Source organism: Chlorocebus sabaeus, chromosome 20 (assembly GCF_047675955.1).
Source record: "Chlorocebus sabaeus isolate Y175 chromosome 20, mChlSab1.0.hap1, whole genome shotgun sequence".
In the NCBI taxonomy this organism is placed as follows: Eukaryota; Metazoa; Chordata; class Mammalia; order Primates; family Cercopithecidae; genus Chlorocebus; species Chlorocebus sabaeus.
Window position 1 is genome coordinate 79957339 of NC_132923.1, and position 274385 is coordinate 80231723.

A 274385-nucleotide genomic window follows, 5' to 3' on the forward strand; every position below is an offset into this window, starting at 1 on the left:
TGTGTAATTCAATGGACTTTCCACTTTTCATAGAGACACTGGCTATCATCAAGATCCAGCATATCTGTTTCTTGAGGGGGCCAGATGTCTTAAATAGACACCTCCAGAAGCACTCTCTAGAATTATAATGTCAAATGTCAATAGAGCCACACATCTGGGCTAATGGTGCCATACCTGCATATAATCTCTTCCTCTCCAAGACATAAATTAAATTAAATTAAATTAAGAGATGGGGTGTCCTTTGTAGGGACATGGATGAAGCTGGAAACCATCATTCTCAGCAAACTATCGCAAGAACAGAAAACTAAACCCCACATGTTCTCACTCATAGGTGGGAATTGAACAATGAGATCACTTGGACACAGGAAGGGGAACATCACACACCAGGTCCTATTGTGGGGAGGGTGGGGAGGGATAGCATTAGGAGATATACCTAATGTAAATGACGAGTTATTGGGTACAGCACAGCAACATGGCACATGTATATATATGTAACAAACCTGCACGTTGTGCACATGTACCCTAGAACTTAAAATATAATAATAATAAAAAAATAAAAATAAAAAAATAAAACTGCCAAGTCTGACATTTTGAAAACAAAAAACAAACAACAACAAAAAATTAATGGAGATGGATGGATAGATAGGTACGTAAATAGATGATGGATAGATACACAGACAATAATTGAATGCCTACTATGTGGCAGGCATTTCATGTATCTTATTTAATTTTCATAGTAGGGATATGAGATAGAAATTATTAATTCCATTTAGATGGAATTAATGAAAACGAAGAAATGGAGGCCCAGAGAAAGTAACTAACTTGCCGAAAGTTGTACAGCTGTCTCAATATCTTTGGGAATATTTAGATTCTCTCATTAGCAGGACTGTCCAGTAGTATCATTACTGATCTCAAAGTTAGGGGAAATTTTAATGAATGATTAGTATGCTTAAGAAAATGTGTTTCTGATTTAAACGCGGAGATTTTTTTAAAGGCACCAAATTGTTATCATCTCCCTTTTCTCAGAGATGTTGATAAACTTGACAGAAGTAAATGTGGATTCTCGGTCCTAGCGAGTCCCTGGAGCCTGTGATTTCTATGTCTCTCTTTCTCCTACCTCTTTTCATTTGGACTCCTGGGTCCTCTTGGCCTCAGTTCTACGCTACTTTGAAAATCACACTTTCTTTTTGCTCCACAATATTCCAGCGTGACTAGCATTTCATTATGCTTTCACTGAAGATATGAAAGACAATGGGGGGTGTTCTATCTGGGCACCCTGGGGCCAGCTCATGATGGCATATCTGGCAGCCACCTCTTTCTACCAACCTCCCGTCCTTTCTCATCCATAGTCAAAATTCCTGACGCAGATCCACAGAGTCCCCTGGGAAGTGTAGCTCAGGTTCCCCGACTCCTCCTACAGCTTTTCTCATGAGGAGAAGACTTCCCCTACAACCGTGTTCTCCACCGGGGGTGATTTTGCCCTCAGGGGATATTTGACAATGTTCAGAGATATTTATGTTATCACAACCTAGGGGGTTGTGCTACTGGCAGCTAGTGGATAAAGGCCAGGGATGCTGCCACACGTCCTACAATGCCCAGGACAGCCCCCACAACAAAAAATTGTCTGGCCAAATATATCAATAGTACCTAGGCTGGGAAACACTGCCCCATGGAAAAGCTTGTCTGCCTTCTTCTGATTCCTGAAATACAAGCAATCGGGTCTTCCTTCCTAAAGCGGCTCCTTCTTGAAATGTCTCTGATGCCTTTTCTCCCTACCTAAACCCTCAATGGCTTTGGGACTCCTTCTTAACCTTTATCACCTCTCCCACCCCATCCCCAACATAGTTCCTTACATCCTACCATATTCCTCTGTAATATTTTCCCGCCAACCTTCTCTCCTTCATCCTCGCTGTCTTTGATCCATATCAGGGCCTCATCTCTCTGTAGTTCTCATAACCCACTCCTAGTGGGCCTCCAGTTCTCTCTCACTTCAACCCTCCCTCTCTAGCACTGCTAGATTCATCAACAAGAAAACAGTCCCTGACAACATCACTGTCCTGCTCAGAAAGCTGCAGTGGCTACCCCATTGTCTATAAGAGGAAAAGTCCAAATTCCTTCATAAATGAGTCCCAGCCCATTTTTGTAGCCTTATCAACCACAACTCTGCAATGGTCCCCCACAGCATAGCCTAAGTTCCCCTCACCTTCCTCATGCGTTGCTGATGCTGTGGCTTTGCTCACACTGGGCCTTCCACCTGAACTACCTTTGTCCATCATCTCCTCCCTTTCTGCCAAGCATCTTCTCAAATGTCAGATCCATCATGGATCTTTTGCTGGTGGCTCCATTTAAAAGGTATCTCCTTGGAAGCTCAACCTCATAAATGTGCTAGCAGCACTTCTAATTTTTGTTTCATATTCTTCTAGGGGAGCAGGGCGTAACTGGAGAACGCACATTTCTTTAGTGTAAGTTTTGTGTCTGATTCTTCTTTATAATCGTCCATATCACTTAATAAAATCTTTAATCGGATCTAGTTGTTGAGTGAATAAGCAAATAAGCAATTAAAAATAGATTACTATTTCAGAATATTTTCAGGTATATTTTCTCATTTAATTCTCAAAATAATCTTGTGAGATAAAAATTATTATCTGATCCTGGGCAACATGGTGAAACCCCATCTCCACAAAAAATACAAAAGTTAACCAGGCATGGTGACATGCCCTTTTAGTCCCAGATACTTGGGAGGCAGAGGTGGGAGGATCATCAGATCTTGTGAGCCAAGATCACGCCACTGCACTCCTGCCTGAGTGACAGAGCCAGACCCTATCTCAAAAATAAATAAATAAATAAATAAATAAATAAATAAATAAATAAATAAAATCATTATCCTGAAGAGAATCTTGAGAGTCAGAGGGATAGTGATTGAGGGGGAAAATGAAACTAAGATATTTGAAATCCCAGGCCCAGTGCCTACCACCTTATATGTCTATTTAATCTTCACAGCAATCGTGCAAGGCCAGTAATACTAATGCAGTTTTGAAAATGAGGATATTGAAATTCAGGGTAGTTAAGCAATTTGCCTGCAATCACACAGCAGGTGAGTCTTGGAGTCATGGATTTATAATCCGTCCAACTGCAAAACTTCAGCTCTTTTTGGTCTGGTGCAACAACTAAGTGGTATATCAGGACTAAGGCCTGGATCTTCTAGCTCCAAGTCTAATGACCTATTATGCTTTAGCAGAGAATGAATATAATTTCTAGAGGACAAAGAAAGCAAAATCATCACAGGATGAAATCAAAGGAGAAAAGCTAATAAGAAATGGGAGTATTCAGTGTCTCTGTGAGTGAGTGTGTGTGTGTGTGCATGTGTGCATGCATGCACTGGGACGGGGGAGGGGCATCTATCTGCTTTCAGCCCAAATGTTCTAAGATGAATGGGAAATGCCAAAAAATTGTTAGGTTTGCATATGTGGATTCCACCTTAATTGTAGCATTTTGTTATCAAAGATAGATAGTTACAAAATACCAAGCAGAACAGACATGGAGATGGCAATTCATTTTGAAAACACATTGCCTGTCTTAGGGAAACACTTTTCACCATCTAAGCCAGCCTGTGAGTTATGACCTCAGAAAGGAACACGTCCTGTGTTGGCTCAGACTGCTCCCACAGGGTGACATCCAGATCTGTGCTCTCTGCAAAGCTTTTAGAAGCTCTGTGCCACATTCCCCCGTGCTGGCCCTGCGTTTGCCCAATCCAAATAGGAGATCTAAATTCTGCAAATCTAGTGCAAATGGAGGCAATGTGCTGGAGTGGAAAAAACACAGCCTTAGATCAGAAAGTGCCACTAACCAGTTATTGCCTCCTAGCCTTAGTTCCTTCGTCTGTAAAATGGATAAAACAATACCTATCTAACAGGATAGGATCAAGCACCAAATTAGGATATTTAATCTAAAGATATTTAAATATCTAAAATGAAAGTATGTAAACACTAAATGAAGAAATCTGTTCACAACTGGGCATTTTGAGCAGCTGTTGCTGCTTTTTTCAAACAATGCACCCCCTTCTCACAATCTATTTTTCCCCATTCATATGCATGAGAGCTTTCATTTAAGTACCAAGAAAGGAGAAAGTGGAAGAAAGGAGGGATCTGGCTAAGAGACTATTGGAGGGAGGATGTGAGAAATCTGTGTGCTGGTTCCTTGGACTGATTGTGAGTCCCTCTGGCAGGACAATGCAACCAGCAGAAGCTGATAGAATGACTCCAACTGTAGATCCAGGTGGCAACATGGTAGAAAGGCCCCTTCTACCCAAGTTCCAGTATCATTATGGCATCTAAAGTGTTGAAAACTTTGAGAGCAACTCAAAGTAGCAACTTCAACGTGGACGTGGCCAATCTCACCATGGTCATAGAAGACATAAAGTTTCACTGTGCAGCTAACTGATTGGTCAACATGAATGGCTGAACATACAGTTTTGTGGGTTTGCCTCAGGTATCTCTCTGGGGGCTGTGTATGTATGTGTATATGTGTGGGTGGGTGTGTGGGTATACTGGGGGATGATATCCTGCGCCCTCACTGGAGAAGCCTGCAAAATATTCAGCACAGTATCTGGTACAAAATCTGCAATTAGCAAATGAGCATCTCCTGTCCACTGCCTTCCCTATCCTCCCTTCTTTACCCTTTGTAAGATTACATGTCTTTTATATCTGTTTTTCCTCCTGATTACCTCATCAGTCCCTGGTAGCAGCCAACAGACATTAGCAGTGGGTTTTCGACTGGAAATGAAGTAGGGCTGGTTTAGCAATTGGTCTCAATCAGAGGCTTAACAACGAATGGGCTAATGTGTGCCTGCTGCTCCCTACTTCATACTGAAGCTTTGTATTTGCATTTCGGAGGGTGGATGACAGGGAGTCACTGTCTGGCTCATTAAAGTAGAAATTAAGGACCTTTTCTCAAAGAGCTGCATTGTAAGCAGCTCTGGCCAAAATCTGGGTGGTTCTTCGAAAAATCTGTGTTGGAATTTGGCTGCAATAAAAACAGAGTTAATTTTGAACCTGAGCAAATTTTGAACCTGAGCAAATTCTCCAGGCCTCATCCTCTGGTCAGTTGTCTCCTTCTCTGCAGTGCCTTCACTCACAGCTTGGTGCAGCATAGCCCTCTCTGTTCCCACAGTGCCAGTTCATACCACTCGTTTTAAAAGACCACTGACTTGATGGATCGTCCTTCATCCTGCTTGTGATTTCTGTGAACTTCTGGAAGGCAAGACTATGCCTGGCCCAGAGTCTTTGTGAATCAGATACGTGAGAGTCAGTGAGTGAAACTAGCTCTCCATAGCCAGGTTGGCTTCATCCGCCCGCCCCTGGTGCAAGCAATAAGGGAGCACACAGCATGCAGAGATGTTAAAAACAATCCTAAAGCCCTCTAGAAGTCAGTTGGCTTCGTGCGGTCACCATGAGCAGGCTGTTCTAAACAATGTCCCTGGTCACATTGCCTTCTCCCACAGTTTTCAACCTTCCATTCCCTCCCAGCACCACACTGAGATGCCTGTTACTTTCTGTTCTCCAGATACCCTGTGAGCTTTTTGAGAGCGAAGACCATGATTTAAATCATCTTTGTATTTCCACTGCTGACAGATAGTAGGTGCGTGTTTTATGCAGTTACAGAAGATTTCAGCTTTTAGGTCCAAACATAACTGAATTGAAATCCCAGCGCAGCCATGAACCAGTCTTGCAACTTTGGGCAAGTTGTTTCACCGCTGTGCCTTTATCACCCCTCCTATATAGTGGGTCTGATGATTATTGGGTTTATAAATATATATAAATGTGTATATGCATACAGATATATATCATATATACACACAGTACCTGATTGATGTTTACTGAATTGACCTGAATGAGCAAGCATTTCCAGGCAAAATCATAATGAATGCTGTTTTTCTTTGTAATCTTTTCACTTCTCTCCTGATATGGTTTGACTCCATGTCCCCACCCAAATCTCGTCTTGAATTGTACTCCCATAATTCCCACATGTGGCAGGAGGGACGTGGTGGAAGATAACTTGAATCATAGAGGTGGTCTCTCCCATACTGTTCTCATGGTAGTGAACAAGTCTCACGAGATCTGATGGTTTTATCAGGAGTTTTCGCTTTTGCATCTTCCTCATTTTCTCTTGCTGCCTCCATGTAAGAAATGCCTTTCACCTCCTGCCATGATTTGGAGGCCTCCCCAGCCATGTGGAACTGTAAGTCCAATTAAACCTCTTTTTCTTCCCAGTCTCAGGTATGTCTTTATCAGTAATGTGAAAACAGACTAATGCAGTAAATTGGTACCAGCAGAGTGGGGTGTTGCTGAAAAGATACCCAAAAATGTGGAAATGACTTTGGACCTGGGTAACAGGCAGAGGCTGGAACAGTTTGGAGGACTCAGAAGAAGACAGGAAAATGTGAGAAAGTTTGGAACTTCCTAGATATTTGTTGAATGGCTTTGACAAAAAGCCTGACAGCGATGTGGACAGTAAGGTGGAGACGAAGAACTTGTTGAGAACTGGAGTAAAGGTGACTCTTGTCATATTTTAGCAGAGAGACTGGCAGCATTCGCCCCTGCCCTAGGGATTTGTGGAACTTTGAACTTGAGAAAGATGATTTAGGGTATCTGGTGGAAGAAATGTCTAAGCAGCAAAGCATTGAAGATGTGACTTGGGAGCAGTTAAAGACATTCACCTTTATAAAGGAAGCAGAGCATAAAAGTTCAGAAAATTTGCCGCCTGATGATGTGATAGAAAAGAAAAACCCATTTTCTAGGGAGAAATTCAAGATGGCTGCAGAAATTTGCATAAGTAACGAGGACCTGAATGTTAATCCCTAAGACAACTGGGAAAATGTCTCTGGGGCATGTCAGAGGTCTTCATGGCAGCCCCTCCCACCACAGGCCTGAAGGCCTAAGAGAAAATGGTTTTGTGGGGTGGGCCCAGGGTCTCCATGCTGTGTACAGCCTAGGAACTTGGTGCCCTGCATGCCAGCCTCTCCAGTCGTGGCTGAAAGGGGCCAATGTACAGCTCGGTCCATGGCTTCAGAGAGTGTACACCCCAAACCTTGGCAGCTTCCACATGGTATTGAGGCTCAGAGTTCACAGAAGTCAAGAACTGGGGTTTAGGAACCTCCATCTAGATTTCAGAAGATGTATGGAAACACCTGGATGCCCAGGCAGAAGTTTGCTACAGGGGTGGGGTGCTCATGGAAAACCTCTGCTAGGGCAGTGCAGAAGGGAAATGTGTGGTCAGAGCCCCAACACAGAGTTCCTACTGGGGCACCACCTAGTGAAGCTGTGAGAAGAGGGCCACCATCCTCCAGACCCTAGAATGGTAGATACACTGACAGCTTGCACCATTGACTGGGAAAGCCACAGACACTCAATGCTAGCCTGTGAAAGCAGCTGGGAGGGAGGCTGTACCCTGCAAAGTCACAGGGGCAGAGCTGCCCAAGACCATGGGAACCCACCTCTTGCATCAGCATGACCTGGATGTGAGACCTGGAGTCAAAGGAGATCTTTTAGAGTTTTAAGATTTGACTGACCTGCTGGATTTTGGACTTGCATGGGCCCTATAACCACTTAGTTTTGGCCAATTTCTCCCATTTGGAATGGCTGTATTTACCCAATACCTGTACCCCCACTATATCTAGGAAGTAACTAGCTTGTTTTTGATTTTACAGGCTCATAGGTGGAAGGGACTTGACTTGTCTCAGATGAGACTTCGGACTGTGGACTTTTGGGTTAATGCTGAAATGAGTTAAGACTTTGGGGGACTGTTGGGAAGGCATGATTGATATTGAAATGTGAGAACATGAGATTTTGAGGGGCCAGGGGTGGAATGATTTGGTTTGGCTCCATGTCCCCACTCAAATCTCATCTTGAATTGTACTCCCATAATTCTCATGTGTTGTGGGAAGGACATGGTGGGAAATAATTTGAATCATGAGAGCACTTTCTCCCATACTGTTGTCGTGGTAATGAATGAGTCTCACAAGAGCTAATGGTTTTGTCAGGGGTTTCTGCTTTTGCATCTTCCTCATTTTCTCTTGCCACTGCCATGTAAGAAGTTCCTTTTGCCTCCTGCCATGATTCTGAGGCCTCCTCAGCCATGTGGAACTGTAAGTCCAATTAAACCTCTTTTTCTTTCCAGTCTTGGGTATGTTTGTCAACAGCATGAAATGAACTAATACATCATCCCTTCTGTCATGATTCTCTGTTCCAGAAATACCAACGTGTGGCTATTCGGGTTGGGCTTACTCTCAGCGATGCCCATGATGCCATCTGAAGAATCAGTAATGCCACAAGGGTCACTGAGAAACTGATAGAGACCACTGTGTGTGTGTGCCATTTTTCTATGTATTTTAGGCATCTTTATAGTGTCAGCCTATGAGTATTTACATTTTAAATGAGACCCTTAAAGAAATTGTAGCCTTTAAGTCTCAGAGCAATAGTGACCCAATGGACTGATCAGTCAGAACCTGAGCTGTGGGAGTGATGACAAGCTTTTCACTATTATGTTATAGCCAGTGATATAATGCACATGGCAATCTGTTATTGCATTGGTTCCATTGAGGCTTAGGGTTAGACACTGTGGTGGGCATTGAACACTCAGAGATGAAGAGAACACAGCCCCTGTCCATCACCATGCTATGCATATGGGTGAGTGTGTCATGGAGAGCTGCAGAGGGCTAAGCTGGGAGCAGCCACCAACAGCTGCTGATGTGAGACTTAGGCTTTGAAGGAAGCAGGAAGAAGAGGATAGGAGCTTAGTTGATGCAGAAGTTTACTTTAAACAAAGAGAGGAAGAAAGAGCAAGCATCCCAGACACTGAGAACAGAATAAGCAAATACAGGAAGGCACCAAAGAGCATGGCCATCTTGGGGCTCAACCAGCTATCTGGAGGGCTAGAACCAAGTATACCTTGAGAAGGATTGGCAGGACAGGCAAAGCCACATCCAACAACTTTGGGTTTTGTGGTTTTGGTTTTTTGTTGTTGGGTTTTGGTAAGACTCAGGTATGTATTTCATCCCTAAGGACAGGGAGGTACAATTGAATGAATTGAAGCTGTGGAGCCTCCTGATCAGATTTGTACTTTGCACTCTGGGATCCTCTTGGAGGATGCAGTGAGGGGCGGGGATCAGGGAGTTAGGATTGGAAGCAGAGAAACCAGGTTAGAGACCAACTCCCAGGTTCTGGAACACCATGCACCTGCCACACAAAGGGAAGCCCTTGGGGGCTCCCCAGAGGGAATTCAGAATCTCCAGAGTCAGGCACCTGGATTCTTACGCTACCCTGTATCAAGACCACATTGCATGAACTTGGGACAGTCATTTGACTTCTCCGGACTTCAGTGTCCACACTCGAGGGCTAGCTTATCTCCACTGCTTCCTCCAGTATGCAACCTTAGGCTTATATAATCCTCATCTCAGAAATCCCTGTTAGAACTGCAGGACCAGGAAAAACACACACACACACACACACACACACACACACACACACACACCATTCAAGTCTGTTTTCATACTTTTATTCAAGATTTGTCTTCCCATGAGACACTCTGGGCTGTCAGGCTGTAATTAGACTTTCTCCCAGACAGTGTGGAGTGAGAGACAGAGCCGGATTAGCCCCTGTAAACAAATTTGGTCAGTTCTCTCCTCACCAGCCTCGTTCTGGTTGAGTGGATTTCAGCAGCTCTTGGGTGACTGTTAATCCCCTCCACATACACAGTTGCAAGAAAAACAATAACTGTGCATTTGTGCCTCCATTTCTTGAGAATGCTCTGGGTTTCACTTTTCAAAGGTCTTTGCGATATAGCACTAGGCAGTGGGGGATGGCATGGCAGGGAAGCAGTGCAAAGAGACTAGAAAGACCTTAAGGCAGGAGGTAGGGCACCTGGGTTTCAAGGCAAGCTCAGCCACTAATTGTCTTTGTAACCTTGCAAAAGTCACTTTAGCTCTCTGAGCCTTGGACATCTCAACTATAAAATGAGGCTAAGCACACCTGCCTCGCGGGCCTGCTGGAAAGAGTAATTGAGATAATGTACATGAGAGTCTTTGGTAATGCTCTGTTGATGAGGGACCCTGCATCCAGGATCACAGGCTCAGCCGCCCACTGCAGAGGATCAGGGAGTCAGGGCAGGTAGAGAGCATTAGGAGAGCTTGGTGCAAAATTCTTGTCAGCATCAGCATCCTAGAAAACAGGAGAGGTCCAGACCAGATGCCCATGAACTGTCCTCTGATGAAAACTGCCCTGAAATTGAATGTAGTTATTCACTCCATGAAAGAAGAGAGAAAACAATGAACATTTATTGAGCACTTGTGCTTTTCCTACCTTCCTTACAGTAGCTTTAAGTGGGAATTCTTATACTTGATCCAAAAAGGAGGAAACTGAGGCCAAAAGGAGGCAGGAGGGAGAGAGGATTTGAGGCGAAGTTAACCTGACCTCAAAGTCTGACTACGCCCCTGTCTTTGACATAACAAGCAGATTAATGCCAGATTTAGATGAGTGACAGATGCATCATCGGTTATTAAGAAAACAAATGATATATTTGAGGAGGCCGCTACTCATCTTTTCAGAGTGGCATCAGGGAGGAGGGATTTGTGTCATAAATTATATGCGTCACGAAGGCAGGGGCTGTTTACTGACAGCGGTACCCCAGAACCAAGCACACTGCCTGGCGCAGAGCAGGCACGCAATCGATATGTGTTGAATAAATGAATAAATGAGCCCTGTGAGGCTCATAATCATCCCTTTAGCTTTTTCTGGCTGATCACAAATAGTAAGAAAGGAAAAGAAAGTCGTTCACATAAATTGTCCAAGGAATTTGCACGCATTCGTTGTACCAATTATTTAAATTTCTACTGTGGTATAACAAACCACCTAAAAACTCAGTGGCTGGAAACAACATTGGCTTATTGTTTCTCAGGATTCTGTGGAAGGTTGTTCAGCTGAGAGCTAAAATGGGCTGGCACATGAAAGACAGTCTATCATTGCATAGGGTTCCTCTGCACATAGCCTCTCGTCATTCAGGAGTCTAGCTTAAGCTTCATTACAGCATAGCAGCTGACTCCCAAAAGAGAATTACTATGCTTATATTACACTTGTCAGTGTCCCACTGGTGAAAGCAAATTGCAGGTCAACCCTAGGATCAGTGTGGGAGGGGACCATCCAAGGGTGTGAATATCAGAAAGCGTGGTTCATTGAGGCCATTTGGCTACTGCAGTCTTCATGAGCAGTACATAATAATGAACTCATATTTATGAAGCTCTTAAGAAAGTGCCTGCACTTAATTGATACTATCTAAGTATTAAAAACAGCTAATTATTATTAATAGCTAATGATAACACATTGTTATTAGTTATTATTAACTTCTTTACCGCCACTGCTTTTATTTTATTGAATATGAAATAAGGACCCCCAGGCTTGGGAAGCTCTGGCGTAGCCCTCAAACTCTGAGCATATTATCACTCTGTGTTACTGAAACTACAATTGTGTTTCAGTAGATGAGTTGGCAACAAACATAAAGTTGAGTCCTTCTTCCTACTCTTCCCTCCTCATTTCCTTTTACTTAGCTACCCTAACCTGGTCGTGTGTTTTGCTTGTTCTCAGAAATGACACTTGGTTTAGCAACCTAAACGAAGATTGCTTGTTTCCGTAAAAATCAATTCACTCAATAAGCATTTTTCGAGCCCACCATGGTCAGCGCTTTCCCTTTTCCGGAGACTCATTTGAAGATAGACATGAGACTCCGTCCTAGTGGATGAGATATAGAGGAAAATCTGTTGGATAACTTCTAAGGAAAGCTACCAGCCTGATGGAAACTAAGAGAAGCGCAGGGAGAATCCTCATTTCCCTTCATGTTTTTGAATATAGTAATGTGAGGTCATGATACTTGGAGGAGACCTTTTACGTCTCAGTTATCATCATAAAAAGAACATGCCTCAGGTATCCCTCTCTGCTGGAGGAAAAGAGGTACATGGAACAGAAGGGCCCAGCAAACCTGCATACCTTCAGCTTGAATTAGAGTTGCTCATTCAAATCCAGACTCAATCAGCTGACCTCCACCTGCCATAGCCTGAAGCCAGGCTGCTCAGCCAGCCACAGATCTGAGAAAGAGTGTGGTCTAAAGTGCTAGGTGTTGGATTAAGTGTTAGACAGCCTTATTGTATCAATAGCTCACCCATGCAGCATTATATTCCCCAGTCTGCTGTCCACTGAGCTGCAGAATGTGCGGTTTCAGCCCAGGACCAACTTGACATGGAGGGGAAGATTGTAAGAAAGTTCTTAAAAGTGGTCTCTTGGTGTTTGGGAACTTGTAGAAACATAGAAACTGGTGCCTACTTCTCTTCTGGTTTCTGAAGGCAGGAGACTTGCTGGAGTAGCCCACACAAGGAGGGTCAGGTAGGGACCACGGAGTACCATGGTTAGGACAAGGAGGCTAAAATACTGGAGTGATTTTATCCGTGTTGCTGAAAGTGACCAAAAAGCTATGGATTTACCAATAAGATATGGGAAAGTGGATTTAGACAGAGCTTAGCTGAAGGCAGTGACTGGAAAATAAATAAAACCATATCTGGTTTGTGGCCCCAGTTTGAACTGTTCAGTAAGCCTGTTCCACTTAGTATTTCTCTCTGTCTAAAAAATTGAGCAACGTCTTCAAAATGGAGATTTTATTATGCACTTTCTCATGTGAAACATCAACAAAATTGTGGGTGCTGGTCTCAGTATGGCTCCTTTTCTGTTAATATTTTTTATTTCCTTGTTTTGTGCAAGTAAATTGTTTATACACCAGTCTCTTGCAGAAGAAATCTTTCACATGGCATTTGTATACATAATTCAAACCTACTTGTCTCCAAGCTTATAGAAACTTCGAAAGACTGTTAGTTGAGTGTGATTAACACTGTGGTTGCTAAAATTAAAATTATTAATGGCAGCAGCTACTATTTCCTGAGCACTTTCTACATGTCTGGTTCTGGGGAAATGCTCTGAATGCAATTTATCCAATCCTTATACCAGCCCATGAGGTGAATACTATTATCCCATGCTCTCCTAATAATAATAAAGTAGTATCTGCTTGGCACTGCCTCTACATCAGGCAATGAAGCGAGTTCTTCACATGCATTGCCTCGGTGCTTTCTACAACAACTGCGTCAGCTGGGATGATTAGTTTCCTGTGTATCAGGTGAGAAAGCTGAGGATCCTGTGGGTGAGAGGACTTTCCCACAACACATAGTCAAGAAGAGGCAGTATCTGGATTTGAACCCTGATCTGCCTACTTTTTTTTTTGACAGAGTCTCAGTTTGTCACCAGGCTGAAGTGCAGTGGCATGATCTCAATTCACTACAACCTCTGCCTCCCAGGTTGCAGCAATTCTCCTGCCTCAGCCCCCTGAGTAGCTGGGACTACAGGCGCGCGCCCCCATGCTCAGCTAATTTTTGTATTTTTAGTAGAGACAGGGTTTCACTATGTTGGCCCAGATGGTCTCGATCTCTTGGACTTATGATCCACCCGCCTCAGCCTCCCAAAGTTCTGGGATTACAGGCATGAGCCACCACGCCTGTCCTGGTTTGCCTACTTCTAAGCCCATATTACTTCTACTTCATCTTTGACTCTTAGAAACAGAAACCATATGGCCACCCACCCACTCACTGCTGCTCTGACCTTTTGGCCAAAATGTAGATTCATCTAATTATCCCCTCCAGAAATTTTCTCTAGCGCCAGAGGCTGGATTGATACATTTTGGTGTAACCCCATGTGGGTGAAATCTGGTGGCTTCAGAGCAAAAGCAAGCACAAAAGGAAAGGGAAAGTCTCATGACTTTTGGTTTATGTGCAGCTAGCAGCTCCCTTTCCCAACTTTTGCCTCAGAGACCAAGCTGTCACTGGGCCCAGGGCAGAGGGTACCCCTCACTGCTGATGCTGGGGCCTCAATTGGGAAGCAGCCAACGGATGTTAACAAAAGAAACACACACACATTATTCTTTCATAAAACTTGTACAGTTTACAAATCTCTTTCATTTACTTTGAGTCTTGCATTCATGCTGTGAAATAAATATCATTATGCCCAATTTATTCTCATATTGATGACCTAGTATAGACCATGCATTTTGCCAGGCAGTTTCAAGTACAACATATTATTTAAATCCCACAAAGACCTGTGAAGCGGAGATTATTATTCCCATTTTAAGGAAAAGGGAATTAAGGTTCTGAGTAGTGGAAAGACATACTCATTGCCACCCACAAAATCAGTGGCAGAGTCTACATTGGAAGCCAGAACATCTAGTGGCAAAGCCTGTGCTCAGTCCATGGCACAAAGCTGCTACCAGACACGCCCCAGCCCACCAGACTGACTCAGCAGCTCAGCTTCTAAACCCCGTGCTCTGATGGTTTGAGTTTGTCTGTCCCACCATTGTAAGTGGAAGCAGAAGACTTGTCTTTTTAGTGCACAGGACTTCTGATCAAAACGAGCTTTATCTGAGGAACTGCACCCCAGGAGCCTCTTTGGCATCTCAACTTGAGGAAATGACAGGATTCTGGACTTTGATCCTGAATCTAACACCATAATGGGATGAGGCTTTTGTGGAGGTATTGGGAAGCAGTGGATATAGTTGGCGTGTAGAATAATTGTAATTAATTTGAGGCCAGAGGGCAGACTGTGGCATGGTTGTTTTAAAACATGATCCCAAAACTAATTGATATTCCTCCCATTAATGTCCCCTGCCCTTGAATCTGGGTTCTGGGACTTCTTGGCCAAAAAAATGTGGCAGAAGTAGTGCTGTGCCAGTTTCCAGTTTCAGGCTTTAATAAATGGACAGCTTCTACTTCCTACCTCTTGTGACACTTACTCTTCTAACCCAGCAACCATACTGTGAGGAAGCACGAGTTGCTCTGTGAACAGACCAGTGTGGAAAGTGATATGAACAGGAGGCAGAGAAATACTGGGTAGAAGAGGGTGGGTCCCTGGCCGGGATTCCACCCTCAAGCCTGGACCCATGGCCCCAAATGAGAACTTCACATGCTTGTTTTCCTGCCTGAATGTTGCCTTTTCCAAAACCACACTGGTCCCCCCAGCCTCTCACCCTGTACCCATAAAAATCCCAAGCTCCGCTGGCAGAAGAGCAGAGTGGAGCGGCAGAGAAGGAGAGAAGAGAAGAAGCAGCCAGATGTAGAAGAAAAGCAGCTTGATTTCAGAGGGACAGCTTGACAGGGGGACTTCAGAAAAGAGTTCGGCTGGGGACAACTGAACTCCAGGAGAAGATTATATTCCCACTCTGTCCCACTTCCAGCTCCCTTTCCCGCTGAGAGCCACTTCCACCACTCAATAAAATCCTCCGCATTCACCACGCTTCAATTTGTTCGTGTGACCTGATCGTCCTGAACGCCAGATAAGAACCCAGGTACCAAGAGGGCAGGGTGTAAAAGGCTGGCACCTTGACTCTCCACTGAGCTGGTAAACACTTAGCTATCCATGGACAACAAATGTTAAAAGAGCATTGATTGTAACACACGCCCTCTGGGGCTCCAGGGGATGCAGACACCCCTTCCTAGATAGCAGAGCTAAAAGAACATTAGTGTGCTAAAAGAACATGTAATGTGCTTGAACCCTGCTGCAGGGCTGCACAGAGTCCTCTCCCACCAGAGAGGAGCAACTGGCCTGTTCCAGTATTCATTTGCTTGGGCTCCTGCACCCACTCACCTGTGTGCTCCCGCTCTGTGAAGGGTTCAGAGCTGCGGGCTGAGTAAATGAGTCACCCCTTCACAAGTCTTACAAAGGGGTCAAGGGAAATATCCCATCTCAAAAGGAACTGACAAGCAACTTTGCTAGCCATGCAAATGAGCCATCTTGAAAGAGGGTTCCCAGATGAGCCACCCCAGACAATGTTGCATAGAGAAGGGACAAGATGTCCCCACCGAGCCTTAACCTTAAATGAGCAAAATGAGGGATTGTTTTATTTTAAGCCACTATGTTTTGAAATGGTTAGTTATACCACAATAGATAACCACAAGAGAGGAAAACCTAACATTTGTGGAGCCTATACCATACAGCAAGGCCATTACATTGACAACCACTCTGAGTTCCTTTAGCAATCCATGTAAACAGATGCAGAAACTGAGGCTCAGAAAGGATAAGTGACTCTCTTGAAATCCGATACCCGGTAAGTGGATCAGCAATCTGAATTCTGCCTGGTGAAGGACTTCAATCTCCAGCTTTATCCACTAAACCACAGGGCAATGATACAGACACTACTTCTCCCCAACTTCCAGCTACCTGTTAACCTGTTTTTACGGGGATTGCACAGAGCCTCCAAGTGCAAAGCAAGCATACCGGCTCGTTTTGTTCTTAAATTGCGTGATATATATTTGGAAATAAACACGTTCAGGTGTGAATTTCAGCCACAACTCCAGGGAGTGTCCCCCTGGGGTAGGGCAGTACTGAGTCAGCTGAGCAGCTTTCTGGCTGCATGACGATGGGCTCATTACTTAATTTCTATCAGCCTCAGTTTCCTCATCTGTAAGACGAGGACAAAAATAGCTACTTCACAGAGCTTTTGTAAGAATCTAATGAGAAAATGTTATGTAAATGACTTAACATAGCACCTAACCCATAATAAATATTCAGCAATTGAGTGTCCCTTTTATTGTGGATTTAGACCTAGAAAAGTTTTCTTGTTTCATCCCCCAACCCCAACAAAGAGAGTCTCACAAGGTCCCAATGGAGCAGATACATCCCATCCCTGAGCATCATTTATTTTTACTTGTCCCAAAAATTTTAGCCCTTTTTTGCCACTGCTCCTCCAGCCCCTCCGGACAAGAATGAATCTCAAACACAGCCAGTAAGCTTTGCTCACAAATTCCTCCTTCACGACTGACTGAGCCCTGACACTGGAAAGAAACATTCCCTTGAATCATGTAAATCCCCACTCATCTCCAAATTGGGTGCTGGAGTGCCTCAGGGAAGTGATTTTACAACCTCACTGACTTCAGCCAAGGTAGGCTCCAGTCCCTCTTGCAAGATAATTCAGCCTGCACCTGGCAGCAAAACTGAGCAGGGCTCCTTCCCTTCTGACTGCAGAAATGGCCCCTTTGGCTGAAGGGGAACAGTTTTTCCCCCAGGAGGCAGAAAAAAAGAAGTCCTCAGCCACTGGCCTCCTGCAGCCCTCCCCAGAGGGTGTAGGTAGGTAGAGTTCAGTGATTCAGAGCTCACACCCTTACTGGAACTAAGGATTTCAGATATTGGTGGAGAGGGCTGTTGTGAGAGATGGCAACTCCAATATGAGGTCAACTTGCCTGCGCTTTCCCTCACCACCTCCAGGATTTCGGGGGCAGGGTTATGTTATAATGGACTGAGCCATCCTTGTGTCTCCATGCAAGAAAATGCTTTCTAGCCTGATATGCCTCTTGGGAGACCTGTTATCTTTTCTTGTACTGCTGCCTTTTTAAAAAATTCAACTCAAAATCTGGATCTTGCAATAGACTATTCAACCCACAGCCGACTGAGCTGCATGAAGTACGTAGCCCCAGCCTCTGCTTAAAACCACCGCCCTGTCTATCAAAAATGCCATGACTGCCTCATCATCAGTGGCACAATTCCTCATTTGGTTAGAAAGGTTCCTTTATTCTCAAGTTATTGGGAACCCAAGTCCTATTACAAATATTAGAAAACAGGTCAGCAGCTTCAGCAAGAATCATAAGCATAAAAATTACTATCAGTTTTTGAATATGTAGTCTCCAAGTGCTTCATAACCACTCTATCATGTATTTCTTGCTTCAGCTCCTCAAAGTAGATATTACTGCCTGCATTTTATATATGCAGACACAGGTTCAAGAATCAAGTAATTTGTCCAAGGTCACACAGCCTATATGTGGCAAGGTTAGAACTCCAGCTCCACCAGCACTCACTCACCAATGCTAAATTCCTTGGGGAAAGTTCTCCTCTGGTGGCTGTCCACACTCCAGAAGGATACACTCTCCAGACTGGCTATGTGACATTGCTTGCCTTTCCCGGCCACGCTCAGCTGGAGGCCTTCAGAGACATCATCCACAGCTCATCTTTTTCATGTCCCAAGTCAGTTCATTGCAAGCTAGAGTCCTTCTCTGTCCTCACCAGCAGACAGTGGTTAGCATTTGTCTTTTAGCCCCTAACTCACACTGGTGTGCTCATGAACCAGTGACCTCACCAAAATCAAATATCTACTGTTTTTGCCCAGGTCATATTCCCCCTGCTGTCTGGGTTCTGCTTTCAGTGATGGAGTAGATCAGTAGAATTTTTTTTTTTTTTTTTTTTTTTTACAGAGGACTGAGCCATGATGGAGATTCCTAGGGAAGTCCAGGAGACCAGAATCAGCAGATGTTCACAAACCATCTATAGTCTCTTCATGAAGAGTGAAAAATGACTGACAGGGTTTTCCTTGTCAACTGGTGGAGCCCAGATGATGCAGTCTATATGGGTTGATCTTCCTCTTCCAAAGGAAACTGCCCTGCCCACACCACAACCCTGAGCTGTCATGTTTAGCATGTGACCCTACCTACCCTGTTAGCCCCTGCAATGTACTAGGCTGGACACCTGACCAAATGCCAGTTATGATGTGACCGAATATGGAAAGTTCTGCCCAAGGAGAAATATGGCCAATCGTATTTTCACTCTGGAAAATCTGAATTGAAAGATATAAGGAGAATCAGTAGCAGAAAGTGAGACTGGTTGAATGCCCAGAGAGAGGCTAAGAGGTAGAATAGAGACCCTGAATAAACTGATGTTATGTGCAAACAAAATGATGGCAGTGTGGAAATCTGAGTAACCAGAAGTCTGATAATAGACCAAGGACATTTGAAGGAGCAAATTGTTGGCAGAAAGAGAAGCAGAGTGAAGCCAATGGTTAGAAAAAGCTCAGCGGTGCTAATGGCAGACCACTGGGTCACAGAGCCAGCAGGCCCCACTGCTGAGATTTCTCCAGGTCCCCTAAACCACGTGCCATGACTGGAAGGTCTGGCCACACTGTGGTACCTGTTCTCAGATGCCTGGGACATGCCCTTTTCCTTCATGGCCAAGGGCATCTTTATGGCAACACCTTCACCTAGTCCTCCCCTTTCTGGTGCTGTTCCGTATAAAAGTCTTTTCATTACAACTAAGAGAATACTGCTAAAACTATAGTCCCACACAGTTGTATTTGTGTGACGTACATGGTTTATTGGTGTTTTATAGACTGTGTACTCAATAGAGGCTGTACTTTATCTCTGGGCATCTAAAAAACAAGGGGCTACATCTGTGGCCTGCCAATAAGCAAATGGGAGAGTGATGGTGCTGTGCAGTTTTCTTAGTTTTGTCTTTGGTTCCAATTTATGCCTTTGTCCCCATGTTTTTAAATTTTACTTTAACTTTTGTGATTTTACATTTTGTACATTGTTTTTGGCTCCTTTCTAAAACAAGATAATATGTAAATAAATATTACAAAGAGGTGATATGTCTGAATCAGGGCCCTTGTGGAAAACAGAATTTACCCCAGGTGGTTAAAAAGCAGAGATTTTAATGACAAGACATCTCAGGGAGTTGTGAATAGGGTGGAGGGAATTGACAAGGAAGAGTGGAGCACCCAGCACGGAGCAAGAGCAGGAAGCCATTACCACACAGATGGTAGAAGGAACAAGGTGGGCGGAAGGATGATCACTAGAGCCCCACAGGGATGGGGGCCATGAGGAGGCTTGGTGGGAGCTGCAGTTGCTGGCAGCGTACCAGGAGTGGCAGAGTTTCACGCCCAAGTAGGAAGACGGGCAGGGAAGAAATACCTCAACTTCCTTCTTATCTCACTTCGGCACCTCCTGCTGGAGTTTTCTAACCTGAACAGGCAGCAAAGAAGTCCAGGTGGTGCAATCTCCCAGGGCACAGACAACGGCTGAGAAAGGTGGAGGACAGCGGTAGAGGGGTATTAAGAATAAGCAGCAGAGATAAGCCTGAGGTCTTAGGCTAATGCTCACAAACAGGGATCAGGCCTGGAGGTAGAACTGAGGGGTTTAAGACCAGTTCTGTGAATGGGGAGCAGGCGGTGGGCTCACTGTGCCGCCTGATGGCAAACCTTCTGGCACGTGGGCTTTTTCTCTAGGGGTGTCAGCTTTCTCTTGTTTCTGGAGGACTGAGCTGACCCCCAGAGTCCTGGTAATCTTCAGAATGCTTGCAACTCACTTTCTTCCAAGCTCTACACATTCCCCAGACACCTCCAAGTTCCCCAGAGAGTAGCTATCTTAGTCCATTCGGGCTATGATAACCCCAGAATACTCATAGATTTGGTGACTTCAACAACAAGCATTTTATTTCTCACTTTGCTAGAGGCTGGGAAGTCCAAGATCAAGGCCCCAGCAGATTCAGTGTCTAGTGAAAACCCACTTCCTTGTTCACAGACACCAGCTTCTCATTGTAACCTCCCATGGTAGAAGCCGTGAGGTAGCTCTCCACGGCCCCTTTTATAAAAGCACTAATCCTATTTGTGAGGGCTCCACTCTCATAACCTTAGCACCACCCAAAGGCCCCGCCTCCAATTATCACATCGGGGGTTAGGATTCAACTTATGAATTTTGGGGGCACACAAACATTCACGCATTTGCCCCAGCAGAGGCTCTGAGCTTTATCAACTCCTATTGTTCTGCTTGTCACACAGTCAGGAAAAGGTCTCCAAGTAGTCACAGCAGCTGATGAGAGCCTTGGTTTATATGTTCACATTCCCACTGCCTGCTGCTTTGTTCCCTGTGCTTGAGAAAAAGGCCTTCTCAGCTCAGCGAAGGGCCTCAGTTCTCTGGAGAACACATAGCCCCAGAAACATGCTTCCTCTTTAGAGCTCAGGGATTCAGTAAGCACGCCTCCACACCCGAGTGGGTCCACCCTCGCCTACTCCTCATCCCTGCCATGGCTTCAACACAAAACCTCATTCATCCAGGCCCACAGACTCAGAATATGTGACAACGTAGAATCCAGCCACTCCGTTCAAATGTATTTGTTGCCATCTGTAGGGAAACAAGAGACCTTATCAAAGTAGAAAGCTAATATTTATTGAGCTAGGTGCTCCTGTATACTGCCTCATTCCAGCTATATGTTCATTCTGGGAGATAGATACTGTATTAGAGAAACTGAAGATGGAAGAGGTTCAATTATTTGCCCAAAGTCTCAGTTTTACTGACTCATAGAGGCAAGGTTTGGGCTCTGTTTTTCTGGAGTCAAGGAACCAGGCTTGTCCCATTACATGACACTGCTGCTTGGCAAGAAAGTGATGCTCATACAACTGATTGGAAATAACAGGAGGGCTCTTTGAAAACAACAATTTTGTTTATTAAAAGAAGATCTCTTTTGGCCGGAAGTAGTGGTTCACGCCTGTAATCCCAGCACTTTGGGAGGTTGAGGCAGGAGGATACATTTGCTTGAGCCCAGGAGTTTGAGGCCAGCCTGGGCAACATAGCAAAACACACACACACACACACACACACTCACACACGCTCTCTCTCTCTCTTTGTGTGTATATATATGTCTGTGTGTGTGTGTATGTATATATATACACACATATATGAGAATATCTTCTGAGCATTATTATATTGCATGCCTACAGAGTTAGAAATAATAAAACAGTATCCAGTTGTTTGGACAAGAGTACTCTGACTCACTTCCCTTGTGCTGTGGGAAGAATGACAGTTTTACACAGTGTCACTGGACACACATACCTTCCAGTCTCCTTCCCCAGCCCATCAAATTCCATTGCCTTCAGGGCAAATATCTCATGCCCACTAGGGCAAGAATTCACATCCTCTGATTTGGGTTTTAAAGACAAAGATTTACACAGGGTAACAATCTTGTTTTTTTTTTTTTTTTTTTTTTTTTTTTGATTGTGGTTGTCTCCAATTTCCCATTGTCTGAATCATAGCCATGGAATAAATTGAATCTTTTTCTAACATAGAATATATTACTCTTGAAATAGTAGGAAATGTTGATAATTGCCTTTTATTGGACTTACAAATAATTTATAAGTTGGTCCGGTTAAAAAAAAAAAAAAAAAAGTATCGTAGTCCTTTATTTCTTTGGTTTCTTCCTCCAGGCTAGAAGCAGCCTCTAAAAATAGCTACCTGTGCAGGGATGGGCCTAGCGCTCCCCCTGGTGGTCATAGTGCAGGATTGTGGCTTCCGTAAATGGACCTGAAGCGGCAGACCCTGCATTTGAATTAATTCTTTCTCCCCTAAGTACACAGAGAAATTTGATTTATTCTTCCCAGTCATGCCTGCATTACAGAGCACTTCTGCTTATAAAGTCCATCTGCTTTGAGGGTAAGTAAATGATCAATTCCTCGTATACATTATTATGTGGTGAACATTTTTCTCAAGTAACAACAGCTTCTGTGGTTCTATCAAATGTCAGGGGGGCTAGGGGTTTATTCTTCCCTTAAGAAGATAGTGAGGGAAGAAATATCAGCTGGCCTTTGCATAAGCAGTGTAACTACGTATGGAGGGGATTAGCTAAATACGACTGTATGGGGGATGGAGGCGGAGGAGAAAAAGAAGCAGGAGCAAGAGAAACAGACGGGGAAGGAGTCCGTAGAATGAGAAGCTTAGCTTAGAATCCTGGCCCTATTTACGAGCTGCACCAGGCGGGATCCTGGGATGGCCCTCCACAGGGGTGACACAGAGATGCTCGCCCTCTTCCTCTAGGCAGGAGGAAGACTATTTCCCAGCCTTCCTTGCTGTTGGCCATGTGACTAGATTCTGGACAGTAGGACGTGGGCAAAAGGGATGCCACACTTCCAGGCCTTACCGCTGAAGCTTCCCTGGAGATTTTTCACACACTCTGTCTCTAAATCCACACCAACGGAAACAAAATATTCCAAAACGTCAGGATCACACAAGGGAGGTGAACCAAATCCATGAGTCATCGCCTAAAGGACACCCACCCAGGAAAGCCACGTAATTCTCATTAGATTGTGATGTGAGCAGGAAATACTCATATATATAGTAAAGTGCTGAGGTATGAAGACTGTTTGTTACAGCAGCCAGGATCAACAACCCTGACTATTAAAGGAAGTCATTTAATCCCCCTGGGCTACCATTTCCTCATTTAAAGATAGGGTAAATACATAAAGAATCAACAAAACAATGTATGTGAAAACATTTGGCATCTATCAGGACTGAAAAAATCCTGGTTTAAAAGCTATTGTGCTTCACATAAGCAATATTTTCATACTGGATGAGTATTTTTGTGGTTATCACCCAGGTTTTTACTTGTAAGAAAAAGAAGATCCAACTCCAATGGGCTAACTGAAATAGGATTTTATTGGCTTCCAGAGCTGGAAACTTCAAGCCTAGATTAAGTCTTAGAGCTGGTTTAATCCATCCAGCAACTCAAGGACCACTCTTTATTCTGCTTGGTAAAACTTCATTCTTAACCTGACTCCGCTGATGGTCAAAGATGGCTGTCAGCAGCTCCTGCTACTACATGTTCCTAGTGAGCTTTAAGGGCAAGAGGAAACCCTATCCCAATATTTCAAGAAAAAAAAATCCCTTGATTGGGCTGGCTTAGATCACGTGCTTACAACTGAACCCATCCCTTCCTTGAGATGGAGAACATGTGCTGATGAACTGACAATCGGGTCCCACATCTGGAGCTGGTGGGATCTGATTGGTGGAGGCGAGGGGTGGGGTGAAGAGGGAGGAACCAGCTTTTCCTTAACTCACAGAGGGATTTAAGTGGGAGTAGGAGAAGTATGAGAGCACACATTTTTTTTTTTAAATAATGTTTTAAAGCTGAGGGAAAGGGGAGCAGGGATAAGTGTATGCTAACGATTCTACCAAAAATATGTGCTACAATTGGTATGTTTTTTCCCTTGATGTAAGAAAGAAGTTGTAGGGGTAGATGGTGAATATTATTTTGTGATCACTCAAAATGGTTATTTAACCTTTCAGAAATCTGTAAGTGAACTGGACATTGTGGGTTTCAACTTCTTAACCTCTGACCATGAGTTTCCTAAAATATCCTCAGATATTGACTTCTTGAAATATGCTCACATATTGACTTCCTGTCTCTCTTGACAGTGCAGTGTTTGTTTTTTTTTTTTTAAAAAAAAAAAAGTCTTGTAAGAATAATTTACTTCCTTGCTCTTATGCTTTTCCCCCCTCTTTATTTCTTTGTACTTTCCTTTGATTTTGTGCAAGTGTTTTAGAAAGCATAAGGTGCTGTACAAATGGGAGGGATTGTTCTTCTCCTCTGCTCTTCATGCCTAAGGTAAATCATATGATACTTAATCATAAAATCATGAGACTGATTTTTAAACAGACTACTTAGATATTCGAATGAATCTCTTCTGAGCAGTCACCTGGAGAGGTGAACTTCATATTCCAATGAATATTTGAGCCACAGCTATATTAATTATACCTCAATTTTAACAAAAAGCATAATGGCTTGATCAACTGCATTATGCATCTGATTTAATTCCCAATCCCCTGTAATGTTTCAAAAAAATTAAAAAGAAGAAAAGAAAACCAAAACTGAATCTATGTTTGCAAATCCAAAGCAAAGATTTATCTTCTTAAATAACATATCTTAGGATCTGAAGGCAACTGTCCATGGAGAATTACAAAAATATTTTGGATCCCGGCATTAGAATAAATGTTGAAGAGCAAACACTCAGGAGGGTGCATGAGTTTTCCATTTGCTTAATAGAAGAGGAGAAGGAAGAGCGGGGAGAAGAAGGAGACACAGGAAGGTGGCAGCGTGTCGCACTCTTCCTCTACATCCAAGAGGATCTGGACCACCCTCTTTCAGCCACCCTGCATCAGAATTCTCCCAGCCTACAGGCTAAATCTGAAGTCCTCAGTACACAATTCAAAGCCCACACTGCTGCTACACAACCTGGTCTTTCCCTCCTGGGATGGCTTTCCTGACACACCCTGTACTTCTGCCAGAGCTCTCTCTGCTCCCTGAGGATGCCAGACCCATTCCAGAAACTGTGCCCCCATCATACTGCTGACCCTTCCGAAACAGCCTCTCCCTGCTTTCATGTCAAAATCTCATGCTTCATCAAGACCCAGCTTATGCTTTCTCCTCCAAAAAGTTTTCTGAACCCTTTCCTTCCACAAAAAAAGGACGTCATTGCTCTTTCTATTTTGATCTAGTGGCTTTAAAAAAGTCAATTACGGTACTTATTGTTTTCTCTTGTATTATTTGTGTCCCTTGTGCCTGCCATGAGAGAGGTTGCCCACAGATGCATTCTTCAGCCCTGTCCTGTTCTGCTCCAAATGGCAGGACCTCTGACCCCTACAGGCTGCAAGTCTCAGGCTCCCGCATCAGCTGGCTTCTGCCTGGGCTTGGTCAATGGAAGGCACTCACAGGAGACTACTGAAGGATGGGAGGAAGGAAGAAGCCAGGGTACTTCTTCTCTTCTCTAGAAGCTTCAGAATGTAGAAGTGACCATTACTTTCCCATACTGATTCTCACACTTCTTCTGAGTGATTCTAGCTCCTAGACCCTGATGACACCACCTCCAATTTGTCCCTGTAGCTTAATGGCTCCCAGCGGTTGCTAATCTCTGGGTATTCTCACAGCTCTCCTGGTGTAACAAATTGTCCATATTAAATTTCCTGCTTCCAATAGGTAGAACAATTTCTGTTTTCCTAACTGGACCCTGGCAGGTACATCAGCTCATCTCCCCATCCAGCAGTTCCTGAGAATAGTCAGTTTAATAATAAAACCAGTGAATGGGTGAATGGAGAAATATGTTTACTTATCATAAATCATGTTTATATTTAAACTTTCCAAGACACTTTCATGGCTCTTGGAAAGCTTATCCACTTTTTCTAACTGGGTTCTCCAACCCCAATCCTCTTGTTCAAGTTAACACACACTCAAGTCCTGCATAGCATCTGTGTCACTGACAGATGGTGAGATACTGGGTGTGGAGTGAGATCACCACAATCAGAACAGTTAGAGAATCCAGAACATCTGAGAGTGTTGGCAGGGGCCCTTAGGACAATGGCAAAGGATCCATTATCCTTCTGCTCTTCAGGTCTAATATGTGACTTTAGCCAGAGTGAGGCCAATTTACAATTATTCCTAGAGCCCAGTACAATTTGCCCATGACGAGAAGATGCACATTCATGGCCAAAATGGAAGATCTGAATATCAGGCTGGCGGTGGAAATGCTTCCCTGTGTGTGAGGCCAGCACACGGCCGCATGGTCTCCTCAATGCTGCCCAGAGCATTATTATATTTCCATATTGGTCTGGAGGCCAAATGAATAGAAACAAGGCATTTAAAAGGGATCTGGGAACAGCCAGAAGTTAACACTCCTGCTACAGTGGAGGATGGTCCTACCCTTTCCTGACCCATACATCTCTCAAATCACTTTGGTCCTTCTAAAGGAGGCTTGGCTGTCAAATGAGGCTGAGCAGCTATTGAGAAGAAGCTTAGACCTAAAATGAGAAAAGGAAAATAATCCCACTGAATGAACTCTCACCAGAAAGGTAACATGTTTACTAAAAAACATTTATTGTAGGTTTAGCACTGAGCTGGGTAGAGAATGAGTAAGAACCAATTTCTGCCCTTGAAGGCCCCACTGCCTACTTGGCAGAGACAGGTGTAGGGGTGGAGGGACAAAGGCAGGGTGGTGAGCTGAGCTGCAGTCCAGAGGCTTCGTATATGGCCCGTGCACAGCAGGTAAGAATACATGTTCTGGATGGGGCTGATCAAAAGCAAATCCCAGCCCTCCCACTGACCAGCCTTGTAGCCTGATCTGTGTGACCCTCATTTCCCTGGGTCTCAGCTTTCTCATCTGTAAAACAGAGGGTGAGTGCCTACTCACAGTTATTGTGAAAATAAAATGAGTTTATGCACCAGAAGTTCTTCATGCCTAGTCTGATGCAAGCCCACGCAAGAACACTGGTGGTGTCATGATGGATGGCCTCTGGTGACAGTAGTGAAATTCCACCAACAGCTTTGTGGGCCCTGGATTGGAGCTGGAAAGAAAGACTGTGATGAATGCCACTCATGATGGGTCTAGCTGACAGTCGGTCTTGGGGGCCCTTGGGAAGCTGCCTTTGAAGATCTTCAGAAATACTCGGGAGGATGGGGAGTTTATGAAGGACTCATAGAGGCTACCATATGGATAGGAATAAAACCAGTTTTGTTGTTGCAAGATCAATTATGGGATGAATGATGAAGGAACTGTGGAAATACAGAACTGAGTAAATCACCTTCTGCTATCATCAGAGAAGGCTCAATGCAGGGGCATCACTGGCACTAGCTCTGGAAGGTTAAGGGACATGGCACAGGTGGGTAACAGCTATGCAAGGGACAGCATTCCAGGTAGAGAAAATGGGATAGGCCAACATCCAGAGGCCAGATGCAGCATGGAGAGCTCAGAAGGGAAGAAATTCAGTCTAGCAGGTGTAGGGAGCCCAATGATGGGAGCCAAGGCTGGAGAAGCACCAAGGGGCTGATTCTAAAGAGTCTTGTATGTCCTGGGAAGGATTTGGACTTTCCCTTGTAGGCATTAGAGAGTTAGAGGATGTTTCCCATGGTGGAGTGTCATGGTCAGATTTGTCTTGGGAAGATCAATCAGATAACACTAAGAAGACTCATTTGGTGTGAGGTGGGGGATTGAAGGCAGGGGTACCTCTCCCAAGACTAAACCTACAACCTCCCATAGAGGGGAATGAGAGAACCACATTGATTGAAGAGATGTTTCTGAGATCTAGTCATTTCATGAGGTGAAGCTAGACTCTCGTTCTCTTAATGCAAAGATTATGCCTACTTTGTGCCAGTGACCATTGGGCACCCACTGTGGGAATGTGTGCCAAGCAGGCATGCTCACTAAATGTTGTTGAGTGAGGCATAGTCCACTGCACTTGAGAAGTGAAGGATCAGTGGGAGTCAGGAAAGTCCAGGTTTTCTGCTCAGGAAAGAGGATGAGCTTGATGCTGCTCGGAGCAGGTTTAGGGGGTCAGATCATTGGTTAAATCATGGTCTTGTTTGGTTTGAGGTATCTATGAAACACCCAAGGAGAAATGCAGCAAGTAGTTGGTTTTGTGGGTCACTGTGAGTCCTCAATCCATAGAACAGAGCCTAGCTCAACACACTGAGTAGGTGTTCAATAAATATGTGTTGGATGAATGAGTAAGTACATTCAGGAATGACTGGACTTCATGACGGTCTTTGACAAAGTGGGGGCCCTTGTTATTTTATTCCCTATGTTTTTCACAGCACTTGAGGGTATGAGTACTCATCTGATTCAGCTGTTTGTTTAGTGCCTTACATCCTAACTAGACTACAGGTTCTGTAGGGTGAGAATAGTGTGAATTTTGTTCCCCACTGTGTGTCTTGGTCTAACCTAGACCATAGTGGAAATTAGGTAAGCATTTCCTGAATGGATGAAGAGACATGGATGTGGGCATGGGCAGGAGGCATGTGGGAGCCAAGAGAAAGAAAGGGAACAGGTGAGCAGGGTGACCAGATCAAGCGTGGAGCTTCCAGGTTCTGTTGCTTGTTTGTAGCACTCTTCTCTAGACCTCCCAACTCCCTCCTCCTCTTCCACATGCCACACTCCCCAAATCCTGCCCTGATCAAATCCTTTCTCTGAGCTGCTGTTCTGTCATCTGTAAAATGGGGACTCATTATGTGCTCTGCCTTCTTTATTAGCTGGCTGTGAGCATCAAATGAGGTCATTCAATTCTACAAATGTTTATATAGGTGATTAACTGCCACAGCGATAGATGCCTTTGAATGAATACACTGACCTCCATGCTCAGTTCCGCCTGGCTGATGTGTACGCAGATTGTTCCCCTGTGGCTTGAGTAGCATCTTCTGCTCTAGGAGACAGTGGGAAAGAGGATCTCATTGACACAGGCCGCCTCCTTTCCCAGGAGCCCTTCATTTTGATGACAAAGGACTCTTACCTTGTAATATGAACAAGGGCCAAATGGCCTGTCTCATCCAGCATCCTCATTCAGAACTAGCTGACTGAGATCCAACACATGGGGCCATGGTAGTGTGGCCTGCCACATCCCACCTCCCTATAAGCTGTTGCACCAGCTCTTGGCAGTGTGAGCCTGGGCTGCTGGCAACTCTGTAATGTAGCTACATGAGGAAGAAAAATAGACATTAAAGCAGAAAAGGAGGTGCAGTCCCTAGGGCTGCTTTCAGGATGACAAAGGGTCAGAAACAGCAACTCCTGAGAGCAGGAACCATGCCTTTGCAGACCCTGGGATGTGCACACACATGCCTTAAGTACATGCATGGGAGAGTGCAAGAGTGTGAGAGAGAAGCTTTGCCTCCCCAAGTCCTCATAAGGAGAAACTATTCAAACTCTTAGACTTTGATAGAGCTTTTCAACATATATGAAATCAGCTACCTAAATTATGAGTCATAAGTCACATACCAATTTCTATGGTTTGAATGTTTGTGTCTCCTCCAAAATTTATGTTGAAGCTTCAGAGATTCATGCCTTATAAAAGAGCCAGAGAGAACTAGCTGGGCCCTTTTTAGCCCTTCTGTTCTCTGGAGGATGCAGTGTTCAAGGCGCCATCTTGGAAGCAGAGACCGGGCCCTCACCAGACATGGGGCCCTCACTAGACACAAAAACGGCAGTCATCTTGATCCAGTCTCCTCGGCTGTGAGCAATAAATTTATGCTGTTTACAAATTACCCAGTTAAGATATTTTGCTGCAGCAGCACAAACAGACTAAGATACCAGTTGACGTGTGGATTTTGTGGAGAGACCTACCACTCCTATATCCTAGTACTCGGAGTCTCTGAACATTGCATTCATGTAGTATGACTATGCCTTGAAGTCCAGACCCAAGAAAAACAAATCCAAAGAGAGATGGGGGTTCCCTGCTTGAGTTTTCTGTCTAAAGACTCACTTTTCTGGGTGATGGAACATGGGAGTGATTGACATTGGAAAATATTTCTTATTTCCAGGCAAGCTCCATCTTCTTCCCACAGAGGAATGGTGTTCCTTTGATCTCAACAAGACAAGCATATTAGAAAACATCTTAATAATTCATCTGAGTGATGCATACATAATGTAACTGGCATTAGTGGGGGAAGACCGTTTCTTTACAAGAACCAAAAGGGTTGCTACATCCCTAGCTCCAAGCACAGCACCTGGCTCAAAGCAGGTGGTGAGATTCTTATTAAAAGACTATTAAAAGAGAAGCAACTTGTCTCGGTCATGTTTGCTTAGCATTCTTCAAAAAAGCTCTTACTAAATTATTACGCACTTATTAAGATGTTTACTTAGATGAGCACAAAATTGAGATGCGAGCTTCCTTCAAGGCAAAGGAGAAACCAGCTGGACTAAATGTTTTTCAAAAACTGGTAAAATGGAAGCAAGACCTTTCTTGAACCCACACACCTCCAAGATAATTCTAGGCATTTTATCCTTAAATATTTTATCTTTAAATACTTGTATACCTTATATGAATTGTCCCATGTTTCTGTCCTGATTATCCATCCCTTCCTAGCTTCCCACCTGCCCTGTCTTCTACATGGCTATTATCTTCATTTCAAATCATCCTTTTTACCTGTTTTTTAAATGGTATGCTCCCTCAACCCCTTTTGCAGCCACCATGGAATGGAGGAAAGAGCAATGGATTAGGGCAGGACAGAGTTCAGATGGAGAAACAGACCTGTACTCTCCGCATGGCCAGGACATCCGCCTAACCTTTCTCAGCCTCACTTTCTTCATTCATCAACCAGAGATAGCATATTTTATCTCGTAACATTGTCATGAGGAATAGAAGAAAATATATGCAACTGTGTAGCCTGCTACACAATAGACTCTCAATAAATTTAACTTCTTTCATCTTTCCTTCTCTCCCTTTTGAAAGTAGTCAGGATATAAATTATACATAAATAAATTACATATTGTGCTGGAAATCCTCAGAAATGATTAATCTAACCAATAAGAATTTTAATATTAATAATAGGTTACTCTACCAGCACCAGCCTAACTCTGACAATCAATCGACACAGTCTGGCTTTGTCATCATATAACATACAGTGCTCAAAGTTTACCCTAGAAAGAGGTGAGGGTACATGATTTCCCATTTTCAGATCTGTTTTAAATGCTCCTTTTTTTACATCGGGGTATTCTATTTCACATCATTGCTTATGATACAAAGTGTAAGTAATATGTTTGCTAAGAAATGAAAGACTGAGACATAATAGGAGACACTGCAGAGCTCCAAGCAGAATCTGAGACTGAAAGCAAGGTTTGGAAACATTAAGAATGTACTGGAAATACTGATTCCTGCTGCTCAGTTCCCTGAAGAATGGATGGGCCCTTTTTGGAGAGTATGGCACGTCATCCCTGTTACGCAGAGGAGCAAACTGGAGCTAGAGCCTTGAACGACTAGAAATATCTAGAAGATGTTGAGCCAAACTTCAGCCTAAGTATCTGCTAAGCTTTCTCATAGGCTACTTTCAAAACTGAGTTTGGAAAAAACTGCTTCAAAGAACCCCTCAAGCTCTCTGATTCTGTGAGTTTACGATTCTGTATTTCTCTAAGATTTAAATAGAAGCAAACAGAGCACCTGTGGGCATGGGTTCTGAAGTCAGCCTTCCTGGACTGAAGACTCTGATCTTCCACTGGTGGTGTTACCTGAAGAGGCAACATAACTTGTATGGGCCTCAGTTTCCTTTGCTGGAAAATTAGGATCATAATGAGGACTAAATAAAGTGATGCTTGCAAGGTCTGGGGCACTGATCCCAGCAGGCAGCAGGTGCTCAGTTACTCATTTCTTTATCCATGATTAAGTGAACCTTCCTGGCTCTAGGCCAGTGAGATTCACCCTGGCCTAAAGCTAGCAGGAGGTCACCAAAGCACCTTGGATATAGCAGGATTTCATACATCTTTACTGAATTGAAATATTTATTCATAAGGTGTAGTGATATCTATTGCCACTTAGGTCAACCCTCAAATTTCTCATCCAAAATTCTCCCCACAATGTCTGCACTTTGTACCTACCTCTTCTACCTTTACCCTCCCATGTAGTCATGTATGAGTTCTCCTTATAGCAACTGAATACAAGGATCTGCCACTTATGGGATAGAGGCCCGTGAGATAACTGGGATGATTACAGGGAAATAAAATGATGCTACTTCGTTTGTATATCCAAGTGCTACATGGGCACTTTGACAATGACACAGCCACCAACCACTGAGGAGGAGAGGGGAAAGAGAGGAACTGACATTATTGGTGTTTACTTATTGCTAAGCCACCCTATCAGGAGATTTTCCCATGGCCATCAGTCCTTAAGCCAACACTGCCAGACTCCTATTTACTTTTACAGATGAGAAACATGCATCTCAGAGTTGACTTTCCCAAGACCAACAGCTAGTGGGGAAACTGAGTTTAACACCTAGAGGATCATAAGACATATAGCCAGGGATTCTCTGCCATTCCAAGAGTCATAGCTCTTAAGCCGACTGACAAAACAGTACCCACCCCTAACAGCTACCAGTGATTAGTGCCTAGGACCTAGCACTGTAACTAGCCCTGAACCAAAAAGCAAAATGCAGAGACCTCCCAACCTTCCCAGGAAGGGGGAGATGAGAGTCCTGCCGCTCTGCTCCACCCCCCTCTGCCAGTGTAGGCTGGCCTGAAGCCACTAGGGGGAGCTCTTGCACTAGGAGCAAAGGGAATTTGACAGCCCAATTGTCAGCGGGGACTGTGGGGAGGGCTCCAAGTTCTCCAGGGAGCTTCCTCCATGGTTTTATTTACAAACTTATACACATAGAAGCGTGAACCAGAGTGCTAAGGGAAAGCTACAGATGACTTTTGGCCTGGGTCCCCTTTAGCTTCAGAAATGGGCCCTCTAACTGACTGGCAGCAGAGTCTACACAGCAGCGTTGGCCAAACTGAGAGTCATGAAGTCAAGAAAGTGCTACCAGTTATTTAATTCAATGGCATGTCATGGCTCAGAGCAGAATGGAAAATATCGGCATGATTACACACAGTAAGAGTGAGTACTGCTTTGGGGAGTTTTTCTTTTAGCCGATGTGTATGTGTGTTGAGGAAGGATGTAAAAGGCACATCTTACTGAGTCATTCGTTAATAAACTTTAAAATACACAGACCTCAAAGGCTTTTATAAAATCCAAACTGCCAGTCCCTGGGCCAGAAGCGCTGATGCAGTGTCTTGTCTGGGCCTTAAATGCTGTGTTTTTTGATAGATTCCCAGGCCGCTCTGGTGATCAGCCAGGTTTTGGAATCACCTGTTATACGAAATGGCCCTCAGGTGGGGTCTCCTCACCTGTGCTCCACCCCTCCTCTCCCTGATCAGGACAGGAGAAGATTTCTAAGAACTTGACAAAGCAAGAAAAGTCACACCGGTTACACATAAAGCAGGGCACAGGCCACCCACTCTGCCCCTCCCCAACCCCGGGAGAGCTACAAGCCCCCAAACTGGCAACTGAGGCTTGGGTTTCCATCTCCAACTCTGTCAGACAAACAAACAAACAAAAATAACCCCAGCAAAATAAAATCACTTTAGAGTCGGCCAGATCTGGGTTCCAACTCTGGCTCTTCTATTCACTACCTATGTGACCATGGGCAGGTGTTACCACCGTTCTGAGCCTCAGTTTCCTCACTTTTTTTTTTTTTTGTGTGAGATGGTGTCTCACTCTTTCCCCCAGGCTGGAGTGCAGTGGTATGATCTCGGCTTACTGCAACCTCTGCCTCCTGGGTACAAGCAATTCTCCTGCCTCAGCCTCCCAAATAGCTGGGATTACAGGCACCCACCACCACACCTGGCTAATTTTTTTTTTTTTTTTTTAATATTTTTGGTAGAGATGGGGTTTCACCATGTTGGCCAGGCTGGTCTCAAACTCCTGATCTCAAGTGATCCACACACCTCGGTCTCCCAAAGTGCTGGGATTACAGGTGTGAGCCACCATACCCGGCCATTCTTCTTCACCTTTTAAAATGGGAATCCAAATGCCTCGGTAAATATCAGGCCAAAAACAGGGTGTTCCTTTATATTAGCTCCTTTTCTGGCCTCCACTAAATCACCCTGTGGGCTTAGGCACGCTGTCCTGTTGGGCTTTGGTTTCCCTGACCGTGAGAAAGGGTTTGTGAAATTAAGTAGTCGTCTGCAAGGGCGGAGCTGGCGGAGGCTGTTACTAACGGGGATCACACTATCCAGCCTGTACGGTCTGTACTAACAGGAGCCTGACTTCCCCATTCCTCGGCAGCTCCCGCTGCCTGGGCACAGAGGGAAGTGCCCTGGAGAGTGAGTGACTGTTAGAGCAGCCAGAGGGGAGCAATGGGAAGAGCTGCTTGCTGAGAAGAGGTGGTCTTGGCAGTACTGCAGACAGAGGACTCTCCCCAGCCCCCGGCAGGTGCCGGTCTAAACCAAGCTGGGAGGATGGAAGCCGGCCCTGGCCCAGCCCCAGGCAAGGGAGGAGCCTCGGCTCAGATGGGGCAGGTGGGGAGCCTGGGCTCAGGTGTGTCCTGTGCGAAGTGATTGCTCCCTGGCTGGCAGAGACAGAGGAAAGCGGATTGTTGGCCCCAGGACCCAGCTCTGGGAGGCTGGGCTTGTCTCCCCGACTCTGACTTGGAGGAAAGCAATGGAAGGGGTAAGCCTATCTCAGTTTTGCTGCTGGCTTTCTGCCTGTCTTTTATTGAAGGTCAAGTTCTTCCCACTTGAGAGCCTTGTAGAAAAACTGCCTGTGCGTCCTGCCTCCTGGGCAGGAATAAACATGTCAGGTCTCAGCCAGCGCGTTTCTGCTCACACTGGCTTTGCTCAGGGCAGGTGGGAGGGAAGAGGAGTGTGCCATGTCCTGTGCCACCTGGAGTATGAGGGGACAGGAGGTGCTGAGGAATGACAGCATGTGACCCAGCTCTACCCAGCCAGCTGGACTCCTGACCTATTCCCAGATCCTCTGCTGAAGCGCCCGCTGGCTTCTCACTGTGTTTACTTGCCCTTGTGGACTGTATCCGGCCTCTACAGTGATTAGCGGGCCTCCTGGTCAGAGGGCAGTGCTTGGTGCTGGGAAACCGGCTGTGTAGTGCTCTTTTGTGGCTTGTGGCTCTAGATTGCGCTCTGCTCCTTGTTAACTGCGTGGCCTGGGGCAAGTGTGCCTGTTATCCTGAGCCCTGGGTCCTTCACTCATGAAAGTGAATTACTAATACAATAACTAGTTTGTGAGATTATCAGAGGTGCTTGTATAAATACAGATGTATGGAAAAGTACCCTGCCCCACGCCAGCATTCCCTGCCCCTTGGATGGCTGAGTGCTATTGGCACAGTTGGAGACGTCTCGCCTGACTGACCACATCTTCCTTTTTCCTTCTGCAATTCTCCACTCTCCTCTATTTCCGTCTTCAATAAGTCAGTTTCTTTTGATGTGCATGTGTGTGTGTTGCTTCCATACATTTTTATTATACATTTGGAGTGAAGTAATTTTCTCCCATGAATCATGTGGCTTCTCACCCACATGTTTGGTTTTAAATCAGGACACAGGATACGTTTCAGCTTTTGCTGGTCAGGAAAAGCTTTCCTTTGTCTCAGGGCACAGGGCATCTTTATCTCGGTGACAGATCACTCCAGTCCAAATAGCTGAGTTTTGGAAAGGGGTGAGCAGGGGCATGTTGGCATGACCTCATCTCCCTCCTCTGAGTTCTCCCCACCACCCCCACCTCTCCTGTACCACTTAGTAAGTTTTGAGAAACTCCTCCTTGATGGGAATGTGCCAGGCTGAATATATTTAGCGTGCCTGTAAGAAAAGGAAACTGACTTACATTTTTGCCATCTCTGATGGGCCAGGATCTGCACTGGCATCCATCATTTCAGTTTATCTGATGACAACACAGTGAGATCTATGCCATTGCCCCATTTATTATAGATGAGGTAACTGACAATGTTATCACTTACTCAGTATCACACAGCTGGCAGCAGAGCTGGGACATGAGCTTACCTGTGTCAGTAACAACTGTTGAGTGCCAACTACAAGCCAAGCATTGCTAGCAAGGATTACAATAGGACAGCAGGAAGAATGTTAGGCAAATTAGATAAAAATGTACAAGAGTATGTTTGTTAGCTAATCATATTTTTATGGGATAAGCTAATATGATTATATAACTTTCACTGCTCAGAGACAGAAAAAAATCAAAAGAGAAATAAGAGTGGTTTCTCATCTTGAAAGAAAGATTTTTTTTGTTTTCTAAAGTTAACAAAATACTCACTTATTCAACATATATTTGTTGAGGACATGTTTTGTGTGGTCTGGTCCTTCTTTGGTGCTGCAGATGCAGCAGTGAACCAAACGGTTGAAGATACCTGCCTTCCTAAAACTCATATTCTAGTGAGAGAAGACAAACAAATCTATGTATGGGTCAAATGGCAGTAAGTGCAATGTAGATACACAAAGCAGGGAAGGGAATAAGAATGGTCAGGCAGGAAGACGGACTGCTATTTTCTTTTTTTTTTTTTTATTTTTTTTTTTATTTTTTTTTTTTATTTTTTTTTTTTTATTTTTTTTTTTATTTTTTCTTTTAAATTTATTTATTATTATTAAACTTCAAGTTGTAGGGTACATGTGCACAATGTGCAGGTTTGCTACATATGTATACTTGTGCCATGTTGGTGTGCTGCACCCATCAACTCGTCATTTACATCAGGTATAACTCCCAAAGCAATCCCTCCCCCCCTCCCCCCTCCCCATGATAGGCCCCGGTGTGTGATGTTCCCCTTCCCGAGTCCAAGTGATCTTATTGTTCAGTTCCCACCTACGAGTGAGAACATGCGGTGTTTGGTTTTCTGTTCTTGTGATAGTTTGCTAAGAATGATGGTTTCCAGCTGCATCCATGTCCCTACAAAGGACACAAACTCATCCTTTTTTATGGCTGCATAGTATTCCATGGTGTATATGTGCCACATTTTCTTAATCCAATCTGTCACTGATGGACATTTGGGTTGATTCCAAGTCTTTGCTATTGTGAATAGTGCTGCAATAAACATACGTGTGCATGTGTCCTTATAGCAGCATAATTTATAATCCTTTGGGTATATACCCAGTAATGGGATGGCTGGGTCATATGGTACATCTAGTTCTAGATCCTTGAGGAATCGCCATACTGTTTTCCATAATGGTTGAACTAGTTTACACTCCCACCAACAGTGTAAAAGTGTTCCTATTTCTCCACATCCTCTCCAGCACCTGTTGTTTCCTGACTTTTGAATGATCGCCATTCTAACTGGTGTGAGATGGTATCTCATTGTGGTTTTGATTTGCATTTCTCTGATGGCCAGTGATGATGAGCATTTTTTCATGTGTCTGTTGGCTGTATGAATGTCTTCTTTTGAGAAATGTCTGTTCATATCCTTTGCCCACTTTTGGATGGGGTTGTTTGTTTTTTTCTTGTAAATTTGTTTGAGTTCTTTGTAGGTTCTGGATATTAGCCCTTTGTCAGATGAGTAGATTGCAAAAATTTTCTCCCATTCTGTAGGTTGCCTGCTCACTCTGATGGTAGTTTCTTTTGCTGTGCAGAAGCTCTTTAGTTTGATGAGATCCCATTTGTCAATTTTGGCTTTTGTTGCCGTTGCTTTTGGTGTTTTAGACATGAAGTCTTTGCCCATGCCTATGTCCTGAATGGTACTACCTAGGTTTTCCTCTAGGATTTTTATGGTATTAGGTCTAACATTTAAGTCTCTAATCCATCTTGAATTAATTTTCGTATAAGGAGTAAGGAAAGGATCCAGTTTCAGCTTTCTACTTATGGCTAGCCAGTTTTCCCAGCACCATTTATTAAATAGGGAATCCTTTCCCCATTTCTTGTTTCTCTCAGGTTTGTCAAAGATCAGATGGCTGTAGATGTGTGGTATTATTTCTGAGGACTCTGTTCTGTTCCATTGGTCTATATCTCTGTTTTGGTACCAGTACCATGCTGTTTTGGTTACTGTAGCCTTGTAGTATAGTTTGAAGTCAGGTAGCGTGATGCCTCCAGCTTTGTTCTTTTGACTTAGGATTGTCATGGAGATGCGGGCTCTTTTTTGGTTCCATATGAACTTTAAAGCAGTTTTTTCCAATTCTGTGAAGAAGCTCATTGGTAGCTTGATGGGGATGGCATTGAATCTATAAATTACCTTGGGCAGTATGGCCATTTTCACGATATTGATTCTTCCTATCCATGAGCATGGTATGTTCTTCCATTTGTTTGTGTCCTCTTTGATTTCACTGAGCAGTGGTTTGTAGTTCTCCTTGAAGAGGTCCTTTACATCCCTTGTAAGTTGGATTCCTAGGTATTTTATTCTCTTTGAAGCAATTGTGAATGGAAGTTCATTCCTGATTTGGCTCTCTGTTTGACTGTCACTGGTGTATAAGAATGCTTGTGATTTTTGCACATTAATTTTGTATCCTGAGACTTTGCTGAAGTTGCTGATCAGCTTAAGGAGATTTTGGGCTGAGACAATGGGGTTTTCTAAATATAAAATCATGTCGTCTGCAAACAGGGACAATTTGACTTCTTCTTTTCCTAACTGAATCCCCTTGATTTCTTTCTCTTGCCTGATTGCCCTAGCCAGAACTTCCAACACTATGTTGAATAGGAGTGGTGAGAGAGGGCATCCCTGTCTTGTGCCAGTTTTCAAAGGGAATTTTTCCAGTTTTTGCCCATTCAGTATGATATTGGCTGTGGGTTTGTCATAAATAGCTCTTATTATTTTGAGGTACGTTCCATCAATACCGAATTTATTGAGCGTTTTTAGCATGAAGGGCTGTTGAATTTTGTCAAAAGCCTTTTCTGCATCTATTGAGATAATGATGTGGTTCTTGTCTTTGGTTCTGTTTATATGCTGGATTATGTTTATTGATTTGCGAATGTTGAACCAGCCTTGCATCCCAGGGATGAAGCCCACTTGATCATGGTGGATAATCTTTTTGATGTGCTGCTGAATCCGGTTTGCCAGTATTTTATTGAGGATTTTTGCATCGATGTTCATCAGGGATATTGGTCTAAAATTCTCTTTTTTTGTTGTGTCTCTGCCAGGCTTTGGTATCAGGATGATGTTGGCCTCATAAAATGAGTTAGGGAGGATTCCCTCTTTTTCTATTGATTGGAATAGTTTCAGAAGGAATGGTACCAGCTCCTCCTTGTACCTCTGGTAGAATTCAGCTGTGAATCCATCTGGTCCTGGACTTTTTTTGGTTGGTAGGCTATTAATTATTGCCTCAATTTCAGAGCCTACTATTGGTCTATTCAGGGATTCAACTTCTTCCTGGTTTAGTCTTGGAAGAGTGTAAGTGTCCAGGAAATTATCCATTTCTTCTAGATTTTCCAGTTTATTTGCGTAGAGGTGTTTATAGTATTCTCTGATGGTAGTTTGTATTTCTGTGGGGTCGGTGGTGATATCCCCTTTATCATTTTTAATTGCGTCGATTTGATTCTTCTCTCTTTTCTTCTTTATTAGTCTTGCTAGTGGTCTGTCAATTTTGTTGATCTTTTCAAAAAACCAACTCCTGGATTCATTGATTTTTTGGAGGGTTTTTTGTGTCTCTATCTCCTTCAGTTCTGCTCTGATCTTAGTTATTTCTTGCCTTCTGCTAGCTTTCGAATGTGTTTGCTCTTGCTTCTCTAGTTCTTTTAATTGCGATGTTAGAGTGTCAATTTTAGATCTTTCCTGCTTTCTCTTGTGGGCATTTAGTGCTATAAATTTCCCTCTACACACTGCTTTAAATGTGTCCCAGAGATTCTGGTATGTTGTATCTTTGTTCTCATTGGTTTCAAAGAACATCTTTATTTCTGCCTTCATTTCGTTATGTACCCAGTAGTCATTCAGGAGCAGGTTGTTCAGTTTCCATGTAGTTGAGCGGTTTTGATTGGGTTTCTTAGTCCTGAGTTCTAATTTGATTGCACTGTGGTCTGAGAGACAGTTTGTTATAATTTCTGTTCTTGTACATTTGCTGAGGAGTGCTTTACTTCCAATTACGTGGTCAATTTTGGAGTAAGTACGATGTGGTGCTGAGAAGAATGTATATTCTGTTGATTTGGGGTGGAGAGTTCTATAGATGTCTATTAGGTCTGCTTGCTGCAGAGATGAGTTCAATTCCTGGATATCCTTGTTTACTTTCTGTCTCGTTGATCTGTCTAATGTTGACAGTGGAGTGTTGAAGTCTCCCATTATTATTGTATGGGAGTCTAAGTCTCTTTGTAAGTCTCTAAGGACTTGCTTTATGAATCTGGGTGCTCCTGTATTGGGTGCATATATATTTAGGATAGTTAGCTCTTCCTGTTGAATTGATCCCTTTACCATTATGTAATGGCCTTCTTTGTCTCTTTTGATCTTTGATGGTTTAAAGTCTGTTTTATCAGAGACTAGTATTGCAACCCCCGCTTTTTTTTGTTCTCCATTTGCTTGGTAAATCTTCCTCCATCCCTTTATTTTGAGCCTATGTATGTCTCTGCGTGTGAGATGGGTCTCCTGAATACAGCAGACTGATGGATCTTGACTCTTTATCCAGTTTGCCAGTCTGTGTCTTTTAATTGGAGCATTTAGTCCATTTACATTTAAGGTTAAGATTGTTATGTGTGAACTTGATCCTGCCATTATGATATTAACTGGTTATTTTGCTTGTTAGTTGATGCAGTTTCTTCCTAGCCTTGATGGTCTTTACATTTTGGCATGTTTTTGCAATGGCTGGTACCGGTTGTTCCTTTCCATGTTTAGTGCTTCCTTCAGGGTCTCTTGTAAGGCAGGCCTAGTGGTGACAAAATCTCTAAGCATTTGCTTATCTGTAAAGGATTTTATTTCTCCTTCACTTATGAAACTTAGTTTGGCTGGATATAAAATTCTGGGTTTAAAATTCTTTTCTTTAAGAATGTTGAATATTGGCCCCCACTCTCTTCTGGCTTGAAGAGTTTCTGCCGAGAGATCTGCTGTTAGTCTGATGGGCTTCCCTTTGTGGGTAACCCGACCTTTCTCTCTGGCTGCCCTTAAGATTTTTTCCTTCATTTCAACTTTGGTGAATCTGGCAATTATGTGTCTTGGAGTTGCTCTTCTCGAGGAATATCTTTGTGGCGTTCTCTGTATTTCCTGGATTTGAATGTTGGCCTGCCCTACTAGGTTGGGGAAGTTCTCCTGGATGATATCCTGAAGAGTGTTTTCCAACTTGGTTCCATTTTCCCCCTCACTTTCAGGCACCCCAATCAGACGTAGATTTGGTCTTTTTACATAATCCCATACTTCTTGCAGGCTTTGTTCATTTCTTTTTCTTCTTTTTTCTTTTGGTTTCTCTTCTCGCTTCATTTCATTCATTTGATCCTCCATCGCTGACATTCTTTCTTCCAGTTGATCGAGACGGTTACTGAAGCTTGTGCATTTGTCACGTATTTCTCGTGCCATGGTTTTCGTCTCTTTCATTTCGTTTGTGAGCTTCTCTGCATTAATTACTCTAGCCATCAATTCTTCCACTTTTTTTTCAAGATTTTTAGTTTCTTTGCGCTGGGTACGTAATTCCTCCTTTAGCTCTGAGAAATTTGATGGACTGAAGCCTTCTTCTCTCATCTCGTCGAAGTCATTCTCCGTCCAGCTTTGATCCGTTGCTGGCGATGAGCTGCGCTCCTTTGCCGGGGGAGATGCGCTCTTATTTTTTGAATTTCCAGCTTTTCTGCCCTGCTTTTTCCCCATCTTTGTGGTTTTATCTGCCTCTGGTCTTTGATGATGGTGATGTACTGATGGGGTTTTGGTGTAGGTGTCCTTCCTGTTTGATAGCTTTCCTTCTAACAGTCAGGATCCTCAGCTGTAGGTTGTAGCTGTAGGAGATGGCTTGAGGTACACTCCAGACCCTGTTTGCCTGGGTATCAGCAGCAGAGGCTGCAGAAGATAGAATATTTCTGAACAGCGAGTGTACCTGTCTGATTCTTGCTTTGGAAGCTTCCTCTCAGGGGTGTACTCCACCCTGTGAGGTGTGGTGTGTCAGACTGCCCCTAGTGGGGGATGTCTCCCAGTTAGGCTACTCAGGGGTCAGGGACCCACTTGAGCAGGGAGTCTGTCCCTTCTCAGATCTCAACCTCCGTGTTGGGAGATCCACTGCTCTCTTCAAAGCTGTCAGAGTCGTTTGCCTCTGCAGAGGTTTCTGCTGCTTTTATTTATTTGTGCCCTGTCCCCAGAGGTGGAGTCTACAGAGACAGGCAGGTTTCCTTGAGCTGCTGTGAGCTCCACCCAGTTGGAGCTTCCCAGCAGCTTTGTTTACCTACTTAAGCCTCAGCAATGGCGGGCGCCCCTCCCCCAGCCTCGCTGCTGCCTTGCCGGTAGATCACAGACTGCTGTGCTAGCAATGAGGGAGGCTCCGTGGGTGTGGGACACTCCCGGCCAGGTGTGGGATATGATCTCCTGGTGTGCCTGTCTGCTTAAAGCGCAGTATTGGGGTGAGAGTTACCCGATTTTCCAGGTGTTGTGTGTCTCAGTTCCCCTGGCTAGGAAAAGGGATTCCCTTCCCCCTTGCGCTTTCCAGGTGAGGCAATGCCTCGCCCTGCTTCAGCTCTCGCTGGTCGGGCTGCAGCAGCTGACCAGCACCGATCGTCTGGCACTCCCCAGTGAGATGAACCCAGTACCTCAGTTGAAAATGCAGAAATCGCTGGTCTTCTGTGTCGCTCGCGCTGGGAGTTGGAGACTGGAGCTGTTCCTATTCGGCCATCTTGCTCCGCCCCGGACTGCTATTTTCAATGAGATCGTTTCAAGAAAGGTGTCAATGGAAGGTGGCATTTGAGCAGAAACTTGAAAAAGGTATGGGAATTAATGGACTGTGTGGATATCTTAGGGAAGAACATTCTACGGAGAAGTAATAGCAGATGTAAAGGCAGAAGCTCGTTGGTGTGCTCAAGGAATGACTGGAGCTGGAGGAAGTGAAGGAGAGAGTGGTCAGAGAGAGTGGGGTCAGATGATATAGGGCCCTGGAGGCCATTGTTGAAACGTGAGCATTTCCTCTAAGCAAAATGGACAGCCCCCTGGGCATTATGGACAGGGCAATGATGCAATCCAACTGACATTTTAAAAGGATTATCTGACTACTGTTTTGAAAATAGATACTAGGGACAGGAAGTGCAGAAGTCGGCCGACTAGGTAGGAGATTATTTTAGTAATCCAAGCAAAAGAGGATGGTGGCTCAGACCAGTCTTGGCAATGAAGTGGCTAGAAGTGGTCAGATGCTGGAAATAGATTAAAGGTAGGGTCAGCAGGATTTACTAATGGATTGGACAAAAAAAAAAAGAAAAAAAAAGAAAATTGTTGATGACTCCAAGTTATAAAGCTAGAACATCTGGAAGAGTGGAATCAAGGTTTACCGAGATGACTTAACACAGAGCAGGTTTCAAAGGAGATTAGGAGTTGGTTTTAGATGCAATATGTTTAGGGGGGCTACCCAGGCAGGTTTAGAGTTCAAGGAAGAGGCCCAGACAGGAGGTATCATCTTGATGATACATCTACATTATCTAGAATAGCACTGGGTGTGTAGTAGATATTTAGTATGTGTTATACAGGGGATTTTAAAACTTGGCCTCACATTCTCTGACATCTCATAAAGAGATGGTGCCCATGTTCCCATCCCTTGGCTGAAATCATGACTACTTTGACCAATACAGTGTGGTACATGTAACACTCTGTGCTTTCAGAAACTGTGTCATAAAAGATCATACCCCATCTACCTCATTTATGAGGACACTTACTCTTGCAGCCCTGAGCCCCCATGTGAGTAGTCTATACTCCAGTATTTTCTGGCTGGAGACATGTGATATAGACACTCTGGTTGACAGTTCCAGCTAAGCCTAACCTTCTAGCTATTCCTGCAAGACTAAAACCAGTACCCTCCAGACTAGACCAGCCACTGGTGAGATGCAGCCAAACGGCTTTTATCAACACTCTGTGAAACAGAAGGAGAACTCAGCTGAGCTTCTTCCAAATTCCTATCCCACAAAATTGTGAAATACAGAAAAATGTTTTTTGTTTTAGGCCACTCAGTTTTGGGGTGGTTTGTTTTCATTAACAGATATCAGGACAATTAGATATATCCTTTGTTCTGTGTAGTTATTTAAAAAGTCATTCTCTGCCCATAAATATAAGTTTGAAGTGAGCCCTGTAGAATTTTGTTTTATTATATAGTTTAGACACCCAAAGAGGTTGATGGGATTTTCTCTTTCTAAATCAGAGGTATAGCCTAGTGCATGCCCTCAGCCGGATAGGTTTCCACTTAGTTATACAGTCATTGCAAGAGAGAACTGTAGCGCTTCTGAGCTGGGAGAGCTGGCCAGTCAGGGAGCTTACAAAATGGTGCTTGAATTTTTGATGAATGAGCACTGGAATTGTAGTTGAAGTATACTTAAGTTTACTTTTGCTTTTTTTTTTTTTTTTTTTTTTGAGACAGTGTCTCACTCTGTTGCCCAGGCTGGAGTGCAGTGGCCCAGTCTCGGCTCACTGCAAACTCCACCTCCCAGGTTCATGCGCTTCTCCTGCCTCAGCCTCCTGAGTAGCTGGGACTACAGGCGCCTGCCACCACACCCAGCTAATTTTTGTATTTTTAGTAGAGATGGGGTTTCATCGTGTTAGCCAGGATGGTTTCGATCGCCTGACCTCATGATCTGCCCACCTCGGCCTCCCAAAGTGCTGGGATTACAGGCGTGAGTCACCGCGCCTGGCCTACTTTTGCCTCTGTATCAGTGATTTGCACAAGTCATGGAATTATAAAATATAGCAGGTGGGAGTGTTCTCAAATATCAACCAGTCTGGAAACTCCCATTTTACAGGGAAATTTGAGCCACAGAGACAGAAAATGCCAACACACTTCTTCAACACGACTTATCCAGTGTGCCCCATTTACAGTGGCTGCTCCCTGAATGTTCTTGTTCAATTTGAGGGTAAACTCTGAGTCAGATCTCCTCAGTAGACCCTACTCTCAGGCCCCATCTTAGAATTTCTGAGAAGGACCCTATCCTAGATCCCATCTAGTTGTTCAGCTTTGCAGGGAAGAGTGTCAAGGAAACAGACAATTTTCATATTTGATGAAAAGTAGATTAATGGAGGAAGGCACAAGCTTTGATGGAAGCACTGAGAATGATGCTTGACAAGGGGTGGGGTTCATCCTGGGCTCCTTAGAGAAGCTGGTGTCTTAACTGAATGTCAGAGGAAGAGGAAATGGCATTTCATCAGGGAACACTTGAGGGAAGGAGGAAGAGAAGGCAGGAGGGACAGCATGGGTGGAGCAGCAGAGGTGGGTAATGTGGCAGGGCGATAGTTGGGGATACTTGGCAGCAAGGTGCTACTAGAGCAGAAAGTTTAAAAAAAGAGTATCCAGAGTGGAATCCCAATAAGTAAATAGGATCTGGATATTGAAAGTCCTTCAATGCCATATATAATTTATCCTGTAAACCAAGAGAGCCACTGAGAGGCTTCACTTCTAAGATGGGAGGTCCAGCTAAATATCTCTGAGGTCTTGTCATGCTCTGACATTCTGGGATGGCAGTATGTTCCCGAGGTCATGCATGGCTTGTTGTTGACAGAACCCAGGTCTAAATGTCTGTGAAACCCCACACAGGCTTCAACAGCAATTTTGGCGGATTTTTCATGAATATTTCCATTTTTAAGGAATAAGTCACAAGACACGGTAACATCTACACAAGTGGACCTGCTGAGAGGATCTGTACCATAAGCATGGTCTACTGTTAACGAGCTTGTTCTTAGGAGAGTAGACTGGGCCTGGATTAAGTTCAGATAATTTAGGGTGAGGCTTTTTGTGATTTCTGGGAGAATTTCTGAGAAGAAGAAAAGAAAAAAATCACACAATTAGTCACAAGTCCAAAAGATGGCATATCTTGTTCATCTTTGCTGAGATGCTGCACCGCAGAGTCCTCTTGAATTGTGTTGTTTAGTCCTTGACACTGACACATTAAGTGACCTATATTACTGGAGGGCTGAAGTCCTTGCCAGCCAGCCTTATGCAGCAGTGCTGACCTCAGCAGTTAGCCTGGCATTACTTTCCCATTGAGTCAAGTCTTCCCTTCTCCAAACCGCACACCCACATTTCCCCTGGGAAGAAATGGTCCTAAAAGCAAAATCTGATCATGTCAGTCTACTGCCAGATTTCCTCCAGTTGTTGCCCATTGCCCACGGAGCAGAGCCCAAGCTCTGTGGCCTGGATGATAGAGCCGAGGCACTCTGGTGCCTGCCCTGTATGCTCTGACTCAAGTCTCCTCACCCCCTGCACCACATCCCTCATGCTCCAGTTTCCTAGCCTGCTGCATCTGCATGTACATTCTCCTCTTCAGAATGCTGAACATCACTTCATTTATGACTCAGCTCAGACAACACCTCCTTGAGAAACCTTCCCTACCCCTTGGTCACAGTTGGTCTTTCCCTGCCTTGCAAGAGACCCCAGACCCTTTGATCAGACCCAGGTCTAGACTGTGAGATCCCAGAGACAAGGATTTTGTCTTGCTCACAGAGACAGCAAAACCTGGCACTTAAGAGCACAGACTCTGCACTGGCATGACTGGTTTACATTTCTGGCTCTCCTGTTTACCAGCTGTTCAGTGTTGAGCAAGTTAATTAATTTATCTGTGTCCCAGTTATCTCATTTGTAAAGGAAAAATAGTACCTACATCTTAACGTTCAACCGAGGTTTGAATACATTAATACATTTAAAGAGCTTAGAACAGCTCAATGAACTCAAAGGCAGTTAATTCTACAAACAATAACTTATAGTAATAACAGGTGGGCTGTTATGGGTCAAATTGTGACACCCATCCCTCCCAAACTCATGTTGAAGTCGTAACCCCCAGCACCTCAGAATGTGACCTTATTTGAAGATAGGTTCTTTATAGAGGTGATCAAGTGATATGTTTTGGCTGTGTTCCCACCCAAATCTCATCTTGAATTGTAGCTCCCATAATCCTCATGTGTCATGGGAGGGAGCAGGCAGGAGGTAATTGAATCATGGGAGTGGGTTTTTCCTGTGCTGTTCTCATGATAGTGAATAAGTCTCACAAGAGCTGATGGTTTTATAAAAGGCAGTTCCCCTGCACACACTCTCTTGCCTGCTGCCATGTAAGACATACCTTTGCCCTTCCTCCTTTGCCTTCTCTCATGATTGTGAGGCTTCCACAGCCATGTGGAACTGGGAGTCCATTAAGCTTCTTTTTCTTTATAAATTACCCAGTCTCAGGTATGTCTTTATTAGCAGTGTAAGATCGGACTAATACATCAAGTTAAAGTGAGTTCGTAAGTAGGCACTAATCCAGTATGACTGGTGTCCTTATAAAATGGGGGAATTTGAACCTGGAGAGATGCACAGGGGTGAGACAATGTGAAGATACAGGAAAGACACCATGTGAACATGAAGACAGCCATCTATAAGCCAAGGAGAGAGGTCTGGTACAGATCCTTACCCCACAACCCTCAGAAAATAACCAACCCTGCTAGCATCTTCGTCTTGGACTTTTGCCTCTAGAACTGTAAGGCAAATACATTTCTCTTGTTTAAGCCACATAGTCTGTTGTGCTTGCTGTGATAACCCTAGCAACTAATAAATGAACCGTATCAGCAAATAAAATAAGAGAATTTATGTAAATAACTGTGTGCACTCTCTTCCCCCATCAACCTGGGAGGTGTTTTATATCATGTTGCTATTTTGACCTTTCCCAAAACGACAGCTGTGCTTATCTCTTCAGTGAAGAAATCTGAGAAGTGTTTATTACCCCCTGCATGGAAAATGGACAGAAATGATCCTGCGACCATGGTCAGTATTCCTCCCTGATCACTGACTTCTGGGTTTTAGCTTTTCACATCTGTAAAATCTGAAATAACAAGCCCCTGGGAGATTTTTAAAGATTAATCAAAATAATGAAACATTTTGTTAGGACCTATTAAATACAGAGAAGTTATAAATAATGTGCTTCAGAATAATAATTAAGCAATTTCGTATCATAATACTGGAAAAAGTGGAGGTTTTTTTATTTATTACTTTTCACTGTATTATTACTGTTAACCATCTTTCCCATTTTACAGATAGAGTAGAATCAGTATCCAAATTCAAATGTGTCTAACTCCAGAGTCCCCATTCCTAACCATTAGTTTGGTTCTTTTTACCATAGTGATGGTGAATGGCATATAGGACAGAGGTTTTAAAAAAAATCTTTAAACTGGAAACCTGAATTTGAGTCTAGGAATCAATCTACTTGGAATGTGACCTTGAGCAAATAATTTATCTTCTCTGAGTTTCAGATTTCCCATCTCTAAGTGTGACTAATAATAACTATTTGTCTATAAAATTATATAGAATAATGTATTTGAAAGTACTATGAAAAGAATAAAATCCTAGACTAATATTTGTAGTTGTTGATATAATCAAAACTCTCCAATCCAAAATTGTAGCAGAGCTGACATTAGAATTCAAACCACTTTTGGAGCCCTCCACCCTCCACTTTTGATGAATTAGCCAATGGCTCACCTCAAAGCCCAGAGTGTGATCTTAGACAAGAAAGAGAAAAAGAAGAAAAAAAAAAGGTTGAGAAAGGTTTTTAACAACTGAAAAGTCGATACAGAAAAACAGCAGCATTATCACTTGAACTTTTAAAAGATTAACAGGGAAGAACCACTTTCCACACCCTTTAAAAAATATCATACAAAAGTGTGTGTTACTGCTGGGTTTTTTTGTTTATTTGTTTGTTTTTTTGTCCATTACAACAACCTTTTCTCCGAGTTGTGGTATAGATGAAATAACATTGGATTGGGAGTCTCAAGACCTCTGGGTGACTTTGGTCTTTGCCACTCATGCCTGTGTGCCCTTAGGCAAATTATTTCACTTTGGTGGGTCTCAGTTTCCATCTCAAAAAAAAAAACTTTAGGCTATGGAAAGAGGTTTGAAAAGGGGAACTCGGAACGGGAGGCATGTGAGGGTGGTGCTGGTGCAAGGCTCGTCTGTCTTGTCCCAGTGACTGTCTTGAGTCATGGCCCACCTGGAGCGAGGGCTGGCATCATCTCAACAATGGCTGGGTTGTTGACTAACTGCCTGGAGGTAATCTCTGGAATTTCACAGCTGGGTCGCCATGGGCTGGTTTGTTTCAAGATTAGCCCCTGGAATTTCTAAGTAAGTACATAATTAGATAAGCTGGCAGTGCAAGGGAGTGTCAGGTGGGAAGGGAGGGAAAGAAAGTTTTAAAGTGTGTTTCAAGGCTGAAAGCAAGAAAGGAAAAAATTTTAAAATGCCTTTTGAAGCTAAACTTCTTGGTTACAATACCACTATTCTAGAGTGTCTGAGAGAGAGGAACTCGTATAGAATGTGTGCTTTAAAGCTTCAGCTTCTGGGTTTGAATCCCAGTGCTACCACTTCTTGGCTGTGTGAACCTTGGCAAGTTATTTGACCTCACTGATTCTCCATGGAAGTGCCTACCTGCCTGATGACGGTCCCTCCCCTAGAGCTTCTATGATTTGATATATAGAGAACACTTAGAATCATGCCCAGTGCATACGTGTGCTCAGTGAGTGTTAGCTGTTGCTGCTGCTGCTGTTGATGATGATGATATCTACTGAAGGATTCACCGTCTACTGAGAAACAGAAAAGTAAATAGATATTGATAATAAAAGATGGTAAATACAGTGATAGAGAAACACACAGGATATGAAGGATCATGGAAAGGGGGAATATATTCAAAATACAACTCCTTTCCAAAAAATCAGAAAAGTACAGCATCACCTGACATCAGAGTCTTACTATTTCCTCTTGTTAATTAACCCAAAGAAAAATCTCTGTTAATGTTCCATTAAGCTGTGTGTTCCAGGCAGCACTGCCTGATGCATTTTGCCCTTCATTTATTCTGGCTCTTTACATGAAACTGCCATCTCTGCTAAGTAACAAAATCTGACCCAGTGCTCGTATGACCAACTCAAGGCCATCTCCATTTGGTTTTCTTAGCCCTTTATTTAAAGAAAAGTCTTGCTAAAGCCCTCTTTGATATTTTTCAGATTTTGCTGAGAGAAAAATGTAGCCTCTGGGAGGGAGTGGAAAATGGGTGTGTGAATTGAGTCTAAGTCTAAACAGAGCAGAACTAAATGTTTACAGAGTGGGTCCTGTGCCCCTTATTAGCTAGCCTGGGTTTGGAAACAGAGGGGAGTGAGGAGAAGAGGGTAACTTCGTAGGGTAGTTTCACAGAATGACTAGAGTCAAGGGGTGCAGACTGGAGTGAAAACTCCAAGAAAACTTCATGGAATGAGTTCATGTCCGTGAGTGCAGAAGAAGGAGGCAAAATTGGAGCATTTCTATTACTGGAAACTGAAATGCCACCTAACAGAACTGATTCAATTTTTCCATCTGAAACCATCAGGTTGATTAATTCTGAACATATTTACTGAACATGTACTCTGTCACAGTCATTTCATCACTAAAAATCACCATGATCATCATGATAATCATTGTCTTCCTCTTCCTCCTTCTTTCCCTCTTCCCCCTCCTCTTTCTCTTTCTTCTCCCCTTCCTCCTCCTCCTTTCTCTCTTCTCTCTTTATCCACATCACAACTAGCTTCATCAGAATATCATTATTGTGGGTTTGCTTTGTGTCAGGCACCAGGCCAAGGTTAATGTCTATGGCAGTCCTAGGATGTGAAAAGCTGTATCCCCATTTCACTCATCAGGAAGTAGGAAAATAGAGAACTGAAATAGCTTTGTAAAGGTGACAGAGATAGAATTCGTAGAGGTAGGATTTCACCTTAAGGCTTTTAAATCCAAAACCCATGTTCTTAACCCTATTGCTGTACTTGAAGTTGCTCCTAGTCTAGGGAGGAAGGGGAAGAATGTAAAAAACAATTAGAGTGTAATAAACACCGCAGTAGAGGAGGTATAGGAGCTCTAGGAGCACAGGGGAGTGGCCATCCCTCACTGCGTCCTTGATGGAAAGTTTCCTCGGGGACTTGCAGTTGGGTTGAGTCAAGTAAAACAAACATTTTTCAGACAATAAACATGGGTAAGAGCATTCTGGAAAGAGAGTGACATGTGTGCAAAAGCATGGAGGCATTCGTTCCTCCAGCAAATATTCACAATGTCTTCTCTGCTCTGGTCACTATGTTAGGAAACCCAAGGGGGAATAAAAGAAGAGCGAATCTGGTGAAGTGGATGAACTAGAAAAGGTAAGACTGGAGGTAGAGAAAAAAAAAATATTCAGAGGGAGAGATAAGAGGAAAATAGCTGTTAATAGTATACTTCTATTATGTTTTGCAATTTACAGTGCATTTTCACATGTCTAGAACACTACCTTGTACATAGTTGGCACTGAACTAGTAATCGAATGAATGATCTCTGTAGACCTTTAAAGTTACCCATTTGCATAGAAGTTCTGTGAGAACAGAGAACTGTTTGTTCACCACTATCACCACTGAAATCTGCAGTGGGGCCACTGAGTTGCACAACTCCAATAGGTGCTGTTTACATGGTGGCCAATGAGAATGGTCTCTGTGATCACAATGTGAATAGTGATGTAGAACTATTATATGCTATATTTATATCTATATATGAGTATGTGTGTGTGTAACAACATAATAGATGTACAACTTGGTAGCTTGGGTTCATATCTTATATAGAGGATTAATATTTATTGATTAAGCTAATTAATGAGAAGGAAGGCAGGAAGTCTAGACAGAGATTGCCATCATTCAGCTTCTTCTCCATGCAAGGATCGTTAGTGAAATCTCTGCTGTAAACCAGCATATCCATTTCACAGATGGAGATGAGATATAATGTGACTGCCTTAGAATACAGATCTACTCAGGGCTCTCCTAGTTAATGCTTTTCTACGGCAGCATACAGTACACAGTTCCTCTTTAAAGCCATCAGTGCATGGTTTTCTCCAAAGGGCCGAGGATGCTTCTTTCCTAAGAAACCAGCTGGGCTGCAGAATGTGTTGCTGGCCCCTCACAGCTGGCAACCTCCCAAGGTGAAGGAAATTGGGAGCTGGTGCCAGGAGTCTTTGTCAGGTATTGGTGTGTAACTAATTGCTGCTGTAAACGTTTCTCACAAGAAGGTCTGGCTTTGCAAGCTCTTGGAGTAAAGAAGATCCTGAGGTTTACTGAGTGGATTAGAAGAATACATATTTGGAAAGCAGAAAGACTGTCAAGCATCAATTTTGGCAGAAAACATTTTGTCCCAGATAAAGGGTCTTTCAAACACCCTTTAGTTGCATTTCTTGACTGCTTACAGCCAAGAATTGAGGCTGTAGGAGCATGCTAGAAAGAGCTAGGGGATCGAGGTCAGTAGGTCTAGTTCTGCTATTTACTAGCTCTTTGATCTTAGGCAAGTAAGTTGACTTGACCCCTCCAGCTTTAATTTCTTCATCTGTAAAATGGAGTCCATCACTTCTTTAATGTTGTATAGTGGCAGAGTAAACAAAATAATGTATGAAAAGGGCCTAACCCAGTGTGGTATAGTAAAACAATCTTGAGTATTGGAATCCAACCTCGTTGTTAAATCCAAACTTACCTCTTGAAAACAATGCAAACTTTGACAACACCAGTAATAATAATGATGACAATAATAATCATAAGTGGCTAACATTTCTGGAAAATATACTATGTACCAAGTACTGTGATTCACACTTAACTTGGATTGTCTGAATTAATTGGCAATACAGTGATTACTATTATTGTTGCCATTTTATTGATGGGAATAAAAGTTAAAATCATCTAGCTGAAAGTGAAAGGGCAGGGATCCCAACACAGAAGATCTGATTCCAAAGTCCAGAGCATGGTTTTCAATCCCTAAGCTAAACTTACTTTCTCTCCAAGCCTCAGTTTCTTTATCTATCAAATGGTAATACCAATGCTTACCAATCTTGGTGGGTTGTTAGAAGAATCCAAGGTTCTGTCTCAGAATTGTAGATGCCACTGCATCTACTTCAGTGGCGCAAGCTCAGTAATTAGTGAGGTGTGGTAATAGGTGACATGGAAGTAGCAGAAGCGAGAATGATGAGCATGATGATAATGATTGGCACTCCAGATCTTAAAAATGACTTCCCTTGCTATTATTGGAGAAATAGGTTCCTGAATAGACAGAAAACCAGACAGGGGCTCCTTTATCTTCTTTAAAAAGCAAAAACATCTAACACCTGTAAAACCTGCCCCAAGTGCATTTAGAATGGTGTCTCTGATTTCTTTTACTGTTTCTTCATGCAGCTGGGACTGTAATATAGAAAACAAATCTAAGAAATTAAAATGGCCACATCGACTGAGGAGTTTACATCATAGCTGTGGAGTAAAAGCAATAAAGTGGCTCAAAGAGGTTATTCAACCCTTCTTTTTTCAGTGTTCATTAAATTGCACTTTAAATAAAACTGTCATAAACCTAAAAGACACTGAGTGACTGTTCTGTCTGCAGCAGGAGAGGGCAGCAGGGAGAGCAGGAACCCCTTTCAAATAAGGACGCTCTGTGGTTGGTTTTTCCAGCTCCCTGGCAGGCAGTTTCTAGTGAAGCCTCCTGTTCTTGCCCCAAGTTGCAATACTGAGTGAGTGTGGGGCATGTAATCAGGGATGGGCTGTAATTGGGTTATTGGAGGACTTGGCATGTTTGCAGAGATCATAAATTCTGACTTCAGGCCCTGATCCCCAGACTGCCAACCAAGTTAAACTTGAGCCTTTTGCTGAAAGCTACATTTTGAACTTGGCACCTAAGGGTATATATGGCCCAAGTTTTCTTCTGAAACCCTTACCCGCACCACAAAATGCAGTTAAATGTTGCTTAAGTTTTAGTTCTTGAAGCAATATCAAGCTCATAGCAATTTTTTTTTTTTTTTTGGCTGATTTCCTAAAAGACATCATAAACCCCATTTGTTTGCAATGAATAGTTATCTCCCTTTGTTTTTCACTTCACTTTGGGAGTTCTCTATAGGCCTGTGCCTTGAGTGACAGAATTTGAAGGTTGCAAAATATCATTTTGATATTCATGATCTCCCAGTATATTCTGGGAAGGAATTTGGAACTATAAATATGTAAATTTGTGTTGTTAAGTTTATTTCTAGTGGCCTGTGAGATCTTTCAAGGGGCCACCCCAGCCCTATTTCTCCTTCTCATCTCACATTTCAGCCACACTCCCCACTCCAGAAACCCACACGTGCCAGACTCTCTCAGGTTCAGGTCTTTGAAATGCCATCTCCTCTACCATTACTTTCAATGGCAAAAAACACAATTACTTTGCATCAACCTAATATAATCTCATTCCCCCTTTTGACAACCAAGTTCCTATTTGTTCTTTATGTCTGTCTCACTTTCTCTGGGAAGTTCCCTCTGTCCTCAGTCTGGCTAGGTGTTCCCTGTCCTGCCTCTGGTGCTGCTCCATCACATCAGGGACCTCAAGGTGTTGTCATCATCTGTTTATGTGTCCATCCTTTCCATGAGACTGTGAACCCCAGGACGGCAAGGCCTGTGTCTGCGTCATGCATTTATGTTACCTGTAGTAGGCATACAACAAATAATTGTTGGATGAGTCTGGAAAAGATGAGGGAAAACACTGTTATTAAGGAAAAGGCATGTTGTATAGCAAAGAGTTGATTTTAAAACATCACAGGTGTATTAGTCCTTTTTAATGCTGCTGATGAAGGTATACCCAAGACTGGGCAATTTATACAGGAAAAGGTGTTTAATGGACTTACAGTTCCACATGTCTGGGGAGGCCTCACAATCACGGCAGAAGGCAAGGAGGAGCAAGTCACATCTTACATGGACGGCAGCAGGCAAAGAGAGAGAGAACTCATGCAGGGGAGCGCCTCTTTATAAAACCATAAGATCTCGTGAGACTTACTCACTATCATGAGAGCAGCACAGGAAAGACTTGCCCCCATGATTCAATTACCTCCCACTGCATCCCTCCCACAACACGTGGGAATTCAAGGTGAGATTTTGGTGAGGACACAGCTAAACCGTATCAACAGGGTTTGGTGTCAGGGCTGGGTTCAGATCTTGGCTCAGCACTCATTTACTATGTGTCCTGGCAAGCTTCAGAAAGCTCTGATCCTGACTTTTGTCATCATCTTCACGGGGTGGGGGCACAGCTCAGAAGCCAATTGTAAGGATTATGGTAATTGAGGCAACATACACATGCTGCTATATGCAGTACCTGGAAATGCATTAACATAATAAGCCAACGCACCTTTCATTTTCTTTTATCTAGAATTATTCCTAATTTTTCCCCAGTTACCCCACCCACAAATATACAACAAAGGCTTTCTAATCTGCTCAGTTTAATTCAAAAGAACACGTATTGTCCATCTACTCTCTGTGTGCCTAGGCACAGAGACAGAAGCACAAGTGAAAAAACACAATCTGATCCACATGTGCGAGTGGCGTGTGGTAAAGCAGACACATGTAGATCACTTTAATCGATAAAATTAGATAAGTGGAAAGATAGAGGGAAGCAGAAGGTACTAAAATGGAGCAAGTACACATGCTTGGCCCAACCTAAGAACTGGAAAAGGCTGCTGGGAGGGATTGGCAACTCCTAAATCTCAAAAGATGGATATGTTTAACCAGGCAAATAAAGGTAGGAAGGGCATTCGGGGTAGGGGCAACAGCAGATGCACAGAGGCAAGTTCAGTTTTACTGGAGGGGTGAGTTAGAGGCAGGAAGTGGTGGGAAATGAAGCTGGAGATGTAGACAGGAAAAGATCAGAGAAGACCTTATGTGTTTGGCTAAGGAATGTATAATTTACCAACAAGGTAAGAGGGAGCCATTGAAAGGTTTTAAACAGAGGAGTGGCATGATTGAACCTTCACTTTATTGATTGATTGATTGATTGATTGATTGAGATGGAGTCTCACTCTGTCACCCAGGTTGTAGTGGTGCCAACTCAGCCCACTGCAACCTCTGCCTCCCGGGTGAAAGCCATCCTCCCACCTCAGCCTCCCATGTAGCTGGGACTACATGCATGCACTACAATGCCTGGCTAATTTTTTTTTTTCTTTCTTTTTTTTTTTTTTTTTTTTTTTTGGTGTTTTTAGTGGAGATGGGGTTTTACCATGTTGGCCAGGCTGGTCTTGAACTCCTGACCTCCGGTGATCTGCCCACCTTGGTTTCCCAATGTGCTGGGATTACAGGCATGAGACACTGCACCCGGCCTGAACCTGCCTTGAGATGCATCATTGGCGTGAAATTAATTTGTAGTTCTCAAAGAAAGCCTTTTAAAAGATCATCCCGGCCGGGCGCAGTGGCTTACGCCTGTAATCCCAGCACTTTGGGAGGCCGAGGCGGGCGGATCACGAGGTCAGGAGATCGAGACCATCCTGGCGAAGACGGTGAAACCCCGTCTCTACTAAGAATACAAAAAACAATTAGCTGGACGTGGTGGCGGGCGCCTGTAGTCCCAGCTTCTCCGGAGGCTGAGGCAGGAGAATGGCGTGAACCCGGGAGAAGACGGAGCTTGCAGTGGGTGGAGATGGCACCACTGCATTCCTGCCCGGGCGACAGAGCGAGACTCCGTCTAGAAAAAAAAAAATCATCCCCTCTGGAGGTTATTGCTCCAGAAATATATTCATTCATTTCATTCGCTGTTAGTTTGGTAAATACTTATTGAGTATTACTAGGAGTAAATTTTCATGCTTGAACGTGTGGGCTCTACAAAGGTAAGTATGTGTTTCTACCTGACCTCAAGGAGTTCATGGAATATAGGGCAGATGAAGCATCTACTCAAATAATTGTAGTAGGATGTGGAAAGTGGCAAGGGGCATAAGACTAAAAGAGATTTGCAGATGAAGTGCTAGAAGACATGTTTTCAAACCTACTCCTTGAACCAGGTGCTGAGCTGGCCACACAGTAAGCACTCAAGGTGCTTCATAAAATATAGATTCCCCGGAACTTCTGTTTCAGTGGGGCAGGCTCAGGAGCCCCAGGATATTCCCATGCACAGCCAGGATTAAGAACCATTGCCAGAAGAGGTCTGAGGAGAGAGAGGTTAAGTGTTGAAGGGGCCATTAATGGCAGAAGCATGTAAGCTGTGTCTAGAAGAATGAGTAAAATTTGGACAGTAGATTTCGTGCAAAGACATTCTGGACATGCCAGATGGCAGGTGAAGCATGGGCTGTGATGGGATGCAGGAAAACGAGACCTACACTAGAGGGAGCCCAGGAGTTCTACGTGACTGCAACATGAAGCCGTGTACGGGCGGTTTGGCACCAGATCAAGGAGGTGAAGGAATTAGCACTTTAACTGATAGATACTTGTGAAACACTATTATTTTTGTTTTTAATGGAGTGACATTTTAGAATGGAATTGTATTTTAGAGCCATCAGATCCCTGCAACATTTTTGTGTGAGGCTGGGTTACCAGTTAGAAAATGATTGCAACAATCTTAAGTAGCAGAAGATAGCCAGCTGAACCAGGGAATAACTATCAGTCCAGCTACCATTGATTATGCCTAGAGCTGAATAATTATTTTGCTTTTGCTTTTTCTTTCTTAAAAAAACAGTGAGGAAGTGGATAGGGAAAAGTTCATGATCTCATTACCCACAATTCCAAAATCCAATAAGCTCTGAAACCCACTAATTTTTCATAATTTTTTGGTTTCAAAAGCCTGCCTGAACCAACATGAGACAATTTATGATCTTTATTTATCTTGCATTATAGGAACATTAGTATGTTTTACTACAGAAATGGTAACATGTTTGATCACAGCATGCTGTCTCAGACCACACTAGGGTTTACATACACAGAATTTGTAATATATTACCTTTCTAAAATTGGAAAAAATTTGAATTCCAAAGTATATCTGGTCAGAGGATTTTGTATAAAGATTATAGACTTAAATTAGTGATGAAAACTAGATCTGAAAGAATCCAAGCAATGTTTCAAAGAAAGAGGAAGACATGAAGACTGAGCTCTTGTGCAGGGAAAGAAATGGATAGAAGAGGTTTTATAGAGAGGGTACAAACACACACATTTTCATGTTGATGCTAGGAAGATGATTGTGTTGATGTCAACGTACTATTGGAATTCTTGTATGAAAGTTCTAATGGCCCTGTAATTGGTGATGGATGGACAGAAAGGCCCTTATGACAAGGAGTGTAGGCAGTTGCAGACAAGAAAGTGGCAAAGTGATATGATCTCAAATCCACCGAAGGGTTCCCTGCACCAAAATATTTCCTCCTTTCTTATTGCTTTGAAAAGGCAACTGAGATTCTTCACTACTTAGTTGAATGAAGGCTTTGAAGGCCCTAAACTTTTGAAGGCTCCTGGGAAGAATAATGGCTTTCCTCCTCCTGCTCTACTCATTTTATACTCCAGCTGCTCCAATCTGAAAATACGATGGACCTGCACACCTCCATGCCTTTGTCTATGCTATTCCTTTAGCCTAAAATGTCTTCATAGCCCTTTTCTCCCCAATGGAAACTCACTCATCCTTCAATCTTACTTCCTTTGGGAAGGATTTCCTGAATGGGCCAAGTTAAACTAATTCTTCACTATATTTTCATTGATTCCATGCATAGTACTTATAGTTAGGTAATTGCTTGCATAACTACCTTCACTAAATGGGGATTAAATGTTTTGAATTGCTCCAGTCCAGCTATCAGCTGAAGATACAATGATGGAAAGACATAGTCCTTGTATTGAAAAAGGTGAGGTTTAGTGGCAGAGGCAGAGCAGTAAATAGTTATGATAAGATAGAATGTGATAAGCACCAAGACAGAAGTAAGCAGAGAGAGGTCCTTGTTCCAGACGGGGAAGAAGCCAGGAGGATTGGGAAAGCAGTGCTTTGCATGAGACTTGAATGAGTAGGAGTTGCCCACTGTGTTGTTCTCCTGCTCACAACTTTTAGAGGCTCTCCATTGCCTGTGGAATGAAGTCCTAACTCCTTCACTTGGGCTCCTAATTTCTGCATGCTCCCACTTTAATAGACAATTCCAGCCCCTAAAAACTGCAAAGTAGATAGGAGGTACCCTGGGTTTAATTCTGCCTCAGATACAAATAAAGAGTAAGAAGAATGTTTAACCAAGGTTAGAGTTCTAGGCACATTTCATGCCTTCTATCCATACCCAAGTAACTGTGAGTGGGAGAGAGGCAAGAATTAAGATGTATTCCAGAGAGTGATTCTCATGATGGTCTATGGAATGCAATCTGGGTACACAGAGAAATGAAGATGGGAGGGAATAGTAGAGAAACAGTGTTAAGACCCATGAGGCTAAAGCATTGTTGGAGTTGGGGCACCAGAAAAGGCAAGTGGGTAAGATGAAAAGGGGTGTCCAGGTGTAGGGTACTTGAAATTGATGTGTTGGAGATGGTTCATTTATTACTCATAGCAAGGTCTAAGGTGTATCTATGGAAATTAGTGGCTAAAGTAGGGTGAAAGATGAGATCATTAGAAATGAGGCCAAGTGTTGGAAAGATTATCTGCATGGATTTGGAATTTGCTTATTGTCATGAGAGTAGAAATAGAGAGAGAGGAGTGAGCTGGGTGGTAAAATCTTTAATAAATAAAAGGGAGTGATCAGGAATATTGTGGAAGGCATCAATGGAAAGCAGTAGGTTTAGTTTAATATGCCATTTGCAGGAGTTGGCGTTATTGACGAAGAAAAAATAATTTGAAAGCAGTAGTGATGAGCTAAGAAAACACTTTACTCCACTTTCTGACCCAGGAATAGAGAGGAGTGTGGAAGGAGAAAGCTATGCTTGCGAGAGCACAAGAAGAGCCATGTCTTCAGGAGAGAGATGAGTTTGAGTTAGAGCAAAAAGGTAGAGGGCAAGTTCATAGAAGAGATTGAGGACATGAGGAATTTTGCAGACTGAGGGTTAGGATGGTCAGGGAAGGGTGAGAAATGGGGTTCAATTAGTGATACTATAGAGGTCTGTGGGGAATAAGGCCCTTTGTTACAGACCAGTTTCATTTTCTCATGGTGACCAAGGTAAATGGGGATGTAAGTCTCACTGTCCTGATGTTTTAGGGGAAGACGAGTCATTGGCTAACTATTGCCTACCACTTGGGATGGGGGCTTAGGCAGCATTAGTGGTAATACATGGGGTATTGAGGTGAGGAAAACATGTGGTGTATGAGGACCATTAAGACTCTGGGCTGCCTTTGCAGTCTGCAGTGGGCAGCATCTTGGCTAAGGGACAGCAGGTGGCATATGTGGTTGCAACTAGAGGAGTCACAGTCTCACCAAGAGCACTGGCCAGGGGCTGGGCACTTAGGGACTTTGTAACACTTAACCGAAACCTTACGCCCCATGTGGTGTTACTGGCCCCATTTTACAGATGCAGAGAGATTTAGTAGCTTGTTCAAGGTCACACATTTAATAAAGCTGGTATTCTTGCTCACACCCAACCTGGAGATGAAAAGTACTCATTTGACCTGACAGATAATGGAGGTGCAATGAATTTTTTTTTTTTTTTTTTTTTTTTTTTTTTTTTTTTTTTTTTTTTTGCCTTTACTTAGGAAGATTTTAATCTTTCTAACCTTAAGCTTTAACCTTAACTGACAACTGCGGTGTCAGTTCAGTTCTGTTGTTCCTACCCCTTCATAGGAATTAATCATTGGTACCAAAAATACAGACGGTTTCACCATTATTATAGTTCTTGTAGTAGGGAAGGTTGAATTGAAGCCCTTTTATTCATGAAGGGTGATTCAGATGCTATATTTAATCGACTTCTACTTCTTTCCATCTTAGATAGGATTTGACAGCTACTACTGCCTCTCTTCCTGGGCTCATAATTTCTTGGCTTCTGCTGCCTTCTCTTTGCCTTGGATTTTGAGTTTACATATTCCTTAAGGCTCTTGGATTTGCTTACCACAGAAGAATGTTCAGACTTGTGATAAACCGTTGCCGTTGACATTGCCATTGTTTCTCCCTGTGGAAGGCAACAGTTAGCAATGTGCAGACATTCAGAAATGAGATAACCTTTATTTTCCAATTAAGAAATGTGCATAGAAATAATATCTTCTCCTTTTGGAACTTATTTTATGTATATTTTTATGACCACATTCACTTACCAAGTCACTGTTAACTTATCGAGCACCTGCAGTCCTTGTCCAAGGCAGCTTGCTGTGCAGTGCAATGAATGCCATTGTATATGAAAGGCAGAGAGTGGTGACATAGAGAGGGTTACCTAGCAGCCCATGGCAGCAGGGTAAACTCAGGAGAGGACGGAACAGCTGTCTGTGCCATGCTTTATAAAGCAGAGATCAAAACATGTGATTTGACACAGAATTTATTATCATTTGCAAATTTACTTTGAAAGGATATAATACTGAGTTTTGTTATTTTGTTCTGCATTTTCCCATCATCTCTTAAATTACATGAAATCAAAAGTACCTTGAAAAATCCAAGATACATGGTCACAATGGCCATGTAATTTATTAAAATTTTTTAAACTATGCCAATTATATTAAGTAAAATGTTTTGCTCATGTCAGTGTAAATAATAAAAAGTCTGAGAAAGTGTCTTAAAAGCCAATGCAAATTGGCTTCCTGGGATTTTTGTTTGTTTCAATGGTGTGATTAGAGCTACATTTTTAACATAATCTCTAAAGTAAATGTGACATATACAAAATTGATTATGATATTTTTATGAATTCATAGAAGAATTTTAAATTAGAGCTAAATTTATAAGAAAGGCATATTTGTCAATATATTTGTGTATTTATTGCGGAATAAATAAAAGCAGTCATGGAGTTATACAGACTTGGATTTAAATTCCTGTATCACTCTCTATATAAACTGGGGAAAGTTACTTAACCTCTCTGTTAGTCTATCTATAAAACAGGGTCAGTAACAATTGCCTAATTGGTGGGGTTCTTGTGAAAATTAATTAAGGCATCATGTATAAGGGTTGTTAATAAGGATGATGAGAATAGAAAAAAATATAGTTATCAATTCTCTGAAACTAGCAAAGGGGAAAATATCTTCCCAAGAAGAGGAGGTTACAGCATTTATACTCATGGGATTAGGTATTATCTTGTTTCTAGAAAATTATTAGCCAAAAAAGTTTCTAGACCCACCAAGCAAATTCTTGGGTTAGAAGAGTCCAGAATAGATCATATGGGCCCCAAAGCCAGTTTGTATGAGTTTGATTCCCAGCTTTGACACTTGCTGCATGACCTTGGACAAGCCACATAGGCCCTGCCTCACTATCCTTGTCTGTATTCTGAGAATACATGGGTTTAAGTTAGTTAATGTATATGAAGTGTTTAGAACAGTGCCTGGTATATCGTAATATCATGTGTTTGCCCATTTTTGTTGTTATTATTATTATCATTATTCCTTAGATTCCTGCAACATAAACATTGAACAAAAGGCAGCCGTTTGATGGAGTCTTTTTTCCTAGTGACTAAATACATTCATCTAAATATAACAATGCCACACTTAAAGAGCTGAGATTCAGACTTCTAACTGTTTTACTCTGGTCTCTCCATTCTTCTGAAATAGCAATGTCTTTGTTTTTCTTGGCTGCTACCTCCTTGGTTAATTTCCATATCAAAAAGATATACCCCTTCTGTTTAGAGGACATCACTGTCTTTTATCTCAGGTTGTTCCCACAATATCTCTGGCATTGTTTTGGCCTGTACTTCCCAGATGAGGTATTTGAGGCTTGCCCAGCATAAACCAGAAGCACCAGGCTATGTTCCGGGCTATTTTTAGGGCTATCTGTTGACATGATAGCAATTAGGTCATTTGTTTCTGAGGGCATTCTAATCTGCTTTCACAAAGATGACACAGGAAAAAAATTAAGAATCTGCTGAGTTACAGTTCTTATATTATGTGAACCAGCTAACTTTTCTAAATATCTATTCACTGATTCATTCATTCACCAAGGATTTTCTGGGTCACTTCTGCCACTGCTGGGGATACCAAGATAAATAGGATACTGGCCCTGTCTTAAAGGGGTTCTGAAAGACTTGTGAATTAAGGATTCATTCCTTCACCACATTTTTATCGAGGCACTGGCACTACAGCAGTGGGCAAATACTGAAATACAAACAAAGTATCTACCTGTAAGGAGTTTACATTCTGATGGAGGGAGACAGACCATCTGCTGGGTTTTGATAGGTGCTATAAAGAAAACAAACCAGGCTGCATCGGCCAGTGTATTTTGTTGTTGTTCTTGCAGATAACCAAATTTGTTATTGTAAATATGAATGGAAAAGGATTTACAATAGGTTATTTTAGGAATTTCCAGAACTGGCAAGAAGCTTATATGCTAGAGCTAAGGGAATGGGGCAGTTCCTATGTGAACCCATCGATGCTGCTACCCACCGTGTAGCACGGGAACCTCTGCCCCAGCTGCTCCCCAAAGCACATGCTATCCCCTGAGTGGCCACACCCTCAGGGGCTCATTTACCAAGCTATGGACACCTCTGTTGGGCAAATTTCCAGATGAAACAGTGCCTGGGCGCGGTAGTTCCAAGCTTCCCAGGCTCTGTGCTAGGGGAAGGCTCCCTAGAAAGGGTTGGATGAGCCAGTGTATACCCAGGGTAAGGTAGGTAAAGAGTGAAGGAGAGATGCTGCCTTACCTAGAGTGGTCATGAAAGAGGAATCAGTTAAAAATTGCCTTTAGCTGCTCACCAGGAAACCTATCAGTAGTTCCTTGCCCACTACGAAGATTAAGCCCGATGACATTAGGACTTGGCCTCTCCTTTGTTCTCCAGTCTCATATACTGTGCACTGGTGCTTCATTTATGTGAAATTGCTGCTGCTTTCCATGTACATCATGCTGTTTCCAAGGTTGTGCTTTCTGTGTTCATTCTCCGGACTGCCTTCCTCTATTCTTTGCTTCGCTGTTTAAGCTGGGGAATCCCCTCTAGGAAATCCTCTTGGCAACCGGGTTTGCATCACAAGCCCCTTTTCTATGTTCCCTCCACAGGCTTTCTGCCATACATCTCACAATTCTCTGTATTATGTTAAAACAACCAGTTTGTTTCTGTCTCCTTCATTTTCTGGGTTCTGAAAGGTCAGGGTTGCCTCATTCATCTTTGTAACCCTAGTGCCTAGTGCATAGTAGGCAACCAATAAATATGTTGAGATGACACGAGTAAAATTTTGAAGGAGCAGGAATTTGCTAGTTCAAGAAATTAGAGAGAAAGATGAGCATTGCAGGCAGCACATTCAAAGTTACAGCTACGTGAAAGGGCAAAACAGGTTTGGGAGAATGTCAGCAATTTGGTGAGGCTAGAAGGAAGAAAGCATGTTGGGGGGAGGCCCAATGTGATGCTGGAGCATTAAGAGGGTCAGGATTAGGATGGCTCTTATGTGCTAAGCAAAAGAATTTGAGCTTATTTGAAAGCTTTGGGGATGCTAAATTGAAGGTTTTAAAACATGTAAGGGACTTACATGACCAGATTTGTTTTTAAAGAGGTTTGTCTAACAGCTGAGTAAATGGTGGATTAGAGGGGCTCAGAATTGAAGCAGAGAGACCATGAAGAAGTCATTCCAACAGTAAGTGAGAAAGAATTGAAGGGAGTGGCTCATGGGCTGCTTAAGAGTTCAGATTAGTGGGATTTGGGGACTGACTAGCTGTGGCAGCTGAAAAATGGAGCATGGTTTTAACCAGAAGGACCCTATGGCCACTTCCCAAATCACCTTCATGCAGTTTTCCTCATGTCCTCAAAACTGAACTTCCACCTATTGGTGATGGATAATACAAAACAAAATGCATCACATCTATTTCCCATTGATTGTAAGGAAAACAAAATCTAAATATTAGTGCCAGAAGGGGCTTTGGAGATCACCCAGTCCAACCTCTAATTTGATGTATGGCTGAGCTAGAGAGAAGAAATTACTTTTCTACTGTAGCTCTGAAAATCAGTGGTAGGCACTGAGTCACCATTGCATCATCTGCTTAATTCTCCACATAGCACTCTGTCTCTCATATTTTCTTGTGTAATTGCTTATTTTCTGTCTCTCCTTGACATTAGAACAGAGCCCTCGACTGTCTAAAACAATGTTTGGTCTGTATGTAGATACTTAATGAACATGTGTTGAAAGAGTAGAGAGCCAGGTATAATCAGGTTTGCTCCCCGCTGAACCAGTGATCTTTGCACAGGACCTTGGTTTGGAGGTTATCAAATCCGTAATTCTATTTCATACTAGGGCTTTGCTTAATTAATCCTACAGAGACTAAAATCTAAGCAATAACATTGTATAGTAGTTCTCCATGTGGCTTCAAATAGTGAAGAACTGAAAATAATCATTATATTACTTTAAAAATATTAGCCACTGACAAACTCATAACCATTAGGATGGCTATTGTAAAAGAAAAAAGTATTGGTGAAGATGTGGAGACATTGGAACCCCTGTACACTGTTGGTGAGAATGTAAAATGGTGCAGTTGCTATGGAAAACAGAAGGGAGGTTCCTCAAAAATTAAAAATAGAATTACCATATAATCCAGCAATTTCACTTCTGGGAACATACCCAAAAGGACTGAACATAGGGTCTCAATGAGGTATCTGTACACCTATGTTTATAGAAGCATCATTCATAATAGCTAAGATATGGAAGCCACCCAACTCTCCACTGATGGATGAATGGATAAACAGGATGTGTTATATATACACTATGATACATTATTTAGCCTTAAAAAGGAAGGAAATTCTAACACATGCTTCAACATGGCTAAACCTTGAGGCCATTGTAACAAGTGAAATAAGACAGTTATAAAAAGACAAATACTCTATGATTCCTCTTATACAGTACCTAGAATAGTCAAATTCAGAGACAGAGTGTAGAATTAGAGGACAGAATATGGACTTGTTTAATGGATATGGAGTTTTGTTTTTGCAAGATGAAAAGAGTTCTGGAGATTGGTTGCACAACAGTGTGGATCTACGTAACACTGCCAAACTGTACACTTAGAGATGGTTAAGATGACATGTTTTGTGTATATTTTACCACAATATAAAAATATTTATCACTGAGGTGTGTATGTCTGTTATCTCATTTGATTCTTACATTAACCCCGAACTGCTGTCAGAAATATGTTTCATTTTATAGTGAGGAAAATAAGGCTCAACAAAGTGAAGTGAATTGCCCAAGGCACATAAGTGGAAAATGGATAAGCAGAGTTTCACACTCAGATCTCCTGATTTCACGCCCAGTGCTGGCTTCTGCCACGTCAGGGGAGAGAAAGTATGGTTGAATTAACTTGCCTGCTGGCTGTGTGTGTGTGTATGCGTGTGCGTGTATGCATGTGCATGTATGTGTGTGTTACAGAGATAGAGAACAGAGATATGAAAAAGGAGGGAGAGTGCATGTACTTAAGCTCCGAGACACTTGTTTCATGCTTCTTGTTCAATTTCCCTCCCTTCCAAAATCTTCAGAAGGCAGGTGTGAGTCAACTGTAAATATATAGAGAAAAGGTCGCCCAACATTTCCTAAGCTAGCAAAATCAGAAGTCCCTGCCATGGACATGGTCTGTGTACATGAAATTAAAAACCTTTAAGAAGATCAGGAGAGGACAGTGGCTCTTACTTTTTGCAATGGCTCCATTAGACATTATCCTACTTCCTATAAAAGCAAAAGATGACAGAACACATTTACAAAATCTAATGCGGTCTAGTGGGAGGAAGAAGAACCAGCAGGAAGAGCATGGAGCAGGAGTTAAGCCTACACCTACCTGGCCAGACCGCCAATCAATTCACTATATAAACCCAGTCATGCTCCTTCCTCTGCCACAAAGGTTGGGCTCCCATTACTACCGTTATTTTCATATACCAAATTGGAGCTGAATTTAGAGGGAAGAGCATGATCATTTTCCAAGGGGAGTTAAAAATGCAAGAGGGTCATCTAGCCTCTTATAAAGAACTTTTATTTATCATGGGCCTACTATGTGTCAGGCACTGTAATGGACATTTCACTTATAATGGCCCTAATCCTGCTACTGTTTGATAACTTATTTTTATGAGGCACTTAGAGGGAAGAAGATCGAGTTCCCCAGAGTATTTCCATAGAGGATAAAGAGTGGAGTCTTCATATGAACATAGGTCTATTTCCAAAGTTTGTTCTTTTTTCCATACCATAGTGTTAAGTTCAACAGCCAAGATATAAAAAGCTAAGGAAGTACCAAGGAGACAGGAAAGAAGTTAGCTGTGTCTGTCATCCACAGCTGAAAGCTTTTTTTTTTTTTTTTTCCAACTTTCATTTTAGGTTCAGGAAGTAAAGGCACATGTTTGCTACATGGATCAATTGTGTGTCACTGAGGTTTAGTGTATGAATGATTCCATTACCTAGGTAGTGATCACAGTACCCAATAAGTAATTTTTCAACCTTTCTCTCACTTCATCCCTTCACCCCTCTCATAGTCTCCAGGGCCTTTTGTTTCATCTTTATGTCCATGTATACTCAGTGTTTAGCTCCTACTTGTAAGTGAGAACATGCAACAGTTGATTTTCTGTTCATGTCCTTTGTCTATTTTTTAATGGAGTTTTTTTGCATATTGAATTAAGTACCCCAGGTGAAATATTGATGGATTAGTAGGCAGTGAAGTGCAAGAAAGGTGTTGACAAGCTGATGGGGATGCATTTTGTGAAGCAAGAACACAAAGCAAACTCCAGGTGATAGAGAGTAGGAGGGTCTAAGAAAATTGTAAACAGTTCTGTTTGGTTTAAGGATAGTTGTGTTTGGCTGTGGTTGGAGATCATAATTCCACCATCTTTTGCGCTAGTTGGGACTGCATTGTGAAGAATCTTGAATTCTGTATAAAGCAGTTTGGAATTTATTTTTATAGGCAGTGGGGAGCCATCAAAAGTTTTTATCAAGGGGTTTCTCCACTGTTTTTAGTACTATCTATAGGTGTTCTTTATATGCTGTGAGAAAATTAAACATCCCTTGAGTGTTTAAAAAAGAGATAGTGTTTTCATTCTATCTCATATAGACAATAGCATTGCTGGCTAACATTGCCCAGAAGCAGTTGCATTGTATCAGCAGTTAGAGTCCCTTAACATGGTGAGATCAGTGAGATCTAATCACACTGGCTTTTTTTCTTGGAATAATGAGACACTTTTTGTTGTTGTTGTTGTTTGTTTTTGTTGTTTGTTTGATTATTCTTTGTTTTAGGAAGGGGTAAGAAGCTTCAAGGAACTTCGAGCCAAATTTCAAAATCTTGATGCTCCACCTCTTCCAGGACCTATTAAACTCCCAGCAGGAGTTTCTCCAAATGGTGACATTGGAGGCAAACAGTCAACTCAAATTTTGGCCAATGGGAAACCCCTCTCATCCAACCACAAGCAGCACCCACCACACTGTTCCAGTAGTGAGTCCCGGCCTCTTCAACCTCAGAAAATAAAGTTGGCTCAAAAGACTGAAATTCCAAAATGTTCTAGCTCCCCAGGGCCTCTGGGAAAGTCCACTGTATGTTCTGCAGCAAGTTCACAGAAGACTTCTCTGCTGTTAGAGGTGACTCAGTCAAATGTTGAGATAATCACTAAGGAAAAAGTAATGATGGCCAATAGCTTCAGAAACAAACTCTGGAACTGGGAGAAGGTTTCATCTCAGAAAAGTGAAATGTCATCAGCCCTTCTCCTTGCCAACTGTGGAAGTAAGGCCTTCCATCTGGAAGGGCAAAAAGGCATGGGGCTTACTCCAGAGGAACCCAGGAAAAAGCTGGAAACAAAAGGAGCCCAGACTCTTCCTTCCCAGAAGCACTTGGTGGCCCCCAAAATATTACTTAATGTCTCTGAAGACCCCTCTTTTGTAATTTCTCATCATATCAGGAAGAGTTGGGAAAACCCACGTCCTGAGAAGAGCCCAGCAAGCAGCACCTACCAGCCCATCTATGAGTGTGAGCTTGCCAGCCAGGCCCCAGGTAACAAATGTGATCCTCATGGGACAGGGGCTAGGAGGGGTCATCATGTTTTTCTATTTTAAAACCTGTTGACTCAGAGTGGTTATGTATATGACCTGGGCAATGTTGCTCCAGACTTTCAGCGTGATATTCTAGGCCCATTTGCTAAACTGTAATCTTGGGTTTGAGTAAAGTGCTTAATCTCCTGGAATTGCTTTGTGAGATAGCTTTTGGAAAAACTTGGATTTGAATCCTAGCTCGATTTCTTACAAGTTGCATGAATTTAGGCAATCTATATTGATTCTTAGAGCCTGAGTGCTCTCTTATAACTCAAATCCATCACCAATCGTCTGTCTTGGTAAACAACACAACTATCCTCCTAATTTCTCAGGCCAAAACTTAGGACCCATGCTCTATTTCCCTATTTCACTCCCTTCAGATACACACTGAATCTATCAGCAAACTCTTGGTTTTGCCACCAAGCGCTTGGTTCACCTCAGTATTATGTAAGTTATAAAAGGATAAAGACTGGCTGGGCACGGTGGCTTACGCCTGTAATCCGAACATTTTGGGAGGCCAAGGTGGGCAGATTACTTGAGGTCAGGAGTTCAAGACCAGCCTGGCTAACATGGCAAAACCCCGTCTCTATTAAAAATACAAAAATTAGCTGGGCATAGTGGCCTATGCCTGTAATCCCAGCTATTCGGGAAGCTGAGACACCAGAATTGCTTAAACCTGGGAGGCAGAGGTTGTAGTGAGCCAAAATTGTACCACTTCATTTCAGCCTGGGTAACAGAGCAAGATCCTGTCAAAAAAAAAAAAAAAAAAAAGATAAGGACTGTCTTTTTTTACTACCAAATCCCTAGCACCTAGAAGAAAAAGGCCAGATTGAATGAGTCCTAAAAAAAATGTGTTGAATGATTGATTAAGTGGATGGAAGGGTGGATGGATGAATCTCCTTACAACCTTGTATGGTTTCTGTTTGTACTTGGAATAGAATCTAAACCACTTGCTTTGTGGTCTTCATGGCTCTGCATGCTGGTCCCTGTTTTGTGTCTGACTTATCTCCTACCTCTCCTCCCCTAGCTCTCTGCCCATAGTCAACACACTAGATTTCTTGCTGTTCCTTAAATAGGCTTTGTCAAGCCTCGGGCCCTTTGCACTTGCTGTTCCCTCTTCCTCAAAAACTCTTTTCTTTAAGATTTTGTAGCTGCATTTAGGCCTAAGTTCCAAAAAAACTTTCCAAGGTTAGCTTTCTCTAACCTCTCTATGTGAAGTATACTGCCTCATGATCAATAGTTCACACTTGTCATCCTACCTTATTCCCTTCATAGAACTAATGGATCTCTGTAATGATCTTGTTTATTTGTTTACTTGTTTATCATCAGTCTCTTGTTATTAGAATAAAAATTCTTGAAGGTAGGACTATACAAGTTCTTTTTCTCAACTCTATCCCTACTTCCTAGAACAATACCTGGAATATAGTAAATAAATAGTTATTGATGAAGGGATGAGGAAGAAGAAAAGACAGATGGGAAAAAAGATGTATGGGAAGAAGGACGGACAAGAGAAAGGAAAGAAGAATGTATTATCTACCAGATGGAGCTATTGAGATAGTTAAATGAGATAACGGATGTCAACTACTTAGCACAGTGCCTGGTAAAAACTCCAAGCCCAATTAGTAAGTGATAATTAATATTCACTATGTCTTCTTCCTAATTTGATAATGACTGAAGTTTTTGACAATGCTACTCGTAATTAAAGCCTAGGAAGAAAGGAACTTTGGGCCTGAGTTTCTGGGGATGTAACCCGCTGTGGGTGAAGCAACAAGGAAGCTTTCTCTCCCTTCCAGCTTGTGGAAGTCTCCCAGGGGTATATGCAAAATGCTAGGCCACTTCTTAAGTTTTCACATGGATGGCCCATGTAGTCAACTACTGTCTTACATAAGTCAAAAATCAAAGCAGTTGGATTGCATAAGATTTTGTGCTATTTTCAGTGTAAAGGGCAGATATGATTTTCATATATAATATTGGACTTTCTGTTGGAGTTGGATTTAATACTGCAGAGGACAAATATATATAAAATTGGAACTTTCCTGGAAAATTCCAAGACACAGGTGCCCAGATATCATAAAGTCAGTCTTGAAGCCAGTCCTAGGCTGTGAGCCCTGGAAATTCCAGATCAATTCTTGTTCCTCTTTGTAGAGCCAGTATTATTTGCATGTCATAAGTGCTTGAAGAATCCTTTCAGTAGTCACAGCCTCTCTCCTATGAGGTAGGCCCTGTGCTTGGCGCTGGGGGATCAATACAACACCATCTCCACCCACAGAAGCCCACGTTTAATGGGAACATAGATCAGTACCTCCAATGTGCCATGATATTGATGCAGTGGTATTAACAATGTGCTACGGGGATACAAATCAGAGGTTGATTCCGGCCTTGATTCCTGTGAGAAATCAAGAAAAGCTTTCTAGAGAAGGTGTCATTGGAGCAGAGCCTAAAAAGAATGAATTGAAGTTTGTCAAAAAAGGGAATAGTGTTCCAGAACCAAGAAAAAATGAACAGAATTTTGGATATATGAGAGCTTTTTAAGGCTATCTAAATCAAATCTGGAGAATGGAGAAGCCAGTGATACGTGTGAAAAATATTTGGGTTTTAAGTGGTGGGAAGCAAGACATATAATATGCCAAACAAAGAATCTAGAAACACAGATGGGTGCCTTGTGGTGTAGAAATGGCAGACATGGAGTGACTGATTTCATGCTGAGGAAATCCTTAAAGCAGCAGCATGGCAACTGATCAGGTTTATGTATTGATCGGGGCACTCTAGCTGTTGGGTGGAGAATAGATTGGACAGGACTGAGATGGAGGCAAAGAACCAGTTTTACCCAACAAGCTATGACATGAAAATAATCATAACCTACTTTTTTACTGTCTGTGTTCAGAGAAACAGTCAGATATCAGACATCACCACCTTCCCAAAATGAAGCCACTGCCCTCCATCAACTCCCTGGGTCCTCCTCCCCAAAAGCCTTCAAGACCTACCGTCGTGAACCTCCAGGCCTTTCAGAGGCAGCGAGCTGCTGTTCCCAAGACTCAAGGAGAAGGTAAGGAAATGCACAGGACCCTATACATGGCCAACCAGGAGTCACCTCCATCTCTACATCTTCTCCCAGGTGACCATGCAGCTGCTGTTTTCCATGAGGCTGGACATCCATCACTGCTTATTCTCATCTAGGGGCTGTGGCAGCTTGCCCATGAAATGACGTCTCTGTGGGAATTGGCCCCTTATCGCTCCTAGACCAGCCCACTTCCCCTGAGAGCACTGCATTTGATCACTGGGAATCTGTCCAAGAGGAAGAAAACAAAAAGTTGCTGAGCAGGGAGTCACGGAACCTTTGTGTTTCCTGCAAACCTGTGTTGTCAACACAATCCATTGGTGCAGGAGAAGTGGGGAAGGAGTGAAAACGGAGAAAGTCAGTGTGAACTTGACCTGAAATCCTTAGCCGGGGTGGGGGGTGGCAGCCTCAGGCCTCTGTGATCTGCTTTTGGTAATTAATTGAAAGCCTACAACCCCCAACCCTCTGATCCCTTCCAGAAACTGAAACATCTTTGGAAGCCATTTTTTCTGTGCTATTTTGTGTCTTCTTTTACTATTTAAAGGAACACCTCTCATCCCTCACCACTCCCACCACAATCTGATCTTGCTGACATTTTAAATGCCTTAGCTTATGTTTGCTCTAATGAAACACAAGATGAACATACACTTTGGGACAAAATGTACTGCTGTGTTAACATTTATTTTACTGTGACCGTCAGCACCAGCAGATGGCAGATACACTGAGAGAGCTAGCGCAGTCTTTGTTCGTTTTAACTGCTTTGAGCAACTTCATGGTTAAATGACTCTAACTTCATGATTCTCAAACTTGAGTGTACATCAGAATCACCTAGAGGACTTGTTAAAACACAGATTGCTGGGCCCCGTTCTCAGTTTCTGGTTCAGTTGGTCTAAGTTGGAGCCTGATAATTCGCCTTTTAACAAGTTCCCAGAGGGTGCTAATGCTGCTGGTCCAGGGACCACACTTTGCAAACCACTGCTACAAGTCATCTTAAGTCTTATCCTAAAAGGAAATTCTATATGGGGAGATAGGCTCTTATAAGTATACTTTACTGATATGGCCAGCTCCAAATCAAAGAAGAATAAATGTGATTTTTACAAACATTAAATAATTCAGGCCTCAAATAATCTCTCTGAATGAGAAGAAGTTTTATCAGACAACATAGAAAAAAGGACTAAGTCTTTTGTAATAAAATGGGCCTCTGTACTCACTAGCTGTTTAAGTTTGGGTTTGCTAATCACCAAGCCTCATTTTCCTTATCTATAAAATGGGGATAATTTTCCTCATCTGTAAAGTGGGATACCACTGATCTCTTAGGGTTATTGTGAGGACAATGAGACATGATGCCGGGAAAGAGCTTAAATAGTGATTGGAACACCAGGGAGTGTTCTGTAAATGTTCAAGGTTATTTCCAAGGAACATTGAGCAGCAATAATCCCTGTACCATCTCCTGTGATGGAAATGAGAGATTAAGAGATAAATCCCACAGGGGTGCTGTTCTTTAAGGAGGTCAAAGTCTAATGCAAGAGATTGTATCCATAAATAAGAAATTGTACTGTAAAGTGTGGGTGAGTACTGCAATGCAGGAACAGGTATCCCCTGGGTGCTGGGGTGGAGGTAAGGGATGTTTCAGGCATAGGCAAGCTTCCATTCTCCACATTACCTGTGGGGTCACGTCATTGCACAAGCATCATTCACTTTAACCAGGCTGCTGCAAACACCTCTTTTTCACTCTGCCTCTTTCTCTTGCAGTGACTGTGGAAGAGGGCTCCCTGCCTCCAGAGAGGTAAGTACATGCTCCTTAGTTGTGTAGGAACATAGCCCATCACAGGGGCTACTTAGCCTGCTCCAGAGCAGGCAATTAGCACAAACCAAGAATCTGTATTTCTCAGAAGGGTTTCAGAAGGAGTGATTTATAAGCAGCAAACTGCAACTTTTGTTGTAAACAAAAGATTAAATAAGTTGTATTTAACATGTGCTGACGTTAAGTTGCAAAGATAGTGCTCACAGGTACTTTTTAAATTATATAGTTGGGTTCAGTAAATTGAAACATCACCCTTCATAGTCATAAATTGAATTAGAGGCTAAAGAATGCTCTGGGCAGCTGGTGTGATATTAGGAATCAGTAATGGGATAAAGGATGTTCTATTTTTGGTACACTCCTTCTAAGAATTTTGCCATAGAAGTGTCAGTTCATTAACTCACTTAACCAAATAGTATCTATTGAGACCTTTGATGTGTCAGGCACTCAGCTGGCTACTTTATACACATTATCCATTCTGTTGTCTCAAGAGGGCTGCACAGTTGCTGCTGCCGCTCACAATTTTTTTTTTTTTTTTTTTTTTGAGACAAAGTCTGGTTCTGTTGCCCAGGCTGGAGTGCAGTGGTGTGATCTCGGCTCACTGCAACCTCCATCTCCCAGGTTCACACCATTCTCCTGCCTCAGCCTCTCGAGTAGCTGGGACTACAGGCGCCCGCCACCACACCTGGCTAATTTTTTGTATTTTTAGTAGAAATGGGGTTTTACCATGTTCGCCAGGATGGTCTCGATCTCCTGACCTTGTGATCCACCCACCTCGGCCTCCCAAAGTGCTGGGATTACAGGCGTGAGCCACTGCACCCGGCAGCTGCTCACATTTTATAGCTCAAGACACTTGTGCTAAGAAAGTTTGCCATTTGCTGAGCCACGATTCCAACCCAGATGTGCCATAACCACATTGTTTATATACCTCACCTTCCTCACAAAGATGTTCCCTGTTCTCAAAAAGGTTAGTCTTAGAAGAAGATCCAAACTTAACAACAAATAATCATATTACTTATTCCTTTATCAAATGTTGACAATGGTAAAGTGTGTTAAGTTTTGTAATAGAGGAAAGGACAAGATTCAGAGGCTGCACTAAGGAGGAAGTTGTTACATCTCCTTGGGAGGGTCAGGGAAGTCTTTAAAGAAGTATCCGTTCTCCATTGCTAGAGTAATGCTACAGAATAACAGTAAAACTTTCATAGCATACATGAGTCTGTGGGGTACAGTTGATCTGGGCTGGGGTCAGCTGGGTTTGCTTATATGTTTGCAGTAGACTGCAGGCTGTCTAGGCAACTTTGTGATACTGGCTGTGGTGGCTCACATGTTGGGGGGAAGCTTACAGTTGGCTGACCTAAGATTGCGCTGGCTGGGATGGCTGGGCACCTTGACTTGGCACCATCTGTCTCTCCTCATCCAGCAAGCTAGCCCAGGGACACCCTTCTACAGTCACTGCTAACAAGCAAGACAAGCCCAATCACACCAGCACTTTTCAAGCCCTTGCTGTGTTGCAGTTGCTAACATCTTATTGGTCCAAGCAAGTAATGTGGCCAAGCCCAGAATCAGAGTGGGAGGGTGCTGAAAGTTTCATGGCAAAAAGCAGGGATGCAGGAAGGAGTGAAGAATGGGGTATTGATCCAGTCAACCTATCCCTGAAGAGGAAACATTTGAAATGAGTATTGAAGATGTATATTTGCAGCATAGCATGGGAAAGGACACTGTAGGTAGAGGCAGGAGGTGTGAAGCAACATGTTTAATTTGTGGAAACTAGAAATAAGTACAGTTAGAGTATAGAAAGTATAGAAATGGATTGTAGCGGTAAACAGGAACCACATCACAGAGGATCTTGTACAACAAGGAATTGATAAGACAATCTTATTCAACAAGGAACTGGTAGTGTGGTGTTAGACACCATGTGCTCTGGGAACTCCTGGGTTTGTTGTCCCTTTGAAAAAGTTAAATGACAGCACAAGACAGGTCAGTGAAGACATGTTCTAGGTGCATTTATGTGAAAGAGAGAAAATAAATGGCTCAGGCAATGGTTTGCGCCAGTTACTCAATGAACATAGGTCCCAGTATGACAGTTTGAAGGGACAGTGTACCTCTGCTGTGCTCTCAGTTGCTCTTGGTTCTTTCATATGGTGAACATCTCAGTAGGTTTGAGCGTAAGATGACTGTTGTGTTTAACTAGATACATGTTTTTCCTACAGATTGGTTCTAATCTAAGCTGACCTCTTCTCTGGCATTTAAATCAAAGAAACAGTAATCTGTTTCGACATGGAGGATAAACTTGCTGTGATGGCCCATTGGTCAGTCTCCACGTGGTACCATCTTCCTGAGGAATTTATGGGGGCCATTTTGACTGTTCTGTCCTTTCATGCTGATTTTGGAACCTAACCTCCCTCTGAAATGAGGTTTCACTAAACAGTGATTATGATGTGGGCCATAGTGCTGAAAGAGTGAAAGACAAAAGAGATAAAGAGGGGCCAGAAAACTTAGGGCAACTTCGTGGAAGATGAAAGAACTGGAGCTGTATCCTGCATAATAGGTAGGAATTAGATAGGTTTACTTATGTGTTCTCTTTTGTGAGACCGTAAAGTGGTGAGGTAGGGTATTGTTCCTATCGATTTATAACATAGAGGTACAACATGTTTGAAAGCAAGGAGTTTGGGAAGGAAGTAAGCAGACGAAAGGAGATTCTAAAGAGAAAGAAATACACAGACAAAAAATACTCTAATGTACAAAAATAAGAGATGAGGATGGATCCTAAAATACATTAAGTGCCATGGTAAAAAGTTCGGACTTTCTCTCTCCAATGATAAGTTAGTCTGAACAAGTAAATGCCATATTGTGTGATAGCTTTAGCTGTAACTTCCATGGAAACTGGTGCTTGTTTAGGAAGAGCATCATCCATGTTCTTGGTATTAATCTTCATTTCAGAGATTAGATTAGAAATAGTATGTGTAGGCTCTCATTACTGGAAGGGGATGTGCTGACTATCTGATGTAGCCAGGCCACATAGCACAAAGTTAATGAAAGCCTGGGTTTTGATCCAATCCCTAGAACTTAACACCTGTGTAACTTTGGGAAAATGCTGTAACTTCTGCAAACCTTAAAACAAAAAAAAAACTTCTGCAAAATTCTCAAAACATCTAAGGACTACATTCGTCTCCAAATTAAAACTCTCATTATTTTCAACCATAAGGTATAAAACAGGAGTCTTTGTGTTCTAGCTGTATTTCTCTGGATATGTATTTTAATCATCTTAAAGGTCTATATCTTAAGATCTGCTCAGTTTCTACTTTTGTGAAATGATGATGTTGTTATTACCTAACTCATACTAGTGTGGTGAGGGTAAATAAAATAATGATCTTAAGTGTTTAGGGCAGTGCCTAGCATCTAGAGTGTTCAATAAACCTTGCTCAGCTATTATATAACCTCCCAGCAGGGCAAGAATCTATGCTCAGAACTTTAGCATATGCTGAGAATGTCTATGCTGAGAAATTCATTCACGAGGAGCTCAACACCTGGAGAGTCTTATATTTTTCTTCATCAGAGCCAATTCTATTCATTCAACATGTATTTATTGAGCATCCACTATGGGCCAAACCCTTACATACATTGAAAATATAGCAGTGTACAAAATAAAATAACATGCGTGCACACACACACACACACACACTGCTTTATTTATTTATTTGTTTCAAAGTCCTTCAAACTAATCTGGAAAAAGAATTGACCTCCCTACCCAAACTCTCAACCATATGTCTAATATATACTCTTTGGTACAACAGGCATCATATTTACCCCCTATTTATGTGACAATTCTTTAAACATCTAAGGACTACTTTCTTCTCTAAATTAAAACTCTCATTATTTTCAAGCATAATGTATAAAAGAGGAGTCTTTGTGTTCTAGCTGTATTTCTATGTATACATATTTTTATCATCTTAACCCAACACACTTACAACAGCCATCTTTCATTTCTGGACCTCTTTGTGTCTAAAATATGAGAGGTGACATTGTATAAAGGAACAAGTGCAGGTTCTGAAGTCATATTGGCACAGATTTAAACCCCTCTTCCATACCTTAGACAAGCCATTTAACAGCTCAGATCTTTGATATACATATCTGTAAAGTGGGCACAATATTATTATTTACTTTATTGCCATCAAGGCCAGGTGAGATAAATTATATCAAGCATGGAACACACAAAAGAAACTCAATGAGTTTCAGTTTCTCTAAACCTTGGCCTCTCCATCCCTTGTTACCTCTGAAATATTAATGTCTCATTAGTTCCCAACAGTGAGATGGCTCTTTGGAGATCATTCTTTGTCATCACTCTTTTATGCAAACCAAGCTGGCTGGCATCTCTTTTGAATAAGCAGCCCCTATTTGTGTGAGCAAAGCAGGTTAGTCCCAGGGCAGCAATCGGCACTGGTCTCTGTCAGTACTTAGTGGAGTTGGCTAATATTTTATTCATTAGCTATAAATATGGCTTTTCTCCCATTAAGAAGTGTCAGAGATAGTCCTGACTCAGGGAATCTGACTCAGACACATAAAGGAGGTACTGTTTATTTTGGGAGTAGGAAGATGACAGCAGTGTTTCTCAGGGGAGGGTCTGTGGGTGAATTCTCAAGAGTTTACCATTTTCTCTCTTGAAGTTTTTAATTTTGTGTTTTCACTTCAAGATAGTCTTTAAATGTTCATAAGCTTTTAAAATAAATCTATCAGCTTTTATTAAAAGTTGATAAGCTTATTTTGAATCTTCCCGATGACTTCTTTTATGCCCAGTACTTGGAAACATATATGTGTATTTGTGTTTTTGCAGTTTCTACCCCAAGCAGAGTGGGAAACACAGGGTCTTCTAGGGCTGGGCAGATCATGTGACTGTCTCTAGGACCTGTGTCATGCAGTGGGGAGTGGCTGATCCTGTGGAAGTGAGGAATAGATGCCTTACCAAAGGCCTTCAAGTAAAATAATGATAATTACAACAACACTGTAACCAAAAAAAAAAAATGCATTTACAGTACTGATTTGCATAGTAATAAGTACTATAAACACAAATTTTAAGAGTATTAGGGTAATAATGAGGGACTGAGAGTGAAATAAAGCTTAGGATGGTCAAGAAAGGCCTCTCTGATTGATTAATGGGTACAATTATACAGTTAAATAGAAGAAATCAGAACTAGTGTTTGATAGATCAGTGGGGTGACAATAATTAACAATAATCTATTGTACATTTCAAAATAGCTAGAATAGAGTAATTCAAATGTTCTTAACATAAAGAAAATTGTGATAGGTATCCCAATCACCCTGATTTGAACTTTACACATCATATGAATGTATTAAAATATCACATTACCCTGAAAATATGTACATGTACTATGAATCGATCAAAGAAAGACTTCTCTGAGGTAGTAGCATTGGGTTAAGAACTGAATAAGGACCCAGTCCAGTTAAAGGAAGATTTAGGAGATGAACAGCCCAGGAAAGAAAATAGCTGGCACAGAGACTAAAGGGAGAACCACCCTTAGCACGTTTTAAAGAAGGAGAAAGGGGTTGGAATCTCAGCTAAAGCACAGTGAGCTCAGGAAATGGGGGTGGAGTATCTTGTGAGTGGTGGAAGTAATTTGGATTTTGCTCTAAATGCATTGGGAAGACATTGGAGAGTTTTAAGCCAGGAAGTGACATAAGCTGACACTTCTTTTGTAAAGATAATTCTAGCTGCTATATAAATAATAAATTTCATGAGAAAATAGGTAGAAACAGAAAGTGGCCTAGAAAGCCATTGCAACAACCACAGTAAAACTAGCAACCCACACTCAGTGTTTATTCTAAGTACTTTACACATGATTTCATTTATGACAATTTTAAGAAGCAGATAGTACTGTCCCATTTTATAGATAAGGACACTGAGTCTGATATCTCCATCAAGCTACCAACGAGTTTCTTCACAGAATTGGAAAAAACTGCTTTAAAGTTCATATGGAACCAAAAAAGAGCCCGCATCTCCAAGACAATCCTAAGTCAAAAGAACAAAGCTGGAGGCATCACGCTACCTGACTTCAAACTATACTACAAGGCTACAGTAACCAAAACAGCATGGTACTGGTACCAAAACAGAGATATAGACCAATGGAACAGAACAGAGTCCTCAGAAATAATACCACACATCTACAGCCATCTGATCTTTGACAAACCTGAGAAAAACAAGAAATGGGGAAAGGATTCCCTATTTAATAAATGGTGCTGGGAAAATTGGCTAGCCATAAGCAGAAAGCTGAAACTGGATCCTTTCTTTACTCCTTATACGAAAATTAATTCAAGATGGATTAGAGACTTAAATGTTAGACCTAATACCATAAAAATCCTAGAGGAAAACCTAGGTAGTACCATTCAGGACATAGGCATGGGCAAAGACTTCATGTCTAAAACACCAAAAGCAATGGCAGCAAAAGCCAAAATTGACAAATGGGATCTCATTAAACTAAAGAGCTTCTGCACAGCAAAAGAAACTACCATCAGAGTGAACAGGCAACCTACAGAATGGGAGAAAATTTTTGCAATCTACTCATCTGACAAAGGGCTAATATCCAGAACCTACAAAGAACTCAAACAAATTTACAAGAAAAAAACAAACAACCCCATTAAAAAGTGGGCAAAGGGTATGAACAGACATTTCTCAAAAGAAGACATTCATACAGCCAACAGACACATGAAAAAATGCTCATCATCACTGGCCATCAGAGAAATGCAAATCAAAACCACAATGAGATACCATCTCACACCAGTTAGAATGGCAATCATTCAAAAGTCAGGAAACAACAGGTGCTGGAGAGGATGTGGAGAAATAGGAACACTTTTACACTGTTGGTGGGATTGTAAACTAGTTCAACCATTATGGAAAACAGTATGGCGATTCCTCAAGGATCTAGAACTAGAGGTACCATATGACCCAGCCATCCCATTACTGGGTATATACCCAAAGGATTATAAATCATGCTGCTATAAGGACACATGCACACGTATGTTTATTGCGGCACTATTCACAATAGCAAAGACTTGGAATCAACCCAAATGTCCATCAGTGACAGATTGGATTAAGAAAATGTGGCACATATACACCATGGAATACTATGCAGCCATAAAAAAGGATGAGTTTGTGTTCTTTGTAGGGACATGGATGCAGCTGGAAACCATCATTCTTAGCAAACTATCACAAGAACAGAAAACCAAACACTGCATGTTCTCACTCATAGGTGGGAACTGAACAATGAGATCACTTGGACTCGGGAAGGGGAACATCACACACCGGGGCCTATCATGGGGAGGGGGGAGGGGGGAGGGATTGCATTGGGAGTTATACCTGATGTAAATGACGAGTTGATGGGTGCTGACGAGTTGATGGGTGCAGCACAGCAACATGGCACAAGTATACATATGTAACAAACCTGCAGGTTATGCACATGTACCCTAGAACTTAAAGTATAATAAAAAAAAAAAAATAAAAATAAAAATAAAAAAGGACACTGAGTCACAGAGAAGTTAAGTAACTTGACATGGACAGGGTAGTCAAAATGAAATAAAAGAAGTTGATGGATTCAAGACTTGTTCGGAGGAAAACAGCAATCACTGGATCAGCTGTGGTGAGTGAGATGTGAGGGAAAGAGAAGAATCTAGGACAACATGGAGGTTATTTGCTGTTCCCATCATTGTTGATATTAAAATAGGTGAAGTGCTTGGCACACAATCAGTGCAAGACAAGAAGGATCCTTCCTGAAAGGTCTTTGAGCTTGTTTTCTACTTAATAACAGCAACAACAAAAAGCATATCATTGTGCCTTTGTACCTGTACGACAGAATCACTTAAGGCTAGCTGTAAAATTGTTTGCAACTACAGTGCTCTTTCCTGAATGGCTGCACTTCAGGTAATTAAGACTGGTGCAGACCTGACCTGACTGACCAACAACAAAACAGCCTCCTTGTAGTGATATTCAAGAGGTGAAAGCAGGCCAGGAAATCCCAGCATGCTGGGATAAATTGAATCGCTACAGGAAAGAATGAAGAGAAGGAATTTTTTTGAAGCCTGTGTCCTGCCTGTGGAGTTTCAGACCCAGAACATTCAGGTAGTTTCAGCTTAAGCCACTTCAATAATTTCTTATTATCTCTTTTTAATTGGACTTCAGGGGACACAACAGGGCCACTGATTGCCTGCTTTTCATGAGGAGCAGTGAATTTACTGAGTTTTTCTCTTCTTTCTTTGTTTTCAAATATTCCTCCTTAAAAAAAAAAAAAAAAAACTCACCTATAACTTCTATTTATTGAGCACTTTCCATAGATAAAGACTTGCACCTTATGTCCACGCTCTCATTTTAAAACTCCCAGCTACAACCGCCCATGAGGTACAGTAAGTGCTTTGTGCACTCGCTGACCACAGAGAGTCAGGTGAAGTCTTTTAGGGTGATGCAACTGGATCAGAAGCACCAGGGCTTACCTAGTCAGCCTGGCTCCAGAACACAGTCTCTCAACTACCACCCCAGGCTGCCTTACTGAGGATTCAAAGAACACTTTACCTACAACAAAAGAGGGCAAGGCCTAATAGACTCATGGCCTGCTCTGCACATTGAGCCTGGATATGCTTTGGGCAGGAGTTCTTGAACGCCTGCCTTAGGATTTCATTTTCTGTGCAGAGGGATCTGTGTGAGGGAGGCTAGGCTAGGGTGGAGCTAAAATATGAAAGGTTTTGGAACCAAGCTTTGCTTTTTCTCTTCAGTGGCATTCAGATGATAAGCCAGAAAAGTCATGATTGAGAAAGAAACCAGACAATCACAAGTTGCAGACTTGGGGCCTAGTTTTGTACATAGGTATATTTAGTAAGGTTGAATAGAAACTACTGTTTGAGTATGACCACATAATGAGCACTGCTTAGCCCTTTTATATCTGTTAGACTCATTCTAGACCAATGACTATCTTAGGAGACAATACTAGTTGCCACCTATAAAATGGCAATATTATTAGTAGTATTTTTATATTGAACATTGAATATTAGTATTAAGATATTGAATATACACAATATTAGTATTGTCATTTTATAGGTGAGAAACCGTGGCTTGCCCTGTTTCAGAGTTTATCTGGGATGTGAACTCAGGACCAAATTAAAGATTTTCAGCTACGTTATCCTGACTCAGTCAGAATTTTTCCACCATGAAGTGTTTTTGGAGATACCTATTAGACTGCAAATTCCATGAGAGAAGGATCATACATATTTTTCACCTTTATATGTACAGGACCTAGCAAATAGTGGGCATGAAAGCAATAATTATTGAATGACTAACTGAGTGATGGGCCAGTAGAATAACAGATAAACAAAATGCTGGGGAGAAGGATGAATGGACAGAATGATATCATCTTCCATTAACTTTTATGTAAATGAAGAAAACATTTCAAGATTCTGTTCTCTATACATTTCACCTTGGTTTGCATGTCCAGTATTATATCCATCTAATATTGAAGCTAAATAATTAGGACAATCTGAGCACTTCCTTTGCCCTTGCATATTAGGTAAGGGCTACTGCCATGTGAGAGTGGGGACTCATGTGAGATCCTCTTTCCTCAGCTCCTTCTTGGTCTAGTGTTCAACTCCAAGTGACACCCTAACAAGAAACTTGTTCTGATTATTTTAGCCCACATGAGAGGCACTCTCTTTTCTTCTCTCCTATTCCTTGGACTCATTAGTTTTTGAATTAAATATTTGTTTAATTAAAGTAATCATTGAGCCCTTAGCATTGAGCTCTTAGCATCCATTTTATATTTGGAATAAAATTCAAAAATGTTGTACTTTTCCCAGGGCCAAGAATATCCTTCCTTATACTTCTTTATATGTTCTTACAGGTTCCTTATAGGTTTTGGTCACTGATTATTCTCCAAACTCCTCTCCTAAGCCCTCTCACCCTTGTTTCCTCTCTTCTACCCATGGACTGACCTTTGGCTAATCCTCAAACACAACAAGCTTCCCTGACCAATCAGAAGTACTTATATTTTCCTGTGTGTGTCATCATCTCCCAGATCATCCCCTGATGGCTCCTTCTTATGCAGAATTCATTTTTTATTTATTCATTCAATAATTATTGAACTGCAACTATGTGCCAGTCATTTTTCTAGATGCTGGAAACGCAGCAGGAAATGAACACAAAGTATCTGTCCTCATTAAGTATGTATTTTAGTTGGGAAGAAAACCAAATAACAAATATGATATAAGACAATGATGTATGCTGAAATGTCAACTTTCCTGGCTATAGCACATGTTCCCTCACCCAAGATGCTATCTATTTCATATATGATTCTGCTTTATTTTCCTGTTATTTTTTATGAATGCTTTGGATGATAATATTCATTTGACTTATTTATTTTTTATGTTTTTTTTTAGACCATGAGAACCCTGAGTTTAAGGAACTTGATTGTTATTTATTTTTATATTCTAGAACAGTACCTGACAGAGAGGGGGAGCTCAATGAGAAAAATTAATGATGTGACATCATCTACCTGTCTGAGTTCCCAGTGTTTCTGTACGAGCATCAGAGAAGGATAGAAACAAAAAACCAGTTGCTAACTGGAAGCCTACAATGTACTAGATACTAGATGAGGCAATGGATACTGAGCAGCAAGTGATATTCAATATCCCAGAGCAAGAGAGAAAAAATTAAACTAGTTTCAAAGAGTAATAAAGTAATTTCAAGACTATGACAGTGACTGAGAAGGGTATACAACAAGTACTGTGGTATACAGAAATAGGTGGGGAGGAGGGCTGTTTGGGAAAGCTGGCTGAAGAAGAGCCTTGCCAAAGGGGACAGAGGTTAGACCTGGTGGTTGAGAAAAAGTTGGTCATACAGAAAGCATTCCATGTAGCAGGAGCAGCCTTTGCCAAGTCTTCGAGGTAGTAGAGAGCATTGCATCCTTGTAAAATAGACAGGAGACCAGTGTGGTTGGAGAGTGATGAGTGAGGAAGAGAATGGTAGTACAGGACCTTGGAGACATGCAGAGGGATGAGATCATAAAGGTGGGGAGCGTAGTGGTTCTTTTTAAAAAAATTATTAAAAACCATAGGACACCTCTGGAAAGTCTTAAGCAGGATTGTGACAAGGTCTGAATTATATTTTGAGAAGATCATCTTGGCTGCTGTGTGGAGAATAGACTATACAAGGGCCATGGATAATGACAATCAGAATTTTAGGAGAAAAAATATGAATTTGCGCAGAGGATGTTGGTGATAAGGTCATTATAAGCAGACGAATCATGTGGACAAAAGCGAAGAGGCAGGAAACAGCCTCATGTGTTCAAGAACTATGGGTAATTTGACATGATTAGAGTGTGTAGTGGTAAGGTATATATGGGGAAGAGGGCATACAGCATTTAATAGTTGTTCAATAAATGTTGGCTGAAGAACAGAATGGACTTAGACAGCACTCGGCTTAAGACTCAATCATATCCAGTCTATTTTTTTGATTTTCTGTTTGCCTGGGCATATCTCATTTCCCTGTCTAAATTATAAATTCTTCAAAAGTAGAGAGATGGTCTAATATTTCTTTCTTACCAGCTGCATAATTAAAGTGTGTTTAAATTGAATGAATTAAAAATTAGAAGATTCATGGAGTATGTTACATGAAGTTAAGGGCATTGATTTGGGAGTCAGATAACCTTGGGTTCACATTTTGAGCTCCACACATTAGCTGTGTGATCCTGGGAAAGTTATTTGATATCTCTGGGCCTTCTATTTTCTAATATGGGAAGTGGTGAAATCAAATCCTTCCCCCTAGGGATGTTATGAGGATTGAGATAAGTATCTCTAATTCAGCAAAGTGGAATTTCAATGTTGTAAGCTCTTAATAAATGGCAGAGATTTGTTGTTTGTTTGTAATAGCAGGGTTTGTCTGTATCAAAGTCGAATACTGTAGGTGGCAGAACAGGCAGTCGGGAGACCAGACTCCTAGTTAAAAACCTGCCACTAGTTCAGAGGGTGATCTCACTTCCCTCTCTGTAAAACAAATGGGGTTAGATATTATAGTGCACCTCAAAGAAGGCACTCTGAAATTTGAAACAAAGATATTGTAAAAATTTGACTTTAGTGATCAAAATGAGGGCTTGTGGTCATTTTGTTTCATGCTGCTGAAGTTGCCACTGGTTTATTAAGAATCTGCTTTATCTGATCTTGTTCCTAGATGAATGGGAAAAAAAAGTCTGCTTTAGTAGTTGTGTGACTTCCTAAAAACACTTAGAAGACAAAGTGCTTTTAGAAAGTCATTCCCAAATTCACCCTGATCCACTCGTTCCACCTTAACCTCAAATTACAGGTTAAATGGTAATATTTTTCATTTTATAGGTGATAATGTCAGGCACAGATAAGAAAAAGAACTTCACCATAACATTTTCCCCATATAAATAACTAATCCATGAAAGAATTGATCTGTGAACTCTTGGGCCAGCCTAACAAAGGTTGGAAAAATATTGTCCAAAACCCACTCACAAGCTCCTTGACCTTCACCATCGTCTGCTGCTTCATTATTTTCATTGTCAGTTTTCCCTTGGTTCTAGAGTGACTTGCAGTACAGAGGAGAGAACCAATGGACTAGGAATCAGAAGGTCTGGTTTCCAGACCCACCTCTGCTTCTTAGCAGTGCTATCTTGGACAAGTTACTGAATATCTCCAAGCCTCAGTTTCCTCATCTGTAAAATGCCTCATACTGTTACTGAGAGGATTATATGAGATAACAAATTAAAATTAACATGAATATAGTTTGTCCAAAGAGTGAATAATAGCATGTAACTTAATGAATGAGAAATCTGAGAGCTTCTCGTTTATATCACTAGCAGACATACTTTTCTCCCATTATGTCTCTAGCTAATAACCTGGTCAGTCCTTTGGAATCCTCCTTGCTGTATACTCTGATGACCTCTTTCTTTGATGACTTCCATTACAGTGCGATCTATTCATGCCATGACTTTAACCAGTACATTCCCTGTGTAAGATGGTATACAGCGTAATGGTTAAGACTTCAGATTCTAGATTCAAATATCTGGCTTCTTATCTCTGCTGCTAACTACTCTGTGAGCTTGGATCATACTTCTGTTTCTTCATCTGAGTATGGAAAGAACAATAGTATGTATTTCATAAAGTAAAAGATTGATACATGTAATTGAAGCAGTCCTTGGCAGGTAATAATTATCAGCTGTTATTATTATTTACATGCCTTCCCATGCCTGCCTTATGAATGAGATCAATGGTTTGACAATGTAGCTTCAGAGTTAAGGCCAGAGGGGATGGCATATTTTGTAAGGTAATCAGCACTTTAATAACAGTTACTTGGTGATCATGGTTTTGTGGTCCTTTGTAGAAATAACTGGGTTATATATACATGAATAGGAAAAAGAAATACCTAGTGCCCAGGGCTGAGAGAAGCTCTATTTGTTGTATGTTGTTGTAGTAGAAGTCATAGTAGAATTGGTCAGTGGATTAGTTAGGGTTCTCTAGAAGGACAGGACTAATAGGATAGATGTATATATAAAGGAGAGTTTATTAAGGATTATTGACTCACATGATCACAAGGTGAAGTCCCACAATGGGCCATCTGCAAGCTAAGGAGTTAGGAAATCAGTCCGAATTCTAAAACCTCGAAAGAATCCCTACTCTTTGAAGGCTGACAGTGCAGCCTTCAGTCTGTGGTTGAAGGTCTGAGAGCCCTGGCAAACCACTGGTTTAAGTCCAGGAGTCCAAAAGCTGAAGAACTTGGAGTCCAATGTTTGAGGAAAGGAAGCATCCAGCACAGGAGAAAGACAGAGGCCAGAAGACTCAGGCAGTCTAGTCTTTCCATGTTTTTCTGCCTGCTTTTATTCTAGTTGCACTAGCAGCTGATTAGATTGTGCCCACCCAGATTGAGGGTGGGTCTGCCTCTCCCAGTGCATTGATTCAAATGTTAATCCCCTTTGGCAATACCCTCACAGATACACCCTGGAACAATACTTTGCATCCTTCAATCCAATCAAGTCGACACTCAATATTAACCATCACAGTAAGGTTATGGTACATGTGGTGGTAGGATTGTGTGTATGTATGTATACATGTATGTATATATATGTCAACACATACACATGTAAATGAAAATATATATTACATAAAAAGATGTATATGTATGCACACATATGTGTGCTGTAAAATGGTAGAAGCAGGAGAACTAGTGGTGGAGGTGGTGGTAGAATTTGAAGCACAAGTAGTGGAATAGTAAAAGGGAAAATAGTATAAAAGTGAAAGTGGAAGTAGTAGTAGTGGAAGCAGAAGTAGCAAACACTTTATGCCAAGCACTACACTAAGCATGGCATAAATTATATAATTTCATTCTCATATAAAGAGGATTAAAGGGTGAAGAGACTTAGGTCAAACCACCCACCCAAGGTCATAGCCTGGTAGAGCTGAGGTTCACTGCCACCTCTGTCTTTCTGAAACCTATGTCTCTCTGAATCATTCTGCTCTACTGATTCATTGATTGTTCATCTCTAAACATTATCTAATATGTATACGAAACAAGCTTTAGTAGCTTATGAAGAAAATCCCTTCAAATTCATCATATATTTTTGTGAACCTGGCACAAATGAATTTTGAGATCCATTTTATTTAGCATGGATGTCACTTTTAAAAGTTTAATCACCAATCATTTCATTCAAGGGAAGGATTTCTTAGGGTGAAGGGCTATGAGTAGAGTATTCTTACTTAACGTATTTATTGGAAATAGAAATTGACCAGTTTGGGACTTTGGACAATTGAGAAATCAGATTGTGTCACACTCCCTTGTCACCAGAAACCTGTAGAATGTTACACAGAGCAAATGCTGACTAAGCTGCTCCTGTTCATCCTGTCTCCAAAATGCATGTCCCATTTAAATAATAAGTGGAAGAAACTGTGTTTTCAACCTAACAAAATAATTATAGAAGTATGGCTAACAGGTTTTGCTGTTCAAGTCTCAATCTTTCTACTTAATGTAAGCTCTTCTTTAGATATTCTAGAACTTTCTTGCAATGAAACTTTTTGAGTCATCGTCATGCAGTGTGGCACAGGAGAAGACAAGAAAGGAAATTCGCCTGTCAGGCATTTTCCACATTGTGATTCAGTTATTCCCACACTAAACCCTCACAGTGACTCTATGAGGAAATGAAGGCTCTGAGAACCCACATGACTGCTCAAGACCACACAATGAGATGTGCATATAATGAATCTATGTACAGTGTCTAACACATGGTAAACCCTCAAGAAATAGTAGCTATTAGTGTGATTAATAATCTCACTGTTTGACCAAGTGGACAGATGTTTGAATGAGGTGCATGAGCCACTTCTCTAGAGCATACAGCCTAATACAGAGGTTAACTAATTATTCTCCAAAGGACAATGAGGGATTCTGCGGGGGCCTTTCAGGGCTGTGGACCAGAGGCAGACATGCCAAGTGGAAACAACTGTGAGAGGTCACTTGTCCATGCTTTAGCTAGAGAGATCTCATTTGTTTAAACATTTATTTTGAAGACAGGATTTCCAAGAGTCCAAACAAAATTAGAAATTTTCTGGTTTTGTAATCATCTTTCACACTTGTATTGCATTTAAGGAGCTGTTTTTGCTTCTTGACACAGATAATGTTGAAGATATCACTAAGAAACATTAATGTTTTATAATGTAGTATACAAATAACTGGAGGTTTTCTGTAAGAAAGTAAGAAAAGTTAGAAACCTGATGCTATGCCACTAATAAAAAATTTTACAAGATGTAAACCTCAAAACTTACCATTTTAAAAATACAATATTTCTGTCCTCTAGTACACTAATATTACTAGCACACTTTTGTGGAATGCTTATGTGCAGAGGGCAAATATTTCATTCAATATCTACAATACACCTTTAAAGTAGATTTTATTATAACTGTTTTATAAAGCAGGAAATGGAGGCTTAAGGTATTTACTCAGTACTTTATAACTAGAATGTAGGGGAGAGCTAGGATTCCAATTCAGATCTGTTTAACCCCACGTTCCAGATCTGTCTCATATTCTGTGCTGCCTCCCAGTAGTTTCTATAGTCCTGTAGACACATTTTTCATAAATGTGGAAATAAAGAAGTTGAAGCATAGATTTGAATCATAGAGTTATTTCTTCTCTTCAATCCAAGTTCTTTATATTGATCCACATTGTATAAAGTCAAGGTGGATCTCAGATCTAGTTTTAATGGACCATGGATAAAGGTAAAAGACATTCTCAGGTAGCAAAAAAAGGAGGTTAAAATACATCTGCAACCTTCTTTTTTCCTCTTAACAATAATCCCAGCACTGATTCTCTCTAAAGACAATTGATCCTAAAGATGCCTTTTTGGAAACTTTGGTAAAATTTTCTTTATAATTATCTGAAATGAGATATTTATGCATTTTTGACCAAAGTAGTCTAAGAAATTGATTGGACATCTTTCAATTTTTCCCCAAATTGTTTCTTATTAATAAAATTAATTTACCATAGACCAAATGAGATTGTTAGGCTATTGAAACATGAGGTATATGGCATAGCCGATAATTTAAGAAAGTTTCTCTTTATTACTTTATGAAGAGAGAGGGGAAAAATATGAGAGGAGAAGTCACTTATGCATTGGAGTTTATAATTTTTCTTTTTCAGCAAAATGAACTATTACATTTTTAGAATTATTACAGATAATATGCGCAAAAGAAAACTAGAAAATATGCAAAATAGTCAAACAAAGGAGAGAAGACAATTGGGTGGAATGTGCTTTTGATTATAATAAATGAGGGGAAAAAAGAGAGAACTCCAACTTTTTCACTGTCTATGATAACTAAGTGAATACACATATAAATGAAAAACCAAGAAGACTATCAAAGGCTAAGACGTCATTTGTATTAAGGTGCAGAGATTATGTGTAATTTTTTCTCTTTGATACTATCCACTTTTGCTGTGATGTAGTTGTTATTTTCCATTTGCTCTAGATGCAACTGAAGTCCCTTCAACTCTAACCTAACCTTTAACCCTAACCCTAACCCTAACTCTAGTCCCCTTCAACTGCATCTATAGCAAATGGAACTACCTCATACCAAATGTGGACAGTACACAGGAGAAAGAATTATGAATTCACTCCATAATTCCATTTCCCTTTCTCTCTTTGCAGAGGCAACTCCAATCATGAATTTGTGAGTGTATCCATTTAGTATATTCTTAGGTTTGAGCTATAAACTCATATATCTGTTAAGGATATAGTTCTAAAATTTTTGTATAAATGACACTTTATGTTATCCTTCTGCAACTTTTTTTTACAAAGCTGTGTTTTCATATTCTATCTATGTTGATGTATATGTCATTTGTTCATCATAATTACTGTATTGTATTTCATCATATGAACACATCCCAATTTGTTTATGCATTTTGTCACTAGGGGACATGCAGATTGTTGTCAATTTTTACCATTTCAAATAATGCGTCAGTAATCATTCTCCTATATTTGTAGGTAAATATAAGCAAGTTTCTCAAAGCTATTTACTTAGAAGTAGAATTGCTAAACAATACTAAATAATCAACTTCATTGTTACTAGATATTGAAAAATTATTCTCCAAAATGGGTTGTGACAATTCATACACTCAAAGCAGTTTAAAGAGTTCCTGTTTCTCCATGTTCTTACCAAATAAGGTATTATTTTCAAACTGGGATTCTAGCTAATCTGATGAATGTGAACCAAATTTTCATTATCTCGATTTCCATTTCCCTGTTCACTATGAGGTTAGGAGTTTACAGTTATAAGCTATTCAGTTTAACTCTTCTGTGACGACTGGCATATACTTTTGTCCAGTTTTCTATGGGTTTGTCTTCTTCTTATTGCCAAAGTTCCTGATAGAATCTAAATATTGTTTGTTACACTTTACTATTAAGTATGTTATTTGTGGAGGGTAACCTAGTAAAGAAAATTTATCTCCCTGGAATGCTTTTTGGCATATTAAAATAACTTTTTTCACTTTTATGGAAACAATGTGATTAATTACAATGATATATTTTCTGATATTAAGCCATCCTTGAAGTCTTGGAACAAATTTTAGTTATTCTTGAGTTATTTTTAATACTGATTAATTCATTTTTCAGTATTTAGTGAATTTGGGTTAAAATCTCTCAAGTGAGATTGCGCTATATTTTCTCTTATTCTTTGATCATTTTGTGGTCTTCATACCAAAATTGTATTATCTTCTTAAAATGAGTAGTGTAGCTTTTCCTCTTTTTCTATCCTCTAAAACAGTTCATTAAAACTTGTCTATAAAACTATTTGGTAGAGAACAAGAAGAGAGGTGAGTTAGGGTGGAGGTAGGTACAGGGAAGAGTGTACCTTTTATCGGTGTACTACTGATAAAAGTTCTTTAATGATTTATTGGTCTATTAGTTTTTGTGTTTCTTTCTCAGTTGGTATGGCAATTTTCTACTTCCCTATAAATTTGCTAATTTTCTCTAAATTTTTAAAGTTCCTGGTAGAGAGCTGATCATAACACTGTCTTAGATTTCTGAAAGCCTAAAACTATCTCCAGTTTTGTTTCCTTTCTTATCTCTAATTTGTGTCGGTGTATACATTCACTCGTGTGAATCCTTTCTCATTTTCTTCATCAGTCACACTAAAGTTGGTCTAATATTAATATACCTGCTTCAGTTTTCTTTGTTACTATTTGGTTTGTATGTCTTTTTGATTTTTGACCTGTCTGCCTTTTTTTTTTTTTTTTTTTTTTTTTTTGAGACAAAGTCTCGCTCTGTCCCCCAGGCTGGAGTGCAGCGGCGCGAGCTTGGCTCACTGCAAGCTCTGCCTCCCGGGTTGACGCCATTCTCCTGCCTCAGCCTCTTGAGTGGCTGGGACTACAGGCGCCCGCCAACACGCCCGGCTACTTTTTTCTTTGTATTTTTTAGTAGAGACGGGGTTTCATGGTGTTAGGCAGGATGGTCTCCATCACCTGATCTCATGATTCGCCCGCCTCAGCCTCCCAAAGTGTTGGGATTACAGGCGTGAGCCACCACGCCCGGCCAATATATCAATTCAGATACATGTACTCAGATATATATCAATTCAGATACGTGTACTCAGATATATATCAATTCAGATACTCTTTATTTTAGTGGGATAGCTTAATTCACGTGCATTTATTGCAATCCTTGACCTATTTGGACTTTTCCCAATTAAGATTTACTATGCAATTTCTATAATTGCATTTTTTCTTTCCTTCTTTTTTTAAAAAATTTAAGCTTTCTCATTGCATATTTCCCTTCTACCAGTTTAGAAGTTAAATATTCTATTTCTATTATTTTTAGTAGTTACAATTAAATTTTGACATCTATAATTTACAAAGTCTAATGTTAATCAACATCTCTATCCTCGTAAATAATGCAAAGACTTGAGAATAATTTTCATAGCCCTCTTCCACTGCTTTCCATATTAGTATGGAAAATAATAGTCTTAGCTATTATAATTTGAATATTGACTCCTTTTCATCATTCTCTTTCTTCTTTCTTCTTATAATCCTTAATATATGTATGTTGTACTTTCTCATTCTATCCTCCCTATCTCTTCTTATTAAATCTTTTCTGTCTTTTTATCTCTCTATGCTACATTCTGGATAATGTCGTCATATCTAAATAATTCACCAATTCTAGGCCAGTGGCTCATGACTGTAATCCTAGTACTTTTGGGAGGCCAAGGCAGGTGGATCACTTGAGCCCAGGAGTTCGAAACCAGCCTGGGCAATATGATGAGGCTTCCTTTCTACAAAAACACAAAAAAATTATCTGGGTGTGGTGGCACATACCTGTAGTCCCAGCTACTCAGGAGGCTGAGGGTGCAGATTGCTTGAGCCTGGGAGATTGAGGCCAGAGTGAGCTGAGATTGCGCCACTGCACTCCAGCCTGGGTGACAGGGTGAGACCCTGTCTCAACAAATGTATAATAATAATAGTAATAATAATAGTTCACCAATTCCTCCTGCTGTGGCATCTAGTCTACTTTTCAGCTTCTACACTAAATTTTTTATCTTAAGAACTATATTTTATGATCTCTATAACTCCTTTCTCCAAATCTATAGGACATTCATTTCCCTCAGTCTCTTCTTTTTACCTAATGGCTTTTATTCTTCACTTTATTTCTTTGAATACTAAAAACACGTCTTTTTTTTTTTTTTTGAGAATTTAGTTGGATTTTATTAAGCCAGATTTTTTATTATTATTATTATTATTATACTTTGAGTTCTAGGGTACATGTGCATAATGTGCAGGTTTGTTACATATGTATACTTGTGCCATGTTGGTGTGCTGCACCCATCAACTCGTCAGCACCCATCAACTCGTCATTTACATCAGGTATAACTCCCAGTGCAATCCCTCCCCCCTCCCCCCTCCCCATGATAGGCCCCGGTGTGTGATGTTCCCCTTCCCGAGTCCAAGTGATCTCATTGTTCAGTTCCCACAAAACACATGTCTTTTAAATTAACGTTCATGTTATTCTATTATTTAGGTCCCTCATTAGTTATACCTTCTGACTATCTTACTGCAGCTCATCTCCTTGTATGGTTTTCAGTTTTCACTATCAGCTTGTTCTGAGTGGGAATTTGTTTTCTTTGGAAACTACAGGTGCCATGGATTGTGGAAGCATCTTTACAGAATAATTCCAGATTTGCCTTTACAAGAGGGATTTGAATTTCAAGCATCAGTTTTGGTTTTGTGTCTCTGAAGTGGACAGATGGTTTATTAAACCCCACCTCTGTATTTGGTGCTGGGTTTTCAAGTTTCTGATTTCTCACTGGTGACTCTTTCAGTTCCTGTGGCCATAGTCAGATAGCAAACTTCCAAGCTCATTCTCTGGGAGACTGGACAGATATGTTTAGTACTTGTTTTACAGACAGAACAGCATATTGTAACTCTGGACTTGATGCTGATAGCTCCATTTCAGCTTCCCATTCAGATGAGGCTTATGGTTCAGACTTACCTTCTGACTCAGACATTAAATCCCCAGCTTCCCAGTCATTAAGATTTCTCTTTATGTGGTCTCAATTTCCCTTTGTGTCCCTTGACTGCAGTTCTCACTTGCCTCTTTAATTGTGAGTTTCCTCTGTATGTCTGGCACCTGGGGATTTTGCTTTATTGATTTCTATGTGGACTGCATAATCTTTATACAAGTCTTTGCATTGCTATATTTCATCTGGAATTCTTATGCATTTGGAGTAGGGGTGGTGTGCTTCCCATATATGCTTAGGTCACCATATTGGCCAGACATACTTACATTATTTCTGTAATGAGGAAAAAATACAAAAAGCTTTCAAAATGTGTTTTTAAAAATGTTACATTTTAAGTAACCTTTTTTTTCTCCAGGCTTTTCAATGCAGAATTTGAAGAACCACATAATTATGAGGCAACAATTTCATATCTGAGACACTCTGGCAACTCCATTAACCTGTGCACTGCAAAAGAAATTGCTGATCGTAAGTCTGCTAAGCCAATTAATAGTGTGACCCCATGTGGAATGAAAATGTGTCAAAAATGATATTTTCCCTTTAGCTAACTGTAAGTTTTAAAATGCACAGCCATCCTGCACTACCATCTTGTTTCTTTCTCTTTTTTTTCTGTGTCTGGTCTCTTAAAAATATAAATAAATCCAGCTGGGCATCAATGCTATCTCACGATAGCTGTTGCTGCCTTCCTAGCCTCTTCTTTTCTCCCCTTTACCAATCGACTCAGCTGCTTTGCCTTTTGTAGATATGAGGGAGGGAAAATCAAGATATGACGATTCATTTTTCTTCCTTCTCTTCCTATAGAAACTTCATCTCTTTTCTCCTGGTGTCCTTCTTGAAGTTCCCTGGTTACTTGGTGTGTGGAGAACGAGATAACAGACCATAAGAGTTAGGCCCCTGTGTTCAGTCTGAATAGGATCAGGGGATTTATTTAATGGATCTGACCACTGGCTCAGAGCTAAGTCTTCCTGCCTCTGGCATTGCTGACAATGCTCAGGCCTTTTTTTGTGAGTTAAGAGACCTTCTCAGGTAAAAAGATGAGGGAGCAGAGATTCATAGCATTTCTACAAGTTGCAACATCCTTGTTTGCCTATAGTATCAGCCAGTTCTCTATAAAAGCATACATTTTAGTGCTGGAATAAACACTAGTATTTAGCGAGCTTGTACTATAGGATACTATAGTTCTATGTTAGGCTCCCTGTGTACAGCCCTGCTGATAGAGTGGTTTGATCAACCCTAATGTTTGATACAGGAAACTGAACATCGGAAAGATTGAGTTGCACGAGGTCATAAATATACCATGGAATAGGGTTATAATGTGAAACAGGCTCAGGCTACCTCTAAAGTCTATGCTTTTCCACAAGTTTATGCTACTTCTTATTCAAGGAAGTTTGGCTTCCCTGGAAGCAGGGCTAAAAAGAGATCATCCGGTACAACTTCTTCATTGTATGGACCAGAACCCCAAGGTTCTGGGAAAGGAAGTCATTTTCCTGGGAATACATACTTAGGAAGTTCATGTAGTAAGGATCAGGATCTATTGAAATTCCCCTCTTCTCCCTCAAGAAATTACGGGTTGGAGAACTATTAGAAAAACTGCCTCTCTTTTAGACTGGGCAGTCTAGGTTCTCCTAAATGGCTTGTAAGATACTAGCCATAGGAAGAGCAAGTCTTGACCCCACCCAGCACTCCCAAAAGGCAGTGCTGCCCCATACTCAGAGTATATGACCCCCTTCTTTAGAGCAGAGCTTCTCAGATTCTAGCATTCATACAAGTTGCACAGGGATCTTGTTAAAAAGTAGATTCTGGTTCAGCAGCTCCTCCAGTGTGGGATCTGAGATTCTGTATTTCTAACACGTTCCTTGGTGATACCAATGCTGCCGGCCTATAGACCACACTTTGAAAACAAAATCTGTGGGCACCATTTGGGCCACATTCCAACTATATGCCCTTCTACAAGGCTAAGAATTCACAGAGCCAACAGGATGCTCCAATCAGAACCTGCTCCTTCTCTCTCTGGACCATGTGACACCCCTAGAATCCACCCCCCTGCAAGTAGCTCATTTCAAGTGAAGTGGACCTCTGTTTCTGGGAAGATGGAACAGACGTACTTTTTTGCTAATGCTCCTGCAAAGTACAGCTAAAAGCCCCAGGCATTATGTATGTAAAACAAACATAAGAAGACTAGATGACTCTGAAAGGTAGAGAGAAGAAGGTAGACCAGTTAGAAACATCAGGCCCCAAGGAAGGATAAGGTGGTAAGTTCCCTGGTTTTCTTCTTGCCTCGTATGTGTCAGTTTTGAAGGTAAAAAAGTTAGCGACCCAGAAACACCAGTGAGCACAACAGCTTCAGCTGAAGCCTGCTCTTTCTAGCCAAATGACCAGGAAAAGGGCAACTTAGAAAGACAGAAAATCTCTAGACAATAGCTGGTCTACTCCAGCCAAACATCATAAAAGAAAATGGGGCCCACCACCAACAGCAATGCTGAATGAGGGGCCTGGACATCTACCCTCAGCAGGCTGCAATGATGCACCCAACTCCTCCACTGGAGTGATGTCAGAGAAGGCCAGGTAGGGAGCTGGGATTTCCACCCCTGCCAGGTGGTAATAAAATTCCACTCAGTGTCCATAAAGATTATGTGGGGAACTTTGACTTTCACTCTCCTTTCAGAAGTAACAAGATGTCCTTCTCTCTACCTCAAAGGATGGTGTCAGGGGAGAGCTAGTAGAAGGGATCTTCATAACCATCCAGCAGTAAAAAGGCCACCCTCTCCTTATTGCTGTCGGCAAAGGTCATACGGGAAGCAATAACAGGGCCCTCCTCTTTCCAGCTAAGATGTTATCAGCAGAAGCCTGCTGGAGAGCCAAACTCCTTCCTACTCCTGCCCAGCAGTGATGAGGTGCTCTTTTCTCACTTAGGTATTGTTATAAACTAATTGCTTGTTACTCTCTAAAATTTTGGAAACCTACCCCCTAATGCAATGGTATTTAGGAGGTGAGCTCTTTCGGAGGTAGTTAGTATTACATGAGGTCATGAGGGTGGAGCCCTCACAAATGGGATTAGTGTCTTTACAAGCATCCCAAGAGAAATTGCTTTATTCTTCTCCTTATGAGGACACAGCAAGAAGATGGCTCTCTATGAACCAGGCAGCAGGCCTTCACCAGAATTGAATCTGTTGTCACTTTGATCTCGGAACTTCCCACTCCAGAACTGTGAGGAATAAATTTCTGTTATTTATTAGCCATGCAATTTATGGTATTTTGTTATGGTAGCTGAAGCTGAAAAAAAAATGCCTGCCAAAATTGAGATGGCTGAAATACTAGAATTCTCTGACTAAGACTTTAAAGCAGCTTTTATAAAATTTTCCAATGCATAGTTATGGACATGCTTGAAATAAATGAAGAAAAGTCTTATCAAAGAAATAAAATGTCTTTATAGAGAAATAGAAATGTAAAAAAAAAATGACAATGTTAGAACTGAAAAATAAAAAGGTCAGTGGATGTGCTCAACAGCAGAATGGAGAGACAAAAGAGTCAATGACTTAAAAATAAAGAATAGTAACTATCAAATCTGAACAAGGAGAAAATAGACTGAAAAAAAAAAATGAAAAGAGCTTCAAAAAACTTGTGAGACTATAACAAAAGATTTAATATTCATGTCATTAGACTTCTGGAAAGAGAAGAGAAGGAGTGCATGACTAAAGAAGTACTTGGAGAAATAGTGACTGAAAACTCCCCCAATTTGGCAAAAGACATAATATGGGTCAGGAGCGGTGGCTCACACCTGTCATCCCAACACTCTGGAAGGCTGAGGCAAGTGGATCACCTAAGGTCAGGAGTTCAAGACCAACCTGGCCAACATGGTGAAACCTCATCTCTACTAAAAATACAAAAAATTAGCTGGGTGTGGCAGTGGACATCTGTAATTTCAGCTACTCGGGAGGCTGAGGCAGGAGAACCTCTTGAACCCAGGAGGTGGAGGTGGCAGTGAGCTGAGATCGTGCCATTGCACTCCATCCTGGGCAATAAGAACAAAACTCCATCTTAAAAAAAAAAAAGACATAATATGACAACAGATTCATGAAATGAAATGAAAACAAAAAACAATAGAGAAAATCAATGGAACCAAAAATGTGTTCTTTGAAAAAACAATCAGTAAAATTGACAAACTTCTAGCAAGGTTGAAAAAATTGATAAACTTCTAGCAAGGCTGAAAAAGAAACAGAAAGAAGATATAATATTAAGAATGAAACAGGGATATCATTATAGACCCTGTAGATATCAAAACAATAATAAGGGAATATTATGAACAACTCTCCACATATAAACTTAACAACTTAGATTTTAAAAAAAGGAACAATTCCTCAAAAAGCACAAATTACCACAACTCACCCAAAATAATTTGAATATCCCTGTAACTCTTAAGAAAACTGAATGCATAGTTTAAAAACTCCCCCAAAATGAACTCTAAGTCAGGTGATTTCACTGAAAAATTCTATTAGGCATTTAAAGTTGAATTAATACCAATTTTATACAATCTTTCCCAAAAATGGAGGAGAAAACACATTTTGTTTTTTTAAAGTTAGTATTACCATGATCTCAAAACCAGACAAAGTCAGTACAAAAGAAGAAAACTTCAGATCAATATCCTTAATTAGTATGGTCATGAAAATCCTCGACAAAATATTAGCAAATAGAATTCAGCAACATAGAAAATTAATTATTCTTCATGATCAAGTGTGGTTTTTTCTTCATTTGGTAATGGTATATAAGAGTGCAGAGATGCAAAGCTGGTTCAATATTCAAAAATCAACAAAATCACCATGTTGGCAGGATAAAGAAGAAAAATCAGACAATCTGTGCAGAAAATAATTTAACAAAATTCAACCCCCATTTATGATTTTAAAAAACTGTCATAAAAATAGGAATAGATGGGGACTCTATTGTCTTCCTCAACTTGATAAAGAACATTTACAGGAAGCTTACAGCTAATCATGATTCTTAATGGTGAAACACTGATTGCTTTACCCCTACTACCGGTAACAAGGCAAGAATGTCTGCTGTTACCATTGCTTTTGGGACTTTTCCAAGGTCATACAGATAGGATGAGGAGAAGGAACAAAAGGCCTCCAAGACATGACCATGTGTTATGACACTAGCAGTTGGAGGGCTGCTGAGAACCATCTTCAGATATTAGTCCTTTCTCTGCCCCCATGATAAAACTAGTCAGTGGAGAGAGGGTTATGTATTTCTGTGCCAAAAGTAAGCGAGGACTCCCGTGCTGTAGATCACATGCTCTTGTCAAAATTCTTAGTCCATTCCTGACTCTTTGGGATGTAGCCCTTTATCCTCTATACTCCTAACTTGGAATATATGTTGGAATTCCTACCTAAGTTTGGATAGCTTAGCTTACCACGAAAGAACCTCTACTTTGTTAAACAGCAGTAACGACATTTTGAACACATTATTAATTGAATGTGTATTATCTTTGTTTACTAGCCATGGCAAATAAGGCTTCTCCAGGCTTTGGTTTCATCATTTCTAAGACAGAAGAAGTAATAATATCCATCCCAAGGTGGTTAGGAGAAGCAAAGAGCTCATGATTTGTTTTTGAAAAGCATAGACAAGTAAATAAATTGGAGTAGAAAGAAGATTATTATTCTTAAAATTGGAAAGCAAATTTATATCAGGAATGGATATTGGGCAAACTGTATCACAAACAGGTATTTTTAAAGTATTAAGTGTAAAATTACCTAATTTAAAGTATTATGTGTACAATTACTCAAGTTGAAATACATATTATTAATTAATCATGTAGAATTTTAGGTCTGTGTCAACAATTGTATGCTGATAGTCCCTAAAGAAAACCTAGCATTTCATTGGTTTTATCAGTAGATTATATGTTTAGAATAATAAAAGCTTGGAAATGCAACATGTTGTTTGGTCAGTTTTCTAAAGCTTCAAGACTTTAGCAGCAAGAAAGAGAAAAGCAGAGGGAGAAGTCCTACTTTTATGCACATATTTTTACTAACAGTAGGGAGAAAACTTTTATAAATAACTTTTAAGCAAAGAAAAACCAAACAAGCAATTTTATCAAAAAAATTGCCATTTTCTATACAATATCCAGTGTTCTGCTAGGTATATTAAATTTCTTTTCTTTTTCTTTTTCTTTTTTTTTTTTTTTTTTGTGATGGAGTCTCACTCTGTTACCCAGGCTGGAATACAGTGGCATGATCTCGGTTCACTGCAACCTCTCTGCCTCCCGGGTTAAAGCGATTCTCCTGCCTCAGCCTCCTGAGTAGCTGGGATTACAGGCCTGCCACTGTGCCTGACTAATTTTTGTATTTTCAGTAGAGATGGTGTTTCACTATCTTGACCAGGCTGGTGTTGAACTCCTGACCTTGTAATCCACCTGCCTCAGCCTCCCAAAGTGCTGGGATTACAGGCATGAGCCACCGCACCTGGCCAAATTTCTTACATTATTTCCTTGAATCTCCCCATTAACTCTGTAAGGCAGGTACCAATTGGTCCATTTTTATAGATGAGCAAGCTGAGGCTCAAAGAAATGAAGTAATTTGTTTGAAATACCCTATGTAGGAGTGGCAGAACTGTGTTTGAACTGAAATTCTTATCACTACTTGTATATATTAATACAGTCATGTGCTATACAATGTTTCAGTTAACAATGAATTGCGAATCCAGCAGTGGTCCCATAAGATGATAATGCTGTATTTTTACTGTACCTTTTCTATGTTTAGATACACAACTATTTATAATTGTGTTACAATTGCCTACAGTATTCAGTACAGTAACATGCTATGCAGGTTTGTTGCCTGGGAGCAATAGGCCATACCCTATATCCTAGGAAGATAGCAGGCTATATCATCTAGGTTTGTGTAAGTAAGTTCTATGATATTCACAGGATGATGAAATCACCTAAGGATGCATTTCTCAGAACAGATCCCCACTGTTAAGTGATACATGACTGTAATTAAGATTGGCATCATGTCCTTAAATAAAATCCACATAACTATTGGAAAAATCAAAAGGTGGGTCAGCCTTAGTTGATGTGTTTTCAAACTGTATTTAAGGAAATGAAAAAGGCTGTGGAACAGAGCACTTTGGGGCAAGATAGAGAATTAATTTTGTTGAAGTGGGATTTAGGCTTTTTCCTTTCCCTTTCCTTTCATGTTTGCCTTCTGAGCTGCCACTAAATTTTAGTGCTTTCTTCTAAGCATGGAGTATGTATCTGTTTGCCAAAACAGGAAACTGAAATGGTTTCACATGCTTCATCGACTGTAAATTCCATTCTGGAAATCCCCACAGAAATTAAAACCATGATCACTGACCCCATAATTTCCCAAACTTTGTAGATAGAGCTTTACACAGTCTGATGTTCTTAAAGGTGAGAAAACCGAACTCTGGAATCTTTCATAACTACTTTAATCCTGGATACTATAAGAAATGGGTGAATGAACTGCCTTGAAATAACTTTTTTATGTTTATTTTAGCAACATATGAAGTTGGAATTGAAGAACTCCAAAAGGTATTGTTTCTCCTTACCAACATTATAACTAAAAGTAAAATAAGCATGCAAGGTTGATTCTAAAGTAGTATCTTTTAGAGGGAAGGAATGTCTTTGTTTTCACTTTTACTCCTATTTCTGAGGTTTTTCCAGACTTCAGCTTCTAAGAGTCTGCACTTTGAGCCCTGTTACTGTCAGAGACAAAAATGTGTGATAGGATGGGAGGAAATGGTCCCAATTCATCCATAGCCCTTTTCTGTGGTGGGCAGTGACAACTAGCTTTTAATAACTGTGACTTCCAGCGAGAAGAGTTCTGAGTTCTATGGCACAATCCAGGTTTGTATATCCTGGCTTTCAGATATGCTTTCTGGGCTCCTGCTAGACTTGGTGCCAGGTGCCACCTGGAGGCAGCATAGCAACCTGAGTAGGGCCCAAGCAGAATCACTGCTGGCCTCAATCCCAGCTCCTGGCTATGTGATGTTGAATGTCCATTTCCTCACCTGCAAAATGGGAATAATAAAGCACTCACATCTGAGGTCCTTGTGAGAATGAAAATAAGATAAATGAAGGTAAACAGCTTATTAGTAAGTGCTTGAAACAGAGCATTTCACCTCTCTGAGACTCAGATGTGTCCTCTCTAAAATGGTGAATTCTTGGCCAGGCATAGTGGCTCATGCCTATAAGCCTAGCACTTTGGGAGGCCAAGGCAGACAGATCACTTGAGCCCAGGAGTTCAAGACCAGCCTGGGCAACATGGTGAAACACTGTCCCTACAAAAAAAAATACAAAAATTAGCCAGACGTGGTGGTATATGCCTGTAGTCCCAGCTACTCGGGAGACTGAGGCAGGAGGACCGTTTGAGCCCAGGAGGTGGAGGTTGCAGCAAGCCGATACTGTACCACTATACTTTAACCTGGGCAGTAGACAGACTGAGACCTTGTATCAAAAAAGAAAGGAAGGAAGGGAGGGAGGGAGGGAGGGAGGGAGGGAGGGAGGAAGGAAGGAAGGAAGGAAGGAAGGAAGGAAGGAAGGAAGGAAGGAAGGAAGGAAGGAAGGAAGGAAGAAAGGAAGGAAGGGAGAGAGGGAAGGAAAGGAAGGGAGAGAGGGAAGGGAAGGGAGGAAAGGAAGGGAAGGAAGGGAAGGGAGGAAAGGAAGGGAAGGGAGGAAAGGAAGGAAAGGAAGGGAAGGGAGGAAAGGAAGGAAAGGAAGGTAAGGGAAGAAGGAAAGAAAAGGTGTATTTTCCGTGAGGACAGGAAGCATATGTCTTGTGGTTACTGTATCTGTAGTAGTAGATGCTCAGTAAATAAAGGGACCAATACTTGTTTCACTGAATGTCTGGGAGAAGTAAGGCAAACACATTATGTAAGCACTGTGTAAGCTCATAGAAGGCCCTTACCTAGTGTTTTAATAGGATCAGTTAAGTTTCTACTCTTTTCTTACTGGGTACATTTAGTCTAGATCCTTCATCTCTCTGTTTCAGTTTTCCTGTGCTTGCTGGTAAGGATTATTCATTTGTGGATACACTTCGTCACTAGAAAAATATGAATGATTATTATTTCTATCAATGAGAGTAGAAATAGCCTATTAAAATGCTTCATGTGCCTGGCAACACCAACAAATAATAAACTATTCTACACAAGTGAACTCGCCAAGTAAATGAATTTTATCCCATTTTATCCCAATTTTATGTTTTAAGTAAAACATAAAATTATGTTTAATTTTTAAATCTTTTAACTCTCATACATGTTTTGTGTTTATATCTGTATTTTTAAGCTCAGTGAGTGGAATCTGATCTCTTCCTTTCTTAATGACTTGGCGTATTCTTGACTATAAGGGACTGAGTCGTCATAGTTTATGCTCTTCTTTTGAGATGCTCTTGAGCCTTTGCAGAACTAGTTCCCTTCACACCAAACTACTACAAGTCAGTTTTCTGAATTCTTTTCCCTTTTCTTTCTACTGTCAATATTTTTGTGTCTAGCAATGAGTTTTTCATCTGGTCAAACATGTACCAAGTCCCTCCAGTGTGATAGCACTTGTGCATAGACAGTAGCGCTTAACCTTCATAGTTACCCTGTGAGCTGATATCACTGCTCCCATATTACAGATGACAACATTAAGACTCAGAGAAGTTTAGTAAGCTGTAAATCATGTAACAAAGATATAAAAACAAGGCCTATCTGACTTGTCATTCTACCAGTGCTGCATCTAATTTGTTGGAATTATGTGTAAAATAAGGACCAATAGTCTCTGAATAATGGTCTGCAGGGCTGCCCTCAAAGGAGAGCATAATGAGCTAGGATACCTGGATTTTGTGATGGCATTTTAGACGCTTAGATATTTTCTATTCTTTTCAGCGTTCTTAGACAGATTCCAAATAATGAATGGGACCAGATCTATAATCACTGAATAAATGAGGGGCTACATTGTGATCATTGGGGCGTAATTTTAATGGAGCCAAACATAGATCCTGCAAGATTTGAGCGGTGATCACAGGGCACGTGATCAGTGAGTAAGGGAGAAATTCCAGCATTACTTGTGCACTTGTGAATGCCAATTTACCCACTAAAATATTGCTTAAATCCCACGAATTCATATTTTATCATGGGATTTAGAAGTTATTTATGTTTCAGATGCGTTTCTGGAAAGGCGTGCAGACAACAATTTTTCTGAGTCACATCATATATTCCGTTGGGCATGCCCTGTAATGTCAGAAATGCTTGTTTTCATTTCTGATTGATCTTCAGCCCCACTGCAACAGTTCCTGGGACTTTCTGTGGTCAGTGTCTGCCTTTGCTCTCTACTGAGGCTTCATCCTCCTCACCTTTTGGTGTAGTCTCTAATGATCTGTAACCAAATAACAGAGCCTGATTCGGGTTGATTTATGAAAATAACCACTTTCCTCTTTACTTTCAGTCTTGGAAGCATTTTCCGTATCCAGAACCTAGGTGAGTTTTATCTTCAAACAGAAAAGCATCTGTCCAACTACTGACTTTCTGATGACTGAACTAGTTTTCCTCTATGGGCCAGCTATGTTTCCAAACTGAACTAGCCTTGTTCAGTTTCCCCAGCACCTTGCAAGGTACCTAGTACAGAGGAAGTGATCGGTGATCCTGCCTTGCCTCCCACTCTCATCTTGTTCTAGCCCATGCTGTACTCAGCAAACATTTACTGAGTATCCAGCCTGTGCCAGATATGTGCTCACCACTGGGGCTGTAGCAGTGATGGAGACCTCGCTATTGCTTTCAGGATCTCCTGAATTAGTGGGAGAGTCACACAATCAAACAGGCAAATAACAATAACATGAATTCCAAAGAACTGACAGTTTCTGAAATGCACCACGCTGTTTGAAGTCTCTTTGCCTTTGCTCTTTTAAGCCATCGATTCACCCCAATTTAACAATCTGGCAAGCTTCTACTAATCCATCAAGTACCCCTTGTGTATGAACCCTTTCTTCATTCCACTCCCTCAGAGAGAAGTAACCAGTCCCTTGCCTGTGGTACCACTGTAAGTTCTGTTTGCACAGTATGTTTGCACAAATGGCACTGTATGTAGTTTGCTAACATGCCAATTCATCCTCCCCTCCCTACTCCCCTTCTTGTTTGGGAGCTCCTTGTATTCAGGGCCAATGTCTTAATGTTCTTGGTGTTCCTGATACCTCTCACACTCCTTGGGTCCACAGGAATGCCCTGGCACATAGTAGTGCTCTTACCTGCCTCTTCAGAGTCTGTTTCTAGCCCTTCTCCCTGGAGTTATTCTAATATATTTTTAAAAGCATGGTTGATTAGCTCTGGAGAAGCAAATATCAAAATTTCCTGGTTGAGTCTAAAAATGTTTGCAGAATCATGGAGAAAACCTGCTTTAGCTGGATGGGCTACCTTCCTCTCTCTCCCTGAGTTCCTACCTGTCCCTAAACTTACGACACTAACACAGTGCTGGGCACATGGAAGGCACAGATCAAATGATTAATTATTTAGTTCAATATTTATTGAGCTTTTACTCTTCAGACACTGCTAGATTCTGAGGTACAAAACTGAATAGAATATATTTTCTACCCTTGATCCAAGGTGGGAGGGGAAGCCAGAGTAGTTGGGAGTGAGGGGTTACTTGGAAGGTAAAATGATCAAATAAATAGGAAATCACAATAAAATATTATCACTCCTTTGGAAGTTTAACAACACAGAAGTGAGGCACAAAAACCAGCTATTCCTACACAGCATTAACGCTGGAGTTACACATGTGAATAAGATAGTTCTGCCTTGATTTTTAGTGGTTGACAAGGCAAAGTGGAGGGACTGGAGATAGATCCATAGATAGATGTACTGTAAGACAATATAGAAGAACAAAGTGTTAGAAGAGTAGAGAAGGTATGACTGCTTGGGAGAATCAGGGAAGCATTCTTAGAGATAAGATGATTTAGCTATATCATGAAGGGCATTGTATTTACCAGTATAAGATGTGGAAGGCATGTCTAAAGAAAAATAATAAAAAAGAAGAGTTTCTCAAATAGGGTGGTGGGTTTGAGGAATTATGAGAGTCTAGACTCAAGCAAAAGTGGAGGTAAAAGGCAGCACGAGATGAGTTTGGAAAGAAAGGTAGGAGCCAGATCATGATGAAACTTAAGTTTTATCCTACAGGCAATAGGGAGTTAGAAGATTTTAAGCAGGAATTGACACTCTGGCATTAATTGGAACAGGCGGAAACTCAAGGAAACTATGTATATAATTGATCTGATCCTAGACCCCTCATCTAAGAGAAATGATTCGTATTTGCTTAAATCAATTTTTCCCATTCATTTCATTTAGGATTGGACAGTACACTACCATTTAAACACTCTAAGCTTCATTTTTTTTTTTTTTTCCTGGTGTGTCTTCACATTTCAGTGCTAAACATGAAGATAAAAAAATGAAGGAAAAAGAGCCATGTGAATTGGAACCTAAAAACACAGAAAAGGAACCACATTCAAACCATGTTTTCAAGGTACCTATGTTCTTCGGTTCCTGCTGTTTAGACATATAACAGATCAGTTCATGGGGGTGACCTTATGGGGCCTGAGAGACAGAGTTCTTCAGAGAGACAGAGTTAGAAAATGCAATGGGCATTTGATATTGTATCAAGGAAATAAATGTAACAATGACACCAAGCTCCAGCCCCTAATTTTCTACTTCTTAGCCATGAAGCAGGCCTTAGAAGCAGGGCTGGGACTAGATTAAGTCCAACAAGAAACCCAGGGTGCAAACTACAAGGCAGTACCCACTCTCAGGTGCCGTCCGTGCCCTGGTACTACCCTGGAGTGAGTTTCCTTAAATGCTGTGCCCTAAGGCCCTGCTTAGAAGAGTGACTTGTCTCTGAGCTCAGTTACCTCATCTGTAAAATGAAAATAAATGATTTCTACCCAACTACCATCCCCATTCCCATGCCAATTCTACCTTGTTTGTGGTGGTAAAATAATGTGCAAGAAAGTGTTTCATACGCCATAAGCTACCATAATAATGAAATGTGTTCTTGTTGCTTTCATTAATATTAAATATGGTGAATGTGTGTATATCCATATCTAATTGACCCTATCCTCTTCAAAGCAGTTGGGTGGCAGGAGGCTTAAACAATAGATACCACCAGGGTGATTGCCAATGCTCACATTAGATACCTGTTTGAGATGTGCCTATCTTTTAATATGCAGTTGTCCCAGTGCCATCTGCAGAGCTAGGGTAAATCAAACAGCATGTTGGCTGTATGAGCCTGAACTGGCGTGTAGGTCCAGAGGCTGTGCTGGACCATGTTGGGTGTTCAGAGAGCATCAGAAAGCAACATAATTCAAAGGATGGTGTAAGTTACTAATTAAGAAAAACAAGGTCCAGAGCCAGGGAAGCAGCACTGGGTATGAAGGCCAAGCCATCAATGGCTGTCAAGTTAGAGATCAGGAATGGTTTGATCAGGAGCATATGAGAGGGCAGGAGAGATACATGACTAAGGATATTAACCATGAAAAATCTCAGGCTCTGCTCTTTTTCAATGCTGGCTATGTGGCGTGAGCCAGATATGGGCTCAAACTACTAATAAAGGGTCACTTCCTTCTTTCATAGAGTGCGTTTGGGTTTCAGAAATTGTTAAATGTTATTTAGAATATGTTAGGTGAATGAGGGGACTGCCTTCATTATGACAATACACTGAAGGACAGTGGTCACTATATTTGTGCAAAATATTGACTTCATTACTTTCTTGTCACTTTTCTCCATTTATACATTTAACTCTTGGTACCATGACTTAAAAGAATGCCCCTCCTCTTATTCTTCTGTGAGTTTTCCTGAGGTCCCACCCAAAACTCAGGATAATTCGCTCCTTATATCTACTAATTACATTAGCCTTTCCCAAGTACTTTCAAATGTATTATCATAGTCAATCCTCATGTCTATTCTGTTATAGTCGGAAGGACAATAACCTTTCTCTCATTTTCATTGGACAATTATAAAACACTTAGATGGCCAAAAATACTCTAATTTTCTCTCTCTCCATGGTCTCTTCCTGTCAGTCTATCCAGAATATTCTGAAATGTAAATGTGATCAGGGTTTTCCCCTGCCTGAATCCTAATGGCTAAGAAATAAAGCCCAAACTCTTTGCTTTGCAAGCAAAACCCTTCGTAACGCAGTCCCATGCTCATTTACCTTTTCAACCGCATCTCCAGGCTGTTTTTCCTTATCTTTTTCCTTAAACTCTTACCTTATCAGCAGCCTCCTTCCTACCCTTATAAGGATGTGAACACTTCCCCAAATCCCCTGTGCCTTTTTTTTGTGCTTTATCTGCCAGATACTCCTTTATCTGCTCTATCAATCTCCTACTGACGTTTGGAAAATACAATTTAATAAAATCTTCTTTTCGAGGTCTTCTCTAACCCCTCTCCCAGCCAAGAGAACCAGCCTCCTCATCCTCTCTGTTTCCATGATGTGAGCAATACTGCTGTAAATAACATTCATCACATTATGCCCTAATTAATCATTTGCATGCATTATCTCCAAGACCAATGTCTTAGGAAATTCTGTCTCTACTTCTAGAGCTTAGCATGTTGTCTTGCCTTCAGTAAGTGCTTGACAAATGCTAGAGAAAGGGAGTAAAGAAAGAAGTGAGAAGGAACAGAAGAATGGTGAGTGGGAAGACAAAATGTAGGTAAAAAGAAGAAAGTGAAAAGGAATACATAGCATCCCTTAGAACAAGGTTCTGGGGTCAAGTCGTGCCTAGGTAGATTACTAACTGTGGAACCAGTGACCAGTTACTTAACCTCTCTAAACTCTTTATCAAGAGAATTGATGATACTTTTCTCATGAAGTATCATAATGATTAAGTTATATGGAATATAAAAAGCCTACCCTATAGTCAGTACATTCTATATCCTGACTGCTTCCTGTGAGCTGCCTCTGTGCCAGGCATTCATTGAACATTCAGAGGTCATGAAGGATATAGTATGCACCTTCAGGAAACTTAGAACCTGGTAAGATATTGTTCAATGTTAAATAAATGATAAACAATTGTTATCCAAGAGGAATGAATGAAAAACTGTACAACTAAGCAAAGAACTGATTAGGTAAGTCAGAGACCTATGGTACTCTCCCTTTTGCATATGTTTAGGTAGATGCCTATGAAGGGACACCTGAAAAAATTCAGATGACCAACGTCCACACAGGTAGAAGGAACATGTTGGCTGGAAAGCAAGAGGCCATGATTGACGTCATCCAGACAAATCCCTGCCCTGAGGGCCCGAAGCTGGCCAGGCACTCCCAAGGCCACTGTAAGTTGCATTTCTTCCTGATCCTCTTCATCATTACCAATTTGTTTTATAACTGAGCATGGTCAAAATTTTAATTTATTTTACCAATATTTATTGAACATCTATTATGTGCCAAGCAACTTGCCCTAGTGAGGAAGCTGTGCAGTACTGGAAAAAAAAAAAAAAAACAATGAATTCAAAAGCAAAAGTCTTGAGTTCAAACCTAAGCTCTAATACTTAGTAAGCTGTGTGGTAAGGATTTTATGTTCCTACAACTCAATTTCTTCATTTATAAAAAGAGATCATCATAATATGGACCTCCCAGGGCTTTTATGAGGACCAAATCTGACAGTATGTCATATGATAGGTACTCAGCAAATGTTTATTCTTTTCTCTTTATATATACTAGCTCCTGTTGTCTAGGCTCACATCATCATTGACATGTACTGATGATAATACTATGGTGTCATTTGTGGACTTTATTCATGTTGTATTTTACCTGCATGGTAGTCAGGACCCTTGATTGCAAGCAACAGTAATCAAACCATACTATGTTAAACCAAAAAGAAAAGGAGATTCACCTAGCACGAAGTCTAGTCATGGTTGGATCCAGGGACACAAACAATATAACTTTTTGCACTCCTGATTTTACTACCCTTTCAGTTGACACTTTAATAACAACAGAACGACCACAGTAATAGGACCTGGAATAAAGCATTTCTATACCCCTGTGATTTTGGGAAATTTACTTACTTTCATGTGCAAGTGGTGATACTACTACTAATTTCCTAGGGCTATTTGTCAATGCATATGAAGTTTCTGGATCATATGTTAAGTAACTATTAGTCTTTTTCATTTATTTGTATTTTGAAAAAAATCATACCATGCCTTACATTACAATTCATGATTTATGTGTTATCTCCCATGGCACACTGTGGGCACCTTGAAATCACAGACCATTTGGTATTTTTTTTCTGTATCTCTGTAACCTGACATAGTATCGGGCACACAGGAGAAACCCAACTTAATTTTGTAGAATGAAAGGATAAATCAAACTTCAGTGTCTAAAAATATGGTGGACTAGGCAATATGAATGACTCTTTTGACTAAAAAAAAGTGAAGAATCAATTTTTTAAAATATTCATAAAAGTATCACAGAAATGATTTATAAAGAAAAGCACCCACAGGCCTGCAATAACCAGGAAACCTGGGAGGTGCGTGCCAAAGCTAACTTTTGCCTTGATGATTTTTACTGAGATCCAAATCCCTATTTAGTTTTATCCCAGATTTCAAATAATTCCCTCAAAGTATTCTTTAGAATATTAACAACTGATAGTCAAAAATAACCAAGCACAAGGAAACAACTCACAGTGAGGGAAAACCAGAAGAACAGATAGCAGACCCAACCTACAAGATATTGCAGATATTAGAATCATTGGGTATAACACATAAAGTGTTTAATATGCTTTTAAAATAGAGAATAATATGAATAGGGAATAACCATATTTTAAAAATATTTGAAAAGGAAAAAATAATAATTGATAAATTGATAAAATGCAGTGATTATATTTTATATCACATTACCTACAGTTGAAGAGAAAATTAGTGAACTAAAAGATAAATCTAAAGAAATTATCCAAAATTCATTCTACAGGGGGAAATGATTTGAAAAAAAAAAAGAGTAAAAGAGAAAATAAAAGTCATGGAAGATAAAGTGAGAAGTCTTAAAATAGCAATAAAATCAGAAAAATCAGAATTCCATAAACAGATACTGGAAAAATGAGGAAGAGGAAATAATAGATAAAACAGATACTACCTGAGAATTTTCCAAAATTATTAAGAGAGATAAATTTGAACCAGGAACCCTAAGGTTCTTAAGCAGGATAAAGAACAGAAATCTGTGCCTAGCCATGCAAAATGAAGAACATTAAAGAGTAAGAGAATATCTTAAAAGACCTTAAAAACAGACAAAGGGGAAAAACCAATTACCTACAAAAAGAAAAAAAAAAAAAACTGAGCTCTGACTGCTGAGTTCTCTCTGCTGAGTTCTCTCTGTTGAGTTCTCTCTGACTGCTGAGTGTGTAACGAGAATACAGTTTTGCTGAAAGAGATTAAATGTCTACCTGAAATTTTATCTCATAAAAATGTCTTTCAAAAGAAAAGTAAGATGTTGTCAGACAAATAAAAACTGGGACATTTTATTGTCCAGATAAAATGCACTGAAGGAAATTCTAAAGCATGTACTTCAGGCAGAAGGAAAATAATCACAGACAGAAAGTTGTGGATGCAAGAAAAAAAGTTAAGTGAAAGCATTAACTCAACAAAATAATGTCAAATTGAGGAAGATCTAAAATATTATAAAATATTGAACATTCATAGTGCTTATATTGAGACGGTGATTAAAGTGTCCTAAGGTTGGTAATTGTTTGGGAAGAGAGTAATGGTATTAATTTGTTTTAGCCTTGAAAGAATTAGAAGAGCTAGGATACATTCATTAAAATATACCGTTAAAAGAGTGAGAAGGTAACACCACACGTCTACAACCATCTGATCTTTGACAAACCTGACAAAAACAAGCAATGAGGAAAGGATTTCCTGTTTAATAAATGGTGCTGAGAAAACTGGCTAGCCATATGCAGAAAACAGAAACTGGACCCCTTCCTTATACCTTACACAAAAATTAAGAAGAATTAAAGACTTAAATGTAAAACCTAAAATCATAAAAACCTAAGAAGAAAACCTAGGCAATACCATTCAGGACATAGGCATGAGCAAGGACTTCATGTCTAAAACACCAAAAGCAATGGCAAAAAAAAGCCAAAGTTGACAAATGGGATCAAATTAAACTAAAGAGCTTCTGCACAGCAAAAGCAACTATCATCAGAGTGAACAGGCAACCTTCAGAATGAGAGGGAATTTTTGGAATCTATCCATCTGACAAAGGTCTAATATCCAGAATCTACAAGGAACTTAAACAAATTTACAAAGAAAAAACAACCCTATCAAAAAGTGGGCAAAGGATATGAACAGACACTTCTCAAAAGAAGACATTTATGCAGCCAACAAACATATGAAAAAAAAGCTCATAATCACTGGTCATTAGAGAAATCCAAATCAAAACCACAATAAGATACCATCTCACGCCAGTTAGAATGGCAATTATCAAAAAGTCAGGAAACAACAGATGCTGGCGAGGCTGTGGAGAAATAGGAATGCTTTTACACTGTTGGTCAGAGTGTACATTAGTTCAACCATTGTGGAAGACAGTGTGGTGATTCCTCAAGGATCTAGAACCAGAAAAACCATTTGACCCAGCAATCCCATTACTGGGTATATATCCAAAGAATTATAAATAATTCTATAAAGATACATGCACAGATATGTTTATTGCAGCACTATTTACAATAACAAAGACTTGGAAACAACTCATCAATGATAGACTGGATAAAGAAAATGTGGTGCATATATACCATGGAATACTATGCAGCCATAAAAAAGAATGAGTTCATGTCCTTTGCAAGGACATGGATGAAGCTGGAAACCATCATTCTCAGCAAACTAACATAGGAAGAAAAAACCAAACACCACACATTCTCACTCATAAGTGGGAGTTGAGCAGTGAGGAACACATGGACACAGGGAAGGGAACATCACATACTGGGGCCTGTCAGCGGTGGGAGGCAAGGGGATGGAGAGCATTAGGACGAATACTTAGTGCATGCGGGGCTTAAAACCTAGATGACGGGTTGGTCGGTGCAGCAAACCACTATGGCACAACAAACCTGCACATTCTGCACAGGTATCTCAGAACTTAAAATTTAAAATAAAAATTTAAAAAGAGTGAGAAGGTAAGTCACTGTGTAGGAGAAGATATTTGCATTATTTACATATACCATTTATATATCAAATATATACATATTTGATAAATGACTCATATTTGGAATACATATCTTCTATAAATGCTGGGTATTCAGAAAATATAAACTAGAAATCATTTTTAAATAAAGAAATACAGTGAAATTAGAAAAATATTGAACAGGTCCTTCCTCAAAGAGACTATCCAAAGGGCAAATACACTATGAAGATTCAATTCTGCTCGCCAAATTGTCTACCATAGAAACGACTAAAAGTATCAAGTGTTAGTGAAGATATGAAGCAACTAAAACTCTCATTCTCTGTGGAGACTGTAAGCTGAGACAACCATTCTGGAAAACTGTTTGGTAGTACTAAGGTTGAACATATGCATATCCTATGACCTAGCAATTTCGTACTTATGTATATATCCCAATATAAGTGCACAGTTTAATGCACCAAAACACACAGACAAAACGTTTGTAGCAAAACTTTTTGTAATAGCCCCAAATTGGAAACTGTCCAAATGCCCATAAAAAGTAGAATAGATAAATAAATGGTAACCTATTCACACAATAGAATAAAGTCATTGGAATGAACAAATTAAAACTATTTGCAACACTATGGATGAATCTCACAAATAGAATGTTGAAGGAAAGTAGGCGACACCATAGAGTACATACTAAATTATTCCATTATTATAACATTCAAAAATAAGTACTGCTGGTATTAGAAGTCAGGATAGTGGTCACTCTTGTGGGTAACTATTAAAAGATAAATGAAAGAAAACAAATAGAAAAGAAAACAGAATGGCGGAAAGAGAAGAAACTTTAGCCAGACGAAGATAAGAAAAAAAATGGAACAAATAAAAATATATACTAAGATAATAGATATAAATTTTAAAATATCAGTAGACACTATAAATGTAATACACTAAATTCACTAGTAAGAAGACACATGCATTCAAATCATTCGAAATTCAAATATATTAAGTGCTTTTTATGTGCCCAGCACTGTTCTAGGAAATGGGGGTATATAGCAGCAAACAGGCAAAAATTCCTTTTCTCATGGAGGTTACTTTCTGATCAGAGGAGACAGACAATAAATAATAAAAGATCTATATTGAATGGTATTAATAGTAAATACTATGAAAAAATAAAGCAAGCTAAGAGAATTAAGGAAGCAGATGAAGGTGATAGAGGTTGCCATTTTAAAGTGCTCATGGAATGGCGTGAACCCAGGAGGCAGAGCTTGCAGTGAGCCGAGATCGCACCACTGCACTCCAGCCTGGGTGACTGAGCGAGACTCCGTCTCAAAAAAAAAAAAAAAAAAGTGCTCATGGATGACTTCAAAGACCTTAAGTAGCTGAGGAAGAGAGCCATATGTGTATCTAGGATATGAACGACCTAGGAAAAGAAAAAAAGTGCAAATCCCTGAGGCAGAAGTTGGCCAGATACGTTGGAGGAGCTGCAAGGAGGCCAGTGTGGCCTCAGAGTAACTGAGGAAGAGTATAATAGGAGACGGGGTCACAGAAATAATAAGGGACTTCTGTAGATCATTGCAAGAACTTTAGCATTTACCATAAATGAGATTTTTAAAACCACTGAAAGCCTTTGAAAGTACAAGAAAGGCATGACCTGATTTGCATTTTAAAAAATCATCTGGCTTCTATCTTGAAAATAAAATGTAAGCTAAATCGGGGAGAACGGTTAGGAGGTTATTGCAATAATTTAGGTGAGAAATGGTGGTAGCTTGGAAGAGGATACTATGGTGGAATTGCTGAGATGTGTTTGAAATCAGAATATAATTTGAAACTATAGTGGACAGATGGCTTTGGATTAGAAGTGAGAAATGAGAGAGAAATGAATCAAGGATGTCTCCAAGGTTTTGGGCCTGAGCAACATAAAGGATGGAATTGCCCCTTTTATGAGACTGAATAAACTTCAGGAAGAGCAAACTTGCAGAGAGAAGTTATGAGTTTGGTTTGGAATGTAATATGTTTAGACAACCAAAAGGAAATGGTGTGAAGGCTGATAAAGTATCTGGAATTCATGAGAGATGTCTAAATTGGAGATGTAAATTTGAGAGTCGTCAGTGTTTTTAAAATGAAGCCATAAACTTTTGCATTTCCTTCAGCCAAAAGGAAGGATTGAGGAAGGAAAAAAAAATGCTGCAGACTAAGAAGCAAGTGTGTGTTCAGCATCTTTATTTTGTATTGGAGAAATTTACTGATCACTCCTTGAGAAAAAGCAGGACCTTATGCCTCCGAGAGCTGACATTTGTTGAGATGGTTTGGGGCCTACACGCTCACTGACTTCTTGTCAGAGGATAAAATCTTATTGCTTGGTTCATTTAATTAATAGATACAAGTTAATGTGCTTGTTGTTTATTTCTCAAGTATATTACTTTCTATTTCTGATTAGTAGTTCATATCTGAATATGGCTATGAATTACCCGTACCCTAAACATTAACCAATGCCAACAGATAAAGAAGTGGCAGTTTTATGGTTATGACGAGTTTACAACTCTGTGAAGTAAGCCAGCATCTGCATTTAGCTACCTGTGCAAACAGTCCCTCTACATTTGTTAACCTGGCACACTATCTTCTGGCTAACTCCAGAATGAATTAATGAATACTATATATTGATATGTGCTCAATCAACTTGTCTGAGAAATTTTGCTTTAAGAAATGCCATAAGACTGGATAAGATCATCTAGATGTAGAGAGATAAGCCCCAGGGATGTACCCTGGTAGACTTCAAAGTTTGAGGTCAGGGATTAAAGGAAGAACCATCAAAGATGGGAGTTACTAGTTTACTAGGTAACCAGCACCCTTTTTAAGTATGTATTTAATCCTTGCCAAAACCACATGATTCGGTGTTAGCATTATTATCCTCAACTTCAGAGAATCATAACTGAGGCACTGCAAAGTGAGGTGGCTTGCCCAAGGATCATACATACCAAGACTGTAATCCAATTTTAGCCCATTTAATCTGCCTTTTCTTATGCTTGCTTGCATTGCCAGTGATGTGTGTGAATGACTTTATGATGGCAGCTGAAGAAATGTTTTTCAGGGGGGGTTTCTGGTTTCCTTTCAGGTGGGTATCTGGAGGTTTTGGAGTCGACTAAAGAAACTCCAGACCTAGGGGTCTCTAAGCCAAGTTCCATCTCGGAGGAGATATATGATGATGTCGAGTACTCCAGGAAAGAGGTGTAAGTAACGTTCCAGTCTTTCAGCAAGATGAATGTGATGAGACTTTAAAGGTACAAAAATGGTCTTTGTTATTTTCTCCCGTAGACCGAAGCCAAACTTCGGTAGCTCATCTGCCTCAAATAGTGGTAAGTATGGGAAGACATTTCTGAAGCTGCCAGTAGGAATTACAGAATACTTCTATGACTGATTAGTGATAAGACGTCTTTTAATTATTCATATTTTAATAATACCATTTGTGAGAAGCTAAGAGAAGCAGTATCAAGGTATGTGCTAACAGCAATACCAAGGTATGTGCTAATAAATGCATTTAGAATCAGGAACATGAAGATGCCAGTAAGAACATTCTTATGTAAAAGTGAATTTACTTCCTTCCTGATTTTTTACAATGGAAGTCTGATTATAAGAATGTTTTTACTGAAAACACTTTCTTGGCTTTCTAATACTTTAAAGATTGACTTCTGACATGATCTAGAGTCCTTGACTAACCTACCCCTACAGACCTCTGGAGCCTCATCTCATACTATACTCAGTCTTCACCTTTGAGACCCAGCTATGCTGACCTTCTTTTAGCTTCTATAATTTGCCAAGCTCCCACAGCAGGGTATTTTCATATGCTTCTCCCTCCCTTTCCGAAATCCTCTTTCCTCCCCTGGGTCCCTTTGCTTCACTGACTCTTAATCTTCTAATCTCAGTTCCATCATTATTTCCACAGGGAATATTCTCCTTGGTGTACAATCTCATAGTACCATGGACTTCTTTTTCATAGTACTTGTTGCAGTGGTAATTTTGTTCTTATGTGACTTTTTAATTAATGTCTCCCCTCCTAGATTATTACCTTCTTTATACATACCATTTTCTCCAGCCCCTAGCATAATGCCAAGTACATGTTAGATATTCAAAAGAATCTGTTGAATGAATGAATTCATGAATGAAAAAGTAATGGGGAGGTGTTGGTCAAAGGATACAAAATTTCAATTAGGAGAAGTACCTTCAGGAGGTTTATAGTACAACGTAGTGATTATAGTTAATAACAAAGTATTTTATACTTGAAAATTGCTGAGAGTAGGTTTTTTAATTCTCTTCACGAGAAAGTATGTGAGGTAATGAATATGTTAACTAGCTTGACTTAGTCATTCCACTATGTATACAATTATCAAAACATGTTATAGATCATAAGTATATATAATTATTTGTCAATTTTAAAATAAATTTTAGAAAAAGAAAAAGCAATGGAGGAGAGAGAATCAAATGTTACTCTGATTGATCTTCTTAGAATCCCAGAAGTTTAGAGGGAAAAACAACCTTAAATATCATTAAACCCAGCACACTCATTTTAAAAAGAAAATTGAGACATAGAGAAGTGACTCCTCTAAGATCATTGTGTGTTAAAGTCGAGTTTTGAACCTGAAAATCCTGACCCTTAATTCAAAGTTCTTTCCATTAGACTCTGTTTCAGGATTGAATTAAAGTATATCTGTGTATGTTAACCTTATGTTTTGGGCTAGGCCAAAGCCATGCTGTGAAGGGAGAGATTATTCAAGATATAGCTCATTTTCCATGGTTTCCCCAGCATTCAGCGCAATGCCTGATGCTTAGTAAATTCTGGTTATTATGTATTAAATACAGAAAGGAGGGAGGATGGAAGGAAGGAATCTATTGAAGAACCAACTGTCTTTGACTAAATCAGTTCAAACTTGGAATCAGGTGGAAATGAGTCTTAATTTTCATTTATACATACTTTTATAGAGTTTTAAGTATTTTTACCATACACTTTTAAACACATGTGGCTGAGTTTCAGTAAAAACTATTTAACAAAAGAAAGATCAAAGTACCTAGCATCTAGTAAGTATCTAAAAATTTTTGTTAAATATGAATCTGAACTATTGCTATTGGAATGAATGTAAGTAGGGTTTTTTAATTTCAGAAGAAAACAGAGAAGAAATGTATGAAGATGTCTACAAAACAAAGAACAACTACCCAAAGATAGAGTGAGTTTCTCTCTTTCTTGGCTTTGTAGGCTAATGATACTTCCCGTTGGTATAGTAAAGCCAGAGTTTAAGTGAGAACCCACCTCCACCCCGCCCCATCGCCACCCCCGACTCCCATCATCATCTTTTAGGAAAGATTCACACTGAAAGTTATGATAACCTATTGTAACATTACAATTGTGATCAACAGGATACTTGTAATTGTGTACAATCATATACTATACATATTAAATCACATTGTTCTCACTTTTGAGAAATACCCATTTCCCAGAGTAAAGGATTTTGATATTGGGTTAGGAAATAAGTAATAAAAGGGACATAAATATTAATAAAACTTGCTTCAATTCTATAGCTGTTTTTCCAGGAACAAATCAATGGTTATGACTTACCTGTGTCTCTGTAAGTTAGTAAGCCTATCTCTGGGATTTGGGCTTAATATAACATGTAGTGATCCAGTGTTATCAAGAATAAAATTTGTTCAGATGGGTATTATTCGACAAGTTTAGTTATTAAGGACATGTTGTGGAAAAGAAAACAGCAGTGGTCAAAAGCAAGGAGTTTAAGAGTTCAAGGAGACCCTGAACTGGGCATGCTGGTTGGCATGATGTGGGCATATCGTTCCCTCACTCTCCCCCCTAAAAGCCCCAAAAGGATATTTGACAGAATTGTAGTTATCAGCTGGGTAATCAGTGTATCACCATTGCTATATTATTCAGTAAATTAAAAATCAATGATAAGAATTTCAAGAGCCAGGATTTCCTTTTTTTTTTTTTTTTAGGTCTTGGGTATAAACATTTTCTCATTTTATTTTTTTGAAAAGTATTTTTGTTATTACAGTTTTGCCTAGTAGATATTCGAGAGTGATGTGATGATTTTGTCCAAATGAGCGTATTTTTCCTGTTATTATATTTGTTATTTTCTCATTCACTTACATGGTGGTGAGCAAATACAGAATAATTGCCTTTTTTGAACTGACTATAAAATGTTTTTAATTTGATATAATATTAGGTCATTATTTTTTAATGTTCTAATGTTTATTGAGAGTAAAGTATATCCCCTAATTGTGGGATATTATGTTTGACATATACCAATTAATCTGAATTTTTTTAGTTATATTGTTTAAACAATACTGTCAGGTCTCTGTTTGAAGAAGTCAGATCACATAGTGTGCACAGTCTAGATAAGGAAGATGAACAATAAAGAAATAAACAAATAGACAAAATTTTTAGATACTGGTTAATATAAAGTAGGGAGAAGTATGAGTTGTTGACTGGTCAGGGAATTTAGGTTGGATGGTCTCCAAAGAGGTATATTTTGTCATAGTTAAGACTCATACAGCCAACAGACACATGAAAAAATGCTCATCATCACTCGCCATCAGAGAAATGCAAATCAAAACCACAATGCAATACCATCTCACACCAGTTAGAATGGCAATCATTAAAAAATCAGGAAACAACAGGTGCTGGAGAGGATGTGGAGAAATAGGAACACTTTTACACTGTTGGTGGGACTGTAAACTAGTTCAACCATTGTGGAAAACAATATGGCGATTCCTCAAGGATCTAGAACTAGAAATACCATTTGACCCAGCCATCCCATTACTGGGGATATACCCAAAGGATTATAAATCACGATGCTGTAAAGACACATGCACACGTATGTTTATTGCAGCACTATTCACAATAGCAAAGACTTGGAATCAACCCAAATGTCCATCAGTGACAGACTGGATTAAGAAAATGTGGCACATATACACCATGGAATACTATGCGGCCATAAAAAAGGATGAGTTCGTGTCCTTTGTAGGGACATGGATGCAGTTAGAAACCATCATTCTCAGCAAACTATCGAAGAACAGAAAACCAAACACCGCATGTTCTCACTCATAGGTGGGAATTGAGCCAGGATTTTCTATAACATATTTCTAGTACAGTTTGTAAACTACATTTCCCTGAGTTATCTTTTCCTCTAAAGGGAAGACTGCTTCATAAAATCTGCAAAATAGAGACTACTTGTGGTAGTTTGTCTTGAAATATAATTACTCCCTTCATAGTTGACTGGTGTGTGCTACTTCGTATCACATCTAAACAAAGAAGAAAAGCATATAATTCAATAAGGCATTTTCTTGCTCTTTCTTGAGTGGGATGTGTTTTGGACATGAAACAAAAGCTTCTGGTTCTTTATTTTTTTAAGAGACTCAGGGGTACATGTGCAGGTTTGATACATAGATATATTACCTAATGATGAGGTGTGGGTTTCTAGTGTACCCATTACCCAAATAGTGAACATTGTACCCAATAGGGAACTTTCCAACCCTCATTCTTCCTCCCACCCTCCCCCTTTTTGGAGTCCCCAGTGTCTGTTATTTCCATCTTTATGTCCATGTATACCTATTGTTTAGCTCCCACTTATAAGTGAGAACATGTGGCATTTGATTTCATAATACAACAGCCTTCTCTATCTCTAGTACTCTCTTAAATGCCATGTTACTTACGTCCTGTGATTCCTCTTAGTTTAGATGGAAAAGAAGCACTCAAAAGACTGCAGCAATTCTTCAAGAAAGAAAAGGATAGATTTAAAATAAAGAAAACCAAGTCAAAAGAAAACTTAAGGTAAAAAGTCCCTTTAAATCCCTTTCCATGAGGGGATTAACCTGGTAGATACACAGGTTGATGTTATCCATCCAATCTAAGAAACAGTGAAGGGGATAGCAGAAACTAAAACCAAGGATCTGGCCATCATCTGCCCCTTTCTTGTGAATTTTTGATTGAACTACATGCACAGAGACTAATTAATGAGAAAGTGGCATGCTCCTTTGAAAAAATGGCAGAGAAAGTGTTGAAAATGAGGGTAGAGAGAAAATCTTAAGCAAAGTCCAGAAAGGAAACTTTCCTCATCATCCTTAACATCCTATTCCTGTTGTTACCACTAAGCGTTATGTTACTTATCATGTCCTTTTACGCTTTTCGGGCCCTACAAGCCCCAGTAGTTTTTATCTGTCTACTGTTCTATATTTAATTTATCTCCCTTGAGAGCAGCAATATGTGGAAGGGGGAGATGAGCTGCTCAGCTGAACAGTTCGTGTATTGCAAGGTCTTAGACCTGGAAAAGACCCTCTGAGATGACCTAGGCTAAGTGCCAGTTTTGGGAGAGGTTCCAAACTCACTAGCACTAGAAAGAGATATGAGGGGAACCTGGATTCTAGATTCTAGTACCAGTTCTGCCATTTATTCCATGTATAACCATGGACATATCACTTCCTTTATATACCTGCAGCATTCCAGTTTTCTCTTGTATATAATGGAAGGGGGACTCTGGAGACACTTTGCAGGCAATCGATAGATATAGATGTAGATATTAAGGTGCTCTTCAATTTATGATGGGGTTATGTCCCAATAAACTCATTGCAACTCTAAAATATGTTAAGTTAAAAGTGCATTTAATACATCTACCAAATGTCATCGCTTAGCCTAGCCCATCTTAAACATGCTTGGAATACTTTCATCAGCCTACAGTTGGGCAAAATCATCTAACACAAAGCCTGTCTACAATAAAGTGTTGACTATCTCATGTAATTTATCGAATACTGTACTGAAAGTGGAAAAAGAATGGTCTTAAGGATACTTGAAGTAGGTTTCTACTGAATGTATATCGCTTTCACACCACTGTAAAGCAGAAAAATTGCAAGTCAAACCATTGTAAGACCGGGAACATCTGTGTAGATACAAAGATATAGAGACTTTATTTTGTGAGGGCAGAAGATGATAAAATAATTTGCCCAAGGTCATTACCTATAGTGAGATGGAATTATGTTGTTCTACCCTGAAGTTCTTTTTGATTATAAAGCTTCAGAGTTTTGTGACTTTAAGTCCAACTGTCAGTTGGATCTAGATCTACCAAGAGACCCAAGAAAGCATGAGGTTTATAAATTGTAGTCCTAATATGGAAGAAGAGGGAGTTTACCTTCTGTGGTCAACAAGACCCTATGCACAAAGGCAGACCCTGGCCTTAGCAAATTAGATGTTTTCTGAGAGAAAATTATTGGCATGATAACGTGCAGTCCCATAATATTTGAGCCAGATGAGAATGCTAATATTTTTAAGATGCAAATCTGATTACCTTTCTCTCAAAACTATTGGTTGGCTACATACAACGTTTAGAACAAATATCCAGTTCTTAGCCTGGCAAGTAAATACTTCATGGCTGTCCCCGTTCTACTTCTCTAGTTCTGTCTCTCGCTAAAAGTAACTCTCACTACCATCCGATCCACATAGCTATAGATCTCACACTCTGCCATGGTGTCTCATGCCTCCATGCTTTGAACATGATATTCCCATGGTTTGGAATGTGCCTGCCATCCTCCAGCTTTCTTTTATTCTCAAAGTTCTAGTTTTCCCTCAAAATTCGATCAAATATTATCCCTGCTTGAATTCCTCCCCTGAACTTCTCTTTCCAAACCTGGATTACCTATGTTTCCTTTGTGTTCCCATAACATCCTGTGCACATCTTGTGAATCTGTTAATACCAGAGGAACCATTTTTCTTGGAGTCAGAGAATACCAGGGCAAGAAGGGCAATCCAGCGTCATCAATACGTTATTGGAGATCTGTCAGCTCATCTTTCGGAACATGTTTTTTCTCCTTAACTCTTTTATGTCTTTTGTCAATCAACAGTGCGTTTTCCATTTTGCTGCCTGATTTAGGTAAGTGCCATTTGCTTATTGCTGATCAAAAGTACTCAATTTTCATATATTCAGAGGCAGGGAAAGAGAAATGGTAACCCTTCCTGCATTCCCACATTTGATGAAAAATTGATCTACCAAAATCAAAGAAGATGTTTCATACAGAAGTATTTTTTTTACATTGGGGAAGATGAATAATGTTTCTCAAGTACCTACTATATACCATGCCCTGGAGCAGATGTGTTCCTCTTAAAATCCCAGAGAAATAAATGTTTTCATCCCTTTTCTGAGAAGCTGTAGAACCTACATCCATATTTAAGTGATCCAGGATTTGTATTCCAGTCTCTCTGCCTATGAAACTCATGCATTTTGCATTCTACCATACTGCCTTTTGAAGGACTTGATATCCTTCATTCTAATTAAGACATAATAAGTTGAATATGATCACATTGCCACCAGCAAACTAACTGAATTGAGAATGGATCATTGGAATGTTGTTTGCTTTTCCATTAAAATAATAGTGCATAAATTAGCACAGTGCATGACACATAGTAGGCTGTCAATACACGTTCAGTACATTGAATTTGTCAATAAAAGAGGATCATGTGTTCTGTTGTTTGTTAATTTTTGTTTAGCGGCTCTAGCTATGTGGCTACCTGGATGTCACTTGAACTTGACAATTCAAATGTATATTATATTTTGTAAATATGAGTTTGCTGAACTAAAAAACAAATGACAATTATATACACCTGATAAAATCCCACATCTCAACATATCCTTGGTCTATGTTTAAAAGAAAAAAGCTGACTTAGAATAGACACGCATTGTATCCCTACCCACATTTAAAGGTATTTAATAAAATAAGGGAGTGAATAATTATGAATAATTATATCCGAAGGTCTCAAACTTGTTCAGTGGTGAATCACCTGAAAATCATGTAATTCTATGTAGAGTGCCAAGGAATGTGAATATTGTAAAATGAAAATGCCTAATCATTATTATGGCACTAAGTCAGATTCAACATTATGCAAGATTATTGTAAAGGAACAATTGCCAATGATTTGAAATAAAAACCATGGAAGAAAAATCAACATGACTGTTCTATTAAGCTGTTTCTCCCCTCTAGGAGTTAAGACCTCACTATTCTAGCAGTATAGCATATTTGTTCAATTCCAGAAAGATGGGAACTTAGTCTAAAAATGATTCTTTGAGCAACTTATTTTTCTGGAACTCTTTGTGAAATCAAATTAATATAAATATATATGTTTTGAGATACTGGGACATCAAACTTTTTTAATCTTTCAGTTGAATTTCTTCCCAAATAGCGAGTATTTTTATTCTTTGATTCTTCTACTCTATTTGTATTCTATGATCAGATTTTGCCAAAACAGCCCCGAAGATGCACCTGGATAATTAGGTAATTGGGTATAATTTGGAAAGCCAGTGCTTATATAAACCATGCTTAATAATGGACTATTTTGATCCTGTCTTGACCCTAGAACTTAAGTCTCAGGAAGTTATTATCTATGATGATGTGGACCTGAGTGAAAAAGAGTCAAAGTAAGTCAATTTACCTTATTGGTTATCCCTGCTGATATTTGACCCATTTCCTGATGCTTTCTTAATTATGATCACAGAACCATCTTTTCAGATCCTTGGAGATTGAATGAAAAGTCAACTTGAGATAGTCTTCTCACTAACAGGGGAAAACACTGAATAACATACATGATCCAACAGTGGTAGGTGACCACAAAAGGCATTGGAGGTTTTGAGTCTGTTTCTGATTTTCATTTTTGAATTTAGACTTGAATCTCATTTTAACACATTTTAAAAATTATCTCCAATGTATACGACAACATAGAGGATAGCAAGCACTATGTGACAGAACCTCCATATTCAAGGACTAAATAACTATAATTTATCAAAAAAGATGGCTGGATGCAGTGGCTCTTGCCTGTAATCCCAGCACTTTGAGAGGCAAGGTAGGTGGATTGCCTCAGTCCAGAAGTTCAAGACCAGCCTGGGAAGCATGGCAAAATCCCATCTCTACTAAACTAGCCAGGCATGGTGGCACATTCCTGTAGTCCTAACTATTCAGGAGGCTGAGGTGTAAGGATGGCTGGAGCCTTTGAGTCAGAGGTGTAGTGAGCCGGGATCACACCACTAGGCTCCAGCCTGGGCAATGGAGCCAGACCCTGTTTCAAAAACAGAAAACAAACAAACAAACAAAAACACAAAACAACAAAAAAAAGCCATCCTTAAGTTTGATACTACCTCTCCAGTCACTTGTTATTTCTACTTCTCCTCTTAACCAACTGGTTAAAAATAAAAGTCTCCTCTGTTCATGTTTGATTCATCTTTCCTTGATCACTTCAATTAGGTTTCCTATTATACCACTGAACTTATTTTTGGTAAGGTCACTAATAACTCCTTTGTTAAATCCAATGGATACTTTTAAGCCTTTATTTTATTTGTCTTCTCTATATCTTAAACTGTGAACCATGCCATCCTCCAAAGGAAAAAAAATACTAGTTTTTCCCTAGGTTTCTATGTTGTTATTATTTCTTCATTATTTGATGTTATTTTTAAGTTGACATATAATAATTGTACATATTTTTCCAGGTGCATAGTAATGTTTTGATACATAAAATATATAGTGATAAGATCAGGGTAATTAGCATATTCATCATCAAACATTTATCATTTCTTTGTGTTGAGAATATTCAATATCTCCCTTCTAGCTATTTAAAACTATATAATATATTATTGTTAACTATAGTCATCCTATGGTAGTTGTATTAGTCCATTTTTACACTGCTATAAAGAAATACCTGAGACTGGGTAATTAATAAAGGAAAGAAGTTTAATTGACTCACAGTTCAGCGTGACTGGTGAGGCCTCAGGAAACTTACAATCATGGCAGAAGGGGAAGAGGCACATATTACGTGGCGGCAGGTGAGAGAGAGAAGAGAAAGTGAAGGGGGAAGAACTCCTTATAAAGCCATCAGAACTCATGAGAACTCATTCACTTTCATGAAAACACTATGTGGGAAACTGCCCCCATGATCCAGTCACCTCCCTCCCTCGACACGTGGGGATTACAATTCAGGTAACGTTTAGATGGAGACACAAAGCCTGACCATATCAGTGATATAGAACACTAGAACATATTCATCATATCTCACTGTATATTGTATCCTAAACTAATCTCTCCCTATTCCCTACTTTCCCAGCCTTTAGCATCCTCTGTTCTACTCTTTATTTCTATGAGAGCAACCTTTTTTAGCTTCCATATATGAGTGAGAACATGTGGTGCTTAACTTTTTATTCCTGGCTTATTTCACTTAACATAATGTCCTCCACTTCCATCCATGTTGCTGTGAATGACATGATTTCATTCTTTTTTATGACTGAATAGTTCTCTGCCGTGTGTATGTTTATCACATTTTCTTTACCATTCATTTGATGTTGGATACCTAAGTTGATTCCATATGTTGGCTATCACATATAGTGCTGCAATAAACATAGGAGCATAGATGTCTCTTTGATATAATGATTTCATTTCCTTTGGATTAATACCCAGCAATGGAACTGCTGAATCATACGGTATTTCTATTTGTAGTTTTTTAGGAACCTCCATACTGTTATTCATAGGTGCTGTACTATTGATATTCCCACTAAGAATGAAGAAGGGTTTCCTGTACTCTACATCCTTGCCAGCGTGTGTTATTTTTTGTCTTTTTGATGATTGCCATCCTAACAGGGATGAAATGATACCTCATTGTGGTTTTGATTTGCATTTCCCTGGTGATTAGTGATGTTGAACATTTTAAAATATGTTTATTGGTCATTGTATTTTATTTTTTTTTATTATACTTTAAGTTCTAGGGTACAAGTGCACAACGTGCAGGTTTGTTACATAGGTATACATGTGCCATGTTGGTTTGCTGCATCCATCAACTCATCATCTACATTAGGTATTTCTCCTAATGCTATCCTTCCCCTAGGCCCGCACTGACCAACAAGCCCTGGTGTGTGATGTTCCCCACCCTGTGTCTAAGTGTTCTCATTGTTCAATTCCTACCTATGAGTTAGAACAGGCAGTGTTTCATTTTCTGTCCTTGTGATAGTTTTCTGAGAATGATGGTTTCCAGATTCATCCATGTCTCTGCAAAGGGCATGAACTCATCCTTTTTATGGCTGCATAGTATTCCATGGTATATATGTGCCACATTTTCTTAATCTAGTCTATCATTGATGGACATTTGGGTTGGTTCCAAGTCTTTGCTACTTCAAAGACACAGACTGGCAAATTGGATAAAGGGTCAAGACCCGTCAGTGTGCTGTATTCAGAAGACCTGTCTAATGTGCAAAGAGACACATAGGCTCAAAATAAAGGGATGGAGGAAGATCTACCAAGCAAATGGAAAGCAAAAGAAAAAAGCAGGGGTTGCAATCCTAGTCTCGGATAAAACAGACTTTAAACCAACAAAGATCAAAAGAGACAAAGAAGGCCATTACATTATTGTAAAGGGATCAATTCAACAAGAAAAGCTAACTATCCTAAATATATATGCACCCAATACAGGAGCACCCAGATTCATAAAGCAAGTCCTTAGAGACCTACAAAGAGACTTAGACTCCCACACAATAATAATGGGAGACTTTAACACCCCACTGTCAATATTAAACAGATCAACAAGACAGAAGGTTAACAAGGATATCCAGGATTTGAACTCAGCTCTGCACCAAGCAGACCTAATAGACATCTGCAGAACTCTCCACCCCAAATCAACAGAATATACATTTTTCTCAGCACCACATCACACTTATTCTAAAATTGACCTCATAATTGGAAGTAAAGCACTCCTCAGCAAACGTGAAAAAACAGAAATCACAACAAACTGCCTCTCAGACCACAGTGCAATCAAATTAGAACTCAGGATTGAGAAACTCATTCAAAACCACAAAACTACATGGAAACTGAACAACCTGCTCCAAAATGATTACTGGGTAAATAACGAAATGAAGGCAGAAATAAAGATGTTCTTTGAAACCAATGAGAACAAAGATACAACGTATCAGAGTCTCTGGGACACATTTAAAGCAGTGTGTAGAGGGAAATTTATAGCACCAAATGCCCACAAGAGAAAGCAGGAAATATCTAAAATTGACACCCTAACTTCACAATTAAAAGAACTAGAGAAGCAAGAGCAAACAAATTCAAAAGCTAGCAGAAGGCAAGAAATAACTAAGATCAGAGCAGAACTGAAGGAGACAGACACACACAAAAAAAAGTTCGATAAGTCAATGAATCTAGGAGCTGGTTTTTTGAAAAGATCAACAAAATTGATAAACCACTAGCAAGACTAATGAAGAATAAAAGAGAGAAGAATCAAATAAATGCAATAAAAAATGATAAAGGGGATATCACCACCAATCCCACAGAAATACAAACTACCATAAGAATACTATAAACACCTCTAAGCAAATAAACTATTGGTAATTTTAATGTCATCTGTTGAGAAATGTCTGTTCATTTGCCCATTTTTAATTGAATTTTTTTTTCTGTTAAGCTGTTTGAGTTCCTTGTATATCCTGGATATTAGTCACCTGTCAGATTAATAGTTTATAAATATTTTTCTCCACTCTGTAAGTTGTCTTTCCACTCCATTGATTGTTTCTTTTACTGTACAGAAGCTTTTTAGATTGCTGAAATCCCATTTGTTCATTTTTGCTTTGTTACCTGTGCTATTGAGGTCTTAGTCATAAAACTTTTCCTAGACCAGTGTCCTCAAGTGTTTCCCCTATGTTTTCTTCTAATAGTTTTAGAAGTTTGGGTCTTACATTTTAAGTCTTTGATCTATTTTTGTTTGATTTTTGTATAGGGTAAGAGGTGGGATGGGGTCTAGTTTTATTCTTCTGTGTATGGATATCCAGTTTTCCCAGCACCATTTATTGAAAAGACTTCCCCCACTGAGTGTTCTTGCAATCTTTGCCAAAAAGCAGTTGCCTGTAGATACATGGATTAATTTCTGGGTTCTCTATTCTGTTCCATTGGTTTGTGTGTCCGTTTTATGCCAATACCATGCTGTTTTGGTTACTAGAGCTTTGTAGAATATTTTGAAGTCTGGTACTGTGCTTTATACAGATTTGTTCTTTTGCTCAGAATTGCTTCAGCTACTTGGGGTCTTTTGTGATTTCATACAAATTCTAAGATTGTGTTTTCTATTTCTGTGAAAAATGGCATTGGTATTTTGATGGGGATTGTATTGAATCTGTAGATAGACTTGGGTACTATGGTCATTTTAACAATATTAATTCTTCCAGTGTATGAACATGAGATGTCCTTCCATTTGTTTGTGTCATCTACAATTTATTTCATCAGTGTTTTGTCATTTTCTTTGTAGAGATCTTTCACCTCCTTGGCTAAATTTATTCCTAGGTATTTTTGTTTTTTTGTAGCTATTATAAACCAGATTGCCTTCTTGACCTCATTTTCAGCTAGTTCTTTGTTCATGTATAGAAATGCTACTAATTTTTTTTATGTTGTTTTTGTATTCTACAACTTTACTGAATTTATCAGTTCTAAGAATCTCTTGGTAAAGTTGTTAGGTTTTTCTAGATATAAGATCATGTCATCTGCAAACAGGGACAGTTTTACTTCCTCGTTTCCCATTTGGATGTCCTTTATTTATTTCTCTTGCCTCATTGATCCTGCTAGAACTTCCAGTACTTTGTTGAATAAGAATGGAGAGAGTGGGCATCCATGTCTTATTCCAGTTTTTAGAGGAGAAGCTTCCAGCATTTCCCTGTTAGGTAAGATGTTAGCTGTGGGTTTGTTATACACGGCCTTCATTATGTTGAGGTACTTTCCTTCTACACCTAATTTGTTGAGAGCTTTTATTATGAAGGGATGTTGAATTTTGACAAATGCTTTCTCTGCAGCTATTGAAATTATCATATGGTTTTATTCTTCATTCTGTTGCAGTGATGTTTCACATTTATTGATTTGCCTATGTTGAATGACCCAACTTTGTTGACTGCAGGCATGTTCCTGGTGGTCTGATTGATGGGCATCAATATGACCATGGAGGGGGTGATGGCTAGAGAATTTCTGGCTTCACAAGATGAAGCCAGTGATTCATGAGCTGAGCTGAAATCTTCCCAGACTGATACTTCCCTTTCTATCACAGCAACCCTCTATGATAGATTAGAATGGTTCCCAGTTGGCCAGGTGCAGTGGCTCATACCTGTAAACCCAACTCTTTGGGAGGCAGAAGTGGGAGGATCGCTTGAGCTCAAGAGTTTGAGACCAGTCTGGGCAACATAGTGGGACCCTATCTCTATTTTTATAATGTAAAATAATATTTTAAATTGTTTCAGATGAGAACATCAAGGCTAAGGGTAACTAACTTGTCCACACGATTGAGTACAGAGGTAGGTCCGAGATCTAGGTGGCCTGCCCTCAAGCCAGTGCTCTTTCCTGCCACCTACCCTCTCTCTGGGGATGTGCTCACCAAGTGAGCCCAGGGGTCAGTGTGTGAGGTTACAGAGGGACAGCAGCCTGTTTGTGTGCAGGGAGGATGCCCTGGGAGTCAGTTTTTTGTTTGTTTGTTTTTTGAAACAGGGTCTCACTCTGTCGCTCAGGCTAGAGTGCAGTGGTGGCATGATCACGATTCACTGCAGCCTTGACCTCCTGGGCTCGGGGATACAACCCACTAATATGTTCTTGCATTTCTGGGGTGTATCACACTACATCATGGTGTATTATCTTTTTGATGTGCTGTTGTATTGAGTTTGCTAATATTTTGTTGAAGATTTTTGTGTCTATGTTCATCAGAGGTATCAACCTGTAATTTTATTTTATTTTCTTTTTTGTATCCTTGTCTGCTTTTGGTATCAGGGTTATTCTGGCCTCATAGAATGAGTTAGGAAGAGTTCATTCTTCTTCAGTGTTTTGGAATAGTTTGAGAAGATTTGGTATTAATTCTTTTTTAAAGGTTCAGTAGAATTCAGCAGGGACGCCATCCAGTCCTAGACTTTTCTTTTTTGAGAGATTCTTTATTACTGATGCAATCTCATTACTTTTATTGGTCTTTTCAAGTTTTCTAAATTTTTCTTGGTTCAATTTTAGTAGATTGTATATTTCCATGAATTTAGCTATTTCCTCCAGGTTTTCCCATTTGTTATCAGATAGTTGCTCACAGTGGTCTCTAAGTGATGCGTCTTTTTTTCACTTCTGACTTTACTTGAACTTGCCCTTCCCTCCCTCTCCCCGTTTCCCCTTCCTCTCCCCTTTAATTTTCCCCCTCTCCTTCCCCCTCCCCTTTCCTCTTCCCTCCCCTTACCTCCCCTCCTCCCTCCCTTCCCTTCCTCCCTCCTTTCCCCTCTCCTTCTCACCCCATCTCTCTGTCTAGTCTAGGTAATGGTTTGCCAATTTTGTTTCTTTTCAGAACACCAGCTTTCTGTTTCATTTATCTTTTGTATTTTTTATCTAAATTTGTTTACGTCAGCTCTGATCTTTATTATTTCTTTTCTTCTACTAACTTTGAATTTGGTTTGTTCTTCCTTTTCTAATTCTTTGAGAAAAATCATTAGATTGTTTTTTGAAATCTTTCTAGTTTTTGATGTAGGCATTTATTACTATAAACTTGTCTCTTAATATTGTTTTTGCTGTGTTCTATAAGTTTGGTATGTTGTGTTTCTTTTTTTTTTTTTTTTTTTTTTTTTTTTTGAGACGGAGTCTTGCTCTGTAGCCCGGGCTGGACTGCAGTGGCCGGATCTCAGCTCACTGCAAGCTCCGCCTCCCGGGTTTACGCCATTCTCCTGCCTCAGCCTCCGGAGTAGCTGGGACTACAGGCGCCCGCCACCTCGCCCGGCTAGTTTTTTGTATTTTTAGTAGAGACGGGGTTTCACCGTATTAGCCAGGATGGTCTCGATCTCCTGACCTCGTGATCCGCCCGTCTCGGCCTCCCAAAGTGCTGGGATTACAGGCTTGAGCCACCGCGCCCGGCCGGTATGTTGTGTTTCTAAGTATTATCCTTAATTTCTCCCTTCACCCATTGGTTGTTCAGGAGCATGTTGTTTAATTTCCATATATTTGTATAGTTTCAAATGTTCCTGTTGTTATTGATGTTTAGTTTTAATGCACTGTGCTCAGAGGAGATACTTGATATGATTTTGATTTTTAAAAACTTGTTGATACTTGTTTTGTGTCCTAACTTATGAACAGTTCTGGAGAATGTTCCATTGATAATGAAAAGAATGTGTACTATACAGAACATGAGTGACATGTTCTGTAGATGTGTATTAAGTTCTGTAGATGTCTGTTAGGTCCATTTGGTCTATGGTGCAGTTTAAATAGGATGTTTGCTGTTTTTATTTCTGGATAATCTGCTTAGAGTGAGATGTTGAAGTCTCCCAACTATTATTGTATTGAGGTGTATCTCTCACTTTTGGCCTAATAATATTCGTTTTATATATCTGGGTGCTCCAGTGTTGGATCCACTGAAGATGGAGCTCCACATCTGGTCCTTTTGATCTCTATGTTGGTGACTATTTCAATAAACACACAGCTGCTCAGGCTGAAACCCTAGGTTATCTGTTATTCCTTCTCTTGTACCTTTCCCTTCCCTTCACTCTCTTCCAATAATTCAAAACTGTTCCCACTTTTCCCATCCCCACTGCACAGCCACAATGCAGTTTTGTTTCTCAACCAGATTACTACAACTCCCTGAATGGCCATCTTACCTCCATTTCTGTTTATTCTCCAGACTTTCTTAAGTGCTAATGTGACCACCTGCCACCCAACAGCTGAAAACTGTTTAGTGGTTACCCATCACTTTCAGAATGAAGTCAAAACTGCTTAGGAAAACATAAAATTTATTCATAATACAGTCCCTCGCAACCTCTTAGCCTCACCTGTTATGCCTGCTTACCCACTATTCCTGTGTTCCATCCATACTGTACTACTTGTAGTTCCTTAGACCAGATATGCTGTTTAGCATTTCCAAACCTTCACATTTGTTCCAACTTCATCAATTCATTCAACAAATATTTATTGAACATGTCCTTTGTGCCAGGCACTGTGCTAGGTGTTGGGTATACAGCAGTGAACAAAAGAGATATAATTCCTACTCCTGTGGGCATAGAGCGACTAAATCAATAATCAAATGAAAACATTAGTCTCTAATTACACACTGGAATTTGGTTGCTTTGAAGCAGGATATTTTGAAAGACAGTGGATATAGGGTGTGTGCTGGTAGGGGTTTTAAAGTATTGATAGTTATGGAAAGCCTCTTCAAGAAGGTGATAATTTAAGAAGAAAAGAATAGTTCTACCTGTGACACACTGTGCCATGATTTTTGCCGACTATTTCATCCCTCATTATTTAAAATTGAATTCAGATTTTACCTTTTCTAAGAAGCCCTCTCTAACTTTATCTATTTAAGTTAGGTACTCCCTTTTTTTATCAAGATATTTTTCTCAGAATTGTAGTGGTCTGTTTTCTTGATTTTCTTATCTGCTAGACTGGGAACTCTTTGAGGTAGGGACAGTGACTTTCATATCTGTATCATGTGTCTGATACCAAAACATAATTTGATAAATTAGTTAACAAAGAAGGACCTGCTATAAAAATGTGCAAGATAATCTGGAAGCTCAGAATAGGTAGACATTACTGTTATTTAGGTGATCAGAAATCTTTGTGCCAAGCTGAAACAGGAAAGACAGGTAACATTTTGACAGGTGAAGACTGGGAGCAAAAGAAGATGAGAGGAAAGGGAGGAGCAAGAAGGGGGAGTAGACAACTGTAAATGGAAAACACACGTGTTTGGAAAGTTCTGTTGGACCATAAGGCGTATATGATCAGGAAAGGGGTGTTACAAGCAGGAAATGTAATTTGGCATAAGATGGAAGAGAAATATCAAATTAGGGTAAAGAATAAGTTCTTTTTCTCTTTTGTTTGAGATGGAGTCTTGCTATGTTGCCCAGGTTGAAATGCAGTGGTTATTCACAGGCGTGGTTATTCACAGGCGTGATCATAGCACACTGCACTTTGACCTCCTGCCTCAAGCAGTCCTCTCACCTCAGCCTCCCAAGTAGCTGGAACTACAAGTGCATACCAGTGAATCTGGATAAATTATTTTTCTTAAAAAATCATTTGTAAAAATCAAAACAAAATAAAATTTGTAAAGCATGGTAAAACATGGTAAAACAAATTGCCCTGAACCCATCATCCGACTTAAGAACTAGAACATAACCAATACCTTGGCCTCTTTTCCTTGTACACACCATGTATCCTTTCCCTCAAGGTAACTGTTCTCATAAATTTGGTGTTTTCATTTCCTTGTTCAAAATAAATATAGTTTTAACAAACATATGAAACAAATATTACTTCCTTTGGGATTTGAACATCATGAAAATGAGACAGTGTATACAGAGTTCTGCAACTTTTTTATTCAAATATTTCATTTTTGCTTTCATTCATTTTAATGTTCTGTAGTATTCCATTATATGTATATACCATAATTCATTTATCTATTCAATTATTGGTAACTATTGGGGCCCTTATAAATAATATTGCCACAGATATTCTTATTTTATTTATGGCTCCTGTGAATGTGTGCAGGAATTTTTCTAGAAGATATACTTAGAAGGGGAAAAATGCAAATTATAGGGAATGCAAATTCATATGAAAATGCCAACTTGTTTTCCAAAATGGTCATACCACTATGACCATCCATTTCATTCTCTCTGCTCATCCATTTCCTCGCTTGTAAAACTTTGAGTGATTGGTTTAAAGGATTGTTGCAATACTTACTTTGAAAACCAAATGAGTAAACATATGTAAGATGTTTAGCATAAGACCTGACACATAGATGCTAAAAAGTACTAGTTCCTTCTATAATAAATACCTTCTCCCTTCCCTGCATCTTCTTTTGCCTGGAATCACTAATGTTACATGCTAGTTGGCTTAGCCTTGTTTCACAATGGAGTTCAGTTACATTATTCACATTTTAGAGACCAAAAAAAACCCCTGAGGCTTATAAAGGAGATGAAATGTGATTATAAGCAGGCTGATCTCTTGCATCTGGTTTCAAATTTGGATTATGACACATCACGGGTCAGCAAACTATGGCCGGAGGACCAAATATGGCCTGCCACTTGTTTCTGTGTATAAAGTTGCAACAGTAGAGTTGAAGAGTGGCCATAGAGATAATATGGCTGCAAAGCCTAAAATATTTACTATATGGCCTTTCCATGGACTATCAAAATATATTTCTAGATGGCTTTTTAATTTTTTGTAAAACATAATTGCCTATGAAGTGTTGATGGTTCCACGAATGTATAAGTCGGTCTTAATTTACTTGCTCAAAATATATTTCTCCTCAGAGATGAAGATAAACTGAAAATGTGGAAACCCAAGTTTCTGACACCAAAGGAAAAAAAAGAGAAAAATGGTGCTGAAGAATCAGAAAGGTGGGAACACAGAGGCACTTATATTATAGTTTATCTGTGGCAATTTATACCTCTTACCAGCTGTGTGGCCTTAGATAAGTAATGAAATTTGATTCTCAGCTTTTTCATCTACAAAATGAGAGTAACAACATCTACATCATAGTACAGTTGAGAGGATTAAAAGGGACAAAGAATATAAAAATATTAAGTGTCATATACATGTATCTTCATCCTCCTCCTCCCTGCTTTTGGTGGATGGGAAGTGAGAAAAGATTTCAAGTTAACCATTTTCAAACAATGACAAATTTCTAGTCTTCCTTTAGGTTGTAAGAAATTCCCCTTATAAGATATCATGTAAATAAAACACCAATTAGAACTTAAATGTAACTTTGAGAAAAAAACAAATTAGGTCATCATATAGTAACACTGATTTCCCTAAAATATAATTCTAGTTATGACTATAATGAGTGTTAGAAGTTTAAAATGTTTTACTGAGTCAAGATCTAACCTGCATTCATGTGATTCAAGTTCCCAAGCGGTTGTGGGAGAATGTTTTTACTGAGGCAGGTGGTTTCTTACTGCTCTCTGATCCCATCTTCTCAATTGCTAGGACATGAGGCAGGATATGAGGTACTTTTTTAACAAATGACTTGGGGAAATATTTGTCTAAATAGTCACTGAGATGTGAACATTGTGTAGTCTGTGTGCTCTGGGAAACCTGTTAGAAAAGTCCTACGGGGGTGCACCAGAGGAAACCAGACATTAGTGTCTGAGACTCAGAGGATGGCATTGGATGGCCCTTCTCGTAAGTTTATTTTCTTTAGGTTCAGACTTGATGTAATTTATTTTTCTCAGGTTGGAAAGATGTATTAACAGACTAGAAAAGAAACTTTCTATCTTAAACTTCATACTTTTACATATATTTGCACAGCATAACAGAATTCCAAGAGAGGAACTATTAGTAACATTTTTGATCTGCCCCCCAGAAAGCATTTTAGTATGTTGATAACTACAAATAAGGTAACTATTTTTAGTATGTTGATAACTACAAATAAGTCTTCTTAGGAAACAATTTTCCAGTGCCTTTTTATTTTTATTTTTTTACAACAGAGTGATATAACAGTATACTTTTATTTTGAACGAAGTAAATTAGAAAATGTTACAGTCAGGGTAATTATTTCTGTATCAATTTATATGTGCTCTTTGAACTTTTTTAAATGATTTTGACCATAAAGAATCTTCCTTATTCTACCAGTAAGGAAGAAATGTTTTCTATACTAGTTCAACTCTTTTATTATTCTTTTATCAATCAAAGACGATGGTAAGTTTAAAGAGAAGTTGAGCAAAGGTATCTGTCTTAGCCTATTTGTGTTGCTATAAAGGAACACCTGAGGCTGGGAAATTTATAAAGAAAAGAGCTTTATTTAGCTCATGGTTCTGTAGACTGTACAAGAAGCATGACATTGGCATCTGCTTCTGGTGAAGGCCTCAGGCTGCTTCCACTCATGGCAGAAGGTGAAGGAGAATGTGTAGAGATCACAGGGCTAGAAAGGAAGCGAGAGAGACAAGTGAGGTACCAGGCTCATTTTAACAAATGAGATGCCAGGCTCCAGGAAACTATGACAGTGGTAACTCACTCATTACCAAGAGGACAGCAGCAAGCCATTCATGAGGGAAACAACCCCATGACACAAACATCTTCCATTAGGCCCCACCTCCAACATTAGGGCTCAAATGCCAACATGAGGTTTGGAGAAGTCAAATATCCAAACCATAGCAGTATTCCAGATATAACGGCATGAAAAGGATAACCCACTTTCTAAGATGACCCAAGTAGACATTGTAATGTGTAGGGAAATGGGCAGCTGATGAAACTGGAAAGATGATCGGGCCAAATTATGAAATGCTAATGGATTTAGACTTTATCCTATTGGCAGTAGAGAGAAATTGAAAGGTTTTAAGCAAGAGAGTGACATAACTAAATTTTAGAAAAATGACTCTGCAGGCAGGTATGCCAATGGATTTGAGGAAGGAGAGGTAAGACGAAGATGGTATCTCAGGCAATAAGTAGTGATACTATGAAATATGGCAATGGCTGTAATCTTGGAAATAAACAAATGTAGGAGATACTTTGGAATAAAACTGACAGGATTTGGTTGACTTTTTTACTTCTGTCAATACATTAAACTGCTAAAAAGAAGAAACAAATCTAACGTGAAGAGCAAGAGGGAGGACTAAGAGTATAGTCAGCTTCTTCTGTAGCGTTATTTACTTTTATGTGCTGAAATTCTTGCACATGTTTTGTGGCATCTTTCTTTATTTTCTTAATGGTATTCATCCTCCAAAACATTCAACAAATTGGAGAGCTCTTCAATTGAACCATGTAGATTTGTGATCTCCAATTAGGCTTAACAACTTAGAAAACCACACAAAGTAAACTGCTTGCTCATTCTTACTGGTTTCCATTAAATAATCTGAAGGTGAATGGGAACATATGTAAATTTCCTAAAACTAAAAAACAAAAACAAAAACAAGTTATATCTCTAAGTCTCATTCACACAAGTTTCTTGTTTACCTTCATTTGTTTAACCAATGTGATTTTATCCCAAGTTATTATCTTGCCATCAAAAATATTTTTTAATTGTGGGGAAAAGCAATTGGTATTGCCCTGATCACTTGTTTGACAATTTGCTCTAATGGAAATATGTGTGTGTATTTGTATTATGAACCTACATACATGTGTGTACATATACACAAATACAGATGCATGACTTTGCATATGTATTATTTTATATAAAATTATGCACACAAAAAACTATACCTGAATTTGTCCTGAAATGAAGTGACTTTGTAGACTCAGCAACTTAAGAGTCTTATTATAGTACATTTTACCCTACCTGCACATTTCTTGCTAGTTTCTCTCCTAGAAGTTTCTTCAAAACCAAGAAGCAAAACTTAGAAAAGAACAGAATGAAAAGAGAAGAAAAACTATTTAGAGAAAGGTTTAAGGTACGTTCTCTTCTCGAGGTAAAAATTAGCAATATTAACAGCTTGGAGCTTTCATTTTTAAAAAAATCTGTAAGTATGCTGTGCCTCTGCCTCTCTGAGATATAGACATTATCTTTGACACAAAAAGCCAGCATTTCATTCCTATTTTTTCCTGATACATTTCTATATTCTTATGTCTGTACATGCTATTCCTTCTTCCTGGAAAAACTCCTAAGTTGTTCTTGAAGGCTCTGTTCAAATGTCACCCACTCCTCCCTATCTCGTCCAGGTTAAGTTACTCCTTCAGCACATTTTGTGTATCTATTTTACGCATGTCTTTTATAACACTGATTAGTTGTATTAAAGCGTGTGTGTGTGTGTGTGTGTGTGTGTGTGTGTGTGTGTGTGTGTGAATCTTGAACTAATTAATCTCTTGAGTGCTTTTTGAGAAATAAACCCTGTCTCATTCAGGTTTGTTCCCCAGGGCCTGACATAAAACTGTACAGACAGTGTTTGGTAAATGAATGCCTAAATAAACAAGCAAATGAATAACAAAATGAACAAATGAATGACGCAGCATCCGAAGCTCTCTGCCTTCTTATTCTGTTATTAAGAGTCTATGGAACATTTTTTCATTATTCTAAAGCTCAACCTTCCCTGATTCCATATATTGTCAAAGTGAGGATTATTAACTATGAAACATACTGAGCACCTTCCATGTGCTAGACACTGGATTGAGGCAAAGTGTGCATCCTCCTCATAAAATTTACCTAAGTCACTATGCAGCCTAAAATTTTTCAAAAATCCCCCTTTGCAAAATATTTAAAGTTTAGGCTTCCTAACATGACATAGAAAGCTCTTTATGTCCTGACCTTTGTATATCTTCCTGGCTTTATCTCTTGCCACTCTTTGCCTTGCACTTTCTGCTTTGGCAACAAACTGCTCATAGTTCTGTCCCTTGAATGAACCTCCACCTCTACCTTTGTCTTGCTATTTCATCCCTCTAAGTGCTTCCTTGGTCTATTCCAACTATCTGGTACACCTTTGAACTTTTCTCCATCTGACTAGCTCTTATTCATTTATCAAGCTCCAGTCGAGGGATCTCCTCTTCTCCAGGAAGACTTACCCAAATCTTCTAATTAAATAAATTACTCTTCTTCCGTTTATTTATATACTTGAGCAATCTCTAGCTTATCACACATTAACAAAATTGGAATTACATGTTCATCATATTAAACTATGAGCTCCTAGAGGACAAAGGTTATTTTATATATGTTTATATCCATGTGCAGAGCAGAATAAGGTTGCTTAGCATTTTGTAAACATGCATAAAATATTTTTTGAGATGAACTAAAATAGGAATATATACAAATCTCTCATAATCACTGATAATTCCTGTTTGAACCAAAGCTGATTGGGGTTACTATATCTAGAAATTGTGATATGTTATTATCTACTACAACCCTGATGTTATTTGATTAATTGAAAAACAACCATGAGGCAATCACTTGTTGAAAAGACCCTTATGTTCCATCCAATCCTTTTTTCCCTCTCCGTGTGTTTTTTATTGTTTCATGTGGGAAAGATATTCCATTTCCTGTATATGTGTATAATTCCATTCTTATTACCTGTAGTGGGTTTCCTTGATAGGCCATTTCAATAATTTTTATCCAGCTCAAATCATAAAACATTGGATAACTCATTTGTGCCAGGCACTGAGGGTACAAAGATGAATAAGACTGTCTACTATTTTCACTTGATAAGACAGTATGTTTATTAAATTATATAATAGGAATAGATATAAAGTATAGTTAAGAGACAGTAAATTATATATGGCAGTCATAACAGTTTTCATGTGAAGTGGTTAAGAGAAAGAAGAGTATTTCAAGTAAACAGCATGTATTCAAGGATTGTCATGTAGCTTGATGCAGCTTCAGTAAAGATGACAAAGATAGAGGGATAGAGAATGGCAGTATACAAAGGAGCCTAAATATCAAGCTAAGCAGTATGGATCTCATCCTGAAAGCAATAAGGAGTTTTTAGAATTTTATAAATAGAAAGGTGACCTAATTAGATCTGTATTTTAAGAAATCACTATGAATTCACAGTAAGCAATGGCCTGTAAAGGATAAAAAAGCCAGTAAGGAAGCGATTGTTTTGTTAAGTAAAGGAAAAAATCTATCTTGTAGATCTGATCTCATTTGTTATAGGTTGATCTTGTAATTTATCATCCAAACACAGGACACTTCTAAGAATGGAAGGAGGAACTCTTAATCATAATAATAAATAGTTATAGATAGACATATTAGTTATAAACAGACAATATCCTGGTGAAAAGGAGATATTTGGTCACACTAATTTGGAGAAGTAGGTACCTGTAATCTAAGCTGTGTATTCTGGAACTATCTGTTTGTGGTCAACAGATTTCAGTGCATTAGAAGGTGATGTGCTGCAGATGTATAGGTCAGTATGTCAGGAAAAGATTCCCAAGGTCAGGACTTGAATTTCTCAGGAGTTTTTAACAAAATGCCTACCTGCCTGTGAATACAAAAGGAGACTGGGAATTGCCCCCAACTGGGTACAGCCAATTCCCACTACTTTAAAATAACATGTAGTATAGCTATATATAAGAATACATAAGCTCACATAGAGAAAAAGCATGGAAAGAGTGTCATCTAGAAATGATAGTTATGTAAGAATATTATAAACTTTAAGGCACTACACAGAAGTTTTAGTAATGGAACAGTTAACTACCATCCATGGTGCTTAATTCATACCTACGTTACCACCTCATCCAGCAGGGCTCATTCTAGTACAATTAAGTAATGGTTGTGCACACACTGGGGTCTGTCTGGGGATAGGTATGGGGAGGGAGAGTATTAGAAAGGATGGTTAATGCATGCTGGGCTTAATACCTAGGTGATGGGTTGATAGGTACAGTAAACCACTATGGCACACATTTACCTATGTAACAAACCTGCACATCCTGCACATGTACCCCATAACTAAAAATAATAATTAAAAAAAAAGATTTGAGAGAAAAAAATAATAATGGTTGTGAAAATACTTTGAAAATATAATCATACCAAACAAATGTGAGATTGCACCATTTTACTATTATTTTCTTAAATGACTTTCCTTTAACTGTATACCTTCCTATTTTCTATTCCCATATGTGTTATTTAACTAGTCAATAGTATCTGGAGTTTATTTTGAGGTTACTATATTATATCCTCCATTAGTTTTGTTATGAAAAATAACTATGCAAGAATGGTCTGATTAGTAATTTCTCATTTCAGTACAATAAAGAGATTATTGTCATCAACACAGCAGTGGCCTGTTCCAATAATTCAAGAAATGGAATACTTGATTTGCCAATAAGTCCTGGAGAAGAACTGGAAGTCATTGATACCACCGAACAAAATCTAGTGATATGTCGTAATTCTAAAGGCAAATGTAAGTTTATTTGCTTATTTTTCATAACATTTCATTGTTTTTTAAAAAAATCTTAAAGCATTTTCTCTATAACTTTCAAATTAACAGTGATTTTTCTTTCTATAGATGGATATGTGCTCATTGAACATCTAGATTTCAAGTAAGCTGTTTGATTTTGTACTTTAAATCATGAGTTCCTAATACATTGTTGTATACATTAGTCTCAAGAGAAGACTACTGAATCTATTGAAATTCAGGATAAATTTTAAAAATTAGACATGCAGTACCCTATTCTATAAGGATCATGTTGGAAGATACTTTATTATTGTCTCTTGTGACTATGCTATCAAACTTCTCTACACAGCTTTATCAACATTTTAAAAGAACACAAACATATTAAACTAGATCAGAAATTCCCTAGAAATCTCCCACTCAACTGTTTCATTGTCCTATATTTTTAAATGTTTGCATATTTTTCTTTTTTCTCAGGCATCAAAGTTGGTCACCTTAGAAAGATCAAGATCAAATGTTACAGACTGCACAAGGGAGAACTAGTCCTAAGATCCTAGTCCTGCCTTACATCAGTTTCAGTTTACATGTCAAAATTTTAGAGATGGTGGAATCTGTGGAAACTTTCGTTCTGAACTTAAAAGAGAAAAATAAAAACAAATCCTCAACATTTAGATGTTGGTTTTACTCCTAAAAGGTTATCTTTCAATGTCTATTTCAGTGTCTACTTCACTGCCAGTTCAAGAGAATGTGAAACAGTATGTGTTAGCATTTGAGCACTTATTTAATGAGCCATATCCAAAGTTAGAAATCATGCCTTATGGCACCTAGTCAGTTGTGCAGATGGTTGGTTTGCTTCTAATATTAGCACACGAGCGTTTGTAATTTCTAGATGTTGTGCATTCAAATTTGGTATAATTTAATTCTGAACAGTAAACAGTGTAACCAAGGTCTTTTAAATACTCAAGTTTAAGGTATAATCTTAATTATGACTCAGTCTTTAAAAAGGTATAAATGTCCTTTAACTTTATCACAAAAATAAACTCATATGAATACTATTCTACATTGGTTTCTTTTGCGAATAGTTTCCCGAAAAATAATTTATTCCTAAATTCACCCATCATTTTAAGGAGTGCCCAAATGTACTTAACAAAATAATATATATGCTGTCTTACTTTAAAACATCTTTTTGTCCAAAATAAGAACAGTTGTCATTATTTTGTCTATGCCCAAATAACTATTCAACTAATAGCATTCATATGTACTTTCATTTATATGGAATTAAATAAAAATTTAAAAACTGAGCTGTAATATCTATTCCATTTTTTAAATGGGGTGCACTGCATGTCAAGAGAAATAAATTCTACATATGCATTTAACAGTTTCAAATTTTTAAGTGGCTTTTTCAGCACAGAAAAACTGAAGAATTTCACTCAGTTCTTTAAGCAGGGTGATTCTGGCCTTCACAAGTGTGATGGAATTTGTTTCCATGGCCTTGTTCTTTATATTGAGGCCACTTTTTAAGCTTCTAGGTTCTTTTATTTTCCTTTGCATGTTCCAAATGACATTTGCCAATAAAGGCCAAGCTTATTCTAAAAGACACGAATCAAAGATATTCAAAAAGTTCAGACTTTAGAGAAGGAAATCTGTAGAGATTATTACAAATAACATAATAAAACAAGATATCAATGGAACAGCTAAAGGATTAAAAAATGTTTTACAGAGAAGGTAACACTGAAGCTTGGTCTTTAAATATGTTTATTTATTAGACAAGGCACAGAGATGGAAGATCCATGCTCTGTCTGGTGATTATGAAGAAATTCATAGTAAATGGAGTGGAGAATGTCTGGTGGGAAATGGCAAGAGCTGCTTGCAATGGGGCAAAGTGGGGCTAGAATGTGACAGACTTCACTTGTACCTTTTCCTCTAGAGAGTAAGGAGTCATTTAAGGGTTAAGTAGGAAAAAAATGTCAGTTATTTGGGGGATAGGAAGAAAATGCCAGATATTTGGGGGATGGGAAGCAATCACCAATATGGATAATAGAGGAGAGGTGAATTGTTTTTGCAATATTCTAGGCAAAAGGCATTATACCTTAAGACAGCAGCAACAGAAATATATGGTACAGGACCCCATTAGAGGTATTACAGAGGTAAAAGAGAATGTCTTGGTGACTAATTAGATGTATCGGTGACAGAGAAGGAGAATTAGGGAATGGCTTTGAGACTTCTTTTCTGGGAGAGGAAGGCTTGTACTAAAGATTGGAAATATATTTCTGCTTAGACTAGAGACCAAACTCTGCTTGGACCCCCTGAACTAAAACTATTACCCAGTGAGGGGCATTTGCAGCCCTCTCCTGCTCTCCAGGAACATAACTGTTAGAGTAGGCATTGTAGAAGACAAGGCTAAGTATGGTCTGTGGGCAAGAAGAGTACATGACTATGCTGAGCAGAAATCTTTCACGCAATAATCCTGTCCAACAGAGAATCATATACTATATATCACTCTTGCCACTTCACCAAGCCACTAAGCATCTTAAATCTTGGAGTGACAGCGGGACTAAATTTGAACTCAGATAGGTTTGTTCCCTGCACTTTCCACCTCATTACATGGTCCCTTGTTTTAATTTGACTCAGCTCTTTGCATCTCAATTTCTTCATTATTAAAACAGGGCTAGGCTGGGCACAGTGGCTCACGCCTGTAGTCCCAGTATTTTGGGAGGCTGAGGTGGGCAGATAACTTGAGGTCAGGAGTTCGATACCAGCTGTTCGATATGGTGAAACCCTGTCTCTACTAAAAATACAAAAATTAGCTGGGTGTGCTGGTGCACATCTGTAATTCCAGCTACTCAGGAGGCTGAGACAGAATCGCTTGAACCTAGGAGGCGGAGGTTGCAGTGAGCTGAAATCACGCCACTGCACTCCAGACTGGATAACAGAGCGAGACTCCGTCTAAAATAATAATAATAAAATAATAATAATAATAAGCAGCTAATAACTCTGATCTTATCTACTTCACAGGGTAGTTGTTATGCTACAATGTAATAATATAAAAGTAATCTAAAATCCTTAATACACACTATGGTATAAGTGGTGTCATTTTTGTACCTGGCTTTTTCTGAAGTTGGAAGATGCTGAAAACAAAAATACATTTTTAAAATTCAGATTGTACGACTTGATAGAATGGCTGTTAAGTAATTTTTTTGCATAGACAGAAAAACGTTTAGTGTTAAAAGCCTATTAAATAGCATATACTTACTGAAGAATAAGCTATTTTGTCTAATATAAACTAGTACTTATTATTTATTGATATGGTATAGGTTTTTAGAAAAAAATGATTGTTTTTCTATCCTTTCTATCCATACTTAATGCAGTTATGTTTCTATTTCACTAATATCAGTCCCATTTCCTCCATTCTTGGAATCAAAGCATCAAAAATATATTTCTCACGTTATTAATCTGCAAGGTTTCAAAATGTAAACACCATGACTAAGACTTCAGTGATATTCTAAGCAGATGTCATCTGTCTCCCAGAAACCCTAACTGAGCATAAAGCTTCAATGGAAAGACTAAGTTTACATTTTATTTTCAATTTTGTATAAAAATAAAGATAATGGCATCATCAGATAAAAGGCAGCATAATAAAGCACTTTACTGTAACAGAGGCTTAACACTGGCCTATTCATAAACTCATTGATATATACGCCAGGCCCTCCAGCAACCTTAAGATGTCCCAAGACCTCCCTTCCCACTTCTGAGTTCCTCTGTGATATACTCACTCTTCTAAGATTTCTAAGATTGCACAGCAACCTTCTTGACCAGGCCCTCTCCTGCAAATCTTCAAAACTTTTTAAAGTATATTCTAGGGGGAAGAAATGGAAGAGGAAAAATATGAACATATAATAACAAAACTAAGAAGCAGCTGCCTCTTATTATGGGTGAGATTCTTCTCAGATTTTTAAAATTTCCTTCACTTTTCAAATTTCCTATAGGAAGCATCTATTATCTATGCAATTTAGGAAATAAAACATATTTTCACTAATAAAAACAAATCCGTTCTTTTCCTTCAAGTTTAGAAAAAGCGAATTGAAATCTTTACCTGTATATCCTGATTTCAATATGTTTGCATTTGTCTTTTTCATGAGGGCTAAAGTCTGTTTTTCAAAAAGCATACAGTCCAGGTGGGCCCAGCTTAATCACATGAGCCCTTAAAATTTGAAAACGGAAAGCAGTAAAGTCAGTCTCAGCAAATCAGAAACATGTCGTTGAAGAGAAGGAAGAAGAGATCCAAACCATAAGCCACCTGTTGCTGGTTTTGAAGATGAAGGGAGCCATGGGACAAGGAATGATGATGGCCTCTAGAAGCTTTAAATGATTCCTAGCCAACAGCCAAAAAGGCAACAAGGACCTCAATCCTACAGCAGCAAGGAACGAAATTCTGCCAACAACTCAATGCAATTGGAAACAGATTCTCCTCCACAGCCCAGCCCTATCAATACTTTGGTTTCCAGCTTGTGTGACTTGAGGCAGAAAAACCAGCTAAGCCTGCTGGATTTCTGACATATAGAACAATAAGATAATTTGTACTTTAAGTTGTTAAGTTTGTAGTAATTTGTTACAGCAACAGTAGAAAACCAATGCAATAGCTTAAGTTAAAAACTATAATGTACAACTAAGATGACAAAAATGAACAAAAATGGTGTGAAATCGCCAATGAGTATAGGCAATCTTTTCCACTAACAACTTTCTTGTAACCATTAATTGGCGTGCAGAATACCAGCATAATGATGGAGCAGAAACAAAAATAGCTTTCAAATGAACCAGAGACTTTAATTTGATATTGTGAAAAAAACTTATAAGCAATCAGGCTGCTTTTCTCTTTTGTGTTTGTTACCTATGAGTTTCATACAGTGCAAACATTAATTAGGAAGAATCTGTAACTATGAAATGCTATGTAATTCAGAAAAACATCTTTTCCATATGGTTACTGTAAGACAAATTCTTCCCATATCATTTAACACTCACAAAAAGTATATAACAAACAAAACTGAAATTTGAATCGGAGATTATTTGAACACAAAAGCACTGGAAGTCTGTTTGTTTGTTTGAGACGGAGTCTCACTCTGTGGCCCAGGCTGGGGTGCAGTGGCGCGATCTCCGCTCACTGCAAGCTCCGCCTCCCGGGTTCACGCCGTTCTCCTGCCTCAGCCTCCCAAGTAGCTGGGACTACAGGCGCCCGCCACCGCGCCCGGCTAATTTTTTTGTATTTTTCAGTAGATATGGGGTTTCACCATGTTAGCCAGGATGGTCTCAATCTCCTGACCTCGTGATCACCCGCCTCTGCCTCCCAAAGTGTTGGGATTACAGGCGTGAGCGTCTGCATCCGTCCTATTTTTTCTTGAAACCAATTATAAAAAGTGGTCCCAATTTTAACAATTAAAAAATTTTTCAATAAATACATAATGAAGTACTCCAATGGGTCAATGTATCAATCTATTGATTTTTTTTTTCTTTTTCAAAGGTAGGCTAAGAATGAATGAATGCAGGATGTTTTTGAAAAAACAGTAAATATTATATCCTATATTATGATTGTCATGACACAACCTATTGGCTGTTAATTTTCAGTTTTATTTGTTGCACTCAAAATCCACTGTATATTTAAGCATACATGACAAAGAACACAACCATTCTTCTTAAAATAATAAAGATACTATCCTTAGAGTTCACAGTTCTGTAACAACTTTACATTAAATGTTCAAAACATTGTACAACCACAGATATTTGTGAACAGTCTTGAGAGCTGTATTTTGGTACGTTAAGGCAGCTCCAGCCAACATTTTAAGAGATTCTGAATATTTGTTACAACACAGGACAAGTTTGATATTTGAATACTTGAGGTCTCACGAAATACTAAATGTCACCTAAGAACACCACAATTTGTGAAACTGTGATCTTACCTAAAAATCAAGATACTCATCAATATCAAAGATACTTATTTTTTTTTAAAAAGGAATTTACATTGAACGCGGGGATATAAACCCTGTATTTAAACAAGGGCTTCCAAACAGTTGCTCACACACATCTGTGAGGTAGGTTATCATCCACATTTTGTAAATGGAAAAACTAAATGAGGTTATGTGACTTGCTGCTGCTTCAGCAGCCAAAGGAAGAAACTGATTCCAAGTTAGATTTTGTTCTTAGCTCTGAGTTGTTTCCTTGACAAACTTTTTAAAGGGTTAAAATATAAAAACTGCCATTCATTGCATTAATGTTTAAAGCATAAGAAGGTAGCCAAATGTTATGTTTACCAATGTGACTTATAAAGTCAATCAACATGAAAGAAGTAGGGAAATAAATTTAGTGAACAACTTCTGAGAGTGATAGTGAGAGGCTGGACCAAGGAACTCAATCAGGCAGATGCAAACATGATCATTTGTAGGAGGCAGATCTAAGGAGAACTGAGAGGGATTAGAAAAAAAGAAAACATAGTTTAAACAAGTTTTCCTATTACTCTTCTTTTAAGGGAGAAGGCACAATTTAGTGTTTTGTTTGTTTGTTGGTTTTTTAGAACAGTGGATCTCTTTCTTTTCCACTTTAGGAAAATGTTATCTGTCTAGAAAAACTGCTATTTTTGGTAGCAAAACTTATTTTAAAGAAATATGTAACTGTGAAAAATGCACGTTTAAATTAGTAGAAAAAAATTAACAATGCAATTCTCCTTGGCTAGAATGTTTTTGTTCCTCCTTGAAATTTTAAATCAACACAAAGCAGCAACCCCCCCTGCCCGCCTCAAAAAAGGTCACACTGTGTGCACTGTATGAACCTTGTCAAAATTCTATGTATTATTCAAAAACGTTTTTATGCCAGGATATTCTCTCTTACTTTTTTTCTGGGGGGTGCTCTATTCTAGGATTTAATTACACTTTAAACGTAATTGAAATTTACCTACCCTGCTTGTCCAAACCATCAAGAGCCACTTCCATAAAATCTAAACTACTTTAGATATAAACTATTTTTACCAAAAGTCACACACATAGTCACAACTGCAAACTGGCATTGCTATGCAAGGCTGGCAGTAAACATTAACATTAGCTTGCAAAATTAATACAGGCCTACAGTCTAATAACTCTTCTAGACCCAGCCTGATTCTTATCAGGCTATGGCTGAAGAAGTTTAATTAAAACTCAATCCAGTCTAGACTGTGAGACCTGTTCTTTGTGCTATTACTGTTCAGTGGCATCAAATGCATCATAATTAGAGGTGGAAAGGCTAGTAAGGATGCCAGCAACTTGTTTAAATGAAGTTTTTATAATTTTTAAAGCTCAAACATAAGTACGTTACAAAATTTTATAAGGTTTGGGAGAAACTCTATCAAGCTAATAATAATTCAGTGTTTATAAATTAGAAAAGTATTCTATGAAAATAGTTATATCATCTAATATACATACAAAATGAAAAATTATCAATCTGCATATGAAATTTGGGTAAGACTAATTCAGATAATAGTCAAAAACTATAATAATTTAGACAGGGACTGAAGCTACTTTTCTTTTTCGTTTTTTTGAGACAGAGTCTTGTGCTGTCACCCAGGCTGGCATGCAGTGGCATGAACCTGGCTTATTACAACCTCTGCCTCCCAGGTTCAAGAGATTCCTGTGCCTCAGCCTCCCGAGTAGCTGGGATTACAAGCAGCCTGCCAGCACACGGGATAATTTTTGTACTTTTATTAGAGACGAGGTTTCACCATGTTGGCCAGGCTGGTCTCAAACTCCTGACCTCAAGTCATCCACCCACCTCGGCCTCCCAAAGTGCTGGTATTATAGGCATGAGCCACCATGCCCGGCCTAGTTTTCCTTTTTGAAAAATGATTGTGCTATAAGAATCACATAAAATTATGAGAAGAATCATGTCTTAAAGTTTCTTCAGTATTTTTAAGCACCCTCAATAACTTAGAAATACTTATAAAAACCAATATGCTAATCATAAATACTTCAGATAATTACATCTTGTTAGTACAATCAACTGGTTAAAATAAACTAAGAACTATTTATTTAAGACTACTTTATGTCACTCTAAGACTTGAAAGCAAAACATCTGTATTTATTTTTATTACTCAACCACTCTGATGTTTTATTAATTCAGACTGTTCTTCCCCAGAGGAAAGGTGGTTTCCTATAAAGAGCGATTGATCACTGCTGGATACTTGTATGGTGTTAAAGCTTTATGACGAGCTTTCTGGTCCTGCTTCCTCATCTGGAAATGGCAAAAATGCTTTCTCTGATTTCCTCCCAAAGTTACTGTAATAGTAAGTAAACCATGTGAAGGGTCTCTAGATCGAAAAATCACTATAAAAAATATATGGAACACTTTCATCACTCCAAATTTGTAACGCTTTGCTTCATGCCAAATGGACATGATGTTTCACCATGTTTGGATTTCTAGATGATTTTTGCCATTTGCATTTCTCTGGCAGCTGTATTTAGAAAAATATTCAAGTATATACCTTTGACATGCCTCACCAAATCAAAACAGAAACATTCACACTAGTATAAAAACTCTAAATATATAAAAAGTGAACACTAACACAAATCATATGAAAAAGCAGAAAAGAACTTTAAAGCCCAAAAGTACCTTAGAAGTGTTAAAATCTACCTCTCTCATTTTAGGAGTTATAAAAATGAGGCCAAACATAGGATGTGACTTACCAACAGATTGCACATATCCCTCATCCAGAGTTTTTAATAGAGTCTTTGAGAACTACTATTAAAATAAATTACATTTCCTATTTAAAAAGCCACAGGGTGACACAGGAGAACCAAGTAAATAAATGCAAGATTGAAAAGGTTTGGGTCTTTAAAAACAAATAAACAAAAACAGACGAAATTGTGAACATGTCTAGCATTTAGATACTGAGATTTTACAACCATTAATAGGATGTAAATTATTAACCAGTGAATAGACAAAGTGGTGTCTGTGGCAGGCATGTTCCAGGTTTTTACATTTTATAAATGGAAAGTGAGATGCCTACATTAACTCAGTATACTGCACATTATTCGATGCTACAGATAAATCCAAATAGATCAAAAATCTATAATAGTTGTTTATGATTATTTTCTAAACTATGTCTCATTTAACAATAAAAATCAATTTGTATTCCCTGAGTACAAACTGGCTAGGGAATAAGAAAAAGCAAACCCAGAATTATAAAACTGAAAAACCCATTTGCAGAAAATGGAGAATTGTTTGTGCTACATATAGCCAATACCTTGACATAGAAACACGATTATTTCTGATTTAGGCTCCTGGATTCTCTTTATAGATCGCTAGTATAAAGGAATGTAAACACTAGAGATTATAAAAGCATCTCCTAAAAGGTTAATCATAACAAAAACCCAACTTGCAAATGGTTTGCCTACTTCCCTCCCTGCGTATTCTATTCGAGAAGGTAGCTGTTCCTACATTGAAACATAAGGAATTAGATCTTCATATGGTATCCCAAAGAAAAGTATTTAGAAAATGTTCGCTGACTACACATTTTAAAAGAATCAGTGACGATTCATTATCCACAGAGCCACAAGCATGAGTCACTAGTCTCTTAGACTTTTTTTTTTTAACAAGTAATCTTGTTTCAGGTTTTTCAGTCACCCATTCATAAGAATAATGTTGCACTCAAATAATAACACAAGATGATTAAGAAAACCAAGATGTCATGAAACAAGTCACAGACATAGAAAATTCTATTTAATCCAGCATTCACTTATGATGAACATGTCTGTAAGTTAAAACAAAATGATTCTAATTTTCAATCAGACTCTCCCAACAACCAGTAAGAGAAAAGGAAGTGTTATTAACTACCCTAATTATGGCATTCTGGGACAATATTTTCCTAAAAAATGTATTTCCCAAATTTGCCTTTTTTCATGGGATATTAAGTTTTTTAAAATGAAAAATTAATTTGGGCAAAGTTCAACAAAGTTATATGGCTTTTTTTTTCACAGAAAGACCGGTCAGTCTTTAATGCTGACATCTACTGTCATCTTCGAGGGGAAGAGTAGCATGCAACATTTTTCAAACTTAGCCCATGCAATCTTTTTTCTGTGGAGCATCTCACAGGATATACTTTGGGAAATGCAGTTCTAGAACTACATGGAGTTCATTTCCATGATATAACTAAGGCCTTATCTATAACCTAATAATAGAAGCTCTTCTCCCGAGTGTTAACTGGAGGAAATTATTCTTAGCCCACACCTACCTACCACATCCAGAGTTTACAAGACTGAAATGTGGAAATTTGGGGTTAACAACTGATTCTTTCCCTCTATCTGCCCATGAGCAACAAAAAACCTGCTGTAACAATGTGTTAGCTCTAATTGTGCTGGACTGCGTCTCCTGAAATCTTCTCTCTAAAACCCAACCACCTAGATTCACAAAATAGCTGTTTTAAAAACATACACATAAAAGAACCCAAACTGTGACCATTAGTTCTCCTAAAATTCAGTAGGTAAATATCAAACTACAGCTGTTCATAAATACTGGCAAGAATTAGAAAACAGTAAATAAATTAACTCTTACAAAACATGGCAATCATCCATATAAGGTAATTTTGATATGAACAATTTTTTAATATCTGATGAGACTAATGGAGCTAAAACACCACTGGATTCCTTCTGTTTCTCTGCCTTCAAAATTTTTGTGGATTTTGTCATTGGGGTTAAGTAATCTGATTAGCTCCTTATTTCTAAGGTAATTCCATTCATAATCAGGACAATATTATGAAGTGGCCCTGGTTTTCCCGAAACAGGTGTGTGCCCATTTGGAGAACCCAAAATATGCCATATCTATAATGCACATCAGACTAACACAGCAGGACTGCTCATCTCTATACAAATAATCACAGCATCTCAAAGGGTAAAAATTACCCTTTGGTGCCACAAGATGGCAGTCTTTCAATAATTAAACTTTAAACTATCTCAAATTGCAACCCGCCCTCATTCCCAAATTGGTGAACGATTCTTTTATTTTGATATTAAGAAGTTGGACTTATAAGTTACTTAACATCAGTTTTTAAAAGATCTGCAAAGCCATATGATGTGACACAATGCAAACTCCTAATTCAAAGAATATTTAAAGATAGACACACTTGTCTTCCACTAACACAGGAGAAACTTAGTCTAATATTCTCATTTGCTTCTTGGTAGAACATACATTACTTTTGGCAAAGAGAAACCTGTCAAGGTAATGTCATTTTTTTGTTTTCAAGAGCTTAATGTTTTTTAGGGTAATCCAGGTAAATAAGTGTTAATTACAACATAAAAATAACAAATAAATACAAATTAGATAAATTACACATAATTTAAAATACTTTTACTAAAACAAAACAAAATATAATCATAAACTATTATCTACCCTGCTATAGTTTGTGTTTTTTTAATCTTAAAAAAACCTGCACAAAACAAAACAAAAACTGGTTTTTGCTTAAAAGCACTGGTGTGTGAATACACATATTTATTTACTGAAGAGAAAAATTTTTTCTTGATGTTCAAAGCTTCCCTGCCCTATCAGGTTCAACAGTGAAGGTCATAGCCTATCAAGCTTTGGAAGTGTACAAAAGCCCTTAGGGCCAGAAGAGTGTTTTCAAACTTGGAACTAGAAAAGATTCAAAGCTGTACCCACCAACCACTGAGGATCAAACAATGAACAAAGACAAGAGTGACTAGGATAGGTGGGGTGAAGGGAGTGGCTTGCCATGAAGAATCAGCATTATGAGATGCACCCTAACATCTAACACACAAAATAAAGATCAAAGATAATTCTCATTTAAGGGACTGTTGATACCTTGCTTTGTTTCATTTAACTATTTTATCACTGTTTGGTGAAATGCAAAAATAAATAGAGCCAAAAGAATTTGAGAAAGGTAGGTTTTGAAGACATTTTTTAAAAGACGTAAGTATACGTAAAAGACAAAAGTTGTTGCAATTCCAGGTGTTCCAATACTAATTTGAAACTTGAAGGCTCTTAAGATAAATATATTATTCAGGGAAATCTCAAGATAAAATACTGAGTCAGTTACAGCTGCTTTTAAGAAACCTGAAAATTGTGGTTACCTGTGACATGACCACAGTCCTTCTGTTGAATATACTAGGCAGTATTTGTAAAAATACTGTTAAAAGAACTTGGCTTCTGAAACCTTGGGGGCAGGTTTTTAAGATTTCAACATTTAAATAATATCTTACTCGTGGTTCTTTTACTTTTTAATCTTCTTTTGTTAAAATAAATTGGGGGCATAAACACAGCATAAAGCCTACTGAAATTTAGGAAGTAAACTGGATTTACCTACACCAAACAGTAAAGCAAGGAGGTGTTGCCAAACCACCCTTAAATTGAGATGGTTCGCCAGTGTGGTGTGTTAATCATCTGTAGTGAACTCATTATTGTAATTAAAAATGTTCATCGATATTAACCTATTAAAGATACTGCCTATGTGAATTTATCATAGGCACAATAGAATTACAGATTTCTACAAGTAAATAAGATGTCAGATATTTTGTTTTCAGTAATTTCAATAGTATTGTGTGTCCTCTGGACATAATTCATGTCTCTCAATTAGTATTGCAGTGGATATTATCCAAAAGTAAGATAAAAATTTAAAGAATATATCTGATTTTCATAGTGCAATAACAGAAAGAAACTAGAGACAGATCAACGGGCTAAAGTAGTAATCAGACTGGCACACATTTCAAAAAAATCCATGGTGTGACTGCCCAGGCGAGGTGAAACTGAAGACAATGTGCTTCCGGTCAAAGAGCCAGTGAGAGAGCCAGAAAGTGAATGGCTCTCTGTAGTTGTGGAATCAAAACTTGATCTTGGTCTGTGTAAGCCAGCAGCAGAACAGGAACGCTGAGGTGTTGAGGAACCAGACCTCTGCTCCACTACTTCATCTGAAATGGACCAAAGAAGAGCAATTTATATGAAAAGTATATATGCCCAAGCCCTTCCTATGAATTTATGATATTCAGAATATTAAGTAAACACATCTGAGCAAAGGCAACTTAATAATGAATGTCATGTTTCAGTGTTTTAGAAGCACAGTCCTCTTCCAACAATCATAACAAACATTGCTACCAATCACAACACGTGCACACAGCCAAAATGTGGCCTCTAAGTCCTTCTCAAATCGGAGTATTGGGCATTGATACTGGCATCAATCAAACTGATATCTCTTCATGTGAAGAAAGCGTATCCTTGACAACTTATTTTCTTCTAGCATATCAACAAAAAAAATCATTAAGGTAAAAATAAAAGTTACCATCATATATTGCCTTGGGGAAGTGGGGGGCAAAGTGAGAGAAATCTTGTTAAAACTGCAGATTCTACGATTCCCAGGACCAAAACACAGGGATCTGTGTTTTAATAACAACATGTAATTTCGATGAAAGAGGTCTGGGATCCATATAAACACTACCATACATATTTGATGGTAGTTCAAGAGTAAAATTTAAATACTTTGTTTAAAACAACTTCCCTAACTCTAAACTCAGTTCCATTTTTGTTCCATCCAGCAGCTGACCCTTGGTTTATTCTGGTTTTATCCCACTTGGGCCTCTGAAATGAATAATCTGATTTGGTTTACCCAAGTTTAATTCTTAGCACACACTAAGTTCTTGGACATGACAATTTTCCCTGACGCCTCTGGCTCCTTGATTGCCATGAGTACCTAAATCCAACCCAAATCCCAATGGAGACCTATTTGGTCACCCTGGCCACCCAGGATGAGGAAAGGTGATGAAGGGGAAAGTTCAGACACTACAATACTAACTAATAAAATATGAATGGAGAAATGTGACAAAGAATCTGACAAATCAGTTAATTTTAAAAAGTGAAACCCACTTCCCTGTTGTTCCTTACTTGTGCTCCATGGCCAACACTTCAAATGATTCTTTTATGCCACGGAGATACTTCTTGTGGAAAGATGCCAGGTAAGAGGTATTCAACATGTCTTTCATCCTTTTCACTTCACTTACATTTTGGTTAAGTCTAAGATTACTTAAAAACCAGTGCATGACCTACCCACCGGATGTCTTCGAGATGATTTTAACATCAGGTCAACTAGTGCCAAGTTTTATCTTCTCAGAGCTCATGCAATGCATAGCTTCCTTACCATCAATGCTTTTAAAGTCCAAAAGATAGCTCCTGTTATCAACCAGGTAAAGTTGTAAGCTCATTTTCACGTAATTGCCAGTCACTGGATTTTTTCTTCTTACACGAAGATGGTATGCATTCACTACCTAAAGTGAAAAATCAATAAAAATAATCAACTACAAAATATCTCCCTTTTTATGCAAAAAAAGGTCAAAATAAGTAATTAATAGGGGTGAGGTAGGAAAGGAATATCTGAACAATTTTTTTTATATTACTGGTAGTTTACTTTAGTATTTATTTAATCCCCACTAGCAGTATTGTATGGCAATTAAGATTTAAAGGAAAAGCTACTTGAATAAATTTGGGGTACTGAAGAAAAAAGTGAAAGATAAAAGAAAAAGAGAACCCAGAGATTACATCGGGTCTAGCTTTCACTCTAGATAAGCATCAACTCTAAAACATCAATTATAATTTGGTTGCCCAGTCTCTGCTTGAACATGTTCATGGATGATTGTGGAGTAGAAGGAACAAAGAGGACCAGGCATGGTGGCTCATGCCTGTAATTCCAACACTTTGGGAGGCCAAGGTGGGTGGACTGCCTGAGCCCAGGAACTTGAGACCGGCCTGGGCAACATGGTAAAACCCCATCTCTACAAAACATACAAAAAAAATCAGCTGAGTGTGGTGGCAGGCGCCTGTAGTCCCAGCTACGAGGGAAGCTGAGGTGAGAGGATAGCCTGACCCTGGGTTGCAGTGAGCCAAGACTGCACCACTGCACTCCAGCCTGGGCAATAGAGTGAGACTCTGTCTCAAAAAAACAAACAAACAACAACAACAAAACAAACAAACAAAAAAACACTGCATTGAAGGTTCTGGATTTTCAAAACATCTGTGGTACTAGTTTCAAAAATGTTTCAGTACAGAATTTTAAAAATGTTAACATTTCTTTTTTAACTAAATACGACTGCTTCAAAACAGAGATCTGTTTTTTAAATGATTTTAAGAAAATATTTATTTCATGTACAGATAAAATGAAAATGACTGATTTATTTGAACATGTCAAATGCATATTTATGTGGTAAGTTTGCACATTTTTCTTCTTCCTTTAAAAGTTCACAATCCTCAAGAAAAGAACAAGAGTGAAAGCCATATCCGAAGAAAAAAATGCCCCTCCCCACACATATATTCAAATAGAACTGAAATGAAATTGAGCACTAATTTTTAAGAAAAGCAAACTGTGCCGTGAGAGTAAGGAAAATATACTATAAGTATTAAAAGCACTAGCCAAATAAGAGAGAAAATCACAACTTGGAGAAAAGTGTTAATTGACTGAATAAATATGTCCTGATATAATTTGTACTGACCACTAGCTATTACAACCACCTGCCTCTGTTCCCTAAAAAGAAAAGGGAAAAAAAACCTCCCTAAAAAAAAGAGAAAGTAAAAACATACTATCTTTGAAGACACTCATGATTTTTCATTGCTTTGATGTATGCTGAAACTGGTAAGTTATTTTCTCAGAAGGTTTCTAGTTGATTACTTTTTTTCTTGACCAAGAACACTGCTATAATTCAAAATATGTCGGTTCCCAGTATCAACCACTTTTCATCCTTACAGAGGTTATTTGTTTTGTTTTTAATGTGCATGGCATACTACTAGAAAAAGATGGGCTTAATACTCAACTCAGGAGCTCAGAGCAGCTGACAATATAGAAAAATGGCTTCTACAAATGATCATATTATATTATAATTTCCTACCTTCCATTCAAAATCCAGCTGCTTCATAGCTCGGTAAACTTCAGCCATAATGTCATATGGTTTGCTCTGACTTCGGATTCCAAGATGCCACTTGGCTTTTTTCACGGCTAAAGATTTGGGCTTAGTCGTATTCAGTGCATCCAATGGACATCTTGCTTTGGGGCTGTCTGCTATAAGAGGTGGCATCCTTTCTGGATGAGGTTTCAGGCCTGGGGGAATATGCATGGCACTATCATCCATAAAAGAACCAGACGGAGGACTAGAGGCGAGGTAGAACTCACTGGCTTGGTTCATTATTCTCCGATTGTCAATGATAAGATGATAAGCCACTGCCAGCTGGTCTTGAGGGTCACCACTATATAAACTGTTCATTACTTCTGATTCTGTACATTCAAATTTTTCACACACTTCTTTCACAGCCTCATCATCAATGACGTTAGCATCATAGGAAGGGTCTTCAGGAAATAAGTAACTGGGCAAATCTTGTTTAAACCATTCATGCTCTCTAGGAAAAACACCACAATACACTATTGTAAGACACGCTTTGGCAAGTCCAAATAATTTAGACATAGGGCAATATAATAGAATATAATCAAAAGATCTGGTCTCTAGACCTAGCTCTGCCACTTACTAGCTATCTGATCCTAAGCAAGTTAATTACCCACTACCCTTGAATAACTATGGTTATTAAGATTTGGCATTTGGCCGACATTTTCTCAAAAATGAAAAAAGCGAGCCCATCGCTTTAAGGAAAACAACCAGCAATATTTGTTGCTAATGATAAAATTCAAGCTTTCAAGCAAAACTTTTGTATGATTTGTATGAGTTTCACAGCTTCTCAATACTTAAAGACTTTCTGATAAAGTTGGTGTTAATAATAACAAATACACTTTTTTTCTTTCCCAACCACTCATCTGAGTGAGGTCAGACCTTCTTTACACACTTCAACTAATACAAAATAATGCAACAGATTGAATGAAGAAGGTATGAGAACCTAGCTGTCTTTGATATAAAGTCATTCTTCTCACAATTTTTTTTGGAAAATATGGTGATTTTTTCATGAAAGATATATTATTTAACATGTAGTGGGTTTATAGTTATTTTTAAGTAAATTAAATATTTTCTTAATTTCTCAGTTTTAATTTTAATACAGTAAATATTGATAGATATAACCTGCATTTTTAAAAATCCCCCTTGAGGTCCTCAATAAGTTTTAAGAGTTACAAGATTTTAAAATCAAAAATTTTGAGAACTGCTCTCCTAAGCCTTATTTTCCCACACTTCTGGGCCTTTGCGCTTGATGTTACTATTGTTATCCTAGAATATCAAACCATTTTCATCTAACACAAACTACTCCTTCAAGATTGTTCAAGCATTACTACCTGGTAGAATTGGGCATCCTGTAAGTTCAGATGAAGACGTATTTTGACTGAATGTCTTCTATTCACTGATTAATTTATTTTTGAATATTTACTGAGGACATACTATGGATAAAAAGAAACATTCCTCACAAAGATTATATTTTAGCCGAATAGAGATTAAACAAATATACATAAAATATAGTTACAAATATACAAATATGCAAATCCTGTGATAAAGATTGCAAAAGAAATTGCATAGAGTAAAATGAGAGTATATAATTTAGAATGAGAGGCAGGTGATCAGGGAAGCCACTCTGAGTAATATTTAAGCAGACACTAGAATGATCTGAAGTCAATTATGCAAAGAGTTGCGGAACAGATATTCCCAGCAAAAGAAACAATATGTGCAAAGACCATGAGACAAAAAAGAGTTGTGCTGTGCTCTAGGAACTGGAATGAGCTCAATATCATGAAAGTAGAATGAGCTGTGAGATGGAGTGCCAAATGAAATCAGATATTTCTAAGAATTGTAGGCTATAAAAAGGAAATCTCATGATTTGAACTGGTGGTTGATGAAAATCATTGAAGGATTTTAAAGAGACAGGGTAACATAACCTAATTCTCATTCTGTAAAGATCATTTTGTTTGTGGTATAGAAAATAAATTGAAAAGATAAAAATGATGATGGTGAAGCTAGTTGCAATAGTCCAAGTAGGAAATAATGGTGTGTCAGGCCTTGAGGATATTTACAAAGATAAAAATTCTACAGCTACTAGATTTTTCTATCACAACACATTCTTAGAGTTGTTGATTTTTTTTCTTAATCTTGCCCAGTAAACGGAGAGCTTCTTGAAATAGTGACCATACCTTATTTAGCTCTACCCTACTACCTAGTAAAGAGTAAATGCTCAATAAATTCTGCATATATGATAAAGTATGAACACAAAAATTCATTCATGTGTTTATTGGCTATATAATATTAAGCCCCTATTAGTGTTCAGCAATAAAAATAACTTGAGATAGATCTTTCCTCTCTCCCTCTCTCTATGTATATATATATTTTTTGAGACAGAGTCTCACTCTGTCACTCAGGCTGGAGTGCAGTGGCTCAATCTTGGTTTACTGCAATCTCTGCCTCCCAGGTTCAAGTGAGTCTCCTGTCTCGGCCTCCTGAGTACCTGGGATTACAGGTGCGCACCACCACACCCAGCTACAAAAGTAGTAAAAAAAGACCAAAATATGTTACATGTCTAATATTTTATAAATATCAATGACAAATAGAAAAGTTAGGCACTTTCAAAATAAACTCCAAAAATCTGTTATTCCATAAAACAATAAAATACCAGCAAAAACTGTGAAAATCAACTTTGGAAATTTACCAAAGGCTTGCAACAATCTGAAGACAGTTTATTCAAGAAAAATGGCTGAATCTCAGTAAGAAAGGTGAGATTTGTGGCTTTTTAAGTTGTCCTATATCCATTTCCCTTTGTCCAGCTCCACGGCAGCCTTGAAAACCAACAGCCTCATGATCACAGAGCTGAGAAAACAAGGAGCTTAACAACCACTGGGGCATTGGGGTGGGGAGAACAGAGGAGCAGAATAGTTTAGAGCTCCCTGAAAATCTTACCATGAGAGAACTGTCATTATTTTACATGTCTAGCAGTTCTCTAGGAACCTCCACTCACAAGCCTGGTTTTTATATGACCTGACTCACAGCTTACTCCTGCAAACAGCCTTCTCCCCAGGGCATTTGTTTAAAAAAAAAAAAAAAAATCAATGGCAACTGTCTAACATCCCAACTACCTGAAGCAGCAGTGAAAGTTGGGTAAACAAAAAGCTGACCAAGACACTTAAAAGGAAACATTAGGAAATACCATTTCCAGAGGGGTCTTTGGAAAGCTCTGATGTATTTCTAGGACTCAGAAAGGCCAGAAACAAATGCAGGGTTGTGTGTTTGCCTGAGAAAAAACTGAAAGGGCCATAATTTCTCATCATTGGCAGATTTTGAGGCTCTGCACAAGCAGGAAGTGAAGGCTAAGGCAGAGTTACAACTGCCTGTTGGAGCACTGAGGATGTACCCCAACATCACACAGAGCCCATCAGCAAAGGATGGAAGACTTATTAGATCAGGGCATTTAAGGAAATTTTTATCTAATCATTAGCTGATCATTAAGCTAACCAAAGAGAGATTTCAGTAGCCATATATAAAAAAGAAAACAGATTTTACAGAATCAGATCAGAAAATCACTAAACGAACAAACAGGAGCAGCAGTAACAACATACAACGATTATAAACTCTAGGTATATACACCCAAGAGAAATGAAAGCATAGCCATACAAACTGTGTATGTAAATGTTCATGGAAACAGTAGTCATAAAAGCCACAAATTAGAAACAATTCAATCTTCATCAACGAATGCATAAACAAAATGTAGTATATTCATACACTGCAATATTTTTCAAGCAAAAAAAATGAAGTACTAATACATGCTACAGTAGGAAAGGGCTTTGTAAACATTAAGCTAAATGACAGACGTCAGATACAAAAGACCACATACTGTATGATTCCATTTATATGAAATGTTCAGAACAGGCATAAAGACAGAAGGTAGATTAGTGGTTGCCAGAGGATAGAAGGAAGGGGAAATGGGGAGTGACTATCAGTGTGTATAGTTTCTTTCAAGGATGATAAAAAAAGTTCTGGAATTAGATGGCCATAATGATTGTGGAACTTTGTGAATATATGAAAAGCCAGTGAATTATACAATCTAAAGTGATAAACTTATGATATGTGAATTCTATTTTTAAAATTAATTTTAAAAAACAATAAGGAAACAATCTAAATTTGATTTCCATTTCATTAATTTAGTCAAATGCCACAATTTCTTGTAATAACTGTCAATTTTACAAGCCATCCTTCTAGCTTTTTATTTTCAGGAGTCGTTTTCTGAACTCTACCAAAGTGAGCAGTAACTAGGATGTTTATGAAGGTTCATCTGAGACAAAAGCAATTCACTTCACATAGGCTATTATACAGCCATCAGAAATTATGTATTTCTATCACTGCTACCTGATACTTAAATTGATATATGACTTAAGGTCATATATGACCTTATGACTTATAAAGACTACCAACTTTTAGAAACCTCATGATATGCCCAAATTTCTTTAAGTGCAGCTAACAGGTTTCCAAATATTCCCTGAAAAATAATATTGATAGCTAATATGTTCTAGACATTGTTCTAAAAGCTTTAATTACATCAAGTTGAATATTTGCAGTTTCTGATATTCAATCATTTTTAGACCTACTTAAATGACAATTTCACATGTTTTGATCTATGATTGCCCTCCCCAAAATTCTAATATATGTGGGAACTAACTAAGTTGCACATAGCTAACAAACAGATGCACTGGGATCTGTGCTCAGTTGAACTTCAGACCTCTCGCTTTAACTATAACATTAACACTATTACTAAGCCTAAGATAGCTGGAGAACACAAAGATGTGTTTTCCATTAAGATAATATCTATCTTGTTTACCACTATATTCCGAGCACCTAGCACAAGACTGTGCACAGAGCAGATGTGAAATAAGTATCTGTTGAATGAATAAAAGCGAAAATGGTTAAATAAGCAAATAAATATGAAGATATATTTTCGAACTTCCAATGGCTATCTTACAAGAAAATAGTAGATGTACAAAAATAATATTGAGACAGTAAGTACGTAGTAGCATAAGAGATAAATAAAACATGATAGATTGAAAGAAGGATAGATATCACAGAACAGATGTAACAATTTGGAAGAGTGGAAATAGCACAGGTTTTGAATTCAGGTTAAGTTCCAAGTTGAGCCCCAGTTGTGCTTCTTATTAGCTGTGTAATTTTCAACAAACACAGATTTACTCAACATTTAATATGTGTTAGATCTTGTGCATTTTACTATGAATTAATAATTGGTCCCTAATTTAAAGTAATGCATAATTTAATAGGGGCAAATAGATACAAAAATCATGACATAACCTTTCTGAGCTTCAGTTTCATGGTTTATAAAATGGTTTCTAGCTATCTATGAAAAGTCAATGCAATAACATAAGTCAAGCCATAAAGCAAAATGCTTGGTATTGTGTAATTTTTCAATAATTAGTAATTCTTTTCCCTATTGAACTATAGTTTATCAAATCAATAATTCCCAAACATTGGCCAGGTGTGGTGGCTCATGCCTGTAATCCTAGCACTTTGGGAGGCTGAGATGGGAAAACTGCTTTAGCCCAGGAGTTCAAGACCAGCCTGGTAAACATAGCAAGACCCCCGTCTCTTAAAAAAAAAAAAAAAAAATTAAAACAATGGAAAGAATTCCCAGACATTAAAAAACTGAATATATATAAGTAAGTAAAAATATATATAAGCAAAAAATGATGAAAACTATAGATTCAAGTTATCATATTAAAGTACAGAGATGAATGATACTTTCATGCCATCTACCTATGTACAAATTACTCTTCCCAGTAAATATGTTTACATTTTTCTTCTGAAGTCTATAAATATGCAAACATCTGTTTTAAAGCAACAAATCAGTATTATTACCACTTGTTTTTTTAATAAAAAAAAATTTTTAATATAAATGTTGACCAGGCTGGTCTTGACCTTCTGGGCTCAAGCAATCTTCCCATCTCAGCCTCGCAAAGTGCTGAGATTACAGGCATGAGCCACTGCACCCAGCCCATTATTATTCTAAACGTATATGCTGATACAAGCAGCTGCAAATATATCAGCATGTCTGATTTTCTAACAAAAAGTCAATTAACAGAAATATATATGCTAAAGAACTATAAAGACAAAGGGCTTTTTTCCTGCTAAGTTCATTTTCATAATTAAATCTGGTGGCTAATTTACACTTTTACATTGTTATGTATGGGGTTTGGAACACTGAAGAAAGGCTGGGAAAAGAAAATGATACATAAATGCAAAAAGAATCATCAGTCCCTTGCCTGCATGAAATCAGCAGCAGTCACATAAACAGCTATCTCAGCCATCATTTAAATATTTCAAAGGTCAGAGGTCTCAAAAGAGTCTTTTCTGGGACTGGATGCAATGACTCACACCTGTAATCCCAGTACTTTGGGAGGGCAAAGTGGGTGGATCACTTGGGCCCAGAAGTTCAAGACCAGCCTGAGGAACATGGCAAAACTCCGTTTCTATTAAAAATACAAAAAAGAAAAAATTAGCTGGGTGTGGTGGCTCGTGCCTGTAGTCCCAGCTACTCAGGAGGCTGAGGAGGGAGGATCACCTCAGCCTGGGAAGTTGAGGCTACAGTAAGCTGTGATCACACCACTGCACTCCAGACTGGGCGACAGAGTGAGACTCTGCCAAAAAAAAAAAAAAAAAAAAAAAAAAGTCTTGGCTGGCTAATGGAGAAAAGGGGAAGAGTTCTGGAAAGATGTCAAAAGAACATGTTTGTAAACAAACATGGATGAAATCTTACGTAAGAACATAAAACCTCTAAGAAACATGCCTTGATAAGTCATAGGCAGAATGCAATGAATCATCTTCCTACTATACACAGGTGTCTGATATACAAAGGTCATATTCATAGGCGCATCAGCAATGGCACTTTCCAAAGTTTCTCACGTGACACAAAAGCCTTCACAGTAAGCCGATTTAGCAGCTATTGAATTTAAAAACTTAGCAAAACTTTTTATGCTTTATGTCTTTAACCATATGTAAAATACATAAATCTCACCCTATTTCTCCATTTGAAATTTCTTCAGACACTTTCTAAGCATACCATCTTTCCAGGCCTTTTAGCATTCTAGAGTCAAAGATGAGTAAGACACACTGTCTACCCTGGTATCATAATTTAAGAGAGAAAAAAGACACACTGAGAAATAACTAAATCCTGGACGAGAATTAAATAATAAAAGCATTAACAAAATGTTGATAAAACAGAAACGGAAGCACCTGTGGAAATCACAAAAGGGGTGGCATGAACTTTAATGGATGAATGGAAGTCTAGCAGGTCAAAAAAAGAAAACGGAAAAGGCATCAAGGCAAAATGAATAATATAAACAAAGACATGAAGGCATAAAATCTATGTTAGGTTTGAGAAACCAGGACAAGTTCAATGTGGCTGAAGCACTGGTACTAGGGGTGAGGTGGTGAGGGCAGGAAATGAGACTTTGGGAGAATCATTCAATTAACATTATTATTATTCCTATGAGAAAATATGCAGAATAGAAACAAAAAGAATAATCACCTTATGTCTTTGATAGTTGCTCGTTTTAGTGGGTCAACCTGCAGCATATGCATCAGGAGAGTGGCGACAGAACGATTGAGATATTCTGGGATATAAAAGACACCGCCTCGGATCTTCTTAAATAATGTAGGTACATGCTCATCATCAAATGGGAGGGTGCCACAAAGAAGAGCATACAAGATAACACCACAGCTCCATATGTCAACTTCAGGACCCGCGTACAATCTAAGAAAAAAGATGACGACACAAACCTGAAATGCAAGTATCACTTTTTCCCTCTCTATGTGCCCTACTTCTATATATAGGTGGTCTACATTCAGTACATATTCATTTCCAAAGTCTTTAATGAAGTCCACGGCCGCTCCCCAGTATTCAATATTTGTTCCTCAAAGAGAGTAAAGGGGCTAGCCAACTACTATTCAAGTCTGCCAAGTGAATAGGGTATTTTTATTTGTCACAAATTCATTTAACTGAAACATACTAATTAAAAAACAATACTTTCTGTGGTTGATTTTTGAGGGGAACAAAGTAGATGACCATGAACTTGAAAAAATACTATGGTGTATAGGTTAAATCTTTTTCCCAAAGAACTATTACAAGAAAGAAAATATACATGTAATATATACATATAATATAATTTTTACCCCAGTACACCTTTAAAGAATATTTAAGGCTGGTCACGGTAGCTCACGCCTGTAATCCTAGCACTTTGAGAGGCTGAGGCAGGTGGATTGCTTGAGGCTACGAGTTTGAGGCCTTCCTGGGCAACATGGTGAAACGCTGTTTCTACTAAAAATACAAAAAATAGCCAGGGATGGTGGTGTACACTTTAGTCCCAGCTACTCAGATGGCTGAGGTGGGAGGATCACCTGAGCCCAGGAGGTGGTATGGTGACTTGAGATTGTGCCACTGCACTCTAGCTTAGGCGACAGAGCAAGACTCTGTCTCAAAAAAAAAAAAAAACCAAAAAAACAAACACACACACACACACACACACACACACATATATATATATCTATATATACATATAGACAGGGAGAGATTTAAAACATTAAAGTACTTTATTAGTACTGTGTAGACAGTATCCTGTATCACATTATCCTGAGTACTTACCACTTCCATTCTCATCACCTCCTAGCTCATATGACTAAAATTAGCTTTGATCCAGATAACCTATGCTTATAGTATTATTCCTTTTTTCTCTTACATTTCGACAGCGTTACAATTCCCATGATAGCATATTACCATACTCAAACCTGGGTCTGTGGTAACAAAGTAAATCTCTACTATTCTAATGAAAAGAATATAATCTGTTTATATAAAAAATGGTGACTGTTTTCCAAAAGAAATGGTATGAATGCCACATGTGAGTATAAATCTAGCAGCCACACTGGAAATCATTTGCTGTATTCTTCAAACTCCTTGCAATAGACTGAATGCTTATGTCCTCCCAAAATTCATGTGTTGAAATTCTAACCCCCAAGGAGATAGTATTAGGAGGTGGGGACTTTAGGAGGATGATTAGGTCACTAGTGCAGAGTTCTCATGAATGGGATCAGTGCCCTTATAAGAGCGACCCCAGAGAGACCCCTCATCCCTTTCTCCATGTGAAGTTACAATGAACATACGATAGTCTATTAGGAAGCAGACCCTCACCAGATACCAAACCTGCTGGCACCCTGATCTTGGACTTCCCAGACTTCAGAACTGTGAGAAATAAGTTTCCGTTGTTTATAAGCCATCAACTTTATTGTATCTTTCTTATAGCAGCCCACATGGACTAAGATAATCCTGTATCAGCTATTTGCAATAATACTTTTACCATATTTTCTCTCATAGGATTCTGTTAACTTTCAAAATCACATGTTGATCACTGTAGAAAGACTTGAGTTTACCACTGCAATCTGTATAAACATTTTTATAATGTACCAATGAATAACTTACATGAGTAACTACACAATCTCTACTTGTGTAGTTTAATTTCATGAAACAATATTGTTCCCCAAAATCTCATTCTTCCAAAGACAAAATATAAAACAATGCTCTATATACGTCGGAAAATACGCAAGGTATTATTAAAGAACTATATCTAATAAATAAATAATGACACTAGCTTAAATTTAGCAAATTCTTACTCTCTTATCTCCACTTTTGTAAAATGAAAGATATGTTAAATCAAGATCCACTTCAGTTATTTTTCTAATGGGGAAAACTTCGTAAGTGTATCATGACATCTAAATGAAATGTTTAACATTTTTTAATATAACCATTATCCGTTTAACAATGGAAAAATAAATGAACAATCCATTTCTACCATGTTAAAATCTTACCTTCCATAGAGAATATATTGTAATTAAATGTTATCAAAATGAACACAAGATTACAAAAAGCTTATGCTTCACTGATTATTACCTGCCTGAGATGACTTCAGGTGCTGCATAATTTGGAGATCCGCAACTAGTTCTCAGAAATTCACCATCTGACATCATATTAGATAATCCTAAAAATAAAAGTAATGTTTACCTGGTGCTAGATATTTTTAAAAGTAGGTAAAGTCATATAAATATGAGCAAAATTTCAAGTCCTTGATCCTGCATACCTCACTGGGTTTTATAGTGCTAAAAAACAAAAAACAAACAAACAAAAAAGGCAGTGGAAAGCATTTAACTGGAAAGAGACCATCTCAGAGTGCTTACACTATAACAAAAAACTAAAGCACATCACATGTATGAGTGAAACTAAATTTCCTTTCTAAATAAAAATGTTGATTCCCATCACAAATGAGGTTATTCTGAAGCATATTAACTTTCCCAAACATGAAAACATCAAAATATTATTTACCTTTTTCATAGTCAAAAGAATAAAATACAGACTACTACTTTTTTGCAAAAGCCTCTTTAAATTCTATAATTAGAAACCAGATGGGCCCCAATTCATAAAGAGATTATGTTCCAAAAGTTAATTTAGAAATATTTAATTCAACATAGAAAAAATAATCTATTGAATCAAAAATCTAGTTGAGCTATAGTACTAAATAAGTTTCACGATTTAGACAAGGAAGAGAAATAGAGAAAGCAATTTCCTAGTTTTTAGATTAAAGACAAGGCATAGACCACATATAGGCAACAACAGCCGGTACCTTTCTCTTTCTTTCTCTTTAATCTCTCATTTCCTAGTCTTTTCCTCAAATACCCTAGTAAGGCATCCTTTCCACATACATTTATCCCAGAAAGTGTTTGGAGTATAAAAATCACATTTTATGTGCTTTTTACCTCTGACAAAAACCATTCTCTAATGAAGTTATTAGATGTCACCCTAAGGACCTCTTTGTGGATCAATTCAGAAGGGCTTTTTTCCAACTGCATGCAAATTTTCAGGTACCTCGGTTTATATGCATTCATCAGGGAAAGTGCCCATACTTTCATGAGATTTTCAAAGAAGTTTGGGACTCCTCCCCCTCTTCAAAAAAAAAAAAACTAAAAACAAACAAACAAAAAAAATAGTTATGCATCATTTCCTTAGGAGAAAATGCAGATTGAATGGATTTATCTTGATGATAGCCATCTAACTTCTCTGGAGGTATCTGCATTTTTAAAGTGTATTTAAGTGAATAGAAAAACCTACTGAGGAGATTTCAGCTAATCCTTTTCCATGGTACAGAATGTACAAGGTTGAAATGGAAAGTTCCTATTTCAATGAATTGTTTTGCTTTAAAAGGTAGCTAGTACATTTCTGAACAATCCTGGAGTTACATACCAAAATCAGCTATCTTGGCATTCATGTGTGCGTCCAATAGGACATTCTCTGGTTTCAGGTCTCGATGAACCACCATATGCCTATGACAGTAATCCACAGCAGACAGAATCTGCTGAAAGAGCCGCCTGGCTTCCATCTCTTCAACCTATCAAGCATAAAAGAAACTGCATTAAGAATATCTGGGGCTGGGCATGGTGGCTCACGCCTGTAATCCCAGCATTTGGGAGACTGAGGCAGGTGGATCACCTGAGTTCAGGAGTTCGAGACCAGCCTGACCAATACGGTAAAACCCCATCTCTACTAAAAATACAAAAATTAGCCAGGCATGATGGCATGTGCCTGTAGTCCCAGCTACTCGGGAGAGTAAGACAGGAGAATTGCTTGTACCAGGAGGCAGAGGTTGCAGTGAGCTGAGATAACGCCACTGCGCTCCAGCCTAGGCAAAAGAGCAAGAGTCTGTCTCAAAAAATAATAATAATAATATCTGATACATCTATTTAACAAGATTTTTAATTTCATAATCAGGCTACATATAATTAAGCAAGCTCGAATTATGTTGGAATTCTCAACAAATCAGACAAAACAAACCAATCAAAAGCTTGTCAAAGCTCAACATGTCAATAGACAAGTTTTTCTTTGTTGCTAAGCACTAATATTTAAATTTCAATTAATATTATTCAATGTGCACAATGTTTTGGGGAATTGACAGTAAAACAAACTAAAGCAGAACATACGTGAAAGTGCTAAGACAAGGAAATAACTGATCTTCAACATGATTTTATGGAACAGATTTTGAAAAGCACAGGCATCGTGTTGGCAATTAAGTGGAACATGTTTTCTAAAATCAGTATTTCAAAAGGTATGCTTTTTAAGAAAGAAAATTTGTCTAACACTCTATATGTTTAGTTGAGCATTATTATAAAAGTGACTTCAACTTTGACGATATCTTTGCATTGTGCTATTTCCCAATACTTTCCTTTTTATTAGAGGTTTAGTGTACCAGATAGTATGTTACTCACCCGTCCATGCTTACAGATGTAGTCAAATAATTCACCTCCAGACACATATTCCATTACCATAAAAAAATCTGTTGGAGTGCTGATCACCTGGTATCTTTTTTGTTAATAAAAAAAAGTTAACAAAATATGTTACTTTAACCAAAATCAACCCGGTATATCTACTCTTGCTACAATTTTCTATTTCAATGTTTTATAATACTTTAGGCAACAAATTATATGTTATCAAAATAATCACAGAGCAATAAACATGGACCATTACAAAATTATTCTATTTCTTGAGGCTGATGGCCATTCCTTCACATTCTCCCTTTCATGTTTACATAATTTTTGAAATCTTTCCCTCTTCAACAACTAAGTTAAGCATTGATTTTTTTCCATATAAACAAAAATTTGTTTACAATCAAAGGAGATGAGGTATCACATTAAAGATAAATAGAAAATATACTTGGGCCAGACATTGTGGCTCATCCCTATAATCCCAGCACTTTGGAAGGCCAAGGTGGGAGAACCACCTGAGCTCAGGGCAATGTTTTGGGGAATTGACAGTAAAACAAACTAAAACAGAACATATATTAAAGTGCTAAGAAAAGAAAATAACTGATCTTCAGCATGATTTTATGGAACCGATTTTGAAAAGCATAGGCATTATGTGGGCAATTAAGTGGAACATATCTTCTAAAGTCAGTATTTTACCAGCCTGGGCAACATAGCAAGACCTCATTTCTGTAAAACATGTATATATTTTCCTGGACACATAATATGATACTATAGAGATACATTCAGCAAAATCCAGAAAGTGAAAAATGACCATTTCTTCAACAAACGAAATGCAAGAAAAAAAGGCAAAGGATAAACTATATGTTAAAAGTAACTCAGGAGACATATTGACCAATTATGCTGAATAGACTTATTTTGATTCTGATTCAAATAAACCAACTTAAAAAAGCATTTATGAAACAATCAGGAAAGTCTACATGCTGATTAGTGGTGGATATTGTTGTTAATTATTTTAATAAAGATGTGATAATGATACTATGTTTATGTTATTTAGAATTTAAAAAGTATTTTCTAGAGTAAATACTGAAGAGTTTACAGATTAAAAAGATAATGTTGAGATTTGCTTCAAAATAATCTGGCATAGGGGAAATGGGGGGAAATAGATAAAACAATGAATTGACTATTGTTGAAGCTGAATAAGACATACATGAGGTCATCTCACCGCTTTACTTTTGTAAATGTTAAACAATTCCCATCATGAAAAATTAACTCTGTGTGTGTGTGTGTGTGTGTGTGTGTGTGTGTGTGTCTGTGTGTCTGTGTTTCTAGGCATCCAAAGCTGGGCACATTAAAAACTAAGAAAAAAAAATTAGCTTTATTTGATAAAAAAATTTTTTTTCCCAAAAACTACAACTTACACCCCTATACACAATTTTACCAAACCAAGTTTTGGAGACTTTAAAATTAGTTTTGTTTTTTTTTTTCTTTTGTTTGAGACAGTCTCACTCTGAACCTCCTGGGTTCAAGCAATTCTCCTGCCTCAACCTCCCGAGTAGCTGGGAATACAGGCATGCACCACTATGCCCGGCTAATTTTTGTATTTTTAGTAGAGACGGGGTTTCACTATGTTGGCCAGACTGGTCTCGAATTCCTGACTTCAAGTGATCTGTCCGCCTTGGCCTCCCAAAATTGCTGGGATTACAGGCATGAGCCACCGCACTTGGCCAGAAGAAATATTTTTAATGGCAATCATTAGTCTTTGGGAAGAAACATGGCAAGGTATCCTAATTTATATAAAATAAATGAATATGACTCAAGAAGAATTGAGACTATTTCAAATGAACTTTGGAAAGGTAATTACACCGAGAACTCTAGAAGAAATAGTTTCATAAAAGCTATCTTTATAAGCACCAAAGTGAATAGCGTAGGGCAGGTGCATCTGCTGTAGCACCTCACTGTAGGCTGGTCTGATTTAGTAACAATTCTCAATCACTTTTGTGCTCTGTACATCCTAGATGGGGCACAAAAGAAGTGATGACATTCTAATAAATAAATTTAGCTGCAATTTCTGAGTATATCACAGGTATTCAACAAATATTCTTGGAATGAATTATTTCATGAAACCTCTAAATCCTTAGCAGCCACTGTCTTACATTAAAAGCCAGTCTAGAGCAATGAAAACCATAACATTACTAAGCACTTACTGTCTGCCAGACATTAAGCTACTAAATGGTGACACAACATTTATTGAGTACGTACTTGTACTCGGTGAGACCAAAAGTTGGTGTCTCTACTCGTGGAGCTTACAGTTCAGCCAGAAAGACAGACATTAAATATTCTCTTCAAACACAAATATGATCTCCAGTAGCCTCTCAATTTAGAATCTTCAGAGGTCTCCCACTGCTCTTAGGTCCTGAATAAATCAGGCCCTTGCCATCTCTGTTGTTTGGTCTCACCTTTGAGTCACAACACTGAGTCACACTACATTTTTCAGTGTTAGTCATGCTGTACCTCCTCCTGCTACAGCTCCTTTGTATAAGCGTTTTCACTGACCTGAATCCTATACTACGACCTAAGCCCTAATCATCCTTTAGATCTCAGCTTAAAAGTCACTTCCTAAGTCCAGGACTTCCTAAGTCCACCTTTTTGCACTCACAGATGCATTCCCCTGAGCTTCAGAACACGCACCTCAGTTTGTAATTATATGTTTTTATTATTACAATAATTTGATTAATGAATATGTATTTAGTAAAGTGCCTATAACAAAGTAGGTATTTATATAAATGTATAAATTAGCACTTTTAAATAATGTGAGTGCTTGGAGCCAAAACCAGAGTAATCTGAAACTGAAAAGTCATAGCAAAATTACAGCAAAACTTCAACCAATCAAATTTCCCATTGTCCCCCACCCCTAACCAGAATGGAGTAGGGACAAAGGGAAACAAATTTCAGAAGGAAGAAGTCCTAAAAAGACAGTTTTACATTAAGGATTTAGTGGAAAAGGCAAATTCCAGGATTACGTTCTAAGCCTGGCCTGAGTAAGTCAAATCTCTTGTGCTCTCTAAAATACAAGTACATTGAAGCATTATAAAAAATTCAATCATGAATCATTCATACATGTCAGTATTATTTTCTTAGTACAGCAGAGAAGTAAACTAATGTACTTTAAAAATTTTTCGGAAACAGCATTTCTAATTGGTAAAAAAAAAAAAAAAAAAAAAGAAATTAATTATCCAGAAAAATCCTAAGCATTTTCCAGTTGACCAAGTTATATTCCTTTTTAGGCAATAGCCACATAAAATAGTATACAAAAATTTTAAAAAAAGAGAAATCTTTCCAAAGTTAGCCAAAAATCAACATTTAGGAGTACACCTTTTTGGTGATCAAATCTATTGAGATTTTAGAATATTATTTACGTAGGTACATACACGTAAGTTTTTTCTTTAGTTAGAACTCAGTTACATAGAAATGTATCAATCATGCTTGGTTCATGACACTTGTCTTCAGTAGTCCATGAATGATCTTTTATTTAATTACTATTTTTAATAATGTAATACCTACAAACCCATCACTCAGACAAAAGGCCAAGACCTTGACAACAGCTTCCATCTAATTCATACAGGGATCCGCCTTCCCCATCCCATTGCTTCTCACCCAATGTAGCTGTCATCCTGAAACCCCTGTTAATCCTTTCCTTCCCACCTCTTTTATTCAGTTTATATATGTACATATCCATGTGTGTATCCCCTCTCTCTACATATATATATTTCATATATATGAATAATTCAAATTCATATATACGTTAAACTGTTCTTTGCTTTAAAAACCAGGTATCATGCTCTATGTAACATTCCAGTAGTTATTTTATTGAGATTTATTCCTATTGTTGTGTTTGCTATAGTTATTTGATTTGACCATTGTTATAATATCCTATTGTGTTTATTCATCTACTCTACCACTAAAGAGTATTTAGGTTGTCTCTGCAATGTTGCTATTATTTGCTGCAGTGAACATTAATATGGTTTGTATGTTCATCCCCTCCAAATCTCATGTTGAAATGTGATTCCCAATGTTGGGCATGGGGACTGGTGGGAGGTGATTGTATCATAGGGATAGATCCATCCCTCATGAATGGTTTAGCACCATTGCCTCAGTAATAAGTGAATTCTTGCTCAGCTCCTGAGAGAGCTGCTTGTTTAAAGGAGCCTAGCTCTTCCTCCTTCCTCTCTTGCTCCCCCTCTCACCATGTGACAACCTGGCTCCCAGTTGCCTTCTGTCATGATTGTAAGCATCCTGAGACCCTTACTAGAAGTAAAAGCCAGCACCATGTTTCCTGTACAGCCTGCAGAACTGTGGGCCAATTAAGCCTCTTTTCTTTACAAATTACCCATCCTTCAGTATTCCTTTATAGTAATGTAAAAATGGACTAATATGAACATTCTTCTATATGGCAAGATTTTCTCCTTGATATATACTGATGAGTATAACTGCTGAGTCACAGTTATTGTGCACGTTCCAATTGAAAAGATAACGCCAACTGTTTTCCAAAGAAAGTTTGGCAGTGCTAAAATCTTTAGAAAACTGGTGGATTTACATATTCTCCAACACTTGCAAAACCCCATATACATTTCTTCGTAGAAAATGCTGTGTCTTTTGCCCCTGTTTATTGAGTTGATAGTGCTTTTCTTATTTATGTATGGACATATAGAATAAGTCAAATTTTCTATAACATTCTAGCGTCTAAGGTAATTAATGTCTTGGTTATTAACTTTGTAAAAGTGTATGTTTTCAATCATCATTTCACATTGAATTTGGCTTTCACTTCCTCTGTAAATAAATCTGTACATATCTCTAAAGGATAACTTAAAGAATATATGTGTGTATGCATAATATGCAATATTGTTATCATGTATAAATATCAAAAATCATGAATGTCATCAAATATCCAATCAGAAGATTTAATTATACAAACGCAATCAATATATTGTAATTGGTTGATTTGTCTCTTACGTCTCTTCTAATTCATAGGTTGCTCCTCCAACTCTGTTGTTTGTTTTTCTTACATTCTTTTGTTGAAGAAACCAGTTAGTCTATGCTAAAGAGGATTCCACAGTATCAATGTTGTTGTTCCATCCTTTATAGCAGCGTAATGCACAATTTCTAACCCACTCTTAAATCTAGAGATGTGATCAGATTTCAGTCTCATTTTTGCAATTTTTGTTTTCATTTGAAAGACTAGGTAGTGTAATGTACCTCTAGCCAAAGGCATATAATGTGTCTCTTTTTCTGATACAGTGGAAGGCACTGTTGATCAGAGCCTAGATGCATTAATTCACATTAATTTAATGAAATTTTAAATGCTGGCAAATTTGCATAGTCTAGTAATGAATGAACTCTGATCTAAAAGAAATTCTTACCCAAAACTTCCTCCCTCAAAAATCTCATTGTCTTTGAAGTGCAGGCCATCAGATAATGCCTCCTAATACCTTTTCACATTATAGTCATCAATCAATCTTCTTACTAACTCCTTCTCATTCTGAATTAATGTCTTTTTCCCCATTGCTACCACAGTCACTGTTTTAGGTATGTCATATCTTATAGATAATCTGTGATGTAAACAGACATGTTAACATCATGGAGCTCTAGAGTTCAGTCCTTGAACTTCTTGTTTATCTGTACTCATATCTTTAGTAATTGCATCCAGTCTTAAGGCTTTAAATATCTTAACATATGGCCTTTAAGTTCTTTGAATGCCTCATTTCTGATTATCTTTTCTTCCACCACACATAGCCAACCACTCCGTGGTCATATACTTTCGAAGACTAACTCCTCCGATTATGCACTGGATTGTCTCCCACACCTACCAAGGGACGTGGCTTCTATAATTAGCCCCTGTTTCTTCTGTATCCATTCCTTCCTCTTGACTGAATCACTCCTTTTGGCATACCAACATTCTATAATATCTCCTATTTTTAAAAGCTAACCTTGTTTAGACTCCACATTCTCTTCTGGTTATCACTCCTATGCCTCTCCTCTCCTGCCTATAGTTACTATCTCCCGTTTTTTATCTCATAGGCCCTCTTAAACCCTTTACATGAGGTTTTTGTCCTCATCATTCCAATAAATTAGTTCTTTTCAAAGACAATAGCAACCTCCATGTTGCCAAATCTAACAGTCAATTCTCAGTTCTAATCTTACCTCAATATTCACCAGTAAAAGGGACAGTCGGTGATCTTTCCTGAAACACTTTCTTCTCGTGACTTCAAGATACCCGATTCCCCTAATTTTCCTCCCACCTCACTGACCATTTTCATTCTCTTTTACTGGTTCCTCCTCATTTTTCAGACATTTTAACAGACATGTTAGTGTCATAGTGTTCTAGAGCTCAGTCTTCGGACTTCTTGTTTATCCATACTCACAACCTTGGCGATTTCATCCAGTCTTAGAGCTTTAAATATCTTAAATACAGTCTGTCTGCTGATGGCTTCCAAATTTATCTCTCTAGCTTACACCTCTCCCCTGAACTCCAGATTCACTTATTCAACAGCCTACTTATATCTCTATTTGGATGCCTAATAAGCATTTCAACTTCATAAAACCAAAATTAAATTGTTGAAACCACCCCCCTAACATCCCACCTCAAACCTGTTCCTCCTACAATCTTCCCCACTTCAGTTACTGGCAACTCCATCCTTGTTTTTTTGCCGAGGCCAGATGCCTTGGAGTCATCCTTAACTTCTTTCCTCTCAGAACTCACATTTTATCTGTTAGCAAATGCTGTTGACTCTACCTTGAAAGTACATACAAAACAAGGTTAATTCTCAACACTTCTACACTATGCTCTATTCCAAGCCAGTATCATCTTTTACACAGATTACTGCAATTGATTCCTAATTGGTTTCCCTGCTTCAACTCTTGCTCACCTATAGTCTAAACGTAAGTCAGATCACATCACACCTCTAATCAAAGTCTTCCAATGGATTCCCATCTTACACAAAAGTAAAAGCCAAAGTCCTTACAATGACCTATAATGCCCTGCACAACTTGTGTCTCTGACCTCATGTGTTATTCTAATCCTCCTAGATCATTCTGCTCCCTTGATCTCTGGCCTGCAGGAATTTCTACTTTCCTTTGTATTTGCTCTTCCTTCTATGTGTAACATTCCCCCTCCAGATATCTACATGGCATATCCCCTCACCTCTTCACTGTCTAACATATGACGTAAAATGTCACATTTATTGTCTTTCCCCACCACCCTTCCACCACACACTAATACAATCTCCATAATAACAAGGATTTTGTTGTTGTTGCCTTTTTGTCTGCTGCTGTATCCCTAGTGCCCAAATGGTGTCATTTGTTGAATGAATGGATCAACCAACAACCTGCCTTTCTGGCCTTATTTTTCCACTTCCCTATATATACTCTGTGCACCAGACTGTTTGTTCCCAATACACCATATTCCTTACACTTTCATTCTTTTGTTCTTGCTTGGACTCCTAGAGCCATCAGGACCTTGTTCAAACGTCACCTCTTTACGGAGCTACAAGTTATTATTGAATACCTACTACTGTGCTAGTTGCTGGAGAGATAAAGATGATATATGATATCTCCATTTACATGTCTAATGGATTCTTAGCTTAACATGGCCAAAACAGTAACCTTAATGTTCACCTCTCTCTAATGTTTCTTTTCTATTCTCCCCATCTCAAAAAATGACACCACTATCACTACATAGTTGCTCAAGCCAAAACCCAAAATCCCAGTTGCTTAAGCCAAAAAAAAAAAAAAAAAAATCCTTTATTTCTCCTCCTTATCTAACCCATCAGTAATTCATTAGTTCTCCCTCCAAAATACATATCAAATTTCTTGCCATCTAGACCAGGGCTGTTGAATACAACTTCCTACAATGATAGAAATGTTTTTTATCTGGTCTGTCCAACACAGTGGTCACTAAACACATGTGGCTATTAAGTACTTGAAATGTGGCCACTGTGATCAGACAACTAAATTTTTCATTTTAATTAATTTAAATTTACACAGCCACATATGGCCAGCAGCTACTGTATTAGCCAACACAAATCTAGATTATCACTTTGCTTAAAGCCACCATAATCTCCCAGGTAGACTACAGCAATAGCTTCCCAACTGGTCTGTCTGCTTCTACTTCTGCCACCATACCCATTCTATACTATACTCATATCATGTTACTTCTCCAACTCTCCAAAAGTTCCCATTTAGAACACAATCAAATCTCTTAGCAAGGCCTTCAAATCCCTTTGTTATCTGGTCCCCATCTACTCTTAAAACTCCTGAACTACTTCTCTTCTCCTCACTCCACTCCTGAGATTACATAATCTTCCTTTGCCTACAACACTTGAAGTTTGTTTCACCTCTTTGATGTTGCTCTTCCCCTTCCTTTGAAAACACTCTGTCCCCAGATTTTCAAACGTCCAGATCTTTATCATCCTTTAGGTCTTAGGTCAAACCTATCTTCTTAGTGAGGCTTCCTCACACCTAACCTAAATCAGCCCTTCTTCTTTCCTAGTCACACTCTGTGACGGCATCATGTTTCATTCTCATAGCACTTATCTTTGTCTAAAATGATCTTGTTAATTTGTTTACTTACTGTCCAGAACATAAAAACACAAGAAAGAGACGTTGTTTTTCACGATTATATTCCCTATGCCTAGAACAGCAGCCATCCCATAGTAGGTGCTCAATAAAAATTTGAATTTAAAAAAAAAAGCCATAATTCCTGCTCCTAAGTACTTCAGTCTTGTGGGAAATACTAATAAGAAAACGTGCAATTACAATACAATTTAAGGGCTTTGGAAAAGGTGAACATTGAGTGCTTTGGGAGCAAAGAGGAGTTAGAGCCTAACCTAGTCTTAGTGAGTAAAGTAGGTTTTCAGAGGTACAGTTGATCCTCAGATAATGTGGGGGGATCCTCAGATAATGTGTCAACCCCTGTGCACTCGAAAATTCATGTTTAACTTTTGACTCCCCCTAAACTTAAATACTAATAGCCTACTGTTGAGCAGAAGTCTTAGAGATAGCATAAATAATTAACATACATTTCACATGTTAAATGTATTATATACTGTATTCTTACAATAAAGTAAGCTAGAGACAAGAAAATGTTATTAGGAAAATCATAAGGAAGAGAAAATATACTGACTACTCATTAAGTGGAAATGGATCACCATTAAGGCCTTTATCCTCATCATCTTCATATTGAGTAGACTGAGGAGGAAGAGGAAGGGGAGGGGTTGGTCTTGCTGTCTCAGGGCAGGCGGCATAAAATCCGAGCATAAGTAGACCAATGTGATTCAAACCCATACTGTTCAAGGGTCAAATGTAATTGCACTTAAAAGACAAGTCGGAATTGGCAGCCTAGGGAAAGAGAGATGTGGATAAAGTATTCCAAGCAGAGGAAACAGCTGAAGTACAGGAAGCAAGATGGTAACTTGACAGATCAAAGAAAAATCGATAAATTCAGAGGACACTTAGGAAAAAAAAGTACAGACCTTAATGATTTATTGTATGTAAGAAATGAGGGAAAGAATAAATTAAAGATTTTGCCCAAGTTTGGGGCTTAGGAAACTGCATGAATGGTATTTTCATTTACCTCCCCTCCACTCTCCCACCCCCAAAAATACAGAGGAGTAAGTTGGAAGAGAGAAACGTTTAGCTTCAGGTGACTCTGTGACTTTAGAATGTGAACATCTGATAAACAATTTGATAAATGTGCTCAGAAATCCAGAGAAATAAAAGGTCCAGAAATCATCAAGATTTGGAAGTCTTCAGCACAGAGATGGCAAACGGCACCATGGTAGTAGATGAAATCATCAAAAGAGGGTTCACTAAGAAAATTGCAGTAGCTCGGTGTACTTGACTGCATCAATACTTAACAGCCAGGAAGATAAAGAGGGGCCCATAAAAGAAAGTTTTCAGAATAAACAAGAATGAAAAAAAGAAAACAGAAGCCTGAGGTATCATGGAAACCTGGAGACATTTCAAGGTGGTGCTGGCAGTTAATGATGTTAAAAAGCTGGCCATACGTTAAATAAGATAGACTAAAAAGAATCAGACAGGCCGGGTGCGGTGGCTCACGCCCGTAATCCCAACACTTTAGGAGGCCGAGGTGGGCAGATCACGAAGACAAGAGATCGAGGCCATCCTGGCCAACATGGTAAAACCCTGTCTCTACCAAAAATACAAAAATTAGCTGGGCATGGTGGCGGTTGCCTGTGGTCCCAGCTACTCAGGAGGCTGAGGCAGGAGAATCACTTGAACACAGGAGGCGGAGGTTATAGTGAGCTAAGATTGCGCCATTGCATGCCAGCCTGGGTGACAGAGCAAGACTCCATCTCAAAAAAACAAACAAGCAAACAAACAAACAAAAAAGAATTAGACAGACAAAATCAAATCATCTCTACCAGACTAGCAAGCATTCATCTTTTGACCAAGTAAAATCAAGTTGCATTAAGAACTATGGAGGAAAGAAAAACACAGAAAGAATCAATTCAACAAATTCTACTTCATGGGAAAGTTTGGATTTTTCTTTAAATCCTGTTTGCTCCTTTTAATTTTCTACCAGTGGGTTTTAGGTTATTCATTTGTAATTTTTTTTCAATTTGGGTTAATAAAGAAATCATGCAATAAATATCCTTCATTCTTGGCATTCAGTGCCCAAACTTTCCTGCTAATTCCAGAGTTCCATTTTTGCAATAAGGAAACTTCCTGACAGTTAGTCCAAGGCTACACAAAAGAAAACCACTGAAAGGATAAGGTTGCTCTCTCTGTTTAAATCACTAACACTGTTAGAGACTATGTCAATAAGCTTGTATGGTAGCAAAAATACATTAGTGGGTTTTTTTTGTTTGTTTGTTTTTTGTTTTAAGATCAGACCTACAATTAAAGAGGCAATGTAGCTGAATGAATTAATCTTAAGGCTGGAAGCCAAAAGTTTTAAACTGCAAATTCACCTCTACCAATTACTTTCTGATCAACTCTGACAATCTTCTATAATTCCTTCAGAAAATAGCAAACAATTAAATAATCCTATATCAGAATGAGACAGCCAAACAAAAATAAAATGATTGAAAGTAAATAAAGAAATGGAGGCAAGAAAACACTGATAAATATGACATCACAAATAAATCTTTGGGCCTGGGTGCAGTGGTTCAAGCCTGTAATCTCAGCACTTTGGGAGGCTGAGGCAGGCTGATGGTTTTGAGCTTAGGAGGTCGAGACCAGCCTGGCAAAATGGCAGAGAGCCTGTCTCTACAAAAAATACAAAATTAGCAGGGTGTGGTGGCACATGCCTGTAGTCTCAGCTACTTGGAAGGCTGAGGCATGAGAATCATTTGAATCTGGGAGGAGAAGGTTGCAGTGAGCCAAGATTGCACCATTGCACTCCAGGCTGGGCAACAGAGCTAGACTCTGTTTAAAAAAAAAAAAAAAAAAGGAAAAGAAGCCTTAGAATCCTCATGACAACTGCAACTGCTTATCGATAAAATCTGATTTGTGCTTTTAGGAACTGTAGAGATAGTAGGACTCATACCCAAATGGGTAAAATTTCCTCAAAGTCTTTCAGGGTTGGCATTGTAAAAGTGATGAGGTCAAAGTGTAAGGCAAATATGGAAAGATCTTTCCCTTCTCCACTTTCTTTCTAGCATATGACACTTTTAGTCTGGCCATTTCAGCTTTCTCTTCTCATAGGAAGTGGACACTTAGTGGGGAAGAGCAAAGAGATTTAGCTTAGATGTTACCCAGTAACTAGAACAAAGTCATTAATCATATGGATTTGAAGTCAGAGATGAACTGTTTCAGTTAAGTGAAAACCATTTGGAATAATGAAAGAGGACTGGAATTAGTTTGTAAATAGCTAATTCCTGCTCTGGGCCAATGCTCATCAAATACTAGGGATTATACCAGTGCCAACACATTTAATCCTCAAATGAGGTGTCCCATTTTCAAGTTAAAGAAACAAAGGATAGGAGAGGTGAGTCACCAAGATCATGGGGGAATTTTAATTCTTATGATAATCTTTAAAAACCTCCATATACGGCCGGGCGCGGTGGCTCATGCCTGTAATCCCAGCACTTTGGGAGGCCGAGATGGGCGGATCACGAGGTCAGGAGATGGAAACCATCCTGACTAACACGGTGAAACCCCGTCTCTACTAAAAATACAAAAATCAGCCGGGCGCGGTGGCAGGCGCCTGTAGTCCCAGCCACACGGGAGGCTGAGGCAGGAGAATGGCATGAACCCGGGAGGCGGAGCTTGCAGTGAGTAGAGATCCCGCCACTGCACTCCAGCCTGGGCGACAGAGCGAGACTCCATCTCAAAAAAAAAAAAAAAACAACCACCACCACCTCCATATTCATACTCTGGACCATCTAATACATAGGTCCTGGATGATAACCTTATAGTCAAGTACTGCCATGCAATTTCAGGGACCTCATTTTTTTTTTGGTTTATGTTTATGACTAAGTGAACTTCAAGTGAAGATCATATGACATTGAAGCTTACTCTAAGAACGAAGGTTTCATAGCAGTGATGTGAGAACTGAGTCGTCACCGGTCATCCACACCAATCCCATAAAAGCCTGCTCTGAACAGTCAGTGGCATACTCATGCTGCCCGTAAGATGCACTGCATGGGTCCGTTCATTAAAAATACCAAATCGCCATGGTTCACTAACGATAAGTACAGCAGTAAAGACTAAATGAATGTTCCAAATCTCAACAATAACTGGACCAGCCATTTATTTAAGGATTTCAAGAATGATGCTGTATTAGTTTCCCATTGCTGCCATACTTCAAACTCAGTGGCTTTAAACAACACAAATGTATTATCTTACAGTTCTTTATCTTAAAAGCTTGACATATGTCTCAGTGGGCTAAAATCAAGGTGTCAGCACAGCTGTGTTGCCTTCTGAGGGCTCTGGGGCAGAATTTCTTTGCATTTCCCAGCTTGTAGAGACTGCCTGCATTCATTGAGTCATGCTCCCTTTTCTCCATCTTCAAAGGCAGCAACGGCCAGTTGAGTGCTTCTCACATTTTATCATTCTGATGTTGTTTCCAAGTTCAGACCTTTTTCTCTACTCTTTTCTTCTACTCTTCTCCTCTACTTTTAAGAACCACTGTGTTAATATTGAGTCCACCTACATGATCCAGGATCATCTCCCTAGTTTAAGGTCAGCTGCTTAGTAATGTTAACCTTTGCCATGCAACCTAACATATTCACAAATTCTGGGAATTAGGAAATAGACATGGGGGAGGAGTGGGCATTATTCTGCTTACCACACTTACACACTTACATGCTACTCTTGTCATCAAGTAAACAACATAACTCTACAGGGTTATCAAGTTGTTCCCATTAATGCTGACATTCAAAGATTGCTCACTGACAAAGGTCAGCCTAAATATAATGTCTGATTTTAATGAACTAGCAAAAAACATCTCAGAGATATTGATACTGTTTTATTTATTTATTTTTGAGACGGAATCTTGCTCAGTCGCCCAGGTTAGAGTGCAGTGGCGCGATCTCGGCTCACTGCAAGCTCCGCCTCCTGGGTTCACGCCATTCTCCTGCCTCAGCCTCCCGAGTACCAGGGACTACAGGCGCCCGCCACCACGCCCGGCTAATTTTTTTGTATTTTTAGTAGAGACGAGGTTTCACTGTGTTAGCCAGGACGGTTTTGATCTCCTGACCTTGTGATCTGCCCATCTCAGCCTCCTAAAGTGCTGGGATTATAGGCGTGAGCCACTGTGCCCAGCCTAATACTGCTTTTTTAATAGTATATTTGTGTGAACACGCTTTCACTGTACCAATCTTATTTCACTCACAATATAAATTTAGTATTTGATCTCCTCCTACTGTTTAGACTATTAAACTCTCTAACAATGATTTAGTTGTTATGAAACACTATTATTTGTCACATTATACTATTGATACTGCTTTGAATTCCATTGATTCCAGTGAGGTTTTTTTTGTATTTAAATTGTGAATTTCTTTTGGTTTCATAGTTGCATTCAAACTATATACATATAAAGTTTATACGTAGGGCTTTGTTTCTTAAGTAATGGTATGTTAAAAATAAGTCAAAATCGGGGATCCATAAATTTCTTTTTTCTTTAAAAGGAATTTATATAACTCTCAGTTTTAAGAAAAACTGGAGTGCTGGAGCATTAACAGCATGGCATTTGGAATCAGGTTTGACATCAACTACCAGCTCTGTGACTTACTAGGTGTGTGGCCTTGGATAAGCTGCTATTACTTCTTAGATAATGCAGTTTCCTTGTCTATAAAGTAAGCCTACTTTAGACACTGATTGTGAAGATAACATTAAATTAAAGATGTAAAATGCTCCATACATTCAGCAGAACCTTGACCAAAAAAAAAAAAAAAAAAAAATGCTTGGTACAGTTCTGGACCACTACCAGGTACTCAATAAGTAAGAGCAATACTTATAAAACTGTATCCAAGCTTAAAGATAAATGAGACAATTGTTAGCGTCTAGCACGTTACATTTTCTCAACAAATATTAAACTACAACTTTAAATGATTGAAAGAAACACAGTATTGCACAATTAATATTTCTATTTTCTAGGGTCTAGTCAATTTTAAAATAATTATTTATCTTTCAATTAATTATCTTATTTATCTCTATATTTACCTGACTTTTAAGTTTGTAATTTATTCCAAGGGGAAAAAAACACATTTGCCTTCCTAAAAGCTTTATGATTATAGTACTACTTTCAGTTCTACAAGTAACATACTATGTGAAATAATTTTTGACATATACTTTCCAACTTTCCAAAGAAAAAAATACCCTGATATGTTAGTGAAAATTGACTAGATAAAAATTATAAAAATGAATCTAGAAATGTCAAAACCCTGAATGACATTTAAATTTGGATAAGAATCAACTTCCAAGGCTTCATTCATCACTTGAGAAGAGTACCAATTTAGAAACAATGTCTGTTCATTCTAACCAAGAGTGTGCAAAAAAAGGACTCATAAAGGTTAAATGAATTAACACTTGCTGAATATGAACATGAAAAAACATCTTCGTAAAAGGTTAACAATAAACAATCATTATAAAATTCCTAAAAAACATTTTAAGACAGGTGTCTCTTTGGCATTATCAGATACAAAAATACTTACAGTTTGATAATATGAGGATGACGAAAGAGTTTTAGATTTTGAATTTCTCGTTTTATTTTTCCAACAACATCTAAACTGCGAATCTTCTGTCTATTTAAGATTTTAACTGCCACTTTATGGCCTGTTAATTGATGTTCTCCAACTAAAGGAAAGAAAAAGGAAAAAAATGTGCTGTTATGTCAACATAATCATTTATTCATGCTTCCTTCCATTGTGCCCTGAACTTCTCCACTTATATATACCATCTTTATATCACTTATTGTACAAAACTACAGTTCCTTTTACTTCTATTTCTCCTATTACAGTATGCACTCTTTGAGGACAGAAATTGTATCTTAGTCATGTCTGTATCTTTTGCACCTAATAGAGATGCTCATATTTGTGGAATGTTTGTAAAAATGATTACTGAATTCTATATTCTTACTAAAAATATAATCAACTTTAGAACACTGGACAGGAGAGAACTCACTGTTTCATTAATCTCTTTGTTTCTCTTCTTCTGTTTAATGCCAGTCATTGTATTATAGAAGAATAAATAGTGTAATAAATCAAAAATTCAGAATAATTACTATTTCAACAGAAAATTCACACATGGCCCTTTTTTGTGCCTTTTTCATAAAGTCCTCTTATTTTCCACCTATTTGATGGGATCTCTATCTCTTTCAAACTGTTATAGTATGTTTATAAAACTCATGTGCCATTTACCATTTTTAATCTATTATAAACATTTGCGTTTGTGACAAATCATGTGACCTGAGCTATTAGCTCATACTCTCCTTGGACAAGATGAGCAGTGCTCGTCTGAATCTCTCAGGAAGTATATGTGCACAGTGCTTTGTACACAGAGATGCTAAATCAATATATTCTATGTTAAATATAGTCCTTCTGCTTTTTCATATAACACATTCATGGCATCCACACTACCAGTGATATCTTTAAATACCGTTCAGGTGAAAAATCCCTCAGTCAGGGAACAAATTTGTCAGCTACCTCTCCCATTTTCCTCAATTCTATTCTAAACTTTCACCATTCTCCTCAAAACATGTATCTAACCCTCCTTTCAGTGACAAACACCCTTTTTATTTCTTTATAGAACATGAAGTCATTTGGAGTGACTTTCCCTTTTTATTATTTATTTTGAGACAGTAATGTTTTGTTATCCAGGCTGGAAAGCAGTGGTGTGAACATAGCTCACTGCAGCCTCAGCCTCCTGGGCTCAAGTGATCCTTCTGCCTCAGCTTCCCTAGTAGCTAGGACTATGAGAATGTGCCAGCATCCCCAGCTGGTTTTTCTTTAAATCTTTGTAGAGATGGGGTCTTACTATGTTGCTCAGGCTGGTCTTGAACTCCTGGGCTCAAGTGATCCTCCCAAAGTGCAGGAATTACAGGTGAACCCCAGTTCCCTCTCTTAAAGGCTTACTTCTATCCACATCCCTCCTCCTATTCAAAGCCAGTCTCATCAAATTTGGCCTTGAACCTATCTTTTCTACACTCTCTTCATATTCAACCTTTTTTCTTTTCTAATAGCTATTTCTCTTAAGCCTATCCAAATCATATACCCTCCAAAACTTTTCCATTGATCCTGTATCCTCCTCTAGTTTCCAACTTGTCTCATTAAAATTTCTCAAAAGAGTAGTTACAGTAATTACATTTATTGCCTTCTTTTCCTCCCTTATCACCATCCCTAAATTCACAGCTATCTGGTTTCCACCTCCACTCTACAGATACCAAACGGTCACAAAATACCCGTTAATTAGCAAGCCATGGATACTTTTCAGTTCTCAGATTACTTTAATCTCTGTTTCATCAGACACCGTACCTCTTTTTGGTGGTACTTCTCTCTCCTGTTTCTCCTACTAACTTTCAGATGGTTTCCTTTATGTCTTCTGCCTGTTCTTTGAAGGTTAGTGTCCCCAGGTTTCAAACCTAGGCCCAAGGTAGATCCTTATGTTATGTCATTCATCTCCCATAGTTTTAATTATCACCCATATGCCAGTGACCTCTGTCCCTCCTTTAAATTCATATTTCAAGATTAATATCCCACAAACAACTCAAGTTCAACACATTCTAAACTAAATTCAAGGGCCAGGCATGACAGTTCATGCCTGTAATCCCAGCACTTTGGGATGCCGAGGCAGGTGGTTCACTTGAGCCCAGGAGTTCGAGACCAGCCTGGGCAACATGGCGAAACCCCATCTCTACTAAAAATAAAAAAGTAGCTGGGTGTGGTGGCAAATGTCTGTAGTCCCAGCTACTTAGGAGGGTGAGGCAGGAGGATCCCTTGAACCTGGGAGGCAGAGGTTGCAGTAATCCAAGATGGTGCCACTGCAATACAGCGTGGGTGACACAGTGAGACCCTGTCTCTAAAAAAAATGTAAAACCAAAACCAAAACAAAAAAACCACATTCAACATTCTCCTCCTCTTCCTCACCAAACCTGCATCTTCTATTTCACTTGGTACCACATAGCGTATATGCTACAAATGAAAAAGTCAACTGATATAATCTCCTAAATATTTCTTGGAGTCATATTTTAACTCATTTTGAAGAAAACATTAATAATGATGACAAAAGTGACCATTAATGACATTTATTGTTTATTATGTACTAAGCTTTATTCTAAGTGCTAGGTGCCCTGCTCTCTCAACCCTACCACAACTCTATGAAGTATTATTACCCGCCAGTGTATAGATGAGGCACAGAGAAGCTAAATAAGTCACCTGAGGTCACAAAGTAAGTGATGGCACAAAATCTGACCTGGGCTATCTGACTTCAGAGCCAGCATAACTGCCACACAGTAATACCCTCAGTCAGAGTACTCCAAACATGTAATGCAATGACTTAGGAAGAACTGAGTTTCTGTCGCTGGAGATTATTTTTATCTTAATAACTTTTGCAAACTGTAAATTATGTCAAAAAATTTAATGAAGCTTGAAAGTTACTTTCTCAGCATATAAAACAAAGTGAGACAAATCAAGTTCAAGCAATATAACTTACTAACATTCCAAAATATGTTTCTAAGACTCCAGAAAAACCTTATCGATTTCTAGGAACTTTCTATTCAATTAAAATAAGCTAAATGGTTTCTTGATGCCTGAGTAGTTTATTACTCATCTTTGGGAATTTTATAATACTCAAACACCTTGCCAGGGTGGTCTAACAAATACATCTCTCTCCTCAAATCCCCGATAGCCTCAATGAAATAACTAGCACTGAAATCCCTACAATGGGGATTTAGCTTTTTTTGCCTAATAATGCCATAATTGGTACTTAACCATAATTAAATCCAAACCTAACCACATTCCACCTGAAAGCTGAATGAATGTTCCTGAAAATCTTGTAATAAATACAGATTTAAGGTCAAGAATTTCTCCTATGTATATTATAGATATAAACTTTTGTTTGTGTAAATCGAAACAAAAGAAATTCAAAGAAAAGGCTTGGATGCCTCAAGGTTTTATTACCATTCATTTATCCAATCTAAAAACATTTGCCGAGCATATGCAAGAAATGGTCATCATAGACACATGAGAAGAGATTTTTTAATACACCTCCAAGTTTTTTGGAGGGCGGGGGACAGCAATAAATAAACTGAAATGAATCTTGGACAGTATTACATCTGCCTGAAGACTGTTAGATATACCATATTTGTAAAGAGTAGATGAGAAACAAAATTATAAAAACATCAATAATAAATAATCTTGCCATAATTTATCATCTATATATGTAAATATCCAGATCAATACCTACTTTGACAGGAGCAATTAGAAACATTCATCCGTTGAACAACGATTTAATGAAGGCCTACTCAAGTAAGTAGCTGTATACTAATTACATTGCACTGCTGGTTGTCCCCCAATATCTTCTGCATCTTTCTTTCTCCCATACATGAAACTCCCAAATTACAACTGAGTACATGGCTACCCAGTGTACACCCTGCTTCTTAGCCTCTCTTGCAACTATTAATAGATGCGGCCACATGAATATGTTCCAGCCAGTGAGATATAAAGCAGAAATATCCCTAACAACTTCGTCCTCATCCCTTCCTTCATCCTGAAGCCTGGAATATCAAAGCCACCATTTTGCACCTCGAGACCAGACTTAAGAAGGGGAGAGCAACAAGAAAGAGAAAACCATATTTTTGACACCATCAGACATGACAACAGTTTATATTACCTGCTCAGACTTTTACAAGACAGCAAAATATTTCTATTTGTCTAAGCCACTCTTATTTTGGATATTTTTGTCACTCAAGGCTGAATCTAAATAATCCACTATTTAGAATATTTTAAAACTCAAAAGGTTTGGAATCTACTTCAAATTTCCACTTTTGCTGAATAACCATATACGTTGATGGAAATGAATTATAATTTACAATCCACACAATTTTTTGGATTAAAAAGTTAAAGAGCTCTACAAAATTATCACCCATTAGTGGGTTCATTTTGTTTTTCCTAAATTCTAGCCAAAATATACAAAATACTCTCTAAAGCTATGGAATTTTAAGGGGGGAAAAATCCACACTCACCCAAACTATGCCTTTTATATTTTACGTTTGATAAGGTGAAGAGTTGTCACACAGAAGGAATTAAACTGATTTATGTTGTTTGTTCCAGAAGGCAGAACTGGGAATAGTCAATAGACTCTCCTTCAACTAACAGACTTGTCTGATCCATGAAGACTCCCCTAAACTTCCTTTTCACCACTCTGGTCTATACTGAAAATTTCATTTTTTAAAGGTAACTACTATATACTGAATATACTTTTTTTCCACCAGATGTATAACACAAACATTTACTTGATTCTCAGTTCATCTCTCAATGCTAGAAGGGAGGGGGTCAGAGGCTAAATCCCTTGTGTCTTTGCCTATTGTCAGGAACACAGATGCTGGCAATAATAAGCCAGGAAACGGGGCTGGTTAAAAATTTGCAGAGAGGTTAAGAATTTGCCCATAGTCACTCAGCTAGTAGGTGAGTGACCACGGTAGATCCCATTAGGCAGGGCTGGGATTTAAACCCAAGCAGCATGTCCCCAAAATCAGCATTTTTTTTTTTTTTTTTTTGAGACAGTCTGTGACCCAGGCTGGAGTGCAGTAGTACAATCTCAGTACACTACAACCTCTGCCTCCTGGGTTCAAGTGATTCTCCTGCCTCAGCCTCCCGAGTAGCTGGAATTACAGGCGTGCACCACCACACCTGGCTACTTTTTGTATTTTTAGTAGAGACAGGGTTTCACCATGTTGGCCAGGCTGGTCTGGAACTCCTGACCTCAGGTGATCTGCCTTCCTTGGCCTCCCAAAGTGCTGGCATTACAGGCGTGAGCCTAGCCAAAATCAGCACTCTTAATGCATCATCCAGTATTCAAACAGAGGAAGCTCAGCCATTTATCAGGATTATCATAAGATAAATTCCTGCATTAAGTAACAGGTTGGAGTAGATCAAGGCTAATTCCCCTTCCCACTCTAAGACTTTTCTAATGATACCCCTAAGGATCATTCCACATTGAAGGGTATAAAGCTTTTAAGCCACTCCTGCCTCTTGATGATTTTGGTTGCCACTTTCTGGATGCTTTTCAGTTTTGACACATTTTTCTTTATATACAAGACACAGAACTTCACACAGCTGTGTTATACAGGTATAAATACACAATTGTTTTACACAAAGATTATAAGCTTTCAAATTCCCAGTATCACTCCCATATGAAGTCCAGCATTTTTTACCACCGGCAAGACACTCTAGTTTTATAAGGCACAGTTTGGAACACTTCTGTATCTGTACATCATCCCATAGTAATTCATATCAAATACATCCTCATTCTATTTTAATATATAATTTAGGATATTATCATATCTAGTAAAACAAAAGGAATAATTAAAAGATAATTATTTTGGGCCTAAATTATAATCCATTTTTCTGCTAGGATCAAACAAAGAAAAGAGTTGCCAAAATGTAAAGGCTATGGAAATACTGCATAATAATTTGAACTAATCCAAAGAAAATGAAGCTTCAGTCCACAAAAAGAATCTAAGTACTTAATTTCACATGCTCCACTGGACAAAGTGCTGAAGATGGTATTTCTTACACCCTAAAGAGTCCCCAACTGGTGTACAAAATTTGTTTTTAAGCTACTTTTTTGGTGCTTGAAAAGTTTTTTTTCTCTTTGGAATCGTGGCAATCATAGTGCTCCAGGAAGTTATTAGCCTATATAATAAGTAAAATCAAGTCTATCATCATATTTTATCTAAACAAATAAAATCAAGCCTACCATTGTATTGCCATAGCTGCAAAAGTTTCTTAGAATTTTTAGGACATATTTGAGGTGGTCTGACTTAAAATTTAGACTAAAAAAAATATGTGCACTAAATCCTTCGGGAGGGTCTCCAAGTGAAGGCACAAGAGAGACTACTAAGAAATGGACATCATCCTTCAGGGTAGTCTACAGGAGGCAATTTATAATCCAGATTTGTAGCAGGGGTTATTTAGTGACAGTTAATTATTCTTTCTCACAAATCTATGAGGGATACCTAGCAGGTGTGTATCTGTATGCATATATACATGTTTAACATTTTGCATACATTGTTTCATTTTAAGCTTTTAATGACTCTATGAGGAAATTTTATAGATGTGGAAACTAAGACTTAGAGAAATTCAAACTGACTAGTAATGGACAGAATCAGTATTTAAATCCAGATCTATCTGATTCTAAAGCCTATATTCTTAATGATTATACTATAATGCAATCTATGGTTACCCAACGAAAGATTTAACTCATAATCTCTAAAATAATGCTATCATACTAAAAGTATTATAGAATTTATTAATACACACCATATGTAATAATAATTTGGGTTTGGGAGAAATGACACTTAGAATTCCAAGTTTAGATGCTGGAGACATAGCTTTCCAGTTAGAGTGGCATTTTTGGCTACCAGTTACAATGTTCCCCTCATGACCCTAAACAGTCTGAGGGTCAGACCTTTAAATTGACCCTGAGTTTAAGAAGTGGGAGGAAAAAAAGTTGGGGGCAAGAATGAATGAAATGAGGAATGAGCATAGATAAGTTTTGGCTCTGATGGAAGGGCTGTGTATCAGTCCTCAGCCAGCTCCACTATCTTATTTTCTGTAGACCCCAGAATTAGAAACACTTCTCTTTCCACTAATTACTTTTGACCAAAGTGTCCATACGTTATGAAATACTTTAGTAGTAAGAAAGATTAGTCTTCTGTATACCCTCTAATTACAGGTAAGGCAAGCTGACTGAAATGAAAAGCAAGGGGAAGATTCAAGAATTTTTCTACGATGGTTTTGGACAGAAGCTCTGGGAGTCAGGACAAATTATGGTACCACACAGAATGGAGGCTCCACTGATAGTGGGAAACTGAAACCCATTCTACACTCATAGCATGTTATGCACCTAATCAGAAAACTGGAGTAAGAAGGTAATCAGAATGGTTGACTATTAAAGGACTTCATACAGTGTTATAGGTATACACATAGTATTTATGTAATACATATATATGTCTCTGCCTTTCCTGTATCATCATTCACCATTCCCTCACCTCAAATGTTATACTCCAGTCATTTAGAACTATTTGGAACTTCCCATAAGGACTGTGCTTTCTCTCATTTTCAGAGCCAACACATGCCCAGTTTATGATAAGCATTCAGCAAATTTCAGTTGAATTGTATTCAGTGGAATAAATGCCATTAAATATGTGAACCATTTAAATTCCCATTCACCAAATCTCTGATGCATCACGTCTATGTCTCATTTGTCTTTCAAAATTCAGCTGAAGTACCATCTTTCAGTAAGCATTCCCTAACTAGCACCCCATTCCTCAACTCATTCTACCAACCCAACAGTCTGATTAAGTGATGTTCTAATGTAATCCCACAGCTCCTCTTCCTGGCAGCTCTTAACATCAAGTGCTGTAATCACCTACTTTGCTGCTGTTGTTACTGATCTCCTTTACAGTGGCCAGCTCCTTCAAACAGGGTCTGTATCTCATTTATCATTGATCCTTGGCATCTGGCACAGTACCTAACACATAACTAACACTCAGTAACTACTTATTTACTGTTTGGGAAAAAAGTGCAAGACTAACTCTAATATTTGGGGTGCATGAATATACAATATAGGCTTCATAATCTACTAGTATTGCTGCTTTAGAATATGAGGCGTAAGTTTGGTGTGCTAATCACTCTCATATCTGAGCAAACCAACAAATACCTATCAAAAGAGAGTTATTATCTATATATTCCAAGTCCTAACGAACTCTATGTAGTACTTCATTCCAGAAGCTTCTAAATATGGAAAAGAATCAAAAGAAAAAATAACCATCAGCACCAGAATTACAATTTACTCAAGGTCTAGGCATTACAAAAGAAGGTATATGTCTCACAGGAAAACAGATTTAGAAAGGAGGAGATCTAGATGGTCAATAAACACGAAAAGGTGCTCAATATCATGGGTCATCAGAGAAAAGTAAATTAAGGCCATAATGCAATACAATACCATAATATACCCACCAGAACAGCACAATAAAAAGACAGACAATGCCATGTATTAGTCAAGATATAGAGCAACTGGAACTTTTATGTGTTGCTGGAGGGAATGTAAATTAGTGTAAACACTTGGGAAAACAATAAATTGATGCAAAATTCATAATAACTACTAAAACTGAACATGTATATACTCTATGACTCAGTGATTCCACTCCCAAGTATTATAACCAACGGAAATGCATAAATTAAAAGTGCTCAAGTGCTTTGAGGTATTTATAAGAAGTTTTCAATGCTGCTAATCTATGCTAAACTTTAGGTAGCAAAGATCTAAGAAATGGAAAGAAAAGTACTCGCACATTGTACTTTGGAAAGGAACTAGTTAGGCCGGGTGCAGTGCCTCACGCCTGTAATCTCAACACTTTGGGAGGCCAAAGTGGGTGGATCACTTGAGGTGTGGAGTTTGAGACCAGCATGGCAAACATGGTGAAACCCTGTGTCTACTAAAAATACAAAACTAGCTGGGTGTGGTGGTGGGCGCCTGTAATCCCAGCTACTCGGGAGGCTGAGGCAGGAGAATCATCTGAACCTGGGAGGTGGAGGTTGCAGTGAGCCAAGATTGTGTCACTGTACTCCAGCCTGGACGACAGAGCAAGACCCTGTCTCAAAAAAAAAAAAAAAAAGGAACTAGCTAGAGTGGGTATCCAAGGCAGGAAAGACCAGACAATTCTGGAGCCTAAAAGATAAAGCAATTGAGGAAAAGTAGTTATGATATCAATAGAAAATAGGTAATTCTGAAAGGCAGATAGTAATAATGGTAATGCGTGCCTCATACTTAGCAAGCTGTGTGTGTGTGTGTGTGTGTATATGTGTACACACATATACATATGCACACATGCGTTTGTATGTATATATATGCATTAAGCACTTTATGTATTTTTTTAATTTAAACTCTACAAGAGTTCTTGTAGAAGAGAAAACCCAGGCTCACAGAGTTTAAGAAACTTAACCAAAATGCACATAAGCAGTCAATTCTGGAGCTGTGATTCAAAGCTATATCTTGCTATCTCCAAAGCAATCCTCAAGGGTAAAAAGTTTGCTCTCTTTGCATTTCCTAAGAGTCCTGAACAGTCCTATTGCTACTGTTAAAAATACACCAGAAACTGCACACACAACAATGCAGGTAAAAAAAGATAAAAATATTTTTTAAGTTAAAAATAATTTATTAAATATAAACAAGTAAATATTAGACCAGAAACAACATTTGAACTAAAAAGAAAAATATTTTTAAAAATTCAAAAAATTCATGGAAATGCATATTATGAAAAAAACTATGCATGGGTATCAAAAAACTTTTGTACCAAAATAAACAATTACATGTCTGAACAGGATCTAGTTTGAGGCACTAAGAAGGATAAGACATCAGTTTGAAAAGAGTCCCTATTAAAGCAACATGAATTCTGCTAATGTTAAAGCAAAAACAAACATCAATTTCTATCAAAGCTTTAATGGAAGTATGATGAAATCACTGAGACCTTATGAAAAGTTTATGGGAACAACGACTCAAAGTAATCAGCAGTTTACAAATGGGTAATTTGTTTTAAGAAGGGACAAGAAGAGTTTTTTGTTTTGTGTTGAGGCAGGGTCTCACTCTGTTGCCCAGGCTGGAAGGCAGTGATGCAATCACTGTTCTCTGCAACCCTGACCTTCTGTATCAAGTGGTTCTCCCACTTCAGCCTCCAGAGAAACTGTAACTACAGGCGTGCACCATTATGCTCAGTTAATTTTTAATTTTTTGTAGAGACAGGGTCTTGCTATGTTGCCAAGGCTGGTCTCAAACTCCTGGGCTCAAGCGATCTTCCTGCCTCCGCCTCTTAAAAGTGCTGGGATTACAGGGGTAAGCCACCATGCCTGGCTGACAAGATGATTTTGAAGATGAAGCCCATAGCAGCAGACCACCCTCATTGATTTGTAGGAAAAAAAAAATTAATCTTGTTCATGCCTTAATTGAAAAGGACCAGCAGAAATGATAGCCAATATCATAGACATCTCAATTGATTCAGTTTGACACAACTCTAGCTAAAAAATTAACGTTGAGTAAACGTTCCACTCAATGGGTGTCAAAACTATTGCACTCAGATCAGCTGCAGACAAGAGCAGAGCTCTCAATGGAAATTTTAAATAGGTAGCATCAATATCCTGAAGCATTTCTTCGAAGAGTTGTAACAGGAGATGAAACATGGCTTTTCCAATATGATACTGAAGACAAGGCACAGTCCAGACAATAGCTACCAAGAGGTGGAAGTGGTCCAGTTAAAGCACAGTGGACTAGTGAAGAGCAAAGGTGGGCTAGGTGCAGTGGCTCACACCTGTAAATCCCAACACTTTGGGAGACCGGGGCAAGAGGATCGCTTGAGCCCAGGAGGACAAGACCAGCCTGGCAGCATAGTAAGACCCTGTCTCTTCAAAACTATTGTTTAAAATTAGCCAAGTGTGGTGGCACAGGCCTACAGTCTCAGCTACTCAGAAGGCTGAGACAGGAGGATCACTTGAGTTCCAGGCTTCAGTGAGCTATGATTGCACCACTGCACTCCAGCCTCGGTGACACAAAGACCTTGTCTCTTAAAAAACGACAAACAAACAAACAAAAAACAGAGTAAAGTTCATGGCAACAGTTTTTTGAGATCTTCTGGCATTTTGTTTATTGACTCTCTGGATGGCCAAGGAACAACAACATCTGATTATGAGAGTGTTTTGGGAAAGTCAGCCAAAACTTTAGCAGAAAAACTCCCAGGAAAGCTTTATCAAAGAGTCCTTCTCCACCATGACAATGCTCCTACTCATTCCTCTCATCAAACAAGGGCAATCTGCATGAATTTTCAAGGAAAATCATTAGGCATCCACGTTACAGTTCTGACTTGGCTCCTTCTGACTTTTTTTGTTTATATATATATACACATACATACACACACCATTAAAACAAACCCATTTTCTTTTCTTTTTTTTTTTTTTTGAGTCAGAGTCTGGCTCTGTCGCCCAGGCTGGAGCGCAGTGGCATGATCTCCGCTCACTGCAAGCTCCGCCTCCCAGGTTCACCCCATTCTCCTGCTTCAGCCTCCCAAGTAGCTGGGACTACAGGCGCCCACCACCACACCCGGCTAATTTTTTGCATTTATAGTAGAGACGGGGTTTCACCATGTTAGCCAGGATGGTCTCTATTTCCTGACCTCCTGATCCGCCCGCTTTGGCCTCCCAAAGTGCTGGGATTACAGGCGCAAGTCACCGCACCCGGCCCCATTTTCTTTTAGTTATTCATGTAAAAAAGACTGCACTGACATGGTTGAAATCTCAGGACCGTAAATTCTTTAGGAATGGACTCAATGGCTGCTATAATTGCTTACAAAAGTATCTTGACCTTGATGGCATTTATGCTAAAAAATAAAGTTGGCCGGGCATGGTGGCTCATGCTGGCAATCAATCCTAGCACTTCGGGAGGCCAAAGCAGGAGGATCACATGAGCTCAGGAGTTTAAGACCAGCTTGCTTGGGCAACATAGTGAGACCTCATCTGTATTTAATTTTTCTAAGAAATCATCTCTATTGAAAAATCTGAAATTAAAATTAAAACTGTTTCTATTTTTTATCTTTTAATTCCATTTTTCATTTTTATCTTTTAATTCCATTTTTCCACAAATTTTCTGAAGTGCTGTCATATCTTTTTCTCAAAGATATATAGTTCCAAATATAATTTGATGGTCCTTTTTTTAATCAAAAGCTAAACTGCAGGAAAAAAGAGATTCTTCCTAAATTCAAGTTCTCATAAATCTTTCATCTTAAGAAGACACTTTCTAAATTATTTTGAATAACAAATGACTATATGTAAGACAAGCTTGCCTAACAAATGTATCAATCTTTACTACATGGGAGAAAACTTCAGATGGAATCAGTAACAACAAAAAAGATACTTATCAAGGATATGGTAATATGATAATTATCCCTGAAGAATGATTTCACACTTACAAATGTAGAATATCATTTTAAAGTCTCTTAAAGATTACTTTAAAAATTAGTATACTAAGTATTTACAACATAGTGAAGCTTATAATTCAAAAAGACAAGTGAAAAAAAAACCTGTGGTTGTAACATTACATTAGCAGGTACCTGTTACAGTACTGTACATGGATTCAAAAGTACTGGATCTCAAACAACTTAAATAACAATAAATATGGTATTCTAGAAAGCCATGGTAGATAACTGAAAAAATACTCCTAGTAATGACAAGAATCTGAAATGTGAGAGTAGAAAAAAACATTTCTAAAATAATATTTACATATATGGTTTTGAATTCACATTTTTCTAAAATAATAAAAATGGAAAAAAGATATGTATAGGAATGTGTAAAATAGCATTAATCATAACCAACAAGATGTAAAAACTACCAAATTTCCATCAGTAATAGAATGGACAGATAATAGTATAGTCTTAATGTAATATTATATAGCAATGAGAATGAATTACAACTACATGCAATGACATGGACAGATCTCATAAAGATAATCCTATGTAAAGAAGCCAGGTACAGTAGAATTCTGTCTCTATATAAAGTTCAAAAACAGGTGAAACTATTCATGGATAATAGTTCCCACTGGTGGGGTGGAGGATGGAAACAAGGGGATATGGGACACAAGGGGACTTCTAGGATACTGGTCATTTTCCATGTGTTTATCTAAGTCGTGGTACATAGGTGTGTTCAGTTTGTGAAAATTTATTGAGGATTTATGTAAAAGATGCCAGTACACTTTTGTATATGGAGTACAATAAAAAAGTTAAGAACATTTGGAGGACACTATATACTTAAGCTGTGACAAGCCAAGAGATCACACACGTATCAGCCAGTTGGTCCTCATGGGGTGGTCAGCAACCTTTACTCATTCGTGTCAAGAGCCATAACTCTGGTGATCAGCAGTGTTATATAACGCACATATGTCCTGACCCCTACCATCCCCAGACTCCTGCCAAAACAACACAACGCTCCTTTCTTCTTTGCCCATGGTGAAACAAAACAATTTCATTGCTCTTCTCCAAATTTCCTTTCCCTGAAAATCCTTTAAAGTTCTCTAAAGGATGGTTCTGACAAGGAAGCAAGAGACTTCCTTTATCTCCAACTTATTAAATAAATACCATGTTTATTAAATAGCACTTTATATACATATTTAATTCCCAAAACTCCTACAAGGTAAATATTATTATGCCCTATTTACAAGTGAGCAAACTGGAAATTAGAAATCAGTGAGTGACAGGATGGTGTGTCTGCCTCTAATGCCCAAGCTCAAAATTCACACAATTTTACCCTTCAATAATCAGGTTTCCTTGATTACAGCATATCAAGGGTGCTCACCTGCATGCTTAAGAGGATAAGCATTATCTCTAGCATTAGATTTGAGAAATGAGGTCACAGTGAAGAAATAGAGTCTAGCAGTGATAGGCTAAGGAGGGAGGGACAATGCATGAAAATAATCAAGTATGGAGAATTGCTGTGTTCAGTTAGAGAGTAAGGCTGGGGTAGAGCTGTGGCCTTTGTATGGATCAGATATACTAAGGTTATTCATCAAGAGGTGCTGGAAAGTCAAGAAAATAACACATAAACTGAGAGTCTTAAGAGTCTCTAAATCCCCTAACAAAATATGTAAAATGAACTTAAATTTTATTAAGAGAATGAACTTGTACATCCTTGAAGACTTTTTTCTCCTAATTGTTCTTACCCCACTAGTCTCCACATTCATTTGCTCTTTCATTCATTCAACAAATACGTTCTGAGTGTCTGATGTGTACTAGGCATTGCCTTGAATTGTGAAAATAAATGGAACTTGCCTTCTGGTGGAGAACACAAACAATAAACAAATATATAACATTATAGTTGTGCTTGGTGTGCTAGAAGACAAAAAATAAGGAAATTTTCTAATAGAAGAAACATAGTGATGTAATGATGATACATGAAGAAAGCAGAGTGACAAGGTGACAGGAAAATGGGCTATTTTAAATAGATCAGGAAAGATCTACAGAAATGATTTTTTTTAGTAAAGACTTGCTCTATACCTAACTTCTTTAATTGCATGATATGCTGTATTCTGCTTTATTTATTTGTTTAGAGACAGGGTCTCTCTTTGTCACACAAGCTGGAATGCAGTAGGATGCTCACAGCTCAATGCAGCCTCAACCTCCCAGGCCTAAGCGATCCTCTCGCCTCAGGTCCCCAAGTCGCTGGGACTACAGGCACGTGCCACCAGGCCTGGCTAATTCTTGTGTTTCTTGTTGAGACATGGTTTCACCATGTTGCCCAGGCTGGTTCAAGGAATCCACCCACCTCAGCCTCCCAAAGTGCTGGGATTACAGGAGTGAGATATGACACCTCTGCTTTATTTTTAAAATAAGTGTTTATACTGGCTTTAGATTGTAACTTTAAAATATTTCTTTAAAACTTTAATTTGTGCAGCAGCAATAGAAAGAAAAATAAATAAATAAAATATTTAATACTTTTTTTTTTTTTTTTTTTTTTTGAGACAGAGTCTCGTTCTGTCACCCAGGCTAGAGTGCAGTAGCATGATCTCAGTTCACTGAGACCTCTTCTTCCCAGATTCAAGCGATTCTCCTGCCTCAGCCTCAGCCTCCCGAGTAACTGGGACTATAGACATGTACCACCACGCTCAGCTCATTTTTTGTATTTTTAGTAGAGATAGGGTTTTGCCATCTTGGCCAGGCTGGTTTTGAATGCCTGGCCTCTCATGTGATTCACCTGCCTCAGCCTCCCAAAGTGCTGGGATTACAGGCATGAGCCACCATGCCCAGCCAATAAAATACTTCTTTAAAATTTAAGTTAATCTATGATTCCACAGAAAAATCAACTTTATTTTTACATAATCATTTAATATTAAAAAATAGAGTCAATGAAACAGTTTACAGCCAAGCTGATTACAGGATTACACACCTGCAATCCAAGCACTTCAGGAGGGCTAGGCAAGAGGATTGCTTGAAGCCAAGAGTTTGAGACCAGCCTTGACAACACAGGAAGACGCCGTCTCTACAAAAAGAAAAAAATTTTTTTAAAAATTAAAAATTAGCCGGGCATGGTGGCACTCACCTGTAGTCCCAGCTACTCAGGAAGAGGAGGCAGGAGTGGTGTGATGGAGCATACCTGGAGTCCCACCTACTACGGAGACTGAAGTCCAAGAATTGCTTGAGCCCGGGAGGCAGAGGTTGCAGTGAGCCGAGATCATGCCATTGCACTCCAGCCTGGGGGACAGAGGAAGCCTCTGTCTCCAAAAAAAAAAAAAAAAAAAAAAAAAAGGAGGCAGGAGGATCATGGAGGATCATTTGAGCCCAGGAGGATCATGGAGGATCATTTGAGCCCAGGAGTTCGAGATCACAGTGAGCTATGATTGCACCACTATACTCCAGCCTGGGCGACAAAGTGAGACCCAGACTCCAAAAGGAAAAAAAAAAAAAAAAAAAAAGGGAAAAGGAAAAAAAAAAGTTTACCAGTACAAATTCTTTAACACCGTTGGAGAATGTATTAGCATTCAGTAGACTCTGCCAGGAACACTTATCCATGCCCTCTCTTACGTCTTTCCAACTCTGGTCCTTATGTGTCTGTTTTCTTTTTGTCTCTCTTATTCCACATTTCATCTCCTTCTTATTCATCCTCCTTTATTTTCCTGTCTTCATACAACTCCCCTTCCATTCTCATTAACCACTCCTGAATGTTTTCTTGTTGACTACATAATTTTACAGTCCATAAAATTTCTTTTTAAAGTAGAGTTGTGGAATGATTTAGAATTCTCTCCAAAACAAAACAAGAAACATGACCTGTGTTTTTTCTCTAGAGCCCTCAGGTTTCATTTTAATGGCTACCCCAGATATTACAACATGCATCCTTAACTTACTTCAGTCTAATAAAAATTTGTGTTTTTACATTTCCCAAACAAAGTAAGGACTTTAGAACCCTATAACTCTACTTTTTCTCATACCTTTTCTGTTCTTGCATTTCATTCCTACATATATATTTAATCTTGCAAGATATTATTTTGTATAGTATCTATTTAGTCACCCACATACTTAGACTTTCCAACGCTCTTCATTTCTTTTCACATTTCTTCCTTCCACCTGGGATCACTTTCTGTCATCCTGAAGAATTCCCTTTGGTGTTCCCTCTCTACTATATGTCTTCTGTTGACAAACTGTCTCAATTTATGTTTGCATAAAAATGCATTTTGCCTTCATTCATTCATTCATTTTGAGACAGAGTCTTGCTCTGTCACCCAGGCTGGAGTTTGTTTGTTTGTTTGTTTGTTTGTTTGTTTATTTATTTATTTATTTTGAGACAGAGTCTCGCTCTGTCACCCAGGCTGGAGTGCAGTGGTGCGATCTCGGCTCACTGCAACCTCCACCTCCCGGGTTCAAGCAATTCTCCTGCCTCAGCCTCCTGAGTAGCTGGGATTACATATGTGTGCCACCAAACCTGGCCAATTTTTGTATTTTTAGTAGAGATGGTGTTTCACCATGTTGGCCAGGCTGGTCTCAAACTCCTGACCTCAGGTGATCCCCGCCTTGGCCTCCCAAAGTGCTGGGATTACAGGCATGAGCCACCGCGCCCAGCTTGCCTTTATTTTTGAAGAACATTTTTGCTGGGCATAAAATTATAGGCTGGCAGTTTGTTTCTTTTACTTCTTTGAGGGTAAAAAAAATTCCATTCCATTTTTCCCTTATTTACATTGTTTTAGTTGAGAAGTCAACTTATTATTGTCCCTTTGAAGATAATACACTTTTCCCCCCCGCTGGCTGCTTTTAAGATATTCTCAACATTTTTTCCCCCATTTCTGCAAGGATACACACAGTCTACACCAGCATAAGGGAAACTCAAGAAAAGGGAATTGGTTTAGACCAGTTGCACAATGATATCTCTAGAATGGTTTTCTCATATTTATTCTGCTTGGAACTTCTGAATCTGTGGCTTGAGGCATTTTATCAGTTTTAGAATACTTTCTGCCATTATCTCCTCAAATGCTGCCTCTGCCCCATTCGCTTTGTCCTCTTCTTCTGGAATTGTGTATTACCTCCTGTGTATGACCATCAGTGGTCTTGAATTCAAGATGACATTCATACCCCAGGACACAAAAGGTGGTAATGTTACATCAGTTTTACTTAGCTTTTTATGAGAACTTAGGACAGAAACACCGAATGTCAGGATGGCATAATCAAAAACATCTTCATCAGAAGTCCTTAAAATATTCAGTTGCTACTTCCATGCCTCCTCATCACACAGGGGTACATGAAGTTGTGAAGGCCATATGAGTGGATACAGTATACTCCAGCATATACAAGCCTCAAACAAGAAATACTTCATATAATAAGCTCATTCTTGTAGCTTCTAAGCCTCCCACCAGGAGGTGCTTAAGTGTGAAGAGATACCTTAAAAGGAAACTGGAGGTCTGTTTCTCTGTAAATTTCATGCTGGCAGAAATGGTGAATAATGTAGTCTCTTGGGAGTATAACATGTCCATTCGTAGTCCTCCCAGTCCAAATGCAGTTAACCAATCACAGGTCATTTTTACAATAAATATTGTTGTTTGGCAATAGAACTGATAAATCACATTTATCTTAGTCTATGTCCAGAGAAACTATATTAAAAGAAGGTAAACCTGGGGTTATCATTTTACAGAAAAAAAAAAAAAAATGGAGGCTTGCAATTAACTTTTTCTATATGGGTTCCAATAATACATGTATTAGACTTTTTGTTGTGTTCTCACATGTGTCTTATACTTTCTATCCTTTTATCTCTCTATCCTTCAGTCTGGATATTTTCTTCTGACCCATCATCTAATTCACGAATCCTCTCTTCAATGGAATCTAATCTGCTATTCATCATCTAAAGGATAATTCAATTATTATATTTTTCAGTCCTAGAATTTCCTTTATTTTTTATAGATTCCAGTCCTCTGCTAATATTCTCCACTTTAAACAAAAGTATCAGTTATTTTAAATTCTGTGTCTGATATCTTTACTCTCTGCATCTCCTACAAACCTGTTTCTATTATCCTCACCCTGTCTCTTGGAATGCTGAACATTGTGTGTGAAAATCTATAGATGCCCTGACAGTTTTATTTTACCCCAGAGAAGAAAGATAAGAGGCAGATCCATCTGGGATTAAGCTTATTCTAAGCAGGATATCCGTCTTCAGAGGGTTGCAACCAAAAACCCAACTGTTTATCAGACTCCCCTTGATAAACTGTGAACTCCAATTGTTGTCTCCCAAGACTCAAACTCTGCTTAGTTCTTCTGCCTTTTAGTCACTTCACATAGTCTGGATATTTGTCCTATCGAAATCTCACAATGAAATTTAATCTCCGGTGTTGGAGATGGGGCCTATTGGGAGATGTCTGGGTCATAGAAGAAGATCCCTCATGAACTGATGAACACTGGTAAAAATATTTTGCTTAAAATCTAGTATGACTAAACACAGCAAATACTTAATACATATTGATTGTATTATTCCATTAATTAAGGCTGGAAAAACTGAAATCAATTATGGAATACCATATAGTTCCAACTTACACTCAAACACATTAAAAAAAAGAAAGAGCTGGGCATGGTAGCTCATGTCTGTAATCTCAGCATTCTGGGAGGCCAGTGTAGGTGGATCACTTGAGCACAGGAGTTTGAGACTACCCTGAACAATATAGTGAGACCCTGTCTCTACCAAATATATATATATAATATATATAATGTATAGTGAGAAACAGTAAAATAAATTTTTTAAAATAAAATGAAAATAACTTATACTTATCATATTGCCCAAGTAAAACAAGCATTTAGAAAAAAATGTATGGTATATTTAAAAATTTTAGATCTATTATTTTACAACAGTCAGTTTTAACTTACCTTATAATTCATTTATAATTTAGAAACTGAGATGTTGAATAAGAATATACTGTTCTTGTTTTAATAGTATATATAATCTGAAGAAAAATGATTCTGAAAAAATGAAGTATATTAATATACTAACATTCAGAGTAAGGGACATATAGCAAGATTTTATAAATTATCTTTAATCATATAAAAGGTTGTTTAAAAAGATCTAGTGGCAGATTAAAAAGATAATTATGAATACTTTAAAAACAAAGGTACCACCCAAAGAAATACATAAAATTTATCAGAGGCAAACACTGCCAAACATAAGACACCACTTAAGCAAGACTACTGTTCCCTTGAAGGGGTGAAGAAGGCTTCTATTATTAGCAGAGATAACTGCCTGAAATTCTTTCCTTAATAACACTATACTAAAAATAAAAAGGTTAATCATATTTCAAAATAAACACATTGCTTTTCATATGCATTTCAATCACTTCAATAACAGATAAAAATAAAAGCCTGATTTAAGGTTTACATTTCTCTTATATTTGTAGCTGATGAATACACTAGGTAGATTTGCTGTCATTTTTATAACATATTTAATGTTTTAAGGGTCCTATGCCAGCCAGTTACTCATTATTTCTTAAAGGATTTGAGATTAGATCTTCCTGCTAGGTCAAATTAAATTATCTGCCTGGCTTCAAAAATTATTAATACTTCCTCTACAAAATATTTTCCCTATCATTGAGGAAACCACAGGAATCTCAGAAGAATAAATGGGGTGGTATTATTATTACAAAGCAGTACCAAATGCTTTCAAGAAAGCTAACATGGACCACAAGGTAAGTGGACATTTTGGGATGTTTTTATAAAAAGAAGCAAGATAAAGCAGGGTTGTGTCAGTATGAAAAAGGGAGACAGTTCATGGAACTGAGGCAATTACCTCAATGTATGTTCGACCTACAAAATTCTTTCTAATTTATATGCATATGTTAAGAGAAAGTTTGGTAGAAAAGCATTTTTAGCTCAGAGTGTATTATCTGTATTGAAAATATATGTATAGCCTCATTTTGGTTCTACTACAAGTGGACTATGACTTTAAAATGACCCATTCATACTAAATGCCATCTGCTGCCCACACTTACCCCCTTCCCAGCTTATGCCTCTTTCCTCCAAGAGTTTCTATGATGGATACCATGGGATCTGGAATACATACATACATATATATGTATGCAAAATACATATAATGTGTTTGTGTATATGGCTTCCAAGTGATGTACAGGAGAGGGTGAAAAGTGAGCAGCTTCTAGAGAATTAGAGGTTCCTGAACATATTCATTTGCAGAAAGAAGACCTGAGTAAAACAAGACAGGAGGTAGTGAATTCTTCCCTCTCTCTCATCAATAAATTTCTGGTCTCAGAACCAGATCACAGATTATTCTCATAGCTCAGCTAATTGTGGGTTTAAGTACATAATGGTGTCTACATACACAAAAATACATAAGTACTTCTGAGTGCTTTTTCATCTACATACATTTTCTTATGTACTTCTCACAACACTAGAAGAGAACATATGGTATTATTCCCTTTTTTAGATTGAGTTTGACCACATGGCTGGTTTATGCCAAAACAAAGGTTCCACCCCAGTTCTTCTAAGTCCAGCATACTACCGAGAGTATATATACTAGATCATGTTGCCTTTGTGGACATACTCTGAAACTAGCTACCATTTACAACATTGTTTCCTATTTAAAATACCCTTTGAAAGTCAAGCAACTGATTACACCAAATGAACGAAATCCATTCAGATATTAAGGACACAATTCAAAAATCATATAAAGTTTTTATATATATATATATATATATATATATATATATATATATATATATATATATAATATATATCAGCAAAAGAAACCTGAATAGCACATAATTCATTTACCTAATTGTTCGAGAGAATAATTCAACTGATTTTAATTCAATCACTAATCTAGTATTTGAGAAGAAACATAGTTTCATTATTTGCAACCAATATTTAACACTTGTTTAGAATTTGAATAATTTCAAAAGTAAAATCAATTTACTGTGAATGTGTGTACATTCACTTTTATTTCTCTATTACTTCCATTTCATTCTTATTCATCTTCCATATTTGGGAAAAAACAAATTACATGACTTAGTCATAAAGGATATTGCTTTTAATATAAACATTAATAAGTATCATAAAGCACAGATGAAGTAGTCATTAAGAACTTTCTTCAACCTAGGCAACCACAAAACAGGGGCAGATTACTACAGCTCTATCTCAATGTTGGTGTGAGAACTGAAGGCATTTCAATGGAAAGTAAGTACTTCCTAACACAGGGTGCAGAACTTACCTACAATTACCATGCATCTCACCATCTCCACAACAGTGTCATCTATCTGTATAGCATTTTATCTTTTCCAAAGCCATTTTATGTACCTCGACTCATTTGATCTTCATAACTATTCCAGAAAGTAGGCAGGCCAAGTATGATCATTGCCATATTACGAAGGAGGAAACAAAGGCTTAGCATCTAATGGTTTTTCCCAAAGGTCAGATAACTAGTAGTAGAAATGGAATTAAATTCCAGAGCTAATACCTTCTTAGACCAATGTTTTCTTCTAGAACATCAAATCATTTGTACAAGTTCTCTTTAGTCTGGTTACTAAAGGTTACTGGCAATTGTTAGTCAAGATTACTTTTATATCAGTAAACACACTGAAATCACTAGTATTTCTAAGAAACATGGGTTAAAACTGGTAGAATTCAGCACATTTATAAGAAAGATTGAGGCATCAAATTAAATGTTGGAAAAATAAAAATGAAAATTTTAATCATCTATATATGGCATTTCAAAAAAACGTTATTTATCTCTAAATATGGACTAAAAGACATTTAAACCTTATTTTCTCAATTCTGATAAATATGAGCAGACATAGAAAATTATATCCTTGTAGGTTTGAAACTCAGAACATACTAGGCATTTTGACTTTATCGTCCATACAGCAGAGACTTTGCAGTCTGAGAACCCTGAATTTGATTGCTAGCTCTACCAGTTAATAGCACTGGAACCCTCGACAAGTTACTTAAAGTATCTGTTTCTCAATTTCTTCATTTGTTAAATGGAGATAATACCAAACTTCGAGGATTACTCTGGGGAATAAAAAACATCAAGTGCGTATATAGTACGGTTATTAGAATATAGTAACAACGTAATCAAATTGTACCTTTTATCACTGAAGTGTTGCAAATATGTTTCCTTTTCCCCTGTTCTACACTACATCTACATTTCAGATTCAGGAATTCAAATTTTCATTAACCAGGATGAATAATTACATACATCCATTTTGAGGAGTTAAATCTTTTAAAAATCGGTTTAATGATAGCATTGTAAACAACCTCACAGATTCGCTATTCCAGTGTTATCCTTTAGGAGGGGAAGAAAACAAGGACTAAGGAGTTTAAATTGGTCAGGGCTTCCATACTAGCACACAAGTCAGAAACAAATCCTAGTAAAGGGCCAAAATACCACAGACATAACTTTTAGTTCCATCAATTGATGGGACAGTTGTGTGAAATTTATCATTTAGGACTTGATATTTACATTTCAAAATAAGGTAACACTTTTTGCTTTTTTGTTTTGTTTTGGTTTGGTTTATCCTTCCTGTTATCTCAAAAACAAGTGGGGAATTAGTAAAATATTTACTTAATTTCTTGAAAGCAGTCTGTAGGCCACTCATGTAACTATTTGAAAAACAGAAAGGGTAACTTCTTGATGAGACTTTGCTGACAAGAAAGAACCTAAGTATCCCTTGGTGTAAAATTCCAATGAAGAATAATTATTTCATAAACCACATATGGGTAAATGTATTTCTAGAGTAAAATGTTGAAAAAAATTTGTTTAAATCATAAACCACATATATACTACTCCTCATCTTGAAAATGCAGGCTTCTTTTAAAATAAATAATTGGCATTATAATTTTTTTTCTTTAACCAGTCTTTATATAACACAAACAACAGGACCATTCTAGAATTTCTATCACCTTTAGAGAAGTTAAATAAGAGATGAACAAGTCTAATTACAAGAGCTCTCTAACAGTTCTACCCTACCCCAGAGTGAGAACCTAAACAGTCAATATAGAGAATTTTTGTTTTTTTGAGACGGAGTCTCGCTCTGTGGCCGGGGCTGGAGTGCAGTGGCCGGATCTCAGCTCACTGCAAGCTCCGCCTCCCGGGTTCACGCCATTCTCCTGCCTCAGCCTCCAGAGTAGCTGGGACTACAGGCGCCTGCCACCTTGCCCGGCTAGTTTTTTGTATTTTTTAGTAGAGATGGGGTTTCACCGTGTTAGCCAGGATGGTCTCGATCTCCTGACCTCGTGATCCGCCCGTCTCGACCTCCCAAAGTGCTGGGATTACAGGCTTGAGCCACCACGCCCGGCCGAGAAAAATTTTTAATAGATAAAAAGCATTACTTTTAAACTCTGCCAGCCCATATAATCTGTTTCCAAAAACAGTCCTCCAGCAATTTAATAATACAACAGACTAATGAAGGAGAAAATTTAAAACATTTTAAATAAGGCTTTATTAACAAATACAAAGATTTCCATATACTTTTAAACAAGTATACATATGTAGCAAACCTGCACGTTGTGCACATGTACCCTACAACTTAAAGTTTAATAATAATAAATAAATTTAAAAAAATAAAAAAAAATAAATTAAAACTACTGCTATTAAAACTATTCCATTTTTAATTTTTGCTTTTTATACCTAACTTTGGTCCATAAATTGATATATCAACAACTGAAATTAAAATTTATTTCCTTCTTTTATTTTTTTAAGATGGAGTCTCGCTCTGTCACCCAGGCTGTAGTGCAGTGGCACGATCTCGGCCCACTGCAACTTCTGCCTCCCGGGTGCAAGTGATTCTCCTGCCTTAGTTTCCCAAGTAGCTGGGATTACAGGCGCACACCATCACAGCAGGCTAATTTTTGTATTTTTAGTAGAGACGAGGCTTCACCATGTTAGGCAGGTTGATCTCAAACTCCTGACCTCAAGTGATCCACCTACCTCAGCCTCCCAAAGTGCTGCGATTACAGGCGTGAGTCACCGTGCCTGGCTTAAAATTTCTAAATATATAATTAGCATAACAGTCAAAGTTGGTCATGGTAGGACACACTTGTAATCCCAACACTGTGAGGCTGAGGCAGATAGACTGCTTAAGGCCAGAAGTTCGAGACCAGTCTGGCCAACACAGTCCCTAAAAAAAACTAATTCATAAACAAACAAATAAGAAAAAGAAAAAAAGTCAAGAGAGAAAGCACCTAAGATGTTCCTTGCTTCTCCATTTCCATGTTTTTATTACCATTTATCTGTCTGTCTATCTATCTATCTATCTATCTATCTATCTATCAATCAATCAATCAGTCAGTCAAAGACAGGGTCTCCCTATGCGCCCAGGCTGGTCTTGAACTCCTGGGCTCGAGGGATCCTCCTGCCTCGGTCTCCCAAAATGCTAGGATTACAGGCATGGACCACCACACCTGGCCAACCTTTTAAAATTAAATCATCTCCTATTAGCTTTTTTAGTAGAAATTCATTTTGCAATGTCTGAAATCTACAACAATTAAAAATGCACCTGCTTTCAACAAAAACTGCTGGGACAATTGGTTATCCACTCGCAAAAAGTTAGTCTTACACCCTCATCTCACACCATACACAAGAATTAACTCAAAATAGATCACATAGTTAAATATAAGGGCTAAAATAATAAAATATTTATGAGAAAACATAAAAGAAAATCTTGGATTTCTTGCCTATGACATCAAGAGCATAGTCCATAAAATAATTTTAAATCTAATAAATTGGACCCCATGAAAATTCAAAACTTTATACTTCAAAAGACACAAGAAAATGAAGACACAACAGACTGGAAGAAAATATTTGCAAAATATATCCATTAAAGGATCTGTATCCACAATTTACAAAGAATCCTCATAACTCAACTTATAGGATGACAAGCAACCCAATTAGAAAATGAACAAGAGATATAAACAGACATTTCATCAACGAAAATACACAAATGACTAGTAATTACATGAGACAATGTTCAACATCATTAGTCCTTAGGGTAATGTAAAATTAATGCCTCAATGAGATACTATTTCGCACCCACTAGAATGGCTGTAATAAATCAGGCAGACAATAACAAATGTTGGCAAAGATACTCAGAAAAGAGAACTTTCATACGTCTTTGATGGGACTGTTATAAAATAGTGTGACCATTTAAAAGTGTGGCAGTTTCTCAAAAAGTAAAACATAAAACTATGATATGACCCAGCAATTCTACTTCTAGGTACCTACCCAAGCTATGTGAAAACATATGTCCACACAAAGACTTACATCTTACATGTGAGTATTCGTAGTGCCATTATTTATAATAGCCCAAAACTTGAAACCATGACCATCAACTGGTTTTGTATAGAGAAAATGTGGCATATCCACACAATGGAATATTATTCAACTATAAAAAGGAACAAACTAATGACACATGCTCTGCCATGCATGAATCTCAAAAGCATTTTTAAAGAAACTAGACACAAAAGATGACATATTGAATGATCACATTTATGAAGAAGTGCCTAGAAAAATTTATATAGGCAGAAAACAGATTAGTGATTTCCTGGGACTGAGGGTAGGAAAGAGATTAACTGTGATGGGTATAAGGAATCTTACTGTGGTGTCCTCAAATGTCCTAAAACTGATCTATAATGATGGTTGCAACATTTGGCAAAATTAGTAAAAATCATTGAATTGTACACTTAGAACGGATGAATCTCATATATAAAATATACCTAAATAAAGCTGTTTTCTTTTCTTTTTTTTTTTTTTTTTTTTTTTTTTGGAGATAGAGTCTTGCTCTGTCACCCAGGCTGGAGTGCAGTGACGCAATCTCGGCTCACTGCAACCTCTGCCTCCCGGGTTCAAGTGATTCTCCTGCCTTGGCCTCCTCAGTAGCTGGGATTACAGGTACCTGCCACCACGCTCAGCTAATTTTTGTGTTTTTAGTAGAGACGGGGTTTCGCCATGTTGGCCAGGTTGGTCTCAAATTTCTGACCTCAACTGAACCGTCCGCCTCAGCCTCCCAAAGTGCTGGGATTACAGGCATGAGCCACAGTTTAAAAAAAAAAAAAAAAAAAAAGACATTTCACTTGTCCCTTGAAGAATTATATGAGTAACTGTAGATTGTAGCAGTTTCTATAATTTTTATTAAACAATTGTACTGATCATAATCTTGGATAGGAAACCATAGTATCACTTTTCAGAGGATCTAACACAGTGTTAGGAAAACTCCTTCAACTGGTTGTTCATGGGACAGAGGTTCTCCAGGAAAACGATTTCTCATAAATCAAAGTTCTGTTTATATTTTAAGAAGCCAGTGCCTGGAAACAATTCAAAAGTACACACAAGAGATTTAAGTTGTCTTTGACAATGGACTGATTGATCTGATGGGTATTCTACTCTACATTCAGATTACAGTATACAAACTTAAAAAGACAAGCAAAAACTTTTAACACAATTTGAAAGGACATAGGGTTAAGTTATATAACTTTGAGAGTGTACATGTCCAAATGTCAAAGGCACTGTTTGCTTGAGCAACTGTATAATGTTGTAACACAACAGTCCTTAATAATGATACTAAATGACAAGTAACATTACAGGCTTACTGTATCCCTTACAATCCCTGGATCGTCCTGTATTCATCTTAAACACATTCTAACTATCCACTCTACTTATAAGGTCTTTCAAAAATAACCCAGGACTTCATAACCCTCACAGAACCGCAAAGAATTTTACAAACTTTTTAGGTCATTGCAAAAATACCACCTTGTCTGACCACCTTATTGAAAACTGCCAACCTCACAAAACTATCTTCCTTTCCCTGCTTCATTTTTCTCAGTAAAATTAAATATACCTTTTACATATATATTCTGATTACTGTCTGCCTTCCCCTACTAGAAAGCTCCACGAAAAGACCTGTTTTTTCCTTGCTGTATCCTCATTGCCTAGAACAGTGCCTACCACGCTGCAGGTGCTCAGAGTTTTTTGAACAAATGAATGGGCATTAAACACGTGCAAGAAAACAGGAGCTGATTCTTACCACAGGAATGAACAATGAGTCTCTTCTACTCATTCAACAGCCTTGACTTGGGGTTAAAATACGAATTTTACAAGGAAATAGAGACCTCAGAATAAAATTTCCAGACTGCCTACTCAGCATTTCTTCAGCAAAGAGAGGAAAAAAAAAAAAAAAAGCCAATGTTTCACTTATAATTCTGGATTTACAACAAAGTATTTTTAATAAACAACTGTGTCTATTCTGGAGAGAAGGCAGGTTAATTAAATCCCATGTGACTAATTAACAAAAAAGAAAACAAATGAAAGCTCAATACTTAACTAGTCTTACTAGTTAACTTAACTCTAATAAAGTATAACATTTCAAAAGCAGCCTGTCTTCCTACACCCAAAATGGGATCCTATCTCCATGAAGACAGACCTTAGCAGAATATGCCTCAGCAGTCCTGACCTCCTCAACCTCAATCCTCCAAACACCAAGGAAACTTTTTCTCTCCCTTACCCCAGAAGTCTTCCCATAGCCATTTTACAAACACAACCACCTTCAGACCTCTCTGTTCTAATTAACCTCTGACCCAATCCAGCTGCATTCCAGCGTTTAACAACACCCCAGGAAGAAAGACTCACAACCTCTGGCCCCTGGAGCATCCCCCAAACAGTCACCCCCAACAACCGAGAGTCCTGGAACATGAAGGAATCTGAGGATGGCAGGGACCTCCCAGCAAGACCAGAATTGGAGGACATCTTAGACTTCACTCTGGTACTGCCCATTTCTGTGTGACCTTGGGCTTGTTACTCCATCTCTAGGGGTCTTAGTTTTCTCATCTTTAGGGTGAGGACAACATGTTGACCGAGTCACTGTAGGATTCAATGAGATCCCATGTAAAGCACCTAACAGGGCACCTGGCACGAAACGGTCCTCAGCGTGCATGATCCCCGCCCTGAGCCTACAGGCTCAGAGCTGGGAGGCGCCTCGTGGATAGAGTCCAATCTCCCGGTTTTGCAGAGGAGGACACTGAGGTCCAAAGAAGACAGAAGTGCCTTGCTCCAACCTCCGGAAAGGCGGATGGGCGCGGGACCTGGAACCCAGGACGCCCGTCTTCAGCCCACACCCCCGCCCTCTTCTCTGGACCCTGCGGGAGCCGGGCGCCGGTGCCAGGCGAGGCGGTGCGCGCCACCCTCCCGGGGCCCCAGCTCCGCGCGGCCCGGGGCCGCTCCACCTGCCGCCGCCGAGCCCCGCGCCCGCCCGAGGCCCGGGGCTCCCGCCTCTCCACCCGGCCTCCCGCGAGCCAGGCAGCTCGCACAGCGGTCCGGAGCGCGTACTCAACTCTTCACTTTGCCGAAGGTGCCGACGCCCAGCGTGTCGCCCAGCACGTAGTGTCCGATCTTCACCCGCCCGTCGTGCTTCTGCTTCTCAGCCATCTTCGGCGCGCGCGGCCTCGCTCCGCCGCCTGCCGCTCCGCGCCGCCGCCGCTGCCGCCGCCTACCCACAGTGCAGCGGGCCCTGCGGGCGGGGGGGGCGGACCCCGAGCCGCGAGGGGCACGGGGCGGCGCGGGGTCCCGGGAGGGGGCGCTGGGCGCGCCGGGCCCAGGTGGGAAGCGACGGGCGAGCGGCGGGCGGGGCGGGGCCGAGGGAGGGAGCGCGCGGCGCCAGCTCCCGGGAGTGAGAGGCGCCTGCGGCAGAGCAAGAGGCAGCGACGGCGGGGGCCGGGGACGCGGGGCGCTGGGCGGGAGTGCCCGAGGGGCCGCGCCAGGTGCACCGGGTCCGAGTGAGGGACGGATGCGGCAGGTGCTGCGAAGTGGGGTGGGCGAGGGTCCCGAGGGAGCCAGGGGGCCCTTTCTGAGGAAAACCGAAGGGGTGAAAATGGGGGGTGAGATTGGGGCCCGTTTCTAGGGAATGGAAAGACGTGGAAGTCAAACTGGAAGAAGAGACGAGCCTCGGGTGTGGGGAGCGAGGGGCTGCAAAAGGGAAGAGGCGGGAGGGGAGACTGCGGGAAGGGCCCTGGTCAAAAGGGCAGTGGCAGAAGAGCCTCTAGGAAGCCCCTCAGTTTCGTCTGAGGCTTTTGGATACAGGTCGCGGCATGGGGAGAACGCACGCAGCTCTGTGCGCTCTTGAATTGTCCTCCTCTACTTATTCTGTAATTCCCAATTATTTTGTCCTGTAGATAGAAGAGACCCTCTCCGCCAGAGCTCTCAACTGTAACTAATTTGCCCACAGTTTTCCAAAAAATCTCAGTCACGGTATTTGCTCGAGTGTATTTTAGCACATGCTTATATAAATAAGTAGTTTTACCACGCGCTTATATAAACTTATAGTACCGAAATGTGATACAGCTGTATAAGAGGGAAATGGGAAAGACGTGGAAAGGGAAACAACATTCTACCCACAGAAAGTAAAATACGTGAGCGACAGAGGAATTGTGAAGGGCGAGGCCAATACAAGGCCACATATTAAAGGAAGAATAAATGTGATATAGAAGTGAAAAGAGTGGTAAGAGGAAATTAGAAGCATGATGCCTAGGTAGCGTGTTCAAAGACTGACCTCGCCACGCCCCCCCCCCAAAAAAGAAAAAAGACTGGCAAAGAATTAGGTAATAAAGTGATTATCTCTGCCTCCCTTCCTTCTTTCCCGCCCTTCCTTCCCTCCTTTCCTTCCTTCATGTTGTCCCATTCTTTAATGTTGTTCTGTATTTCAGTGATTAAAGTTTATTTGCTTCTCACCACACACACACAAAGATTCGTATACGTTTGTTAATTAGCTTGACATAGACATTCCACAATATGTATTTCAAAACATATACATACTAAAGATATACAATTTTTATTTGCCAAAGAAAAAATTTTAAAACTAAAAAAAAAATTGCTCTTTGGGGATAAGTAATTAAGGATTAGTCAGACATTTATAGCACTGCATGCCAGTAGAGTTTCAAGGTCACATTCCTCAAACATGAAGTCTCTTGAACACTGTTTATATGTAAATTGAAATGTATTGATAAAAAAGAATAGGGCACAACAAAATTTTGTTTTCTGAGAAGTACTAAATATGGAAATTTCAAACATTCATTCTCATCCAAACATCAAGACAATCTGATGAGAGAGGATCACAGCTTATAAATTATAGATATCACAGCTGTTAAACAGAGGCTATTTTTGTTCATTCTTCAGATCATCTTTCTTGCTGACAAGAAGTATCATTTAGGAATCACTCTACCTAGCTGGCAATTTTGAGAAAATAGCCAGTTATTTTTGTGCTGAGCTTTCATCTGGTTAAGGGTCATTCCTTCAGTATTCAAGTAAGTAAGAAAAGCCCTATTCTGCTTTTGCCGTATGAGATGTATATGTCTTCTGCTCTAATATCCCGTTAAAAGGTGTTGAAAAGTCTTAGATTGCTTTCTTGAAGCTACATTAAGACGAACTGTAAATTGAGAATTTAAAGCATTTCATACTGTCTTAACTATTTGTTACTAAATACTGTAAATTAAATTATACACTTCATAACTATGATTCTTTCATAGTCATTGTGGACTACCTTATAGTTTTGTTACTATCTGAAACATCTATGATACTTTGTTGATTACGAGGTTCATTTAAATACATTTAAACACAATTATTTAATTTTCATAAAAGAAAGATTATTATTCCCATTTTATAGATGATAAAATTTAGTTTTTCCCTTTCTGATTTTCCCAGGGCTAAAAAGTGGCAGAGTCAGAATTTATACCCAGTTCTGACTTGTCCTTCAGTCTGCCTAATATACTGCAGCTGCCTATACAAAAAGAATGTATGGTGCTCTAAGAAAGTTAAAAATTGTCACAGTTGTGATTCCATTTTCATATTTGTATTATTTCTTGGGCAGTCCAATAATATATCCTACAAATTTGTAAGTATTTAAACTACTTTTTGTTGCTTTTCTGACTTCTATTTAGAGGAAAGGTTGAATGCTAAGTGGGTAAGAAGGACAACTCTTGCTGCAGCACTCAGCCCTCTGTTGTCCTGGACACTTCAGATAAGGTTCCATATTTGCCTCTTCCTACTCAGCAACAGAAAACCCGACAGTTAATCAGACTAGATCTCCTTAAGAGTCATGCCCCTTGGAGGTCTCACCCCTAAAGATGTTCTGGTAAATGCAATGTTCCCATTTTATTATCTTCCAATGAAGGTTTCACACCGCTATTGTTTAGTACCAGTTTCTAAGACCGGTGCCCCAGGGAGGTGTTCAGTTCTTAGCGCTGGTCCAACTATTACTGCTTTACCCTCCTACTTCTGAAATTTTGGGGTCATTTTACCTTCAAATATTCTAAAATAAATCCTAAATAGTACATTAATGCAAGATCACTAAACTAATATGCTATACTAGACACCATTGATATTATCAGTAACCAATTCTTTCAAGTCTTTGCTCAGTCACCTTCTTGGTGAATCCTACTCTGGCCACCCTATTTAAGTTGCAGTTTCTTTTCTTTCTTTTCTTTTCTTTTTTTTTTTTTTTTTTTTTTTTTTTTTTTTTTTTTTAGAATCAGGGTCTCACTATGTTACCCAGGCTGGTCTCAAACTCCTGGACTCAAGTGATGCTCCTGCCTCAGCCTCCCAAAGGACTGAGATTACAGGTGTGAGCCACCGCACCAGGCCTAAATTGCAGTTTTATCTCACTCATGCTCCCTGCCCTGCACTCTCCGTCCCCTGACCCTCCTCAACTTTTTTACATAGCACTAGCCATCTAACATACTATTTAGTTTACGTGCTAATTATATTTTTGTCTGTTTCTCCCCATTAGAATCTAAACTTCACAAAAGAAGAGAGGACTTTTTTCTCTCTTTTGTTCACTGATGTATCCTTAGCTCCCGGGACAGTGCCTGACAAAACATAGACATCCAAACAGATTCAAAGAGTGTGGCACCTGAAGTTTATTCAGTATGGGGGAACCTCTTTAAGGGGGAAAAAATGCAAAATTGGGTATGAAAGTATTTGAACTGAAAAACAACTATCTAGAAATTTATAAAAGCTGACAAATGCCACAAACATCCCCAAATCCAGAAAAATAACAATATTTTTATAAATTAATTATCCAACATACCTCTATAATACCTGTTTTCTGCATTTTCTGGATGTATACTCTTTGATTACCTCTTTATATTTTGTAAATTTTTAAATAGAATAGAAAGATAATTCTGACATTAAGCATGATTCATTGTTTTTCATTACATGTTTCTTTTTAGGTTTTCCATTGTACATGTTTAATATAGCTAATACAGAATTTATCATTCTATTATCATATACATTATACATACTTATAGATATATACATATATGTATTTATATGTATTTTTTGCATATTATATATGCAAATGATATGTTCATATCCCACTTGCTGTTTCTGGGGCCTAGTGGAACCTGGTATATCATTCCAAAAATATTTGCTACATTGAATTTTAGAAAGGGTTAGTTATTAAGTTAGAGAATCAAGTAACAACAATACAGGGAAGAGTGCAGTTTTATCTTATGTATACACATATTAAAGGCAAAGCATAATTTTACATCTCAGCACAGCAGTCATTAGTGAGGTTAGAGAGGCATGAGTTAGCACCTCTGAAGTCTATAGGTTCATGATATAGGGCTTCTGTGGTTGTCTCCAATTTAAAATTAAAAAGTTGGACACTCGATGAATAATAAAGGATGCTTATGGTATTTTATAGGAAGTACAAGCTCAATAATTACATTTCAAAAATTTTGTGTGAAAAACTTCAAACATACACAAAAGTAGAGTAACATAAATAACCTTAGCATCTGTGATGATCAACATTGTCATCATTTACCAATCTATCTCTGCACTTTTTAAATTTATTTTCTGGAGTATTTTAAAGTAAATAACCAGATTATTTCGCTGGCACATACTTCAGTATATAGGTCTAACAGATAAGCACTTCTTTTTAACACAACCATACTATTACTATCATATCTAACAAAATTAACACTAATTCCTTAGTGTTATGAAATACCCACTCTGTGGTGAATATCCCTTGATTGTCTCAGGAATATAGTTTCACAACTGGTTTATGCTAATTAGGATCAAAAAAAGTCACACCATTTTGTCAATACATCTCTTTTAATATATAGTGTTTTCTCCTCCCGCTCTTTTTTTAAAATGTCATGTATTTGTTGAAACATCGAATCATTTTAACTGTTGAATATCCCAATCTTGTTGGATTTATCTGAACAATTATTCATGATCACAAGAGGTAGTAGAAAAAGCTCAGTATTTAGAATAAAAAATCATGGCCTGGTGCAGTGGCTCACACCTGAAATCCCAACACTTTGGGAGGCTGAGGCAGGTGGATCTCTTGAGTCCAGGAGTTCAAAACCAGCCTGGGCAACATGGTGACAACCTGTCTCTACAAAAAATAGCTGGGCTGGTGGTGTGCGCCTGTAGTCCTAGCTACAAGGGAGGCTGAGGTGGGAGGATCACCTGAGCCTGGGAGGCAGAGATTGCAGTGAGCCAAGATCACAGCATTGCATTTCAGCCTGGGCAACTGAGCAAGACCCTGTCCCAAAATTATATATATAATTAAATATGTGTATATACATATATATGTATATGTACATATGCATGTCTCTATACAGATGTATACATACATGTATATATGTGTATATATATACTCTATATGTATATACATTATCTGTGTGTATATATTTGTACATGTGTATATATATCCTGAGTTCATGTTCCATCTTAGCCTCTTAGCAGTGTGTCCTTAAACAGATCATTTCACTTCTTATTGGTAAAACTAATAGTGTTGAACTAGACTATAAAGTACTAAGGTACTTTTCAGTTGTTGAGACATTCAACTCCCAAACTCCACTTCCTGTTTTAGAGTTGAACAATAGAGGGAAAAAGATAGAGTAATTACCGTAAAGTATTGTAGGTCACTGTCCAAGGTATCTCAACAAACTGATCTTGCCACATTATTTTCCCTATACACAGCTTATCTCCTAATATTTGTCATCATTGGTTTGTAAGGTTGAGATAATACTATTACAGGCCTAGCCCCCTTCAAAGAGATAAGTAGATACACGTGACAATACTTGAAACCCTTTAAAGGAAATGTAATAAATGATTCTGAGGTGGTATTTTTAACAGGTACCCTCGTAACAAATATTATACTTAACATAATCCATTTTCATTTTCTGACTGAGTACATTTCTAAATTGCTTCGATATGAGTCAACATTAAAATTTTCAGTGCAGCTGAGAAAAAAAAAAACTTTTTGGATCAGACTTCCTTCATGAGCAGATGCATTAATTGGAATAACAAAGGTTGTTTGCTTTGCTGTATAAATATTATGGATCTGACAGCACTTTCAGAATCTTGCTTTCATGTGTGTATTGACAGCTTGTCTGAAAAAAGCTCAAATACACTTTTAGATCAGTTAAATCAATTATTTCCCTCCTGGCATGGATTCAGTGACTATCTGTACTGAATACTTTTGAACTGGTGACGTTTGGGTAAAGAGATACCAATGTCACCTTGAGTTGATTACCATCTCTGTTATGCTGCCCATTAGAATTAAAACAACCCCTGACAAAACTATGTAATATACATATTATTTGAAACCTTTTATAATACTTTTAATGACCTCAAGTGGGTGTTAATGCTTTGACTGTTGGCACAATCCTGTTAACATTAACTACTAAGCTTTGACATGATTAATACAAACTTAAGATAAATTTGGTAATTTCAAGTTCTAAATGCTCTATAAATAATAAACTAATTCTCCTTCCAAGAATAAAGACCTTAACAAATAATCAGAGAATTCAATTTCTTTTTTTAATTTGTATGTAGGCTTAGACTAGGTACCCTTTCAAGACTCTGGGGTTTCAATTCTGTAAAATTCTGTTAATAGTTTTAAAAAACATTAATTAATAAACTTTTCACCCTCTACTTTTAAAATATTGAAATGTTTTAAAATTGTTACACAACTAGCTATTCCACAGATAAAAGGTTTCTAGATTCTCTGAGTATATCATTGCTTTGTTCTAAGTACATTCATTCATTGAACAAAGATATATTGAATACCTGCTGAGTGCACACTACTCTTCTAGGCACTGGGAATGTAGCAATGAACAAAACAGTATAGCCTATCTTATTTACCACTTATAATGGTAGTTTTTGTTAGAGAAAAGAATTATTCATGACACTTATTAAAGACAGTAAGGCAGACTTTATTTGGGACTATTGTGATAGTTACAGGACCTCCTGCAATGAGGTTTTGCAGTAGGAGACAGAGATTGGGCTCAACTCCAAATACAACAAAGAAAAGTAGAGATTTATAGCCAAGGAGGAGGAACAAGATGTGTTGGTGAATGGAAAATTACTAGGAGGGTGGGGTAATTCTTTGCTAAACTGACCTAACAGGATTCTTGCTGAAGGCAGGCCGGGGTGATCAGCTATTACCCAGGGAATGGTGTGGGGGTGAGAAATTTGGTTAGGTATCAAGAGTGACCAGGTAGTGAGAGTGGGGAATTTTGGCTAAATTGGCTTAGCAGAATTCTTGCTAAAACTGGGCTCTTGAAGACATGCCCAAGGCCAGGACCTAGTGGGTCAGAGGAGTCTGACTAGAGTTAGGTCAAGAAAAGAGTGTTTTGTGGCATTCTACTGAAAGAACCAGAAAATAAAGAGTAAAATAAATATATAATGTAATGTAAGGTTAGTGATAAGTGCTGTGAAGGAAAAGCAGAATAAATGAATACAGAGATGAAAGTGGGAATGGGGGAGAGTTGGGCAGGCGTTTTACATAGATTGTCAGAAAGTCTTTCTGAGAATGTAGCATCTGAGAATTATGTACAGGAAGGAGCCACTGAAATAGTTGGGGCAAGAGCATCCAGGCAGAAGGAATAGCAAGTGCAACGGTCCTGAGACAGTGCTAAAAGCATATTGGTGGAACAGGAAGGTTAATGTTTCCAAATTGGTGTGTACAAGTAGGAGAATTAGGGAGTTTGTAGTTAGAATGCCTATAGCTAGATTATCCTGGGTAAGCTGTATTGAAACCTTTAGATGTTTTTAAAAAGTGTGGTCAAATATATTCTGAGAATTTTTGAACAGGAGAGTGACATACTATGAATTATAAACTTAAAGATGGCTCTAGATGGCTGTGTGGAAGAGAGTCTAAAGGGTCAAAAGTGTAAGCAAAATAACTAATTTAGAGACTATTGAAGTAGACCAGATGAATGCTGACAGTAGCTTACACTAGGATGGTAGCAGTGAAAATGGTGAGAGGCATTCAGATTTGACATATTTTGAAGTTAACACAAAGAGATTTTGCTGGTAGTTAGATGAAAAGTGTGCAAAGAATCAAAAAAGAGAAATCAAAGACTTGGATTTTTGGCCCATACAATGAGATGAATAAGAGTTCCATAGACTGAAATGCCAAAGACTTTATGAGAAATAAGCTGGGGGGAAAGAAGGGAGGTTGCAGGACAAAATTTTGATCTGACCATGCTAAGTTTGAGACACTTAAGAGCAATCCCAAAGGACACACCAAGTAGGTAGTTTGTGACCAGAGTGAAGAGGCCCAGACTCAAAAAATGTAAGTTTCAAAATCATTAGCATTCAGGGAAGAGGCCCAAACTCAAAATGTAAGTTTCAAAATCGTTAGCATATATCCCACAGGACTGGAGATCCCTTAGGAAGTGAATGTTGACAGCAAAAGGAGGAGACTTCAGGGCTGAACCATCCCAGACTTCGAGACCTACAAAAGGAAGAGGATCGGCTGGGCTCAGTGACTCATGTCTGTAATCCCAGCACTTTGGGAGGCTGAGGCGGGTGGATCACGATTTCAGGAGATGGAGAACATCCTGGCTAACACCGTTAAACCCCGTCTCTACTAAAAATACAAAAAATTAGCCAGACGTGGTGGCGGGTGCCTATAGTCCCAGCTACTTGGGAGGCTGAGGCAGGAGAATGGCGTGAACCCAGGAGGCGGAGCTTGCAGTGAGCTGAGATCACACCACTGCACTCCAGCCGGGGCGACAGACCGAGACTCTGGCTCAAAACAAACAAACAAACAAACAAACAAAAAAGGCTACAGTAACCAAAACAGCATGGTACTGGTACCAAAACAGAGATATAGACCAATGAAACAGACTAGAGCCCTGGGAAATAATACCACACATCTACAACCATCTGATCTTTGACAAACCTGACAAAAGCAAGAAATGGGGAAAGGATTCCCTATTTAGTAAACGGTGCTGGGAAAACTGGCTAGCCATATGTGGAAAGCTGAGACTGGATCCCTTCCTTACACTTTATTCAAAAATTAATTCAAGATGTATTAAAGACTTAAATGTTAAACCTAAAACCATGAAAAACCCTATAAGAAAACCTAGGCAATACCATTGAGGACACAGGCATGGGCAAGGACTTCATGACTAAAACACCAAAAGCAATGGCAACAAAAGCCAAAATTGACAAATGGGATCTAATGAAAATAAAGAGCTTCTGCACGGCAGAAGAAACTACCATCAGAGTGAACAGGCAACCTATGGAATGGGAGAAAATTTTTACAATCTGCCCATCTGACAAAGGGTTAATATCCAGAATCTATAAAGAAGTTAAACAAATTTTCAAGAAAAAATCAAACGACCCCATCAAAAAGTGGGCAAAGGATATGAACAGACACTTCTCAAAAGAAGACATTTATGCAGCCAACAGGCACATGAAAAAATGCTCATCATCACTGGCCATCAGAGAAATGCAAATCAAAACCACAACGAGATACCATCTCACACCAGTTAGAATAGTGATCATTAAAAAGTCAGGAAACAACAGTGCTAGAGATGATGTGGAGAAATAGGAACACTTTTACACTGTTGGTGGGACTGTAAACTAGTTCAACCATTGTGGAAGACAGTGTGGCGATTCCTCAAGGATCTAGAACTAGAAATACCATTTGACCCAACCATCCCATTACTGGGCATATACCCAAAGGATTACAAATCATTCTGCTATAAAGATACATGCACATGTATGTTTATTGTGGCACTATTCACAATAGCAAAGACTTGGAACCAACTCATATGTCCATTGATGATAGACTGGATTAAGAAAATGTGGCACACATACACCATGGAATACTATGCTGCCATAAAAAAGGATGAGTTCATGTCCTTTGTAGGGACATGGATGAAGCTAGAAACCATCATTCAGAGCAAACTATCACAAGGACAGAAAACCAAACACCACATGTCCTCACTCATAGGTGGGAATTGAACAATAAGAACACTTGGACACAGGGTGGGGAACATCACACACCGCGGCCTGTCGTGGGGTAGGGGGAGTGGGGAGGGATAGCATTAGGAGATATACCTAATGTAAATGATGAGTTAACAGGTGCAGCACACCAACATGGCACATGTATACATATGTAACAAGCCTGCACGTTGTGCACATGTACCCTAGAACTTAAAGTATAATAATAAAAAATTAAAATAAATAAATAAATAAATAAAATTTTAAAAAGGAAGAGGATCCTGAAAAGAAATATCCGCTAAGCCAAGAGGAAACTTAAGAGAATATTTTCAGCTATTGTTAGACATTATTATCAACTGTATCCAGTGCTACTCAAAGGTCAAGGAAGATGTGGATGAAGAGCTAACTATTGGATATGATGACTGTGACAAGTGACTTTGTAGTGGAGTGATGGAGATAAAAGTCAGAGTGAAGTGAGTTTATGAAAAAATTGAAGTGAAGAAATAGAGAAAGTGGTTCTATACAATTCTTTTAAGTTTTGCTGTGAAGGGAATAGTAGCAAATGGAGGATATGGAAACAAGGGTAGATTTTTTAAGATGGAGGAAAATATAGCATGTTTGTATGCTACTTGTATGATCCACAGAAAAGGACGAACTGATGTGTAAGAGAGAATGAATAACTGAAGAACATTTAGCAGTGAATCCAAATGACAGTCTTTCTGGACCTTCCACATCAGTTTTCCAGGAACTTGTACTCTAATGGAAAACATGCACACTTCAGAAACAAATTTCAACTGGGCATGGTAGTTCACGCATGTAATCCCAGAGACTTGGGAGGTCGAAGCAGGAGGACCCCTTGAGGCCTGGAGTTTGAGACCAGGCGGGGCAACAAAGTGAGGCTGGGACTATAGTTCCAGCAACCTGGGAGGCTTTAGTGCAGAGATCCCTTGAGCCCAGGAATTCCAGGCTGCAGTGAACTATGATTGTGCCACTGAACTCCAGCCCGAGTGACAGAGTGAGACCCTATTTCCAAAAAAAAAAAAAAAAAAGGTAGTAAATTTCAAAATGGTGCAAGAAGTGATATGACAAAGTTATATGTAGGATTGACTAAAGAGTATTGAATAGTAAGTTAAACGCCTTTTTATTTGACAAGGGAAAAAATGATGAGGACCTGAACCACTGGTAGTCCCAGTAAAAAAGGAAGGGAAAGGATGGATTTGAGGATTGTTTAGGAGAAGAATAAATAGGATTTAGCAATTGCTTAGTTATTAATTAGAAGAACAATGAAGCAATTTGGGATGACTTCCAGATTTCTGGAATGGTACAGAAATCTTGTAGATGGATTGATCATCCAAAAAAAGTTCTTAGCCTATCACCTCCTTCCTTACAAGTGTTCAGTAATTTTACATAGCCTAAAGATTAGTGTTTAAAACTCTTTAGCTTAGCGTTCACAGCCCCCAAAAAGTCTGTGGTTTTGGCATGCTTTTTACCTTTTGTATTAGTCTGTTCTCACACTGCTAATAAAGATATACCTGAGATGGGGTAATTTATAAAGGAAAGAGGTTTAATGGAGTCACAGTTCCATGTGACTGGAGAGGCCTCACAATCATGGTTGAAGGCAAAGGAGGAGCAAAGTCATGTTTTGCATGGCGGCAGTTAAGAGAGAGCATTTGCAGGAGAACTCCCCTTTATAAAACCATCGGATTTCATGAAACTTATTCACCATCACAACAGCATGAGAAAGAGCCACTTTCATGATTCAGTTACCTCCCACGAGGTCCTTCCCATGACACGTAGGAATTATGACAGCTACAATTGGAGCTCCCCTGTGGGGACACAGCCAAACCATATCACCTTCCTAATGTACTTCCTTGAAACTCAAAGGAGTAGTGGGATCCAGTTTGAAAATCACTGGTCTACAGAGAAAAATCAAAGTCCTTAAGTCTGGATTCAAGGCTCTCTGTAATCTGGCCCCTACCAACGTGATTTTCTGTCTCATCTTTGTTGTCCAAAGCTCTAGTCATATCAAATTTCTGTCAGTCCTGTGTATACACCAAGCTGGAGCAGACCACTGCAACTTTACTCCCACTCTTATTGTCTGGAACTTCCTTCATCCTTGATATTCTCCATCACAATCTGCCTAACAAATACATCCACATCTTTAAAAACTCACCTCCTCTATGAAGCGTTTCCTCAACCTCCCACACATATTTGACCTCCCTGTCTTTAATAATGCTGTGTAACTTGTGTATTTAATTAAATCCATCACTGTACTTATCTGTTTACATGTCTTGTCCACCATTTGACCCTTAATCCCTTGAGAGCAAGCACTGTGAACATAGTAGGCACTTAATGCATGTTAGTTAAATTAATGAGTAATAAGTGAATGAAATCTCAGTTCAGAAATAACCTTTTTTTCTTTTTGAAACAGAGTCTTGCTCTGTCACCCAGGCTGCAGTACAATGGTGTGATCTGGGCTCAGTGCAACCTCTGCCTTCGAGGCTCAGGCAATTCTCCTGTCTCAGTCTCCCCAGTAGCTGGGACCACAGGCAAGCACTACCACACTAGGCTAATTTTTTGTATTTTTAGTAGAAACAGGGTTTCGCAATGTTGGCCATGGTGGTCTCGAACTCCTGACCTCTAGTGATCCACCCACCTCAGCCTCCCAAAGTGCTGGGATTACACGTGTGAGCCACTGTGCTCAGCCTCAGAAATAACTTTATCTTAACTTACCTGTCTCTTCCCAGGTAGCACTGAAGGCTTTTTCCTATTTATTGTTCTGAGGCCCTGTGTCACCTCTGTTCTAGCACTATATTGTGGTATGACATTGTATTTGTTCCATGACATTATTTTTCTTCCTTTTTTTTATGGTGTATATGTCCCCTACCTAAAATATACAGGTGCATGGATTTTATCCTGTTTATCTTTATATCCCCACCACTTGGGTACCCAATAAGTGTTTTAAGAATGTATTATTTAATAATTAAAGGGCCACCTTACCCTTTAAAGTCATACATCATGTAATTATGTCCAGCTTTTTCCACTTTCGTGAATACTTTTCTAATCATTCCTGGCTGGAGTTAATCTTTCTCTCTGGCATTCTATTACCTGTAGTTTTCTCTCTTTTGTGTAATTATCACTTTCTAGAACAGTTCTTGATTTAGAGTGACTATAAAAGCCCAAGGACAAGAAAACTTTTATTCTTCACTATATTCCTATACAGTTGTGACTCTCAACTCTTCTTTTTTGTGTACTGCTATACTTGAGTAGCACCCAGCCATACCAATTTCTGGAGTGCTCAGCATCATTCTACCCTTTCCTACTGGAAGAGGAAAAAAAAAGCAACACCCTTGAATCTAATATGATTTATTTTATTAAAATAAACAATAAGCTACTGCATTTGCACCATTACTTGTTTCTATTTATAACAACCTCTTTCCTCACGGAGAATGACCACATTATAGTCATTCTTTAAGTAGTGATGAATGAATTTAAAAAAGGAAGGAATGCTATTTTCATTGTCATATCCAGAGGAAAGTAAGACCATGCCTTTTATGCAAAACTGGTTTGTTCATTTAATATATCACTATTTATGGCCAGGCATAATTTATTTGTGTGGGCTACAGGAACACAATATTGTCCTTCATAAACTAAATCCCAAATAAAATAATAACTTTACTTTGAAAAATTATGCTCTTTTCCTAGACCATGCTAGCCCTGGAGACAAATAGAAATGTTACAGGAACTGAGTTTTTCCTGATGTTTTACAAAATTCTCCTCTCTGTTCTCAATGGAACCCAAGTGACCCATACTCATTTCCATTTTCCAGTGTTCCTGGACTCTGCTTGTCCATCCGGTGCCCATTGCAAGTCCCAAAATTTAGGAGAAGGGATTTTGTTTTCTCTTCACAGTGCCTACAACCTTTTACCAATTGAAAAGATGATTTGGGGCCAGGCGTGGTGGCTCATGCCTGTAATCCCAGCACTTTGGGGGGCTGAGGCAGGTGGATGGCTTAAGGTCAGGAATTTGAGACCAGCCTGGGCAACATGGTGAAACCCCTTTTCCAAGAAAAATAACAAAATATTTTAAATAATTTTAAAGGAAAAGATGGTTTTATTCCTTTTTACAGCCCTTTACAATGCAGGATCTGCAATAAATTTCTCAGGAAACAGGCTGAGCAACACGTGAGGGATGTCACCCACAAACAGTCATGAGCGGTTATTGTTGCAAACCATAATTGAGTCGCCCGAGTCTAGTGTACCTTTCTTCTTTCTTTTACCACTTGGGTAATTCCTACCTTCTCAGGGAACATCTTCCACTTTTCCCCAAATTGGTGGCAGCTTTTTCCCCCACAATTTGGTTTTCCTCTTTGTGTCATCATCCTAGTGTCCCAGAAAGCTTCTCCTAAAGGGAGCAGGGAGAGAACAACGCATGTTTCAAGGAGATCCCCATGCAAATTTGACACTTTGGTACCCTTGCCAGTGTTCCAAAGTGACCATGCAGATGGCATTGCCACCATAATCTTGTTCTTTTTTTGAGACAGAGTCTTATTCTGTCACCTAGGCTGGAGTATAGTGGCATAATCTCAGCTCACTGCAACCTCCACCTCCCGGGTTCAAGTGATTCTTGTGCCTCAACCTCCATTACAGGTGTGTGCCACCATGCCCAGCTAATTTTTTGTATTTTTAGCAGAGAAGAGGTTTCACCACGTAGGCCAGACTAGTCTCAAACTCCTGGGCTCAAGTGATCTGCACAGCTCAGGCTCCCAAAGTGCTGGGATTACAGGCACAAGCCACCACACCCAGCCCATAATCCTGTTCTTATGTTCTTTCATTATTTATTCACTTAATGACTCACATGGATCACTTAATAAATTGTGTAGAATTTCAGGCACACTTAGGGAAATAATAAAAATTACAATGTATAATGAGAAGCTTGTCATGCCATCTCCCATGAGTTTTTCCAGGAAAAAAAAAAAAATAGAGTCAAAGCTGTCTTCGACTATATTCTCATAAGTGGGGCTTTAAAATGCCCCATAAAGAATAAAAAGAAATCATCCTATCTTCCTCTATTTTTAAAATGTATATTTAAAGGCTTTTCTAATATTTCTCAAATGTTTTAGGAACAATGAAAAAATAAATTTAGAGGTATTCTCTTTTTTTAAATACTGATTCTAAGTCACTTTTATAAAACATCTATTTCTTTTAATATGCTTTATTCAGTTCATTGTAATTTGGTTTGCTATAAAGTTTACTCACTGGGGAAATATTTTTTAGTAAACTAGATGCTAGTTTTTCAGAATGTAATTCAAGCCTTAACAATTTTTTAGTGTCTAACATGCTAGATACAAAAGAATTATCCCATGAACAACACCCTCAAGGCTTTTACGTTCTCAAGGAGAAGACTTGTACCCATGAAATAATTTAGAAACAAGTTACTTATTTTTTAATTCATGAATTTAAATGGCACCTCATTATATTCCTTTCACCAAGCTCTCTTTGGTTATATAAGAAAGAAGTTAACTGGATTTTTGCTACCTATTTTCATTGACTATTACAATACACTTAGAGTCATAGACTTATAAAAAAGAGTGTGATTATACATCCTTTCTGCCCTTTTCTTTACTACCCCATTCTAAAATCTAATGGTATCTTTATGATGCCCACAGGGCAAAAGCTAAGTCATGTGGTAATTTCTTAATGAAAACAACCTGGAAGACAAGGAGGAAATTTTTTCTTTGAGACCGAATTAATCAAAACTGTCTTTAACAAATGTCATATTTCTGAGTCCCAACACTGGACTATGTTCCTTAAATCCAAATTCAGCTTCCATTCTGAATTATTGCTGGAAAGTCTCTCGGCGTTGGTTGTATAGACACCCGTTGTTAACTCTTATCACTTGCCTCTTACTTTGCCTCTTAGTTTACTGGTTAAGTCTAGTCTGCATTCTTGATACTTAGCCCTGTTTTCCATTCCTACTTTATTCAACGTCTGAAAAGCTCAACAACTTCTTGATCATCTCCATCAGTCCAAAACTCATTCTGTGAAATTTGGACTCACCCTAGCAAACTCCAGGCTTTCACCTGAAGTTGGCATAATATCAGATAAACCAGGAACATACCACTCTGGCAAGTTTCTTGGTTACAACAAGTAATATCTTAACCTGGTCATCACCTACCATTTATTGACATTGAAAAGAGAGATTGCTCTTTCCTCTGTCTTGAAAGAGGGTGCCATAAACACTTATTCTTGGACTCTATTTAAAGACAAATCTATTGAAAGGTATCAGATGAAGAGATGTGTAGATTGGTTGTAGAGGGAACGAATAACACTATGAATTGGGGAAAAGAATTCCTAGTTAAAAACCATATTCTATACCTTATTTCCTGTTCAATAAATGGAGCATTTTCGTGGAAAAAAGCCAAAAGTTTTATGAATAGTCCCTTACTCTTTCCCATCTGTTAGGAACAGTTTTCAAATATAAATTAAAAATAAATCCCTACAGGAATCTGCATGTTCTCACTCCTTTGCTGTTGGGAGCTCTATATTATTATTTGGGTCACAAGTCTTAGCCTAGATTGTATCTGATGGAATCCTTCAACTAGATGCAATAATCAGATAAAAAGAACTTGATTTTACTATATTCCAAGTACTTTTCTGCACTAAACAAAAATTTTGAGAATTCAAATGTTAACTATTTTTAATCATTTTACTATTTCTTCCATAATATGTCTAAGATCCTAAATTTAAATTTTCTGAATATTCATTACAAATCTGATATTTCATGAAACAAGATAGCTTTTTTTTGTCAACTTTTGGATAATTCATCTAGTTTCTATACTGTTATTCCATTTTGGCCTATAAGGAAAAATAACCAACATCACTTAAACAAATACTCGACTAAGAAATCATACCCATTTGAGTCTTCAAAAGTTTTGTCATGAACAATTAAGTTTCAAGATCTCTTTTCCTTTTGTATAGCCACATTAAAATAATATTTTCTACTTTTTTTTTTTTTTTTTTTTTTTTTTTTTGAGGCGGAGTCTCGCTCCAGGCTGGAGTGCGGTGGCGGGATCTCCGCTCACTGCAAGCTCCGCCTCCCGAATTCACGCCATTCTCCTGCCTCAGCCTCCCAAATAGCTGGGACTACAGGCGCCCGTCACCACGCCCAGTTACTTTTTTTTTTTTTTTTGTATTTTTAGTAGAGACGGGGTTTCACCGTGTTAGCCGGGACGGTCTCGATCTCCTGATCTTGTGATCCACCCGCCTCGGCCTCTCAGAGTTCTGGGATTACAGGCGTGAGCCACCGTGCCTGGCCAATGTTTTCTGCTTTTGACGCATACTTAGTCTATCTATAACTACAGAATTGTAAAATCTTGGTTTGGAGGAGCAAGGGGAATTGCAGAGATGATATCTCTATACTATTTCTGGATGACTTGCAAAGACGCGATTTTGTATGAACTTCATCTTAAAGTACTTCATGACTTTAGTGTGAAGTTTAAATCGTAAAAAATATGCGACTGAGCCCAGTGAGTTTAGCAATAATTTTATAGAAATTGAATATGTTTATTATATGCATTGAATGGTAATAGAAAACAGTTTGCATTCTACTATTTCCATTTTTTTTTTAATTATCATAAGCTTTTTCATTCGTTTCTATTGTTGTCTGCTATTTGCTGTGAAGGCACTGCATTATACAACCTATTTGAAATGTTTTTAACAGTGTTAATACAGTAACAGTCCTTCTGACAGTCTCATAACTACAGGATGTCAATCTCTGAAGGTTTTCCCAGTAAGCAAATCACAAAAGAAATAAATGTAGAAAGAACTGATTCAAGAATTGATTTTCATCAGTAGTATAGTAAATGAACAGTGAGTACCCCAGTGATTTTCCTAAATATATAAGAATTGTTTGCACAGATCTCTCTCTTATACACACACACACACACAGCTTAGCAGGAAAGTACTTCACTGTATAACAGAGAATGTTCAACATTGTTTCTTTAAAAATCAAATAATCTCACTGAGGGAAGGAAAAATGAAAAATCTCAGGTAGAAAAAGAAAATGGGGAGGAAAAAACCAATACAGTATGTTAGTTCTCCCATGTTATATAATATAAATAATTTCAGCACTGAAAAAGGAATAGTAAGAACAATATATTCTGGATTATGTATGCATGCATTCATTTAGTCATTCAACAAACATTCATTGAGTGCCCACTCTGTGCTAAGGATTTTACTTGGCCTTGGGTATACGAAGATTTAAAAAAAAAAAAAAAAAGATTTATTTTTGTCTTCAGAAATGAAAAATCAGAAAGCATAATGACAAGTAAAATGATACAGGTAAGCACAAGGTACGAAGGAAGCCTGAAAGAGGCATAAATACTCTTTTGCTTTATGCTATCTTATGTTTAATTAATGCATCAGATTTCTTTCTCTATATTTCCACTATGGCTCCCAAGCAATCATGTTCTTTGCAAGGTGTTGTCCAAAGAAATATTTAAAATTTCCTTAAATTTACCATGCCATTTTAGTATTTAACTTTTTTGGTAACTCAGGCATATGATTTAGCTTTTTAATCTGTAGTCATAGTAGATTGTGTTATTTTTCAACGAATATTTACTCTCCTATATCCTCGCCCACCCCATGGGAAGAATATATGTCACTACATCAACAAGAGGCTTGGCCTTGTGACTTTCTTTAGCCAATGGAATGTCAACAGATGTAATTTACCACATTCTTACAGAGCTTTTTAAATGTGCCTGTATAAAATGACCTGGTCTCTTGAGCTTCTGATCTCTGCCAAAAGAAGCGCTTTCCTCCAACAGTCCAGGACTGCAAAAACACATATAGTCCAGCAAAGCTGTAGCCAATGCAAAGGCCTGTAAGCATGAAATAAATCTTTATTATTATAAGCCACTGACATCTTGGGGTTGTTTGTTACTATAGCAAACATTGACTAATACAAGAGTTGACTTTATAAGTACACTTGTGTGAAAAGCCATAAGCAACATAAACAAAAGGCAGGATACTTGAATTTACTTTCAAAACAAAAAGATGTTACTTTTATACACAGATCGTGGAATATGCTACAATTGTATCATCCTTAACACAGCTAACTTTTCACCATTTAGTACCATAGTGTATGCATAAGATGCAAATATTTAGGAACCAAACAGTAACCTATAGGTATGTCTATGTGTCTATATATTTGGGTAATTAATAGCTGTGGATCTGTCATGATTCTTCTTATATTATAAAATTTAAAAGGACAGTGAGTCGTTTTTATAATAAAATCTATTGCCATCATTCTAATTCAACCCAAATAACTTAGATGGGACAGAAAATCTGTTTTGCCCTAATAAAATAGAACTTAAGGCTTAGTAAATGCTTCAGACAGTTTTCTCTATGTATCAGTGACCACAAAAATAAAATAAATAAGTATTGTATGACTACAATGTTACATAACTATATACCACAGATATGTGCGATAATAAAAAGAACAAAATAACAAACATGAGAAATTTCCCTCATTTGTAGCAAGATTCTGGTTCAAAAACTGAGAAAGATTTCTTGTTCAATATTGTACATTAGTAATGAATCCCAAAACTTTAAAAGCATCTGTGACTAACATTTATCCTGTGTATATTTCTGCTATTCTCACTACACCATATTTGCAATATTGTAGGCAGTTGGCTATCTCAAAGTAGCCTGTTCTAAAATTAATTATAATGTTAAAGATCTGTATGTATGAGGGCAGAAAACATGTAACTGTATAAACCAGAATGATGTTATGCCATTCCCATAGTGAATAGTTTTATATACTCTAAAATCATGAAAGAAAGCCTACTTTTATAAATTGAGAAATGTTTTATAAGCACCAGTGGGATACAAACTTCTTTTACAAAGACATATATTGGCTCATTCCTCAAGTATCTGGTATTTGTGATCTAAATGAGAAGTATTTTTACAACTGATTTTTTGCAACAGTTTTTCATTGTACCCTGCAGATGTATTAATGTGTTTTTATCATGTTGACATCTTATTATAAACAAATCCATTTTATTTTAAACTTAGATGTTTCTCCCATATATGTATTAAGAGGAAGTTGGGGACTAATCTGCATCAAGGAAGCATCTCTAATAATTCCTCCACGCGTCCCTGTGAACTTTTACCAGCTTGAGACTGAATATTTGAGGGGGAGCGGGTCAAGATACAATCATCTAAAATGCAAACAAAACGATGTTTTCCTAAAGTTCCCTGAATTAAAAAGAAAAGAATATGTTTGGGATACAATCCATAAATTTATCTGAACTCCTTTGCCAATGCCAAGTGAATCCACAGTCAGACAAATGAAACTTATGATTGCACAGCTGGAAGCTTATTACTTCTTCATTTGATAAAAATAAAACCACAGGGGATTGTGAACCAGTCGGTCTGATTTCACACTTATAGCAAATAAGGATGAATTACTTCCTCTGCTTCCTCTAGGTGCTGAACGGAAGCATTTGTCATAAATCCATCGTAGACTGAATGTATGAGGCTGAATATTAAGGCTGAACATACACTTTTAAGAAGTCATTTTTGCCCATTCATTCTTTGATTTGTTCCTTTGTCCTTCTGTGTCTTTATTTATTCAGTCATTTAGCAATAAATATTTATTGAGCTCTTCCCGTGAAGTAGGTACTGTGCTGAGTTCTGGGAATACAGTGGTAAATAAACACAGGAGGAGCTCCAAAGACAATTCCAGATCTTTCTCAGATTTACTCATCCATTTATTCCCGTTTATTTCCAACATGTAATACAATGAAAACAGTCAGACAGACATGAATTTAATTTGCATTTCATCCTGGGCAAGATGTTTAAATTCTCAGAACCTCAACTTTTATATCTCCTATCTATCTCAAAGAATGATGGAAAGTGAATTTCAAAGATAACCTATAAAACTGCTTGACATTTTGTTCTCTCCCCCACCTCAAATATCACTGTTCCCTTCGTATGTTGGGTCCTAGAGGTATAAATTGAAAGGATACATTTTCTATCACTGTGTTTAGTTGTAGCTAAGAATATAGAGAAAAAACAAATGATGTCCCTGCCTTCTAGAAAATTACATTTAGAATAATAATGACTAACATTTGATATATACCAGTGACTGTTCTGAGCACTATAAATGGATGAACTCACATATCCTCAAAATAATGCCTGAGACAGGAATTGTAGGCATCATGTTTTCTGAGTGGGGAAACAGAAGCACAGAAATTTAACTTGACCGAAGTCACACAAATAGTGAGTGGCAAGGTAGAATTCAAACCTAGGCAACTGTCTCTGAAACTTGTGTTCTTAATCACCATACCTCACTGCCTCTCAAGAGGCGGCTATTAAGTACAAGAAAATTACTGATAACTGTTTTATGAGTAGTTTAAGTAGTAAGTGAATGAGAGAAGAGAAATCAGGGGATTTGATCCAGAACCTGAAAAACTAATCACATTTTAATAGAAAGAAATGTAATGATGAAGAGAGATACTATAGGGCATTTTGGGAAAGTTTTATCAGTCTAGAAAATGATTCTTTCATACATCTAAGACATATATTATGTTGGACCTCAAATCATTCCATTTAGTAGAGATACAGAACATGTATTTAGAAAAGTAACTAAAAAATATTATTGTTTCTGATTTATAAAAGTAACACATACTAATAATAGCAAAACTAATACAAATAGCAAAGTGTAAAGCAAAACATTTTTAAAAACCACTCCTAGTTTCATCACCCAGAAAAGATAATAACTTTAATGTTTAGATTTGTATTAGTATGTTTTCACACTGCTATAAAGATACTACCCGAGACTGAGTAATTTATGAAAGAAAAAGGTATAATTGACTTATAGTTCTACATGGATGGGGAGGCCTCAGGAAACTTACAATCATGGTGAAAGGCAAAGGGGAAGCAAGGCATGTTTTACGTGGCAGCAGGAGAGCAAGAGAGAGCTCAGCGGAAACTGCCAGACACTTACCAAACAATCAGATCTTGTGAGAACTCTCCCTATCACAAGAATGGCATGGGAGAAACTGCCCCCATGATCCAATCACCTTCCATCAGGTCCCTCACCATGTGGGAACTGATGAGATTTGGGTGGGGACACAGTCAAATCATATTATTTTGCCCCTGGCTCCTCCCAAATCTCATGTTTTTTTTCACATTTCAAAACCAATCGTGCCTCCCAACAGTTCCCCAGAGTCTTAACTGATTCCAGTATTAACTCGAAAGTTTAAGTCCAGCTGGGCACAGTGGTTCATGCCTGTAATCCCAGCACTTTGGGAGGCCAAGATGAGCAGATCACCTGAGGTCAGGAGTTCAAAAACAGCCTGCCAGTATGGTGAAACCTCGTCTCTACTAAAGATACAAAAATTAGCCAGGCATGGTGGCAGGACTTGTAATCCCAGCTACTTGGGAGGCAGAGGCAGGAGACTCGTTTCAACCTGGGAGGCAGAGGTTGCAGTGAGCTGAGATTGTGCCATTGCTCTCCAGCCTGGGCAAAAAGAGTGAAACTCCATCTCAAAAAAAAAAGTCATCTCAAAAAAATAAAAGTTCAAGTCCAAAGTCTCATCTGAGGCAAGGCAAGTCTCTTTCACCTATGAATCTGTAAAATCAAAGGCGAGTTAGTTATTCCAAGATGGGCAGTACAGGCTTTGGGTAAATGTTCCCATTCCAAATGAGAGAAATTGGCTAAGACAAAGGTTCCACAGGGCCCATGCAAGTCCAAAGCCTAGTAGGGCAGTCAAGTAAAACCTAAAGCTCCAAAATAATCTCCTTTGACTCCATGTCTCGCATCCAAGTCATGCTGATGCAAGGGGTGGACTCCCAAGGGCTTGAGCAGCTCAGCCCCTGTGGCTTTGCAGGGTTCACCCCCTGCGGCAGCTCTCATGGGCTGGAATTGAGTGCCTGTGGCTTTTCCAGGTGTATAGTGCAAGCCGTCTGTGGATCTACCATCCTGGGGTCTGCAAAACAGTGGCCCTCTTCTCATAGCTCCACTAGGCAGTGCCCCAGTGGGGACTCTGTGTGGGGGCTCCAACCCCACATTTACCCTTTTCACTTCCCTAGCAGAAGTTCTTCATGAGGACTCTGCCTCTGTTGCAGACTTCTGCCTGGACATCCAGGTGTTTCTGTACATCCTCTGAAGTCTAGGTGCAGATTCCCAAAGCTCAACTCTTATCTTCTGCTCACCTGGAGGCCCAACACCACATGGAAGCCATCAAGGCTCAAGGCTTGCACCCTCTGAAGCAATGGCCTGAGCTGTACCTTGACCCCTTTTAGCCAGAGCTGGAGCTGGAGCAGATGGGATGCAGGGCACCAAGTCCTAAAGCTGTTCCAGTGAGAGAACTATTTTTCCCATGGGGCTTGTGATGGGAGGGGCTACCATGAAGATCTCTGACATGCCCTGGAGATATTTTCCCCATTGTCCAGGCTATTAACATTTGGCTACTCGTTACTTATGCAAATTTCTGCAGCTAACTTGAATTTCTCCCTAGAAAATGGGTTTTTCTCTTCTGTCACATGGTCAGGCTGCAAATTTTTCAAACTTTTATGCTCTGCTTCCCTTTTAAACATAAGTTTCTCATCTCCATCTGAGACTACCTCAGCCTGGACTTTGTCGTCCATATCACTATCAGCATTTTGGTCAAAACCATTCCACAAGTCTCTGGGACTTTCTAGACTTCCACACATCTTCCTGTCTTTTTCTGAGCCTTCCAAACTGTTCCAGCGTCTGCCTGTTACCCAGTTCCAAAGTCGCTTCCAAATTTTCAGGTTACTTTATAGCAATGCCCCACTCTCTGTGGTAGGCATTTGCTGTATTAGTCACTTTCACAGTGCTATAAAGAATACCTGAGACTGGGTAATTTATGAAGGAAAGAGGTTAATTGACTCACAGTTCAGCATGACTGGGGAGGCCTCAGGAAACTTACAATCATGGTGGGAGGCAAAGAAGAAGCAAGGCACATTTTACATGGTGGCAGGAGAGACAGAGAGCGTGCAGGGGAAACTGCCAGACACTTATGAAACAACGAGATCTCATGAGTCTCATGAGAACACCCTCATTATCATGAGAACAGCATGGGGAAAACTGTCCCCATGACCCAATTACCTGCCTCGACACATGGGAATTACAATTGGAGATGAGATTTGGGTAGGGACACAGCCAAACCATAACAGATATATTTTCTTTAATTCTCTTTTCTATGCATATTGCATTAAAAATATTTCTACATAAAAGATGACAAGGGACTTATATGTAGTTTTCAGTTCTGCTCTTTTCACCTGATTTTTTTTTTTTTTTTTTTTTTTTTTTTTTGAGATGGAGTCTCACTCTGTCACCCAGGATGGAGTGCAGTGGCACCATCTTGGCTCACTGCAACCTCCATCGCCTGGGTTCAAGTGATTCTCCTGTGTCAGCCTCTTGAGTAGCTGGGATTACAGGCAACCACCACCATACCTGGCTAATTTTTGTATTTTTAGTACAGACAGGGTTTCACCATGTTGGTGGCAAACTCCTGACCTCAAGTGATCCGCCCGAATTGGCCTCCCAAAGTGCTGGGATTACAGGTGTGAACCACCATGGCCAGCCTCACCTCATGTTTTATCCAGAGCAACAAATACTACTTTTTCATTAATGTCCCAACAATCCCTATAGTCCATTCCTGCTTTATTTTCTAGTACGTGATATTTCGTAGCTAGTGTTTACTAACACTTATCACCACCTACATACTGCACTTTTTAAAATCTTTATTTTGTTTGTCTATCTCCTCTCTCACTCCTCTATACACATACAAAAAAGTAATATCCATGAAGACAAGAATATATTTATTTTGTTCTCTACTGTATCCCCAGTGCCTGAAATAGTGCAGGCACATGACAGGTACTCTATTTGTTGCATGAACAATCTCATAGGGGAAGGTATAGTGGCACCATCACAGTAGATACCTTTAATTTAAAAATTGATTAGATAATGTTAAGTACTACATTGAATGAATATGAATAATATTCATTACAAAGTCAATCCTTCTCAAGTCTTATATCAAGTACCAATTTCTAGTTATGTAAGCTAACATGTATAGGTAATGAAATGGACAATTCCTCATGAATAATAAATTAGAGGCTTGCAGCTTGTACATAGTTTTGTTCTCAAAATTCTCTTTTTTCCAGGCATTTCTCTTATCTCATCCTCTTTGCCCTGTCTTTTCCTTGTGCTTCATGCATTTCCTATAATCCTGTATTCTAACTTCACTGTTTTCTAAAAATTTGCAGTTTGTCATACATATATACTTACTCTTTGAACTTGATTTCATTTTTTTTTCCTTTTTTTTTTTTCCAGACAGGGTCTCACTCTCTCACCCAGCCTGGAGTGCAGTGGCACAATCTTGGCTCGTTGCAGTCTCCACTTTCTGGGCTCGAGGGATCCTCCTGCCTCAGCCTCCTGAGTAGCTGGGACCACAGGCGCATGCCATCATGCCTGGCTAATTTTTTTTGTATTTTTGTAGAAGCGGGGTTTCACCATGTTTCCCAAACTGGTCTTGAAGTCCTGAGCTCAAGCAATCTGTTCTCCTTGACCTCCTAAAGTGCTGGGATTACAGGCATGAGCCATTGTGCCAGGTCTAAATTTGATTTCACTTTGATTAATGTTTTGTTCATTTGTTAAACTACATCTTATAATACATATCTTCAATGAAATTAAGCAATTCCCTGCATTACCTAGATGTTAAGTGATAGGGAATGTACCTATATGAACTCCCATCTTCTATATAATTAAAACCTGGATCACTGGAAATATTTGTATTCAATAATCCTGTCTCTTATCGTTATCAGTAATGTTTGTATTTTCCCTGTTCTTTTACATGTCTACATAACAAGATGCGTATAAAAGTTACATTTTTAACTCCACTCCATGCTATAAAATTATTTAAATAAGATAATGCATATGAAAGTGCTTGGTTGTGAACCAACTGGTATAGGTCAGGAAAAAGAAATTTTAAAAGTAGAAAAAATTTAAAAAGAAAGTGCTTGGTAAGCTTTCAAGCCCTATGCATACATTATCCCTATGCAAGCATCTCAAACTAATACAGTATGTCACTTACACATACCATTCCCTGTGTGAAAATCTTTCACATGCTAGAAGGCCATCCCCAAATCCTCATTCCAATTTTCAGTCTGAATAAACCTAGTTTGTTTAAAATTTCCTCCTACAGTCTCTTTCTCAATCTCTTTTTTTAATCCCTTAATGATTTTTGTATTTTGTGACTTTTCTCTGATCCATTATTTAGCCTACCTTTGTTACTATGATGATCTAACAAGTGAACCTCACTTTATTAAATAAAGCTATGTGAAAATAGAATCTGTATAAATTGTGTCATATTACAAACCTGCTAAGAGTGCTATAGTTCCTTTTTTTTTTTTTCTTGAGACAGGGTCTCGCTCTGTCACCCAGGCTGGAATGCCATGGTGCGATCACAGCTCACAGCAGCCTCGACCTCCCCGGCTCAAACGATTCTCCCACCTTAGTCTCCTGAGTAGCTGAGACCACAGGCACGCACCACCATGCCTGGTTAATTTTTAAATTTTGTTATAGGGACGAGTTCTCCCTATGTTACCCAGGCTTGTCTCAAACACCCAGCTCAAGCAATCCTCCTGCCTCAGCCTCCCAAAGTGCTGGGAGTACAGGTGTGAGCTACTGTGGCCAGTCCCTAGTGTTTCTTAAAGATCCTGTGTAGAGAGGAAAAGGGCATTAGAAAATAAGTTATGTTTGTGAGCTCCTGCTCTACTGCTGATCTGTAATATGACCTTGTTACTGAGCTTCTAAGCCCTAGTGTCCCATCTGTAAAGTAGAGGCTAACTGTCAATCCCTCCTGCAGTGTCTCCCAATGGTTGGGGTCATAGGGCCCACTTAAAAATGTGCAGGAGTGTTTTCAGTCCTCACAACGACTGTGGGTGGTTGTTGTTATTTAATAAGGAGACTGAGTGTAAGGGGAGTGAAGGGCAGGGATATAAGTATCCTGCAATGCCTGGGGCAGTCCCTTTTAACTAGAAATTGTCCTGCCACAAAATGTTGGTAGTGATGTTATGGATAAACAGATAAAGCAGTTCCTTGCAGATTTCCCCTGATAAACTAGTGAGCGCTAGATGGCAGAACGGGAGCACTTTATGATTTAAAAACTAAAAGAAGGCTGGGCATGGTGGCTCACACTTGTAATGCCAGCACTTTGGGAGGCTGAAATGGGAGGATCACTTGAACCCAGGTTTCAAGACCAGCTGTCTCTATAACAAAATGGAAAAAAATAGTTGGATGTGGTGGTGTGTGCCTGTATGTCCCAGCTACTTGGGAGGCCAAGGCAGGAGGATCGCTTGAGCCCAAGAAGTCAAGGCTGCAGTGAGCTGCTGGGATTGCAACACTGCACTCCAGCTTTGGCGGTAGAGTGAGACCCTGTCAAAAAAAAAAAAAAAAAAAAAAAAGGAAAAAAATAAAGAAAAGCAAAGAACCATTCAGAACCCATGAGACTTTTCTGCCCGCTAAGATAATAATTTTAAAATTGTTTCCTTATGTCTGTCCAAATAAAATCTGAAATTCTCGTGCTATGTAGAAAATATCTTTAAAAACTCTGATCAGCTCACCAGTCAGATAAAGAGATGTCTGTTAATGACTTTAGAAACAGATGAGCTGATTTTCATTGTGTCTGTGTTTCTAAAGTATTGCTTGGCTTTAGTCAAATCAGGTAAGCCATATTCCTAATTGTCAATTGTATCAGATGCTTCTTTGGACATAGATGTTCTTTGTCCCTTTGAAGGCCTAAGTTAAAAGAACTTTTCTGCTGGCTCTTCCTTACACCTCTCTCCTCGCATCTCAGGGTTTCCTTTGCCTTGCAGCCCCTTCTAGACATTAGGGGCAGGCATCCAGACATGGGCAACCTGGAAGCCCAGTAGGTGAACTTATGGTCTTATAGATCACAGCTAATGGATAACATCTTCCTCTTTTCTACTGCCTTCCCCACTAAGTGGGCAGTCCTGAGATACAGTGTATTCTGATTCTTAAGAGCACAGCACTTGGCAGCAACTCACACATGACATCCTCACTTTGACTCTTCCTCCTTCCTTGTTTCACTGTTTTTGTCCTTAACTCTTCTTCCTTGGGACTGTACTCCCTAATAAAATTAAAGAACATAAACTCACTGCTTCAGACTCTGCTTTTGGAAGATCTCGCCTAAGACATAAGTGAAGTGGAGAATTGAAACCATCATTTGGTTATTTCAGACCAATCTCTTGCAGAGATCAGTTTGGATTAATTTACGACACAGGATGTTAAGTACACAAGAACAATCATATTGCCAATTGGCAAGTAAAATAAGCTGTCAGTACTGTCCAACCATCATACTACTTTCTCCTATAAGCTCACTTTCCTATTCATTGAGATATCTGTTTCATAGAATCTCTATCTTCATGCCTATTCAACTGGCAACCTCTCTTCAAATTAAATTGAGAAAGTAGAAACCACCAGATGGGCATGGTCTCATAATCTTATCATTAGATCTGTGAACTCATCTGTATCTGCCCTCGCCTCCTCCTTCTCTCCTGTTTCATCCGATGATGTGTTCTTTCTCCTATGGTTGGCCAGTTCTTCAGTATAGATCTAATTCCCTTTGCTCTCCTCAGGGGATTGGTTCCTTGTTGTTTTTCACTTTTTCTTCCACTCTCTCACTTCACTGAATTGTTCCCATCTGTATTCAAAATATTCTCTCATCTTTAAAAGACCTCCCTTAATTTCACATTCTCCTCCAGTTATTTCTACACTTCTGTATTTCCTATCTCAGTTAAGTTTCTCTGAAGGAAAAGCTGTAATCCATGTTCTCACCTTCTATTTACTCCTCAGCCCACTTTAATTAGGCTTCTGCCTCCATCACTTCACTGAAACTGCCCTTATTGAAGTTACTAATGACTTCTCTGTTGCTCAATCTAATGATCATTTTTTATGGCTTCATTTTAACTCAGCCTCAAGCAGCAATCAACACAACGAAGCATTCTCTCCTTTGTATACGCCCTTTCCATGGCCACCTTTTAACCCCGCTCACATGCTGTTATTTCTCCATCTCCTTTGTGTGCTCCTCCTTTTCTTTCTGTTGCTCCTGTCATCAGTCCTCGAGGCTTGGTCTAGACCTCTCCTGTCCTCATTACATACTTAGGCATTCTCATATACACCCATGACTTCAAATTACACCATTTGCAGATGACTCACAAATGTGTAGCAACAACCGAGACCTCTCCCCTGAACTTTATTTCCATCTAGTGCTTACTAACTTATCTTTGAATATCAAATGCACCTCAGTCTCAGCATGTCTAAAAAGCCAACTCAGCCCAGGCAACAGAGGGAGACCCTGTGTCTACAAAAATTAAAAAATTAGCCGGGTGTGGTGGCACGCGCCTGTAATCCTAGCTACACCAGAGGCTGAGGTGGGAGGATCGCTTGAGCCTGGGAAGTCAGGGCTGCAGTAAACCGTGATTGCACCACTGCGCTCCAGTCTGGGAGACAGAGTGAGACCCTATCTCCAAAGATTAAAAACAAAACAACAAAACATTAAAAAGCCAACTTGGCCAGCCATGGTGGTTCATGCCTATAATCCCGGCACTGTAGGAGGCCAAGGTGGCCACAAGACTGGATGTTAGGAATTCTAGACCAGTCTAGCCAACATCTTTTTTTAAATTTTTATTTATTTATTTATTCATTTATTTTTTGATATAGAATTTCACTCTTGCTGCCCAGGCTGGAGTACAATGGCTTATTCACTGCAACCTCAGCCTCCTGGGTTCAAGTGATTCTCCTGCCTCAGCCTACCAAGTAGCTGGGTTTACAGGCATGCACCACCACTTCCGGCTAATTTTGTATTTTTAGTAGAGACAGGGTTTCTCCATGTTGGTCAGGCTGGTCTCGAACTCCCGAACTCAGGTGATCTGCCCGCCTCAGCCTCCCAAAGTGCTAGAATTATAGGCGTGAGCCACTGCGCCCAGTCCATGAAACCCCATCTCTACTAAAAATACAAAAATTAGCTGGGCATGGTGGTGCACACCTGAGTTTGAGGCAGGAGAATCACTTGAACTTGGGAGGCAGAGGTTGGAGTGAGCCAAGCAACCAGCCTGGGCAACAGAGTGAGACTCCATCTCAAAAAATACATAAATAAAAATAAAAAATAAAAAGCCAACTCACTATTTCCATCCCCACCCCACACCAACTCTGCCCCAACCTGGCTGTCTTTCAGTTTTTCCTGTTTCAGTGATTGGAATCACTGTCCATCAACTCATATAAGAAAAAACGTGGTTAAGGGAAACACTCCCTTAAACAATCCATCACTAAGTTCTATCTATTTTTACATATATTAAATCTTTTAAAAATATTCATTCAATCTTTCTACTTTGCCACAACCACTGCCACTAGAGTATATCAGTATCTCTTGCCTGGACTACTCTAATTTTTGTTCATCCAACAGCTAGAATGATGTTTCCAATCCCCAAATCTCATTGTTTCACCCAGTTGCTTAAACGCCTTAAATGGTTTCTATATATTTTAGAATAAAATAATAAATCCTTAACATAGCCTGTACACCTCGCCATTTTTTGCTCTCCAACTGATTTTCTTTTGCTCTTCGTGTTTTCAACACATTGGCTTTCTTTTACTTCCTTTCCATGCACATTCGTACCACAGTATCTTAGGAAATGCCTTTTCCTCTGCCTAGAATGCTTTTTCTCTAGTTAGTGCCTCTTCAATTTTCCAAGTCATATTATATACTCTCTCCTATGTTTTTTGTTTTGTTTTTGTTTTTTTCTTTGTTTGTTTTTGAGACAGAGTTTTTCTCCTGTTGCCCAGGTTGGAGTGCAATGGCACGACTTCGACTCACTGCAAACTCTGCCTCCTGGGTTCAAGCAATTCTCCTGCCTCAACCTCCCAAATAGCTTGGATTATAGGTGTGCGCCACCATGCCTGGCTAATTTTGTATTTTTAGTAGATACGGGGTTTCACCATGCTGATTAGGCTGGTCTCGAACTCCTGACCTTAACTGATCCACCTACCTTGGCCTCCCAAAGTGCTGGGATTACAAGTGTGAGCCACTGTGCCTGGCATCTCCTATATTCTAAGATAGAAATAATATGTGTAAGAGCATGTCCAAAGAGCTCAAAAGGCTTTGAATTAAAGCAGTGGCTTCAGGGATTAAACGTCAGAACTCAATTTGAAACATCCCTAGAAGGTAAAATTATTTTAATTGTATGTCTATTTTGATGGTGGCAAGGAATAAGAGGAAGGTTGGAGGTCATCTCCAAATGTTTTGAGTTGTTTCACTTAATATCTAGAGGTTTCTTGAAGGAAGATGACAAATTAAAGAGAAGAAATGGGTTTACAAGAATGACTAACAGTTAATATCTAGCAAAATTAAACATACATATTTGTTTCTTGACTTAGCAATTACACTTCTAAGGATCTGATATGGCTTGGCTGTGTCCTCACCAAAATCTCCTCTTGAATTCCCATATGTTGTGGGAGGGAACTGGTGGTGGGTAATTGAATCATGGGGGCAGATCTTTCCCATGCTCTTCTCGCGGTAGTGACTAAGTCTTATGAGATCTGATGCTTCTATAAGGGGGCAGGTCTTTCCCATGCTGTTCTCATGATAGTGAGTAAGTCTTATGAGATCTGATGCTTCCATGCTGTACTCATGATAGTGACTAAGTCTTATGAGATCTGATGCTTTGTCAATTTTGGCTTTTGTTTCCATTGCTTTTGGTGTTTCAGCCATTAATTCCTTGCCCATGTCTATGTCCTGAATGCATTGCCAAGGTTTTCTTCTAGGGCTTTTATAGTTTTAGGTTTAACATTTATGTCTTTAATCCATCTTGAATTAATTTTTGTATAAGGTGTAAGGAAGGGATCCAGTTTCAGCTTTCTACATATGCCTACTCAGTTTTCCCAACACCATTTATTAAATAGGGAATCCTTTCCCCATTTCTTGTTTTTGTCAGATTTGTCAAAGATCAGATGGTTGTAGATGTGTGGTATTATTTCCGAGGGCTCTAGTCTGTTTCATTGGTCTATATCTCTGTTTTGGTACCAGTACCATGCTGTTTTGGTTACTGTAGACTTGTAGTATAGTTTGAAGTCAGGTAGCGTGATGCCTCCAGCTTTGTTCTTTTTACTTAGGATTGTCTTGGCAATGCGGGCTCTTTTTTGGTTCCATATGAACTTTAAAGTAGTTTTTTCTGATTCTGTGAAGAAAGTCATTGGTAGCTTGATGGGGATGGTGTTGAATCTATAAATTACCTTGGGCAGTATGGCCATTTTCACAATATTGATTCTTCCTATCCATGAGGATGGAATGTTCTTCCATTTGTGTGCTCCTTAATTTCATTGAGCAGTGGTTTGTAGTTCTCCTTGAAGAGGTCCTTCACATCCCTTTTAAGTTGGATTCCTAGGTATTTTACTCTCTTTGTAGCAATTGTGAATGAGAGTTCACTCATGATTTTGCTCTCTGTTTGTCTGTTATTGGTATATGGGAATGCTTGTGATTTTTGCACATTGATTTTGTGTCCTGAGACTTTGCTGAAGTTGCTTATCAGCTTAAGGAGATTTTGGGCTGAGACAATGGGGTTTTCTAAATATACAATCAGGTCATTTGCAAACAGAGACAATTTGACTTCCTCTTTTCCTAATTAAATACCCTTTATTTCTTTCTCTTGCCTGATTGCCCTAGCCAGAACTTCCAACACTATGTTGAATAGGAGTGGTGAGAGAGGGCATCCCTGTCTTGTGCCAGTTTTCAAAGGGAACGCTTCCAGTTTTTGCCCATTCAGTATGATATTGGCTGTAAGTTTGCCATAAATAGCTCTTATTATTTTGACATATGCTCCAGCAATACCTAGTTTATTCAGAGTTTTTAGTATGAAGGGCTGTTGAATTTTGTCAAAGGCCTTTTCTGCCATCTATTGAGATAAATGTGTGGTTTTTGTCTTTGGCTCTGTTTATGTGATGGATTATGTTTACTGATTTGTGTATGTTGAACCAGCCTTGCATCCCAGGGATGAAGCCGACTTGATCTTGGTGGATAAGCTTTTTGATGTGCTGCTGGATTCGACTTGCCAGTATTTTATTCAGGATTTTCTCATTGATGTTCATCAGGGATATTGGTCTAAAATTCCTTTTTTTGTTGTGTCTCTGCCAGGCTTTAGTATCAGGCCTCATAAAATGAGTTAGGGAGGATTCCCTCTTTTTCTATTGATTGGAATAGTTTCAGAAGGAATGGTACCAGCTCCTCTTTGTACCTCTGATAGAATTCGGCTGTGAATCCGTCTGACCCTAGACTTTTTTTGGTTGGTAGGCTATTACTTATTGCCTCAATTTCAGAGCCTGTTATTGGTCTATTCAAGTATTCACCTTCTTCCTGGTTTAGTCTTGGGAGGGTGTATGTGTCCAGGAATTTATCCATTCCTTCTAGATTTTCTAGTTTATTTGTGTAGAGGTTTTTATAGTATTCTCTGATGGTAGTTTGTATTTCTGTGGGATTGGTGGTGATATCCCCTTTATCATTTTTTATTGCATCTATTTGATTCTTCTCTCTTTTCTTCTTTATTAGTCTTGCTAGCTGTCTATCAATTTTGTTGATATTTTCAAAAAGCCAGCTCCTGGATTCATTGATTTTTTTGAAGGCTTTTTTTTGGGTGTGTCTCTTATCTCCTTCAGTTCTGCTCTGATCTCAGTTATTTCTTGCCTTCTGCTAGCTTTTGAATTTGTTTGCTCTTGCTTCTCCAGTTCTTTTAATTGTGAGGTTAGGTTGTCAATTTTAGATCTTTCCTGCTTTCTCTTGTGGGCATTTAGTGCTATAAATTTCCCTCTACACACTACTTTAAATGTGTCCCAGAGATTCTGGTACATTGTATCTTTGTTTTCTTTGGTTTCAAAGAACATCTTTATTTCTGCCTTCATTTTCTTATTTACCTAGTATTCATTCAGGAGCAAGTTGTTCAGTTTCCATGTAGTTGCGCCGTTTTGAGTGAGTTTCTTAATCCTGAGTTCTAATTTGATTGCACTGTGGCCTGAGAAACAGTTTGTTGTGATTTCTGTTGTTTTACATTTGCTGAGGAGTGCTTTACTTCCAACTATGTGGTCAATTTTGGAATAAGTGTGATGTGGTGCTGAGAAGAATATATATTCTGTTGATTTGAGGTGGAGACTTCTGTAGATGTCTATTAGGTCCTCTTGGTGCAGAGTTGAGTTCAAGTCCTGAATATCCTTGTTAACCTTCTGTCTCGTTGATCTAATATTGACAGTGGGGTGTTAGAGTCTCCCATTATTATTGCGTGTGAGTCAAAGTCTCTTCATAGGTCTCTAAGGACTTGCTTTATGAATCTGGGTGCTCCCGTATTGGTGCATATATATTTAGGGTAGTTAGCTCTTCTTGTTGAATTGATCCCTTTACCATAATGTAATGGCCTTCTTTGTCTCTTTTGATCTTTGTTGATTTAAAGTCTGTTTTACCAGAGACTAGGATTGCAACCCCTTGCAGAAGAAATTTCTAAGCAGCAAAGCATTCAAGAGGTGTCTTGGGTGCTGTTAAAGGCATTCAGTTTTATTAAAAAAGCAGAGCATAAAAGTTCAGAAAATTTGCAGCCTAACAGTGCAACAGAAAAGAAAATCCCATTTGCCGAGGAGAAATTCAAGCCGGCTGCATAAATTTGTACAGGTAACAAGGAGCCAAATGTTAATCCCCAAGGCAGTGGGGAAAATGTTTCCAGGGCATATCAGAGGTCTTCATGGCAGGCCCTCCCATCACAGGCTTGGAAGCCTAGGAGGAAAAAGTGGTTACATGGGCTGGACCCAGGGTCCCCGTGCTGTGTGCAGCCTAGAGACTTCGTGCCCTGCATTCCAGCCACTCCAGCGCTGGTTGAAAGGTGCCAAAGTAGAGCTCGGCCTGTGGTTTCAGCAGGTGCAAGCCCCAAACCTTGGCAGCTTCCAAGTGGTGTTGAGACTGCAAGCGCACAGAAGTTAAGAATTGGGGTTTGGGAACTTCCGCCTGGATTTTAGAAATTGTATGGAAATGCTTGGATGCCCAGGTAGAAGTTTGCTGCAGAGGTAGGGTCCTCATGGAGAACCTCTACTAGGGCAGTGCAGAAGGAAAATGTGGCATCAAAGCCCCCACGCAGAGTCCCTACTGGGACACTGCCTAGTGGAGCTGTGAGAAAAAGGCCACCATCCTCCAGACCGCTTGTACCATTTGCCTGGAAAAGATGAAGACATTCAACATCAGCCTAAGAACATAGCCAGAAGGGAGGCTGTACCCTACAAAGCCACAGCGGTGGAGCTGCCCAAGACCATAGGAACCCACCTCTTTCATCAGTGTGACCTCAATGTGAGACATAAAATCAAAGGAGATCATTTTGGAGCTTTAAGATTTGACTGCTCTGCTGAATTTCAGACTTGCATGGGGCCTGTAGCCCCTTTGTTTGGGCCAATTTCTCCCATTTGGGATGGCTGTATTTACCCAATGTCTGTACCCCCATTGTATATAGGAAGCAACTAACTTGCTTTTGATTTTACAAGCTCATAGACAGAAGGGACTTGCCTTATCCTGGATGAGACTTTGGACTGTGAACTTTTGATTAATGCTAAAATGAGTTAAGACTTTGGGGGACTGTTGGGTAGGCATGACTGGTTTTGGAATGTGAGGACATAGAGCTGTGTGGAGGCAGGGGCAGAATGACATGGTTTGGTTGTGTTCCCTCTCTCAAAAAACAAACAAACAAACAAAACTGCCAGGCATAGTGGCTCACACCTGTAATCCCAGCACTTTGGGAGGCTGAGGTGGGTGGATCACTTGAGGGTCAGGAGTTCGAGACCAGCCTGGCCAATATGACAAAACTCCGTCTCTACTAAAAATGCAAAAATTATCCAGGCACGGCCCATGCCTGTAATCTTAGCTACTTGGGAGGCTGAGTTATGAGAATCCCTTGTACCTGGAAGGTGGAGGCTTCAGTGAGCCAAGATTGTGCCACTGTACTCTAGCCTGGATGATGGAGTGAGACTGTGTCTCAAAAAAAGAAAAAAAATAGTCATATCTAAAAATACTTTCACAGCAACATGTAGACCGGTATTTGATAAAACATCCAGGCACCATAGCCTGGCCACAGGTACTCCCCTAGTTCTATCTGGAAAACGCTAATTCTTGCTGCTCATTTGGAGTAGCGACCCTATCTTCCCTTCTCAGAGTCAGCATAAACCCAGCTAGATTATGCTATCACTCCACATAGCTATTGACTTTGCTGTTCAGGTCCAGTAGCACTGTAGAGGACAAGTCTTCCACAGAGAGTGCTGGCTCTTAGTAAGGAGAGGCAGGCCACTTCTGCAGGTTCTAAAGGTTTAGCTAAGTCTAGGTAACACAAATCTTCAGGGGCACTCAACCAGATTTCTCCATCCCATGTTTCAGAATCCCAGGTTTTCCGAACCAAGATCCTGACATTAGCATACAGACATCTTCAGTTAAGTGTTTTTGAGCTAGGCAATTCTAACTATTCAATCTTGAATTTGGTTTTCAGCTTTTTCTGCTACTCACTACAGGAGGTAACAAGGCTCCTTTCTAACAAGGCTCTCTTGCCTTCACAATTAATTTTGCCCTCAGCTTTTTGTTATCCCTCTATAAAGTGTAAATATAACTTATTAACAAGACAATAGTCTCACGTGCATTGCTTCCTTCCCCATGCCTGAATTATTACACCAACCGAGGTACCCCCCTTCACCAGAACATCCTCTCAAGTTACCACTGGTGACAGTTTTGGCAACTGGGCCACCACCTTGTATTAGAAATGATCCGTGATCCAATTTCTACCTTGTGTGATTTTCCTTTAGTCAGAAGAACTTCCTTTAACACTTTGTTGTTTTTTTTTGAGATGGAGTTTCACTCTTGTTGCCCAGACTGGAGTACAATGGTGCCATCTCAGCTCACTGCAACCTCTGGCTTATGGGTTCAAGCAATTCTCCTGCCTCAGCCTCCCAAGTAGCTGGGATTACAGGCATGTGCCACCACACCCAGCTAATTTTTTTGTATTTTTAGTAGAGAAGGGGTTTCACCATGTTGGCTAGGCTGGTCTCAAACTCTTGACCTCAGGTGATCCACCTGCCTTGGCCTCCCAAAGTGCTGGGATTACAGGCATGAGCCACTAAGCCCAACCCCTTTAACATTTCTTGTAGTGCAGGTCTATTGGCAATAAACTTTCTCAGCTTTTATTTGTCTGACTCTATGTTTTACCTTAACTTTTATTATATTTTTATTTTTTAAATTTCATTTTATGAATGTCTAATCTGCCAGCATTTTAAAAATTTATTTTTATTTTCTAAATTTTATCTTGTGATACTTTCACTTTTAAAGGATATTTTTTCTGGGTATATAGTTCCAGATTGACAGTTTCTGTCACCCTTCAATATTTTATGTTGCTACGTTTTTTTTCTGGCTAGCATTGTTTATGAAAATGGCCCCTGTGTGTAATATGTCTGGGTTTTTTTTCCTGCTGCATTTAGACTTTGTTTATACACTTGTGTTTGGCAATTTGTTTATTATGTGCCTTCGTTTGGGCCATATGCTTGTGTGTGGGTATATATGTGTGTTTTTATTGGGTTTGACATTTGTTGAACTTCTTGGATCTGTGAGTTTATAGTATTCAAAAAATTTAAAACTTTTCCAACCATTATTTCTCCACTCCACTAGGATTTGAATTATATGCATGTTATATTGCTTGATATTATCCACAAGTCACTGTAATTTTTCATTATTTTTTGTTCTTTTTCACCTCTGTGCTTCACTTTGGGTGTATTTCAGTTGACTATGTCTTCAAGTTTAATCACCTTTTCTTCTGTAGTATCTAATCTGTTAAGCCTATTCAGTGAATTCTTTTATTTAGAATATTGTATTTTAGTTTCCATTGTACTCTTTTTAGAATATTTTTTTCTGAATTATGTTTGTATTTCTCTTTAAATTTTTGAACTGCTTTAAAATTCCTGCCTGCACCTGTTATTTCTGGATGATTTATATGAGCTTATTTTTCTCCTGATTATGGGTGACCTTTCTTTTCTTTTTTATTATTATTATTATTTATTTATTTTGACAGATTCTCATTCTTTGCGCAAGTTGGAGTACAGTGGTGCGATCTCAACTCACTGTAACCTCCACCTCCTGGGTTCAAGTAATTCTCATGCTTCATCCTCCTGAGTAATTAGGATTACAGGCACGTGCCACCACACCCGGCTAATTTTTGTATTTTTAGTAGAGACAGGGTTTCACCATGTTGACCAGACTAGTCTTGAATTCCTGACCCTAAGTGAGTCACCTGCCTCGGCCTCCCAAAGTGCTGGGATTACATGTGTGAGCCATCACGCCTGGCCTATGGGTCATCTTTTCCTCCTTCCTTGTATGTCCAGACATTTTGACTGGACATTAGACGTTGAGATTTTATAATCTCCAATATGTAAATTTTGATGTCTTTTTAAAAAGAATGCTAAGCTTTGAGATCAGCTTACTTTTGAGGCTTAAGTTTTACTGGGGTGAACCCAGTACTCTGTAGCCTTTTATTCTAGGACTAGTTGAATTCTACTACTATGGTATGAGACTTTTACTACTGTGGTATGAGCCTTCTCAGGTTTCTATCATATGCTATAGGTGTTCAATAATGTCTCGGTTCTTTAGTTTGTTGTTACTTGAATATCTCTCGGTCTTCTGTGGGATTTGAGAATCGTTCAGCTTGCAGGTCTTCAGTTATTGTTTTCCAGCCTTACGGAGTTTTACTCTATGTATTCAAAACTTAGTATTCAACAACAGACTCAGTCGGTTCCCATGCAGTTTACTGAAAATCTTTTTCTGTGTGGCCCCCTCTGCTTTGGTACTCTGCTATGAAAATTCCAGCCATTTTAGCCTTCCTTCAATTCAGTGAGACATCTGTGCTCCTTCTCCCTACTTCATATTCTGTAGAGTACCCCCAAGTAAAAAAAAATGGGGCAATCATAGGGCTTTTCTCATTTGTTTCCCTTTCCTTAGGGGTCAGAGATTTGTTATGCTTATTGACCAAATTCTGAAAACAGTGGATTCATATATTTTGTCCATTCTTCTAATTTTTTTTAATGGCAGGAGGGCAAGTCCAATACTAGTTATCCCATTATGATGGAAGTGGAAGTTTTGTATAGTAAACGTTTTGATAGATATAGGCAAATAATTAATCCAACCACATAGGTCTTATAGTAGTCTTGCAAAAAGACTTTCTAGAGAAAAGAATGCCTCCTCTAAAAGAGAAGCCAAAAGGAGAAGGGGTAGAGGATATTTTAGGCTATTTCAGATAAGGAAATAGCATACACAGAGGCAGAAAGGCATGCTAGAACTATCAAAAATATAGCTGAAGCCTACAATAAGACTTGCAGAGAAGCAGGGAGAGAAATAAAGAGAGATTATTTAGGAGGACATCAATCATGAATATTTTCCTTTTGTATTTAATATAGCAAAGAGGACTAAAAAAGGATGCTTAATTAATTAAGGTATAGGCAGTGATTTGAACATTGTAATTTCTTAATTACATTGTAATTGTAAAGTGATGGTTATGAAAACTGTATGGCAGTGAGGGATGTTTATAATATGTTAAATGGAAACAACAGAATGTAAACATTTGTATAAATACTAATATCATAATTTTAAAAAATCAGATGCATAGGAAATAACATCATAAGGAAATGTACTAAAAAATAATTGTACAAATGTGGTAGAAAATGAATAATGGTTGGCCAGGAGCAGTGGCTCATGCCTATAATCCCAGCATTTTGAGAGGCTGAGGTGGGTGGATTGCTTAAACGTAGTAGTTCAAGATCAACCTGGGCAACATGTTGAGACCCTGTGTCTACCAAACAAAATAGAAAAATTAGCCAGGCATGGCGGTGTGTGCCTGTGATCCTAGCTAATAGAGGGGTTGAGGAAGAAGGATCATTTGAGCCTAGGGGAGCAGAGGTTGCTGTGAACTGAGATTGTGCTACTGCACTCCAGCCTGGGTGACAGAGCAGACCCTGTCTCAAAAAATATATATAAAAATAAAAATAAAGAATAATGGTAGCTGGGCATGGTGGTGCATGCATGTAATCCCATCTACTCAGGAGGCTGAGGCAGGAGAATCACTTGAACCCAGTAAGTGAAGGTTGCAGTGAGATGAGATTGTGCCATTGCACTCCAGCCTGGGCGACAAAGCGAGACTCCATCTCAAACAAAAACAAAAACAAAACAAAACAAACAAACAAACAAAAGAATAATGGATAGTGAATATCCACTAAAATTAAAAAAAAAAAAAAAAAGAATAGTGGATATTGGTATGATCCTTCTCAGGAAAGAGCACAGACCAAGCACAGACGTTTCACTGAATTGAAGAGAGAAAGAGATCAGAAGTTAGGGAAGCTGAGCTGGCTGGAATTTTCAGAGCAGGGTACCAAAGCAGAGGTAACTACACAGAAAACGGTTTTCCCTCACTTTGTAATGTTTTAGATACAGACACACTTTGGAGATATTGTAGACTCGGAACCAGACCACTATAATAAAGCTAGATCTCATTAACGCAAGACACACGAATTGTTTGGTTTTCAGTTATGTTTAGACTATCTGGTAGTCTATTAAAAGTGTGCAATAGCATTATGTCTAAAAAAGGCTCATGATCATCTGAGGTTTCAACAAGTTGTAATCTTCTCTTGTGGAGGGTCTTGCCTCAATGTTGATGGCTGCTAACTGACCAGAGTGGTGGTTGTTGAAGAGTGAGATGGCTGTGGCAATTTCTTAAAGGAAGACCAGAATGAAGTTTACTGCATTGGTTGACTCTTCCTTTCATGAAGGATTTCTCTGTAGTATGTTAAATTATTTGATAGCATTTTACCCACAGAAGAACTTTTAAAAAAAGTTGGAGAGATGGCAGCCATAGCATCCTAAAATGTATTTCTTAAATATCATTATCCCTTACTCCATGGACTGCAGACTAGATGTTGTATTAGCAGGCGTGAAATCAGCACTCATCTTCTTGTACCTCTCCATCAGAGCTCTGGGGTGACTACATGCATTGTTAATGAGAGTAGTACTTTGAAAGAGAGGTTTTTTTTTTTCTCTCTGAGCTGTAGGTCTTAACAGTGGGCTTAAAATATTCAGTAAGCCATGCTATAAACAGATGTGCTGGCCTTTAGGCTTCGTTTTTTCCATTTATAGTGCACAGGCAGAATAGATGTAACATGAATTTTAAGGGCCTTAGGAGTTTTTGAATGATAAATGAGCGTTGGCTTCAACTTAAAGATACCAGCTGCATTGGTCTCTAATAAGACAGCCAACCTGTCCTGAGAAGCTTTGATGCCAGACATTGACTTCTCTTCTCTAGCTAGGAAAGTCCTAGATGGCATCTTCTTTCAATAGAGGACTGTTTTATCTACATTGAAAATCTGTTATTTGGTGTAGCCACCTTCATCAATGATCTTAGCTAGATTTTCTGAGTAACTTGCTGCAGCTTCTCCATTAGCACTTGGCTATTTCACCTTGTACTTTCATGTCCCGGAGATGGCTTTTTCCTTAAACTGCATGAACCAACCTCTGCTAGTTTTGAACCATTCTGCAGTTTTCTTACCTCTCTCAACTTTCATAGAGTTGAAGAGAATTAGGGCCATGTTCTAGATTAGGCTTTGGCTCAAGGGAATGTTGGAGCTGATTTCTTATTTAGATCACTAAAACATTTCCTATATCAGCAATAAGGCTATTTTGCTTTTGTAACATTCGTGTGTTCACTGGAATAGCACTTGTAATTTCCTTCACAAGCTTTTCTTTTGCATTTACAACTTGGCTAACTGTTTGGTGCAAGAGGCCTAGCTGTCAGCCTATCTCACTTTTTGACTTGTCTTCCTCACTAAGCTTAATCATATCTAGCTTTTCATTTAAAGTGAGAGATGTGTGACTCTTCCTTTTACTTGAACACTTAGAGGCAATTGTAGGGTTATTAACTGGCCTAATTTCAATATTGTTGTGTCTCAGGGAATAGGGAGGCCAGAGGAGAAGGAGAGAGGAGAAGGGAATGGTTAGAAAGTGGAGCAGTCAGAACACACACAAAATGTATTAAGTTTGCTATTTTATACGGGAATGGTTTGTGGTGGTCCTGAAAGAATTACAATAGTAACATCAAAGATAACTGATCACAGATCATCTTAACAAGTAATAATAATGAAAAAGTTTGAAATATTCTGAGAATACCGAAATGTGACATGAAGACACAAAGTGGGCACATGCTGTTGGAAAAATGACATTGATAGCCTTGCTTGATATAGGGTTGCAACAAACTTTCCATTGCAAAAGTGTACTATCTGTGAAGCACAAAAAAGTGAAGTGCAATAAAATGAGGTATGCCTGTATTCCGTGCTTTGATACTAAAAAGGATGGTGTTGAGGAAATGTCAATGCATATACATATGTGCATACCTACATACATACAACTCTTCCCCTCAGCGCTTTGGTTTTCTACTCTGTAAAGTGGAAATTTTAATAGTATGACTCTTATTTAGTATATGAATTAAATGGGATATAATGTACTTACATAAGCACTTAGCACACAACCCTTGAACCATATTTAGGGTGTGTATTAGTCCATTTTCACACTGCTGATAAAGACATACCTGAGACTTGGTAATTTGTAATGAAAAAGAGGTTTAATGAACTCACAGTTCCACGTGGCTGGGGAGGCCTCACAATCATGGCAGAAGGTGAAAGGAACATCTTACATGGCAGCAGACAAGAGAGAATGAGAGCCAAGTGAAAGGGGAAACTCCTTATAAAACCATCAGATCTCATGAGACTTATTCACTACCACGAGAACAATATGGGGGAAACTGCCTTCATGATTCAATTATCTCCCACTGGGTCCCTCCCACAACACATGGGAATTACTGGAGCTACAATTCAAGATGAGATCTGGGTTGGAACACAGCCAACCCGTATCAGTGTGTCATTTGTTTTTCACCAGGACCACTGCTGCACCTATGTGGGATATTTATTATGCTGTATTATGCAATATTCCCGGGTCCCAATCACTACGTACATGTAGTAACTCCCAGTCATAGTGACTATGAAAAAATGTTATCACACACTTCCAAATACTTTTGGTTGAAAACTACATGTGAAAGAGTTATGAATTAAAAAGTATAGGAATAGATATATGAAGGTAAGGGTTCTTTCTTGCTCTCAATTCTTTGGTAAAACACAATCTTACACAGGAAACAAAACAAAAGCAATGTGGTGTGGTGGAAGGTGCACAGAACTGGGAATAAGGAGACTTGGGATCTTCATTTTTCTCTATCGTAAGCAAATTCCTTAGTCTCTCTGGGTTAATTTCCTTCTTGTAGAATGAGGCTGTGGTCCAAGCTACCACCAAGAGTCTTTCTAGTTCTAAGACTGGATTATTTTTATGCATTGAAGGAATAATTTTTCTGATGTGCCTTTTTTTATGTGGCAGAGGTGGTCACAGAGGGGAATGTCGTAGGCCAAACAATTCCTTTCAAATGATGAACTTCAGCACCACCCTAACTCATGTGTCTGAACTCTTTCTTTCTTACCTGGGGATGATTTTACCCCATGTAAAAAAGAAATTATCATTATTTCTCCCCCCCTCTTTTTTTTTGGTTTGTTCCTAGGACTGAACACAGGCTAAATGTCTAATCAATGTTTATTTGAATAAATGGATAAATCCATGAAACATAATATTTATGTAACATAAGAAAAGTTGTGTAGTGCAGCCTTTATGTATTTAAATATACCTATGTAATACATTTGCACGTTTTTAGACATTATGATTTATTTATTGGGGATATGTAATTTTTAACAAAGTATAACCATACCTTTGTTTCAAAACACTTCTTATTGAAGAATGAAATACAAATCTTTTTCGTTTTTCTTTTCTTTCTTTCTTTTTTTTTTTTTTGAGATAGGGTCTCACTCTGTCACCCAGGCTGGAGTGCATTGGTGCAATCTTGGCTCACTGCAACCTCCCCATCCCAGGTTCACATGATCCTCCCACCTCAGCCTCCCAAGTAGTTGGGACCACAGGCACATGCCATCACTCCCAGCTAATTATTTTTGTATTTTTGGTAGAGATAGGGGTTTCACCGTGTTGCCCAGGCTGGTCTCGAACTCCACCCACCTTGATCTCCCAGAGGGTTGGGATTACAGACGTGAGCCACTGTGCCCAACCGAGATACAGACCTATGTTAATAAAACGACATGAAGAACCTAGGTCAAGGAGGGATTAATCCATATCTATATGTATCACTCTCTCTGTATCTAGTTAGCTATAGCCTCTCAACTCAATCTCTCTCTCTCAACACTTTTTTTTTTCTTTTTTTGAGATGGAGTCTCACTCTGTCACCCAGGCTGGAGTGCAATGGCACAGTCTCAGCTAACTGCAACCTCTGCCTCCCGAGTTCAAGCGATTCTCCTGCCTCAGCCTCCCAAGTAGCTGGGATTACAGGCACCCGCCATCACACCTGGCTAATTTTTGTATTTTTAATAGAGATGGGGTTTCACCATGTTGGCCAGGCTAGTCTCTAACTCCTTACCTCGTGATCTGCCTGTCTCGGCCTCCCAAAGTGCTGCAGCCACTGTGCTCGGCCTGACTCAAAACTTTTTCTTCATGTTTTTAGTATTAGTAATGACAAGGAGGGACACACACAGTTTAATAATGTATTATAAATATCACTCACAGAATGTATTAGGTGATCCGTGCTAGGTCTCTCAATTATTCTTGTGACTAACTGCTTGGATGACCACGAGGACCACTGTGCTGTTATTGGAGACTGTGTGAATAGAGAACCCGAGTGGTGCAGCCACATGCAGCAACCCTAAGCATATACTTCTAAAATTTTTATGGACATATTTTTCTATCTCCTCATTTGAAAAATCATAGAGCACAACTCTTAGGTTAGATCAATATCATATCTTAGCATTAAACTGGGAGTCTGCTAAATTATTCTATTTAAGAATTTTGATCATTTTAACAGTAAAAATAATGTAATAGTAGTGTGTCTTCTCAGAAATTGTTTTCTTTTCTTTTCTTTCTTTTTTTTTTTTTTTTATTAAGAGACAGGGTCTCTCTATGTTGCCCAGGCTGGTCTCGAACTCCTGGGCTCAAAACAATCTACAATCTCAGCCTCCCAAAGTGCTGGGACTCCAGGCATGAGCCACACTGCCTGGTTCAGAAATCTTTTTAAAGATATTTTAATAGAGTCGTTTTAGTCTACAAAGAATTTCCACATTCATTATTTCATTGTGTTTTTACATTAACCCAGTGTATAAGATCTGTAATTCTCACTTTATCAAATTGAGAACTGAGGCTCAGGGAGGGATAGCAACTTACCCAAAGTCACACAGCTACTTAGGGACAGACTTAGGATTCCAATTGCTACTTTTAACAATCTGTTCATTATGCTACTTTTTTAAAAAATTAGAACTAAGTCGCATGTGCCGGAGATAATTTCAATGACCTCATAGGTGGGTATGAAATCAAAAGCTGTTTAATGATATTACATAAAAGTTCAAAAGAGCAGAAAATCTACCCACAGATTTCAGAAAGGTCCTTCCAGGAAATTTAATTTTATTGTACTTTATATTTTAGAAAATTTATTTTATTATTATACAATTGGTTTATTGACTCACTCATTAATTCAGCATACATTTTTCTAGTGTTCATGATTGATAAGGTATTTACCTGAACACTCTGTGACTGGCAAAAATGAGTCAGAGACAATCACTGGCATCATGAAATGAACTATCTCAGAGCCCACAAATATCAGTAACAGCAGACAGAATGTTACAAATGCCATACCAGAGGTATGAGCATAATGTAATGATAAATTAGCAGAGAAACACAAGAGGCAACATAATTTGAATTATTGTCCACATTAAATATGTATTCTTCTTGTAATAATAATAAAATATTATTTGTTGTTTAAAAAAGAGAGATTATTAATTTCATGGTAGGAAAACAACAGTATAAAAGTGGCCATGTCATACTGCCCAAAGTAATGTATAGATTCAATGCTATCCCCATCAAGCTACCATTGACTTTCTTCACAAAATTAGAAAAAACTACTTTAAATTTCATATGGAACCAAAAATGAGCGCATATAGCCAAGACAATCCTAAGCAAAAAGAGAAAAGCTAGAGGCATCACACTACCTGACTTCAAACTATACTACAAGGCCACAGTAACCAAAATAGCATGGTACTAGTACCAAAACATATACATAGACAAATGGAACAGAACAGAGGCCTCAGAAATAATGCCACACATCTAATCTTTGACACCGTCTAATCTTTGACAAACCTGACAAAAACAAGCAATGGGGAAAGGATTTCCTATTTAATAAATGGCATTGGGAAAACTGACTAGCCACATGCAGAAAACTGAAACTGGACCCCTTCCTTACACCTTATACAAAAATTAACTCAAGATGGATTAAACTCTTAAATGTAAGACCTACAACCATAAAAACCCTAGAAGAAAACCTAGGCAATCAGGACATAAGCATGGGCAAAGACTTCATGACTAAAACACCAAAAGCAATGGCAACAAAAGCCAAAACTGACAAATGGGATCTAATTAAACTAAAGAGCTTCTGCACAGCAAAACAAACTATCATCAGAGTGTGCAGGCAACCTACAGAATGGGAGAAAATTTTTGCAATCTACCCATCTGACAAAGGACTAATACCTAGAATCTACAAAGAACTTAAACAAATTTACAAAAACAAAAACAAAAACAAAAAAGCCGCAGCCCCATCAAAAAGTGGGTGAAGGGTACGAACAGACACTTCTCAAAAGAAGACATTTATGTGGCCAACAAACATATGAAAAAAAGCTCATCATCACTGGTCATTAGAGAAATGCAAATCAAAACCACAATGAGATACCATCTCACACCAGTTAGAATGGCGATCATTAAAATGTCAGGAAACAACAGATGCTGGAGAGGATGTGGAGAAATAGAAAAGCTTTTACACTGTTGGTGGGAGTGTAAATTAGTTCAACTATTGTGGAAGACAGTGTGGAGATTCTTCAAGGATCTAGAACCAGAAATACCATTTGACCCAGCAATCCCATTACTGGGTATATACCCAAAGGATTATAAATCATTCTACTATAAAGACACATGCACTTGTATGTTTATTGCAGCACTGTTCACAATAGCAGAGACTTGGAACCAACCCAAATGCCCATCAATGTTAGACTGGATAAAGAAAATGTAACACATACACAGCATGGAATACTATGCAGCCATAAAAAAGGATGAGTTCATGTCCTTTGCAGGGGCATGGATGAAGCTGGAAACCATCATTCTCAGAAAATTAACACAAGAACAGAAAACCAAGCACTGCATGTTCTCACTCATAAGTGGGAGTTGAACAATGAGAACACATGACACAGGAAGGAACATCAGACACTGAGGCCTTTTGGGGGTTTGGGGACTAGGGGAGGGATAGCATTAGGAGAAATATCTAATGTGGATGATGGGTTGATGGGTGCAGCAAACCACCATGGCACGTGTATACCTATGTAACAAACCTGCACGTTCTGCACATGTATCCCAGAACTTAAAGTATTGAAAATTAATTAATTAATTAATTAATTAAAAGTGGTCATGGAGGGACAGGCATATATAGACACAAAATTCTTGTTTCTTTGCCCACTGAGTTAACAGGAGAAGGAAAAGAAGCTGCCTTCCCCGGTAAAATTCCAAAAATGCTGTCACCTTGAGAAAATCAGTTTTCAGTTAAGATAAGTAAAATGAGGAATTTTTAGGGCTGCAGGGCAGGGGGTGGGGTGGAGTGGGTCTTGGCTCCTATCTTGCACAACTCCCCATTTTAAAGTTGAAGAGACCAGGTGCAGTGGCTTACACCTATAATCCCAGCACTTTGAGAGGTCGAGGCAGGTGGATCACTTGAGGTCAGGAGTTCAAGACCAGCCTGGCCAACATGACGAAACTCCGTGTCTACTAAAAACACAAAACTTAGCCGGGTGTGGTGGCACATGCCTGTAATCCCAGCTACTCAGGAGGCTGAGGCAGGAGAATCACTTGAACCAGGGAGGGGAAGGCTGCAGTGAGCCAGGATCGTGCCACTGTACTCCAACCTGGGCGACAGAGTGAGACTCCATCTCAAAAAAAAAAAAAAAAAGTTGAAGAGACTAAGGCATAAATAAGCAAAGATGCTTGCTCAAGATCACATAATCAATCACAATAGAAAGGGAATTCATACTCAGATCTCCAGACCCCACACTGCTCTCATTGAAATACGTAGAATACCATCTGAGGCAAAGAGTTAGGTTACTCTTATTAAATATCTACAGTTGGCCGGGCACGGTAGCTCACGCCTGTAGTCCCAGCACTTTGGGAGGCCGAGGTGAGCAGATCACTTGAGGTCAGGAGTTCGAGACCAGCCTGGTCAACATGGTGAAACCCTGTCTCTACTAAAAACTACAAAAATGTAATCCCAGGTACTTGGGAGGCTGAGGCAGGAGAATTGCTGGAACCTGGGAAGCGGAGGTTGTAGTGAGCCGAGATCACGCCATTGCACTCTAGCCTGCGTGACAGAGCAAAACTCTGTCTCAATAGAAAGAAAGAAAAAAAAATCGATAGTTCTGCCTCAAAATTAAATTAACAACACTGGTTATTTAATGTTACCAGGATGATATCTATTATATATATAAGAGATGTCATATATATGTGTAGATCCTCTTGGATCCACTTTCAAAATATATATGTCTACCCGACATCTTGACACTTAGGTATCTAATAGATATTTCAAATGTAGTATGTCCAAAACTGATTTTTTGATCTTTCCTCCCCAGACCTGCTTCACTCTCAGTCTTTCTCATTTCTTTGGATGGCAACTCCTCTATTCTTGTAGTTATTCAGGCTAGAACCCTTGGAGTTATCTTTGATGCCTCTCTTTTTATCCTACTATGTGCCGATTCTGTCAACAAATCCTGTGGAATCTGTCTTAAGAATATATCCAGGAACTGACCATTCTTACCACCTTCTCTACTGTGACCACCTTAATTCAATGGACAGTCATCTCTCTCTCTTGGATTACTGCAATAGCCTCTGAACCACACTCCTTGCTTCTACCTGTGTCCATATCCAGTTGTTCTCAAAACAGCCAGAATGAGCTTTTTAAAATGGTAAGTCAGATCATTACTCCTCTGACTCGAGTCTAAAATGGACGTTCATTTTGTTTAGAGTCAAAGCTGAAGTCCTTTCGTAGCAAAAATATTTATAGCAACATTACTCATTATAGCCAAGAAGTGGAAAAAACCAAATGAACATATAAACAAAAATGTGTTGTATCCATATAACAGAATAATATTTAGCATTAAAAAAGAGAATAACTGGTATGTGTTACAATTTGGATGAACCTTGAAAATATCATGATGCCAGGCATGGTGGCTCACGTCTGTAATCCCAGCAATTGGGAGTCGGAGGCTGGTGGATCACCTGAGGTCAGGAGTTCGAGACCAGCCTGGCCAACATGGTGAAACCCCGTCTCTACTAAAACTGCAAAAATTAGCTGGGCTTGATGGTGGGTGCCTGTAATCCCATCTACTCAGGAGGCTAAAGCAGGAGAATTTCTTGAACCCAGGAGATGGAGGTTGCAGTGAGCTGAGATCGCGCAACTGCACTCTGGCCTGGGTGACAGCGTGAGACTCCATCTCAAAAAGAAAAGAAAAGAAAAGAAAATGTTATGCTAAGTGAAAGAAGCCAGTCACAAAAGATCACACACTGTATAACTCTATTTATATGAAATGATGAAATGTCCAGAATAGGTAAATCCATGGAGACATAAAGTAGATTAGGAATTACCTAGGGCTAGAGGGGTTGGAGGAAACAGGGAGTGACTGCTAATTGGTACAGGGTTTCTTTTAGGGATGATAAAAATGTTCTAAAATGGATTGTGGTGATGTTACGGGTCTCTGTGAATATACTAAAACCACTGCACGGTGTACTATAAATGGGTGTGTGTTATGGTATGTGAATTACATTTCTATATTACATTGCCATAAATCTGTTTTTTTAAAAAAGAGAGTTAGGTAATAGAAAGGAGGGAAAGAACATAATAAAAGGGGCAGTGTATGTTAAGGTCCCATATTAGGAAGGAACTTAATATCTATGAGTTGATAGATATCATGGTACCTATGATATTAGAGAGAAGGCCAATATCCTTAAGGTGTATGAACAAGTTGGAAAATAAGCTGCAGTTAAATAAGACCATAGTATGAGGATTTTAAATTTTATCAGAAGTCCCAAAAGAAAGATTTAGAGGGATTTAAGCAAGCAAATGACATAATCAAATTCCCATTAAAAAAATCATTCTGTCTGGCTGGTGTGGGGAGAATTAGAAGTAGGAAAGTGTAGAAACCGGGAGAGCAATTAAAAGTGATTGCAGTGGACTAGGAAGAAAGGATGGTTGAATTACAGGCAGATATAAGAGATGGACTTTGGTGTCTATTTTGGAGAGAGAATCAATGAAAGTTGGCAAACTGAGTGGATGCAGGGCATGAAGGATATGAGTAGATGGAGATCCCACTTACTTAGATTGAGAAACCCTGGGGAAGAGTCATTTTAGGCGTAGTTCTGGATACACTAAACTTGAGATGGGTTTGAAAATAACCAAGTAGACACAAACATCGACAGTTTGATATATGGTTTAGCTTGGGTTTAAATATTGGCTCTGCCATTTACTAGCTATGTGACATTGAAAACCATTATTATTTTTCATGATTCCTTCATCTGTAAGATGGAGGGAACATAAACTACTGTAGTCAACTAATAATCCACTGGCTTATTATAGCTTGTTGGTTTAAGGCACAGACTCTGAACCTCCAACTGCCTGCATTTGGATCCTGGTTCTGCCATGACTATAGTTGTATGATCTTGGAGAAGTTACTTTATCTCTTTAAGTCTCATTTTCTTAATCCCAAAATGGGAATAATAATAGCACCTATCTCATAGGGTTGTTAAATAAGATATGCATTAGATAATGCATGCAAAGTGCTTGGGGCTGTCACATAGTAAGCAGACATAAGTGGTAGTTAATGTTATTATCTCACTGGGTTGACATAAAGAGAAGAGATAATACATACGAAAGGAACCAGCAGGTATTAGATATTCAAAGAATGTTACTAAAGTTTCCTTCCTCATTTTTTCACCTGAATTTTGTCTTAATTAAACTTTCCACTTTTATTTGGACTAGGATAACCTAGACATTTTCTTAGTATGCCCACCAGTTTAAGATGGGAGATAAAGGTCAAAGAACATTGCCGCAGGAGGGGAAAATGGAGAAAAGAATGTCTAAGTGGGGAGGCACAATCCAGGTTGGGGAGACAGAATGCAATCAGCAAATATGAACAGTGGACCAGACTGTATAATTCCTGAGAAAAGTGGGGTTGCTTTGGAAAATTGGCTGTTATGAGACAAACCCCACAGCTGTGTGTTTTATCTAATGAATAACAATGAAGCAGGCCTCCTCAAATGACAACACCACTTCAACAGTATCTAAAAGCATCATGCACTCTGCCTGAGACCTTTGTGTGTGTGCCATCCCCACTGGTCCTTCATTCATTCATTCACTTGCTTATTTGTTTATTTTCTAGTTTATTCAACAAATATTTACTGAGCAGCAGGCATCAGGGAGACAGAAGGGGGGAAAGGCGAATGTTCTTAGCTGAATGGAGCGTGAAATATAGTGAGGGAAGACAGGAAAGAAATGAACAAGTAGAATATACAGTGTCAGGCCAGGCGCGGTGGCTCACGTCTGTCATCCCAGCACTTTGGGAGGCCAAGACGGGCGGATCACCTGAGATCAGGAGTTTGAGACCAGCCTGGCTAAGATGGCAAAACCCCGTTTCTACTAAAAAATACAAAAAAAAATTAGCAGGCGTGGCGGTGTGCACCTGTAATCCCAGCTACTCCGGAGGCTGAGGCAGGAGAATGGCTTGAACCAGGGAGGTGGAGTTTGCAGTGAGCTGATACCGTGCCATTGCACTCTAGCCTGGGTGATAAGAGTGAAACCTTGTCTCAAAAAAGAAGAAAAGCAGAAGAAAGGAAAGAAGGAAGGAAGGAAGGGAGGGAAGGAGGGAGGGAGGGAGGGAGGAAGGAAGGAAGGAAGGAAGGAAGGAAGGAAGGAAGGAAGGAAGGAAGGAAGGAAGGAGAGGGAGGGAGGGAGGGAGGGAGGAAGGAAGGAAGGAAGGAAAGAAGGAAGGACGGAAGGAAGGAAGGAAGGAAGGAAGGAAGGAAGGAAGGAAGGAAGGAAGGAAGGAAGGGAGAAAGAATGTATAATGTCAGAAAAATTCTATGGAGAAAAATAAAGCAAGGTCATCAGGGGAGATGCAGACATGGTGAGCAAAGTAAAGGTCTGAAGAAGGGGAGTACTCCAACAGAGGGAACGTTTCGTGCAAAGGCCCTGCTCATTATGTCTCTGTCATTCTGAATCCCATTTTTCCATCCTCCAAAATTTAAACAAATAGAAAAGTTTCACTGGGCTGAGGAAGATAATGCTCTTAGTATTAGTTTCTAGGGCTGCTGTAACAAATTACCACAAATTGGGTAAATTATAGCAACAGAAATATGTTATCTTACAGTTCTGGAGGCGAGCAGTCCAAAATCCAGCAGGGCCACATTCCTTCAGGGAACTTCTGGAAAGGGACCACTCCTTGCCAATTTCAGCTTCTGGGGGTTGTATCAGCATTTCTGGCTGCATCTCTCCAATCTCTGCCTCTGTCTTTACATGGCCTTCTCTGTGTGCCCATGTCTTCTCTTCTGTCTCTTATAAGGACACTTATCCTTGGATGTAGGATCCACCTGAGTAATTCAGGATGATCTCGTCTAAAGATCCTTAAGTCGGGCACGGTGCTCACGCCTATAATCCCAGTGCTTTGGGAGGCCGAGGCGGGCGGATCACAAGGTCAGAAGATCCAGACCATCCTGGCTAACACAGTGAAACCCCGTCTCTACTAAAAATACAAAAAATTAGCTTGGCGTGGTGGCACGAACCTGTAGTCCCAGCAACTCGGGAGGCTGAGGCAGAAGAATTGCTTGAACCTGGGAAGTTGCAGTGAGCCAAGATAGCACCACTGCACTCCAGCCTAGGCGTCAGAGCTAGCCTCTGTCTTAAAAAAAAAAAAAAAAAAAAAAAATCCTTAATTTAATTACATCTGCAACTTTCCAAATAAGGTCACAGTCACAGATTCAATCCACTACACTCAATAAAGGTGTTTTAGTTCTTCTTTGTCCATGTTATGGACTTTCTCAAGTTCCTCATCTTTTTTCTCTAAGTTGAAAAGTTGTCTTCGAGAAATGTTTTTTTCTTTTCTTGTTTCTTTTTTTTTTTCTCTCTCTCTCCTTCCTTTCCTCCCTCTCTCTCTCTTTCTTGGAGTGTCTATACAGACATAAGTGAGGGAGATGACTGAGAATTATCTGAGATAGAGACGTTCATGTGACCACAGCCATTAATGTGGTTCAAGGGCAAAATCATGTTGGCATTTGTTTGGGAACTGCAGTGAGTAGGTTAAAATTTCAGAATAATTAATTATTTCTCTGTTGGCCAAACAGGAAATGGATAAATATAATCAATGTTCACAATTTGGAAAATTGAAGAAATTCTTCTATTTATCCCTTTTCCCATTCATACCATACACAGCTAAGTTATATTACCATCCTTATTCGTACTTTCATTTATACTTTTTCTACTTTTTGACAGTTTGAGTCTTTGTTGCAGTATAACATATGTGCAATAGGTACAAATCTTTATGTTCACATATTCATCTCACACTGTTTTTACATATCTGTTTAACCGTGTAACCATCATCCAAATCAAACATTCAGAAGGCTTCTTCCCACTTAACAATTCCCTCCCCAAAGGTGACCACTATTCTATCTAGTTCTATCACCATAGACAACTTACCTGTTTGTGAACTTCTAAAGTGATATAGTATGCACTCTTGTGTAAATTTCTTTTTTTTTTTTTTTTTTTTTGACATATGTCTGAAAGATGCATCCAAGCTCTTTTGTGTAGCGGTGGTTTATTTTTTTTTTCAGTACTGCATAGTATTTCACTGCGTATCACTGTATGATATACATTTATTCTAATTTGTGTTGTTTCCATTTGTGAGTTGTCATGAATAAAGCTACTATGAACCTTATCGTACAAGCCTTGTGGTAGACATATGTCATCATTGTTGATGGGCATATCCCTAGAAGTGGAATTGTTGGGCCGTTGAATAGACATAGGTTTAGTTTTAGTAGATTTTACCCAAGACTTTTCTAAAGTAGCTATACCAATGAACTCTCCAGTTGGTCCATATCTTCACCATTTGATATTGTCAAGCTTCTAAATGTTAGCCGTTCTGATGGGTATATAGCGGTGTGGAGTGGTATTTCATTGTGGTTTTACTTTGCATTTCCCTAATGACTAATGATGTTGAGCACTTTGTCATGTGTATTGGTCACTCGTATATCCTCTTTTGTTAACTGCCTATTCAAGAATTTTGCCCCCCCCTTTTTTTGAAAACAACAACAACACATTTTTGGTTGTCTGTCTTTTACTTATCGGTTTGTAGGAGTTCTTTATTTACTCTGGATATACATCCTTTTAGTGAATATCCTTTTTGGCCATGCATTGTTCCAATCTGTGGCTTACCTTTTCATTTTCTTAATTTTATGTTTTAGGGGTCAGTAAACTTTTTTCGTAAAGGGCCAAATAATAAATATTTTAGGTTTTGCAGGTCATGTGGTCTCTTTTGCAACTACTCAGCTATGCCATTTAGTGCAAAAGCAGCTACAGACAATATGTTTACTGAATAAGCATGGCTGTATTCCATTAAAACTTTATCATTCTTTTTTTGATTATTTTTCATCCATGTTAAAATTTAATAATTATTCTTAGCTCACAGATTGTACAAAGACACTTGACAGGTTGGATTAGGTTTGTATTCTGATATGGTTGGGCTATGTCCCCACCTAAATCTTATTTCAAATTGTAATTCCCATAACCCCCATGTGTCATGGGAGGTACCAGGTGGAGATAATTGAATCATGGAGGTGGCTTCCTCCATCCTGTTCTCATGATAGTGAGTTAGTTCTCGCAAGGTCTGATGGTTTTATAAGGAGCTTCACCCCACCACTCACTCTGTACTTCTCCTTGCTGCCTCCATGTGAAGAAGGACGTGTTTGCTTCCCCTTAAGCCATGATTATAAGTTTCCTGAGGTCTCTCCAGCCCTGTGGAACTGTGAGTCAATTAAACCTCTTACCTTTGTAAATTACTCTGTCTTGGTATGTCCTTATAGCAGTGGGAGAACAGACTAATATATAGTCCATAGTTTGGCAGCTCAGGTGTATTTGATAAATACAAATTATGAATTTTAATGAATTTCAGTTTATTAGTCTCTTCTTTTGTCATCAGTGCTTTTTTATTACTATTTAAGAAATGTTTGCCTATCCCAAAATCATGAATATATTATCCTCCATCTTATTCTAGAAGTTTCATTTTATTATTCATGTTTATGTCTCTGATCCATCTGGGATTAAGTTTTATGAACAATGTAAAATAGAGGTTTCACACATTTGCTTGTATGTACTTAAGTTATTATAAATCTTTTTCAATTTTATTATGCAACTATGACTTATCTGTTCATTGACGCTTTCCCTGATACCCTTACCTTGCGCTTGTAACTTTCCTCTAGTCATTCTTTCAACAACTACTTTTTGAAGCCCTATTATGTACCATGTTAGGCACATGGTGTGGTTTGTGTCTGAAGAAAGTTATAGTTTTTTGAAGAAAACAATTTAAACTATACAATGAAATATGATAATATTGCAAGTATTTGTTCACATGTTTTTCTTTTTTTTTTTTGGGGACGGAGTCTTGCATTGTCCCTGGGCTGGAGTGCAGTGGTGTCATCTCAGTTAACTGCAACCTCCGCCTCCTGGGTTCAAGCAATTCTCCTGCCTCAGCCTCCCAAGTAGCTGGGATTACAGGTGCCTGCCACCACACCCAACACATTTTTTGTATTTTTCATAGAGACGGGGTTTCACCATGTTGGCCACGCTGTTCTCAAACTCCTGACCTCGTGATTCGCCTACCTGCTTTGGCCTCCCAAAGTGCTGGGATTACAGGCATGAGCCACCGTGCCTGGCCCTGTTCACATGTTTTTCTAAAAATTAGTCATTTGAAGAAAAAAGCCATAAGCATTAATTTTACTATCTCTAGCACCTAGCATAAATCCTTGCGTAGAAAAGGTGATCATGAAATTTGATGAATGATTAAATGAGCAAGTAAATACACATATACATTGAATAAATATACACATATATATAGTGAGTATATATACACATATATTTGAATTTAGTGAATACACATAAATGTTTATATATATGTGCCCAACATGCACACAAACAACCTTCCACTCTTTCCTCCCAGATGAACACAATTAAAGTACCACTTCAGAAACCACAAATTTTTTTCCTTTGTGCCTTAGACCAGGCGTCCCCAACCCCCAGGCCACAGATCAGTAGTGGTGCGTGGCCTGTTAGGAACTGGGCTGCATAGCAGAAGGTGAGCCACCAGCCAGCGAACAAAGCTTCATCTGTATTTACAGCTGCTCCCCATGGCTCACATTACTGCCTGAGCTCTGCCATCTGTCAGATCATCAATGGCATCAGATCCTCATAACAGCCCAAACCCCACTGTGAACTGTGCTTGCAAGAAGGAGAATCTAATGCCCGATGATCTGTCACTGTCTTCCATCATCCCCAAATGGGACCATCTAGTCACAGGAAAACAAACTCAGGGCTCCCACTGACTCTACATTATGGCGAGTTGTGTAATTATTTCATTATGTATTACAATGTAATAATAGAAATAAAGTGCACAATAAATGTAATGTGCTTGAATTATCCTGAAACCACCCCTGCCGACTCCCCTCCCTGGTCCATGGAAAAATTACCTTCCAAAAAACCAGTCCCTGGTGCCAAAAAGGTTGGCGGCCGCTGCCTTAGACAGACAAAGTTTACTCACTATAGATTAATGACTAACGTCTTAGCCTTTTCACAAGATGGTGCCGAAGATGAAGAAGGAAGGTCTTGCCCCTCCGAAGCTGATGCCAAAGCAAAGGCTTTGGCCACAAGAAAAAGATCCATATGTCACCCTCTTTCTAGTGACCCAAGGCACTGTGGTTCTTGAAGCAGCCCAGATATCCTTGGATGAATGCCCCCAGGAGAAACAAGCTTACTCACTCTGCCTCATCAGTTCCAACGACCACTGAGTCTGCTATGAAGAAGACAAAAAACAACATCCCAATCGAGATGGATTGATGGATAACAGAATGATAGATTCAGAGTCTTGCTCTGTCACCCAGGCTGGAGTATTAATAATAAAGTATTAATGGCAGATTCTGGGGAGTGGGCATATGAATGCTCACGGTAAATTATTTTCAACTTTTCTGTATATTTGAAAGTCTTCATAATAAACTATAAAGGAAGTAATGTGCAAAAACAAAAAAGAAAACAATGATACACTCGGGTTCATTGTGGATGTCAAAGTCAACAAACAAGCACCGATCAAATAGGCTATGAAGGAGCTTTATGACTGATGTGGCCAAGGTCAACACCCTGATCAGGCCTGGTGGAGAGAACGCATATGTTCAACTGCCTCCTGATTTACGTTTCGGATGTGGCCAAGAAAACTGGGATCATCTAAGTTGAGTCCAACTGGTTAATTCTAAATATTCACCAGAAAAATAATCATTTAAGAATAATAGTAATAAAGACTTGATGGCTCCTATCTCAGACTGCCTGGGTTCAAATCCAGGCTCTATCACCTAGCAGTTAAAGTTACTTAACTTTCCTGTGCCTCAGTAGCCTCATCTGTAAAACGAAAAATCTTCCTCACAGGAATGTTTGGAATATTAAAGGAGTTAACACATATCAAATAATTAAAGCCTAAAGGTTCAATGAGGACAGGAATTTTTGTGTTTTATTCATTGCCATATCCCTAGCTTATAGAAGAGTGTTTGGTACACACCAGATGCTCAATAAATTTCTACTGAATGAATAACCAATATCTGGATTGTCAAAATTGAATAACTGTTGGCTATTATTTTATGTATGCTATAAAAGTTCTTAATTCCCATTTCAATCATTCCCTATCCACCAATTAATGCCATTTTCACTTTGGGAGCCATGGCACTTTCCTATAATGACACAAGATGGCAGCATCACTCTCCTTTTAAGTTACCAGCCATGCTCTAGTTTGACCAATTTTGGAAATTCTCTGAAGCATTTTTATTTGCAAGTTCCTTCATCCATTCTACTTTTTTTTTTTTTTTAAAATAAACAACATTAACTGTTTGAATTACCATAAGATTACCTCTTAACTGCTCTAATTTCTAGCCAAGGAAAGATTACTACTTGTAAAAAGGTAAAAATGTTGACATGAATCCAAGACTGCTTTCCAGTGCCACTACGATTTTGTGTCCTTAAAGCTCCCTTTCTGTAACAAAAAGTTGCTTGACAAATTTTGAAGCCAAATACTGTTTCAAAGACACACGGTGCAACAAAGCTGTTCCCTTCCAAGCCTGTAAGAAATTACAAACAAAATACGACTTCCCCTCTGTCTCTTTACTAAAGACATGAAGCTAATTCTTCAGTCCCTCTAAGTTACTCTGTGAATTCACTGTTGAACAGCAGAAATTTCTGAGCACCTTTCAGTGTGAGACCTTGTGGGGTAAAGAAAAAACCTTTAGTTTAGAAATTAAGAGACCTGGATTCTAGTGGCTCTTTAGGAATCTTCTCCCCTCCAACTTTAATCAAATCTCCCATCTTTCCAAGATTCAGTTTCCTTATTTCTAAAACAAGGAAAATAATATCCGCCTTACCTATTCGGAAACGAGATCAGTAAATGTAAATGGCATTATAAAGTGTAAGGAGTATAACTGTATTATAAATATTATAGGCCGGGCACGGTGGCTCAAGCCTGTAATCCCAGCACTTTGGGAGGCCGAGACGGGCAGATCACGAGGTCAGGAGATCAAGACCATCCTGGCTAACACAGTGAAACCCCCTCTCTGCTAAAACATACAAAAAACTAGCCGGGCGAGGTGGTGGGTGCCTGTAGTCCCAACTACTCAGGAGGCTGAGGCAGGAGAATGGCGTAAACCCGGGAGGCGGAGCTTGCAGTGAGCTGAGATCCAGCCACTGTACTCCAGCCTGGGTGGCAGAGCCAGACTCTGTCTCAAAAAATAAATAAATAAATAAATAAATATTATAAACTGTAAAGCATTATACACTTCACCCTGCATGAGCTAATGTTAGAATCATTTTCATTTTACC

At 39.0% G+C, this 274385-nt stretch overlaps 2 protein-coding genes across 4 annotated transcripts; one reads left to right on the plus strand and one right to left on the minus strand.

Annotated features, from left to right (window-relative positions):
• The first annotated feature begins 67923 nt into the window (after positions 1 to 67923).
• On the plus strand, positions 67924 to 144319 carry FYB2 (FYN binding protein 2). The gene is given in 19 exon segments (XM_038004591.2): positions 67924 to 68785; positions 71708 to 71869; positions 73634 to 73667; positions 95092 to 95201; positions 102239 to 102273; positions 105166 to 105197; positions 107133 to 107229; positions 109871 to 110030; positions 116960 to 117074; positions 117160 to 117200; positions 119000 to 119063; positions 121580 to 121678; positions 123739 to 123767; positions 125246 to 125306; positions 136143 to 136229; positions 139124 to 139217; positions 142496 to 142652; positions 142758 to 142791; positions 143121 to 144319. Coding segments are annotated over 19 exon segments (2295 nt in total). The 3' UTR covers positions 143143 to 144319.
• Positions 144320 to 147444: 3125 nt separating this feature from the next.
• PRKAA2 (protein kinase AMP-activated catalytic subunit alpha 2) lies at positions 147445 to 215157 on the minus strand. 3 transcript variants are annotated; one of them, XM_038000521.2, is made up of 11 exons: positions 214989 to 215094; positions 201580 to 201672; positions 187915 to 188021; positions 186097 to 186238; positions 170924 to 171017; positions 169905 to 170049; positions 168561 to 168648; positions 166149 to 166373; positions 158534 to 159038; positions 156796 to 156922; positions 147445 to 155575 (listed from the first exon to the last, which is right to left on the minus strand). In XM_038000521.2, the coding sequence occupies exons 5-11, from the start codon at positions 170981 to 170983 to the stop codon at positions 155337 to 155339; spliced, it is 1389 nt and encodes a 462-aa protein (XP_037856449.1). In that variant the 5' UTR covers positions 170984 to 171017; positions 186097 to 186238; positions 187915 to 188021; positions 201580 to 201672; positions 214989 to 215094; the 3' UTR covers positions 147445 to 155336. The 3 variants fall into 3 exon arrangements, with proteins under 3 accessions (XP_037856449.1, XP_037856450.1, XP_007976784.1); XM_038000522.2 differs by lacking the exon at positions 187915 to 188021; XM_007978593.3 differs by lacking the exons at positions 187915 to 188021; positions 201580 to 201672 and having other exon boundaries at positions 214989 to 215157.
• Positions 215158 to 274385: the final 59228 nt, after the last annotated feature.

Coding starts and splice junctions, on each gene's coding strand:
- PRKAA2 (XM_007978593.3), bottom strand. CDS start 215,082: ATGGCTGAGAAGCAGAAGCACGACGGGCGGGTGAAGATCGGACACTAC. Junction 170,050..170,923: donor ACATCTGTAAGCATGGACGG/GTGAGTAACATA, acceptor TATGCTTGATAG/GTTGAAGAGATGGAAGCCAG. Junction 168,649..169,904: donor TGCCAAGATAGCTGATTTTG/GTATGTAACTCC, acceptor TTTTATTTTTAG/GATTATCTAATATGATGTCA.